The sequence below is a fragment of the Pleuronectes platessa genome, chromosome 9, assembly GCF_947347685.1.
Source record: "Pleuronectes platessa chromosome 9, fPlePla1.1, whole genome shotgun sequence".
Lineage (NCBI taxonomy): Eukaryota > Metazoa > Chordata > Actinopteri > Pleuronectiformes > Pleuronectidae > Pleuronectes > Pleuronectes platessa.
This window is the reverse complement of record NC_070634.1, coordinates 16,018,624-16,265,647: the sequence shown is the minus strand read 5'-3', so window position 1 is coordinate 16,265,647 and position 247,024 is coordinate 16,018,624. Positions and strand designations below refer to the sequence as shown.

The window sequence follows — 247,024 nt, the reverse complement described above, 5'->3', positions numbered from 1 at the left end:
GAAAATTGTATTCAGTGTTGTGTGGCACTGTGTCGGCTTCACTCCCCTGTGAGAGATCCTTCAACAATGTGAAACGTTTTTTTTATCACATTCTGGAGATCTTATAGAACGACAGACGCCTCTAACTTACTCTCTATTCCCTCCCCTCTACTCAACAGCTCAGCATAATAAATATTTGGGTGTTATTCACTCCAGTGTCTCGCTGTTATCCCCCGAAGTGACATTACGCTGCAGTTCCTCCCTGATGTGTGCTTCCTCCTTTTGTGTGATGCTGGGCAACGTTAGGCAGTGTGTTGCTGGAAGCCATGCGGCCTTCACTCACTGGAATCCTAGGAGTGAGACGGATCTCCGTTCTTATCCCCCGAGGCAGTCACCATCTTATTATGCTTGTTCAAATCTGCTGCATTTAATCGAATCAGTGCTCTGTAAACAGCTCGATTGCTTCACAGGAATCAAAGTTGAAAAGTCATGCTCCAATTCACAGGACGTGTGAATTGGAAATAGGATGTAAGAGTGTGTCTGTGCCGAGCATGTTTCGAGAAGAGCTGCGGTGCCGTGTAGCTGGTGGAGCAGATAAATGAAGAGGGGAAACTAGTCTGATCACATGTGCTTGAACAGCGCCTCATAAAGATTTGGAGAAGCTCAGTGCATACACATACTCCTGGAATATGCAGTGGATCCTGTGCAGCAGAATAAACCTACTGACACCAACATGGCCCCATTAACAAATATTTCATGGAAAACAATGAAGAGTTTACAACTGATCTCAAAGGACCTCGGTTTCCTGAGAAAAATACACTGTTCATTTTAAACACAGCTTTTGCAGTTTCTCGTCACTTCACGTTTTTATATCCGCAGACTTTTGGAGGAAACAGTCTCAGCCTGCTGATCTTTGATAAAGACTGAAGTCACTGCCTCTATGTGGAGGGTCACGTCTCTGTGTGTGTGAGGAGGTTTCGTCATTTGACCTCAATGACACGAAGAGCCGGTTTTCCCTTGTAAAAAATACATTTTATATTTATAAAGCCCTCATCTAAATAACCTCATCGGTTTTTAATATTTAGTTTTTGATTATTTTTGATGAAAAAATTCGAAAATGCGAATTAAAAACTGTTGGATGGAAACGCACTTTGGGAAACATCTGATTTTAATCATAACACATATTTGCCATCTTCGTTTAGCACGTTAGCAAACAAACACTAAAACATGAACTAAAAAGCACTAAACACAAAGTCCAACAGAGGCTGACATCATTACTTATTATTATTATTTGGATAATATGAAAAACAGACATTGAACAAATAAAAATTTACTACATTTACTTTATTTACTAAATCTACTGATTTTCTATTCCATCAACCAGCATTTATTTTTGTTATCCCTACAGACAATAAAAAAACTTTATGGATTAACGACTAATACATATTCTGATCAATCATTTATTGGGTGCAGGGTCAGGTAGTTTGTAAGGTTTCATTAATATTTGTATGAAAAATAAATAAACTATTAAATGTGATATAAAGAATCATCCACATTTTCTAAGGTAATCTTTTCTGAAAGTATATTTTAACATTCTGTGTGTCAGAAACGTCTTGCAGTCATTGCAAGTGTATTTTGACCCTTATAAGAAGTATCTGAGGTACTTTTTACTCCCATGTGTCTTCATCTCTGACCCCCACTCTGTATGTGACTGTCTTTAGTAGGTGTTTGTATCTGCTGATCAGCAAAAAGTCTCATCTGTCACACACACCGACTCCTCCTCTGTTTTTGACACACACACACACACACACACACACACACACACACACACACACACACACACACACACACACACACACACACACACACACACACACACACACACACACACACACACACACACACACACACACACACACACACACACACACACACACACACACACTGACCTCTTCCCCTATTGAAAGCACAGGATATCTGTTCTGTGGATCAACCGGAATCAACTTTTTTGAAAGCTAATTAGGAAGTTTTAGGCTCTATGATTTATTTTCTGGGTTTTTTATTTCCACAAACGTCTCCTTGTACTTGCTTTTGTTGATAAAGGTCCAAAACACTGGACACTATTTGTCTCCTCCTTAGGTTCAACCAAAGGGAAAGTCAATTCATCAGTAGATATTTTTCCCACTTTCTATAATACTGTGCGAAAGGCTTTTGTTTGTCTTGTTTTCAGTGATTTCCAAGGAGCAATTTATTGATCTTGATTAATAGAATAAGGCATATTTAGAGAACTGATATTTATGAAAGTATATATTTAAGAGGATTGTTGGGTCTTGGTGGAGGTATATGCTCTACTGAGTTTCAGTTTCATTTGAGTTATTTTATTCTCCTTTTTCTTGCCCTCAATTGCACCAGTTACACTTAGTCTACATGTTGATCACTTTGTTACATCTTTACCATTCTCATCAAATCGTCCCGTGATGTGAGTCAGTTATGAAATGTACTGGGCAGGGTTCAGCTGTCATTATGTCCGTGGGAGGATTCTCTGGATGAGCGATGATTCACCTACACTTTGTACCGTCAGTGAAGAGGAAGTCTGTTTATATTTAGACCCGTGGTGTGATTATTTCTTATTGTGCATTTGTCACTTTTTGAGTGGGGATTTATTTTTTGTCAATTACCATGTGGTGTTGCCTGCGGGCTGCAAACATACGACAACAATCCCTTCAAAATAAAGTTTGTCCTGGACGGACCTTTTTACAGTGGGTGTGAGGGAACTAAATAAATGAAGGGAGTTTGTGTCAGGGAGGGACACAAAACAACTTGCTTTGGGCGAGCAGCAGAATGTTTTGGTTGAGGCTCAGCTCAGGAATGGGTGTGACACTGATCCGATCTGAGGACCAACTTGGGGTGTTTACAAACTCACATCCCCCTTCACCAAATATGGTCAAATCGTTTGCTAATTGTCTGAGTAAAGACAAGACTATTTGTTCACATAAACAAGAGCTTGCTGCAGTAAATTGCGGAGGAAAGGGAACGACAATTGAGCGTGTTGACCATCACTTAGTTGGAATGAAAGGCCGCATCTTTCACTTCTGTTTTTGCTCCTTCACATGTTGTTGTTGTTGTTGGTTCGCCTGTGATCTCCCAGGAGCCATATAAACAAGTCTACGTGCTTTAAGTGCAACTGCACACGCATATAACAAACAAATGAATCTGAATATCTGATGTATATGATGAAAATAAACTTGATCATGCTTATTATTCCTGTCAACTTGTCTGTGTGGATACCACGTCACTGACTGACTGCTCAACATAGGACCAAGGTACTTTCCTTTGTGGCTCATGGTTCACAAGTGGGGTTAAGGTGGGCTAAAACATGGTATCATGCAGAAAGAGTTTAGGCCATCACTCACCATGTGGAGAAAAAAAAACTGTAAATAAAGATGTACAATCTGTCTCCACTTCCTCTCACCATCCAGAAATGAAGCTCAAATATCCAGGATTCGAACGCCATCGTCTTGCACATCTGGAGCCACAGTCTGAGCAGCAGGATTAGGGGCGATGGAGCTGAGGTAGCTGAGGTCCAGTCGATACATGAACTCGACCAATTGTGAGCCAATTGAAGCTTCTAAATCATTAAATGACTGTAGGTGAGGATGGTTGTTTGTCTCTGTGTGACCAGTCTCTCTGGGACCACAATCCTGAAAGGTTCAATGATACAGATAGTGGATGGTTGGATGGATGGATGAATGGATGGATGGATGGATGGATGGACGTTCAGCAGTGTGATAAGAGCTACCTACCTTTCAGTTTGGGTCCATGTCCCATCCACTAACTAGGAAGAGGCTGGATGCCAAAAGTCATAGTATAACAATCAAAGGTGTAACTCTTTGAACAACACATTGCATGAATTCTATCAGATGATTTGAAACCAGTATGGTGAATAGACATGATCTGGGTGATGTGGAGGGGATGTGAGACAGGTAGTAGGACGTTTAAATGCTTTGTTTGCTTTAATTGTCTTTATCGGCCGTCGCTGAATGTTTATTTGCTATTTGATTGTCTGATTGTGACTGAGCTGTTTAGGATGAAGCATTTCACACAAAATGTTTTCATGAAATATACAAGCAAGTATTTATTTATTTTGAGCATGTGTTGTTAAAGTTAATTTGTTCACAGTGCACTTACATATATTGATATTTTATTTTTTATTTTTAATATGTTTGAAATGAAAACCTGACCTAAAGTAAGGGCTGCTGAGAAGTTAGCATGACTCAGTGGGGGAGGCTGCACTTTTAAACGTAGTCTGTATTTACCAACATGGTCTGATAAGACTTTACATGAACTTCCCATCATCCTCTGCAGGTGGAGGACAGACCCCCTGTGCGTCACAGCCCTGGACCTTAAATAGACTCTGCAGCGGAGCGCGTGTATAACGGTCTGAGGAGGTGAGAGGAGCCACTTTGAAGAGACTTTTAACTTCACTCTCCTCTCCACTCTTTCTACTTTATTTAGATTTTTTTTTAAAAAGCAACTTCCAACCAAAGTTCTCGGACTCGTTTCCCTTGCTGTAGCCGGGGTACACGATGGCCAGCTCGGGCATTCAGCTCCTGGGATTCCTCCTCTCTCTGGTCGGTGTCGCCACCACGGTCGCCGCCACCCTCATGGTGCAGTGGAAGAAGCAGGCGCAGGGGAAGACGCACAGGGTGTACGAGGGTTTGTGGATGAGCTGCAGCGGCAACGAGAGAACGACCTGTGAATCCCACGAGTCTCTCCTGAAGCTGCCCAGTGAGTTTTTATTTTTTTAACAACATCTCCTCCAGAAACCAGGCGCTGCTCCTTGAGATGCTTTCCACCGACAACACGTATCTATAATTAGCTTCAAGTCTTTGAGCCGATCTTTTCTGACTTGATGACATCACATGAGGAATTTATAGGATCTTTTGTTTTTTATTCTACTGCTGCCAATATCCTCTTTGTCTATTTTGTACAATTACATTTTTATTTCACCTTTATCTCGTTAACTCTTGACAAAGGTTCATTTATTCCATGGCTTAACTATGAGAAACATGCAGCTTGTTGTAGAAAGAGACCCAAACAGAGATCATGTCCAACAATCTGAGACTGGGTCAGTTTGAAGCTCACACATCTGTTCCCATCTGTCCTTCCTCTGCAGCCGAGGTGCAGGCGACCAGGGCCGTGATGCTGCTCAGCATCTTCCTCTCTACTGTGGCCCTGCTGGTCTCCACTGTGGGAATGAAGTGCACGCGCTTCATGGATGGAAAGAACGAGAGCAAATCCACCACAGCCATGATCGGAGGAATCATGCTCGTGATCTCAGGTGTGTGTTCAGTGCTTTATAGTTCAGGATGGGTTAGTTGACCTGTGGAACTAGGGCTGGGAACTTCACTGTCCATTTCCTTTGCCATGATTTTAAATGAGGTTGTATTAATTTAATTGCTGTCCTTGATTTGAGATTTTCTACTTTATAATTCGCTGTCTTTTAAACATATTAAGCTTGTTGTTTTTTAACCCTTTCTATTTTAGTTTTTGTTTGGCCTCTTTGAAGTTTTCCCAGTTAAAGTTAACTACTATGATAATAAAGCAGAGCTTGACTTTTAGACCTGGAACAATTAAACCAATTCAATGATTGCAGAAAAATAATTGGAAATTATTTTACAAATAAATGTGGGGATCAACATAATCTGACATCATTATCCCACATGGACTTTAAGAAACTGGGATGGAATAATTACCATTTTCCTACAAGAAGATCAATAGATTCTTCTGTTATTGTCTTCAGTCTGAACTGATGAGGATTTGGGCTTTGATGAATAATGTGTTCTCTTTCAGGTTTATTGACTCTGATCATCACTTCCTGGTACGTTAAAATGATCGTCCAGAAGTTCCATTCATCCAATCAACTGCAAAGGTACAGCAGTGAAAAAAGTCTTCAGTACACATGAACACACACACATACACACTTATCTTGTGAACATGCACATGTATTTAAATGAGCGTGTATCTGGGTATTTTTTTTCCAGCTTTGAGTTTGGTAAGGCGGTGTTTGTCAGCTGGGTCGGGGGCCTCCTCACTATGGCCGGTGGCACCTTCCTGAGCTGTCGTCGATGCTCACGGTCTGAATCACCTGAGTCCAGAAACTCCACCCTCCACCGGCCCACCACTAACGCCAAGTCCAACTACGTGTAGTCGGGGGGACAACTTGATTGTTGTAAATATCGTGCTACATCCAGCCAGTCATTTCCATGTTGTTGTTTATTCTCGCGTCCATTTTAAACACATTGGACTTTGTCGGCCTGTTTGAATTCATATGAAATCATAAAGTTTCTCTTCTCAGCTGCAGTGAAGAACACTTGTTTGAATAGTTTACAGTGGAGCTGTAAAGTTTTTCACTGTGTAGCAGGACGTCTGTACTTTTTTTACAGTGTACTTTTCTGAACAGGTCATTTCCCTTTACCTCTTCAGTTTTATACAGATTGAATGTTTGTTTATGTTGTACATTTCATGACTAAGGTTTCACATCTTTAGTCCCGTAACTCATCAAGTTGTTTTTCTACATTCTACGGAAATTACAAAGATCACAGTTTGTACATTTTGAGATGAAAAAATAAAAAAAATTTGTTTTCAGTAATGTTGTTGAACTTGTTTTAAGATTGCTTAGACATCTTTGTATAACTCAGCAAATTACTGACAAACACATTTTGATTATAGATAAAGATTTACCATTATAAATGATTTTAAATACGATTAAGTAAACTTTTATATGTATATTTGTACACAACACAAGGTATTTAATGGTATCTGCTACAACGGTTACCACTGTGCACTCAAATAGAGAATTTATTGGAAAAGGGGAGAGGATTTCTGAATAATTCCAGCTTAGAAAAATATGTGTATCACAACTCCTGCTTAAATAGTGAACGATAAAGCTTTGTAGTACTTCTCACATCGCGTTGAAAATGAAACAACAAAAACAGATGTATAATCAAGAGGAAAGTATGAAGATAAGCATCATGTTAGAATCTCTCATGGGAGTGACTCAGTGACTCACTTCCTGAATCCTGACAAGAAGTGAAAATAAAACTGGAGAAAATGGTAAACTGTGCAATTGAGGTATTTGTGGCAGTGGCGCTATGTAAAGTAACCAGTCAACTTCCTGGTCAATTCAACTTTCAACTGTTTTTCATACTCAGAGCATTTGGATTGATTCCACCCTGTTTTCAACTTTATTGAACATATGAATTAAACCGTTCCTCCTCCTCCTTGAGGAAAGTAGTTCAGCCTGAATAGTTGGACTTGCATGGAGTTACTTTAGTTTTATTATTAATCTCATTAAGACTCCCTTAAACTATAGTATGTTCATTAGAAAACATAAAGGGCAGAGGAACACATCAAAGATCATTCACAAGTTCAACCAATTTCAACAACCACAAATGTGATAAGTCATTGATCACGTAGGTCTATTGAATTCAACACATCTGGGACCTGATGAAATCTCCTGGAGGGACTATAGTCTCTTCTGCTTGTTGAGTTGTATTGATATTGTTATTACATTTCTAAAATACAAATTTTAAAATGTATTTTACAAACTTTGTACAAACAAGCAGATTTGTTCAAATTAACATCTTTGTCTCTTATGATTTTAGTGTCTTTGTGCAATTAATGATAATTATGGTCAAACACATTTAACTAATAAAATAAGTATTTCTGTAAAAGTTCTACAATCTTGGTGTCATTCTCGTAAACAGCTCACATGTCCATACTGTAAATTTTGTTTACAGTGCACAGATACAAATAAAGTCTTTACAAACTGAACTCATCTGTATCAGAGAAACACCTCAGTAGATGTGAATCTTTTCCAGGAGGCCTATTTGTGTAACATTATTCCACAAATTCACAAAAATGTCTAATATAAAATGGTACAATATCAAACGATGCACTGCACATTAAGAGCAGTGCATAGGCGAGGGTTAAGAGTCTTTCAGATGAGCAATGACAGTAAAGAGAAAAGTTAGTGGGTTTTCTCTGAGACCGCAACTTCAGGAAATTTCCTCCACATAAAACCTGTCTCCTGTGTTTTCTGCTCTCTTAATTGTGGAATCCTCATGTACTAACTCTCACAGTTTGTTGTTAGGTCACATGTGTTAAAACTTTTGCTTGATATGATCTTTTAAACAATCACACAGACATGTTTCAGTCAGTTTTCGGTGGCTGATTAAAGTTTGGACTCAGACTAAACTCTCTTACACACACACACGTACACTCACATGAAGAATGAAACAACACAAACACTCCTTATTGGTTCACAGAGGTGCGTTACACCTGCTGGACCACATACCTGTAGCTTCTATTCTTTCTATTCTGTCAAAGAGGCTGTTTAACAGGTTGATGGGGTTTATTTATTCAACTTCAAAGATTCAATGTTGTCCTGGATGTTTTCATGCTGTTACCAAACATTTCCTCAAGAGGGAGACGGTGTATTACAGTGGACAGAATCTGACTGAACCTCCTGAAAAAAATAAACTTCCAGAAGACAAGCATGCCAGTATTAATACATAACTGCATATCTCATCATAAATTAAAATACTATCATCTTTCTGAAATTTCTTCAAATCAACTTGCGTATTTGAATCCTATTTATTTTTACTTAGTCTCAGTAATAGATGCTCATTATTAAATATACTTAATCAAATGCTCCAAGTCAACAATAATGTTTTTCATCTTAATTCCCAGGACAGATGCTAGTTAGTTAGTTCGTTAGTTCGTTAGTTAATATAAACATAAAGTTATGCCTAAGATTCCTCAGCAGAGTATGAAACAAAGTTATAAATAATATAAAATAACCTTCCACAGACACATTAACTATAAATTTGGATTTAATATGGAAGTACTTTAATTTATTTAACTCGATCTTGGGATTGTTTGTGGATTCTTAGGCTCCTTTATTTTTTAGGCACATCTTAGGTCACTTTATTTGAGGGAGGGAACCAGACTTTTTCTTTCCAATTTCCTCACATCTGGAGCTTTTAACATCTTACAAAACAAAAGTATCTACCAAGCAACTCAAATATTTTAAACTTTTTTATTAAAACTCCTATTTAGCCTTCCAGTGTATTTAACATGGATGGTGTCCAATAATACATGCTCTTTAGTTAACAATTTGTCATCTTTAGTCCCTGGACAGATGTTAGCTCGTTAGCTAGTTAATTAGTTAATTGAGTCAGTGAATCAAAACATTCACAGTTATTCATAAAGTTCCTCGGTTTGAAAACAAAGTTACAAAGAATATAAAACAACTCATCACAGACACATTCACAATAAATGTGGATTATAAATGTCTATTTTGTGATTGTTTTTAGTTTCTTAGGCTCATTTGTCTTTTTCAGGCACATCTCGGGTAACTTTATCTGGAGAAGGGACCCAAACTTTTTTCTTTCCACTTTCCTCCCATCTGCATCTTTTACCATCACCTGAACAAAGTTTGTGACCTTCATTATGAATACTTGTGGTGGGGCTGGAGCCTGATCAGCAGACCGTGTGGAGGCGGCTTCCTGCGGAGTTCCCTGAAGGACCCCCCCCTCTCTCTGTGATGTCAGCCCCGCAGGAGAAGCTGGAGCTCCGGACACTTGAGGGGAGGAGTTAGGGAAAAGCGGAGAAGGGTCATAAGAAAATGTGTGTCCCCGACTGAAGCAGCGTTATTTCCGCCCTGCCCCGAGTCTGCCTGAGACAGAGCGAGAGAGAGAGCGAGAGAGGGACTTTTAAATGGACTGACCGTGGAGCCCCGGTGACTGACATCCCGCTGTCCGCCTGAAGCTCGCTCCTCACGGCCTGAACCTCCGCAGAGGATGGATGTGAACTTCTCCCCGGCTGCTCTGTGCTCCGTGCTCCTGCTCTCCCTGGCATCCTCCGCCACGTTCCTGGAGCCCTGCGACCTCCTGTATGAGACCGCGGTGCAGGCGTTCTACTCCGGGGACTACAGCGGCGTGGTGCGGTCCATGGAGGCGGCGCTCACCAGCTACACGGACGTCCGGAGCACCAGGGTCCGCTGCCGGCTGCAGTGCCAGGACAAGCAGCCGCTGGACGGGAGCTTCTCGGACCTGCGCTTCTTTGACGTGGTGCTCCGGAGGGCGGCGTGCATGGACGCGTGCATCGAGGAGAAGCTGGGCGCGCAGTCCGTGCACAAAGTCAGCGAAGATGTGGTGCAGGACTTCCGCAGGAGGATCCCCTACAACTACCTCCAGCTGGCCTATCAGAAGGTAGGTGGTGGTGCTGATGGAGGAAGATGCGCGTGTGAATGAGCTCCATTGTTGTCCTCTCAGCGGGGGGTCCGAGGGGGGGGGGGGGGGGGGCGGCGGTTCCTCTCTGCTCCAGTCTTCATCATCTGCTTCATCACCAGATGCTGAGATGGATGAGAGGTAACCTGCTGCTGCTTCTTCACCTGGGCTACTGCGCACAGAGAGAGGACCTCACTCGTGTGCGGAATAACAGACACCTGTAGAGTGTGTGTGTGTCAGAAAACACGTTGATACACACGTGTAGAAAAAACACGTTGATACACACATGTGCAAGTTGAGAAACTGCTGCGTCAGCCTGCAGTTGGCACACAGCTACTGCTTCACTTCGCAAGACTGAAGCTTAGCAATTGTTGGCTTCTGTTGATTATGATATTTATTGAAATACATTTACAGCACTCAACAATAAATATAAAGTCAGATTGATGACGACGAGCACATTGCTGATACTTTACAGGTTGTTTTAGGGTGAAACAACAAATGTAGACTCTTCAAAGCTCACTCATATATTCCAAATGTGACTGGTACGTTTTCTGTAAAGAATTAACGGAAACTTATATCCTTACTCTTTCCCAATATCTAGTGTAAAACCAGATTGATGAGGATTAGTCGCTGTAATCTGACAGTAAAGTTAACGGGATGTTTCACATTCGTACAACAAATGTTTTCTAAGTTGAGGGAGTTTGTTTAACATGGCAAACCTCATTGGAATGACATGGTAAAGAATAAATAGAACATATGTATTTAAGAAAGTGTATGATAAGCATTAAAGTACACAAATACAACGTACAACAGTCTATAATATAATAATCTACAGGCCAGTAATAGAAGTCTTTTGATAACTTTGAATCAGTGTAGAAATATAAATAATACCCGGTCAAGCTAAAGCTGTTTATCTTAGTTCTTTAAAAGGTGTTCATTATGCAACAGTGTGATGTAGAGGACACTGTCTTTGTCCAAGCAGCAAACACATGTCACAGGTTGTATTGTGTTGATTCGACTTATTTACAGGCTCAGTCATCCGGTCGGAGCGGCCTCTGTCTACAGATGTCTGTACACTTGTTTCAGTCCTTTGTGATTTACGGCTCCTCTGTGTGCGATGCTCTATTTGAACATACCTTGGTTGGGCTTTTGTCTGCTTTGGCAGCTCCAGCTTTTTCTTTTTCCTTTCCAGCCTCGTCTCTAATCCACAGATCATCTGCAAACCGCAGTTAGGTGTTAGTCCCAGTTTGTCCTAATCTGCCACAAATTTCTCAATCTCTACTCACCCAAAGTATTTGTTGTTGGCTTAACATTTACACAAAAACAGTGTTTTCCCATCAAGCCCTTTTTTTTGGCAAGGACGCTGCTGAGGACTGTGCGTGGGAACACACTGAGAGACAGATTCAAATGTAATCACTTATTCAGACCCTCTGTGTCTTTATACTGCACCAGTCCCTCAGGAGCAAGAAATTCTGATGTTTCCATTCTAAGAATATTTCCTTTCAGGTTTGTGCATAAAGTACGAACATCATCCATTTGATGGATGGGTTTTTTTCCAAGTCGGAAAAACTCTGTTGTTTTGGTTTGATCCTGCATCTATTTACAGGGATTTGTTTCCATGCTTTGTGAGTGGAACAGATTTCCCAATGTCTTTGCCTATAGAATGTTGTATCAGACTGCCAACTGATGGAAAGTTTAACTTGATCTCTTCAAACAACTTTACATTCGTCATGCAGGTGTAGAGTGAGATGTGGGCCTGAAAGATACACTGATTCCTGCCGGGGAATTGTCCTTCTGTATCCGTCCCTGAACAGCAGAGTCAGGGTCAACCTCAGGTCACTTTGTTGGGGGTGAGGGTTGGAGGTGGTACGTTCAGTGTCTTGAAGTGAGGCTTAGATACAACAGTGACCTGTTAGTATAAAACTAATTCACTCAAGCTGTGGATGTAGTTTATTCATTTCTTTTCTCACCTTGGCAAAAGTAAGCAGGTGATGATTTGACCCAGTTGGAGCTGGTGCGCTGGCAGCATCTCCTCACATGAACCTGAGACCCAGTCCTGCTGGTGACTGCAGACCAGCTTCCAATGTGCGGGCGATGACACACAGCTTCCACTGCTCAGAGAGTGGCTGGGGAGTTAATCGGCCCTGTCTGCGGGCAAATGGTTCCTCAATTCTTTTTTTCCTGAATCAGCAGAGAAGGACTAAGAGCTGATGTTATCCTCACATCAAAGTGAACGCTCCTGTCTAGACACGAGTGCAGACACGGGCCTCACATAGAGAAACTCACGCAGCTGTCAAAGATGTTGCTCATTTATTTTGCAGACAATTTATGATTCCTCCACAACATCTGTGTGGAGGAAAAGTGGCACATTTGTGTTTTTCCTGAATAAATGTTGAGTGCTGATCCGTGTATTTCGGCCTCTCCCTGTGTTGCTCTGTGCTTCCTGGCGTGTTGACGTCTTTACGAAGTGAGGACATGGCAGCAGATCAAGGACCATCATGTTGATCTTAACATGGGCAAGGAGAGGCAGAGATGGAGCGTTCCTATTGGCCAAGCCCCTTAGAGTGCATCACACCAATCAGTGTGTACACATGTGTTTTAGTGTGTGGCTCTCTTGTGTATGTGTGTGTGTGTGTGTGTGTGCAAGGACCCTCACATGTGTGTTGATATGGGAGTGTTTGGTGGTGTTTGTGAAAATAAATAACATTCCTGCAGTATTTAACATTCCTGCGTCACACGCCCTCTCGCTGACAGCCTCTGGCACAATGCTGCCATTGGGTCTGTCAGAGTTCGGCTCCACAGTCGCCAACTGTTCTCCTTCGCCCAGGCGGCTGCGTATGTCCCCAGCTCGCCCATCGTTTAGCCTGGCAAATATTTTATTTTCCTGTTGTGGTCTGTTTGCTTTACTAAAAAAAGGGGAGACACGCCACCTTTTGCAGGTATTAAAGGGAGGCTTTTGTAGCTGCCTGCACATGGGCGGGACCTCGATGACCTCCGCTGATCTCTGCCGCTGTCCGCACGGCTCTCACTGCAGTCGCCCAAGTGCTGAGCGATCAGAGGCCATGAACTGGCCTCAGGGGGAGGCCAGTTCATGGCGAGAGTGTGTCCAGCTGCTGGATCAGTGATCTGACAGAGCTGCTATTTCAAGATTGTGTAAGGGCTTAACAACCTATGAATATATCAGTTTTTTCTTATTGGAAATAAATGAAAATCAGATCAAAACCATTAAGCCAATATACAAAAAAAATAAAATATATTTTTATTGCTGCAGACATTCTCTATTTCCTATTTTCTTTTGGCTGCCCGGAGACATATCATGTTGCTGAAAATCGGTTGAAACAGTCAAATCCTGTTAAGAAATTACACATTTTATTCCTGAAAGTCTGCTTTAAACTGATCAACTTTAGTTATAAGAGGCAGAGCAGCGACATGAATCTACCAACACGCTACTTGTCAGTCATTACAAACTCAAGCTGTGCAGCCAAGCGTTCGTCAAAACCACATAACTTTATTATAATTTGTCGCAGGGTCCCAAAGTTTCCTACGATGCCAAATATGTCACAGTGAATTTTGAATGTGTATATAATAAGAGAGTTTTGGGCTTGAAAGTTTCACTCAGTGTAAACTTGTAGCTTCAGTGAAGAGCTGGAACCACACGGTGCAGAATTAATCTAATGTATGATACTGTGGGAGAGAGAAAAAGATCTTAAACAAACTTTAAGTTTCTCAGCGGAAAAGTAAAATGTGTATATCTCAAAGTATTGACAAAACACCCATTTGCCTTTCTGTTTTTGTCCCCCTGCTGAGTCAGAGTCACAAACACCCCGGAATCTGAGAAGCCCTCTCACCTCGCTGTCTAGCCAGTGTTACATCTTGCAGGAGAGGAAGAAAAAAGCGTTGTTTCATGTTGTTCCCAACTTTAAAATAAACTGTACTGTTTTTGGTTGAGTACCAATAAAAAATGGCTACTTCTACATCAACGGCAGGAGGTGCAGTACGTGTCCTACGTGCAGCGTCAGTTTCTAGTCTGCAAAGATTAAGAAGCAGAAGAAGAAACTAGCTGTCACTCGGGTGTATTTTCCTCAGTGTCGATTGCAGCTGAAACTGATTTAAAGACCTGTGACATTTGACCTGGGAGTGAATGCAGGTTGTATCCAATCTCATTGCAGACAAAAGCAAGTTGTGTTGTGCACAATCTATACAATCTTACCTCACAAGGCGAGGATAGAAAGCAGCATGTCATCCATCTTATTGCTAAACTTTGTCAAAATTCTGTCCTTTGAAATATTCTACACAGCGTTAAACTTGTCCTCTGCAATCAAATTGTTTAAGAGTGAGATACACACTTTTGTCGTCTTGTGTGTGTGAATGTGCTGATGTCACAGTGAAGTGCGTCTCATTATAACCAGACTGTTATAACCACACACTTTGCTTTACAAGGCTGCCAGCAAAAATATCATTTCTGATCATGATCGGGACGGAAATTCCCAGTGACTAAGTGGGAGTGATGACGCTCCTGTTGACATGCTCATCCTGCGTGTTGACAGTTTGTGGAGAGTTGGCAACAACTGCGGAATGTGAGCCAACTGTTGTTATTTAACACTCGCGTCATTTTTTTCTTCTAATTGAGTCATACAATGAAGAGCAGCTTTCTCATGACTTGATTTGTCTCGGGAATCAGGACACATGATTCAAAAACCATGCCATCATCGCTTTGTTATGAGAACTTCAGTCCCGGGCCTCCCAGCACAATGTGGAAGGTGAGGGTGAGTCAGGACAGTCTTTGAGGGCGACTGGCGGTGTGATCCATCGCTGGCATTTTCCCGTTTACTCCCTCTGCTTCCAGTTTAGGTCAACTTGAGCCCCAGGAAGGAATTTTAAACATTGTGAACATTTGAGTGTAAACACTGAGCAGATTTTGTATTGACATTGTTGAGCGTGAGTGAGTGAGTGTTTGTGCTGTAGATGAGAATCACATGTTGTTGTCATCTGCATCTGATGGAAAGGTCCAGACGCAGGGAGAGTGATTGGTTAAAGCAAAGCAGATAACGCTCCCAGTCGCTCAGAGGCCTCCAGGTCAGATTTGTTGATGTTTTTTTTGTTTTTATGAATCCACAGGGTCGTTATGAGGTCATCCTCTTGCTAAAGTGTCTGAAGGAGACGAGACGTATTAGACGAGATGACAGTAGAAACTTTTAACTTAGATTGGTTACGCAAGAATGACTCAATGAAAAGTTCTACAAAGCATTGGTGATGTGTAAAGCAGCTCAGCATCATGAACATAGATTATCTGCATGATAAAGCTAACATAGCTTTCACGACAGTAATATATGTGACCTTTAACCTGGTGCTCATGTGTTGATTGACAGTAATCACTGGTGACAGGTTCAATCCTATTAGTGAGATGACTATAAAAGACACATCTGTTTATTTTACTGCCTGTGGCTAAAATACAGAAAAAGGGCTACAATATTAAAATGCCTCCAAGTCCTCAGTCATTAAAAACTTCGTAGTATAAATCATATTAATGATGGAAAATGGAGATTCAGATCTTTGCATTACTGGAGGTTACAAATATGCCTATTTCTCTGCATCACTTTCTCCTCTCCACACACCTGTTGTGCCCTGCGGCTGCTCCTCTGGCCCTGACCACTGAGCTTTGCCCAGACGGCCAGACATTGTGGCACTTGGTTGTGCCAAAGGTTTTCTGCATGACTGGATTTGATGGGATAACGCACCACAGGAATGTGGGGGCATGCTGTGGAGTAACACACCGATATTGTCCTTGCCCTGATTAACAATTAAATGGCGACGGGGAGGTGGAGGCTGATTCAGGATCAATCCTGAAAACGCTGCAGTGGGTCGTTCGCTGGGATGAGACGGCTGCTGGTTGTGGGACTTGGCTTGAAGGTAACTTTGTGAAGCGCTGGCTTCTTTGCAAAGTGTGAGCAGATCAGCCAGAAGCGGGAGCTGATGACAGTCGAGACATTTCTGATTCAAGCTCCAAACTATAAAGATATTTATCACAGTGACCGTATTCTGACCACAGTTTCCTTTTAATTTATGGAAGATCACAACATGCCAGGTCACACAAAGGGAGGATTTGGACCAAGATTCAGTTTTGCGATCCAACCAGTTGGAGAGCAGCAGGCATTTTTGAGTGTTTCAGTATACTTAGTTGGCTACTACAGATTCCTTATGTTTCTGTGTGTTTGTGTGTGTGTGTGTGTGTGTTCTTCTCAGTGTGTTTTGTGATTATCAGTCTGGCCAAAGACTCCTGGGTGTCTGTGTGTAGAAATCGTGGCTGGGATGGAAATTCCAGGGTTTGCCAGGCATCTGCTCAGTCTCACTAGTGACTTGAACTATGTGTTGGCTGCTACAGGGTACAAACAGACAAACTACCTCTTCATCTCATGTTCTTCTTTTGTATTTTATTTGCACATGGAAAAGTTTTGTATTTCGTCTTCTTGAATGAGAAAAGAAAGGCATCTGCACAGCAAATTCTGGTAAATGTCTGGTCAGAGAACGTTTTCTTTAAGCTCCAGCACCTAAGCTGAGCCAGACACAAAGATGCGTTTGCATTTACTTTTCCTGTGTCTCATGAATGTGATGACTGAAGTCAACTGTTCCAGTTTTTTGGTGGATTTGACATGGAGCAAACTGAAAAATCACTAATAGTACTAGTACACATCAAATCTGTTTTTCTCAAAGATGGTTTGTCATTTTAGGTACTACTTATCACACTGACTTATGTTGCGGTGTTTATGTTTCCATTAAATTAGGTTTTTATAAGTTATTTGATGCCAAAAAATGGGGTGAAGCATCATGATTGACAGCTGAGACTGTCTCACGATTGGTTGGGACCTTGTTACTCCTTCTCCATCTCCCGATCGCTACTGCACAGACTTTGGCTTCAATCGCGTGAGAGTGAAGTGTTGAATGTTTACGGAATACGTTGGAGTTGCGTCGTCCATGTTTATATACAGTCTATGAGTTATTTATTCACCCATGGGCGTGTTTAATGCTGTAAACATAGCTGTTAAAACAAAGTGGAAAAGTGCCTGAATACACTGACTAATTTGGTCTTTCATAGTATAGGACCTGGAGTCCACAGACTAAGCACATACACTACTTGGCTATGGCAGGACTGTTGGCCCAGATTTAATCCAACCTCTTATTCCACACAAAGAGTCAAATGTTCCTCAGTTTTTCTGAAGTGTCCTATATCCACCTCACAGCTTGTTCTGCACAACGTTGAGCTACTGAATAAATTGTGCTCAAGTTGCGTCTGTGCTGGGCTGATCGTTTCTACGAATCGGAGAGGGGGTTGGAAACTCGGGGGTGGAAACCACACAGAGGGTGGAGGGCTACAGGAAGTGAAATCTGTTCTGGAAAACACTGGAAAATGAGGCAATTTTCTTCAGCTTTCTTCTTTTCACTTCAGGTACACATGATTCTTCCTGTGCTGCCTTTCATCACCTCTGACACAGATCCTAACAACAGTGTTTATGAATTTAAATGAACAGTTTAATCTGTAAAGCCCATGCTTAAATCATATATTGAGCTGAGAGCTTCTCTATGAGCTGGGTGAAATTTCATTTAAATCCTCCCCGGCAGGAGGTTTGTGTAATTTTGGTATGTGGTCCCAGAAACGGAGACCTTGCATGGCCACTGATGATCGGAGCCGAGATCCGACAAAGTCACGTTCTCCCTTATGCCTTTTTTTCCACTGGCTTGTTGAAGCATGCTTTAGCCAGGGCCCGCCGCAATGTGATCGCATGCGTTTCCACTGCCCCCTGACAGCAGATGGTAAATGATATTGTTCTGATATTTGTGCTCGGTAGAGGGGCCAAACAGTGAGAGTCTCCCCCCCCCCCCCCCCCCCCCCTCGACCACGCTCTGTTGACACTGACCGGATTGGTGAGTCTGGGTCTCGCCACAATTCAGTAAAGGGATGCATGATGCGATGCAGCTGTACCGCTGTTTACGCCTTTCTCCGGTGTTAATGTCAACATACTGGAATGGAATTAACTAGGATATAGTTTACATGTTGAGTATTACTTCTCTTATATGCTTGTACATGTTTGATTTGTTGCAGCAAGAATGTAATTACCTCGACCAGGAAGGTTTTGTGGTATGCCCCCCTGTCATTTGGTTGTTTGTCAGGAGGATTACGCAAAAACAGAACAAATTTCCATTATAATGGGAAGAATGATGGGACGGGGCCCAAGAAAGGACACATTACATTTTGGCACGGATCCGGGAAATGTTTTAGACTTTATTCAACATAGCGTGATCGTGCGTTTTTAGTTATTTTCAAAGATTTCATGGGTCTTTCAGGAAGCTGTTAGGCCTTGGCGGAGGTTTGTGCTCTACTAGGTCTCGTTGTAGTTCAGTGTATTTTAACTTATACATTATTTCTTAGGTACAGGCACTTAGAATACACTACAACTGAAATTATTAGTTAACCAAAGCAAAACATTCTCTGAATCCAGCTACTCAAATTTGAATTACACCGAATTTTCAGTCGACTATGTTTGGGCTTTGGACTGGTATTTGAACAAAATGTATTTAGAGTTGCAGCCTCATTCTATGGGAAACATGTTTTCTACTACTTTCTGATATTTGATCGGCCATACAACCAACTCAGAACTAAGACTAAAGAAGAGAAGCATTTACAGACTGATAACTAGTTATCTTGTTAAACTGGGTAAACGTTACACATTGTTTTGTTTTTTCTCTCTCTGAATTATCAACCAATGTTGACACTGTGGAGGGAAATGAGCTTTTTGGATAAATCATCACATTTACTTCATGTTGTCTCTGACAGATGCATGAACAGAGCTAAATGTGTGCTTATGTGACACTGAGATAGAGGCAGAGAGACGGGGAGACAATATTTCTTACATGTCAAAAAGTCAGCCTGAGATTGACTTCAGCCGTGTTCTGTCTTCTTTAAAAAATGCTCCATCACACATGTATTTATTTCACACCACGAAAATCAACAAAAAAATTTTGCAGGAATCCGGCCTTCTCTAAACATTAGCTTGCTAAGTTTGACAGCTGGCACAGAGTAGGGGACAATTTCCATTAAGCAACCCCCCCTCCAATTTATGGCTGCCAAAGAATAATTCATCTTCTCAGGATTTCCAACTATCACCCCTGCTTGTGAGCTGCTTTGTCGTCAGATCTCAGCGTCTTGCCTCCCTGACACGAGGTGCCGGAAGATCCCCTGCAGGGGGGGCAGGTAGTGTTACGCCAACAGAGAACAGGGGGAGATCGTTTTTTCATGATCTCATGTTGACCTGACACGTAGCCGACACTGACCCTGCTGCATCTCCACATCTGGTTTAGTTTTCTGTGAATCGCAGCTAATAACAGTGCTAAACAGCACGGGGGCACGTGGAGCCGCAGGCCTGTCGACTTTATCAAAGTGGTGTGACAGCAGAGGGAGAAAGTGAGGGGGAGGCTGGAATGTGCGCTGAAGTACGTGCTTATTTGGTAGCACTTATGTCATCTTCAGCCAATTAGAGCTCTCTCCTGCAGGTCAGGTGATGAGGCTGTGACATTGGCCGTCAACATACAACTGGTCTCAATTTTGGAAGTGAAAGCCGTCTACCAGTTGTATGAATGACACATTAACAGTGTTTTTTGTTTCACAGAGATGCTTTATAGCCCCAAACTGCATTGTGATTGTTGTTTCTACAATTATCCATGCTGACTAAACTGAACTGAGGCAATTATTTAGAAAAAAACTAAATCATCTGTTTCTAAACTGTGCCCTCTAGAAAGTAGTTTTAAACTCCCGACATGTGTCTTACAGCTTCCAGGAGGTGGTAAACAGGATATAACTGAAAGGTGTGTGTGTGTAAATCTTCACTCAGAAGCAACCTGAGCCAAATGTCCTTACAGAGCCTTTGAAAAAGGTAAATACAGGTTTTTGCCCTGAGCATTAGCAGGAGTACATATCGCCTGTGAAGAGTTCCATGTCAGCTCCTGTTATCTCCTGTCCTGTTATAAAGATGAGCTTCACTGATGAATGGGCTGAAACGTTAAACAGAAGGAGTTACTCAGGATGGACAATTAGTGTTATTATGTAGTTTAAATTAAAGTAGAGTTTCTGGCCTCTTTTAGGGCAGGAAAAAACTGTTTTGAAGACAGTATTGATCATACAGTTTATAACTTTACAAGTTAATATGTGATCTTGTTAGCATAGAGAGGCTTAGTTACACATTTAGCAGCTACAAATAGAGTTGCCATGGTAGTCAGAGTTACCAGTGTTCGGGCACATAACCCCACCGTTTTGTAGCATCTACATAAAACCTATATGGTTCATTTTCTGTGTAAGCATCATATAAAAAATTATCTAAATTCTAACATTAGAGTTGATCGGATTTGGTGCTGAAAGAAAGTAACAACTTTATGGATGTTTGTGACGTCCACGATCTCACTGACTGTCAGATTAAAGTGTTAGAGAGAGAGAGACAGACAGAGAGAGAGAGACAGCCATGCAGAGCGCTGATAACTTTTCAATGAGGCAACACCACAAAACTTCATTCGTGTGAAACATAGTCTGTAATTAAGTGCTGTAGAACAGTGAAGCCGGGAAATTGAACGCACTCTTCTCTTGTAATATGTGTAATCGGTAACACCGGTGTTGTCATGAGTTTTATTACTGGTGCCTAGTTGTAGAAAAACAAGCATGTGGCACCTCAATAAGTGCTGAAAAAAATTCCCGGCTTTTAAATCATCAAAATGATTGTTGAATATGTTAGTTTGTATAGATCTCCCCTCCAGGCCTGGAAAGTCAGAGCATTGCAGGTTGTAAACTTGAACTGTCTCACATCAGATAACAGGTGTTGTATGTTTGGCACTAGTCAAATGTTTTTATAATCAGACAGTGTTTAGCATTTAGAAGAAGATGAGAGAACCACAGACATGTTATACTAAGGTTTTAAAAGTAGAATAATTTATCACTGAGTCTCATCAGATCACAGTGTGTGGGTCCCCACACAGTCAATTTCAACTTTATGGGCTCCAGTTGTGATTTTGAGATAAAACAAACAAGTTGTTACTTCAACACAGTGTATCACCCTCTGATCACATGCACATGGGAAGGCATCAGCCTTTTTAAAGGTCTCCAGGGCAGCATTGACCATATAACTTGAAGATAAAGGCTTCCTCCGGCTGTGATCACAACCACTATGACACAGACCAGGCCATAGACACGTTCAGCTCTGGAGAAAGGAGATTTGTGGGGTTTCACAGACTGTTTGTTGTCCATGCTCAGGGTATCCAGTTTCCGCCTGAACATATGTGCTTTGTTAAATGTGGTGGTATGTTTACAATCATTTATTGTTTTATCCTTGAAGCGGTTCTGTTGTTCCATCTCTGGTTTCTGTTTATTAAAGACTTCTGATGTTATAAAGTGATTATAAGCGTTCACTGAAGGGTTCCTCAGAAAGAAGGCAATGGAAAATATATCACATGGTGTTAAGTGTACAAAACATAAAACATGATTCCTTGTTGTAATTGATCCTTGTGTTAAGTCAACAGTTGTACGTTGTTTGTGGCCTTAATACTTACTTATTTACTAAAACTATAGATATTAATTCTCAAAACCTTTATGGCTAATATGTTGTCGTTGATTTTGAATAATGTAGATGAGTGATTTATCTGGTGAAGGTTTAAAAAGTGAAGGATCACTTGATTAGTGATGACAGAATGTCTTCAGTGATTCTTCTAATGACAGAGGAGGGAGAAACCTTATCTGGGGGAATATTTTCCTGCGGTTCAGTAAAAAAACCTCTTTCAATTTTAATATCTGTGCCACCGAAACAAAGTGGAATCTGTCTTTTATGGAGGAAAATGAACGTCTTTGTTTCTGCCATGATTGCTTAGGTTTTTTTTGTAGGAATTTAATAGAAACAGGATTATCCTGTGGTATGCAAATGTGGCCAGTAAAAGCTTGTATAGGCTTCTTCATTTAGTGCACTTAAACACTTGGGCTGCTTTAGGCCCAGCTCGGAGGTATTTACAGAATGTGAGATGGTCCTACACACCGTCAGCCCATCACAAAACCTCCACTGGAGTATAGCTGCTCTCGCTGCGTCCTCGTACACATTTTATTTGCATGTTACGCCCAACAGGACTTTAGAAAACAATCTTTACACATTAACAAACTAATTCTCATGCTTATTATTACCTCTGCCAAAGTGGTTGTGTTGCATTTGTTTGCTTGTTTGTTTTATGCAAGATTACACCAAAACAACTTTATTAACTTTGACTCTTTTAAAAATTCTGAGATAGGATGAAAAAAATCTGCTGTTGGTGCGACTTGTTTGTATTTAAAGGGTTTGTTGGACAATGGCAAATCTGCATCCTTCCAATGTGGAGACTCTAAGGCAAGAAAACAGCTAAATGAAGGGTTAGGTTTAAAATTGAAAATAAAATTACTACAAATGCAGATGCTGCAGATCTAAAATATGAATCTAGTGAATTTAAATGTAGTGTCATGGGGACTGTTGGGCCTTGGCAGAGGTATGCGCTCTGAGTGTCACTCTAGTTGTATTTATTTTGGATTTGAGGTAATGCTTATACATTTGCGTATTAAAGCTGTGATTAAGTTTGTCACTTTGTAATCACAGCTGTGTATAGACGGCTGATACCAAATTAATCGTATTAACAAATGCCAAGTTTATACTCAAATTCAATTATAAGCCTCACTCTATCTATTTCATCTTGTAATAACAATTACACCAGCGCATTCCAAAGAGACATTGCACTTTTGATGGTATTTACAGTTACAGGCTCCACACATTGTGCTGCTGGCAAAGTTTACCATTGTTTTCTTCCACTTAAAAGAAGAAAGTTAAGAGGTGCAGCAGGTAAGAGTGTGGATGAAGAGGCCGTGCAGATGGGACAGTTGGTAATCTTTGACAACAGGGCATCTCTGACACACAAATGTTGTGGCTGTGAGAACAGCTGTGAAACAACCATCTCAGTTCCCTCTGTGTTCTGCTATATGTTGACATGCGGATGAGTCCCCGGAGTTTGCAAAAACATAAATATCTGAGTAGCTTCTTCTTCTCAGTGAAACTAATTGCTTACAGCTTTAAACGGCCCCCCAAGAGGACTGTACTTATTTCTTTGGAGCCCTGAAGTATTGACGTATACGAAATCCACAGGACTCAACACATTTCCTTTTCATGTTGCTTTACTGGCAAACCCATCGTCCTTGTAAAGGCACAGCATGTTTGCATTTAATGCTCTAAATAAAGTCGTGCATGGTAGTTGAAGTGGTTTCAGATGATTATAGACGTTAAAGCCCTAAAAATATCTCACGTGTTTACAGCATATGTTTGCGGGAGTGCGGTGTTTTGTGCCCTTTGGCGGAGCTGAAATGAATCATAAGCTGTTCAGTGTAATTAAATGAATTCCTTCCTTCTTAACTGTGCACGCAAACGGAACCAGGTCTTATTAACGGTTTTAAGACATGAACGCCGGAGACTGTCCGCAGAATTGGATCCGGACTTTCTCCGAAGTTTGGCTTTCCCACGTGAACAATGCAGCAGGAGATTCTTATCTCAGACACGTTCACAGCAACACAGGAATCTCTGAAGTGTTCAGGTGAGGGGCGGGGCAGCAGGCAGAGACAGGATGTGACGTATTAATGCTGCTGCGGAGATCTCACGTGAATGACACTACCGTCTAATACTGAGCTATTTTAATTGTTTTTAGTTTTTCCCAGTTTGAGTCCATCTCGTGTTTGAAACCTCATCAACACGCTCACACGCTCGCTGAGGATCTCCTGCTGTGTTCTCACATGGGCTCATTCGGACATTATTTTAACCAGGGGGCCCAGCTGGAGAAACTCTGGATAAAGTGCTGAGCCTTAATAAATGACATCCAGGGCAGTAACTCACCTTGAGGGTTGGTTTCCAAGCAGCGAGGCAGATACAAACAGACTGAATGAGAGGGCTGCTGCTCTGTGATGTGGGGGCTTACTGCATCCCTTCATCAATGAGGAATTTAACCATGGTTTTGGGGCTGAAAGCTGGACGTTGGAGTGTGTCAGTCTGAGGGAAATGAGCGGTTAATTCCCCAAGAGAGTCTGTAATTGAGTGAGTTTGGGTCGTGAGAGAGAATGGAATATGACTCTCTGTACAGTCGAGTCATTGTAGCGCTGTGAAGACATTACTTTATGACATCATGTCGAGGTTGGACAGTAGACAACCCTCCTTTGTTATACACAGAGTTTTGAGTGGGAAAAATCGAGGTTATTAGAATTTCATAGTGTAGTTTCTCTGGTGGGAGGTTTTATTGGTTTCACGGGGGCAGTGTGTCACCCTGTCCTCACAGCTTTTAATATGCGGAGCACCAGGACACTGCTGGTACGAGTTTGTCATGAAAACACATTTTTATTAAAGGGATCTTTTCGAATGGCTCAGCAGTGCAGTTTAATTAAGTTTCTCATGAGGATGCTCTCAGTCTGATGTGGACTCCTCATCACCTCCTCGTCCTTCCTCTTAAACTGCACCGTGGGTCTGCTCTCAAACAGCTGCTCTGTCTCAGCCAACAATAACAGAGATTGTCTTGTCCTCTCGCTCACTGGCCGCAGTGTGTTTGTGAGTGAAGTGTAAGTGGGTCATACATATACAGTCAAGCCTCCGTGTTTCATGTTTTCCATGCCTCTACTGTACAGTCTGGCTGTGGTTTATAGCGGAGGCGGTGGGGGTTTTAATGCACCGTCAACCCATAGGAGGCTGCTGGGCTGTATGTGTGGTGTGAAGGGAATAGCTGAGAGGCTCATTAATGGGATGCACAGGAACTAACTTGGCCTCAGACATCGTATCGCTGCCAGACCGAGATGAGCTCATGTGACTTAATTTAAATGTGGAATGGATGATGCATCGTGTGTGAAATTTTCCAACATGGTTTCAATCTGCGATCAGTGCTCTTCACATTTATACCAAACGCGTCAGAAATGTAAAATATAACTCTGGTTCCGCTATTACCTTCGCCAGGGAGGTGATATTCTTGTCTGGGTTAGATGGTCTGTTTGTCTGTTTGCAGGATTACACCAAAATTACTGAAGATTTCCATGAAACTTGATCAAAGGATGCAATATGAGTCAGGGAAGAACACGTTCAATATGGTGCAGATGGGGGGGGGGGGGGTGTTACAACAGGTCTGATGATTTCTTAGAGAACATAATCTTGATGAGAAAACAGATATATTCAGCACATGATTTTCCAATTCTTATAGGAGAAAGGTCTGAATTCTTATAACCTAATTGATATTTTAACAGAAGAAAGTGGGAAGAAAAAAATCCAAGATTGGGTTCTGGAAAGAATGGGTTTAGTGGAAATCCAGCTCACAATAGACCAGCGGAGAAACACACAAACAGCCACATTGAAAACACAACCTCCTTGGTGGAGCTGATGAGGCATCAACCTATATCAACATGTATGTTTTTACATCAACACACACGTACAAACATTGTTTTAAGGGTATTTTCAGAACGTATACCTTCTGATCACAGTCTTGGAGTAGACCTATACACTGAATTATATTAACTTTAGTAATCTAAAGGCTAATATATATACATCCGGTCCGTTAACTGTGTCATAGCGTCCCGTGTGTCAGCTCTGGATTGTTTTAGGTGGATTTGAGCTACTGTGGATTTTGCTCCAGATCCATCATCATGTCTCCTGGTTAAAATGGTCTGTTTGGTGGATCAGAAGTTCAAAGTGAAGCGTTTGGAAAGAAACCTCGGCCTTACCCCCCCCTTCTCACCTTTGTTTCAACTGATTGTTTATGGGCCTAAGGCAGACACACACACACACACAACATTCTTTATACCCCTCATTCTGTATTGTAGAAAGAGAAACACTTATATTTGGTATTCAAGAAACATGTAGGGTACATAGAAAAATATGCATGCACACACACGCACACAAACACACACACACGATTACAGCTGTCATGGCTTAATGTATATATTTCCACTCAAAAGAATCCTTTAGATCCTTCAGGCCTCAGAAATACAACAGTACATGTTATTAACTTCTCACAAGTGGCTTCTTCCAGCCCATCCAGATGTTTGTTTACCTTTGTAGAATGCTCAGAGAAAGTTGCCGCATACCCGTCACTCCCTACTTTGTAATTTAGGGATCGTGTTCTGGAAATTACCCCTGTTTTGTAAGCATGTCATTATGATGATTTCAGATTCTAACAGTAGCCTCCGCACGTCCTGAGGCGACCGCAGCCGTCAGGTGAGAGCGTTTTTTCCACAGTGACGTGAAGGCGAGATGTGCAACGTGCAGGTTTTATGAGGTTTCATGTGATTTATTTAATTTTATGCCAGTTTCCAGCTATTAGTCTTCCTCCCGGTGCCACACGTAATGGATCCCAGCAGATTCCTGGTCTTTGCAGGCCATTGAAACCAAAAACAAAAGAGCTGTCACTTGAGTATGTTGTCTGCGGAGTGTGGCTGGCGGCTGATGAAGTTAATGGGAACAGCAGTTGCGGCTGGAGGCTGCGTGGTCGGACGCCATGTCATCTTCAGGCCGGCCGGACGGAGGCAGGGAGACGAGACAAGCACAGCTAAGATATGGCTGGTTTCATTCTCAGTGACTCAGTATGAGGAAGCTGTGAACAGAGAAGAAATGAGGTCACAAACACACACACACACACACACACACACACACACACCACCAATAATAATAACGATGCATTTCTTTCCTTTGTCATCATCTCCCCACTTCCCAATATTGAAGTATGTTTTAATGGGGCATTTGTCCTGATGAGACGCCAACTGGTTGCCTCTTAATGCGGTCGGTGGTCGCGCTCTCCATAGCGTTTTGTTTTGGGAGGTCTGCTGGTGTGTTTTTTTCCTCCACATTGCCGGGGATTTCCTCTGCTCCCCTGGGGACATCCTGTTATCAGAGCTGTGACTCAGCGGAAAGATCTCATTCCAGTGACTGGAACTTTTTCTTCCTTGTAGATTTTTTGTCATTTGATGGATGCAACCAGTGTTTTTTTTCTAATCAAGAACTCTAGATTTAAAAACCCTGGATCCATTATCCAGCACTGATGTAGCGTTTCATTAGGTTACACAGAGGACTATTACGATTGGCTCACTGCCACATTGCAAAAGGAAAAGAAAGAGAAACATCCTGAAAATCAGTCATTCCCTCCTATAACTATCAGCTGTGTGGGATGACTTGGGTCTGGGGAAGAGGGTAAATTAATATAACGGCTGTAACTCTCTTTTTCCCCTTTCTCTTTTAAATTATTCTCGATATATGAGAACATGGTTGAATTTCAATTTCAGTAGTTACATTTTCAAAATCTGCTTCTTCTCATTTTTATCAATGAGATCATTTTTTCCTGGAGCTGGCTGGTGTGAGGCCTTTATCTGTTTGCTGATCTTTTACTCTCTGTGCTCACATGTGCAATACTGTCAAACAGGCAAATTCTCAGCAGTCACTTCCAAGCCATCTTTAAGTAACAGTGCAAATGTTGTCTGAGATGACAGCGTTGTTGGGATTTCAGCAACATTTAATCAGTCAGAGTTAGAAGAGACAGAATATCTTTATAATTTCGTCTGTCACATACTGCACAGCCACCGCCTGGTTACAAACTGTCACTCACTGAACAGAGTAGAAAAAGCCTCATCTCAGTCCATATGAGTTTTATCTCTGCATCAGTAATAATCACTGCACAGACTAACACACCTGGAAACCTATATCATGCGGACGACAGGTGTAAATGTAGCAGCAGTGATCTGTTTTCAAACTAAAGGTAATGGTGTGTTGGTTGGTGTTTGAAGAAATGTTTCTATGGAGTCTCAAAAGAGGCTAAATCCAGCAAATAAATACTATAACCTGGCCCGATGCCCACAAAGACTGTTCGCACCATGATCAAGTGGCTCTCAACCGACCAATGATGTGTTGGGTCAGTCAGCAACAGACAGTCACAGTTACAGGGCTGACCCACTGTCAAACAGACCTGCCAAACATCTGGACAACTGTTGGATGGATTTGGGAAACAAAAATACACAGTCCAATCAACAAGCTAAAAATTACAATGTTGATTTCTTAAGTTTCTCTTGCAGGCCTCCAAAATGAACTATTGTCAAATGAATTCTTGCTTTACTTTGACAGTAATGTTGATGTCAGATTCCATTCAGCGCGTACTTGTAACTGTTTGGATGAGCTCTGGGTTTGAGACAAAAGGTTTTGTCCTTTACGAAATGCAGTCACTTCTCAATTCACTGCCTTGTCAGGGACGACTGGGAAAGAAACCTGAAGACAAACTCACTTTGTTCAAGATGCATTGTAATGAAATGGACCCAAGTGAAAGCACAGACACTGACAAGAGCATAGCTGAGCACCAATTACCGAGCAGCTGTGGGAAAACAAAGGAGCAATACATCTAAATTTTTGACTCGCGTGTCATTGGTAATGCACCGACTCATTTAGATTGAATATGCAAGCTCTGTTCAGACACTAACTCGGATGACTTCTACACAACCTCTCCTGAATGATCTCATGCAGTTAAAAACCTGTCTTCTGGGATTTCTCTTGTTTCCCCTTAAAGCGAAGTGAAGTGAAGCAGTTCGCCATTACCTCAATGTAAATCTCAGTTTCTACCTTTGAGCTGATTAATTAAACGTCGAGTTTGGCCGAGCCTGCTGTGTGTCACACAGGGTTCCTCCAAACAGTAATTAGCATCTCAGAGGGAGGGAGACGGATAGGGATATCGGCCAGTTGTGCCCAAGGGGCCTCCTGTTAAACAACTGGGTGGGGTGAACTCTGGCCTCAATGCCCGTACTTTAGCGAACATGTCATTTCCTTCTCCCTAGAAAGACTCCTAATAATGCTATTCCCGCAGAGTTACACCCAAATCTGCGGGTGGAGCTTTTTCTCAGATCATGATGGTGTGTGAGACCAGAACATCTCAAAGTTAGACTCACTGTTAGCTCTATACCTTGTTTCCTGTGTTCTTCTTTCCCCAAAAACTAGAGATGTTCCAATAGGGATGGCATAAACTTCACTTTAGCAGCTGTTTTCCTCGATTTATTTTAAGCTATCGGTAAAGTTATCGGAAAAATGGTATCGGGTGATCTCTGCTAAAGACCCTTGGTTTATGAGTAAACGTACGCTCAAGGGCCTCGTGACTCAGAGCTTGAGTCCGGTCCAGTTGTAGTATCAGATATTTTCCCCTCTTCATTTCCTCTTTCATTTAGCCTCTGCACGGTGATCTCACTTTATGTCTGTAGTAAAGGAAGTATTACATGGCATCAGCGTCTCAGATGTTGAGACCATAGTGTGTGGGAAGACTGAGTCGGGAATTTAGAGACTTAGCCGCATCCAGCATCGACACATTCTTCAGGTGATATTTTTTTCATCAGGTGGTCTTTTCTCTCCACAGTGGGGGTTAGCTCAGCTTCAAGGTCCCCCACTGTTAGCCTGCGTTAGCTCTTATCTTAAGGAACTGAATAACAGTAGTGATCCTGGATGCTTACATATTGTTTTTATGATTTTACTCCTTATCATCTAATGCAGATGTTTTTCCATATTATGTCACCATGAGACATGTTCATATAATGGCTGACTGAAGAGTATATCCAATTACAAAGTAGCCATTGAAAACAAAGTAGCGATTGATTGATTGATTGATTGATTGATTGATGATTGATTGACATCTCAATTATTCAGACTTGAGACCGTAGAGTGTATGCAGATAATAGACTGTATATAAAAATGAATGACAGGACAACTCTGTAAAAGTGAAGAGAAAGGCTGGGTCCAAAATCACTCACTGATCACAGAATAGTGCATTATATAGCGAGTTTGCCATCTTGTGGTGGAGTTTTAATTAGTTGGGAAAATGTTTGATATCCTATACAGAGCACCGTGAAAAGTAGTGTAGAACCGATGGTCACTAACCGAGCAATAAATACCATCATGCATTGCGCTTGCGGTAGAGAGATGAGAGGAGAGGGGGCAGCAGGAACAGCCCGACCTGTCGTATATATGTAAATATGAGCAGCACCGCAGCACGAACTGTGGGAAACAAGTTTATTTCTACATTTAAAGATAGTTTTTTTTTTTGTCAAATAAATATTTCCAATTCCCTGTAGGATTGTGCAGGACTTCTGTACTGAGGCTCCAGAGCACGATCACAGCTGCACAGACTCCAAATGATGTCACTGTCTCAACATGGCAGTGTTCACATCGGTATATTTTGGCTAACAGATATGAAGATGCGTCATTCAGTTATATCATTTAGTATACAGTAAATGCTTGAGACTGATAATGATTAATTAACGATAAAACAAACTAAATAGACTTCTCTGCTGTTGCTGGTTTGAAAGTGTTGCTTGCTGACTAGATAAAGTGGAGATGAATTGCTGAAGAAATACATTGAGGCACAATCCAGCGAACATAAACTCTGACCTGATTCTGAATGTTTTACCATGACCACACTGTTGAAAATACCAGCGCCTATACTTTCAAATGGTTTCTGTTTTACATTTACTTCGACTGGATATGTACAGTATGTGATCACTGAGCCCTGTGCTGTCAAAACTTGCCTTTATACACATTTGGAGATATTTCTCTTCCTTTTTTTTCCTGCCCAATCGGATCAGCAGGATTTCCAGATGTTATACTGACAGAATTTTCATAATTCTATCTTCGGGATCAAGGTGTTAGTGAAACAGAGTCAGTTGTTAGTGGCGGTCTGCAGAGGAGAAGCAGGCTTCGTTTAACGAACACGTATCTAATTCCAGACCTCCTGTGGGCCCTCATATGCCAAACCACTTCCTCACAGCAGTGTACCAGCACACAGCCCAGCTGAGGCTGAGCCCTTTCAGTCTCTCACCTCTATAGTCCAGACATCCATCCAGCTAACGTCTCAAAATACTCACCAGGGCTTAATAGTCACCAAGGTCCAGAAGCCTCTCTGTTAACTATTTGAAGTGGCAGCTGGCATTGTTTCCTGCCAAAGTCACAGCCCTGAAAATAAGCTTGTAAGTGGAGCGGAGTCCGAGCTGCCAGAGTCTGAATGTTCAGAATTCTTGGAAGAGGAGATTCCATTAGCTTTTGTTATGGTGTTTGGCAGAAGACAACCAGGCCTCTCTGTGTCTTTCTGGTGTCACACTGTTGGAGAGGTTGAGATGGGAAGGTTGTGCAAAAGAAATTTAGAGAGAGCATCTGTGTGCCCCTTTTTTTTTTCCAGAGGTGAACACTTGTCATTGTTTGTTCTCCGTGCTCAATTAGAGCGGAGAGTCTGTAAGCTCTCAACCCCAGCAGGGAGATTGCAGCACACATGGGTGGACGTGCGGATACACACACTTGTGCATGAGCACACAGACGCTCAAACAACTCTGGGCCTAAAGTATACATACATGAGACCGCACACACAGGCTGGGGAAGTCGATGCAGGTTGGACACACGAGCAAGCCTGAGACCCGGCCACACTGCAGCAGAAACCATTACCAGCTGCTCTGCCCGGCACACTGAGGAGTGCTGATGGAAGTCTCTGTCTGTCAAGTGTTTCAGGATGCTCATACTGTCAGTAAATAACTCACGAAAAAGTTCTCATGAGCATAGAATATAACCAGGCGGCTATATTCAAACTACGGCAGTCAAGGTCTTTCAACTCTTTTGAACATTTTCTTTCTCAAGGTGAGCTCTCTGATCAACAAATTTTGCCATGACATTTTTTCCGCAGACATTCACAAACATCAAACACTGCTGTCAGACTTGCACTGAAGATCTCCTGATATTATCCAGAGGGGCTGTATGTGATTTTTCTGGAGTCTCTCCTGCCAGTAAAAACTTCAGCCCATGAGAGAATACAGCAGGAGATAATCTGTAGGATTCACAGCAATCCAATAAAGATCAATGATATGAAAGTGAAGCCAAAGCACCTCCGTCGCCCCCTGGTGTCTGACTTTGCCTTACAGGTCAAAAACCCTGCCTCCTCCATTTTACTAGACAGGACAAGGAGCAAATCCAAAGGTTGGTGGGACCTTGCTACCATAGCGTCATCCCCTATTAGGGTTCGGGCTAGTTGTCCATCTTTATAAACGATCTATGGCTGTGCCTCATGGAGATGTTTGTTTGTAAACTTGTATTAAACATAACATGTGAGAAGAAAGTCTATGTGGGATGATTATACATATCAGACATGTGTGACCTGTGCGGACGAATTGGATCTGTTGATCATGTCTGGGCTCAATCATGTGCCTCATTTATGTGAATAATATTCCCAGGAGACGTCCAAGGCTCTCACAGGATATGAGATCTTCAGCAGAGAGATGGAGGTGATTATTTCCGTCTCACAGGGCTTCACTCTGATAGTAGCCTCAGGGGCTCGTGTTATTTTGGGATGGTGTTTTTTTTTCCGTTTTTTTCCCAGAAACAGTTCCTGGTATTTTAAGTGTTTTTCACAGCCTCTGAGATTTATAGCCACTAAGATAAACATCTACAAATGTGGCTATTTTCAACGCAAGGAGGTTATTTATTTTCTGTGTAATTTAAATTCTATTTGTTTTTCATGCTTTGATGCTATACAATATTCTCTCGAAGTCTCACTGATTTAAGTGCATGGTGTTGAGTCTACACTGTTGAGTATGTTTACAGACACACAGAGACAGGTGATACTGTTGGAGTCTGTGTGTGGCCACGCTGGGTTTGCTACAACAGGAACTAGATTGTTACCAATGTTATAAACGGACAAACAAATAGTGTGAGGTAATAAACAAGCCAGCTCTCACACTAGAGTCCCTTATGCTCATTTTTCCTACCTGTCACGCCGCGGAGGATCCAGACCAAGACTTATGAGCTCAGCTTCTCTAACAAGGTCCAATCACAGGGACACAGACCTTTACTCTTTCTTTAATTTGGCTTAGAATAAAAACCAAATGGACACTCAAACTCAGTTGGTTTCCATTAGCCGGCACCCGCAATGTTAGCATATCCCAAACTTCCAGCCGTAGAGGCATGTAGGGCTTTCCCTTTTAACAAAGAACAATTGAGAGCACAAGTGGAAACAGCTTCTCATATAGGAGGATGGAAATCCTAGCTGGGACGGTGTGTAAAGCCTCAAGGAAAAACCACATGGAGCATGTTATTGCCACGTCTCGATCTATGATTGTAAGAGATTAGCATGGCTGTAGTGTTAGTTGTTTTTATTTCTAGGTAAACTTTTGAAGATGGTGTTTCTCTGAGATTTCAGCCTAGTTACCTTCCTACAGACTGACATTATAAGCAGGTCTCAGCTCCTCGCTGTTGCATTCATGTCGTACGAAACCACGGCCTTGATTACATGGTGCAGTCAAGTTCTCCTACCCTGCCCTATTATAAACACTTTCCCTACAACACACAGTCTCTTATGAAGCCTGGGTGCATCATCCCATCTCAGGCTTTTAAATCACATCTCCTTTACATCCATTCATGAGGTGTAGTAGTAAATCCCACCAAAGGAGAAGTGAATGAGAGAAGTTGTCCACAGTCTGCTCTGCAGTGGAGTCTGAGGCTGTGAGAACTTTACATCTGTTACCATTAAAGAGTCTGAAAGTCAGACGTTTGTCTTCAGTCTAAAAACCTGTAAATATTACTGCTATGCTTCCTGGTTAGCGTTCGTAAACACACGTATGTATAGCTGTTTTCAGACATGAACAATTGGGTTCAGTTTGCCTTTTATCAGAACCAGGAGATGCAAGACCCAAGAGATACCGAAGGGCATGCGTCGGCCCTTATCGCCAAAAGCTCTTGATGTCGATATCTTTGCAGCTTTACATATTCATCATGGTCTCCTACCCATGTGACACTTCTTTACATATTTTAGATTTTGTCAAAGTTTCTTTGTTCTCAGCTTAGTTAGAAATGTTGGTTAGCAGTTAGCCTTAGTGCGTTGTTTAGCATCTAGTATCAGCCCATTGTGAATGTTTGGCCTTTTTGTGAATGTTCATTAGCTAGTTCTTCAGATCCTATAACTAATACCTGATAATTAATATTGTGTGTGTGTGTTTATGTATCTTACATGTTACAACATTTTCCCGTGCCATAATTTCTTTTCATTTTACAATCCCGAATGAACCCTTTACTTATATCTTAGTAAGTACCATTCTAAGCATAGTTAGTCTGGTCTAACCCTCTGTAGTGGGACCTCTGTCAAACTTTTGTCTATCTATGTCATTGATGAACTCTCATTAAACTGAGCAGTGTTTCATTTCGCCCACCCACACTGGTATAAAAAGGTTGAACAGTAACATAATGATAATGTTAAGTAGGTGAGTAAACTGTATGTCAGAAGTGCAACTTTCACTGTATAAAGAGATAAATAACACATTGTTGAACAGACTTTCCAGACTGACAGAAACCCTGTTTAATTAGAACCCTAGCAAAAGTTGAGTTTGTTTGGGTCTCCACTTATGTCACAGTGTTTTGGGATTGGTTGATAATTCAATAAATGATTCATATTAAAAACATGAAAGAAAACAGACAAACACAATAAAGGCACGTAAGGTAAAACATTTTTAACAAATGTTCCTTCGATCTCATTGAACATTAAAGGTAATAGAATAATGGCAATTCTATAATTTGTTTGATGTTACAGTGAGATGTCTTTAAACAACCATAAAGTGTCATCGCTTCAGTCATATCAACTTGAGCTTTGAATTCAAGGGATTAACACTTTATTTGTAGAGATTTTAACGACTTACCAAAATGGACATCAACTTCCCTGGATAAACACTCTTGGTAAGTTGAATATTTTACACCTGATACTTTATGCAGAACAAGTGTGTAGTTACTGTAAAAGTACAAATCCAAAGCAGGGAAATTTGAGTAAAAGATTCAGAAAAGATGTGTCATTAGTAGTTATCTTCATATATATTTTATTTTACTATATTTTGAATCGTAAACAATAAATATGTACATGTAGTGATAGGAGTAGTAGTATTAGAAGAAAGAAATATGCATCGGTCTGTAATGTATCTTTGATTTAAGTGGTACTTTTACTATTGGTGGATTTTCAAGATTAAAACGACTTGGCTTGATGAACTGTCTGTAAACCTTTCTGCTACATACTTGGGAAGACTTCTTGTTTGTGTAAGAGCATACGTGGCTCTGTGCCTAACTTCCTCCTTTATATTGTCCTGACAGGTGTGAGAAATCAACAGGAAAACAATACTTTCATCATGTCTCAATATGGACAATTTATAATCCTCGTGGGAGACCTGATCCCCTCCCCCACTACACTTTACCAGGTAGAGAAATACCTGGGCAGTGGCGCCTATGGAGTGGTCATCCAATGTAAGAATGTGACCACCAATGAAATGGTGGCATTAAAAATTATCAAAGGCAGGGGAAACTTTGAATGTGCGAAGGTAGAGTTGGGCATCCATCAAACCATGCAGGAGCTCCAATCAGACAGATTCAACATCGTCCGATTGAACGAGTCATTCACCTACAAGGCACATTGCTGTCTTGTGTTTGAGCACCTGGACATGGATCTGAATAAATTCATGCAGATCAACCCGGGTCAACAACTTCAACTGATGCAGATCCGCCCCATTCTGCAGCAGGTTAGTTTTTTAAACACAAGCTCTTACACTAACTGCTTTGTAAGTAAACAAGTAAACCTGTTCTCTAAAATGTCACTGTTACAGTTTTTGTCCAAATTCCAGTTGTAATTTCCATCAGTGTGCATCTTTCTTCTCAAACTGCAAGCTGCGATAAAAATCTATATTTTGTTGTTTCAGAAACGACAAATGAAATGTTAAGTTAAATAATGTCCTTGAAGACTAGTGGTGGTGACTTGAGGTGGATACATGGACACCTTCAGTTCTTCCAATCATCATATTTAGTGTTTACAATTGCTAGTGCTGTGTATGTTGGTCTAAACCATCTTGTTAACCTGTTCCTATAGTCGACGGTACGAGTTTGGATTATCTGACTGATACTCAGCTGTTTCTGTTTTTGCTGCCATCAATGAACAGTTGCTGTTGATGAAATGAACTCTGTAGCTAATGTTTATTATTGTGTTTTTCATGATTTCAGCTGGCTGCATCCCTGGTCTTTCTGAAAAGCGCGGGGATCATTCATACAGATTTGAAGCCAGAAAATATCATGATAGTGGATCATGTCAGGCAGCCACTGAAAGTTAAAGTCATCGACTTTGGCTTAGCCTTCGATTATCCTGAGCAACGGAGAGGTCTCACCCTCCAGACCTTGTGGTACAGGTAAGTTACTGAGAGCACATCTCTACACCTGGGACAGCTGTGTTTGCTTTAACGAATTAAACATCTCCTGTACGCTGGCATGTCAGGTTTATGTCTCTGAAACTGACAGTAGCACATTGACGGTAACACAGAGTTTAGTTCTTAGTTTTTATAACCTCAGTAATACGTTTGGGTTTCTCGTCTTCTCCTCAGATCCCCTGAGATCCTGGCTGGATATCCTTTCAGCGGGGCCATCGACATATGGTCTCTAGGCTGCATTGCTGCTCAATTGTTTATGGGCACACCACTGTTCCCCGCCTACAATGAGACTGATTTGGTCAGTATCTGCACCGAAAACACAACCAATCTGTTTAGTTTTAAATCCACACGCTTGATTGTTATAGTGAGTTTTCAGTACAAGTGATTCCTACAATTTTATTAATGAGACAAACTAGAGAGACTTCATCCATACGTCTGAGTAATTTAAGTTACCTGATCACCAATGACTTTGCAAATTTGAAGTTGACATATTCTCACAACATTGTGTTTTCTCCACAGTGGAATAAAATTGTATACACGGTTGGGAACCAACTGTTTGCACAACATTATTTCTGGCCAAAGTACTGGATGGAATGGAGATTCTTGACATCGTTTCATAGACTCAATGGAGTAGATGACTATGCTGAATGGGTTGACCTGGCGTGGTTTATAGACCTTTTGGAGAAGATGCTGATGTTTAATCCTGTTGAAAGAATTACCCCCAGAGGAATCCTTGAGCATCCATTCATCGCTATGAGCCACCTTGAGGGTCCATTGATAAACTGCCTCTAGTAAGTGTGTATGTCTGTGCAGAGATATATAGGTAATAATATGAGATGTATGTAGATTAAGTTCTTTGGCTCATCGGTGTCATTTGTCTTTCAGTGTGAGATCAAGTATGGATGCGATGAGCAGCTGCCAGGTTACAAGGTCTAATGATGGAGTAGATGGAGGTCTATTGAATTAAAGATTTTGTCCATAAAACAACTGAAAACTGTGGTCAATCTGCATCATAAATATCCTCAAGCTCAAAGTGACATCAAAACATAATTCTTATCAGCTGCTATCAGCAGCTTATAACTGCAAAAGATTGAACTTATGACATAAGATAAAGAAAAGCAGCTAATTCTCACATAGTTCTCACAACAGGTGTGAGTGTGTGTATGTTAAAAAAAAAACATACAGACCAGTGTCAAATTAATAGAAACAAAATATGAGGGTGAATTAATCAGTGTGTAATAAATTCAGAGGGGCCATTCAAGAAAGAAAAGCTGGAACCATTATTTTAGATGCAAGAAATTCTCGACATAGCTGGAAGCCAAACAAACAACTGAGGATTGATTGAGGTAACACCTGAATATGTTCGCACACACATACACACTCCAAACTTTTATGTTCACCCTCTAGGAGATCTTGGCTCAGGTTGCGGCACATGCGACTGGTAACAATAACTCAAATTTATTGTAAGAGCCTTATAACACTCAAAATATGTAACGAGACGAAACGGAGAGCAAATAAATATCCAGTGGAAGTGTGGAAAGCATCAAACACTAAAGGTGCATCTCTCTGCTGGCGTATACAGAGCCTTGTGCTCCCTTCATAAACACAACGTGGTCCTGTGCTGCTGTCACATTACACAACTCTAGCATTCTTGACACACAGCATGCTGACTGGAATCCAGGCCAAAATGGACAAATCACACACACTCACACACACTCACAAACACACACACACTGCCTTCTCCACCCATAACATCTAACTGTTTGACCCTAGTGGGAGGATATCCTGACTCCAGTTGCATCCTTCATGTATCATTTGTATTTCTATGGGAGGCATTGAAAATCATGAAGAAAAGATATGATGGGTAAATAACTAGACCTATGTCATATATTTTGTTAACTTGCGTACTTACATTATCCATAATGTTTCCAATCCTGTTTAAACCCAGAGAAATCCCCAATTTCATTCAAGATAACGCAAATGAGCGTTTCCTTTTCATTGCATCATATCTTCTTTACCTGTGGCTTTGTCCGTCTCTGCTATAACTTTGGAGCAAACAACGTCTGATAAGGGATGTTGGTAACTCTGCCAGTGGCACTGCTTCTGCGTTTCGTCAGTTTCATCTGTTTCTGTAAGATTTCAGAGAACGAATGACAGAGTGTGAACAGCAGGCTCCGTCTCTTTCTATATTTAATGTTGAAAAATAAATGATCCTTAGTTCTATTCCAGCCGACCTGTTCCGTGCAAAAGGAGATGAGGTTTATTTTACAGCCAATGGACGTATTACACTCTATATATAATGGTCTCCTGGTCTCTTGTGGTTGTCTTTTTCTCCTTCATGCTTGGCCGTGGATAGCTTACTTTCAGCTCCCATACCACCAGCAGCTTTAGGGAAGGGGCTGAAGGGATTGCATTCCTCTCTCCTTGAGGTAATCCTTAAATCACACGGACTCAACTGTTTTTGCCTACTTTCCTTGTCGTCCTTTTTCCATGCAACTGTCTGAAGTACGCCTGGGGAGGTTGTGGTGCTCAGGGGGCGGCGGCGGCTTGATTGATGAACTGAGTGTGTGATGAAACGGTGAACAGAACTGCCCTGTCATTGTTTGATTTAGGCCCCCACTCAAAAAAATGTGGATCCATTACCTCATCAGAGAGAGAAAGGCTAAAGCTTTAAGCAGGAAATACTCCTTCAGGGCACTTGAACCTTACAAACACTAATCTTAGGGGGGGAAGGATGATGTTTCTGTCTTGACAGCTGACTGATTTTACATTTTTCACTGACATGGGAAGTTGCTCCCTAAGTCCTGCTTCCTTGTCATTGTTTCCAATTTTTTGACATTTAATTGCATCCATCAACTCTCCTATTAAAATGTAATGAACTTAACACCCATCACTGGTCCTCAGATGCGTTTCCGTCTCTCACCAGTTGAATTTGACTGTTTCAGGCGTCATGTAGTGACACCCTTTGTCTGCTCAATGCAACACCAGATTAATTTCACACTGAACAAATATATTTTATATTTCTCTCGGGTACGGAGAGGCCTATAAAGGTTGAGAACCAAGTGGCTGGATGAATGCTTGCATTGTCGGCCCAGGCTCAATGCTACACACACACATGCACACACACGCACACACAAACACACATGGTTTATGCTTCTCCTGAAGACCTTGTTGTGTGTGAGCGAAAGATTTGTATACTTTAGATTTAACACTTAAACACCACATCACGCCTTGTCTTATTTTAGTCCCTGCCTGGTCTGTCTTTGCAGCCGCAGTGGAAAAGTGGCCATGCTCGTGTGAAAGGGCGACCCCTGACCCCTGTCTGTGAGTGGCGTACCCGTAAACGTTTCCTTTGAATGTGCTTCTCCTCGTAACGTAACTCTCAGAAAAGGGAAAATCCCCCAGTCTCCGGAGCTTTATGGGGGGAAAGGTCTACAACATTTCTGAAGTGGTTGGTTTCGTGTCATCTCCTCTGAGATTGTTGGGACATTTGAGCTTTTTTTCTTCATGGTGTTCATGGAAAAGTTCAACATTATGGGAAAATGCTTTCATGACGAGGGTTGAGCTGAAGTGATGCTTCACATGTAGCAAACCACAGTTGAAAGAAAAGCAGAGGTCACTGAGGAAAGCCTGAATGCTGGTATAGCCCCTTTTGCACTGGTCAAATAAGCAACTAACAGCAATTAACATCAGATTCTTGTCTGCAATGGGAATGGATTCACCCAACCATCACTCCCAGTGCGTTGAATATGACGCATGGGGGAAAAACTCCTCTACTGGCAATTGGAAATGAGTCTATCGTCCTTTTTAGCAGGTTTATCCACGTTTAACATCATGCCTATAGCCGCTTATTTTATTATATACTTATAATTCAATACACAAACCACTCCCACTACCAAAAGGCAACAGAGACAAAACACAACTGTGAGCCACATTTCAGGTGTGTTTGTGACCAGTGTGTTTTTTCCATCTTCGAAAAAGGTTTCTTTATGTGAATGGAAAGTGTGGGAGGGTGGGATCAGAGGATAGTAGTATAAAAATAAGATGTGGGCTAACCAGGCCTGTTTTTAGAAGTTCCTCAGCGAAAAGGATAAGTGTGTGTGTGTGTGTGTATTTGAGGCAGGAGGGAATGTGAGAGAAAGTGTTGGAAGGAGGAGGAGGAGGAAGACATTATAGGTGATTTTCCACCCCGTCTGCACTACTTAAACCGTACACACCTTGTGTTTTCGAGGTCTCCACACAAAGCAGGCCCTTGTGTGTCCTGAAGCTGCCCAGGGAGCGAGATCAGACAGGGGAAAGGGTGTGATGGTTGACTTAGGATACAGTAGCCAATGGGGGTGCCGGGTGGCCGCAAGATAGCTGAGAGGAAAAGGTTGAGTAGTCTCTCAGTGTTAACCGTCACAAAATGTACCTGGACTGTCACTGGAGAGGATAATGGAAGCAGTCATTTCCCTCGACGGCCAAATGATGTCAGCGACGGGGCAGACGCTGCTTCAGATGAACAGCCACCCGGATTAGGGCCTAATGGACATGAACTGTGTTTGGATAAGTAATAGGTTCTGGATCGTGAGTGTCTGTTCCACATTCTGGACTCGCAGAGAGTTCATGCCGCCGCGGTCAAGTATGTTCACTCCTTTCTCCCCCTAATCAAAGCCAGCAGTTTTCAAACACACGGGTCGGCGATGCAGCACAAAGCCGGAGTCATGGCTCGCTCCTTCGCACGGTGGCATTATTATTATTCCACCTCTGTTATGTTTTTGATGTAGGGATTTTTAGGAAAGCTGAGGAATGGAGGCCAGATGAAGGAGGGAGCGGAGGGTCGGCTTTTTCCCGGCTCGTCATGCCTCCCGTGACTTCACAGCGGTAATGAAAGAGGCTTTTAAGCAGCGACTGTTTTTTTTTTTCAATATTTTATTTATAAATTTTCAATATATAAAACAGGCAATAAGCATATTGTGACAGAAAAAAGACACATTGAACAAGTGTTCATGGACAAACACATATTGTACAGACAGCAAAAAAAACAAAAAAAACAACAGAGTACAAAGAGAGAGAGAGACAGAGAAAAATAAATAAATAAATAAATTAAAAAAAATAAAAATAAAGGGGACCTGCTCTGAAACAGTACATACAATTATCTACAGAACATACCTGTCATTATATAGAAGTCAAAAACATGAAGTTACGTTGATAGAAAGGAATGTGAGTGGAGCATGACTATCACTGTTGGGTCATTCTTGACAAATATAAAAAGAAAGGTTGCCAAATCTTATCAAAGGCTGCAGAGCTGAGAGAGACATTGTGTCGGATCCTTTCCATATGCAGCAGACTGGTAGTTTCTGAAAGCCAGGCCTTAAAGGAAGGCGCCTCACCACTCTTCCATAAAGTTAGTATGTTCCTTTTTGCTATGACCATGCCGTATTGTATAGTCCTACGGTGTTCGTTGGTGAGCATAGAAAGGTGCTGGGAGCCACCTAAAATTGCAGTGAATGGATCTGGAGAAATATTACACTCATATACCTCAGAAAAGCATTTGAAAATATCAGACCAAAACTGGTTCAATTTGGGACAAAACCAAAAGAGATGGCCTAAGGTTCCCTCAGCTGACTGGCATTTCGAGCAGATTGGGGATACAGAGGGGTAGAAAGAATGGAGTTTGGTACAGGAATAATGTAATCTGTGGACAACCTTAAATTGAATAAGTTGGTGCCTTGAATTTATTGAACATTTATGAATATCACCGAGGTAGGATTCCCAGTCATTGTCGCTTATCGACAAGGCTAAGTCTTTCTCCCAAGCCTCCTTTAAGTGCTGGGATGAGGTCGGGTTAAGTGAGGTGAAAAGATCAACAAATCGCGAAGTGAGTTTCTTAGAATCAGGAGGTCGAGTCAAAAGAGTGTATAATTCAATGGGAGCTGGCAACGATTGAAAGTAAGGAATATTTTTGCGGGTGAAATCTCTAATCTGCAGGTAGCGGAAGAAGTGCGTGTCTGACAGTGTATATTTCCCCTTCAGCTGAGCAAAGGTGGCAAAAGTCTTGTTAAGATAAAGGTCCCCAATGGTGGCAATACCTTTATCCCTCCAGAAAAGGAAAGTTATATCAGACAATGAAGGTGGGAAAGCGTGGTTTCGGTAGAGAGGGGTGTAAGAGGAGATCTCAGGCAGGTTAAATGATTTCCTTATTTGATACCAAATTTTTAAAGAGCTTGTAACTATGAAATTATTTCCAGCAATGGATTTTAAGGGTTGAGCTGAGGAGAAGAGGAGGGCTGGCATAGAACTGACGGGGAGACTTTGTTCAATTGCGAGCCAAGATGGGGTGTGGGCAGTAACATTACCCTGATGTGCGTTTTGCCAATACATTAACGCTCTGCAATTCGCTGCCCAGTAGTAGTGGCAGAAGTCTGGTAAACTGAGGCCACCAGCTGATCTGGGTTTGGTTAAATGTTTTTTAGCAATACGATGCGTTTTGAAACCCCACACGAAAGGTAGAATGAGTGAGTCTAAGCAGCGACTGTTTTGAGGCTTTTTCAGACATTCCTTTGACATGACCTTATAGGAGGTGTACACTCTGGCCCGGGGTGGGGCGAGGACAGGCAGAAAGAAGCCCCTGTGCTCAGCTGTCAGCGGGGCTGCACAGATGAGAGGAAGACGGGGGTGGGATGGAGAGAGGAAGGGACGGACATCAAGGTAGACAGCGTTTACCCATGACATCACCAAGAGGAAACGCTGTCTCCCCCCCCCCCCCCCACATGTGCTTGACACATTAGCAGTACTGCATGTAATGTACACTTTGACCGGCCGGCTGGTTTCCTGACAAGCATGGCACAGGTTTCTGTCCAGATCTAGTGTGAAAGTGTTATTTGATTTTGCAGCGGAGCAAAAACAAACCCCTGTCGGGTTCATTTAGCCGAGAATATCAAGCAACTTATTCATACCCTCGGTGCACAGTAAAGACATTATGTGGCCCGGTGTGTACAGTAAGCATGTGCTGAAGCAGTTTTTTGTCCATCAAAGTTGTCGACTTATGGAGATGAAAGATTTAAGGCTGCACGAAGGAGAGGTAAATTTGTCGAGGTCGTGATTTTTTTTCCTGTCCAATTAAGCGCCACACATACATCATAAGCGCCTTCACCTCTGCATGTTTTCCTGTTTGAATGTATGCGTGTTGACACGTGTGCAAGTATGTCTGTCCAATCGAATGTTTTATCTCCATCCTGTCAAATCCTACTTCGCTCCGATTGGATAAGGGTTTACATCTTGGGGGGGGGCCTTTAAGTGTAAGCATTGAAAGTGGTTTTCCAGGCTTCTTGGAATTTCGGCAGCTTCTTGAATCATCAGTCCAAGTGCTCCCCGTGAGACTTAGAAACAATACTGGGTGGAGGGAAGTGGGTCGCTCGCTTCACAATGGAGCTAATCAGCCATTTAGTCAAAATATCCTACAGTGAGTTCCTCATGCCAGGCATCGGAGCCAGGACCTACACTCTGCAGCTGCTGCAGCACTGGCAACAAGGAGCTCTGATAAACAGTCAGGGTGTATGCAGCGCTCTTCACAAAGTGTGTTGGATTCCAATGAATCCCACTTCATTTATGATTCCCAAGTGATGTGAAATTTTCTCGATCGTCTTTCCAACCCGATGCTTGACTCCAAGGGCCAGCCTCTTAAAGTGCCACATGTTTTCTCAACCTTAAAACTTGTTAATTTAATGGACCCTACTGAAGTCTGCTGTGCATTTCCTGTCTGTATTCAACAACTTCTTCTGAATAGATTTGATACATCAATGCCAGGAATAAAAAATCGTTTCACATGATTAACGTGTCAATGACCTGATTCATTGTTTGATCTTTAGAACCTCCAGAACACAATGAAAAGTTTAAATCATTCTGTGATGCAACCAACATTCCAAAACCCCTTGACTTTACTATGATGTTATAACATGAAGAGCAGACAATATTCACATTTGAGAACCAAATGTTTGAGGAGTCTTTCTTAAAAAATGACTGAAACTAAAGTTGGCTGAATACATTTCTTTTGTACCCGTTCATTTCCTCTCTTTCCATTCCTTTCACCTCACGTTGGGTTGAAACTGTTAAAATGTTTGTCTTTGCCTGGTTTTCCTCAAACACATCTTCACTCAAGATTTGCTGCCGAACCGAAGACGGATATCATGTCGTTTGCCTTCTGGATAAATATGTCGAGAACAATATGCTTCAAACCCTCCACCTAGTGGCACAAATATTGGTTTAGTGACAGTAAACTTTGTATGGGTTTGGTCAGAAAAATGACTCCTTTGTTTACAGAGGAGTAAATATTCCTCCCATTAAAACACAGCCTGGGTCGGTAAGTACAGACTAGTGCTCCTCAGACAGTTGCCTGGAGGGGTTTGGTCCCAGCCGTGTAGGAAAGTGTGTTTGTGTTTATAGGTCCACAGTTTTAGGAGTAACCTGTTCACAGCTCTTGGCAGTTGAACATTGTCCGTCTACTTTTTTTAAAACAGAGCAGATTTCCATGCACTTTATGGATGAGGTTTACTTTCTTACATCCTCTTTTTTTTTCCAAGGGCTCAAGTGTAATGGGAAACATTTTTGTTGAATAGACGGCATCTGAATCATCTGGTTGTTGATGTCTGGTGACATGTAAACACAACGCCTCAGCATCTCCTGCTGTAATGGGCAGTTTCCCATTGATGTGACGTGACATTCCTAAACAACCGTATCACGTTGACCTTTACACGCAGACACTTCTCTCCTTCACAGGCCTCAAACCATTATTGGCTGTGTGTGGACACTGATATCACGCTTGCAGATGTTCCTGCTGGACTAAATTCAATGTAAACTGGCAGTGCGCCCAACAGCACTGTAGGAGGCCTGTAATGATTTACATTGTCCAGTTCTGGGCCTTTTTGTCTATTCTCTAATTCCAGACATCTCTGTCTGTGTGTCTGTGTGTGGAATGCCTTTCACGAGAATCATTCATTTTATTGTCTTTGCACTTGGCATGTGTTTTATCAAGGGCCTAAGAAAATGCAGTGTTGAACTTGGTATGATTAGTACATGTTATATGTTAAATAATAAAACAATTTTAATAAACAAGCGACTAGTACTCCATTTCAGCGGTGGCCAATTTAAGTGACACTTTCATGGCAATGTCAACTGATTTTCCAGTCCAGATCCACTGAACTTTGAATAATCAGGCGAGCAGCTCTTTGTGCCGCAGCGGTGATGCAGCTTCAGGTTTCTGTGGACTGGAATTTACTCACCACGGCTCAATTACTGCAGGTCTCTTTCACAGTTTCATAAAGAAAGCTGCTGCCAGCATCACCACAGGCAGAACAAACAGCCCATTCCAAAGAGACACAGGCACTGCAGTAGTTTGACTGAAAATATTCATGATTTGTCTCGTACCATATTTTGCTGCAGCTCCTTTTTCACCCTCTGTCCAGTCCCCCACAAAGCTCAGTCTCCACTCATTGGTCAGCTGGCCCACTCTTTTGTGAATGGCCAGCCACTAAGAGCTTGCCTGGAATGTCACGCCCCTTGCTTGGAGGCTTTCTGATCAGCTGTGCTGTAGGCTTGGAAACCATGCCGTTGGGTCTGCTGTGCTGGTTTGAGCCAAAGTTATGTTACCTGGTGAAGAATTGAAGAAGATCCAGTAATGCAAACATTTCAGCCTCTTCAGGGGCAAAGTTTTGTGTGGGAAAGAAGAACTCCCTTTACTGCAGAATGACCTTTTTTACTTAACAGACCTTTTACGTGCCCAAACAAAGCAGTATGAGCTATATATGAATAAAAGGAAAACCAGAAAATCATGAGCACTTTCATGCACCTTTTCAGGAGAGGTTGCTCAGGTATTAGCCGGTTAAATGGTATTTTTAACCACTGCTAAAAAATATACCTTCCAGGATATCACTGGAGCTCAGTCTGAAAATAGCAGGAATGGTGCGGGTCCAAGGATTATTAGAGTTCGAATCACAGCACAGCATTTTATGACATTAGGACAGGATTTTAAGAAAGTGGCGTTTGAGGACACAGAGGAGAGAGCTCTATGTGCCTCTCTCTGGTCTGTCTTGTCTGTCTCTTGTACTCCTCCACATGTGGACGTGTTGAACTGCAGCACCTCTTGGACCAACACGTGAACACTACCCTCTGTCTACTTCGCTCGACTTTCCTAACCTCTTGAGAATTGTAGAAACGCCTTCAAACAGCTCGTCTCTTCAGCATTCAGCCCTGCGGTTGCCAGGTTTGACCGCTTGTTGCCAGCTCTGCAGTCATATTTTGGGTGGTCAGTTGTCTGTATACGACTCAGCGGGCCTGTTACTTGCACTGAGGTACTTTCAATGCTTTTTGTCACAAACATCATCGCTGCATCTGTGGCGCCAGACCAGCCCCATTAACATACCTGTGAATCAGGCAGGAGGCCCGGAGGAGAAAGGCATGCAAATGTACATTTGGCTTGGCACCACTCTGTTCCCACATCAAGAGCGTGGCACGGCGGTCCAGCGGCTCGGACACAGGTTGCTCTTTAGCGAGGAGGGCAAACCGAGGGCTCAGACTGAGTGCTAGTGTTTTTTCATCTCCGCAGGTGCGGCTGTGAAATTCATGTGGGAGGAAAAATGTCCTCATCTGGTGCAAGGCGTGCCCCTCTGGATGAAGATTTGCTTTTCATGGCAGCGTTTTAGCGTCGCTGTGATTTTTAATCCCGTCGTGTTTCGTCTCAAAATTGAACGTCAGAGTCTAGATGAAGTATTTCTGTTGTGTAGAAGTTCTTCTCTGTTTGTGCGCAGAGTGACTTACAAACACAAAATATTAACAGAAGCTTTCCAACAGTTGCTTTAACGCTTTAAACTGAACCAGTGCCACCTTGGCATCTTCAAGTGTTTCAAATCTCTAAAATCTTTAACATCAACCACAGTCAATAAAACAAACACTCTATACATGTTTTATTTTAGATTTGTCTCTGTCCCTCTCTCTCCTATCTCTAGCACCACCGTGCGTTATCAGCACATTTTGCAGCTCACATATTCGATTATGTATCCATAGATTTTTCTGAAATTCTCCTACATCACAATATATCGATGCTGCAACATTCAGTTTGATAAACTATCTGTTCACGCCACCTACTCCTACAGAGGGACACCGTGGCTGATGGTTGAACGGTTGCAGCCTTTCAGGCGTTTCTTTGAAAATGACTTACTTTCTTATCATCCTGTTTTTCTCCTCACACACAGGAGGGAAGTCATTTTGATTTACCCATGCATGGTTGTTTCTGGGCTGAGTTGTTTTCCATTACAACATTCACTGTAATGGCAAACTCCCTTCAAGGCCATGATGGATTTCTGCTGAGGTGGTGTTTTAACCTTGCACCTTGATTTATGAGCATGTGTTTTTAATTCAGTGTCTCCAAGTTGTTGTTTTTGACAAGTTGATGGAGTAGTCAGACACTCAGAACTCCTCCAGGTTGAACTATCTGTCTCCATAAAGTAACAGTTATGTTCTTGTGTGTGTGAGCTCGGCTGCTGTAAATCCATTATTTCTAGTTTCCAACACTTACTTTTTGTTTTCTCCTGATGTCCTCAAAGGTTTCAAGCCCGAAAACGTAGGATTTTGGAACTGCTGGTTCAAAGCCCTGTTTGGAAACAATTACCCTAACCGTACCCCTCTCCCCCCCTTTTGCCTTCTTGATTGGGTCTTTTAAGGATGACTTCTAGCAGCACAGTAAATCCAACATTGATAACCCATTACAACCATAGCTAACACTTTGGGACCTGTAGATTCACGATACTTGTGGTTTGATATGTCCACAGACGATATTTTGGACACTAGGACAATACTGTCTCTGGGTAATTGAGAGCAATGCTTTAAGATATTAATGTGTAACGTTGCCGGAGAATAAGCAAAGGTTTGTAAGTAACCTTTTAGCCTTTTATTGGGGAAAAAAATAATTGTAGCCACCGCTGCTGATGGACCGATTCCATAAGTACTGTTCATTTACACCCAGGTTAGAAAATACCTGAATTCTCCTTTAACACTTCCACCTCCTCGTAGCAGCCAAGCAACAGAATCCCTGGTTTTACTTTTCAGCAATCGCTTTTCCTCATTTGTGGTATTTTTCAGCAACTTAACAACCAACTGCAGACAATCTGCTTCCTGTTCACAATGTCCAGACGATGTACAATGGTTATTAATGATGCAGAGTTAAAGTGCTCATCTGGTGTGGTCATTGCCCTGAACCAGACACTAGATTTGTCTTTTGATGTTCCTGAACATATGATAATTATTCTCACACATCATTGCATGAGTCTCCTGTGTTCAAGGCTTCCCCGCGTTGTGGGTTTCTCGTCTCAGGACCATAGATCTGGCAGGGGCTGACCACAGCTGCTTGTGCTGGTGTGGTGAACTGTAGTTATTTCCCTCCCCCTTCCTCCAGCTGATCCTCTGAACTGAGCCGGGCCGTCCCCGGGGGACTGAGGGCAGCCGGGGCTGGAGGAGGAGGTGGAGGAGGGGGCAGGTGAGAGCAGACTGCAGAATAACTTCCCCTTCACCTCCTTCCTCCTCAGCCTGTGCGATCTTTGCTGTTTAGTCAGGATGAAACATACAGTATCAACAGATGACGATCAGATCCAGTAAAGCCATGTGGACAATAGCTGTGTTAAGAGGATTTTTCTCCCTGAATGATGAGGGGGAGACTTTGTGAGGAATGCAGCAGCAGCAGAGGAGACATGACAGAGCGGAGTTGTGTGCTGGATGTTGCAACATCAGTTAAAGGGGGAAAAAGATCCACCCTCAGATACACACTCACTGATTTCATCAGTCTAATGCATTCCAGGTTTTACTGTGTCTGCATTAGTGAGTGATTTATGTGCACATCTTTCCTAAGACCTGTTGCTAATGGCTTTTTACTTGGTGCATTTACATTTGGTGTGTGAAGTTTGTTTTCCTGGTGATTCTGCTGATTGATTAATCAGGAGATGAATGTTATGTTGCACGATTGTCTGATTCGAGACATTTGAACATGGCTGACTAATTCAGGTTGAGCTTTTTGTTAGCATGTGGTCAAAGTTCTTTCACTTATTTTCTATGTTTTGTATTTTCCTTGTTTTTATACATTTTCATCTGACATGTTTAGTCAAACAAAACGGATTTAGCCTTTTAAGACCAAGAGTATATTACACATATTTACCCTGATGTTTAGACGTGGTGCATCATTCTCCACTCATCTATTTCAATCCGTTCTCTAGCTCCCAGCAGCATTTGTGACGTCTTACATACAGTATTTCATAAAACGTGCCATGAAGCTCACGTGAAATCATCAGAAACTAGACCGTAGCTCTCTTCATCCCCTGGTGGTTATTGGTGAGTGGTTGATGCTGGGTGTGTCCCAGTGGCTTCAGCCAGGTGATGGGACCAGGAATGTGCCCGTCGCCTCCTCTCACTTTGGGGCCTTTTCTAGTGAAACCAAGCGTGTCCATGTGCTGCATGGGCTCTTCTCTCCTGCCTCCCCTGTCACCACATGAAAAAGACTCACAGGGAGTCATCCTCCAGAAAAGAGTGGGGAGGAAGAATCTTTTATCACAGCAGTCCAGTTTCCGATTTATGATGCATTGTGCAGACTTTGTGGAAATAATGAGCCTCCCCCATAGAGAACACAAGGTCTCTGTATCTGGATGGGAAACTTAGATGAACGTTGGCATTCCCACATTTTGTTTGAGCTAATTCATCCTCCTGAAAATAACACAAAGAGAACAAAGGTTTTTGTCGTAACAAGTGTTATTCCCATCACATGTGACTCATTGCTGAGTGGTTTAGCAGAGGGGCCGGGCCAGACAGACTCAGGAGAGAGGCTGTGACACGCTGATGAAAGTTTGCACTTGCAGATCTAAACTGAGTTTAGGTTGAAGTATTCAACCCTTTATAAGAGGGAGGGGACTGTTTTGCTGCTTTTACCTCTTTTTATCTGTCTTTTATTCTCTATCTCAATCCTTCATTACCCTCCATTGTGCCCTGCTTGCTTCATCTCTCTCTTTCCTACTTTGAACGAATGTAATTGAAGCTTGATATTTTACAGTTTAGCCATAAACTAAACTATAATGAACTATTAGTACAAACAGCAATACATAAAATATATTAGGATATAAATGAAATATAAACAAAATGCACATTTGTTTCTGTATTCTTTATTCTGTAAAATATGTTTTTATATCCGTAGACATAAACACTGACACTGGTATGTCTGTAAAAAAGCTATTATCAGCCGTTTTTATCGGGCGGCTGATAAAACAGTCAGGATTTGGGATTGAGAACAGATTAGAACAGAGCAATCTGTTGTGTGGTGTGCGTTGAGGTGGTGTCAGCTCAGGTGATTGTGTTACCTCTCCGTGTCCGGGTTAGACAACCATCTAGGATCTTATCTGAATGGAGCCAGGCTTGTTTTGACTTTCACTCTCTAACAGAACAATATTTACATTTTTTGAGGACTAAAGAGCATTGTAAAACAAAAAGCTACGAGACACAAGCTCCCAGCAGACATCTGGAATCTTCATCTCTGACGAAGAACCTACGTGTGCTGTGTGTTGTGTGATACCAGAGAGTTGGGGTTCACCTGCGTTTTGATGTCAAGGGACAATATTTGAACTGATGTCTGAGGATGTTTAATGTAAAGTGGGATGTGTTGTGTCAGTATCGCAGCTATGAAGGAAAAGTATAAGCTGAGGGACACTTGGATTGAATATGATTTTATAGTGTCAATATGTTTTCGTAAATCATGAAGATGGTTAAAAATATGAGTTGAGTTTTATGTGCTCTTCGGTACAATGGGCCCAGTGCATTCCAAGGAAGGAAATCGTTCAGAGCACATTGTCTCTTATTTTCTACAAATTCTTGAGGCACTATCCTTTTTTTTATATAAAAAATCCTTGCAAACATATTCTATATTATACTATTGTATATTATACATGTATATTTTATGAGAATGTACTTATTATCTGTTTTGGTTAGTTTTACCGTTGCTGAAAAACAACAGCTGCTGGTTTTTATCTTTCTAACCTTGAAGCCATTCACCCAGGACGTGGTCTGCAGTGAATCACTGTCAAACTTGTTCTGTTCTAGTCGACATGTCTCTTGTCTCTCGTGTCTGTGATGGATGTGTTTCTCAGGAAGTGGAAAGCATTCTTCTGATTTCTTCATTCTAATACTCCCACCACTCATTAGCCTCAGAGACCTCATCTATCATATTAGCTGTAATGATGAGAGCTCTCCCTAATGACATGATATGCATGTAAACTATCTTTTCCCTGTAAAGCTGCTCATTCTTTCCTCCGGTCTGATGAACCAAATCCAGCAATATCAGTCATTTCAAGTGGAGTCAAAATTATTTGACCTTTAACTGCTTTAGAGAAATAATTCAGATTGTGTTTTTCTTTTATTTCCAAAAGATGATAAACTTATAAAGATTCAGAGTAAAACTTTGTTTTTGTACAAAAACTTTTGATATTTTTTAATAATGAAGATTTGCCACTTTCACATGTTCTTCCACCAAGTTTCTATTGTCATCCGTTTTTACTTAATCCAGCAAACAAACAAACAAACACAGATAAAAAACATAACCTCCTTGGTTGAAGTAATGAAAGATTTGCGTAAAAGAGAAATACAGTTTTTTTATGTTGCATTGGAGAGTAGAGCAAACCAAGCAAAAGTATTCACATCTCTCTTTCCTTCTCTCTCTCTCTCTCTGTAGCTGAAGCAGCCTGAAAAAGCAGCAGCGGCCGCTCACACCTACTTCCAGGCCAATCCAGAACACGTGGAGATGGGTCAGAACCTGGAGCAGTACAAGGACCTGCAGGGCGTCCAGGAGGATCACTTTGTAGACCGGGAGGCCCGACCTCACCAGGTAAGCCAGAAAATATGAGTTAGTGAGTTTCGATATAGATACAGCAAGTTCCCTATGTCCTTACTTCTCTCTTTCTCCTCTTTTCTTTTCTTTCTCTCTGTCAGGCCTCTTGTTAAAGAACCTGTTGCCATTTTAGCCATCTCTTGTCAGCCTTTGCCAAAATGTCTCTGCCAGTGCTTCTGTGTTTTTCTACTTTAATTCTTTCCTAGAGGGTAAAAGTGCAGACGTCCCCACCCTCTATATTAATGGACCTTGCAGTTTAGTAACTGGAAACTCATTTAGGCCTTTTAGTGCTGGTTGTGGTTGAGCCCTAAATGCTAAAGAGTTTTGAATCCCTTGTCTGCTCCTGTTTCTCTTTCTCTCATTCTTTCCATTCTGTGTATGGGCTTCTACCTTCAGGAGGACAGTTGATACTCTCTCTGTGCAAATCTACCTTGAGGAGATTTTAAGCTATATTTAAACCTACTGTACTTAAATGAATAATCTTAACATTACTGATAATATAAATTCGCAACTCTTTACCTTTCAGCTTTTACTCAGCTTCTTTATATTTTGTTACTGCAGTAAGCTGGTGTGCAAATATCCTCTGGAAACAATACTTTCAATACATTTCCTCTCTGGCAACTGTTTCCTCCTGTGATTCTAAACAAAAGACTTGGAGGATATATAAAAGCTTTTATGAGGTGGTTATAGGTTTGTGCATAGTATTTTAAATGTGTTAGAGAACAATAAACTGTTATTTACTCAAAAGTCAAAGATAACTAGGTCATAAATAAGATCATAAATTATGATTCCCAGTTTCCTCATCTTCTTCTCCTCTCCTCCCCCTGCAGCAGTCATTCACAGCTGCAGTGAGGTTGTATGGCACTGGTGACTATGAGGGCGCCATCGCTTTGTTCGAGGAGGCCCTGGTGGAGTATTATAAAGCTGACGTGGAGTGTCGGGCCCTGTGCCAAGGGCCACAGAGGTTTGAGGGCCACGATCACCTCCGCTACCGTTACAGCCTCCATGAACTCGTATCAGGTAAGAACTCCAGAGTTTGAATTAAATAGAAGTCAGCCAGCACAGGACATGTCTTTTCTATTTTTCTATATCTGAAGTATGGAATTGGTTAGCGATAGGTCTCATTCATCCCTGGGTCACTAAAGACTTTGCAATTGGTTTTACATCCAAGTGGAAAGCTATTAGGGACTGAGCTATTCCAGTTGGACCCCAGCCCACAACCCTATAGTCCCACAGCATAGACTCCCACTGCCTCAGGTGCCTGAGAACACAAACCTGCCAGGCAAGCTCACAAATGCTAAACTAAGGCCTTTCACAGAGCTACACACATACTGATAGAACTGGAGTCACATCCAGTAACTACCATATTTATTTTTATTTGGATATGATATATGTTGGGGTTATCATCTGTTTCATCAATAGGTTATTTACGCCATATATGTATGTAACTTCATGAGCATGTCAACGTTGAATTGACGATCTGATAATAGTCGGCACTAATTTACCAGCTCATGGAGATGTGGTGACAAAATGAGCAGGAAGGACTTTGCTCACCTCCTGCTTGCTGCAGCCCAGAGAGTCCACCAAAAAAAAAGAAATATAAACAGTTCATCACAGTCAAGCTTCAAATGATTTGCTCAATATTTGTTTGTGTCAGTCGCCAAGCTTCTCCTGGCTCTCCATATGTTGAAATACAGAGATTTATGTGTCAACACTGACTTCGGAATTCCTGGTGATAAAAAGGTGCAAATAAACGACTCGCACTAAAAGCTTCGGTGCAGATTCGTTGGTACAGACCTCGGCTAGGAACTTGGATGTGGGTTGGTTATGTGTTGTGATTGGCCAGTGAGTTCAGTCCCAGCACGCTCTCATGGGCACCCCCGATACCCGGCACAAAGACATGGTTGGTAAAGAGACAAACACGGACAATGCAAACACTATGGATAGTTTCTGTGACTTCTGGTACGTACCACTGCCAGCTGATCTATCTCGCTGCCCAAACCCATTTACTCTGGGAGTACTGAACTTTCACTGCATGTTCTAACAAACTCTCCAGAATACATTAAGTGCGGATGCAGCACGGAAACTTAATTTGTTTTACACAGTCTCTTAGAAATAAATCATATCATAAAAAAAATAGGGAATTACACCAAGAAAGTTTGTCCGAGCCCCAGTTGGCGCCGATGTGTTGAGTTGTATCCTCTGTTGTGTAAAACTCTTAGCTCAGTTAGCTGTGGGATTCGGTAGACATGCTCCATTACCATACTCGACAGTCCAGGAAAACATCCTGAGTCAGAGCCAGGGAAGCAGCCTGAGAGCAGCCGAAATCCTGTGAGTCACCAGAGGAGTCACTGCCACTTGGGTCTCTTCTCCTCCTTGGCTCTTTTTAACCTCACTTAGCCTCATTCCGTCACTGCCATAGAGCACCTGAAGGGCTTTTTCACTTCATTTACTACAAATGACACGAATTAAGTTGTTCCAGTTACAAATAAGAAAGCTTTGAAAACTCCAGTCTGGAATTAGTTCTACAGTATTTTGGATGTCACTGTGTGTGTGTTCACTCATTTTCTAGGTTTTTCAAAGTTGTCTTTCTTACATCTACATTCAAGTCATGTAAATTTAAACTCAGAGTACAGTTTAATAGGTACAGCCCTGCAGGCAATAGGAAACAAATCACAACCTTAACTTTTACGATGCCTTTAATGTTCAGTTGCTTTTCTTTTAGCTCTAACATAGACGTGTTAATTCTATTTATACAGATGTTTTAGAATTGAGGTTATAACGAGTGCCTAGTTCCATCGGATTGCATCATATCCAGAGGTGTGTTTGATTTCTGTCCTCTCACGTACGCTATAGATGAACTATATGAATATGAATTAAGCAGTCGTGAAGTTACCTTTTATATATGAGTAGAATAATACAAAAAAATGTGTAGAGTATGTTGCAATATAACAAACAAACAAAAACACAGACTCATGCAAAAACACACTCTCCTTCGCTGTCTTCATAGAAAGCTAGCACTAATCTCACATATTAACGGGTGTGTTATTTTATTGTGTTAGGAACATGGTATGGAGCCGATGCTGTAGGTGTCTGTGGTTTTAAACTGTCTTCCTGCACGTTTGATGTGGAGAGATACTCGTATCCACAGGGAAACACTTTAGCACCAGATGATAATTACGAGGTCACACTTACCCAGCAACTTTGGTCCGGGGTGCTCGTGTTGACATAAGTCAGGCCTCGCTCTGGAAACCAGTTGTGTGCAGTAGCCGCAGCTTAATTGCTGACAAGTGTGCTTTGTCTCAGTACGGCACCGTTGCAAAAACACTGAAGAGACGGGGAATTACTTTTGGCCCAGCTTTGTTTTACTTACAATCAGAGGATTGTTTTCCACAGCGACACTAAAGTGGCGACTGTGATTATGACGTTTATTTGTGTATAAGGATTTCACAGAGTGACATTTTCATGTTCAGGCTCCACTGATCCAGAAACAGCTTTACTTCTCCTTGATGCTATCCTGACACAACTCAGATCACTGCTCTGCTGAGGCTGGTGAAGACATTGAAATTGACCAGAGCTCTATTGTCTTGAGAGTGAGGAGAAGAAGAGCTGCAGCTGCTCAGAAGTGACCTCACTGTACTAAACCGCTCACAACACACAAACACATCCTCCACTCTGCTGCCGGTCCTCACAGGGCCTGACATAAGGAAGGGATATGTGGCACCCAGTTAAATCTGTCCTCCCTAAGGGTTTACACAACCATTTATCACCACATGAGCAACAACAGAGACATGAAAGCAGCGTTCCTGTTTTGAGGAGAGAACAGTGTTTATCACAGAAACAAGGACTGGGCTTTTTTTTGAAAACTACAAACCCCCTGAGCCAGAACTGCTCGACAGGACACAAGACACATGTACCAATGATCACTTTTCAACTCTTTTTATTTCCTGCACACATTATTATATGCTCTCATAGTCAGCGAGGATCACTACAGTATAATCATTTTCAGACATGATCTCCAAAGGATGTATATTGTTTATACACTATACATTGAGTTCTTACTTTCCACAGATGAATATACTCAATATTTTTGGAATAAATATTTGACATCATCCAATCATCTTGCAAAAAAAAAATGAAATAGACAGTAATCAATATGTGGGGGACTTTTTAAGCTGAGAAAGCTATATATCAGCTTAAAGTAGAAGCCAAACACTTAAAGTAGATTATTTAAATAAGCTTAAATATTTTTTATCTTTTTTTGTTTCAGATCATTTCACTCAGGTGCTGCACTGTGAACACGAGTGCGTCCGAGATCTCGCCACTCGGCCGGGCCGCCTCTCGCCCATGGAGAACTACCTGCCCCTGCACTACGACTACCTCCAGTTCGCCTACTTCCAGTGTAAGTGTCACCTCTTCAAAGGTCTTTTTGTCTTTCATTATCATCATCATCATCATCATCATCACTCTTTCTGTAGCAGCAGAGGAAACAAAAGGTAGATGATTACGAGTGTAGTTATTATTGTTCCAAACAAGAAGACTATCTGGCTGCACATTGTGTAATTATGAACAAAGCAGATGGATACACCCGCGGGTCATACACCTGAACACACACACACATACACACATGCTCGTACATGAACTCATGGTGACCACAAAGAAGTAAAGGCAGGTCGAGTCGTTCACACCCTGCTGTTAGAAGTTTAGAAGTAGACCTTGGTTTCACTTCAAGTATTACTGATATTATCTGGTCTGTATTTGTCTGGATGCCTTTTAAAGGAGTGTATCAAGTCTGTGTGTGAGTGTGTCTGTGTGTGTGTGTGTGTGTGTATACGTGATAGAAAAGATTGCCTCAAGTTCCCTATTGTTGATGGATTCATGAAAAGACAAGAGTTTTGGCTCGATAACAAAGTGTTGTTGGGAAGGACGATGCGCTGAGTGGCTTTGAGATCACCAGATTACACTTAATGATCCATTAGCATGTGGCTCTCATAAAATAAAGTTAATCTGTGCAAACACACTGAGATCAGGCTTAGATTCTTAACAGCTGATGGGTGTGTGTTTGTCTGTCTTTGTGTCTGTCTTTGTGTCTGTCTGTCTTTTGTGTGTGTGTGTGTTTGTCTGTCTGTCTGCTCTTTACCTGAGTTGACGAAAGGGTGTCTCTGGGATTCCGCTGTAATGTTGTCAAAGTGGAAATGACTCTTTAATGACTCTCTAACCCTTAAATTCATTACCTTTTCAATATCAGTCATTGGCCTATGATTCAACACTGGCATGTTTCAGCATCAGCTGTTCTCTATATTCGCGTGCTGCCTCTCTTTGTGGTAATGAAGTTAATATTGTCACTGGCAGTCGTCCCTTTTTCGCATGAGATTCAAAATACAATCCTTCACACAAGGCATTCACAGGAGCATGTTACATTTGATCATTATTTGATCCTTTATTTCCCGAAAAGCGTAGATCACATCAAATCAGTGAGGAATGAAATGGTTGGGATCACAGTATGAAGGTCGACGCGCTTTAAATGAAAACAGTCAAAAACTTTCAAAAAGCTGCTCTCGACTGTTTTCTTTTGCTGCATAGAAACGACTTCTTACAAGGATGTTCCATCAAATTCAATATTTATTAAAAAAAATAACTTAGCACCTGTTTATGTAACACTTTAAAATCCTCATGTTGGAATATATGAATGTCTATGTGATATGTGTATGTTGACAGTCATGTTTTGAATTGCTCATACTAGACTGCTTCTCATTTTGATACTGAGCATTTTTGTTTATATCCAGTCAATCTAAACTGAATATTTAGTTTATCTCTGTGCTGGACACAGCTGCAGCAGAGGCAGCATGTTTTTGGGTGGTCCGTCCGTCTGAACACTGTATCTCAGTAACTTCTTGAGAGAATTTCCTCAAACTTCCATTTGCTTGGAAGAGTGAGATACAGTGTTTGGATTTGGTGGTCAAAGGTCAAAGGTGAAGGTCATGTTTCTGGTCTTGTGACTGTGCTATCTCAGGAATGTGTTGAGGGAGTTCTTTCAAATGTGGCACAAACATCCACTTTCACCATTACGGATTAATGGTTAGATTTTGTTGGTCAAAGGTCAAGGTCCCCGTGATCTCACAAACACACAAATGTTCAAGAAGATCAAATGACAAGGTCATTTACAATCATATCCAAAAGGTTAAAGGTAAACGTTGCTGTGAACTTTCAAGACATTCTAGGACAGGAATAGTTAGTAATTCAAGTTACACACCCGGCTACACAGTGACCCTGCTCTTCATCTCTTCCCCAGTGCTCCAGTGAACACTTGCTTTCACTCAGCAGCCTCCTATTGTTCTTTAGCTGCTTCAGTTTCATAAATATATGCTCGATGATGTTTCTCTGTTCGACTGATCTCAAATCTGTGCAGACTCTCACTGACCTGGTAAAACATCAGTTTCAACACCAGTTAACCCTGCACCTTTACAAGCCAGTAAATAAGAAGTCTGGTGGTTACATAAAAATAACACGGGTGCTCTGCTACACCTGGCGAGATATTTCTGTGTGTGTGTGTGATAACAGCTATTTCATTTTGTTTTGCAAACCCCTTGAAATGCTTTCTGTCTCTCTCTCTATCCACAGTGGACAGAACGGAGGAGGCGTTACAGTGCGCTCTGACCTACCTGCTATTCCACGAGGGAGAGGAGTTCATGACAGAAAACGTGGAGTACTACGGGGAGGGGCTGGGACACAACGGCAAACCACGAGAGGTCAGGATCTGCTGTGTGTGTGTGTGTGTGTGTGGGGGGGGGCTTCTTGTCCACTTACTTTTCTCCGAAGCACCTGTGATAAATAGATTATTCTGTTTTGAATATTAGTTTTACAAAATGGTCGAAAAGCTAAAACTGCAATACAGCAGTAGAATATTCAAAAGGCCTCTATGAGGATAGAAAATAGATAATTTGAAACATATTTAGAGCATGGACCTCGAGAAATTATTATTAAATGTTGCCTTTTATAGAGAGCTGCTTCATATATCCGGGGCCACAACATCAACAACAGCCTCACTTGTTCAGATGACCTTAACCAGTTTGGACTAGTTTTTGCAGGTTAGACTCGTGTTCCTTTTGGAAATAACAACAATTGAAATACTATTTCCACCCCATGTTAATAAAACTGGAACAGTGTGACCACATTTCTGGCGTCTGGCAGCAGAATCTCGACCAAGCTGTGGATGATTAATTGAAAAATTAAAAACAGGAGGAAAAATAATTATAGCCGTATAACAAGGAATGTGTGGAGAGGCTCCAGAAGAAAAAAAAAGCTGGGATGAGAGGAGGAGGAGGAGAGGAGAAGTGTGGAAACGGGAGGCAGCCGAGCTGTTCGCTGTGTTTCTTGGATGAACTTGTTACTCGCTGTTTGGCAGGAGTGGCCTCATAAAGTTTGCTTTTCACTTGTGGATGGATGCTCTCCATCCAGCTGGTGTCGGGGAGGCAAGCTCTGCTACTTGATGTGTTTACAACAACATGTTTGTGTTCTCCTCAGGGCACGCTCATTACTCCTTCTTTGTCTCCTTGTGTTCCTAACTCTGAGTAATTTAGTGTTTGAGAAAATATAATTAGCGAAGTTGTCAGACACTTCAGAACTGAGCATTGATCCTTTTCCTAAACTCTGATCAGCTGCTTTGAAAAGTCAAACAGTGTCTTGTTGAAGTCCCAATTACACAACCTCCTTTGCCTAGAAAGCCTGGTAGTCATTAGAGCGAGCGACCAGGGCTCCCACCAGGACTGTGACTGTGGGAGTGGGGTTGACACTGAATGTGAGTCTGTGTGAGATTAGAAGCCAAGTGCTGAAAGGCTGCAGCTCATGCTTATGTTTTGTTGTTTTTCTTTGTACTCATTGCTCGGATTTTTGTCGCCCTCAAGTCTTTCCAGTCCCGTCAGTTTACAGTACAGTTGTTGGCCCACAGTCTGCCTCTCCTCTCAGCGTCCTCACTCCCTGCAGCCTGGGGGAGCTCATTTAAAGAGCCATAGACCTCGGGGCCAGGCCCGAGCTGCCTCGCTGCCAAAGAATCCTACCTTTCAGGAGGAAAAAGTCCCAGTGCCCACAGAAGTCCCCGGAACAATATGGGAGCTGCCGGTATTAAGAGTAATGCAAGAGAAGACTTTTCCTTTCCAAAATGTTATTGGCTCCAAGTTTCATCTTGGCCTCCCTCCTCAAATCCAGCCTCCTTCTCACAAACAGACTGAAATACACATGATAGGACGTGTGTAGTCTCACGACACATTTACAGTAATATATGTGACTTTGAGCTCAGAAACAATGCGGCGATTGTGTCAATTAACATTAACAAGGCCCTTTAGTTCTATTTGAGAGGGATTGCAGAAAATGTAACTTTTCATAGGTGTTCAAAGAAAAAAAGACAAATGAGAACGTTTGTGACTCTTCTTCAAACAGTGGAACTGGTGATGTTGTGAGATGAAGATGACGCTGTCTTAGCTAAACATTTGCTCAACATTCTCCTTATGGTACTGCAGAATATGTGAGATGATTATTTCTGTCTTCAGAGGTTTTCCTGCTGCCAACATCTGTCAAAGACTAAAGCTGCTTTTACAATATTAACTCATGTCCGTGGTGTGTGTGTGTGTGTGTGTTGACAGAAAGCTGCCTGGTACCTGCGGAGGCACAAACAGGAACTGGAGCTGCTGCTGATCGGCAGCAATACCATGGGTGTGGAATTCACTGAGGGGGTGAGTCAGCAGAATACAACTTAATCCCCATGTAACTGTTTATTATCGACTATTAACTAAAACCCTAAGTTAGCCTGTGAGCACTTATAGTCAGACCAGCGTCCTTTCATTCTCCTTTTTGATTCTCAGTGATTTAGTAATTTAACAGTCAGTTACTGGTGATCCAGCCCACATGTGTCTAATGCAGAGCAGATCTGTGTGTAAACAGTCTCAATGTGTGGCCGCTGCCAGCTGAGTCAAGGCAGGGTAACAGGTGTCTGGCACCGCAGCCCTCCACCACTGGCTTCTCATTAAACAGCGACACCTACTGGCCATATTCTCTCATGCCACATACCACATTTCTTTGTAGAAAATTGATTCTGTCCCAAACAATCTGACAAATTAGGCGAATCGTTACCCTGGAGCTATTCTTGTTGTAATGATTTACTTTGAAAACTGAAAATTTAACTTTTCCCTTTGTCTTTTTTGTAGAATTACTGGAGCAGCCCGGGTGGAAGAGACGACTCAAACAGGTAAAGAGAAAAACTCACTGCAACTGTAAAACTGTAAATAGAAGTTTCCTCTGTAGCAACAGCTGCATTTGAAACAGTTTGAACTGTATAGAAGCTATCATCAATAAATTTATAGAGAACTATATCCAAACTCTGATGTCTTCCGTCCACGAGATTTACGGCGTCCTTAAGCTCTTTGTTTTGGTTTTCTGGTTTTCATTGGTCTGGGTTCACCCTCACTGCTCCCACAGAGTTGCTTTCAGCCACAGCTGGCAGCTGTTGTCAGTTAAAAAAAAAAGCACAAGCACCCAAACTGTAGACAAAGTTGTAGAGGCGGAGGGACATATAGTGGAGCATGGGGGTTGCTGAAGAGCCAGATGTTTCCTTTAGAGTTAGTCACATGTATTTTCTGTTGTGTGCCCTCTCAGGATTCCCTCTGGTACAGACGGCTGGATGGAGTACGTTCCCCTCTCGGACAAGAGGAACCTCTCTTTTGTTGTTCAGCAGCCACTCAAAGAAGGTAGATCTCCCCTGCATCCAGAGACCAATGGGAATTTAAGTGCTCATGAGCTTTTATGTGAATCCTCTGTGGCCAGTGTGATTGAGGTAACACGTTGCTGCTCTGTGATCTGTGTAGGTGGCCCCTTGGTGTACGACAGCGTGCAGCTGGTGCAGAACTCTGCGGCCTTGAATGGGACCCAGCGGGTGCTGCTGGATCATGTCATATCTGAGGAGGAGTGTGCTGAGCTCACACACCTGGCACATGTGAGGCCATTACACAATATTAATGAAATGAGAGCTTTAAATCACTGCAACTGTCAGGAACAACAATCAATCTTACTCTGCAGTTTTGTTATTACCCATTCATTTAGGAAAATTACACTTGGCTTCCAATGAATAACTGCTTGAGCCTGTCCGTACAGAGACGCTCAGTGTTTGAATCTGTCCGTGTCTCTGTTTTGTCGTCTCTCAGGCTGTCACCATGGCAGGAGACGGCTACAGAGGGAAGATGTCTCCACACACTCCCAACGAGAAATTCGAAGGAGCTACTGTTCTCAAAACCCTGCAGGTACATAACTACTGAAAGCAAACTTTGTTTATCTCATGTCACCCAGTAGAGAACATACCTACATTCAATAATCCTCTTAAATTCAATCAAATTGCAGCAAATTAACCTAGAAAAAGTGTGAAAATATCAATTGGCAGTAATGGCAATATATGTGAAGACGCATATTTTGTATCTAAGAATTCTAGTTGATACCATATTCAACACGATCCATGTTAATACATTTTAAAATATAAATTATATATTATCTAAGCACATTTTGGGCCTCTGGTTGATCATAAGTTGAGGAAAAGGTTTGGATCTAAACCTTAGAAGTCGAAATTCCACTGAGCGGATTTTCTTTACCACCTGTGGAGCTTAATCTTAGACAGTATTCAGTAAAATGTCTCCACTGTGCACGTGTTATCTCCCTGGTTCATAGTTTGAGTGCATCTTACAGTCTGGTGTTGTTTCCTCGTCCCTGCAGTACGGCTACGAGGGCAGAGTGCCCATGAAGAGCGCTCGACTCTTCTACAACATCAGCGAGCGAGCGAGACGCATCACCGAGTCCTACTTCCTGCTCAACTCCACGCTGCACTTCTCCTACACACACCTCGTGTGCCGCACAGCCATCACAGGTCTCACACACACACACACACACACACATACACACACACACACACACGTACTGTCACTTGATATCATGACTTATACTGATAATCCTGTCATGGGTTATAGAGCTAAACTGTAGACTGAGCTCAAATATATTAAATTGAATAATTAGAGAGATACTCTAGACACCATCAGAGTAGATTGAATAAACTTTCTCTCTATCATGTACAAGAGGGTAGTGGTAGATTTAATATCCAGGAAGGAAAACATTTAATGTAAAATAATATTTCCTGTGTTCATTCATTATGTCATTTCCTGTGAAGATGCTTTTTGTGTTCATGCTTTTTTTGTGCCCTTTGTGTGTTTCTGCTCTCAGGCCAACAAGACCACAGAAACGACCTGAGCCATCCCATCCATGCTGACAACTGTCTGCTGGACCCTGAGGCCAATGAATGCTGGAAGGAACCACCGGCCTACACCTACAGAGACTACAGGTACAGTGTCCGGCTGCTGAGGTCAATGCACAGGACAGAAATGAGTCTGCTTCCGTGCTGCTGTGTCACTCAGTTATATACGGCTATTTAATCCCCCCACTCACTGTTGGGTCTGATCTGACCTTTACTTTTCTTTTGTTTACAGTGCACTGTTATATCTAAATGGAAATTTTGAAGGAGGGGAGTTCATATTCACAGAGATGGATGCCAAAACTGTCACAGTGAGTAATGATCTTTACGGCAAAATGAAATGTTCCCTGTTAGTCAGGGGTTTGATACCCAGCGAGAGCAGCCTTGATGAATGTATGTCCATATATCACTTGTTCTGTTATACAGAGATTTTGATATCATTTACAACAGACACAATGTTTTACTTTAATCACTAACAATTTGACTCGCCACAGATGCAGGACAAACCAGTTGAAACAATATCAGTGAAACCAAATGAACATGGAAAAACCATGAAAAAGTTAAATTAAACTGTCGCAATGTCAAAGAAATCCTGGATCCGCCCCCTGATTCGAATGTGCACCGAAGTTTTCTGGTATCTTCACTGACCCATGTTACATCCTTCCACCAAGTTTCATTGTAATCCATGTAACGTTATTTTTGTGTTATCTCCCAGCAAACATGGTGGAAACATGACCTCCTGGGCAGAGCTAATAATTGAGTTCCTGTGTGCTAACGACAGATTACAACAGTTTGAACCCTGCTCCCTCTCTTCCATCCTCCCCAGGCCTCAGTGAAGCCCATGTGTGGCAGGATGGTGGGTTTCTCATCAGGGGGGGAGAACCCCCACGGTGTGAAGGCCATCACCAGTGGGCAGAGGTGTGCTGTGGCCCTGTGGTTCACTCTGGATCCACTCTTCAGAGAACTGGTAAGGACTTGTTGTTCTTTGGCAGCCATGTTGTCTCTGAGTAACAATCAACCACATTTCAATTCCCATCACGGGTCAAATAAAACATATAGAATTTATTTTGCATTAAACATTTGTTATTATCTCAATTACTTTCTTGATTTCTTTGGGGAATTTCTCTAAACCAATCAGCTTTTTCTTACTTAATTACCTCAAACATCCAGGGCAACAGTTATTCACTATCTAAATCATCTAGACCAGGCAGTGTTAACCTTTCTCGCCATGTGTAACAATATTTAAAGAATCTTTTAAATCAGTTATCATGGACTAATGTAGTTTTTGTTACCTTGTGTTTTTTATTGTCCATAATTCATCTTTGCCATTGATTCCCAAACATTTCTGTGTCTGCTCTGTTTTAAACGTTGTTCTGTGTTTGTGTTTTTTTTGTCCCTGCCCGATTTAATTTGCTGCCCTACAGAAGAGATGCTGTATCTCAATGGGAGCTTCCTGGTTACAATAAAGAATAAATAAGAAAAAGAAATAATAGATACAAGTATTTAAATAATCTCAGCCTTTTCTTTTTAAATGATAAACTCATTACATTTCCTTCCAATTTAAATAAGAGGCCATAGATTCTCTCTGTGCCCAAATGAAATTCTGATGTCAAGTGTGAACACTTAATCCAAATGGAATTGTCTAATTTGAATTTCACACATGCTAAAATTTAAGCTTAATTTTCTTTGATAAGTAAGGTCTTAATTTCAGTATTTTTATCTTGATCATATTCCTCTGTTGTTCTGATGATCCTCCATCTCATTTCTTCTTCTTCTCCTCCAGGAAAGACTCCAGGCAGATGAGGTGATCCAGGCACTGGACACACAGTCTGTGGAGGGTCAGGGCCTCAACATCAACCCTAAAGATGAACTGTAGAAACGGAGGAGCTGCCCCCACCTCCCACAATCAAATCATTCTATATATTTTAACTATTTATTGAATGGCTTTTGGATCAGATCATTTCTATTTTTGTACTGTTTGAAGTGCAAGATCAATAATGTTGTTGTGTTGTCTTATTTGTGTTGTCAGACGTGGTTTTTTGTTCATGTTCTCTACGCACACTAGTACTTGAGATTACATTTGGGATTTTGTTTTTTTCTTCACAGCCTCGAGTTAAGAGAAAGTCCGATTCATTTGGTTCATTGTTTTCGTACGTGTAGAGTTTGTGATGTTGACTGTTTCTTTTGAAGACTGCTCGCACCTGGAAGTCTCACTGTGAAGAAGCCACAGGGAAAAGTGGCACTCGACTGTTTGTTTTGTTCTGGGTTGTTCTTATTCTTATTCTGGACAATGAATTCAGTGGGTTTTTATTAAAAAACACTATGTACAGTTATTCAAGTAATTAATTTGATTCATCAGTTGTCCAAAAATAATATTCGATTTTTGTACTAATGGTACTATTACACTCTATTATTTTATTTTATTTTTTGTGCCAGTAATAATTATTATTTTCGAAAGTAGGCAGCGCACTGTTTTTTTATAAGTCTCAAATAGCACTCATTCAAAAGAAACAAACAAAGAGATATTTTTTAATATGCTGAATATTTAATGGTCATGCACTCTGTCTTCTGTGTGTCGAGTCAGAAACTGAAGATGTTGTCTGTTCTACTTTGTCCTTTTTCCTTCCTGGGCACACAGAGAGGATACAGGTTTACATGTTCACTCACTGAGGACGTGATCTGTGTGTCCGTGTTTATGTTGAACTTTAATTTATGTGTTTTGAATAAGAGACAGCTTCTGTCTACTTTAAATATGAGGAACTTTTTTCATAAAAGACGTCAATCGTTCCTGTTTCAAGGAATACATACCTGTACGGTCATTTATGTCCTTATATCTGTTCTGATGATACAGATGAGAGGCCGAGTCGTGCACTGTAAATCCAGTGGAGAGAAACTTATGAATAGTAGCTTTTTTTTTTTAATACATTTAAACTGTTTACCAGAAACTTAATCCTGTTGTTTAATGTTGTCGCTGACTTTTGTTTCACTGATATTTTTATTTTGAAATGCTGAGGTACACAAAAAATGTACGTGTCCATGTCTATAAATTAAAAAATAATATCCCCATCTTTATTTAAGTGTATATTTTTTTTATTCATTCATATGTCATGTTTTCCACGTAAAATGTATCGTCATTTCATCTTGTATTAACTAAAGATTTCTGTTTTATGACCTTGAACTTCAGGCAAATTTACTACTTTCTTCACACAGATAAAGATTTCATTCCGTTACCGTGCGTCAAAATAACCTCTTACATTAAAGTATCCTGTAATAGTCACTGTGTGTAAACCAAATACTAATAAGAAGCCTACAGGAGCCTAACAACTGGTTCTGTCCTTGTATTTAATGCACAGAACTGCAGTGTAGATAAAGTAAAGTGCATCTGTCTGTAAATAGAGGAAGTAAACCCTCATCTGATCTCACCTGGAGGATTTATACACACACTGAGTCGAGGTCACTGCCGTAAACTTATTTGAAGAAATGTGCTTTAACGCAAAACAGAAAAACACTCAAACAAAACCCAAGCATCAACTGAACCCACAATAATGTCTCGTGATCCACACCAGGTCTGGTGGTGTTCAGTCTGTGGTGAATTACTGTAAGAACAGAGTTGAGTCCACTTGTATGTGAGGATGTGTGAATCCAACTTGTTCAGGGGCGTTTGGGTCAGAAGTGGTTAACCAGCTGCTCTGTGAATCTGAAGGACTTGGATTCGCTGACGGTGCACTGCAGGTCCCGCATGCGCCGTGCCCGCCGCCCCTCCAGCACCAACCTGCGAGAGTGCTCCCGGGCTGCCTGCTGCTCCACCCGCTTCTCCGCCCGCTTCCGTCTCACCCACCTGATGGCAAAGAGGACAGATCATACACTTTAATGTTTGAAATGAAGTGAACTATTGAGTTTTGTCAATAAATCATTAAAAGAATATATATATATATCATTCCCGGAGCTCTCTCTCTGCTTACTGGTTACCTCTGCCAGGGAGGTTATTGTCCACCCCTGTCAGTTTGTTGGTTGGTTTGTTTGGACGGGTTGCCACATAACTTGGTGGAAGGGTGCGGTATGAGTCAGGGATGAACCCATATTAATTTGGTGTGGATCCATTACCTTATGAAATAGGGTGTTTTTCAACATTATAATTTACAGATCTTTATAAATCTTTAGGGGACTGATATTTATGAGTGTGTGCAAATTGCTGGGCCCTGCTGTGCCCCAGCATCTCCGCTCAGTAATAAATGTCTGTGAGTAAATGTTGTTGACCCCTACCGATAATTCAGAAAATCCCTCTTTGTGGTACTGAGTCTGATGATAGTTGTGATTTTTCCATCAGTGCTCTGTGGACTGTTATTTCCCCCCATTGGCCACTTGCTTGCTCAAGGATAAAAGGCAGTTTTACCAGCAAGTCAGCAACAAGTGAGTCTGGACCAGGTGGAAAGTATCCAGACTGCAACTTTGACAGTAAGACTTCAATATTGGCTTACTTTGAAAAACTGTTTATTATCGTTTAAAATGGAGAAAAGGATGAAGGTGAACTCACAGTTTAAAGGCACGCTCACACTCCTCTCTGCTGTGAAGGAGGTAACCATCGTCCTCCTCCAGCTTCTTCAGCTCCACCAGCTGCTTCTCCTTCTGCTGCTGCTCCTGCTTCCTCTGCAGCCACAGCCTGAACGCCTCCTCCGAGTCGCCCTGTGAGGAGTCCTTCTGAGTGAAGAAGTCCAAAACAAAGGCAGTGACGACGTGGGATATCTTTGTGCGATGTTTTTGAATGGATCTCGTTATTTTCTGTGAATGAGGTTTGGGTTTTTGTAGGTTTCTCTTTATGATTACTCAGCACAGAAATCCACCTCTCTTCCTCTGGTTATAATTAAAAAAATATTGTCAGTGTTATTGTACTTCACATAAAACAAGTTTTCATGCAATCTTCATTGAATCGAATGTATTCTGTCTTACATTATTAAGCTTCAAACTGGTGACAAATGTGATAGGGAACTTGAAAGTAATGTGTCTAATATTTTTCTGTCTGCTCTGGGACAAGAGGTTGACAATTATTCACATCCTCTAAAATTAAATATAATGGGGTATCTAGCCTCCTTAATAAATTAAGTATCAATATCTCATATTTATATATATATTCATGTTGATATGCTTAAGAAAAGCTTTGCTCCTATGCGTTAAAGAAATAAAGACCTAGCATATTTTAAATAGTTAACAGATAGAAATACACTAGGGTCGGTAAACTGAAAGGATGGTGGCTAATAAATTAATTTATATGATTACTAATACCTTATCAAAACAAAACTGTTAAAATGACCAGACAAACAGAGCTTTTATCTTCAGCCCACATAAAGCTCTTCCCAGTATCTACTTGGTATTTTGGTGCAGTGGGTTACTGTGCCCCCTTGTGGTCATACCTTAGAATTTGTCTTCTCCATCTCCTGAGCTCGGAGGATCCGTCTCTCCTCCTGGAGCTGCTCTCTTTTCCTCAGTAACCAGGCTTTGAACGCCAGCTCGTTCTCCTGCCTCTTCAGCTCCTCTTCCTCATGTTTCCTCTGCTCTGCCTGACGTGGGAAACAGGATTCAAACACTGATTTAAAGGTTCAATTTTTAGAATTTAGTGACATCTAGTGGTGAAGTTGCATAGTGCAGCTGAATACCCCTGACCTCAGCTTTCAGTGGCCCTAAAAACTAGTTTGTCCAGTTTGCACTACTGTAACATGCAGGCCTCAGTAGAGGTATTTAAATATAAAGGGCCCTTTCTAGGGTAAAGAAAACAACAGTTCGTACATTTAGATGAAACACACTAGTGAAAACATTACTAGGGTTATTTGATATTACATTTCTGCCAATAGATCCCTCTCACCTAAATCTTACACACTGAACCTTTAAGTAAATAATTAAAACTTTGTGTGAACCTCTACTTGCTCAGCTGTGGGACTTCTCTCTTACCTCTCTGGCCAGCATCTCCTTCCTCTCCTGGATCCTGTGCAGCAGCTCTTTCTGCTGGGGGGACAGGGTGTATGTGGCCTGGCAGGGGATCGCAGTGGCCGACTGCACCCTCCGCTTGATGCCTCTCCTCTGACTGCCTCTGTGGTTGGCTGAGCTGGGCCTGCTCCTGGGCTGCACTGGAGGCCTCGGGGCCCGGAGGGGATCGAAGCCATTCTTGAAGGGGGAAGAGCCAGAACGAGACCGAGGAGAGGAGGAGGCAGAGCTGTGGGTCTTCCTGGAGCTCACAGTCTGCTCCTGGAGGCGAGGGGAAGTACGTGAATAGTCCCTGTATTTGCTTGTGATGGGAGGGAGTAGTCCTTGACTCTCCATCTCTTTCAAGCTGACCAGGTCAAACTTCCCATCTTTCTCTACAAGGACTCTGCCCTCCCTCATCCCCTGCCCTCCATCACTGCTCTCCACAGCCCTGCCAGGTCCTCCAGACCTTACATTCTCCTCCCGGGGGGAAAGTTTGAGCTCAGACAACTTCCCTGACACAGTCACTGCCTCTGAATCCTTCTTATCCTTGTTCTCCTTCCCTCCTTCCACCTCACCACTTTTGCCATTTTTCTCAAACTGCAGCGGAGGCACCACCATGTCCACCAGCGTCTCTTTGAAATGTAATCGCCTGCGCCTCGTAATATCTGGAGCTTCTTGGTCTTGCAGCTCTCGGTTTGCCTGCTGGATCTTCTCCAGGATGTACTTCTTCTCCTCGTCCGTCTGCTCATCCGTCCCTGGAGGGGGTGGGACTACAGATGATGACTTATTGGGGCTGTCTCTGTCGGAGTCGTACTCCAATGGCTCCATAGGTGAGGGCCACCTATCTTCATCCATTTTCCCCTCCTCGGTTTTGTTGCCTTTCTTCTCCTTCCGTTTCCTTCGTTGCCGTTTCTCATCCTCCTCGAGCTCTTTGCCAATTTTGTCCTCAATGTCAGGAGCATCAATGTCAGGACCCTGTGTGGTGGAAGGGACAAAGGCATGCATTCATTAGGTTTGACTGTAAATGAATGAGCGGCATCAATACTCAGCAGGTAAATAGGTGCGCTGGTGTGATAACAGACACTTGTAAGTGTGTTCATCAATATTGCATCCAGCAGCGGCACAGAGAAAGTATGTCACTGTATGTCTACAGAGCAGGTTTCACATGCAAAGAGTGGGATGTGCCAGCTCGGGTAACTCAATGCTGCCTCCTGTCATACTTTCACAGAGCAGGGTCAGGGACCTGCTCAGATCTCAGACTGCAGAAAGTAGAAGCGATGCAACAAAGACACAGGGTAATAAATAAAAAGGTCTTTCTTACCTGCCCCTCACTGATCAGCCAGTCCAGATCCTTCTCAAAGTCGTCCTCATACTCCTCCTGGGACTTACAAACCACCTCACTCATAATGGGACTAGATCACAGACACATCTGAAGGACTGGTTGTTGCCACACCATCTGCTGGAGCTGCAAGTAAAAACTACCAGTCAAGAGCTAGCTCGACCAGCCAGAAAATAAAGGATCACGTTCTGAATATTCGTGAGGCGGATCCAGGATTTAGTTTTATATTTTGCTTCGATTTCACATATAAATATGAATTGATCTTGATGGAAAGAAATCTGACATATTAGGGGGACTGTTATTTATAAGGGTGTGCAGTATTGTATTTTTTTAATATTCAAACAAGAATCCCGAATTTAAATGCGTTTTCATTAGAGGACTGTTAGAGTATAGTTTCATCAGTAGCACACAAATTCAATCCAGCTATAGTTGTGCTTAATCTATACCAATCCCACCACATCACAATATATATGTATATATATTATCTTATTTTATCTTATAGGTTATTTATATAGTTATATACATGTGGGATTCGTCTCCACCTACAGGACAGAAAGCAGTACTGCAGAATTAGTACTACACTACTGTTATTGCCTTGGCTACACAGACATGATCTCCCATCTGTTATCATGTGGCTTGTATTTACTCTAGCTCTAGTAATTGTGTTGGTGTCGTAACTCAGACCCACACTCACAGGCTACCAGACAACATGTGACACACAGACTCTGTAATCCGGTTTATTTTTACAGCTCTCAGGTTCATAAAAATAACCCGGACAGAGACAGACAAACAGGCTGAGCTGCAGACACAGTTTCTTCAAGTATAACTCATAATAATCACAGTTTTGACTGCTGGAAATAAGTATCAGTAATAAACTGGGGTCGCCCTCAGGGGCTTGAACTCACCAGCAGCTGGTCCCTGCGTAGCGGCGCTCCTGTCTACCTGAAGCCGGAGAGAGAGGACCTCCAGCCGGGTTGGTGTGGGGACTAGTTCTCCATCTGTGTGGTCCACACGGAGCGTGACAGAGCGGGACAACACCTGAGCTCATAATCCGCTGCTGCTCCTCCGCGGCCCTCACAGCTTTTAATGGAGCCGTCGTCATGGAGACCGACAACACGCTTTACGAGCTGCGCATGCGCGGTCACGAATACCTCGTTTCAAAGACCAGATAATAACATCTCCATATAAACACTTTAAAACCAAGATGTTACCTAAAGGAACTCAGACAAACAACAATATGTGGGACTGACATAGCTCCAACTCTATAGCTATTACTTTAAATAGGAATGGCCTGTTACAGCATCATGGGAAATTAAAGATGTATTATTTATCACAAGGGTCACACTAACTTAATCAATAGGTTTGGATTAAAAATTGATTGAATGAGTGTCAGTTGGGTTTTTAATTATGAATTTATTCAAATATGTCTTTCTTATTTACGTAGAAGTTTATTCTGTATTGTACAGATGAGGAGAAATTATTGAATAATTCAAAATGGATAAAGAATCAATTTCTCTCCACTTAAAAGTCAACATTGAGTGATGATGTGATTTACCATGATGCAAAGATTATCTATATCAATTTGGTGAAACTATGCTCTGCCTCTGAGTATAGTTATCGTTTTAGTTAGTTATAGTTACAGTCATAGTTATAGTTAACAGTATCGCTATGACTATAGTTACAGTTACTGATATGTTATAGTTACCAGTTATAGTTACGGTTGTATCAGAATACTGTAATGAAATTAATTGAGTATATTTAACTGAGATAAAAACTACGTCACGCTCGGACAGGATTCATTCACAGTGGTGAGCGCGATTGACGGAGCATAGAGGAAGCACTTGAAGGCAACATTTGATTTCAGCCGCGTTGCATTCTGGGTCTTAAAGTTCGCAGAGCGAATGAATGGCGGAACACTACAACTCCCGTGTTGCCTCTGTCACTTCCAAGGTACGACACGCCCCCGGACTTGAAGCCTGACAGGGAGCACGCACGAGCCGGAGTTCATGTCCGAGTCTCTGGAGAAGTGAGCCGCGCCTACCCGAAGCCGATTCACTGGGAAGCCGCGTGAGTTTCTCCTACAAATGGCCTCCATCGTCTTGTACACGGGACAGAAAGCGGCGCAGACAACAGCCAGACGATGTTTGAGTTCACATTCAAAGGCACTACCCGCTGCTAGAGAGGCTCTGCGGCCGTGTCCCCTGCTTCCGGGATCGAGATGGCTGTCCAGAGGTACCGGGGTAAGGTTCATGTCCCATGGGAGCGCAGGCAGAGCCGCAGCCGGGCGAACCGGGAGGGGAGCCCTGGCGCTCGGTGCAGCCGCGGCGGTGACAGCAGCAGCGGCTGTAGCGGGACTCGTAGCCAACGCCAGCCACTTCCAGCGCGCCCAGATGGCGACCAGAGTGGCTCCGGCCGCCGAGGAGGAGCAGGAGGGGGACATCCTGGAGAGATGCCGGGGCTTCATGTCTGCGCCGGTGAGCGACATCAACGTGCTGCAGGGGAGGAAGGAGGAGATGCGGACGAGGATGGAGATGTTGATCATGGAGACTCAGGCCGAGTTCTGCAAAGCCCTGCAGGAGGTGGACGGTGGGACGTTCAAGGTGGACCGGTGGGAGCGGAAGGAAGGTGAGGAGGGGGAGTTGATCACAGCTTATCATTTATTTTCCTGATCATAACAAGGACTGGTAGAAACTGACAGTCCACAACAATCTCATGTCTTCTTTTGTATCCATCTTGAACCTGTGTGTGTGTGTGTGTGTGTGTGTGTGTGTGTGTGTGTGTGTGTGTGTGTGTGTGTGTGTGTGTGTGTGTGTGTGTGTGTGTGTGTGTGTGTGTCAGGTGGTGGAGGAATCAGCTGTGTGATGCAGGATGGCAAGCTATTTGAGAAAGCGGGGGTCAACGTGTCAGTGGTGTTTGGGAACCTGACTGAGGAGGCCGCCAAGCAGATGAGGAGCAGAGGCAAAGTCCTGAAGGGGAAAGATGGTGAGTCCCTTCATCCTGGTTAATCATCTACCTCGTTGTTTTGGTGCAGCACACTCAGATATCCATTGATCGTTGCACACACTAACAGAGTTCTGACTCAAACATGTCTGAACCTTGTGTTCTCTCAGGGAAGCTGCCGTTCTGTGCCATGGGTGTGAGCTCCGTCATCCACCCCAAGAACCCCCACATCCCCACCGTGCACTTCAACTACAGATACTTCGAGATCGAGGAGGGAGACGGTGAGTGTGTGGCCGTCGCTCCTCGACGCCAGCAGCTGTGTCCTGGTGTCAGTGACACTATTGATGACAAGAATGATTAACCTCGTTTTCATCTTCTTCCTCTGTGTGTGTGTGTGTCTGTGTGTGTGCTTCAGGCAACAAGCAGTGGTGGTTCGGTGGAGGCACAGACCTGACTCCAGTCTATGTGAATAAAGACGATGCCTTTCACTTCCACAACACCCTGAAGGAGGCCTGCAACAAGCACCACTCGCAGTACTACCCCGACTTTAAGAAATGGTACGGTTCGGCACAAGATCAGTTCCACCTGTGTGTGTGTGTGTGTGTGTGTTTCGGCACGTACTCATCTGCACTCCTGTTTCGGTGAATTTGTCTGTGTGGATACAGTGGGTGTAGTCTCACTGTCAGATGATGATAAGAGTAGCCTGAAGCTTGCAGTTGCAGAAAAACCGTTGAGCCGTGACGTTAGCCACTTAATGAGCTTTAAGGATATGAAGGGAATGGGTGTGGTTTATCTCATGTGGCTTGCAATACGTAAATGTTGTCCGCTTCATTTGAAATATATTTTAACGGGAAAGTGTGACATTGTGAGCAATACACAGCTTTGCTTTCTTGCTGAAGATGGAAAGATCAACACCACTTTCACATTGGTCTGTAAAAAATGTAAAGCTGCACCAGTAGCCAGTTAGTTCAGGCTCAGCTTCAGAGCTTTAGAGGAGCTGGCAGGTGATTCCTCTGGTTTCCACTGGGATTGTGTGTTCATGTTGTTTCGGAATAATTTGAAATATTAGTTCAAAACGTGGGAAATTCTCGTGAATGCCATCTCAAGTTTGAACAACTCGCGAAAGTCTGTGAAAGTTTTGACAAACGAGGTCCTGACGTCATCACTTATAAACCGACACAATTTTACAATCAGCTCCAGATATGAGCTTCTAATTTTTTCATTTGCAAAGTGCACCTACCACCATGCATTTTTGCCAATACAGATGTTTTTATTATCAACGTACATGTTTTAAATGATTTATGCATCCGCACACACACACACACATTATTTGTCTTTTTTCTCTTTCATTATGCAAATATTGTAAAGAGGTGGGTGGCTTAAAAGCTCAAACCCTGTGAACAGCTTCCATGTTTTTTCCACTATTCGAACTTCAAAGCACATGAACACTGGACTGAACTTTGAACAACAGCTTGATAAACTGGAGATTCGAACTTTCTGAGGATCATGCGAATACGCAGTTAATGCTAAGCTAACTATAGCTCTCTAATGAATGTACAGATGTGAGATTGGTTGAATCAGCATATTTAAGAAAACCTTTCCTTCTGAGCTGTGAAAGTAGTTAACGTTCCAACCCCTCTGTCCTCTAGGTGTGACAGATACTTCTATATCCGCCACAGAGGAGAGACTCGGGGGATAGGAGGGATCTTCTTCGATGACCTGGACTCGCCGAGTCAGGAGGAAGCGTTCAACTTTGTGAAGAGCTGCGCTCGCACTGTGGTGCCCTGCTACCTGCCTATCGTACACAAGCACCTCAGTGATGCCTTCACTGACGAGGAGAAGGACTGGCAGCAGGTACGACGAGGAAGGTGAGTAAGAAAATATCTTGCAGCTAGAGAAAGTGTTAAAAAGGAGATTTTGTAAGTTCCTAATTTTTTTATAAATATATCCACACAGAGGTTGATGCTATACTAATATATCAGAGCTATGTAGCAAAACATAAATGCACCTATCAGCTACTAAACCTAACCCAACAGGAAAGTAAAGCTGAGTTAATACCTTCAAGGATGGTGGAAGAGAGGGTGCTAAGAGCCTGCTGCACCTCCTACTGGTGGGAGGCATAAACTGCAAGACAAACAAGTTTTCTAATATCAGAAAAAATCCAATACAAAACTCACAGTGACAGTTTCGAGAGTAGCACAGCAACAGGCCTTACATAAATGCTTTTTTATTTTCACTATTTGTTTTCACCTTAGACCATTCAGTATATTTTCTGTGGAACATAATTTCTGATTGTTTGCTCTTCTAAAATTGGTTACAAAAAGATACCAACCACATGAACATTTTTAATGTGTGTAAAGGCAAATTAAAAATAATTAAAAAACGTCCAAGATAACCAGGCCTCCTAAGATTTGATGTTCCATGAATCACATGAAGCAACGTGTCTACAGCTGGTTTTGTGTGTGTGTGTTGCTGTTGTAGATATGTGGAGTTTAACCTGGTGTACGACAGGGGGGTGAAGTTTGGCTTGGCCACGCCCGGCTCCAGAATCGAGAGCATCCTCATGTCGCTCCCCCTCACCGCCAGGTAAGACTACTCCAGGGCAGCGGTTACCTGGCGCCTGTGTGATGTGCAGATCCGTCTGCGTCGCCTGGTAACAAACTCCCCTCTCCTCCTCAGGTGGGAGTACATGCACGAGCCTGCCAAAGGGACCCGGGAGGCTGAGATGCTGGAGGTGCTACGAAACCCTAAGGACTGGGTCTGATCGCGGCGCTCACACGTTTCAATATTGACAAAACATGCAGAAAAACGTCTTTTTGCTGTATTTGACAAAGGCGTCACCTGTTTGACTTTATCAGCAGCAGTTAACGCTGTTTACCAAAAAAATAGGAGCTTTATTTGTAATAGCTTGAAGGTACATTTCTCTTTGCTTTTTGTCAAGTCAGCCTCATTAATACTCTGGTTCACAGGGGATTTTAATATTGTGTTAATGAGACCCTGTGTTGGGAAATTCAGCGACTGAGCTGCTTTTAAGACGTGTTTGTGTCAAACACAAGCCGCTTGTGTGTTTTCTGTGCCTTGTTCTACCTGAAGCAGCATTATCTCCACACTCTGTTTTCCTTTACCGAGGCACTGAAAGGGAAAACGAGGACAAACTGAGCCACAGTGTTTTGTATGTGTGCCACAAACTCATATCAAATGTTAATGAGTCTGTTTTTGATGTGCAAGGGCCTCTGCTAACCACGGTGGGTTATTTGTGACCATCAAGCTGAATATGAGGAATTAAACTGCCCACCCACACTGCGGCTGGCTGGTCCTCCGTGGTTAAGTCACTTCCTGCTTTGTTTAAACAGCAGAAACAGTTCTTAGATTTCTGGATCGAGTTCCAAAGAGAGGATGTATGAGGGAAAACAGGTTTGGTGGTTCCCTGAAGACAGAATACATATCCTTTCAAATAATTTATAGCTAAAATTTCTAAGTTTTATACTGCAATAGTACATCAAATTTCAGATCCTTTTCCCACTGAGTTACATTTATCTTTTTATAAGCTACTGGTGGAAAGTATATTCAACTTTTACTGAGTTAACTTCCTTAAAGCAAAAACTTATTATGGACACAGTCTTAATTTCTTGTCACTCATGTTACACAATTATTTTCACTTATGTCTGTAGCTGTGTTCAGTGTCACAACATCGAGTCACTAGAGCCTGACCAATATGGATTTTTAAAGGCTGATACAGAGGAGGAATACTTTTCTAATACAATAAAAAATTGTTTTAATATAAACTTAAATGTACATCATTTCAACATTTATTATTGTAAAACAAAATACAATATTTGTAAAATAAAAGTTTTCATATCTGCATACATCCGCAAACAGACTTTGATTCTGTGAAATTTGGCCAATTTTCCTTGATCTACCGTAAAATGGTTCAGGCTGTGCTCAGCAAGATCAAAGAATAGTTCGACAAATCATGATCATTATGAGAGTCCACTCCAGAGGACTGGAGCTGTTTAAAACTCACAAATACATTTTCACACATGTGATCACTCTCCTGAGACAAGCATTTCAAACAAGTCATATTTTTAAATGTTTTATTACAAATTAATTCAAGCTTTTGCAGATAAAGGATTTATAACAAGTTCCCTCGCACTTCATGTTATATAACATTTTGTTTGTTTGATAAGGCATTGTAAAAAAAACAGTGCTCTGTAAGTAATAGTACAACTGACCAAAATGGCTACCCTCTACCAGCACAACCTTAAAATAGCAACGTCATAGCAAGTGCTGAGGTTCAAAGGTCAACTCACAAAATAAGTAAAATAACAACCACCAGTGCTTAAAGTGTGTGAGGTGCAGACAGGAAATGTGACAGTCGTCAGTATCAGGTGGAAGTCCAGATATATTTGGTTTTTATGCAGCAGCATTGCATATAGATCAGGAGCTCTTGTTTTCCAGAGGATTACAGGGACATGGTTATTGCTGAGAGTCACGCTGAGCTCGCCTGGCTGTCCCAGTTTCAGTCAGTAGCTCATTTGGAGCTTGAACACAAAGTGCCTCCTTTACTCACAGCCGAGTGTTTAATCCTTCCATTGGTTTCGATCTCACTGCTTTCCTGTCAAGTACAACAATCTCACTGTAACTTCCTTGCACACACAGAATATACATATACAGATACAGTACACATGCTAAACATGGACTCTGTCCATAGTGACATTAAATATCCTCACTCCACTGATAACTGAAAACCCTAGAGCCTGTCTCTATTGCGGCCTGTCCCAAATTCCTGTGCAAGTCACTTCAAAACTTCCATTAACCATTTACCCGCAAATCTACTTGTAGAATCCTCACTTTACGTTTAGCAAAAGACAACATAGCCATATCCAACACAGTAACAACTGCTTGAGGGGAACGGGTGGGGGACATATTTCACAGTTAAAGCAGCCTCTGAGCAACTGTCAGCAGCACAAACATGAACAACAGAGCACAACAAGCTGTGCAGAGCCTGATCCAAGCTCAGGAGTACAGCTGCATGCATGACAAAAAGAAACGCACACATGACACACATTCACAAAATGTATTCCAGGACCCCGATGACGACCGATGGCCTTGTCTTGAACTCAAAAACATTCCCAAGTGTAAAAGGAGGTTGGGCCAATTCATTAGTTTGGCAACTTAATTGTTTAAACCTGCGTTATGTGATATTTATGATTTCAATGGATCAAATTAAAGACAGTAATGGGTAGCGATCACGAGTCGTGCAACTTAAGTTTAGTTGTTCCGGTTCTTGGGCAAATTTGCTGAATAGTTGGGACTGAGTTAGGGTTGGAATGACCCTGAAACCGAAGCCAAGACCCCAAAACAACAACCTGACATCACGATACAGGACAATGGAATCACGATATCCAAACTGTCTGCCAGAGCGGCAGGTGTAGCCTAATGGGACAACACTAATTTCTCATTTCACGATTATTAACAGAACCTGTAATTCACAAAATTATTATTAAATTTAGAATGTAGTCTAAATCCCCAAAATAATATTATGGATAACCACGAAATGAAACAAAAGTGATTATTTTGTGAAAACCTGCTTTTTACCGTCTAGGATGTTCTGTATTAGACGGTAAGTTAACAGTCCTTTTCTTTAGATGGCTGCATGTGGGAGAAATAAGGAGGTGTAAAGACATTTTGTTCATGAGGGTGACTAGATAATTATTGAATCTCGAACAGGTTAGACATAATATATGATCTAAATTAGTGTGGGTTTCACTGACATTGAGGTGCAGATTAAAAACTGGTTCTGGATCTTGCAAAGTACAATTTTGCAATATAAACAACTGCAAGAGGAAGCAGTAAGTATTTGTTTTCACAACAAATTGGTCAAAATTAAACAATCAGTTAATTGGCACTAATCTTCAATAAAGCATCGGCCCAATCCCTTAGTACACTGAGAGCAGCTCCTTCATTATGGCAATTATCACTGTTTTCCCCTTCACGCTACATGCAACATTTGTTATGTTTGTAGAGTTAAATTAATTTACAACAGTGGGACAGCATAGATACCTCAGGATCTTCAGTCCAGGTTTTGGTATTGCAGTATCACTCGATCCGTCCTGCCATCACTTCACCTCACTGAATAAAGGTTAGTGCAAACTGCAGCAGCACTGGCAGAGATTGCATTAATCCATTGACCATTAGTGTTTCTGTTTGTGTAGAATGGGGAAGGCTGGTGATGCCACAACAGTGGCATTGCTAGAGGATAAGAGAAGTCTTAGTGTAGGTTAGGGCTTTTGTTGGGGTGGTAGTGAAAGGCAGGTCTACTTCCCACGGCCGTTGACACTAGAAGCGCTGTTGGTGACGATGTCCTCGTACTGTGGAGGCGGCTCCGTCTCTATCTGGACGTCTGTGTGGCCAACAGCCTCCTCATACGATGGCGGCGGATCTCCGGCGCTTCCTCTGCCTGATGTGATCTCTGAGCCCGGATAAGCTGGGCTGCTGTGGATACTGAGTTCTGACTGGTCACCCTGGTGGTAATCCCTCCCCCAATGGTCCATCGAGACCACCGACAGGACGTGGTCGTGATGCGAGTGTCCCAGGCTGGGGCTGCGCTGCGAGCGCTTGCGGGAGTGGCAGCGCCACACGGTGATGGCGACGGCAGCGATAACGAACACGACAAGCATCAGCGGCACAATCAGGTAGAGAGAGTGGACTCCACCCACCACCGTCTCCAGCCCTCCGGACGGACTGCTCTCACGCACGTACTCCTCCCAAAACCGTCTCTGCAGCCAATCAGAACAAAGACACACAGTCAAGTTCAGATGTATTTCTCTCAAGGCAAAACTCAACTACTTTCATGCAGGATGCACACAACTGTTTCCAAAACCCAAGGTCACGGTACACAATACATTTTGTAGGGATAACTGCAGCTGAAAGGCCGCAGACAACAACAGCCATACAAACAGAGACCAGATGATTGTGCACGTCCATCTGCGTGACTTTGCTCGCTGGCCTCTCACAATGGTTTCACAAACCCCCCCCCCCCCCCCCTCCAGCATGTACTCGGCTGTTCTTCCTGCTGATAATCATCACATCCTGAAAAACACCCACATTCCACAAGCTACCACTCTTGGCCGAGAATTTAATACCTGACACATTAAAGGGATAGTTTGGATTTTCTTTCATAGGGCGGTTGGTGTCAGTTACACGGCAGCAGTAGTAATAATGATTTGTGGAATTTAGCCCTGGCTGGGAGTCTCGTTTTTCAAGATTTCCAGCAACTGTTCAGATTAAGTATTAAAATAAGAAATAATCATTAGAATCGGGCATTTGTACTTTCCGGTGGATAGTTGTGTGTTGGCGCTTGTTATTGTCTAATGACAACACACGCTGGCAAATATTTGTGTGCCCAGTCACAGGCTGGCCTGGAAATCTCATGACTATCTGCTGGAGTTAATATCCCTGTATAGACATGACAACTGATGAGTCACTCAAACAACCAAATGCTTAACTAACAATGGTCACTTTGGTGGGTTTTGTGTAGCAGGTGTGTAATAATGTGTTTTTTCCGGTGTGTATGTAATTTTCTGGTGAGGTAAAGTTGAAGGCTTTGATGTGATGCTTTCTCTCGCCCGGCTCACCGTCTTCTCATCGTTCTCGAAAGCTTCCCGGGCCTCCTCATAGGTGCAGATCTCCTCGCGGCACTCCCTCTGGATGTCCCCCTGCTTCATCTCCTCCAGCATGAAGTTGGCCCTGCGCAGCCGCCGCAGCACGGAGTGGGCTGCGGTCGCCGGCAGGAACACTGAGAGGAGGGCGAGAGCGGAGGAGAGGCAGGGGAGACAGAAGACGAGGGCAAAGAAGGAGGGAAAGGATGCAAGTTTTTAAAATGTCCGACAAAAATGCATGAATTCAGATAACGTTGCAACAGTGGAGGCAAGTGTGTATAAGTAAGGAGGAGGAAACAAAAGAGGGATTAAGCAAAGATAGAGAACTGAAAAGGAGAACAGTGAGACAATGGGAGGAGAAGAGGATAGACATGCAGAAAAAAGGCCAACACTGGGAGAACAAAGGCAGTGGAGCAGAGTTGAGCGCTGCCCAGTGCCCACATTTCAGCATAAAAACAAACGTTTCTTTGATGTCAGCATATAAATCCTCCATGAAGTTAGTGAGACAGAGCGCTCCTCTGTTCCACACTCCCAGAATAAGAACATAAGACTCTCCAGCACAAACTGCCCTGGGAACGTCTGGCGAGCGAGGGAATTAACAAGCAAAGGAGTCTGTGTGATCAGGGATGTGATCAGCACAAGACATGCAAGGTAAAAATAAACAAGTAAACAAATAGATATACTCCTGGAAAAAGGGCTATGTGCTTAAGGCGATTTTCACATATCAGCGACTAACTTATGTTTGAAGATGTTGAGAACACACACATATTCGAAAAGAGAAAAGTGGAAGAAAGGAAGTGGGAGGGTCCATTTCTGAGGAATCTGAGCGATGAAGTTCATGCAAGTGTCTTTGCTTGTGGGCACAGGTAGAATAATGATAATGTTCACAGACTTACCGCTCCCCATGATTCCTGCGAGTCTGTTTGGGACGATTTTTTTCTGCAGAAAACCAAACACACCTTAATGTACAACCTGCGGATATGAATCAAACAATAGTAGCCTGAGTGCTTGTTTGGCTCTTAAGATTAAAAAAATTGACTAATGAACACAAGTGATCGAAAAGTAACAATAATAAACTGTATTCAAACAGCCCAGTAACAAGGAGCTCTACAAGTTTAAAAACTGAAAGCAAACAATAGAAAGCAGTTAAAAAAGCAAACAAACAACAAGCAGCTTGAAGACCACAGGACAGAAGGTTACTGTCACATTTTTAAGAACTGTTTGAGCTTCTGCAACAGTGAAAATGTCTTTGATAAAAATAATAACAACAACAAACATTTATATGACAATTCACATAGCCTTGAATGCAGCTCAATGTGCTTTACATGGAGAAGACCATATTAAGACAATACATTTTAAAAACAGTTATTTAAAAACAAATCCCTCATATTAAATATAAATTTAGGAGACTCCCTTTAGAGCTGGATTGTAAAAGGAAAACAAAGTGGAGACCAGTGCACATCAGCAGCTGTATGGTTTGAAACCATCACCTGTCAGCTGAGGGTCTGAATAAGAGGAGCTGACGAGTACAGATTAATCGATTAACCGATATGGTCTGTGTTTTTCTTCTGTGAACGTGAAACCTGCTTGACCACAGAGTCGCTGGTGACCAATGGCGTCCGCAGGCCACTGCTCCACACGCTGGACGGGTTCGCTCCGGGAAGCCACACTCCCCCCACCCGAAATAGATCCACAGCAGTCGGATACACGGCTAACAAAGCGCCGCCGCCGCCCGGTTACACACCATCACCACAGACACGGACCAACAAGTGGAGCCACCGTTAGCCGCGGCGTCCATGTTGCTGCTAGCCGGCCTCATACGTGAATGTGTGAGCGGGCTGGAGCTGCTGCTGGTTAGCGCCCCGCGGATTGACAAGCGGAGGGGAGTGATTAGCGGGATCAGCGCGTCCCGGAGCCATTAAAACGAGGGACACACGGTTTAAAGGACAAAGAGGCGGATGGAGACTCTGCCGTTAGACCCGACATGTTCTTTACTCCATTCGAAGCCATGTGTTGTTAAGGAGGTGAAGTTTATCTCACCTCTCTCTGTGTCCTAGATGCGCATCGACGGCCGCTCCACTCCTCCGCCGCTCCACTGTGCAGCGCAGGCGCACTGATCTGTTTGGGTGCCGCGGTCAGTGATGCGGCCCTGCCCCTCAGTTAAAGGGACAGTTCACAACATCCTGGCCTGGATCAACACATGATGACCGCACGAGAGAGACTGACTCTAGACAGAACAAAACAAGGAAACTAGAGGAAGTTCGTCAAAGTAAGATGTGGGAAATGGCCAAATGACCACTAAATCCAAAAAGGTCGACTTCCTGTTGCCTTATCCATATATAGCACTGAGATACTTGTTTGTGCATCTGGTTATGATACACAACTGAAAAAATCTGGAAAATGTTCAATGTTATAAAACCGGTATATACAGTGTAAAGAAATATTTGATGTGTCAGCATATACGTGAGTGGATTGCACATGAACCATTTACTGCACAGACAAATGAATATAGAACAGAATGTTGCACAGTTTAGAAGTGTTTAAGTTCAGACCATAATGGTGTGCATGTAGTTTTACTGGGAGCCGAGCTGGTTGTACAGTCTCATTACTATAGGAAGGAACGGCCTGTCATACCTCTCCCTCAAATACTATTTCAACATCACATTGCTCAAAGCCAAAAGGATAAAGATGCTTCTTATGAATCATCATTTATAAAAGGTTTTCATACTAAATGATTTATAGATGCTTAGTATATCATTTACAGAGGCTTCATGGATCGTTTGTAAACAGCCATTGTTAAGAACGACTGTTGGGCTCATTAGTGACACCTCTGTTTGAACATATGATTCATCAACATTTGTATCTGCAGGTGACTGAGTAATATTTTCTAATAGCTCACTGGAAATATAAATGTCATAATAACGTTTACAGCTGCAAATCTGGAGAGAAAAAAAAAGACTGTGAAGCAAGTCTCCCTCTGGACTAATGAAGAAAACAATCCTGTTTCCTCACCCACAGTCATCAACTGATCATAAGTGGTTCATTGGCAGCTGGTTCTTAATCGGAGAGGAAGAGACAAGACTTTCAATTTGTCTGCTTAATGTTCTGTGTAAGAGCATTTAAATGTTCATTCTCAGCAGTAACACACCTTCCACATGTGAACAAACGTAGTGCAACTCTGCAACACTGAGGACGTGGGTGTGTGTGTGTGTGTGTGTGTGTGTGTGTGTGTGTGTGTGTGTGTGTGTGTGTGTGTGTTTCTTCTGTTTGCAGCCATGTGAGTCTCCACTGATTTAAATCTGCAATCATCAGTAGTGATGTTGAAAGACTTTGCCGCCAGGAACAGGTGACCTACACACTCTTACAGTCTGTCTCCCTCCCTCCCTCCCTCCCTCCCTCCCTCCTTTCCTCCCTCACACACACATACACACACATACACACACGCACACACTGTCAAATCAAAATTACTGTGAAAGAGCGACATATACATATATATGTACATATTTATATGCATATATAAACCTGCATATAAAATAAATAATATGAAAGTATAAAATTGAAATCTTGCTGAAACATTTTATGAAGTAGAGTACCACTTTCTTTTAATTGAGTGTTTCCACCAACCAGCTAATAACATTATACAGGAACTCATGGTGAATTCACAAGGCGTCCACCACAGAGATTGTAAATGTAACTCCTAAGTTAATTGCTTCAAAAAGACTGTGTGTGTGTGTGTGTGTGTGTGTGTGTGTGTGTGTGTGTGTGTGTGTGTCTGTTAAACAATATGTATTAATTCCAAGATTCTTCCCTATAGGGATAAAGAATTAGCTAAGTTCAATTAGGAAAAAAAATACTAGTGTGAGCTTTGTTCAGCTCAGCATGTGTGTGTGTGTGTGTGTGTGTGTGTGTGTGTGTGTGTGTGTGTGTGTGTGTGTGTGTGACAGTAATTGGGGTGTTCAAGTGCAAACTGAAGAGATGGAGCAGAGAAAGAGAAAGGTGAAGTGTGTCGCAAGTAAAAAAACACTTTAAAGTTTAAAAGATTTAAAAGTGAAAACCACTGAAACTAACATTTCACCACATCGCATGTATTTAATTCTCACTGATGTGTGTGTGTGTGTGTGTGTGTGTGTGTGTGTGTGTGTGTGTGTGTGTGTGCGTGTGTGTGTCTGTTAAACAATATGTATTAATTCCAAGATTCTTCCCTATAGGGATAAAGAATTAGCTAAGTTCAATTAGGAAAAAAAATACTAGTGTGAGCTTTGTTCAGCTCAGCATGTGTGTGTGTATGTGTGTGTGTGTGTGTGTGTGTGTGTGTGTGTGTGTGTGTGTGTGACAGTAATTGGGGTGTTCAAGTGCAAACTGAAGAGATGGAGCAGAGAAAGAGAAAGGTGAAGTGTGTCGCAAGTAAAAAAACACTTTAAAGTTTAAAAGATTTAAAAGTGAAAACCACTGAAACTAACATTTCACCACATCGCATGTATTTAATTCTCACTGATAATTTTTTTTTACCAGTTTTCAGTTTTGCCTCCACATTGTATACAAATACTCGTTAATTTAATCACTTATAAATCTAAAATTGCATTATAATTTGAAAAGTAGCATCAGAGACGTAGAGAGAGAGAGATGCTGTGTGTGTGTGTGTGTGTGTTAGTGCGTGTGTGTGTGTGCGTGTGTGTGTGTGTGTGTGTGTGCGTGTGTGTGTGTGTGCGCACTAGGACCCAGCAGCAGCAGCAGCAGCACCGTGTTATTTCAGTGATGTTCAGCTCGGGTCTCTCAGCAGATCTCAGCTCCGGCTCCTCAGGACGCACAGTGCGCGGAGCTCCCCATCCTGCTTCCCTCATCCCGGGCACAGGCAGGGGGGGCTGCCGCAACTCCTACACGGAGCACCGATTCGACATCACACATGCGTCTTCTCCAAGTTTTCTTTTTTGGATGAGTGAGCTACTTTAGATCGGACATGGCTTCATCCCTGAGCGGCACAGAGGAGGTGCGGGTGTCGGTGATGACGCCCCTGAAGTTGGTGGGACTGGTGTGCGTGTTCCTCGCCCTATGCCTGGACGTCGGGGCCATGCTAAGCCCGGCGTGGGTGACGGCGGACGACCAGTACCATCTGTCCCTGTGGGAGTCCTGCTGGAAGCCAGTCAGCTCCGTGGAGTGGTCCTGCAACAGCACGCTGGCCACGGGTGAGAGACACGCTCCATGGTGACGGGAGGCTGCTGATCCGCCTCCGTGTTAGTGTGAAGTTTTGAAACAGGCTGCAGCATCCTCAAAAACGCCCTTTTGTTTTGAAAATGCTGCAGCCGGGATGTGGTACAGTTTGGGGGGGTGCACGCAGCAGACACCCACATCTTGAAATGAAAGAGACGCGCAGAGCAGAGGGATAACAAAGGGAGTCCCTGCAGGCAGAAGCAATCTGTTCTGTGCATGAGAATTATAAAAACATCTCCCTAGAGAATGGTAAATGTTAATTACTTTATAATCATCTAGTGCCTGGTTAATTTCAACTGCGGAACTTTTTTCAACGCCAAGTAAGATGGTGAACAATGGCGTGCGTAAAACTGTGCGAAATAACCGAGGAAACAACTTTTGAGTCTAAAAAAATGTGAGAATAATAACACAGGTCCAACACAGATTGTCTTTGCAGGGAGAGTTAAGTTTTTTCGCCCAGGACGACACTTAATGATGTGGGAATCTCGCCCGGCCAGGAGCGGTCCAGCTGGGGTTTCATTTGGCCTTTTGTTGCGCACAAAATGAGCCTTTGTGCGGGTTTCTCCACCGGCCAAGGAGCGAGGGCCACTCCGAGCAGAGAGCTCCCCAGAGGTCCAGATGCCTGGAGATTAGTTACCAGGGAAACAAGTGAAGCACTCCAGCAATGCTGATTCTCTCTGCCAGAGGGGGAAACTTCTGTATATGGAATCCCCACGTTTTAATTTGGGAGCATTCCATATTTCCACCCACAGCTGCACAAACAGCGGTGAACAAGGGGTCGTTGGACTTTAACTGTTGTCTGTGAGCATTAACAAAAAAATCAATTGTGAAGTCAGGAAATGCCATCTCTTCAGCCATGGCGACCAGCCTATAAAAGCTAATGAGATTCAAAACAACAGTCATGTACTTTGTTTGGTGTATCATGTTAATTTTTCTTGCAACAAATTCAGCTCTGGTACATTTTCAGGCCACAGTTTGTGATGTGTCAGGTGGAAATGGATTGTGAGGTACAAAACAAAAGCTGCCTTGAACATGCCAAATTGACCTGTTTTTAAAGAGGGGCTGAAGAATCCCGCTGGTCTTCTAAGGCCGCAAGAATCCATACAAACTTGCTAAAGCGTCATTGCGGCCTAAAAGTTGACCAAACTCTAAATATCATATCCACATTCTCTGCCTCTGGGCTGCTCCTGGCATGTGTGCGGCGCGAGCGGTGAATTGTGTTTTTGTTAGTCTGACAAAATGTTTTCCTTCTGTCTGAGGGATGAGTAACTGTGGGTCACGCTGGCCCCGGTCCTCCCCTGTCAGCACAGACAAAGTGCACTTTGGTGCCATATAAAGACATGCAGTCTCCGTGTCAGCTCCCAGCGGTGGCGGCAGCAGCAGCAGCAGCATACCACAGTTAATGCAAACAGCAAACTGCCCATTTCCTCAGGCGTGTTCTAGGCTCCGCTTATTGATTTGAATCCCCCCCCCCCACCACCCACCACCACCACCACCTCTGTCTGTCTGCCCCCCAATATTTCCTCAGTGTCATGCTCTTGGCATTGAATAAATCCTGTTAGTTTGAAACATCAGCTGGCCGCTTAGATGTTCTGAGCTTGTACTGGAAGGCCTGCATGTGTGTGTGTGTGTGTGTCCAGGAGAACACAGTGCGTTGCAGTGTGAGTTAGAAAGGAGACATTAATCGTTGTCTCGTTAAAGGCTCACAAAGTGTTAATAATACACAGAAACATATGGCAGCTCTCCCTCTCTGTCTCAGTCACACACACTCAGGCATGGGGTCAGAGGTAAATCATAAAAAAGACACATGGCTAGGAATGTGTTACAGTCATGCAAAATCTTTGTGTGTGTGTGTGGATGCCATGTCCGTGTGAGACGAGGGGATAAATGTGGAGCCAGCGTGTGAGTGAGTCCAGCTCAATCAGACGCGGTGATGCCAAAGCATATTAACCATGTACTATGGTACAGAGTCTGTAAATTGTGAATGTCTTCTCTTGGAACAGTGTGTTCTTCACCGAGCTGGTAGGGAGTCAATGTCTCGAGACTCTCGACCCATGGAGTCATGAAGCAGGGACCTCTGTTTAAAGATCTTTCTGCTACCTTCACTTCAGCGAGAAAGACAGAGCGAGAGAGACAGGGAGACAGAGAGAGAGAGACAGGGAGACAGGGAGACAGGGAGAGAGAGACAGGGAGACAGGGAGAGAGAGACAGGGAGACAGAGAGAGACACTCAAGGCTCCTCTTTGACACAAATCTTCCACCATTGTCTCAGACAGAGAAACCGAATTGGGGCCCTGAAGCATCTTCTTTTTTTTCCGGAGCAACACTTCTGCAGCCCCGGACATGCACACAAGGGCCCATCATTAATTCTCAGATTAGATCTTGTGTACTGTATATCTACTTTTCCATCTGTCATCATGCAGGGCCCCGATTAATAGTTTGGCACTTCCCGCTCGTCAAAGCCTTTAAGCACTATAACTCTGGCTGTGTTTCTTGCACGGACGCACACAGGGCGTGTTCCAAATCTGGGATGAGAGGACTCTCTGCATCCTGCTGTTTCGCGGCTGCACTGATAAGAGTTTTTGGGTTGCAGACAGGCTTGGCTGAAGGCACCAAACTGACCTAGAGATGATACAGTATCTCTCCAGCAATTTGCATTGACAGCTGCGGGTCAAGTCACTGTTGCCTTCTTCTGTCTTTTTTTTTTGACTGCAAGGCAGCCAGCGAGGCGGTGGCAGGGAGATTCGAGGGGTCGGTCTTTGAGGGGGCCTGGTGTTACGCAAGCCGGAGGCCGGAGGGGAACGGGTGCTCTGCTTTTTGTGGGCTCTCTCCAACATCCTGTGGTGACAGGGCCCATTTTTAAACTCTAAATCCTGAGCCATATTTGGTCAAAAGCAGTTGATGTTTGTTTATATTTGAGCCGCTTGGCCCCCTAGAATAAAGTCTCCCTCCAACACGAGTGGGAACTGGACTTTAAGCTGCTTACGTTTTGTCACTTTCTCCTCACTGGTGGATCTTTTAATGATTTTCTGCCTCAACAGAGAGGAAATATTCTTGGCAGAGCTTAAACTTCCTTTATTTCCTGGGCTTCATGATAAACAATAGCATTTATAGTTATAAAGGAAACACGATGAAAATGTTGTCAGACTCTCTACTGTGACACAGAATCTCTTATTTAGAGCCAACTTATACTTTGATGTTATTCATTTTCTTCCATCCAGTGTACTTGAAATTACTTCCTCCTGTGTAATCAAATGCTTCATCATAATATCCCCTGCCTGTTTACATGTGCACCTCCTGTTCCCCTGAGCACACAGCAAAGTTACGAAACAGTCTCGCAACAATCCCCAATTTCTGTCCGGTGATAATTAAGTCTCCATGATTTAAATTTGTTTTAGTCTGTTAAAGGGATTTCTTTGCTCTTCTAAAATATTTTAACTTTCTTTTTTTTGCAGACATGTTCTTCCCCTTCTGGTTTTCTCTCTGTTTCCACTCCAACAAGGAAAGGAAACAAGATTAAGACGTGTTTTCGTTTTTCCAGTTTCAGTGTTTTTCTAGTAAATCTGAATGGGACGCTGAGATCGCAGCTGAGCTTTGCACTTTCGCCAACAGAGAGGGATACTCATTATCCGAGTCACCCCACAGTAATCACTTTGTCTTTCTGCTGCATTGGGGATCCGTTACTGAGCCCCCCTGAAATCTGAGCGTAACCGAGCGTACGTGCATGCGTTTGTCTGCTTCTTGTCAGCCAGAAAACTGCTGTGCTCGGTTCGAGGGTCATTGACCGCGTGGTTCACATTCCTGTGCTGCCACCGGCCGCGGCTCCCCGGCGGCTCACATCACAACGTTATGAGCAATCGTCGGGTTTCTGGGAATATGCACGGGGGAGTTGTCTCATCCCTCGAACCGCAAATAGTTTGTGTTTACACTGGGGTTATTAATTTTTTCTCTTGTGAGTTTCAGCATGGCAGCGGCCTGTGACCTACTCTGCAGCCTCCCTCCCCCCCTCCTCATTTATCTGTGCACCTTCCTCTCTGCTGTCAACAGCATGGACACAGCTCTCCAGTGTAACCTCGTTTTAGCTACCTATGTCACGCTCTATCTCAGTGTGATTTCATGCTTCCTCTCCCCCCCCCCCCTCCCTTCTCTCTGTCCCTGTGTTTGTTTGCCTCAGACTGGCAGATTGCCACGCTGGCCCTGCTGTTGGGGGGGGCGGCCCTCACCCTGCTCTCCCTCCTCGTGGCGTTGGTGTCCCTGTGCTTCGGCTGCAGGAGTCGCTGCTACAAGCCTGTGGCTGTCATGCTGTTCTCTGCAGGTACGTATAAAGAGAGTCGGTCACCTTCGGAAGCAAAATAGCAAAGCAAAAGGGAAGAGCTGAGGGATAATCCAACGTTACAAAACAATGACTGTCCAGCTTCCAAAAGTAATGTAGGTTGCATGGTAGGTGGACTGTCAGGGTAAGACTCCAAGGCAAATAAATCCTGCTTTGTTTCAAAAGTGATTGTCAGACTTCAGGGGCTTTAGTGCACCTCAGATCTCTCTCCCTCCAGCTGTTGTAAGTTGTTCAGTGGTTGCTTTAAACACGTATCTTGTTATATGTGTTTTAAACATAAATACCTTCTCTCTTCCCACTTTTGTTCCCTTGCAGTGGTGCTTCAGGTGTGCAGCTTGGTCCTGTTCCCCATCAAGTTCATAGAGACGGTCAGTCTGAGGGTGTATCACGAGTTCAACTGGGGCTACGGCCTGGCCTGGGGCTCCACCATCTTCTCCTTTGGAGGCGCCATCCTCTACTGCCTCAACCCGAAAAACTACGAAGACTACTACTAAGAATATGCCAGACAAGAGGAGAAACCAGGACTCATTCATCTCAGTGATAGGAACTTTCTGTCTGTTACAACGTTTCACAACCACAGACTACAAGTAGAATTACCACTGTGTGTCTATCCAGTCTTATAAATGGAATTACGTGTTTGTTGTCATTATTAGCATATGAATTCTTGAGGTATGGGCAAAAATGTTTGATTCAATGACATTGACCTTTGACCACCAACTTCTCATCTCAAAATCAGTTCATCCCTGAATTCATGTGAATGTTTGATCCACATTTGAGGAAACTCCCTCAGGCTCTCAAAAGGATGGACAACCTGAAAAAACATAATGCCTTTGGCCACAGACTGCTGATGTTAAGGCTTAAAAATGTTAAACACAAATGCTTATTGTTGGTTTTAATGCTGGAATTGAGACTCTTGACTTGTTGTCTCAAAGAGTTCCAACACTTATTGGACTGAAGCCCTGGGCTCTCTCTGGGGGGTTTGGTAGCAAAGCGGGCTGTGAGAAAGAAATCCAAAACCAGCCAGTTTCATTTTTTAGGACAATGTCACCATTCAGTGAAGAGTGCGTCCCCTTTAAGTGGAACTCCAGTAGGTCTCAGATTTGGGCAGAGAATCTGGAGGGAACAGATGGATTCACTGACCCCATACCAGGACGAATCAGTGGACTAAATCAACCAATCAGAGAAGAAGATGCAAAGCAGAAACTCCAGCAGATCAGGGAATAAAAAGGAAACGTCTTATTGAAGTCACATCCCGAGGATGACAAAGTGAGGAAGACTGGGTCCACCTAAGGAAATGCAAAATGTCACATTTCCCCACAGACACACTGCATCTGGAACTTGGCTTTGTCGTCTTTCTCTAGAAAAACACTTTGATGAAAACATGTCATGACGCTCCAGTGGACTGGTTTTATTTTCTGCTGCCCTCTTTGAGTTTGATAAAACTGGTGAACAGGAACTACCTAAAAACCACAGGAACATTCAAACAATAGGATGAGAACATGTACTGGTTAATAAGCAGGTGTGTCTTTTACATGTAAACTGGGGTAAAACCTATGGCTACTAAATTAGGCCTGCAGCATAACCTGAGTTTTACCTTTGATCAACTGTATTATATGTAAGTATGTGCCGTAAGCATAATTAAGCAATATTCATTACAAGCATACCAGTGGGAAGGATGATGGCAAATGACCATGTCTGCTGAGTGTGCGCACATGTCTGCATGATCCTACCACATGTCATGGAGCACACACCAGCCCATGTGATGCCTCCTTATCATCCCACTCGTAGGAAACGCTGTGGGAATGCTCTCAGTAGAGGAGGCCCCATTCAAAAGCAACAGTTGTCGAATGGGAGGGAGAAGCTATAGAAAAAAATAACCATAATTACTGAAAAGGTCAGTATATATTTGTTTTGCTTCTAAGTTAAGGTCCCTGATACTTTACTTTAGCAAGGGTGCAATGTGCTGAGGGGGATCACACGATTATCCCCGTTTAAAAATCAAGTTTTTAAACATGTTAAAAATGTCCCCCTTGTAGTTTTTATACATAAACCTATTTTGATGAAATAAGCAGTACAGTAAACATATGGAAGTCCCGAAAAAGAAGGATTCAGGAACCACTCTAAGCAAATACCACCGGTCACAAAAGTTGAACTCCACGAGAAAGCCCAGCTGCGATCTGCTTGCAGATTGGAAGCTGAAGGTTCACCACTGATGCATTCCTGTATGGGTGAAGGGTCCTCAGACAACCAGAGTTTGTGATGTCACAAACCTAGGAATCCTGTCCACCGATGAGAGGAGCACAGCAGCTGGAAAAAGCTCCTCAAAGTGAGCAGTGAGGGAGGAGACACACATTCAGATCCCAGACACAGCGTGAGGAAGGAAGGTATAGAATTATATTTATGTCATTTAAAATCCATTGGGGGATTTTTTTTTCACTATATTTTGAATATGTATTTTTTTTTGCTTAGGGTAATAAGCTACTGGAATGGGACTTTAAATGGAAACTTGAAAGTACTTAAGTACCGTCATACCTAAAAGGAGGACAGGGTGAACATGAGTGGTGAGTGGACCTACAATGATCTGCTCTGGTAATGAGTGTCCTCTCTAACCTTATTTATAATGGTCAGAAGCTTCAGCTCCCCCTTCCTACATTGGTGAAAGAGTGTGTGTATGTGCATGCCACAGCCATGTGCTGCTGTATTGGATTCCCACTGGTTTGATTACTAACATAATAAATATGTACTGTGAAAAAAAACGTGTATTTGGTTCCTTTGGGGGGGAAAGAGCATCTGTGAATAATGACATCAGCTATACAGACATGCAAGCTGCACGGTCAAGTCACATAGAATCAGCTCCTTTATTAGGTACAGCAAGTTGAGGCCTTTGCACAGGAAATCAACATCTTTTGAACACATAATACAGGGTGGCATTATATGCATTAAAGTACCAGGAATATACTTGAATGCACGTGTCTTTAGTGTTCTTTCAGTGAAATGAGCTCTAATACAGAGCTAGATACAGTGTACAGTCTACATTTCGCATTAGTCAGAACTTATATACCATTGCTTTCATTAATCCACCGTCACAGAGGGAGTTACAGGTTCTGGATTTAAGAGAGATTCCTCCATGTTGAGTTCAGGAATGGGCACAGTTGTGTAAACAGGGCAGTCACTCATTCTGCGTGGAATGTTCGCTAGGTAAGCCGCAGCTCCTCCTCTTTCAAACCCAATTGTTTTGACCTTTCCGGAGCGCCCCCCGTCCCAACCACTGCCAGAGTCGCAGCATGTCACTCCCTCTTTATACATTTGCCATGATTAGAGTCTCACCGTCCGGAAATAAGATTCATCATCCGCCAACAGAAACAAGGGCCAAAGTGCACAGGAGTTGTGGATGGGAGCAGGACAAGAAGTCTAGAAGGCTCCTCCTCAGCAGGTAAGAGGGACGTATATATTGATTGACCAGGGAAGACCTCCAGACAGATTCTGCAGATTCTGGAGGGGCTTATAGTATCCAAGGATTAGCAGGGGATGGGAAATACAGCACAGACCTAAGCTCAGGTGTAGCGGGGCATCTCACACTGTTCACAGCGGTTGAGTGCAGGGTGGTTGAGGAAGGTGCAGCTTTCACAGTTCCACTGGGCGCCTTCAAAGTCTTCATCCCTCTGAGGCCTTGGCGCTGGCTTGGAGCCCTGCTCCCCGTCTGACACGAACAGAAGGAGCCGGAACATAAAAAAAAGACTATTTAGTTCTGTGATAAAAGCGTAAAATGCAGCAACAATTGAGATGTCATTAGCTCAAGGCTGAAATTAACCATGGTTGTCACTCAGCAAATGTGCAAGGCATTCAAGCATCAGCTATTTAAATATAAATGTTGATAGACAAGGGCATTCACTTAACGGCAAGGTTTCTCACCGTGTTTCCATGCCAACAGATTTGTGGAGGCCAACACAGACCAAGGTCCGTTTAGCTTTTATTCTCCATTTTCTAAAAGAATTTCCCAAATACTCAATGTGCTGGAAGCCAAATACAACAAATATAAGAGTAACAAGGACCTGAATGGTATTTCAATGAAACTCAAATCTAGCTACAGTATAACCAAGGGATTCTACCATGTAGAAATCCCCCCCCCCCCCCCCCCCCTCCATTTACACACCGTTATGAAAATATCTCATGACCCTTATTCAGGGCCCAAAAGCTGCTTGAACAATTCTCACCCTTCTTTCCAGGTTTAGGCGGCACAACTGGACCAGGCTGGATGTTGTCATAAAAGTTGTTCATTGCTTTCGGGTCAAACTTCCCTGTGGAGGAAAAGCACAAATTTGATACTGACAATTATTTAGAAGTGTCCATCCCAGCGAGAAGTCCAACTGGCCTCCAGCTGCTCTCTTTGGGCCTCTTGACTGGCTGTGGTGTTCAGAGAGAGGATGGCAGCCTCAGATTCATCGCAAAGCACACAGGATGAAGAAACGCAGGGATGACGGTAACAAAAGTTGTTGAACATAATAAGACCTCATCTAGCTACTAAATATAATGACCAATCAAATTCATGCAAGTGCATAAACATTCCTGTTGGATCCATTTATAATATGTCGAATTTATCATAAGTGTAAAATACTGTCTTAGCAGCCTCTAGGGAATCCCAGATATTAAATAAACACTTAAATTCAGACTTCTACAGGATTTACCCAGAGACCTAGTTCACTCCGACACAAGATATTATTTTAAGTCAACATGAAATAAGGAGTTCACTTGCTTATAGATGACTACGCTTAAAGCATTCCAGCTATGCAATTATATTGGGTGTTTCAACAAAGATTACAACACCTTTTCTGAGTTTGAACACTAAAACTGGTCACAGCCTTTAGTATCAAATATTTTGCAAACCAACAAAAATAAAATAACCAGCAAAGAGTGTTTCTGTATAATAAATACTTATATTAAATCAGAAGAACAGTGGTAAATAGTTGCAAAGTAAACACTCATAGAAAAATTTGAGTATCACTTGTATTGTCTGCCTACAAACTTGCAGGGGTTAGCATTTTGACACTGAAAGAGACACTATGTTTAAAATGATTGACTGACTTGAAAATCATGTTATTTTCTGCAAGTTCAGATTTATTTATTGATAAAAAGCTCAAAGACTGGAGCCAAGGTGATTCACCAGTCAAAGCTTTAAGCGTCAAAGAGAAACCGCAACTGGTTATTTGAGAAATAAATCCACAACTTCCTCGTCAGTTCAGTTACTGCTGGTTCACCAGACTACACGTGAAAGTGAAAGCTCATTCCTTCCTAACCACTGCTTCCATTTTATAACTAAATGTAAGGGGTGCTTAAAAGAAATTCTGTAAGCCCAAGTTACTGCTTCTGTGTCTTGGAGACTCGCTAGCTTTATTTGTTTTTGAACAGTATCGATCAAATCAACACAGTAATTTGTGTAATTAAAGATTGAAACAGGACAACTAACTATCTGGAATCGTAGACATGTTATACCACAAAATCGGCCACTGTTTCATCCCTAATCAGATTCCGTACCAGACGTCACACATCTGCAGAAACGCACCATCACAACCATGAAGCCTGACATGAGAGCATCATGCTGTGGGGCTGTTTCTCTAAAGCACAACCCTGCCAGCCCTGTCCAGTTAGAGGGTCAAATAAACGCAACAAAATACAAATAAGTCTTGGAGGAAACGCAGCTGGAGTCTGCAAAAGAACAGCGACTCCGGGGAGATTTACAGTCCAAATGTTCAGTGGCAAAGGACTTACTGAAAGTGGTCTCAGTCTTGAGCCTAATGCCAGTTACACTGTTTCAGCTTACAATATTATCACTCCAGGTAAATAGATAGAGCATTACAACTTATTTCCACACAATTTAGTTGGGGGACTTTCAAGGCAGGACTGTTATAAATTATGTAATCTACAAGGATCATTTATCATTCAGTCACTGTGAAGTGACCCAGTGAGGGCCAACCTGAGATCGGCCGCCTTCCTGTCAAGGACCAACCGGTCATTTTTGAGAACTGAATCTGTATGCAGAGTGATGGAGTACCATCTATCACTTAGGACCCAACTCTGTCTGTCTCTGGGCTCCACTCTTTCAAGATCAATGCTTTCAAATAAAACAGAGACACACTTCAAAGGTTTGTGCAGGAAAGTGCATTTATATGCGAGCATGTGGGGTGTGTGTGTGTGTGTGTGTGTGTGTGTGTGTGTGTGTTTACCTCTGGACTGCAGTAGATCTTTCTCCTTCAGGCTACAGTCGATATCAATCTGAAGCTGTCTGTTCAAACTCCGCAATCGGGTCATTTCTTCAGGCTGCAGTCAGAGCAAACACGCAACCCAGTTAGATTGAATAAAAACAGATATTCTCCAGTGCCACTTTCTAACCGGTCTCATTATTACAATGATTTATTACTGCATTGTCCCCGCACTTGGACAACTACACTATGAAATTTTACTTTTAATTCTTTCCTGCTTTTTGAAATAGCAGAAGTCCAATGGCTGAATTGCACCCAGAATGCCAGTTGCAATGTAGCTAATAGATCCACCTAAGCATCCATAGAAAAGTATTTTCGTGAGGCAACAACCAGTCTGTGGTGGTGCATCATGTTTTGTGAGCATATGGAAATGTATAAAAAAAGATATGTAGTGACATAAAATTGACAAATGCGTAACGAGTGTTAATAACGAGTCCTTACTCTGGGTATAAGACTGTTGGAATTTACTCGTCGAAAGCGTCTTTGAAGCGCGTCATACTCCATGTTGTTGACATCAGCCTTGAGCTGCTCTAGTTTCTGCCTCTCCATCATCAGCTCCTTCATAAGACGCTCCATCCTGGCCCGCTGGTGCAGCAGGAGAGCTGGAGGAGAACAAACAAATCACAAGATTCTTGTTAAATGCCAGCTTCTCTCACTTCAGTACCCTGTTTATACACTGCATCAATTAATAGTATTTATACTGACATTGAGGTACAGAACATCTGATTATAAACACTGAAAACTCTCACAATCACGACTTTAACAATATGTTGCACCAGACAACAATCATAATCAAACAGGAAAAATGACAAAGCTGTCTTACATCCTTCATAAATCATATGGTTGAGGGAACAGTATAAAATATAGTAAATCTAACAAATGATCCCTAACATATGAGTTTAACACTACAGAATTCTGGGCACTTATTGCCAGTTTCAGACAAAGATTTAGAATGTGAAGAATACCAGACAAATACAGAGTAATAGAAAATTCATTCAATCACCTTGTGTGTAGGCATAGTCATCAGAGCCTGAGCTGGTACGTCGGGGCATTGGCTGAAACTGATTGGTAATGTTACCTGGTAGAGCGGAGATGGGCAGGATGGGTGCAGGAGCAGCATTGTGTGCCCCTTGGTCAACTATGTTGAGTAGCGACTCTGCTTCAGCCACAGGAGGTGAGCTGGGTGGCCTCTGGGCCTGGCCGCCGGGGGACACTTTGATTTTGAAAGTGTAGGCTGATTGGCCTGGTTGAGGAGAGGAGGCAGGCCGAGGCCTGGCGGGGCCCTGGTGCTGCAGGTACATCCCAGGGTGAAAGGCTGCCGGGCCTGGAGGTCCAGTCATAGTGATGCCCCTTGAAGGGGAGCTCGGGGAGGGGCTGGTGGCCATGTAAAGCGCTCCTTGGGGATGAGGGGTGTGCACAGGTGAGTTGCTGCGAGGTCGTGGACCCTCCAGGGTAATCTCTATCTGGTTCTTTAGGGGGCCTTTTGTGTGTAGGGGCCTGTAAACAGCTGGCTGTTGCTGGGGTTGTTGCTGGTGATGGTAGGGCATGCTGGGAACGGTCGGGGAGCTAATAGGAAGGAAGACATACTGCTGGTGCTGGGGTTGCGGCTGGGGCTGCGGTTGAGGCTGTGGCTGGACCTGATGCTGAGGGGAGCTGTAAGGGGAGCCATATGTGGGAGTACTGTAGGGGGATTGCTGATGCTGATAGACAGGTGCCCCTGAAGAGGACCAGGGCGCTGGTTGAGGACTCTGGGAGGGTGAAGGTCGCATATACATGGTTGTGTTGTTATTGTTGGCGTAGTGGCCAGGAGGGATCTGCAGAGCCTGTGGGACGTTGGGGATATTTTGTGAAAGTGTGACTGTTATGGGGTTCATGGTGTAGCGTGGGACAGGGGAGTATGTGGGAGACATGCCCTGCATTGAGGGTGGAGGGGTAGGAGTGCTCGCTGAGCGGCTCTGATCGTTTATGAGGAAAGGATTGTAACCAGGGGAGGGGGCCATGGTTGCAGGCGCTGACAGTGGCTCAGGGTAGCTCGGCCGCTGGGGTTCGATGTGACTGTCACTTGTGCTGTGCACTAAAGAGCGCCCTACCCCTGACACTCCTCCATTGGCATTAGCCGCCTCCGAGCCTGGGTAGCCCAGACTAATGTGAAGCATGTGGTTTCGGCTGAGTCGTCCCTCCTCTGGACTGTGATGAAACTCTCCGTACAGGTATCTGTTACTTATCTTAGCCAGCAGGTGGCAGCAACGTTCCAGGTTGTTGTTGTTCTGAAATAGAAGCAGAACAGTCTCAACTTAAACAGTCAGTTTGGAGCAGAAGCTGCCTTCAGACATGCACTGAACTTTTGAGATTCTCCAAACATTCTCCAGGAGGCCGTAATTGTGAACCAAAATGTTTAACTGTCTAACCTACGGACTCCCGTCTGACTTTTTATAGCTGGTCCTCTGGAAAAAAGTTCATAGAAAATCCGGCTGAGCCAATGTGAGAACACAGCAGGATTTTGATAACGTTTCTGACATCTAACACAAAAATGAATGGATGAAAAAGAATTGCGATACATGTGGAAGACACTGAACGAGGATGACATGGGAGCTTTTGGCGATAAGGGCCGACAACGGTGTTTAGTACTGTAAACAAAAACATGTGATCTCCGCAGCAGAATTAATACGTTACGCCCTTCATCTGCCTGGTGCACCCCTCACCTGAACCGCCCAGAGAAAGCATGTGTGCGTGTGTGAAAGGTAAACTCTGGAGAAAGACTGAAACCAATCTCCTAACATCCCCCGGGGGGCATATCTGAAAATGGCTAGCGTGCGTTTGACATCTCATCTTTGGAATTCTTGTCCCTAATGTCCGCTGACATCAACTGGCGGTAGGCATTAATTAGTGCAGTAGAACGTTCAAGGGATATTCTCCATTTGGCCCTATGTTTTAAGATGGGACAGCATATAATATAAAACAACATAGAGGTAATGATCGCTGATCTACTGAGTGGGCCTCATTGCAGTTGCAGCGCTGAGGTGCACAACTGAGGTTAGGTCCCTAACATCCGCTGGTGGCTGCTAGCACCTGCTAACGTCTAACGGTAGTTGATACTTTACATTGTGCAGAAGACCTTCAACACGTACAAATGATATTCACCATCTAGTCCTATATTCTTAAAATAAAAGGACTGTTATGAAAAGAGATAACACTAAAGGCTGACTTGTACAAATATAGCAAGACATCCTTCAATTAAACAACCCTCTATGTGTGTAAATATCCCACAATGTCACAAATTGTTATAATCTGCCCATAGCTATTTTGTGCATGTGCATGAGTGTGTGTTTGTGTACCTGCAGAAGGAACTGAGACACTACCCCTTCTGGGATCTCCGGGAAACGCTGCTTGAGGTCCTGCAGGATGTGGTAGTCGATCTGAGAGTCTCTATACGCCATCCTGAGCCAACACAGAGAGTTAACGGGCCCAGAGCAGCAGTGGGGGAAACAGCCAATCTCTCATCCCCTGGAGGTGCAGAAGATGACAGACGAAATTCAAATGTCAGGGGAATGCTGCAATAATCCCATTAGCAGTGCTGGCCTGCAAAATGTCCCTCACGTGCCCCGATGTGTCAGCAGTAACTGCAGCAACATGTCAATTTAACAGCCTTTGTGAGACATGACACCGTGAGTTTGTTTAGGAGCATAATTCATTCAGTGCAAGAGTCGAACACCAACGCACCCACAGAGAAATGAGTCAGTGGTTTTCATTCCCATAAGCAGACGGGTGCTAACAAGGTGCCTGTCAGGCTGTTGTTGTTTGTTTAGTCTTACTGTTGCACCAAGCAACGACGACATACCAGCGCTAGCTAGCAGGCTAGCTACCAGCAGCATCGGTTAGCCACCGTGCAACAACCACAAACAACCAACCACGCCGGTGTGCAGAGAGGCTACTCCAGGAAATAACACCCCCACCACCGGGGGAGTTTGTTTCGCGACACTCGTGGCTACCGCAGCACACATTCATCTGAACGAGTTTTAACGAGATCTACTCAATTCGCCTACTGCTCTGGCAGCTAGCCGCGCTAGTGCTAGCTGTAGCCCAATGGTCAGCTGTCACAAGCCTGGGTGTTGATGGATTAGCTAGCAAGCCATGCTAAAGCGGTAGCTGGATGAAACTCACCGCATGTGAAGCGTCTCCCTCATGGCTCGGACCGCAGCTGACTCCGGGGGGCAGCTAAGGTGCTAGCGAGACGGAGCGCTGGAGGTTCGTCGGTTGTTTGTTTGTTTTGGCTCAAAAACTTGTAGTTTCGCATTCCAGCGCCAGGCCCCCGCCGCGGAACTGCTCACGGAGAGAGAGACTGTCTATCGCGATAGTGTCACATCGTTCCCGGACCAGGAAGTCGTTCAAACCTGCCTGACTGACGCCGGAGTGCGTGTCCCCGGCCGTGCCCCCGATGTTCCCCCACTCAGAACTCCATTCACCCGCCTACTGATTTGAACTTACATCATCCTCCATGAGTTCCCTTTGAGTCTCAAATCACTTCAGCCCACAGCAGTTCATATACCTGTACAAGTTATTTAATATTGTCATTGTCATTAGGGCCCGAGCACTGACAGACGGCGAGGCCCTATTGAAATTGTAAGGATTACTATTATTATCATTCAGGCAAATTATTGGATTTTTGAGGACTTTAATATGCTCAAGTTTTTACTAATATTTGCAGAAAATTCGTTTTTATTTTATTTTTAGTATAGGAGGTGCGCAAAAGTGAACTCAGCACATGCTCTACGGGATTCATTTTATTTTATTTTATTTTTATTTTATTACATTTTTGTTATATAAAATTTGTTTTATATACGTTTTATATATTTTTTTTTACAATTTCTTCTCTTTGACCACAACAAAATGTAATCATATAATATAATGATACAGTTTAAAGATGTCTGTAAACATGTGGGAGTAGAAGAACAAAAGGAAACATGGGAGCAGTGAGATGAAATAATTAACTTGTTTTTATACAATGCAGCAGCTTATTAGCTCAAGTGGTAACAAATACCTGGACCCAAACATAGAGATGCCATCTTTTCTCAGGTCAGGGCACACAGTTAATCTGAACAGTTCATGCAACAGGCTGCATTTTGAGTTACTGCACAGGAGTACCCCAGGGCAGTCAACTTAGCCCCCATCTTTTCTCATAACCATCAATTAAAATAACAGTGTTTATATTTTTACATTAAAATCTGAACGTTAACATGCAAAAGAGGAATAAAATAATCAGATATTTTTGTTATGTTAAAAAAATCTACAAAGTACATCAGTGTACCGTCTACCTAGCATTTTTTTAAATCGTCCTAGGCACATTTTGAATGTATACAATATACTTTCTATCAACACAATCAGCATCAGTAATATGTAATATATATGAAACAAATTATTACATCATTGTGCTACGTTCGCTGAGTTTCCATTTGCTCTAATTAGGTCGCCAAAGACATGACGTGCACTGCTTTCTAGGACTTTGATCAGAGAGCAAGTGAGTTAACAACACTCAGCAGCAACAACCGCTCAGGTCGAAGGTTCCTAAAGCCCCCTATTAAAGCCATTACAGAAAGACTCAGTATCACCTGGAACTCCGTGTTTCCTGATTGTTGTTTCTGTTTGAAATTGTCCGAGCACCCTGTTTGATAATAAAAATGGTGGGTAAACCCTGATGTTAGCAATGACATTAATGAAGCTTTGTCTTTGTTAAGGTACGGAGACTCGATGGATGGGATCAGTGGCACCTGTGTTTACCTCCTATTACATGTCAAATCACTGCAGGAAAGTCTATTAGTGTTGTTTTGAGAAGGGTGATTGCAGCGGTGAATTAGGGGCAACCGTCAGTTAAAGGCAACACTATCACACAACAACCTTTAACTATAAAACTTAACACAATGTGCAGCAGTTGTAATGTTGACCTGCAACATTGTTTATGTGTGGATCTCTGTCTACGCCTCTTGTCCAGTGAGCAGTACTGAGGGAATAAGAGGAGGAATAGAAAGCATCTCCTCTGCCCTGCCATCATCTCTGGCTGTGTAGGTGCTAGGCTCCCTCTGAGAGCCTTTCAGACAAATCTAGGTAGGGGGACTGTGTAAACAGGGCGGCTTAGGCTTTGAGACACAAACTGAAATTCACAAATTTTCATTCATCCCAGGAGAGGTGAGCGAGAGCTTTGATGTGTCTGGTTCGGTCAGGATCCATCTGCACATTATCTGTTTGCCTAGCCACTTATGTGATTGTCATTGTATATTTCCATATTTTATAATTAATATTTATTGTTCCTTAGTTTATCTTCATATCTTTTTCGTATAAATAAAAATGGAAAAAAAAAAAAATTTGATTTTGGGTATTTAGGTGTATGAGTTTGTATATATGTATGAATATATATAGCCTCATTTCTATTACTTATATTGTATTTATCATTACACAGATTTTTTGTTCTTTATATACAATATGGAGCACAGGTTAACAACATATTTATAAATATATAGGAATCTGATTAAGTATAAGATAATTATTAATGAATGACTTGTGGAGAAGGGGTGATAGTAAATAGATTTGTGCTTGTTCTCACTCCTTTTCGAATTTGTAGATTCAATTATTAAATGATTTTTTTCCTCACCATTGTTTGCAAACAGTACTTTTTTCTTCTTTATTTACATGTTTGAAATAAATAAAAATGAATGAATGAATGAAACTTTTCTACTAAGCCAAAGCATAAAAAGTGCAAACAAAGGATGAGCTCTCTGTTTCCTAGCCCTGCGGAAAGATCTAACTAGCATAAATAATATCATATGTCCTATTCCACATGCTTGTGTGAGTCTACAGCCTGCACATGTAGACAGCAGCAGAGATCAGTCATCTGATCTAAATACATTTTGCATGACTTGATGATAGGTTCTTGCTCACTGACCATTTGATACACTGACAGTCCTAATGTAAATTTGTGTAAATAATATAGAATGAAGTACAGGCCCTGTGACCCTATGACAGAATTAAGAACGTGTTTGCCCCCTTTTATCTTCCATTGAGTTTGTTTTTATACTTCAGATCAAAGTTTGTTAGGGGCATGTTCTACTTTGTTTCACTAGGGGGCAGTAAACGATTCTTATGTTCTGCACAAGCTCCCATAACGCAGCAACAATCACAGGAGGGAAATTTGATTGGTTTTGTGAGGTGAGGAGACAAGACACATCTTTCACAGAGTGAAAACAGTACAAATATAAACCCTTTGCCAGATCAGATATTGGTAGGAACTGCACGATAATATACATGATGATGCAATTGATGGTGTTATGTCTGGAGTTATATCCTAATTTAGTTTATCTTAATGCGTTGCACCTCCTGGTTAAGCAAGGTCAAATTATGTATAAACTATGAGCCATTCAGACCCCATCTCACCAATGGAGAGAATTGTTGTTTTCAATGACCGTCTTGCAATGCATTGTAGCCAAATTTTAAGTCATACTCTTCTTTTCCCATCATTTCATATAATGCTGAACTTAATCCCTTTTTTACTAAATGTCATGTCTGCAAAAGATCTTGATTCACTCGGCCTCTAAAGCAGCTCAGTGTGGCCAGCTCCACCGCAGTCCACACCTGTTCTATGGTGAAGCTGCTTTTTCTCCTCATGACAGCTGAGCACTCAGGACTCACAGCTGGGAAATAATGACATTACTTGCTTCTCACGTAGTTCAACACAGAAACTGTTCAATTGCAAACCTCCCTTTAATAAATTCTGTTGTATTTGTTATGTAATGTGTAAAAAATTACTGAATTCTGATACACTAAGAATGCTTCTCTTCTGCAAAAAGCCTGAACATACATGTTTTTTGTTGCATGGCTTTCAGCCAGCAGCACCAGAGCTCATCACCCATGTGTTCTTCTCACAGTCTAGTCTGATTAGCACATTCAAACCCAAAGTAAGAACAAAGCAGAGCATCTTGACCTCTCTTTAGATCATCTTACAGGTCAGTTTTGTTGTCCTGGAATAGCACCAGCTGCGCAGCTCAGTGGCATTCTTCCATTTTCTTTTCTTTCCCAAAACAGGTATCTTTTAAGGCCCTATATGGACAATGTTAATACATCATCGATAAGAATAAGTGCCACAGGAATAGACGGTTAAACATGGATGAAAATGGCTTTTAATGTTTTTATGTGCAGGAACGTGTGTACTGTTGGAAATCAGGGACTAAAGAAAAATGGACCAAACTATCCGGACAAACAATGCTGTGTGCCTGTGGTTTGAACAAGATGGTTTATAGAAACCATTAACAGCAGCGTTCTCTGTGTAACCTTAGAGGGTTCTAGGTGGCTGTTAGGAAAATTGGTGAGCTAACTGAGACGAGACGTGACTTTAAATCTTGGCTGATTTGTTGACTGTTGGGACTGGTGCATAACAGTGGATGGGGAATGACTGATCATAGAAGATGAAGAATCTGCTGATATGAACTGAAAAGGTGTGGATGGGGGATGTGACATGCTGACCCAGTCTTGTGGCTACAGCAGGGGGTGTTGGGCTATACCACCACAAAAATATTTATGGGGGAGTTTGGGCTGAGCTGCAGCAGTTGAAGCTAAAGGCCCAGTCTGACTCGGGCTAGCTGTCCCTGCACTGTTGATAAGTTGCCACAGCTGTGGTGCTATTTAAAGCAGTCCCCTTGTAGTCCCTATGTCCTGAAGGACTCCGAACAGAGGAGGACGAAGCCCCTTTACCCCAAAAGTTCACAGAACAGACCCCAATCCACCTCATGCCTTCTAAGAATGGAGTCAACAAATGAGGAAAAGAAAAGAGCGACCCCAAATCGAATTTTGTTTTCGCATGTTTAGATACAATATGCTAAATCTATGTAAATGCATATGTCAGATACAGTGACGAAATCAGGTCTAGAGAGAACAACATAAAGACAAGGGGAAGCTCCATGCCGAGCTTAGGAGCATGAAGTGTGTTTCCTCGCTGTGAAATGTATAATAATATTCTCTGTGTGCACAGTTTTTTCTGAAAACAAAGATCCTCCAGTGTCTTTCATTCACAGGATCCTCACCTTTTCCATTTTTCTCTCCTCCAATAGTTCGCTGGCTCTCAGATTTCACTTCTAAGTACAGTATTAGTGAGAGCTCTGGCCTCTTGTTGGGGGTTTCCCGAAGCCTCAGCAGCTCTGATTGGACACACTGAGGGATTGCTGAAATTTTGTAACATTCACTGTTTACCATGACACCTTTAACCTGTGAAGTATTCATTTCATGTTAGAAATCTAGTGGGATTGTTGTTTGTCAAATACTGTGTGCCAAAATGGCCTGGCAGCAATAGCAGAATAACGTGTAATGCTAGTATGGGGCTGTTTTTTTTCTGCATCAGGCCTGTTGGGTCAGTGAGTCAGCAGTTGTGCATGGAGCCATTGGAGCAGACAAATGTGTCTGCAGCATCAGCAGGGTTTCTAATCAACCCACAGTGGACAGACCGACAGACTTAGGTTAAATTAAGAGTCACTCAGTGTATCAGGATGATAAATACGTCATAATGGGAATTTATATATGACTTCAAAATGTCAGACATGTAGGTATGCGTTGTCTCTGACGACATGTTTCCATAATGAAAAATCAGCCACGATTGGCTCTGTGGATGATGACACGTTATCTCAACAATGAGAAAGGTGATAAGTCAGGAATCCAGGCTCTAACAGGCCAACATGCCCATAATGGTAATGTCTGTAGTGCTCCAAAACAGACTTGACCAGGAGTGTCTCTGTTCTACCAGACAATTCCAGAGGCGAGGACCATAGACACTAAATGCTGCCAAGTCCTGTGTACTATCTCAGCTAAACAACGAAGAGGCCAGGTACTTGTTTAGTCAAATTCCCTGGTGAAGTGTTAACTGGCAAAAACATTTTTTTAATTCCCCCTATAAACAAAATATAGACGTCCATAACATGCTATAATGATATATGTGATAACCAAGTGAAAGCCCTCAGGATGACGCAAGACAGTATAATGATGAACCATAATATCACCTGTAGTTTGTAATAAAGGTCTTCCTGGATGTAAGCTCATAACTAATCACCAAATGTCCATATGACTGCATTTTGTTGCTGTAAAAGCTGTTTATTTGTTTGTACATTTCTTTGCTAAACACCTAAACAGGAAGTGGGGTGACAAAACAAAAGTAGACAAATTGGACTTAAATCATAATTATTCCATAACCTGACATTAAATGACAGTGGCTATGATTGTGTTTACATCACTGCAACATGGTCGTTGACATCACACTTATTGTTGATGTTTAGTGATTATGAACATTATCAATGTAGCTGTGACTGGAAGTGGTCAGGATGGGAGTGTGCGAGTGCGCGCCTCTGTGCGAGGCAACAGCTGAACCTGCGGCAGGCGCGCGGGGTATGCAGTATCCGGTAGAAAGTAACGGTACTTTTATGGAAACGGACACACACACGCGTGCACACACACACACGCAGCAGCAGCAGCGGCCAGTCGAGCTGTTGCACCGGTGGTCGCGTCTCGGTTCGTCTGAGTTTCACTTCTTCTGTTTCATATCCACTGAAAGGATTTCTTTTCTTCTTTTTTTTTTTAAATCATAGACGAGGACCACAGCTTGCTACAAAGGTAATCTCTGATTTCATTTTATAGATGGTGTAGACAGAGGAGCAGCTCTGTAAAACATAAAAACAGTCTTGTTCTTCATTGCCAGTGAGTTTAATCGGTGTTCATTCTTAATTTAGAAAGACATCAGGTGAATTATTTAACTATAACAATGTGTTAATCCAGTCATTTTTAAATGTGGTCAGTTACAGTTACACTAATTAGTTACAATTACACATATTAGTTACTTTTCATGTCCATAACTTGTGATCAGGCCTACAGTAATATATAATTCACCCTGGTTTCATTAATTTGAGCTACAGTATAGAAGCATTATCTTGTAATTGCAGTTTTATGAGAGCCAAACTTTTTTTTCTGTCACACAGTCATGATATCTTGTGCCAGCTGGGAACAGAAATAACATCACCAGTCAAACCTGGACCGTTTCCTGTAACTGTATATTTTCTTTTAGGAACTTAAAATCCTCAACTAGTCCCTGAGAAGTTAGTATGACTTTAATACTTATAATCTTAATATAGGCTATATAAAAACTAGGTAAACCTACTAGGATATGCTGGGTCACATTGTACATTAATACAGAAAAAGGATCAATGTGCTATAGATGAAACAACATAACATTGACACCGGCTGGAGTTTTAAAATAGAAGATGAGGATCTGATGTCATTTTGACTCCTGTCGCTAACCTCCATGAAAGCTGAATATGTGCTTTTTTTGTCAAATGCAGTAATCTACTTTTATAATGTCCTCGTTATTCAGATTTTCAAAACTTTGACACATTTGTGTGTCAAAGACTCCTTTACTAATATATTGAGAAGTGTATTTTATTTTCGGATAAATTCATTGTGACGACCTCTGATGACTAATAAATAGAAGATAGACTGTGCATCATAGTTTCCACTATTTGTATACACGGTTGCAGAATCGTGCCATTGTGCTTATCTATGATTGTCATGTCTGAAAAGCAAAGGTATTTGAGGACACTGATAAACGGCAGCCGCTTAAGGGTTGGATGACTAAACTGCCCCAACAGTCCCTCATTCATCCAGTTGTCTCGCTCTCAGCCTGGCCATTTTGTTAAGGTCTGTGGGGCGACATGTGGGTGCCAACTTGAGCTCTGTGTAAATGCCTATCACTCGTCAGAAATAGCCATGCTCACATGTCCTGCACCCACAAGTGGGCTATTAATAGAGGTCAGCCAGCTTCTCCCTCAACGAGTGGAAGTGGAGCAGCTCTCCTCGCCCCTTAACTCTGTTGTCCCAGTACCTGTTTATACCAGTGATAATACAGCATCAGGAAATGGATGGGAAGATAGAGGATGTAACCATTCCAATGGCTGTGACCTTGTTGACGTTTAACTGAGCAATAAAAACACAGATTATGAAAATAATTCTACATTTTAATCTTTATTTCGTCAAAATGTATTCGGAGGAATCTTAATTATTTAAAATGAGCACAAAAGGACTGACATCTACACATGTTCATATTCAGATTCCTTTATTGGTAAATAACTGTTACAGCCATGAGAGCACAAAGTAACAAACCCTGTATCGGTTACCTTATTGATAAATGTATCAATATTAAGAGTATCGCAAATTATAATGTTCTGAAAGAATATTGATTATTAATATTGTGTGTTTGGCATAGTCAGTCAAATTGCTTAAAGGTTCAATGTGTAGAACCTAGTGACATCTAGTGGTGAAGTTGAATGTTGCAGCGGAATACCCCTCACCTCATCCTCCCTTTTCCTTCTTGTGGTTGCCTTCAGTTGTCATATAAACTCAAGAGGTGTTTGGTTTGTCCAGTCTGGACACTGTAAAAAAAATGGCCGCCCCCATAGAGAGAACCCACTCCAGATGTAAATATAAAGTGTTTAATTATAAAGGGCCCATTTTAGGTTTAAGAAAACAATAATGTATGCAGTAGATGAGACACACTAGTGAAAACATCAGTAGGATTATTTTATATTCAATTTCTACCAATAGGTGCCTTTCACCTAAATCTTACACACTGGATCTTTTATAGCCTTTTACAAGCATCTGATATTTCAGTGAAAATAAGTGATGAATCATTTCATATGATCAGAACTTTTTAATGTTCAAACCAGTTGGACCTTATCAATCAATACAATTGTACATCATGCAACAATACAGTGATACTCTCTCTATTCCTCAGGTAACATTTTATCAGAGCCTGTCGGTCAACTTGTCATTGTGCTACAAACATGACGGAGGTGGCGCAGGTTGCGGTGGCGGTCGCCCACGACATGGATGATGTCACAAATGAAAATGAACTCAGCATGGGCGAAGCAGAAAACAAGGAAGATGATGTGACGCACGAGGAGGACGGGGACGAGGAGGAGGAGGATGTGGCACTTGATGAAGGCGACGACACTGAGAAGAAAAGCGAGGAGACGTCTCAGGAGGAAGACAAAAAAGCCTGCCACACAAATGATGAAGACGGTACTGAGACTGACAAGCCACATGTGAACGGTGTGGAGCACAAAGAAAAAGACACGGATGATAAGACAAATGGTGAAGCAACGGATGACGAGGAGAAAGAGGATGCACATTCTGATACAAATGAAGACCGGAATATGTCTGAACTGGCACTTAAAAAAGAGGTGAGATTTAAGCTTCTTTACAACAACTTAGATGAGGCCTTGGAGAGAAACTGTTCCTCGCTGCCACATAAAATAACTCTCTCTTAATTCCTTTCTGAAAAACCACAGAAACTTCTCCGATCTAGAAAGCCGGTGGCCAGGACCTACATGCCCAAGCTGAACAAAGAAAAAGGGGAAGTGACGAGCAAGTACGAGGCCATGCAGAAGGCCCGGGAGGACCGCAGCAGGCTGAGGAGCAGGGATGAGCAGCAGAAGAGGAAAGACCAATTCGTCAAGGAGAGGGAGTGGAGCCGCAGGAAGCAGCAGGTCAAAGACAGATAACCCGACTAACCTGTGACCATGACCTGTGTGCATGATGAGGCATGACAGGCTGACGAGGCCGCCAGTCTGAGTGAGATATCACTTTACACCACACTGCACTGCAACATCAATCCCACTGTGTTTCATACAATTAACCTGATAATGGTTTTGACTTCATGTGATATTGAACTTCGGTTTGTGCTTGACTTGAAAAGATGATGTGATTCTTTTAACCCTATTAATGTGCACAATGGACACTGTACAACTGAATTCCACCAACCTGTGAGTGGATCTATAATCTAAACTGCATGTGGAGCTGCCCGAACATTTGTTTAGGTCACAGAAGTTTCTTTTATTTAAAAATTTAAAATTTTGAATCTCAATTCAAAATTTAGATTTGAACAAATATATCAAACAAAACAACAGAGAAATGCATCTAACATTGTTTAGTTACTAATAAAAAATAATCATCAACAATTTAGTGGAAAAGCCGATCAAAGCATATACCCATCCTAATATAATTAAAATTAACAATTGAATAACAAATAGTATATCATAACTAGTAATGCATTTCTACATGTATATATATTTATGATGCAAATAATTGTTAGTTTCAACCCTAGAGCATCGAATGATGCACAATTTACTTTCATTTTATCACTTCACTTGATATTTGATATATGATAGCTTAATTAATGCACTAGAAGAAATAGAGAGTATACATATGTATGATATGATGTGAGAGACATATATTAACCTACAAAATATGTGAGTATCAAAGATTAAGAATTCCCTGGGTATAGCGGCTTTTCCTCGGGACTGACTGTGGTACAATAAATGCAGTGATAAGGTGCTATGCAATGGATTATCCATGATACTTAGACAGAACAACCTTCCTGTGTACATGCCTGCCATAGCTGGCCAAGCTCGGAAACCTACGCTCATCTTCAGTCTGTTCAATAACAGCGGGCCCAATCACAGCCCAACCTGCCGGTCAGATGACCAAGCTATTAGCAGGGATTAGGCCCTTGTTCTTGCTGGGAGCAGCATGGCTCCTGGATGGCAAAGGAGATGATCCGAGCTAAACCGTAACCTCACCACATTCTCTCTCTGATCCACCACAGATAAAAGAACTACTCGCATCCAGCGATGAGGAGGAAGAGGTGAAGCCAGCAAAGGTGGAAAAATCATACGTCCCCAAAATCACAGGTAAGACAGACAGAGGGTTGAACAGATGGCTATTCAGTGAGGGGTCTGGCAGGAAAGGGAGGCTGAAGGCTTGTGTCCTGCTCTGTGAAATCCTCAGGCAGTGTGAAGGGGAAATTTGCTGTGATGGAGAAACAAAGACAAGAGGAGGAAAGGAAGAGGGCGGAAGGAGAGAGGAAGAAAAGGGAGACCCAGGACAACATGGAAAAAGCCAAAATCAAGAAGGATTTGGCTAAGAAAGCAGCTGAGGTGAGTGAACGTGGGCTGAAGTCCCTGCACAGGGAAGTGGAACGTCTGAGTGGCTCAGTCCTGCCTTTCTGATGACAACAGGGGCACTCGTGTCCATAATGATTCAGGTAATCCTCAGCTGCCACTCGGCTGAGATATTTTAAGTGGCATTTGAGATCCAAACAGTTGGCAGAGGCTGGATATAGGTCTGCAACCACCAGTAGGACTGTTGACCTGACCAGTGTGTGAACTCAAGGTGAATTGGTCGCCTTTATAACATCTCACTGGGTAAGACCTGTGGCAGTACATTACAATGTGTGGAACTGTGGATTTTTTAAGGAAGAAATATACTTTCAGACAGACAGTGTAGGTCTGGGGAATGGTTACATAAGCATTCCTATGCCAGATAGGCAATTAAAGACTATTACCTGTGACTCCCTTGCCCTAATTCTGCTAAAGTACAATTAGTCCTATAACTAGATACTAACAGATACTTGTTGATATCCCTCCTCTAAATTAGCCTGATGTTTTTCAGCAAGACCGATATATTAAATGCACGGAATTTGCAGACAATTTCAAAAAACACCCCATCTCACAATGACATAGAAAGTGGATCCCCTGCTCTGTCAGAATTCATGGCAAAAATTGAATGGGTTCTTTCTTGGCTCATGTCCCATCTTTCCATTAAGTTTTGTGGAAATCCGTTATTGTATTTTTTGAGTAATCCTGCAGACAAACAAACAAACAAACCAATGGACAGTAGTGAAAACATAACCTCCTTGGTGAACATATATCGAGAGATAAAACTGAAAAGTGTAAACATTACAGACAAGAGCTGAACTAACCAGAGTTTGATGGCCTTGTCTTTACTACCCTGCCTTCATAATGAATATGATCAAAGCAATAGTTTATGATCCATCGACTGTGGGATCCTGTCCTTTGGCTTTTTATTGGAATGCAGTAGTTTTAAAAGATTTTGGAGCCTAACATTCTACAATTAAAGACTTTGACATTATCTGGGCTAATTTAAGTGCTTTTAGATGCTTTGTTATTCCACCAGGTTTCAGTATTTTTTTCTAAATCACTTAACTACAAACTTTGTATTAACTGTAACAAAGCAGTTTCCCTGATGGGATCAATTATGTGTTTTATGATCCTGATTCCGATTATTTCGCCTCCTTGAATATGGCTTAGAAACAGTAAGTTAGACGTCCATGTAGGGAAATAAAACTTTATTACCTGGTCTGTAACTCCAATGACATTACTTTGAAGTTTCATGTGGAGATAAAGTTCTGAGGCAGTTACTTTAGTTTAGTTGTTTGTCTTGAGTTTAGAAGCAGTTGAGGGATTTGTGAGTTTCTTTGTTTGAAAGACCAGTTTGGTGATTGTAAAGATTGACGACAGTATATAATTGGATTAGCTAACCATGGAGAAATCTAAATAATAAGAAAAATACTAAGACATTTGAAAATCCTGGCAATTGCTCCAGTAATGATGCAGACAGGAATCGTGTACGTCAATTGAACAACGTCACTAACAACCTCAGTTTCTTCTAAATGCAAAAAACCTGACTCATAAATGGCATAAAAAAACACAAGAAATCACACGTCCATCCATCTATATATACATACATACTTTATACTTGTTATTTACAGTGAGTCAGATCCATTTTTTACTTTGACATAACAACTTATTCTTCTCTTGTCTCAAGTGAGTGTCTTACAACTAAAACAGTCATGTTCAAATGTAACACAGCCAAGACTTGGTGAAACGGGTCAACAGAGCTGGAACAGAGCTGCCAGGTGTAGACAGCATATGACTGGCAACTGTTTCCCACACCTTCCCAGTGACTAAATTAGCTCCAGTCCTCCTCACTGTGACTGAATTAGACTCCGCTATCTGACTGACACCCATCCTCTGACCTACTGCAGATGGTGCTGGGTGCCATTAAGCCAATAAAGTTGCCCCCAACTCAAATACATGCTCTTATTCACAGTTTATAAAACTGTGAGTGATCTAAACTGGTTTTCCTTCTTGCTACTGAGTAGTAACTGCATTTCACCCTTTATAAGAGCTGAAAACTTTGAACGTGACTTGACAATGTGGTCTAAATGTCATCATTCCTTCACTATAACAAATTCTTCTCTCTGTGCCTTGGATAATCTTGCTCTTCAGGAGGGAGATGACACAATCCTGGTGCGGGTGGTCCCAGCGAAGTCTTCACGACATCCGGGCAGGATCAAGGTGAACTTTGAGGACATGGAGAAGGGCAGAGAGGAGGACCTGAAGAAGAAGGCAGAGGAGGAGAAAAAGAGACGCTATGACGAAAACAGACACTCCTTCAGGGAAGCCAAGCGGCGCTCTGTTGTTGAACAGGTAAGGAACAAAGATAAAAGTTATATTTTTAACATCCAGATGCTGTGGTTTAAATCGGCCTTCCTCTTTGCTTACGTCAGGATGAAGAGGAGAAGCCCTCTGAGAAGCTGCAGGTGACTCCTGGGAGGCTGAAGATGGGATTTGAGGAGCTGGAGAAGGAGAGACAGGACCATAGGAGGAAGCAGGCAGAGGAGGAGGCCAAACGCCGCCTGGTAGACGAGAAGAAGGCGTTTGAGGAGGCCAGACTGGGAATGGTAAAAAACAACCTTTAGTTGGACAGTGGAAAATTGGAAAGTTGAAATAATGCTGTCTTGAATGATTATCCCCTTTGCCTATATACTGATATAAAAATCATTTTCATCGTGAGTGATCAGCAGCAGTATCTTTGGATTTGTTTTACACCCCATAATTCTCCACTTATACTTTTATTGTGCAGTCAATTTTTTAATGTTTGAACTGTCGTTGAGTTGTCTGAGTGCTGTTTGCATGTTGGTGTGTTATCAGGGAGAAGGTGAGGGCGATGATCAGCCCTCTCAGGAAGACAAGGAGGAGGTCCGACCTGGAAGACTGAGGCTGAGCTTTGAGGAGGTGGAGAGGCAAAGAGTCGAAGAAGTGCGCAAGAAAGCAGAGGAGGAGGCCAAGAGACGAATGGAGGAGGAGAGGAGAGCTTTTGCTGAAGCCAGAAAGAGCATGGTCAGTATGCCTCACAGAGATCCCTGCAAAATACACTGTGAAAACTGAAGTGAAGGAAGACAAGCTCCTACAGATTAGACAGATTAGAGAGTTACATGATGCTTTCTGGCAGGCTGGTTATCCTAGCTTAGAACAATCACCGGAAAGCGGGAGGCACAGCTAGCCTGTCAAACAATCTCCACCTAGCAGCAACTTTAAATCTCATTATTTGTTAAACCCACAAATAAAAAAAGGTGTGAAAATGATTTGTTTTACATCTTACGAGCTATTATTGCCCAGGCTATTTCTGGTCTGGGAGCAGTATCTTCCTGTCGTATACGTTCGTGGTCTGAAAGCTGCTCAGGGCCAAGAAACATTCAACAACCAATTGTGATTTATAAGCTTTGTTTTTTGTACGAATTTATAAAATAATAATTAAGATGCTTTCAGTCATGCGCTGAACTCTTTCTTGAATTCCCTGGAGGGGCTGTATGTGAGAACGCAAATGTCCGAGTCAGTTGAGAAAAATCACAGCAAGTGAGTTGGGTGTTGATGGCGTTTCTAACACGCAACAGAACACAAAAAACTGAAGGTTTGAGCCAGGTTACGCAAGTCTACTGTAGTTTCATATTTACCAAACACATGTGACGTTTAAATTGTTTTGAATCAACCTCTCCTCCACTATTACGAATGAATGTATTGTTTAAATGTTGAACAATTTCTCAGCTTTTACTTGAACTAGAAGTACTCTGTGCAGGAGCCACATATTGAGAAATTACACAAAACCTCTCATCCACAGTCGTCAAAGCTCACCTTCTTTTGTTTTGACTCAGCTGGTAGATGAAGACGATGATGGGCTGATGGCCTTGTTGAACTTGGAGGGCAGTGAACCTGGGAAGATATGCGCCAGCTTTGAGGATCTGGAGCGACAGAGAAGAGAAGAGGAGCAGAAGAAAGCAGAGGAGGAGGCCAAGAGGAGGCTGGAGGAGGAGAAGAAGCTCTTCGCTGAGGCCCGCAAGAGTATGGTACGTGCACGTGACTCAGTGAAGAGCTGTAGTGTGCAGGTATATCTGGCCGATCACTAACACGTCAGAGCTGCATTACTGTTGCTCAAACGTTGTCTTTATCTACTGCATAGCTTTCTCTGTGGAACAACAGGGAGACAGATGCATTAGAGGAATTTAAATAGCACATAGAATGTGCATAAACACAATATATACTTCATCATCATAGTGATATTGAGAGCATATAACAGTATTTATAAAAACACTATCAATAAATATCAGTTACGGACCACAGCAGTTGTGATCTACATCTATTTTATTTGATATTTTCACACTGACTTTATGTGTTTACCTTTAATTGGATTCTAATTGAATGCATCACTTTTGAACATGTATTTATTTTATTTGTTATTATAAGAGCCCTTGCCTGGGTCAGGAGATGTCTGCATATGTGGATGAAACAATAAGATTTCAAACGCACATTATTCCCCGAAGAAGAACAAAGAAACAACAGTCGTTCGTATATCGTATAAGACTGGTTCTAATAATGCATTTAATCTTAATACATGGACATGAAGGTCTCCAGATGATGATGAGGTTTTTTGGGATGTGTATTGAATGTGTGCAACGTTCAAAAATAACAATGGCAGCTTCTCTGTGTTTTCCTTGTTTCATGACATTATTCAATTATAGTACTTTTTTTGCTCTGTTTTAAACTGAAACCTGATTTAGACGGTGATACAACATGGCCACAATCCTGGATTCAGTAAGTTAACTCAGTGTGTACTTTGTGTGTATAGGTGCTAGATGAGGAAGAAGGGATAGTGAAGAGCGATTCTCAGGAGGCGCTGTACCCAAGAAAACTGGAGATGAACTTTGAGGAGCTGCTCAAAGAAAAGGAGGAAGCTGAGAGAAGACGTAAGGCGGAGGAGCGCAAGAGGAAGATGGAGCAGGAGAAGCAGGAGTTTGAGCAGCTCCGACAAGAGATGGGCGAGGTCAGTGTGGAACTGAAAAAATATATGTGGAGCTTATCGATCAATATTGATCAATCAATCAAAACTATCAACACTTTGTCAACTAATTATGCCAGAAAAAGATTGTATTTGTTTCTCGTGAGTTCTTTTAATCACAAACATGCAAAACTCAACAATTTTAACAAAGTAATTTTTTTCCTAGCACATTTTTCAAGTGATTTATGTAAATACTTAACCCCGTACAAATTTAACTGGTTTGTATTTCACAGGACGTAGTAAATGAAAGCTCAAACGTTGTGAGCCAAGAGTATGAAGAGCTCACGAAGCTCAAGAGGACTGGCTCCATCCAGGCCAAAGACCTCAAGTCCAAGTTTGAGAAGATCAAGCAGCTGAGTGAAGCGGACATTCAGAAGAAGATCGACATGGAGAGAGCTCGGAGGAAGGCGGTCGATGATGAAATTAAAGAGAGAGAAACCGGGAGGTTCCAAGATGTAAGAAGAAATTCATGAAATGTTTCTTGACAGATATTCGGTTTTCTTCAGAGAGTCCGGTCTCACCCTTTTTATTGAGACGTGGCACGATTGAAGGATTATCTCTCTGTCACATACTGAAGTTGCTGTATTTTCTCAGGAGGATGAGGGAGGAGAGACGACTCCAGCGAGGGCCGACGAGTCACCATTCAAACAGAAGGTGGACATGCGAGCCCGATTTGAACAAATGGCCAAAGCCAGAGAGGACGAGGAGAAGAAGAGGATAGAGGAGCAGAAGCTGCAGAGGATGCAGTTTGAGCAGCAGGAGATCGACGCTGCACTCCAGAAAGTAAATCTTCCCATATTCACGACCATATACGTATTCTGACCTAATGACATCCAAGCAGGAGTTCGTTCTCAGGTCGCTTTGACTCTAACGCTCTTGATTCTTGTGTGTGTCTGCAGAAAAAGGAGGATGATGGGGAGGACGAGAGCAGCATCATCAACGGCTCTGCAGCCTATGAAGACGAAGAGGATCACGCCAGGTCTGGGGCGCCGTGGTTCAAAAAGCCCCTCAAGAATCAATCGGTGGTGGACTCGGAGCCGGTGCGGTTCACTGTGAAGATCACTGGGGAGCCAAAGCCTGAGGTCACCTGGTGGTTCGAGGGAGAGACGCTCCAGGACTGTGAGGACTATCAGTATATAGAGCGAGGAGAGACGTACTGCCTCTACCTGCCCGAGACCTACCCGGAGGACGAGGGCGAGTACATGTGCAAGGCGGTGAACAGCAGAGGCACGGCAGCGAGCACCTGCATCCTCACAATAGAAAGTAAGACCACCTTGGTGTGATTGCATGCCTGCATGATACCTCCGATGTGGATTCCAGCCTCTCTGCATGAAGTGGATCGCATGCTCCTCTTCCTTGCAACCCTGTGCCGGGTGGCAGATGTGGATAACCGCTCTTCTGTTTCTGTCTTGCAGCGTACGACTACTGACGCCCCTCCAGGTTCTGGAAACTTTCCCTGTTGTCCCTCGCTCCCTTTGTAAAACTTTGCCCCGCGTGGTACGGTATGGTCAAACAGCAGAGGGAAGAAAATAGCAGTACGCTTGGCATTCCTTAGGGAGGGACACACACACACACACACACAAAAGCAAGATGTTGTTTACATATTGCTCAATGTTAAAGCTGCACTCCCTGCTAGAGTAGGATGATACATGTGCCAAAAAACCGACAGGATTCTTTGCCTCCATGTCAAGGGGTCGCACAAAGCTCTCAAACCACCTTCACTCAGAGGCCGTAGTGATATTTGGGATACCAGCAATTTTTCAGTATCATAGTACTGTAATGTAAATATCAGACTTCCCATACATGGCAAAATGTTACGTTGAGGCATAGAAATGTCAAATGTACAATGTCCTTGTCTGCTGATTTTTAACAAACAATATACGGGAAAACACCTTACAAGTTTATATTCTACTAATACTCACCCATATCATCAGTATTGTCGTATGTAGTTTAATGCTCCCCTCCTCTTATTAGTAAATGGTATTGTGATACTTGGCTGGTATTATATCAAAGGCTAACATGTTAGCCATCTCGGTGGGGTAGTATTTGGATGATGGGAGATTGTAATTATAGCCACGTATTGGAGGATCAAAGCAATTTGAGCTTGTGTACATCCTGATTTTCATTGAAACTCTTGAAGTCCAGATAAAGTGTTTTTTAATCGCAGCATATAAACAATTTGAATATGTGGATTTTTAATGCACCAATCCCCCTTTTTCTTTTGAATGTCATACTCTTGATGAAGTTGTCATAATTCAGTCGTGCTGGACAGTAGGTCACCGTCGTATGGTTTGAAAAACTTAGGCTAGCCTGAATATTTGTCATATGAAAATGTTTTAATAAAATGAAGAAAGAATTAAATCTTTGTGTCTTTGTAGTTTATAATTGTTGTACATGATACTCTGACTGTGTAGTTTTAGGGTTTTAAGCGACAGTTCCGGCTGCGGAGCAGGATTATATTATAGTGGCCAATGTTTTATGTCATAATGCTCTGGGCAATTGCTATTACAAATTGAATTTATTACAGAAACGTTACCCCAGTTTTTGTAACACTTGCAACCGTGTTTCAATAAATGTTTCAAGACTAGTTTACTGTCCAGGTAAAGCAAGAAATCACCCTGGGACCTGTAGGGCAGTAGATTTTCTTTATTTAAACAACCTCTAAAGTACAATATCTTGCTTGTCAAGGTGCTGTTTGATTTCATACAAACAGAAGTATGAAATATTTTTTTAGCTTTTCCTGGTTGAATTCAATATTATTCCTAGCAGAATTACTCAAATACTACTAAACTGATTTATAACAGACTTATAAGGATGCTGTAGGGGTCTGGTAAGAACCCATTAGATTTTGGTCAGGTAAGGAGGTGATTACAGGGATTTATTTTTCACCTTGCGAAATAGGGTATTTGCTAAACCTTTCATTGATTTCTCAAAGAATTATGTGTGAATCTGAAAATATTAAGATAAATGTAGGGGGTTGGGTGCGTCCTTTGTGCTGCGGATCCAATTCAAAACCTGGTTTTATGTTTTATTTTGTTTTTCTAGACTTGGGTCTGGTTGTTTTACTTCCTGTCAGTGTGACTCACCCTAGTGTACAGTTATCCAGTTCATCTGGCCTAACCTCATGCCTCCTGTGTGGCTCCTCCTTTTTTTTATATACTTTGTTCTTTGTTTGACTTTCTATGAACCTGATCTACAGAATACATGTTGAGTCCTGCAATCCTTGCACAAACACACAGGAAGTTGCAGGTTAATTCCAAAACTAAAACAATCATAAAAGTTTAAAAGTTGACTTGAAGTTGGGGTCAATTTATGTTCCACTACCATCGATCATTATTATTGCTGTTGTTCATGTTTTTAGAACCTTTTCACTTTCTTTCTGCATTTATTACAAAACTTGGCATACCCTGCCCTCTACTGGCCTGAACCATCTACAGCCCTTCAGAACTATATCATCATACAGTATATATTGTATATATGGGGGGACATTGCTGTATATTGAGGATATACATGGGGACATTGATGTGTATTTTTGATGTATATGGGGACAGAATGGGGCCACTTGTACTTAAACCCTCCTTAAAGTACGGAAATATTATCAATTGTATTTGAAGTAATAGTACTAATAGTAGAAAAAGCGAATATGTGGCACTACTTTATAAATAATCCAAACACTTGATCAATGGCCAGCATATTTTCAAATAAATTGTATATTAATCGATAGCTCGATGAATTGCTGTGGCACATTACTATATTGACCTGATGATGGTGCTAGACAGTGTTGTGCAAGTTCACAAGTGAACATGAATAGTTCACGTTTATAGTTCACCATTTAAATTCTGAACTAGTTCATAGTTCAGTTCATTTCATAGTTTTAAGGTGGAAAGTGAGAATGAAAGACTTAACTTGTTAAAGAAAACCTTATCCATCACTACCCCTTGCCTTTACTGTCGGAATCTTTATTTAAAAAAAAAACAATACATCCAATGTAAATAAAACACAATGTAAAAACCCTATAGACTAGGTAGCAGGGGAAAATTAGCTTTTGATAAATGAATTGATAAGTCTATCAACAGAAAATTACCCCTCAACTATTTAGATATTTTGGGGAAGACAGCCTTCTGTTTTGAAGCACCATACATTTGGAATGAGGTCCAAAAATCTTTAAAGTTGTCCTCATTTGTCTCATTGACGGAGTTCTCAAGTCTGGTCTCATGTACAGCTGACTTCTCCTGCATTGATTGTAACTACTAGTTGACTTGGCCATATTATTTTATACTGACGAATTGTTTTATACCTTGTATTACTGTATATATATATGCATATTTATTTCATTCTTATTTATTCAATGTATTAACTCTTCTATGTATCAACTCTTTATTGTACCCTCGGCACCATTGAAAATGAGGGTCTTATCCCTCAATGTGTTTTCCGAGGTCTAAATAAAATATTCAATCAATCAATCATATTCTCAAAACATTTCATTCTACTTTTGCTTTCCTGTTGTGTTTCTAATAATTATTGATGTTGGTGACATTTCCTAGATAAATGGGTGGAGGTTTTATTACCTCTGCTAAGGAGTTTATGTTTATGTAAAAAAGTTTATGCAGGTTTATGTAAAAAAGTTTCATTTCACTTCACAACAGTTCCTCATAGCATTGTTTTCTTATAACTTACAAATTTGTCTGCCTGTGTGTGCATCTGTTTACAGTCCAAAAGCTTTCCCTCTGGGTGCGATTCCCAAGCGTGTGTGGTGCATGACGCAAAATGTAAACAGAAAACATGGCGTCCAGCATATTTTCAAATAAATTGTATATTAATCGATAGCTCGATGAATTGCTGTGGCACATTACTATTTTGACCTGATGATGGTGCTAGACAGTGTTGTGCAAGTTCACCATTTAAATTCTGAACTAGTTCATAGTTCAGTTCATTTCATAGTTTTAAGGTGGAAAGTGAGAATGAAAGACTTAACTTGTTAAAGAAAACCTTATCCATCACTACCCCTTGCCTTTACTGTCGGAATCTTTATTTAAAAAAAAAACAATACATCCAATGTAAATAAAACACAATGTAAAAACCCTATAGACTAGGTAGCAGGGGAAAATTAGCTTTTGATAAATGAATTGATAAGTCTATCAACAGAAAATTACCCCTCAACTATTTAGATATTCTCGAAACATTTCATTCTACTTTTGCTTTCCTGTTGTGTTTCTAATAATTATTGATGTTGGTGACATTTCCTAGATAAATGGGTGGAGGTTTTATTACCTCTGCTAAGGAGTTTATGTTTATGTAAAAAAGTTTATGCAGGTTTATGTAAAAAAGTTTCATTTCACTTCACAACAGTTCCTCATAGCATTGTTTTCTTATAACTTACAAATTTGTCTGCCTGTGTGTGCATCTGTTTACAGTCCAAAAGCTCTTGGGGATGCATGACAGTTTGCGTGTGTATGTCTGCTAGATCAACACTCAGGGCCTCACCAACGTTTAACCAATTCTTCCTGCGGCTGATCATAAATGTCTGAACCAATTTTCACCACAATCCGTCCAACAGCCGTAGAGAATATGTGAGAATCTTTAAAAACAGGTAAATAAAAAAAAGTTCCCGTTTTTTTAAGGCAAAGGAAAGTCGCCATGTTTGTTTAACTCCTCCACTGATCCGCGACCAGCGTCTCCATGGCAACGCACATTGCCGAGGATCGGAAACAGCCGAACAGTTCCGCTGATCTCTAGACATGTGTGCGCTTACTGCCTCGTCTACTGACCGTAGATCTGTGCATCTGCTGACCGCAGATCTGTGCATCTCCTGACCGTAGATCTGTACATCTCCTGACCGTAGATCTGTGCATCCGCTGACCGTAGATCTGTGCATCTTCTGACCGTAGATCGGTGCACCACCTCTCGGCTCCACAGGGCTCCGTGTTGTTGGATGTGCGGTGTCGGAATCGAACACTTTATGTTCCCACCATGGCTGTTTCTGTGGAGGAGGTTTCTTCTTCTCTTGTGAGGGAATACCTGAGTCGGAAGGTAAGTAAGCTATTGCTGGGTGCAGAGCTAGCTAGCACTGCTAGCGTTAGCCCCCGGTCAGGTCTGCTAAAGAGTCCGTGTGGGTGTTGAGTCGAAGTCTGTCTCTGGTCTGATGCTGGGATAGATTCATCTGGGAAACCAGCGTGAAACATGTGACCGTATTTGCAGTATTTAGCTCTAGCTAGGAGGATGCTAACATAGCTTTATGTCCAATCAGCGTCAGATTCTATGATCATGGTTCATACTCAAATCAAACTTCTGCAGGGGGGTGTCTGGAGGCTCACAGATCAGGATGATAACATAGCCTGTACGAAAGGGATGTAACGCTGCTCCTTGTGTACAGGGACTGAAGAGAACCATCAGCTGTATGGACGAGGAGCATCCACGCACAGAGGCCAGCATCAACAACAGATCCCACCTGAGGCAGGTCCTCAACATAGAGAGTCTCTACAGGGAGAACAAGGTGAGAGATCCACCTGGTGACTTTCCCTCTGGGTGCGATTCCCAAGCGTGTGTGGTGCATGACGCAAAATGTAAACAGAAAACATGGCGTCCAGTGTCTTTTTTTTCTAACAGGAGGCATGGAGATCTCGACTTGCCTCGCAGCTGAAGGACACGAACCAGTCTGAGGCTGACCTCTCTGTCATTGCAGGTTCTCAGCTGCCCCCTGAAAACGTTACTAGAGATTATTGTGAAGCATCACATCGCAGGTCTGCATGATGACGAGGTCCCCAGCAGTGTCAGTGAGCGTCTGCTGTCTGCTGCAGCTGTGGGCTCAGCTTCTCCTCCTGCAGTCACACCAGGAGAGATGAAGGAGGACAACACAGCAGCCTTGGTTATTAGCAAACGCATCAGACCGAGGTATTTCACAAGCAGCGTTTCTGATCATTCTGTGCTGTTTTGACATTAGTATGGGTTTGAACTTATATGGGATTGTGTTTCTCACAGGTCTGATGCAGAAGAGATCGCGTCTTTTCAACAGTCTAATACCTCATCGATGCCTGACAGTCTGTCCAGCAATAATCAAACATGCTTCCAAACCTATGACTCAGAGGATCGCAAAGCTCACCCCCTGTCGGCCCCTGCCCAGGACAACGAGAGCTTCACGAGAAGGGAACCAGAGAAAAAGACGACCATCACTGAGAGCACCCAAAGGAGCAAAACTAATCGAATTAGACGGGGCATGATGGCTGGACCAATAGCAAGTTCCCCTCAGGTGCTGAGACTGTGTTGCAGTTTTTAAGATATGATGTTGATCCCAATCTTCATCATATCCTCATCCCTAACTGTTGTTTATCTTTTTAGGAATCAAGTAAAAAAAGGCTAAGTCGAAGGGTAGAGGCTCCCCAGCTGCCGCCCAGAAAACAAGAAGAACACAGGAAGTCGAGCAATGGACTCTTGATGACTGGCTCACATCTCAAAAGCGTGGAAAGTGGTGAAACAGAAATATGCTCAGCTGACTGCGTAGGAGGGAGATGGGAGTTGCTGAGTGCACCAGAGAGAAAGCAGAGTGAAAACAGCTTTGAGAAAGTGGGGCAAGCCTCGCTCAAGACAAGCAAGTAAATCACTTAAAGATGTTAGACTCTACATGACGAGTGACTTAATGGTTTTATACAGTTGAGCATGTTTTCCTAGTGAAAAGCTCAAGGCTTTTGTGTAGAAGTTTATGTATAATGTCTCTTTTCTCAGAGTGAAGACCAGACCCAATGTGGCTGATCTGGATGTGTCCGAGATGGCTTTAGGTAGGTCATCTATGTGTAGCGATGCAGAGAATAGAAACAACAGGCATTATTCCCTGGTTTCACCCTCCTCCGAGCTGATGTGAGGTGTTTCTGTATTTCTAGATGACATTGATGACGAGCTGCAAGATCTCTCTGGAGCGTCCTTCCAGAGGACCATCAGGGAGCGCAGCTGTGCGGGCCGTCCGATGGACCCACACACTGCCGTGGTTGGTTGGTGATTCACAGCCGGGTGTCTTTAGTAAAACGCTGGGGACGGTGTCTGCAGTGGCATTTGATTTTCATTCTGGTTGCTTTTCTGTTTGCTGTTTCGCTCCAGGAATTGAAAGCGATTCTTCTCGGTTCCAACGTAAGTTGCTTCAGCGCTGAGTGGAGGAATCAGGGCTTCACATTCTCCGAAACGCACGACCTGAGATATGGAATTGTGCAGAAAAAGGTTGTCTTGGTTTGCTAAAATTCACTAATACAGCACACAGATCTCATACGACTTATCGAATTGTGATAATATGCTGCTTGTTGACCTCTGCAAATGTATCTTTCTAGGGTGGTCCTTGTGGAGTTCTGGCATCCATCCAAGCCTTTATTCTAAAGAAGCTGCTGTTTGAGAACAGTGAAAGCAAGAACGCAGGCCTCCAGTACGTTATCCCTCTTCCTGTGTAATGCTGTTGACCTCTGTGTGCACCAGTGTAATCACTGGATTGCTTTTTACAGCCGGTAATTCACATCAAGGAGCGCTCAGCCACTGTCAAATACTGACCCTTGAATTTTGATATGAACTGTATTATTATGCAAGAAAACCTGCTTTTCATTCAAATGCCTTTTTTCTCAGGAGATTAACACCGTCCAGCAGTACCAGAAGAAGGTGTCTAATTTTAGCCGTGGCTGAAATCCTGTGGAGGGCTGGCGAGGAGAAACAAGCCACAGTTGCAATGTGAGATCTTACTCTTTTTATTAATCCTCTACATCCAAACAGCCACCATCACGCAGAACCTCCTCACCGATGGATGCCATGTAAATACATGGCTCAGATGTTAAGGGTCAGGGAAGCTCAGTGTGTCACTGTGAAATGAGCAACGTCCACGTTGTTGAACCGGACTTAATTTGACTTTAGAAACCAAGAGTTAATAAAAAGTTTAACTCCAGTGTACTATCACCCTCCTTATTGCCTCAGCCAGGGAGTTTTTGTTTTTGTTTTGCCTGTTTGTTAGCAGCATTACATAAAAACTACAGGTGGAGTGCAGGCAGAAACTTAGTGGAGGGATGAATCAGGGAGGAACCCATTCAATTTTTGGGTGCAAATCTGAAACGGGGCATATCCAAGAATTTGTCATACTTTCCTTGATGTTGCGAGATTCCCCAAGGAATAATTAATGGCCCTTGATGAAAAAACCCAGGGCTATTAAGGGATTGATATCTATTAGTGTGGGTCATTTGATCCGGCTTGATTGGATTGGAGCGGACTGTCGGGCCTTGGCAGAGGCTTGTGCCCTACGGAGTGCTATTCTTGTGTTTATCCGAGCTTGGGCCGTTCATCTCAGAGTACCTAATAAATCTGCTGTTTCAGTTGAAGCATTGATTCAATCCTTGTTTTTTACATTTATTTTTGTAAACAGAAGTACAGGAAGAAATCATTTCACCCCAACAGGACACTACAAATCCGAAGGTCTGCTTGAAAAGGTACAGACACCTGTGGAATGTTTATACTGTTGGAGGCAGCCACAACGTCAGCATCAACACAGTTGTGTTTCTGTTGTAGGTAACAGTTTTCTCGGCAGAGAGCATCAAGGATCTGCAGCTGCTGTTAGAGCAGCATATTGAGCAGGTGAGATATCCTTCTGTCTCATTGAACTTGTGATATGATTTTATTCCGCCCCCACACCTCAAAGATGTGTTAAATTAACACATTATATCATATTATATTATATTATACTGCATTACATTGCATATTGCAATCGGACACTGTTTACTGTTTACTGTTTTGCATTTTGCATATTACTTTTTACTTCACTTCATTCAATAAATGTTACTTTGTATAAATATTGGAAAAAAGTGAGTAAATAAGAAGTAAACAGTGAGTTAATATATACTGGTTTCTATTTTTTATTGCTTTTCCTATGTATGTTTTTATGTTATTGCGTTTTTATGTTTCTATGTTCATTGTATGCACCAATTACCAGAGCAAAATACTTCTGATTCTGATTCTGATGATGGAAACCTCTGGCAACTTTTCTGCTGGAAATCGATTTGTCTTTTTCTCCCCAGTTCGAGACGGGAGTGTTGGGCTGCATTCTGCTGACCCTATCTGCTGTGCTGTCTCGATCTATTGAGAAGTATGTAGATTTTTCTTTACACTACAACAATATTTCCTCTCCAAGGTCGTCACTACACTGAACTCAAACTTTCTATATCATGTGGTTTATTTGATTAGGTCTTCTTTTAAATGTATGTTTGTTTTAGAATGCACCAAAGCAGCGCTCCTAACTTTGTTGTATGCATCTGGTTTTGTGATGTACAGTTTAAACTGCCATGTTTTGAAACAACATCCTTAATTGAACATTCTTTATTTCTGTTGAAGAATAAGAGAAGATATGGACGTGCCCACCACCACCCTCATCGGAGCTCATGGTTACTGCACTCAGGTTTGACACGAAAACAAACAGTTTCGGATCGCTGGGTGTTGTGTGACACTGGGACTTCATTACTTTGAAATAATTTGCGGGTTTTAAGTGTGAAAGGTATTCATTTACTTGTAATTCTTCAAGTCTGCTGCTTTCAGCGTTCATGTCAGAGTGTTGGAACAGTTGCGTCAAAGACCTGTCATCTTTACAGCCGAACAAACAGCTCTGTTCAATCAGCAACTGCAAATGATTGTCGCGGATGAATTAAATCTAACAGTTAGAAATGTGCTTTGATGGTGTAACAGATGTGCACAGAGAGGACGCTGAGTTTATTGATGGCACAACAACAGATGAATCTCACACATACAAAAAGTATTTTAATCGATACAATACTGTTACTAACCTAAATATAAAATACAGTGTAGTGCGGCACTAACATGTCCTTGTGTGTTTGTTTACCAGGAGCTGGTCAACTTGTTGCTCTGCGGCCGAGCAGTTTCTAACGTGTTCGACGATGACATGGAGTTAGACTCGGGAAATGGAAACATGACTCTACTCAAGGGAATGAAAGGCCGCTGTGATGTGGGCCTGCTGTCCCTATTTGAACATTATAACATCTGTAAGGTGAGTGACATCGCTGGCTGACTCTCTGGTCTCTGACAGATCTGATTCCAGTTAAGACACAAGACGTCAATGAGCATTCTTTGGTGTAATTGTGGGCACGTCTCTGCACCACAGATGTGTCCATCATCCCGGCAAAGAATGTTCTGAAGACTGTGATGGGCCTCATGTAATAGTTAACATGCTAATATAGGAATCTGCTCGGCTGGGCTCGTTTTTGTTTTGTTTATTTAAGGTAGGAGCTTACATGAAAACTCCCCGTTACCCCATCTGGGTGGTGTGCAGTGAGAGCCACTTCAGCGTGCTCTTTGGCCTGCAGAGGGAGCTGTTGACCGATCCGGACAGAGATCTGGAGTTTGACCTGTACTATTATGACGGACTGGCCAATCAACAGGAGGAGATCCGGCTCACTGTCTGTATGTGATTTCATTTGTAGTAATGTTTAAAACTTCAACATAAAAATATACAGATGTTCAGATTCAGGTATAACTTTTGTACGAAGTGATTCTGTCATTCCGAGTGAATTTAATACATAAATTCATATTTTCATTAGAATCTTAATTCTTTGAGTCCTTATCATTAGTAAGATAGGCGATGAAGTTGCTGTGTCACTACCTGTTAGTTTGTCTAAACTGAAAATGTTTTGCATTTGTAGCTGTTGGTCAATCAACCATGAGCAGCCAGGACCCTGATCTCATTCCTCCACTGGAGCACTGCATCCGAACAAGGTGACACATAGACACACACACATGCACAGTGATTTCAGCGACCCTGAAAATATTAAATTGACCATATTTACCGCTTTAACTGTTTGGTGGAGTCAAACGACCACAAGGCAATAATTACATTATGTTCCTATTTGTTTTTTTCCCAGGTGGACAGATGCATATGTCAGTTGGAATGACACAGAGCCGATTCTCTAACTGATCACCAGGTTTTCTCTTATTTACCAGGACCAACAATTATCATTTTTTGTCAAAGGTATCAATATATTTACCCATTTTTATGTACATATTGTTGTTTATATTGTTTTAGTTCTCGTCATATTGATCTATATCACTATTATTTTCTCTTCCAATTGAGGAACTGTCAACTGCCATTTGTTCACGTGCCACAATGATCTAGATGTTACATATCACATAATGTATGTGCAGCTTCGGGTCCAAATTACTCTACGACTCATCACGTCAGCCGCAAAGTCTCATGCTGTTTCCTGAAATGATAATTGACAGGATGCAATAACCTGTGTTTTGAAAGGTTCAGCAATAATGTGTCAAGATAAACAGGCTTGGATTGAAAGTCTTAGAAGGTAAATGATGCAACATACAGTATTGACCAAAGTGGCCTTTTGCTCTATAGCTGTATTGATTGTTTTTCATATTTCACATTATTATAAATATATCTATAGATATGTCAAGTCACATTTATATCTATCTGTATAGCAAATTTAAAAACAGCTGACCCAAAGTGCTTTACAATCATAGCAAATAAAATAGCAATACCAGTGTTGGTAGAAAGTGTAATGATGTGATCAAAGTCAATGCAACAGAGATTAAAGGTTTAGGAGAAATTAAAAAAGAACAGATTAAGATGCAGTAATATATTATATTTAATCCAAAACTTTAAGATAAATGTACATCATGAAATATTTTTACACCATGTCTTAACAAATTTCACCTGCTGATTATAACCTAGTCTGGTTTTGACTTTTGGAACATCATCAAGTATTACATTCTTGAGATTAGGTGATCTGTTGTGTTTCCCTTCAGATGTGGTGTAATAAGATTACCTGCTGACTGACTGGTGTACGTGCCCTGCTTCAGAAAGCAGTTACACAAACTCTGAGACATATTTGGACCAACAAACTCTGAGTGTGTTCACTCCGTGTCAAGAGCGAGCCTGGTGAATAAAAAAGTCCGACATACATGGAGCTCACCATGACACCTGTTAGATAAAGACCAGAGTTTCCGTTGTTATCCAGTGGAGGTGGAAATATTAATGCAGATTTATATATAAAAAGCAGTGAAAAGTAAAGTAAATGATCATTAATACATATTCAGTTTCGTTCCCCTCAATTTACTTCATAATTAATGTTATAGACCTATTACTGTTTTTTAATTTGCAATTAATAATCTGAATGTTATGCCTTGATGAATGTTCGCTTTTGTCTCACATCTCATCTGGAACAGATAATAAAATAACTCAGTACCTCTTCGTTGGTTGTTATGTCTCTTGCATCTCTCCATCACAGTGGCTTTAAAAACACTGCTGCAACAGGTGTATTTGTATTTAATCCTTTAAGTATTTGTACTTGTAAACACAATTACACAATTTACAAGGATAAATATTGATTGGAATGATTTTACATATGCTTAGTTGTGCTAATTAAGTACACATATAATCATATTATACTTTGTTATGGCAACTATATTTTGATGGTGAAGAAAATAGAGAAAAATCTGATCAATTTGTTTTAACTTGATTATTTGCCAGTTCATTAGATACTAAAACTAAAGCAGTTTAATACAACAGTCCCACAAGAGGGTTTAATGTCCACACTGAATAATGAACACATAGACCCGTGATACAGATTTACAAAATATGATCATAAAATAACTACTGCAACACACAGTATAGTTGACAAATTAATTGTTAAGTTAACATTTATACAATACTCTTTTTCAATATGAAGAAAAACCAAGTGGTAGCTAATTGTGAAATAACTCATTGTGACATTTGAGGGTTAATAAAAGAACAAACAACTAAAGAGAATTAGCTGAAAGATGCCTTGCAGTGAATCAGTGGCTCCAGTAGCAGCCATAGCAAACGTCAGAGCGCACACAGTGAGGGGCACACAGAGTGGGTGGCAGGCAGACCTGTGCCAATACCTCCAGCAAATGGGATCAAAGACACCGCAGCTGGCGCTCAGACAAAGCTGCAGTGACTCAATTCCCGTCAACCTGCCGCGTGCAACGTGGCCCCGAGTTCATCTTCCAGCAGGGAAGTGACGAGCGGCCGACGCGTATCCAAACCAGCCGCACACAATGAGATGACAGGAGCTTCTGTCTTCAGTAAATCTGTCCAAGTCGCTCACATCTGATCTCACAGTACTGATGGGATGTCATTAATCCTTCTCGTATTTCTCTGAAACGTATGTTATTGGTGACTCATGGAGGGATTTATGCACTCTACAAAATGCATAGGAAGAACCATGAATTAATCATGAGGCCCGCAATGAATCAATGAGCCCTCTACAGCAATTTTACAGCCATCAAGTCTACTGCGATCACTATAAATAAGGTGGTTTGCTGGAGAGAGAGAGAGGCCTTCGGGTCTAAGAAATTGGATTAAAGTGTTTACTTTTGCCACAAAAATCCGGATGGCGGGAGTTTGATATACGTCATGAGGAGCAGTGCTACGGTTTGAGGTTATATGCTCGTTATAATCTGCCTCCGACAGTTGGTGCAGGAGATAATTCAGTAAATCCTGAGGGGAAAACCAAATATAAAATGTGTGAATGATTTCAATGCTAGTTAAAGACACGAAACAGTCCGTTGACTTGGTGAGCTGGTGCAATTTGCTCTCGAGGTCCAAAGTCTGCAGACACACTTACTTTCTTGAATTAGCGTTTATTTATACTGCATTTATTAGTTTTATTGTTCTATTCATTGTAACTGCTTTGTCCCTAATGTGGTCCCTGTCCTTTAAGGCAACAGCTTTGTTTGGTTAACATTTTGGGGGTTTTAAATCTTCTTTGTAGCATTGTTAAGAAAAGTGTTACATAGTTCCATCCATCCCACTGATCTTTTGAGGGTCGCAAGGGGAGCTGGAGTCAATCTGGAGAGGAGGGGGACACCCTGGACAGCTAGCTAGAGCTTTGCAGGGCCGACGTGGAGAGACAAACAACCATTCACAATTACATTGAGAGCTAGAAAGTCCACACAGACACAGAAAGACCCCGAGCTAAGGGGGATTGGAACTGAGATCCTTCTACCTGTGAGGCTACAGTCACCATGCTGCCCCTAAATTAAGTTAAATATTAGTACTATTACTAAAGCCTGCAACTTTCAGTCCAAATCATAACTCCCTCTTGCAGAATGAAAGATCTGTAGTTCTGTCTCTCACTCCGTCTGTTGCACAGAACAGTGTCTGTCTTGTAGTTAAAGCATTAAGGTGTTTCTTCTCTCTGCTGCGGAGCTTTAGTGAGGCGCAGCCCGGCTTTGGTCTGTATTTACTATTTATTGCAGCAGCATCTCTCAGAGGTACCAGAGGTGGGATTTAGTGCTTGTGTATAATTGTGTTAGAGCCCTCCCACATGCTGTCCCCGGTGCATCTTCTGTCTCCTCTCCTAATCTGTGCTGTTTGTCTCCAGATAAGTGATATCCACCTCAGATTAGGATCTGGTGTCCCTGCCCTGCCCAGCCGGAGGGAAAGGGATCCCCGGTGCATCCCCATGAGAAGCCGACCATATTTTTAGCATCCTAATCTTTTTACAGGGCGGTCAGAAAATATCAAGCCCCTCCGTTAATTGTCAGAGTCATCACGATATTTTCCTCCTCAACTCTGTCGTCGAAACTTACATTTAGAAAATCTTCGTTTGGTTTCTGCAGGTTTGACCGTGTCAGAAATTTGATGGAGCTTAAATTTCGAAGATGGGCTGGAGGTTGTGATTCATGGCAGAGAAGAAATTACACAGTTTATGACCCCCGACAGTGACACTGTCTCATATCAAGTCCAGAACACTACATGGACACCACAGTGATAAGATACGTACGTCAAGAAAACACATTCTCTCAATCTAACTTCACTGACGTCTTCTCTTGATTGTTTTTTTTTCTAATGATCTGACAACAAACACAACTGGACTGATTAATGAAGGATTGTTCTGGCGTGAGAACTGCGCTGTTGTAATCTTTGGCTTAGCGTATGTTTTCTTCAGAACTTAGAACCCCTCTACGTGAGTGTGTATTTATTTCACTATGCAAATAAAGACAGCAGACAATCACTGTAACTATTCCCCTGCCACATATTTCAGGACAAGATAATACAACATGACAAGGTCCGGTTGGATCCTGTTTGTTTTGTCAGGACTTTGCAGCACTGTCACTGTGAGGGTATATGTAAATTAAACTCTTTGCAGAAATAGACATTGATGAGATCGTTTCATTAACTGGCAGATCTGACGCCCTGCTGAAAGTCACAGTGAGGACACGGTACCGCCCTCCGTTTCAATACTCTTAATATCTTACGTTTACAAACCCTAATTGAAGGGATTTTAGAATCAAACTTGTGTATTTTCTTAGTAAACTAGCTTATCTCCACTAAGGCCCAACAGTCCCCTCATGAAACCACACTTAAATTATTGTTTGGATCATAAACATCCGTCCCCCAAACATGTCCGATTTTCTTTTTCATCGAGATCCATGACTTATTCTCTGCATGTGAAATAAAGGCAAATGTTGAAATATGCTCTATCTTGCAATGTGAAAAAAAATGTAACTGAATAGAAAAGTTTACAAAAAAAATCCTATCTTTCGCCCCACAATAAAAATTACCGCACCAAAATTTCAATGGGTTCTTCCCTGAATCATATGACATTCTTCAGCCATATATATAACTGTAATCCAATCAGTTGTGTTTGCAAACAGAACAAGCTCCTTGATGGAGGCTATAACAGACAGCAACTGATAACTGGTCTCTTATATATATATAATATAATATAAATTAGCAGCTTTTAAAAACTAATTTATCAATAAAAGGTTATTCAATTAAAAAAGCTGCATTGTAAAAGCCTCCTAATGAAGTTAAAATGTATTGTTTCCCCTGAAAGTAGAATTTATTCATCTAGAATTTATTTAACTTTCAGATTATTACAATGTGAGTCTGTGAAAACTTTCGGGCAAACCCATCTATATCACTGAGGGTAGGCTGAATAACATCCCAAGAAAGTGCAAAAACTAAAACAACACTGGATCCACTCATTGATCTTGACCTGTCCTATAATGTGATGGTGTCTTCCCTGACCCATACCGCATCCATCCACCAACCTCCGTGGTGATCTGCCCAGTAGTTTTTGTAATCCTGCTAACTAACAGAAAAAACAAATAAAAGCATAACCAAAACCTAACCGACTTAGCAGAGGTAAACAAGCAAGAAACAATCCTCTGGGCGAGCACAAACTCGAGTCAGGTTGCGTATTATAACATGTGGTCGCAGGCTCGGGATCTGTGATACCAGGCACACTCTGTTTATTTTATTTGGATGACCTGGAAGAAATTTGTTTAAAAGTTCTGCTTCCTCATCTGTACAAGACACTCCTGCCAACACAAAAATATTGCTTTCAAGCAGTTAATAAAATGAGGATTATCCGTATACACTACAACTAGACTATTTAGATAATCTCCACAGAAGACTACAAACACTAGAAATGCTTTGCACATGTGCTTACTTAAGGAGCCCACTAAGTGTTTACTGCTCTTATCCAAAGACTATAGTTGATTCTGCTGAGCTGCAATTGCTCAAGATCCGTTCAAGTTCAAGAGTCCAAGATATTTGACGGATACTTCTGAGTGGGGGATTGCCAGAGACAAATAATAAACCTGCCAGAAATGCTGCAATGAACTCCAGTTTGAGAGGAGAGGAACTCAGTTCATGGTAACACTTGGGGAGCGCGTCAGTAGGGTGCTGGAAATTTAAAAACCGACGACTAAAAACAGATGGGAAAAATGGATCCCTCTGTGGTAAGTTTGTGATGAAACCCAGTTTTGTTTGTTTGTTTTCACACAAATGCCAGTGACACTGAGTGGAGGACTTTGTGCGTCCCCCCCCCCCAGTTATCCCAGTCTCCACAGCGATGGGGGGGGGGACGCACAAAGGGGGGGAACCGTTTCTGGGAGCTCTCTGGGATTTGCAGCCACAGCCATCACACCGTCTGTCTGCACAGGGCCAATCCAACTCTAAATCCTCTTGACATTTTATCCTCTTCTCCCGCTGTCTCCAATAATACCAAAATACGCTGTGCTTCAATATTCTTTATTGTTCAATACTGCAGTGCATTATCACCACTGATGTCATTCCATATGTTCTCATTGTCAGCGATTACTCAAGTGCCAAATAAAATGTAATGAAGACAATGATGGAGCATGATCAGTTTGAGAACATAATAACGGCCTCAGAGGAAAAGAAGATAACTTTTATAAACAAAATAATCTGATTTTGAATGGTTTGTGAAATTATTATATACATAACCTTTCAATAAATATATGTATTTAATATTAAATTAATGTTTCCTTACAAATACTAATGTATATGGTACATACAGATACATCAAAATAAAAAAAAGCAAACCCATTCACAAACAACCAGCGAGGTCGATCAGCATTTTTTGTATTGACAACGAGGAAAAAAACAAAAATAAAAACACTATACACACAACAATGTTCATGTGACTGCTTTGGATTTGAAGGCACTTCCTTGGCAACACGTTGATCCTTCTTCCATTATTTTCCAACCTGAAATGAAATAATAAAAAACTCAATTTGAGTTAAACAAGTGCACTTTTTGTGTGATTTAAAGTTTTATTTTGTGAGACAATTCCTTCCCCTGCAGTATTGGTCACATCATTTAACATCTTAACCTTTCATCACTCCTAAAGTCATGTTACCAGCTTCTAAAGGCGGCCATTACGTGCCTGCCATTACCAGCATTCCACGACATGTCATGTCTGAGGATAATGAATCACTTAACATCTCGTCAGAAGCCCGTCAATTGTGATATAGGTTTGTTAGATTTCTCAGAACGGTGCGGAGAGGATCTTATTATCTGATTCACTTGAGAAAGTGAATACCTGGGGATGTGTCAGCCTCCTCAATTTTCTAATCACCAGAGGACCTATGCCACAAAAAGACCTCAAACGAACTAAAACGGCCACTTGTGTCAACGAGCACTTTTGCAGCAGTCACTTACCGACCAGACCTAATTGCACTCGCCGGGAGTACGTGCTCTTACCCATTTTGGATTAAGGGCTAGACGGCAGTGAACGCATCAGACCTGCTGTCACTGATGATCACCTTAACAAAGGGATGACTATGACTACGTCCAAAATGACTCCACTGACGACAGTCTGAGTTTCTCCTTTGTCTTCAGGATGTCTTTGTTTGGGTTTGGGGTGTTTGAGGGTAGCGTATGGATAAGACTTTACTTACTACGGCCACGAATGGTGCATTACTTATTATGAAATGCTTCCTTTTAATGTAATGCTTGTAAAAAGCTATCAGTCATGAGGCAGGAATGATAAAAATACTTGTACAAAATGATGTAATGGCATTGTAAGTGACTTTTTATAAGATATTATTCCTTGTGCACTTCAGGGGAAAATGGAAAACTCATTTCCAGTTTAGAAACATCACGTTATGTATTTACAGTACACAGTGGGAAATCAGGTATTTCCAGAATACACTGTTGTTTATAAAGAAACTATTCTAACCATTATTAATCTTTTCATCCTGGACATCGTGTTGATTTTGTTTTAGATTTTGAAGAAAACCTTTTGAAAACTTCATCATGGGCCTTGATAGAAAATATTTATCTTTTATGTGTAAAATGTAATAATTGTAACATGAATCAATAGATTCACTCTTCACCGATGTAATTGTTAGTTGCACCATTAATAGTTACCATGGTTGCGTAAGCTAATATGGAAGGAGAAGAGTTCAACATCGCTGGACACTATGACAATTATTCTGTGGAGTGAGTGTACAGATAAAATAGTATTGAGCTGAACATGTTGTATAAACAATAAACAAATACATAAACAGTGGAGAGAGACATACTAGTAACGTAAATGTTCTTTTCTTCCGAGGAATTATTGACCACACCACATGTTCATTCCCCATACTTGCTCAACATTATTACTCCAGAGAAATTAATGTTTTGGTTCTCTCTCTCTCTCTCTCTCTCTCTCTCTCTCTCTCTCTCTCTCTCTCTCTCTCTCTCTCTCTCTCTCTCTCTCTCCTAAATGTTATGAAACTGAATTTCTTACAACTTCAGCCAAACAGCACTAACCACAAACAAAGATTAAATTAAGATTAAACACTTAGGAGGCTCTTTATGACGGTTTAGTTTTTCAGTATGTCCACCACTTAGAAATACTATATTGTGACAGCGTACACATGCCAGGCAGATGCACTACACAACGTTTCTTATTAAATGAGTATAAGTTTCCTTCCATTGCACATCAGACGAACATTAAAGTAAACAACAAAAGAAATTCCTCCATGTCCCGCTGAGAATAAAATGTATCAAATGCATACATCCAAAATGAAGATCTCAATTACCCTTTTCACTTTGACATGTGAGAGGAGGCTGTCAGGGAAAATTAAAGTGAATGTGCTGCAGGCCAAAACTCTGCCCAAGAAAATCAAAATACTGTTACTTACATGCAACATTTACGATTGCATGCAGAGCGGACTCATTGCTAATCGAGTTAGCAATCTTGCGCATCTTTTGTAATCTGGAAAACAAAAAGACAGTGGGGGAGAAAGGGTCATTAACATGTTAATATCATATCACCTTGGAAATCAAAGCACGGATATTGTCTCGTTTTCAAAGCGTGATTCTTATCAAGCTGGTACAAAAACAAACTTTCAGAGTTTCAAATTCTTGATTATATGAGACCATCTCTGGGATTTTACTTCCACCGTCATTATTTCTTTATAAAAAAAATTCTCTAGATATTTCTCTATATACATGTAGATCATTGATGCTATACTCTGACTCTCTCTATTTTAACATACATCAAGAAAGATAGTTAATGGAGAATGTTTATAACGGCTGTGTAGCCTAAACCTGTTATGGAACACCAACTATTGATGTAACATGAACGTCAAACCAGAGTTTATATTATGTATTTTGGACTATTTTTTTCTATTTATATCTATGACGACATCTGCTATGGTATGCATATTCTGTAGTGCTGATATGTTACATGATTTATTGAAAATACATTGTGGGTATTTAGGATGGGATTCTTATATCCTGCAACAGTAGCTTTAGGTGTGCAGTTTTTCTCCTTTTCAAGCATTCTGTTGTGATTTGTCGATTCAACATCCCTCAAAAGATGTTTACTGGAAATGCGTGTTCTTCCCATCTTAGTGTTTTAAATTCTGCCAGGCCTGGTCCTTTGGATGTGTAAAAACAATGCAAATGCACTATAGTGGTTTCAGAGTACTCGTGTAAAGTATATGCTGGACCCATGCAAACTACAGTGTGTACTAAGTAATTTATAGTGTCAGTCAAAGTGACGGTGGAAAAAAGGGTCCACGCTAGTCTAAGTGGCAGTGTTGACATCAGCGTTGTTGCGATATGCTAATTCCTGATAGGGCATTTCAAGTTGAAATGTCCCTTTAACACACTCAGCATGTGAAGTTAACCATCCGTCGTGTTTTTTTCTAATATCATCAGCAGTGACATTAGCTTGAGAGATGAGCCATAAACGTTGCATTTAACAACCATCTACGTCATCCCAGTTAAACAGTCAAATGAATCCTGTCTGTGAACCAGTTGTGGTTCTCCATCGTGTCTCCCTGTCTGGCTCAAACTAAACTACCTACTGAATATTACAACCAGACGAAAAAAAATAAAAGAAGCTGTAAGTCTGTGCTTACGTGACAGAGGCATCAGAGGGAGCCCGACAGAGAGCCCCCTGTCTCCGATTCCCCCTCCACAGTACAGGCAAGTCGAACTAAACACACCCGTCTGTGACAAACCCACATGGTCTGCAATCCTTCTCCGAATTCTGCTGGATGTCATTCTCCTAATTCCCACATGTAAACATCCCAAGGAGAGGGACTGATCCTTAAGCTTGTAAACAGAGGTTACAGCTGTTTCTTTGTTAATGGTTCCCAACATGGGGTACGTGACCCTCAAATGGGTTACAGGAAAAATCGAATGGATTGAATACTGAGAAGAGCAAATAAACATATCAAATGTGAAATATATGTTTTTCCTTGCGACAAGGCCAAAGGGTCAGCAAGGGACAAAATGCAAATAGCTTTTCTTAAAACGTTGATATGACAAATCATTTGGGAATAACTGTTCTTTATATCAACTTGTCCCGAATCCAAATCCATTTAGAGCGAGCCAATTATGATTATATATTTTCCCTGGTGATACTGTCTATTTAAATATATAATAGATATGCACCAATACAAGTTTAAGTTTGGAAAAATCATCCTTAGTTCTTATTTATCAAGAGTTTAGCATTCAAAAAGTTTAGCACTGAGTCTGTGCTGATCATATGTACAACTAACAACAACTTAATCTGATACAATTATCACTACATTGTGATTTTTAGGGCCTTTAAAACATCATATTTACGCAGGAAAGTGTCTTGTAGTTCAGATATTAAGCACATTATAAGAAGAGTGTTAAAAGGCATACATACATGCTGGCCGCGAGCAGTCCCTTGTGTTGTGATAAAGTCTATGAAAGTGTGTTCTGCACTCCGACGAGAACTTGACTGGTCCTGCTTAATAGAAAAGGTCTCATCAGCCAAAGTGAAAAAAAAACTTGTGATGAACAAGTGAGTGATCATTTCCTCTTTATCCAGTCTGCTGGTATAAACACATTATACCATTATAACACCACAAGCCCACAGTGAGTTTATAAGAAATGCCCCTGACAAAAAAAAAATGAATCAAATCAAATCACAGAGTTGGGGGTGAACAGTGCAGGGTGAAAGAGTCAGGGTTCAACTGAAGAATTGAGTATTAAGTCATAATCACCACTAAGAGTTTCTGAACAAATGTTTAAGCTTCCAGATTTTCACACCAATAATGAAGTCTACTCATAGGTCCCGAGACAAATAATCTGCTTAACCTTTCACTGCCTGCAGCTTAATTCTGTCGGCTTCCAGTGGAGGACAGTTGCTATTTTATACTTCCACCCAACTACATCTCAGAGCAGAATAATTATACATTATGCTCCACGACATTTATTTGGCAGCGTTGGTTGCTAGTTTTAAGGTGAATGTTTAAACCAATAGAATGAATGAAAAATACTTCTTTCTTTTGAATATAAGAAACTGTATAAAACTGGAGATTTCCAACATTTTTGTCTGACCTCTGACAAACAGCAGTGTGAATGAGGCATGCTGACGGATGGCTCACAGGAATGAAAATGATTCTCTCAAATGGGCAACACTTAAAAAAACAACAGCCAAAAGATGCATGAGAAAAGTGTTGACTATGCTCCTATAGACGTTTGCCAGTTAAAACAGTTTTGCAATGTTTGCAGCAGGACAGCAGCAGAACATGTTGAAAGCTGAAGCGGAGCACAGATGATGGCGGATGGTAAATGTTCTTACCTGTGAAATGCTGAATGAATTTGCCCTTCATGTTTACATCTCGAGGAACTATTTCTGGAAGAGAGAAACACTGTTAGCTGGAAGGTCGACAACAAGTCATTTCACAACAGATGAGCACGTGCCCATGATTGGGAAAAGTAATACGACTGTTAATATCTAAGTCAACCTGTGCTGCATCTTTCATTACAACCATTTTAATGTCAAATATATGGCTCAGCTCATCAAAAGGCTGCATGATTATTTTCCATGGCTCATTTTCTTGATCAAAATAAATTCACTGCACTGACTGTAAATAAAATGTCTGAATACAGCTCTTTAAATTAACATTATTACCTCAGTTAAAGAGGTTATGTTTTCATTAGGGTTTGTTGGTTTGTTTTCAGGATTACGCAAAAACTACTAAATCGATTTCCATTGAATGTTTCGGAGGGCTGCTGCATGACACAAGGCTGAATTAACGTTTTTCTCTCACTTTTCTTAACACACGGGTAACAGTTTAATTGATTTCTCCGAGAATAATTCATGGATTTGGATGAAAAGGAAGCTGATGTCTATGAGTGGGTAACATTTGGTGCAGATCCAATTAAATCTGAATCTAATGAATGTAAATGTGGTTTTGTTAGGGGACTGTTGGGCCTTGGCATAGGTATGCACTCTAATGAGTGCCATTCTAGTTACATGTGAATTTGTTTCATTGGTGATGCTGCATATTTGGTAGTTCTATAATGCACCTACATCCTGACATTATTCTTCAGGCGAACCCCCTCTTCTGTGCCCACACAGGAAGCACATGCGTCTGTCTGATAAGATAACCCACTGGCCATGCTAACAGGCTGAAGAGATTATTGTATGGACATTTAATGCTCATCAGAGTAAGTCCATGCAAGTAGTTACTGGGCTAACACTTTATTAGCCACCAGCCCCAGGGCCATGTAATGCTGTAACTGCAATGAGAGATGAGAATGTAGTCAATTTGAGAGCCAACAAAGGCAGTCATTTTTAATCCCTTTAAATTCAAAACAAACCTGTACATGCTTTTTATGAATACACAGATAAAATACACTTATACGGTAGATTTGACAACTCTTAACATTATGAATGATGTCTAAGAGCCAAGTTTGCCATCTAGCCAAAATCGGAATTAGATAGAAAGAAAGTGGCAGCCAGGATTACACAATATCACCTACATGAGGACATTGTACTGTATTTCCTGGGTAATAATAAATGCAGATCAACAATATTACAATATAAAAGTCTGAAGCTTACTTATTGTGCTATACATATGACAAGAGAAAGCATAACAGGTGAAGCTAGTTATAAAGTTCAGATTCCCTCTTGTTACGTGTGCCTTGTCGTAGGCATATTGAGTCGACGCACATCAAAGAGGGAAATAGGGAAGACTATAGGGTGAACGTACTGTGGGCTCACAGATGTTTCTCCTTCCTCCTCATTGTGTTCAAAGCATCTATCCTTGCGTGACCATGGATCTTTTTGGTTGTGTCACATGCACCAGTTGCTAATATGCTGCTTTTAATATCCTCAAAAGATAAATTCCATCCAGCCAGTGGTCTGAGAAAAGTACTTTTCCAATTGCGTAAGCTGGAGCCGAGACTTTGAGCTCCACGATGCCTGTGCAGCAACCCTACAACATGATCTGATTGATGGTGATGGTGGAGAAAATTCTAAAAACAGCAGTAAACAACACATTATCCTTCACTTGGCACTTGATAACCTCCTACTGCACATAAACATCCTGGACGACACGCTGGGTTTGCTTTGTCTTTATTACAGTTTGACTCGGGCAAACCGTCTGTCTTGGATCTCAGATAATTAAAGGGAGATGTACTTTAATGGCTTAATTCCTGTCTGGAAGTAATGTTTTATTCAATCCAGTAAGGCAGAGCAACAACTGGCACGTTCTCACTTCGTTTAGGAGCAATGATTAGCGGAAGATTGGAAATAAATTGGAGATTCACTTTTCTGGAAAATAATATTGAATGTCAGTTTGTTTTAGGCAAGAGGCTCAAATCCTCAGTATATTAGACTCTCCTTGACATATAAATGAAACACAGTTTAATGGTCTCCTCATATAGTCTCAGCATTCCATGTGTGTTCAAAAGCAGTAACAGTGAATGATATAGGTGACATGGATGTGACACAGCACAAGCTCGGTCTCATATGCCCTGCAGAGATGCCTGCGATTAGAAATGTTCTTTGGGATGTCAAAGTGTGTGTGTTTGTGTGTGTGTGTGTGTGGGGGGGGGCAATTCATATTTGAGATTCCACAATGAATCACACTGAATGAATCATTCACTGGGGTTCGGTGTGACCGTGCTCCTCCCACATGAATTCACAGGACCTATCCCTGTCTCCGGTCATCAGTCAATCACAGTCTGAGCGAGGGAGCGATTTGTTCAAACGCCGTGGTGAAATAACAGATGCACCAAGTATGATAAATGTGATACAACGTCATAACACACACAGATGATGCACACCTGCGTCACATGTGTTTAAGAGAAGCCGAAAAGACTTGACTGCTGCACCATGTCTTTTGAGTTTACTCTTGCCTAAATCCAATTTATGAACAAGAAAACCTGACTTTCTTTAGCCCCCATTTCTCAAATTAACCCCATGTTCCATTCAGCCAAACTAAATAAGGCTCCCATATGAGATGTACTGCACAGACCAGACCAATGACAGCTGTCTCCCACAGTAAAATGGGGATTATGCTTTCATCATCAGGACCTAAAATTAAATCTTATCAGCTTACCTATGAGTCTAGTGTTATCCAGCCTTGGAACATAGAAAGGCTTTTCACGGGAGGAGAACTTCATGTCATGGGATGAGGTGAGGAGTCCACTGCTGCAGCGCCGGGAGATGGGTTTGTCCCGCTGCTTGCTGTCTCTGATAACCTGCAAGATTAGATCCAACAGGGTCCTTCTCTCTTTCTGCTTGACCTCCTTGCTGTCCATGCACTGGCCCGAGGTGATGAGCAGAAAGAAGATAGTCAACAGTATGTGCCATTTCCTCTCCACCTGCATGACTTCACCGTCTGAAAGCATATGCAGAATAAGTTTTGTGACACAGGAGTTGCATGGTTTCAAAACAGTCATCGTTTTATTCTATCAAAAAAAGATGTACACTTTACGCCAGGCACTTTGATTTCCTTCACATTCCCCAAATTACCAAAAAATAAAATTCCTTTAAAGGGGATATAAATTGTCCGGGGGAATTCACTTTACGCACGAGTTGCATTTCTTCCACCTGAGAATACAAGGGGAAAACAAATGTAGTTAATCCAACTGCACACTTACTAGTTCAGGCGTTAAAGATGCGTATGTCCTGAAGAGTGGACACGGTTGTCTTTTGCAAATTCTTCCAGGCGTTGTCTGTATAGTTCCCGAGAGGAAGAGAGAGAGAGAGAGAGAGAGAGAGAGAAAGAGAGAGCACCCAACCGATTGCGCCTCACCACCGTCTTTCTCGAAATAATGCGTCCCTATTTATACGAGGAGCCACCTTCTTGAAGGTAATACAATCGATTTCGAGTGGGTGGCAAAGCAATGTTGACATCTTAGGAGCAATTTCCTCCACTGGCGTTTGCTCAGTTCGGCGTGCGCCCCTCCTTTACGCACCGAAACACCACTTAGTTGAAGTTTGAGAGCGGCTTTTAAACTCCAGGTAAAAAAGATCCTTTTCCAGACAAAGTGGTGGGTTATCGTTTAAGAAAGAGCCGAGCTGAAATCCACACTGGAAAAATTTAAAAATAAAAACGACAAAGACCGGGGGGCGGCAGCGCGCAAGGCAGTGGGTTTTCCAAATGGAGCAACTTGTTGGATGTTGGATGCGGAGAAGGGAAGAATCTGTGGGCCTGTAAGCTTCTAGCTGACCTGACAGCGTGTCGGTGTTTTTGTGCAGCGATGGTCCAGGTCTTGTGACCGCCTAAGCGTGGCAGGGAATGCGCCTCAGAAGCAGACACCCGGCTGATTTCCAGCCCTCAACATAAACCTTTAGGATCACAGTGGCAGAGCTTTTCAGAATTATCACACCCTGCGTTAAATTCGAAAATGCACTTGAAAAGGAGTCCAGGAAGTTAGTGGATTATTGGCCCAGCTTTCTGCATGAGGCCATTCAATAGAGGGACCATTGTGATGTATGTGAGTGGTATTATAAGGACTCTCCAGGTTGGTTGATATGTTTTGTGTGTAATTTACAATGGGAACACAGGCTTGCATGCAGCTTCCATTACATATAATTGAGTTGTAGTGTGGTTCTTCCAGCAGAACGCCACATTTGCACAAACACGAATTCTATTACATTACACAGTGTGATAGAGAACAGTGTCTTCACTGACAGGATCATCACCTAGTGTCTCAGTAGATGTGAGAGTGATGGGGTTCCCCTGGAGATAAACCATATTTGCTCATGTCTGATTGTTATTTAGTGAAGATTCCTATTCAGTCTTATAATATAGTTTATAATATTTTCAACATATTTAGAATATAATTTTTTTAATAAGTTAATAAGATGTAGATCAAATAATATTAAATATTTGATTGTCACTTTTTCTTTTTTTAAACAGTAGGTTGGGAAAACCTGATAGTTAAGTATTTTCATTATGATTACATATCTTTGTTGTTTAGTGTAGTTATAAAACTGTCCCTGTTGCACTGTGAGTTTTAATTCAACTGATTAAACGGTAAATTATACAAATACTTGAGCAACATCCGGAAACCCGGTATCCCCCGAGCGCCGTGTCAACTTGGAGAAGCTGACGTCGTGTTGAGCGAACTTGAGCTAACTTTAGCTACGTTTAGCCAAGTTCAGTTAATCCTTTGATACAGAACATGGGTCAAAAGTGACCCTGCTTAGTTTTTATTTTCTATATCTATGCAGTGAATGAATTTCAAGTAAATATTGAATTTCTACATCACTTTAACACAAAAATGACCCATGCAGTATGTGTGCCATACATATACACAGCTGCTTTTGAACATCTGATGCATGTTAGTTTTGTTTACATACCATTACTAGTGAGAAAGACAAATATGCACAGTGCTAACTAGCTGTTAGCTAGCTAGCTTCTTTTCTGGCTAGCTAACCATAGCTACATCAACAAAATAAAACTCGAAATATAACAGTATATGCTTATCGAAATGCATTTGAAAATATGCTTTCGATTTTTCTTTATCCAGAGTGTAAGGATGGCTGGTTGCAGTCATTCCAGACTTTCAGACAGGGTCAACAAGTTCGTAAAGCTGTACGAATAACAGGATGAGGAAAATGAGGAGGCAATTCTTTGTCTTTATTCTGAGTCTGTAATCTGTGATGCTGAGGGCCTAGACTTTCATCTGCAGGATCAAGCTTGAGTTTGTGGGTGTGTCTTGGAATCCAGCTCCACTAAAAGAAGAAGGCTCCTTTATAACATTTTTATGTCTTTGATCACAAAGAAGAATCCTCTTCGGGTCATTTTTGACCCATGTTGCTCAATAGAAGGGTTCTGTTTGTAGCTCTGTAAATTTAATTGATAAGAGACTATAATATTTCTCACACTGGAGGAGAGACATGTCGCAAAGGTAAAAACTTCCGAAACAGCCGTAGTTACCCTAGTAACCGTTGTTACCGGACGTTTAACGCGAGTAAACATGTAACTTTAGCTGATTAGCTCGCTAGCTGGGTTCATGCATCAACAATAGTGAAGCTGATGAGCCACAACGATGAGTGTGAAGTGGGAAGCGGACATGTATGGGCTAATTTGTTAAATATAATACTCAGTCTTTTCTAAACTCTACTGTCGTGACACTTGAATGCACTGTTATGGTTTAACGGAAGTCATCATCCACCAACACGACAGAGAGCAACAACAGTGAATAACATATTTGAATGTGTGTTTTTCCATACCTCACCCAGGGAAGCAGAACATAATGATATTGAAATTGAAATATTGACTTTACTGTTTCTCATGTTGTGTTTTTGTGAGGCTTAAGCAGCCAAAGGTAAACAAATTGATATCTTGCAAATTAAAAGTCTTTTACATTTCTCAATTATTTTCCTTCTTTTAATACAGTCTCTCCCGTGCAACTGTGCGAGGAAACATCATTACATTACATGTCATTTGGCTGACGCTTTTGTCCAAAGCGATTTACAATTATTACACTCAACATTTATGAGGGGCCATTTAGGGGTTTAGTATCTTGCCAAGGACACTTTGGCATGCAGATGGAGAAGAGTGGGATTTGAACTGGCAACCTTCTTGTTGGAGAACCATCACTCTACCCCCTAGGCCACAACGCCCACAACTTAAAGGGGACATATTATGCCCATTTTACCACAGTTGATATGGTTCCTTGGGGTCTTAATGAAATGTCTGTAACATATTTTGGTCAAAATACCACAAGGATCATTTAAAACAACCCTCCTCAGATTGATCTGTTTTGAATGCCCCGCCCCCCTGACCCCCGGTGAGCCTGGCTGCGAGAGCCCCAGCTCCCCAACGCAGCCCCGCAGTGGGAGCAGTGGGAGCCTGAGCTGGTGCAGCAGCAGCATTCTTCCACACTGTTGAGTCAACATTTAGAGGTGTCCCGGGGGTCCCTTGTTTATGCAGCCACTTAAATGTCTGACGGGTAGAAGCAGCGAGCTAACGCTAGCCGGGGGGGATCCCCTAGGGAGCTAGAGCCCGGCTTCCCGGCTAGCGTTAGCTCGCGAGCTACGTTTATTTCGGTCGTAATCCCATTCGACGCACTCTAGCGTATCGTTTCTGACATAGAGGAACCACAACAAATCGCGGGAGTTGTTTTTTTCTAGAGATTTTGGGACGGTAGACATGCCAGATACCCAAGTTAACATGTAGAAGCACTACAAAAGTGGAATTTTCATAATATGTCCCCTTTAATTTCAACAAAGCAGACTGCAGAAGCTTTATGTAAACATTTTGAGCAAATTTTTGCACGTAAAAATTTGATTTTGTCCCCAAACAGCAGGAGGAATAAGAACAACTAGCAACACTTTTTACAGTGTTTATTTAGGCACCCAACTGTCATTTTAAGACTGACCGGAAACAGTGTCAACCTATTCTTTATGAGCCATTTTTAAAACAATTTTAAAAAAAAACTTTTTCCATTTCTTTAGGGCATACAATGAATTGTGGGCCGATGTCCAGCTGGAGTTGAGTCGCTTGCTGGCGGAGGAGCTGCCTGCTGAGCCCCTTCATCCAGAGAAGGACAGGGTGGTGTTCTTCCAGCGTGTCGCCCTGTTTTATGTTCGCTACCTCCAAATCTTTAGAAAGCTGGAGGAGATCTATGACCAGGTTGTCCACCCTCAGAAGAGACGATTAATTCGGACAATTCTTGATGGTGTGATAGGGAGGCTGTTGGAGCTGAAGAACGAAATGGTGGAGAAAGAGTATTCAGAGTACCACTACATGGACGATATCCTTCAAGACTTAAACCTCATTCCGGTGAGTCTCATTTTTAACAAAACATTAAACTGAATTGGATTTCTGAGATCTCAACATTTACACTGACATATACACACCAAACATCAGCTTTTTCATCAATGTCTCCTCATAACTCAACTGCCACTTTCTTTGTTGTCGCTTTAGGCAGACCTTGAAATCCCAATTCCTCGCTATTTCATCACTGAATGCAGCAAAGATTTCCAAGAACGAAAGACAATGGTGACAGATATCCTTAAAATGGTGGAAGTTACCGAAAGCCTAGAAGTGAGTTGAAAAACAGCCACATTTGAGATAAGACCTCATTCACCTACACTAGGTAGTATGTGAATGAGGTATTATCTCTGATAAAAATTTGATATAAAGATATTTCTCATTTGCTGTTTGTGATATTTAAGTATATTTGTCTCGTTGTTTTATTGTCCCTGTAGCCTCTAATAGTCAAGGACATGAGTCCAGAGAAGGCCATTAAGATCATTCAAGTTGCGGAGAGGGCACGCCAAGGACGCCTGAGGGCAAAGTTGAATGAAGAGAGCAGAAATATGAACAGGATGTACAAGACCAAGGAGCCGGGAGCAGCTGACATTGAGTTGGCTGCAGTCTGCATTCAAAAGGTCCTCACTAACTAATGTAGTACCACATGACTCTCTATTTACCACGTCTCTGCCCTGTGTCATTGTACGTAGTAAAAGAGTTTGTTGAATCTGATTTGTAGGTGTGGAGAGGTTACGTACAGAGGAAGAGGACAAAGATTGATCGGGAGGAAGAGATGATTTTTCTTGGAATGGTGAGTAATGTGCCATCCATTTCCATAAACTGTCCTTCAAAAACTCCTTAAGCTAGGGTAGATAATCCTGGAAAAGCTAGCAAGAGAAAACTACACCTCGAAAAAACTCCAGTGATATATATATATATATATATATATATATATATAAATATATGCAAATATATGCATTTTATATGCATTATATATGCATTTGGAATCGCCTTATATAAGGCCGGGTAGTGCCGGGAAGAGACGCGGCCGGCTCACGATCTACGGTGATGGTTATGGGGCCTGTTTTCGATTCTGAAACTCGCCTAGGGCTCCAACATTGCCAGGGCCGGCCCTGAGTTGGAGCATGGGAAGGGTGTGACAGTATAATCGTAAATGATTTCTTAAGGTCCAAATTGAATGATTCTCTGATGATTATATTTATTGATGTCTATCATAACCTTTAGAGGAATAAGATTTTTCACAAACAACTTACCAACCCTACTTAAACTAAAATGCTGGTCCCTTTTCCACTCACTTCTTTCCCTATCCTCTTCCATAAGTATAACTACAGACCTATCTATCAATCAAAGGTTTTCAACACATACAGTATTTTTTGTCACTCCTATCTTAGGCCATGGATCCAAAATATAAGGTGCCAAGCTCTGCAGAAATCGGAGCCAGAGCTACAGAGGTTTTCAATTGCAATAGACAGCGGGAGCATGAAGAAGACTACCAAAAGGCAATAGTAGCCATTACAAAACAACTCCTAGATGTGGAGGGTCATGACATGAGCAACACCCTGAAAGACCAAATCCGACAGTGGCTCATTGAATGCCGGTAAGGTGACACAGAGAGTGTTGGTGGGTGACTTGTTACTCTCATGGTGTAATATTTAAATACATAATGACATAGCGTAGATGTGTTCTCAATTTGTCCCCCTTTGTGTGTGTGTTCTTCAACCAGCGACGCTACCGGCTCATTTCCAGACTACCCCGATGAAGAGGAGGGAGGCTCAGCTCTCATTTTTGCAGAGAAGAATCCTCAGCAGGTAAAAACTACCATTGGTCTTTTATTGCAGTTTCTCTGTAGTTTGCAGAAGGAGAAATGCAGTTCCATGTATATTTATTTTTTCTCAGTTAAAGGAAGAAATTGCTGCACTGGAAGAGGACGATTCCAAGAACAAACCCAAAAAGAAAGAAGAAAAGAAGAAAAATGGGAAGGACAAGGGAAAAAACAACACAGAAGTACAGTTACATTAAATAAATGTCTTTTACAAAACATTACATTGAGTACATTCACGTGTTATCAAACTTTTTAAAGGGTTGAAGATATAGAATGAATAGGATTTGTTTGATTTAACTCAACATTTGTTGGATTTTCCACTCCTTAACCACAGGAAGAGGAGGAAGGGTTGAAGATGCTACCTTCAGCTTTTCTGTCAGACTTGCAAGTGGGAAACAAAACCTTTGAAGGTATGTTTAAGTTAAAGTAGGTATGGTTGAGAAGGTTGAGAGTATGTTGTTCAGATGGCAACATGCAAGAGAGGAATTAGAATGCAACAAACTTACTTAGTTATTTTTAAATTTTTTAGCCATTTGACGTCTTTCAGTGTGTAATTACTTTCTATTCTTATTCGTGGTAAAGTCTGAAGTAAATGTTTCATCCTCAGATTTTTGGAAAAAACGCAACGAGTCCAAAAACTTTGTTCAGCGTCACGATCCGGAGCTGATCAAGGAAGAGATGAGGAAAGTCGTTGAGGCAGAGATTCGACCACAGGTGATTCTGAAAACAGAACTGAAAGTACAGAGCCCAAACTGTTATGTTACAGGCTGATAAACTGTTTGTTAAATTCAGTGCCACAGTCACTAATGTTTAAATGTCATAATAGCGCCACCTTTTGTTGCACTCAGTGGCTTGCTCTGCTTGTATTAGGTGGATGTGCAGATGAGAGAGGAGCTGGCTGAATGGAAACTGGCTGTGGATAAAGACAAGGGTGGTAAGGCCAAAGGAAAGGCCAAGGTACTGAAGTGAAACCGTGTGATTACAGTTTCCATTGATTTCCTCAATCTGTTTCCTTATAATATATTTTTAATTGACAGAAGAAAGGAGCTAAGGGTGGAAAGAAGAAGAAGGAGAAAGATCTGACCCCTGATAGGTGAGTTGACACAGAGCCTAACAGAATGGCGTTTATGATTTCAGTGGAGAATAGAGTTTTACTAAGTCGATAAATTAGTCAATGCAAATACTGGAGAAAACAACTGCGTTACTTATCCACTTCCTTTAGGACTCTTGAGTCTCTGTGTCAGGAGCTTGTGGAACAGGGCTTGTTGAAAAAGCCAAATAATGTGGCGCTGCAGGATTATATCGGTAAGATTTTATACATTATTTGTGTAGAGTGATGTGTTATCTTAGATTTATTTTTTATCTTATCATGATCACAATTGAGTGTGAGCTTTTAACAAATGATGTGTTAACTCTCACAGCTCTGGAATGTTTATCTGTCAATATCTGGAAATTGTGTAGTGGCGTGCTGCCCTCTTCTGGTTTGTGGTTGCTAAAACACCATGATCACAGTGAGCTATTTCAAATTAGAAGGGCACTCAGAGAGAGAATTCCTCCACCAAGGCCCAACGGTGCCCTTACGAAACCACGTTTAAATTCACTAGATCTGAATTTTATTTGTAACTGAAACAAAGTGCACACACTTGTAAATGTTAGTCTCCAAACATCAACATTTTTTTCATAAAGATTCAAGATGCAAAACACCCTATCTTGCAATTCTAAAGAAAACAAAAAAAAATCCTTGTTCCGATCCCTTATCCAGATCTGACTAAAATTGAATGGGCTCTTTCTTGACTAATATCACATTCTTTCTCCAAGGTTTGTGGATATCTGTATTGTAGATTTTGCGTAACAGACAAACAAACAAACGAACAAAAACAGTCGAAAACATTACCACGTTGGTGGAGGTAATGACCACAATAATGTGTGGTGTCAGAAATGTGATTTTGACACTTCTCTTGCAATTTTCCAAGTGATGCAGATTCACAACTTCTCGTGCAATAGTTGCTCCCTTCTTTTCTCAGGTGACTACAGCTACATCGGGTCAGAATTGAGGAAACTTGACATTGAGCCCACACCGTCACTGTCGGATGTACGACAAGTCTTAACATTATATGGAATTTTACCATTAGGTATGAAAGTCTTTCACTTAACATTTAAAATGAATATAATCGAAAAATTATTTGTGGGTTGGACATAAGATGTGTGTTGTTTGCAGGCTCTCAGGTGGTTCATGAAAAGGCTCCTCTGATAAAGGCCATACTACTAACAGGGCCAACAGGTGTTGGTAAGAAGATGCTGGTCCACGCCATCTGCCAGGAGACAGGGGCCAACCTCTTCGATCTGTCACCTCTGAACACGGCAGGAAAGTACCCAGGCAAGAGTGGCCTCGCCATGATGCTTCACATGGTCTTCAAGGTAAGATGGCGCCTTGAAGTCCAAAGAACCCAGGTTCATTTCCATTTTAGAAAGTCAATAATCGTACTCTGAAGTTCTTTAAATAAAGCAAATTAAAATGTACTAAGTAAAGTAACTAAACTTTAGCGAACCTATATGCGTAATGAATATATAAGGACTAAATAAGCCAAGTGCCCCTAAATTGAAACCATTAAATATGATATGTAATATACAGGGCAGTAATTTTCATTTAAAAAGTTTAATATATCACAGTGATCACAGTATGAATTAAAAAAATCTATGTAAGTGTCTTACAGGTATTTATATTCTCAAGTTATATTCACATTCAGACAGAAAGGTACAATGTTGTTCTTTAAATTCATATTTCCTCAGGTTGCAAGACTGCTGCCACCTTCTGTAATATGGATCGGAGATGCAGAGAAAATGTTCTACAAGAAAATCCCCAAGCAAGACAAAGAGGTACTACTACTCAGGATGAACACTGGGTGGCGTCATTATGTTGTGTCGTCATATTTCAATTATATTTGTTTTATGTGTGTGAACAGTTAGAGCCCAAGCGGTTGAAGAAGGATTTACCCAAGTCCCTTAAGTTGATCAAAGCGGAAGATCGTGTTCTGTTAGTCGGAACAACTCGAGACCCTCTCAGTGCTGACATTAAGTCACTGTGTAAAATGTACAGCAAAATCCTCCTGATCCCAAAACCTGACTACGGATCCAGATGCAGTAAGAAAAGACCCCCCCAAAAAAACTCTTCATTATGGTACTCTTTACTCCGTTGCTGTGAAAATGACCTTTCTGACTCTGTTTTCCTTCAGTCCTGTGGAAACAACTGATCACAAAGCAGGGAGGTGAGGTGACCAAGGCTCTGGACCTCAGCTCTCTTTCGAAGATTTCTGATGGCTACACTCCAGGTCACATGGTACGGGTGGTCCAGAGTGTTGTCACCAAGCGTCGCGTCCTGCAGCAGGCAATGAGACCCCTGACCGCTTCAGAGTTTGTTCCCCCTTTGGCCAAGATCAACCCTGTGTTAAAGGGAGAGGAAGAGGCCCTTAAAGTAAAGTGGATATGCCATATAAAATGTTCTTACATTACTTATTTTATTGCTGTGTTGAATTGTCAGTTTATTTGAATGTCAACTTGCTTGTTTATCCTCCCAGAACTGGTATACAAAGACCCCTCTGGGAAAGAAGAAGATTAAAGCTGCCGCTGGAAAGGAAGAAGAAGCTGCAGACAAAAAGAAAGATGCAAAGAAGAAAGGAAAGAAATAAGTTTGTTATCACGGTCATGTGCTTTTCGTCTTTTTGTCTCTCTCTCTCTCTCTCGCTCACAGCTTAAAATGTGTTCAAATATGTTGGATTTTTTCATGAAGATCTAAGATTCCCTGGAAAACTGTGAAAATGTTTAATAACACGCTATCTAGCAATGTTAAAGAAAAATAAAAAAAATACTGGAGCTGCCCCCTGATCCAAATCTACACCTACATTTAATAAGTTCTTCCATGATCCTTCCATCAAGTTTTGTGGAAATCTGTTCAAGAGTGAACAAAACCAAGTCCACCTGGAGGTGGATCAAATGGCCTGCACTATGGAAACAGTTTGATGAAATGAAATGAAATGAAATGAAATGAAATTCTGGAGCCAACGGTGAAGGGAGAGCCCGATGACCACCCTCATTACTACCATACTACCTCTGCTAAGCATTTCGGAGAGGAGGAAAAGAAAGGCTCCGCAACACCTTAAACAAGGAACCGTAGTGCTGCGAGGATCCACAACATCAGGCGCTGATACACATCAACTAAACTACATATGTACAAAGGCTGCCTATCAGCAGCGAATCGTGGTGGTGCACGTAGAGCACGGGAGATCAACACACCATCACAACACAGATGAGGCACTAAATAAGGCTCCATTAAGAAATGTACAGCACAGACCAGACCTGTCTCCCACAGTAAAATGGGGATTATGCTTTCATCATCAGCACCTAAAATTAAATCGTATCAGCTTACCTATGAGTCTAGTGTTATCCAGCCTTCGAAAATAGAAAGGCTTTTCACGGGAGGAGAACCTCATGTCATGGGATGAGGTGAGGAGTCCACTGCTGCAGCGCCGGGAGATGGGTTTGTCCCGCTGCTGGCTGTCTCTGATAACCTGCAAGATTAGATCCAACAGGGTCCTTTTCTCTTTCTGCTTGACCTCCTTGCTGTCCATGCACTGGCCCGAGGTGATGAGCAGAAAGAAGATGCATGACTTCATTCTCTGAAAACATATGAGGAATAAGTTTTATGACACAGGAGTCGCATGGTTTGAAAACAGTCAAACAATCACCCATGTTTGTTTTATTCTATCAAAAAAAGATGCACACTTTACGTCAATAGTGGGACCATTGTGATGTATGTGAGTGGTATTAGAAGGACTCTCCAGGCTGGTTGATATGTTCATCGGGTCATTTACAATGGGAAAACAGGCTTGCATGCAGGTTCGATTACATAATTGAGTTGTGTGGTTCTTGCAGCAGAACGCCACATTTGCACAAACACGAATCCCATTACATTACACAGTGTGATAGAGAACAGTGTCTTCACTGACAGGATCATCACCTGGTGTCTAATGTGAGAGTGATGGGGTTCCCCCGGAGATAAATCATGGTTCTTTGCTCATGTCTGATGTGTTATTCAGTGAAGATTCCTATTCAGTCTTTTAACAAAGTTTATTATATTTTCCACATATTTAGAATATAACATTTTTCAGTATTACTCAATTATCATACATATATATTTTCTTGAATTTATTATTTCTTTTTTATCAGCTCTCTTGTGGTGTGCTGTGCACTGGTTTGCACCTGACCTAATATGTTTACTGTCCACTTAAACAAGATAAAGAGAACAATTTTTGTGTGAATTACGGAAGATGTAGGTCAAATAATAATAAATAAATGATTCTCGTGTATCACTGATTTTTCTTTTTAAAACAGTAGGTTGGGAAAAACCTGAACGTTAGTCATGATTATCATATCTTTGTTGTTTAGTGTAGTAATACAGCTGTAAATGTTGCACTGTGAGGTTCAATTCAACAGATTAAACTGTAAATTATAAAACTATCAACTTCCGGAAACACGGTTACCATGGAGACGGTCCCAGCGCCGTGTCAACTCAGAGAAGCTGACATCGTGTTGAGCTAACTCTAGCTACGTTTAGCTAAGTTTAGCTAAGTTTAGCTAACTTCAGTTAATGTTGAACTGTGTGTAACTGTGTTCATTTATCTGATAGGAGAAACGTGGATCGTGTCTCGCTCTGGAGACGGAGACATGTCGCAAAGGTAGAACCTCACACCGGCCGTGGTTACCATAGTTACCGCTGTTACTGTACGTTTAAGGCTAACTTGTCTAATGTAACTTTAGCTGGTTAGCTAGCTAGCTGGGTTCATGTAAACAACAACAGTGAAACTGTCGAGCCATAATGTTGACCGGGAAGTGTGACGCGGACATGTATGGGCTAATTTGTTAAATATAATACTCAGTCTTTTCTAAACACTACTGTCGTGACACTTGAATGCACTGTTAGGGTTTGACAGAAGTCATCATCCAGCAATAACAGTGAATGAAATATTTGAAAGTGTGTTGTTCCATACCTCACCCAGGGAAGCAGCACATAACAATATTCTATTGGAATATAGCATTGACTGCTGTTCATGGTACTGTTGTCACGTGGTCCGTAGTTTGTGGAAACACGGACACGCCAGCTGCACTTTGAGAATTGATGCGTGTCTATTTGTGGTCTTACGGTACAGGTATGTTGATGTTGACGTACAGATAGTCGGGGTCTCCATGAATGTCAAGTGAAATATCTGTGTCACCTCTCAAGGATTTATTTATACTAATATTTTATATAAGCAGGTTATGATTGCCATAATGAAAAGTAACCCTGTCTTTCATTTTCTCTAAAGATCTACAGTAAAGTCTCAACCCCACTGTGTAAAGTGCCTTTAGATAATAAATATTGTGATGTTGCGTGATAATGTAAAACTTTATTGAACAAAGTTATTGGGGACAAGTTTTTCTTAAGCTTCTGGAGGTAGATTGATGGATTTCTTGCAAATTCTTTATTTCAAAGTCTTTTACATTTCTCAATTCTTTTTTATCGTATTAATACAGTCTCTCCCATGCAGCTCAGAAAGAAAATAATGTGGAAACACAAAGAGATCATTTTACACTTAAGAAAAGCTGTAGAAGATATCCACGTGATTTGACCAAAGCAGACTGCTGACACTTTATATACAAATACTTTTAAAACACTATTTTGCATATGAAAATTGGATTTTGTCCTGCAACAGGAGGAATAAGTATAACAAGCAAAACTTTTTACAATGTTTATTTAGGCACCAAACTTTAATTTTAAGACTGACCGGAAACAGTGTCAGCCTATTCTTTATGACCCCTTTTTAATTTTTTTTTACAAAATTACTGTTTCCATTTCTTTAGGTCATATAATAAATTGTGGGCCGATGTCCAGCTGGAGTTGAGTCGTCTGCTGGCGGAGGAGCTGCCTGCTGAGCCCCTTCGTCCAGAGAAGGACAGGGTAGTGTTCTTCCAGCGTGTCGCCCTGTTTTATGTTCGCTACCTCCAAATCTTCAGAAAGCTGGAGATCTATGACCAGGTCGTCCACCCTCAGAAGAGACGATTAATTCGGACAATTCTTGATGGTGTGATAGGGAGGCTGTTGGAGCTGAAGAATGAAATGGTGGAGAAAGAGTATTCAGAGTACCACTACATGGACGACATCCTTCATGACTTAAAGCTCAGTCCTGTGAGTTTCATTTTTCTGAATTGGATTTCTGAGATCTCAACAGTTACACTGACATAAACACACCAAACATCAGCCATTTCATCAAGTTCATAGCTCAACTGCCACTTTCTTTGTTGTCACTTTAGGCAGACCTTGAAATCCCAATTCCTCGCTATTTCATCACTGAATGCAGCAAAGAATTCCAAGAACGAAAGACAATGGTGACAGATATCCTTAAAATGGTGGAAGTTACCGAAAGCCTAGAAGTGAGTTGAAAAACAGCCACATTTGAGATAAGACCTCATTCACCTACTACCTACTGTAGGTGAATGATAGAAATTTGATAAAAAAAATATTTCTCATTCCCTGTTTGTAATATTTAAGTAAATATTTGTTAAAGTACGTCTTGTTGTCTTATTGTCCCTGTAGCCTCTTAAGGTCAAGGAAATGAGTCCAGAGAAGGCCATTAAGATCATTCAAGTTGCGGAGAGGGCACGCCAAGGACGCCTGAGGGCAAAGTTGAATGAAGAGAGCAGAAATATGAACAGGATGTACAAGACCAAGGAGCCGGGAGCAGCTGACATTGAGTTGGCTGCAGTCTGCATTCAGAAGGTCCTGACTAACTAATGTAGTACCACATGACTCTCTATTTACCCTGTTTCTGCCCCTTGTCATTTTACATAATAAAAGAGTTTGTTGAATTTGATTTGTAGGTGTGGAGAGGTTACGTAGAGAGGAAGAGGACAAAAATTGCTCGGGAGGAAGAAATGATTTTTCTGGGAATGGTGAGTAATGTGCCATCCATTTCCATAAACTGTCCTTCAAAAACTCCTTAAGCTAGGGTAGATAATCCTGGAAAAGCTAGCAAGAGCAGGCTACACTTTGAAAAAACTGCAATCAAAGGTTTTCAAAATATACAATATTTTTGATCACTCCAATCTTAGGCCATGGATCCAAAATATAAGGTGCCACGCCCTGCAGAAATTGCTGTGAAAGCTACCGAAGCCTGCAATCGGATTAAACAGCAAGAGCATGAAGAAGACTACCAAAAGTCAATAGTAGCCATCACAAAACAACTACTAGATGTGGAGGGTCATGACATGAGCAACACCATGAAAGACCAAATCCGACAGTGGTTCATTGAATGCCGGTGGGTGATTTTTTACACTCATGGTGTGATATTTAAATATATAATGACATAAGGTAGATGTGTTCTCACTTTTTCCCCCTTTGTGTGTGTGTTTTTCAACCAGCGATGCTAACGGCTCATTTCCAGACTACCCCGATGCAGAGGATGGAGGCTCAGCTCTCCTTTTTGCAGAGAAGAATCCTCAGCAGGTAAATAAAACTAAATTAGTGTAAAGTATGTTTCATTGCACAGATTTTCTGTAGTTTACAGAAGGAGAAATGAAGTTCCATGTATATTTATTTTTCTCAGTTAATGGAAGAAATTGCTGCAAAGGAAGAGGACGATTCAAACAACAGATCAAAAGGAAAGGAAGAAAAGAAGAAAAATGGGAAGAAAGACAAGGGGAAAACCGACATAGAAGTACAGTTTTATTAAATACATGTCAATTACATAGAATAAAATACATGTTATTTATTTAATTCAACATTTGTTGGCTGCTCCACTCCTTTGCTAATATAACGTTCAACCACAGGAGGAGGAGGAAGGGTTGAAGATGCTACCTTCGGCTTTTCTGTCAGACCTGCAAGTGGGAAACCAAACCTTTGAAGGTATGTTTAAGTTAAAGTACGTATGAAGTTATTGAAGATATCTTGTGGATAATAGCAGTTTTAGGTTATGTTGTTCAGATGGCAACATGCAAGAGAGGAATTAGAATGCAACACACTTATAAAGTATTTTACAGTGTGTAATTACTTTCTATTCCTATTCGTGGTAAAGTCTGAAGTAAATGTTTCATCCTCAGATTTTTGGCAAAACCGCAACGAGTCCCAAAACTTTGTTCAGCGGCACGAGGTGGAGCTGATCAAGGAAGAAAGACGGAAAGTCATTGAGGCAGATATTCTATTACAGGTGATGCTGAAATCCCAAAGCCCAAACTGAAATGCTGCAGGCTGATTTAACTGTTTGTTAAATTCAGTACCACAGTCACTAATGTCTAAACATCATAATAGCGCCAGTTTGCTCTGCTTGTATTAGGTGGATGTGCAGATGAGACAGGAGCTGGCTGAATGGAAACTGGCTGTGGATAAAGACAAGGGTGGTAAGACTAAGGGAAATGCCAAGGTACTGAAATGAAACCCTGTGTTCACAGATTACATTGATTTCCTCAAGCTGTTTCATTACAATATATTTTTACTTGACAGAAAAAGAAAGGATCTAAGAGTGGGAAGAAGAAGAAAAAGGAGAAAGACCTGACTGCTGATAGGTGACTTTACACAGAGCCTAACAGAATGGCGTTTATGATTTTCAGTGGAGAATTGGAGAAAAGAGTTTCACTAAGTCGATAAATTAGTCAATGCAAATACTGGATAAAACAACTGCGTTACTTATCCACTTCTTCTAGGACTCTTGAGTCTCTGTGTCAGGAGCTTGTGGAACAGGGCTTGTTGAAAAAGCCAAATAATGTGGCACTGCAGGATTATATCGGTAAGACTTTATACATTATTTGTGTAGAGTGATATCTTAGATTCATTTTTATCTTCTCATGATCACAATTGTTTGTGAGCTTTTGACAACTGATTCGTTAACTCTCACAGAAATTTCTTGGTCAGTATTTGGAAATTGTGTAGTGGCGTGCTGCCCTCTTCTGGTTTGTGATTGCTAAAACTCCACAGTGAGCTATTTCAAATTAGAAGGGCACTCAGAGAGAGAATTCCTCCGCCAAGGCCCAACGGTCCCCTAATGAAACCACATTTAAATTTACTAGATCTGGATTTTTATTATTTGAAAAAAATTACCTTACACCCGTAAATGTCAATCCCCTAGACATGTCTGCTTTTTTATGTTCCCTGTTTTTCTCAGGTGACTACAGCTACCTTGGGACAACACTCAGGCAATATGACATTGAGCCCATGCCGTCATTGTCGGATGTACGACAAGTCTTAACTTTATATGGAATTTTACCATTAGGTATGAAAGTCGTTAACTTTACATTTAAAATTAATTTAATCGAACAATTGTTTGTGAGTGGACATAAGATATGTGTTGTTTGCAGGCTCTCAGGTGGTTCATGAAAGAGCTCCTCTGATAAAGGCCATACTACTAACAGGGCCAGCAGGTGTAGGTAAGAAGATGCTGGTCCACGCCATCTGCCAGGAGACAGGGGCCAACCTCTTCGATCTGTCACCTCTGAACACGGCAGGAAAGTACCCAGGCAAGAGTGGCCTCGCCATGATGCTTCACATGGTCTTCAAGGTAAGACGGCGCCCTGAAGTCCAAAGAATCCAGTTTCATTTCCATTTTAGAAAGTTGATAATGGTACTCTGCTATATCTCAGTTCTTTGAATAAAGCAAATTAAAATGTACTCAGTAAAGTAACTAAACTTTAGCCAAACTTTATGTGTAATGCCAAATCCCATACATTATGACTGAATAAGTCAAGTGCCCCAAATCACAGTATACATTAAAAAAAATCTATGTACGTTTCTCAAAGTGTCTTTATATTTATAGAAAGGTAAAATGTTTTGTATTTCTTCAGGTTGCAAGACTGTTGCAACCTTCTGTAATATGGATCGGAGATGCAGAGAAAATGTTCTACAAGAAAGTCCCCAAGGAAGAAAAAGAGGTACTACTACTCAGGATGAACACTGGGTGGCGTCATTATGTTATGGCATCATACTTACGCTATATATGTTTTTCGTGTGTGAACAGTTAGAGCCCAAGCGGTTGAAGAAAGATTTGTCCAAGTCCCTTAAGTTGATCAAAGCGGAAGATCGTGTTCTGATAGTCGGAACAACTCGAGACCCTCTCAGTGCTGACATTAAGTCACTGTGTAAAATGTACAGCAAAATCCTCCTCATCCCAAGACCTGACTACGGCTCGAGATATAGTAAGATGTTTTGAAACTCTTTATAATGGTACTCTTTACTCCGTTGCTGTGAAAATGACCTTTCTGACTCTGTTTGCCTTCAGTCCTGTGGAAACAACTGATCACAAATCAGGGAGGTGAGGTGACCAAGGCTCTGGACCTCAGCTCTCTTTCGAAGATTTCTGATGGCTACACTCCAGGTCACATGGTACGGGTGGTCCAGAGAGTTGTCACTAAACGCCGCGTCCTACATCAGGCAAAAAGACCCCTGACCGCTTCAGAGTTTGTTCCCCCTTTGGCCAAGATCGACCCTGTGTTTCAGGAAGAGGAAGAGGCCCTTAAAGTAAAGAGGATATGCCATATTCAATTTCTTCCATTACTCTTTTATTGCTGTGTTTAATTCAGTTTACTTTAATGTCAACTTGCTTGTTTATCCTCCCAGAACTGGTATGCAAAGACCCCTCTGGGAAAGAAGAGGATTAAAGCTGCCACTGGAAAGGATGAAGAAGAAGCTCCGGTCAAAAACAAAGATGCAAAGAAGAAGAAAGGAAAGAAATAAGTTGTAAATTTGTTATCATGTTTCTCTCTCTCTCTCTCTCTCTCTCTCTCTCTCTCTCTCTCTCTCTCTCTCTCTCTCTCGACAGTTACACAACTGTAACCTTTGTTCAGTTTCTAAGAAAATATACTCACTTTTTTTTCTATTTGAGGCTTTATCACTAATTAAAATGCTTTCAAATAATTTGGATTTTTCTCTTGAAAACTGTGAAAATTTGTAATAAGAAACAGAACAAATTCAGGGGTGAAAACATAACCTTTTTGGCAAAGGTAAAAATCTGCCTCAATGTTATAGACACAGGCGCTCATATACAGCCAACTAAAATACATCCACTTAATTAATATGATCCAAAAGAGAATCAGTGGCCCAGTGGACAGACTCGTATTGCTATAGTTATCAGAGCTTGGGCCATGCTGTAATTAGACGTGCCATGATTGGCCGTTTGATTTCACTCAAGGGCATCTGTTTTAGTGTATGGCTACAGCTGCCGGGCTCGGACACTTCGTTAAGAGTACTACATTTGGGATGTTGTTGACAGAAATAACACACTATCACAATGGTCTCACACACAATACCTGTATGGAGTGCTTTTTTGGCAACACAGTCTGGGCTTATTAGTAGATGACAACAGTAGGTGCATGTTTGACCGTATGTGTTGAAAACATTCCTACATTATTTCATTATGCCTGCTGTCAGATGTTGAGAGTCTGGACCAGAGGAAATGTGACACACAGGACAGGGGGGGGGGCGGGTTTTTCCAAACACAGATCCAGAGGCTTAGGTGGACTGTTCAGCTGTTTTGTCGAGTTCTAAATTCTCTCAACACATCCTCACATTGCCTTGGTTCCTTTAACATGTCGCTATTTTTAGGTCATGTGCACCATCAATAGGATGCTGCACACGTGAAGGGCCCACATTTCAAGATGGCAGGTTGATCTGAGAGTCATCTTCAATCTCCCAGGACATGATTTAAAAAATTTGTCTTCAAGCAACACAACACCCTTTTTAAAAATACTGAATGAACATAGAACCAAAAAGTGTGTTCAAACTTGCTGTTTCTTCCATTCCACTCAAATGTCAAAGAAAATCTATATTGTAATAAACATGCTGCTGGAGAAAAAGCTAAACTGTTTTTCTTCTGTGGGTCACCAAAGCCCTCTCGGTGACGACAGGTTGTTTTGTGTGCCCCAGCAGGACTGCACAGAGATAATCCTGTCGGTAGAGTTTCACTGGTCTTAAGGAGGGCTCTGTGGCACATGCAGCTGTCTGTCAAAATGAGGGGAGCACAATGCTGTGCAGTGCTGGCTTTGTTCTGTTTGGATGGCTGGGTGAGGGAACCCCACAAACTCAAACACCCTATAAATTACCAATGATGTAATTGTAACTGAAGAAGGACGAGCTAGAGCTGGGTTTATTGGCATAAACCAGCTCTCTAGGTAAAACAGACTTTTGGATTTGCAGTGGAGAGCTGCTGATGTTTTTTTCAATCTGATATCATTTGAACACTTGTTATAAAGATCTTCATCCACTTTGTTACTTGTTCCATTTTTTAGGTATTTGTCTCTTTAATTTGTATGACCTCTCAACATAAGCAGTGCTTAGTAGATTCACAGACTTTGATCACTTTAACCTGAGGATTAGGACACTAATGAATAGGCTTCTCAGAAGGCTGTGTGATTAAACTGAATCAGCTGTATACTGTGTAGACTTCTCTACTCCTGTCTATGGACAAACACATTTAGATCTTGAGCAACCGAGTATAATCGCCTTGCAGTTGTATTATTGGTACAATTTGAAGACTGAAAGACAGATTTGAGATATTATGCTCAAGAGGCCAAAAACATGTTTAGTGAGGCCACAATGACCTGGACCTTTGTCCTTTGACCACACAATCCAATCAGCTCATCTTTCAGCCCAGATGAACATTTGTACCAAATCTGAGGAAATTCCCTCAAGGCGTTCTTGAGATGTTGCATTCAAAAAACTAACAACACACAAGAAAACCATCAAACACACCAAGCCCATTGTCTACATTTGATGGTTTTTGGTGCTTTCATTGATGCTGATCATGAGTCGCCTCACGCCATTACAGCCAAAGCTATCTTTGCCCTCATACTGACAGAAGGCTATTTTGGAGGTTAGTATGTGGGAAGAGATATGTCAGCTGTTCAGCACTACGCTCCATCACAGCAAAAAAAAAAAAAAAAAAAAGGGGAGAGAGAGAGAGAGAGAGAGAGAGAGAGAGAGAGAGAGAGAGAGCTACAGGCAGTCTGTTCTTGGGACTGAGATGCAGTTCACAGACATAGGTATGTTCTCCCTTGGATAAACGATTGTTGTTAATCTTATTATCTTAAAGGCTTTGTGAGGAAAAAGTCAAGACCGGGACAGATCTGCTGCCATGGATGTTTTATCCAGCTGTTTTTTCAGGTGAAGGTGTCATCACTGGTGCAACAAGAGGACATGCAAGGATACTTTCTCTCTAGAAAACTTTTGTTTGGATGAAGGTGGGTATATTACCTCAAGGCATCTGGTTTGTTCTTATGTTTTAGTTTTTTATATTATTGTTTTGCTTTGTTTGCATATTTAATAGAAGCAAACTTTTCACTATTGATTGAATATGGTATGATTGGAAGTTTTTATTTAGTTGAGTCCGGGTTTGGAATTTGGATTTCATTAGACGTCATAACGCAATCGCCCAAAAGAAGCAATTAAGATAATTGTTTGCAAATCGAGGGTCACTCTGTGACGCACTAGTAAATGTGATTTTCAGCTGATGATTATTTTCCGAGAAGTACCCTACACGTCCGCTGAAACGTGTTTCATGATCTCAAATATCATATCTATCAGAGCTTGCAGCCTGATGAAGGTGGCATCACAGCTGAGTCTATATTGGTGGTGCTGAGCTCAGTCAAGTGAAGTGACAGAAATTACTCTGCTCGTTATGACAGTGAAGGACTGGTATGCCATCACAGGGATCAACCACACGACAGTGTTGCCATGCGTATCCATTTTGATAGGCTAGCGTTGGCACTTTAGATGTGAAAGTTATGTCATTAGTTATGTGATTGTGTATCTGCAGAGTTTACCCAATGAAGTTGAGTGCCCAAAAGTGTGAATGAGGTGTGAGGAAGATGGTAGCTTCATGGCAGAGAGACATTACCTAATGTGTATTTTTAAAATCTAATAATTTGTGGTTTGCCTTGTGTGATTGCTGCATCAAAAAGTTAAGATTTAATTATCACGCAGAGAAGCACAGGAGACATGGGAGACAACATACCTGGAGGAATAGTCGCAGCTGCAAGTAAGTTCACTTCTCATGCTCATGTTTATGTTCTTGCAATGGGAGCCTTTACATCTCTAATGTTGTGTGTGTGTGTGTGTGTCTGGTTGTGTGTGTGTGTTTGTGTGTGTGTCAGAGAACCGGCTGCAGGTGGTGAAGGGTTTGGAGGATGTGGAGGTGTCTGAGTGTGAGAGCTGCTCCTTTGAGGTGACCCTCAACCTGGCCTACATCGAGGGCGTGTGGAGCAGGGATGGGATGCAACTCAAGTCCAAGCCCAACTGTCGCATCAGCAGGCACGGGAAGAAACATTCCCTCATACTGAACAGGGCGGCTCTGGGAGATGCAGGCCTGTTCTCTTTCCAGGCTAATGGCATTCAGACCTCAGGCCAACTCAGTGTCAGAGGTGAGATAACTCAACTCTGTCCCTCGTCTGAGAGGGTCAAGTCCAGGTCAATGCAAAGACGTGCACATGTCTATGACCCAATTGAAATGATGTGAAAGCCTTATTGTATGTCTGATCATTCAAAGCAGGCAATGGTCTAATTCACCTAAAGGGAAAACACAGATGACGTAATCTGATTACTTTGGAGATCCCCAGACCGTCTAGCTTCCTCAAGCCCCACCAGCAGGTTGACTTTTTGTAACACTTTGAATAGTACTGGACAGTAGAGTCTCATCACCTTTATAAATTAACAAACAAAAGACATTATTGTCATGTCTAGAAAGTAGGCAAGGACCCAAATGGAGATGCCACATGGGAGTTCTAGAAAACAGTCTTTAAAGTAATAACAAGACACAAGTGAAACTAATAAAGGCAGGGTAAGTAATCAGAAAAGGTGGAAAAGCAGACAGGAAGTACGAGACACACAAAAAAAAGTTTCAAAGTAAAACAGGATATAAAGAACCCTAACTGTAAACAAAGATATACCTTATATCCAAATTCAATCCGTGAATATTTCTGGGGTATCAAAGGGAGATGTGACAAGCCGATGCACAAAGTCCTGTCTGAGTTGCTTTTAACAGAGTTTATTGTCATGATTTGGATTTCTTTTGGCAGCTAGGGACATCAACATAGTGAAGGAGCTGGAAGATGTTGACACAATTGAGCGTCAACCCGTGAACTTCATGTGTGAGGTCAATCAGGTGGATGTGGATGGTCGTTGGCACCGAAATGACAGCAGGATCCGATCTGGGCACAACATCAAGATCAGACACCAGGGCAAGTGACCAAGCATTTCGGCTCAATAGTGACTCAATACGCCTCAGTACCCCACTCTGACAAAAGGTTGCATTTGATTTGTAACTTCTAGGGCCGATCCTAGGTGTCAATATTTACATAAAAAAGAAATAAAAACTTGTGTAGAAAAATAACATTTTCCTTGGATCTGTGTGCAGATAAAACTCACACCCTGGTCTTTGAGTCAGTCAGGCCAGAGCACGCTGGAGAGATCAGATTCACTGCTGAGCGTGTGTCATCCTATGCAACTCTCACAGTTAGAGGTGGGCCACCGGACGTGACTACATAACATGAAATTATAGAGGAAATAGTGTCCAACACGTTTTAGTCACTTTGGGTTTACAGCCTTTTCTTTGCCTCCTCAGAGCTCCCGGTCCAAATAGTGCGCCCTCTAAGGGTGAAGATTGCAATGTACCACCACCGGGGTCTGCTGGAGTGTCAGGTGTCACGACCCAATGCTCAGGTCAGGTGGTACAAGAACAGGAAGGAGCTCGTGTCCAGTAAGAAGTACCAACTGATCAGCCAAGATGTCTACAGGCAACTGACCATCGACGACATCTGCTCCTCGGATGAAGACACTTACACCTGTGATGCCGGAGATGATACGACCTCGTGTCAGCTTCTGGTGGAGGGTGAGATGCTTGTTGTCACGTTACCATAGCAGTCACAGCTTTAACTTTATGGCCGGGTTTATGTTTTGCATTCTTGTAGCATCACTTTTCCAAGTTATACCTATCAGAAAAAAGAAAAACACTTAAAAATAACATGTTTTCATGTGAATGTGTTTCTTATGTGATCTAATATTTTTCTGAGGCAGTATTATTAATGTAATGTAAGACATTGCATCAGTAGTGTGTAATGTGTATCATGGCTATGCATGCAGAGCAGGCTATCCGCATAGTGCGGGGGCTGAGCTCAGTGGAGGTGATGGAGCCGATGCCAGCACTGTTCCAGGCGGTGACCAGTCTGAAGTCTGGGAGGCCTCCACGATGGACCCTGAACGGTGAGGTGCTGGAGTCGTGTGCAGCGGTGAACATCGACAGGGACGGCAACCTCCACAGTCTCTGCCTCACCTCCACGGACAGCTCCATGTCTGGCCCCGTGGTCTTTGTAGCAGGCAAGAGTCGCTCCAATGCTCAGCTCACTGTGACGGGTGAGTATCTCAGACTCTCTGAGCATAAAGCTCTAGGGAAACAGTTTATAGGTTGTCATAGAATATTGAGTCATTTAATAAATAAGTTATGAAGTATCTACTCAGTGTTTTAGACCTCCAAGGGACCTTATCACTACCATCTCTTCAGTGTGATCCTGATGAGAAACATGGATCGAGTGAATGGACCTTAAAATATCTCTTTTCATTTCCCCCTTGCAGAGCGACCTCTTCAGGTTGTTCACCACCTGGACGATGCAAAGGTGAAGGAGAACAGCTCTGTGACTCTGAGCTGTCAGTTTGCTCCTTCTCCCCGGGTGGTGCGGTGGTTTAAAGGTCGCACTGCTCTGAAGACCACAAACAAGTACAGCATGAAGAGAGACGGGAAACGAGCAGAGCTGACCATCCATGGCCTGACTGGGATGGACGGAGGGCAGTATCGCTGCTTGGCTGGAGGTTCACAGAGCACAGCACATGTTACAGTAGAAGGTATGATGGATGGATGGATGGATGGATGGATGGAGAGAATGGATTTTCAGATTGTTGTCCTACTGCAACTATATGTTGTTCTTCATATAATTCGTCGTCTTTGTGATGTAGTGCGCACGCTCAAGCTGGTCAAACACCTCGAGCCAGTGGAAATTGAGGAGGAGGGTTTTGCCACCTTCTCATGTGAGCTCAACTACGTGGTCGCCAACGTGGAGTGGCTCGTCAACAATGTCCGGATCTACTCCAGTGCCATCAACAGGATCCAGCACATGGGCACAATGCATAGCCTCACAGTGAAGAAGCTGCAGCCTCAGCAGAGCAGGGTCACCTTCAAAGCAGGCCTTCTTTCTGAGACTACAATCTTAAAGGTCAAAGGTCGGCTGAGTAAATGATCAGATGTCTTGTATTGTTGATTTCTTAGAAATATAGGAGCCCCATTAATAATATAAAATAATGTTACCCTTTGGCTCCAGCACGTCCGGCAGTGTTCCTGAGGTCTCTGGAGGATGCAGTAGGAGAAGAGCTGGGAGAGGTCTGTCTGCAGTGTGAGATTTCCAAAGAGACAGTGACCCCTGTTTGGAGAAAGGATGGTATGGTCCTGACGGCGGATGATAAACATGAACTGCTCCAGTTCGGGAGGTCCATGGTACTGATCATCCATTCACTCAGCAAAGATGATGCTGGACACTACACCTGTGACCTGGGGACCAGCCAGACCAAGGCTAAAGTCACAGTACATGGTGAGAACCAGGGAAAGGGATGTTTGTAATTTTCGGAAGCGCTCTTTACCTTGAAAATCAAGTACTCACATTGAGTCGTCTGTTAATCGGTAACCTCAGGTGAAATTGTATAATACTAAGATGTTGATAGTGTTTTAATTTTTTAATGGTGTCAAGTGTTTCTCTTTGCCACTGTGTGATTTCATGTATTTACAGACTTGCACATCACCATTGTTCATCGTATGAAGACAACCTCTGTCCTGGAGGGTGAAAGCTGCAACTTTGAGTGTCTCCTTTCTCACAATCTCGACGATGAGGCTTCCTGGACAATCAATGGCCAGGTGGTGGTCACCAACAGCCGTATCCAGGTTATCAACAACGGCCACAAGTATGAGATGACCATAAGAGATGCCATGCTCTCTGATGCCGGAGACGTGGTCTTTACGATTAAAGACCTCAGCTGTAGAACCATGCTTTTTGTTAAAGGTGAATACCTGGCTGTTTTAGATCAAATCATCAACAGTTTTATATGATTGTGTATGTGAGTATACCTGTCTCTTTTAAGAGAATCATGTTTGTAAGTGTTTGCATTACCCTCCTTCAGAGAAACCAGTGCACATCTTCAGGGACCTGCTGAACGTGAAGGCGGTGCCAGGCGAGGACGCTGAGCTGAGCTGTGAAATCACCAAACCAGAGGTCCCCATCCGTTGGCTAAAAAATGGTCATCTGATCAGACAGAGCCCGAAGTACGAGATGAGTGTGGAGAAGAACTTGGCGCGGCTGGTGATCAGGAACACCACCATCAGAGACTCTGGAGAGTACTGCTGTGAGGCTGAGGGCGTTGCCACCCGTGCTAAGCTGGAGGTTCGAGGTAAGTGAGAGTGTTTAAACTTACAGTAGTGTTTGTTATTTTAGTGTTTTGCAAATCAGTGCTACTATCCAATGTCCCATTTAGCATTGTAAATGGTGATCCACAGCAAAGGTTTCTCTTAATTGTATGAACTTCACTGTGCCTCACAGAACTCCAGCACACGTTTGCGAGGGAGTTGAGGGACGCGCGAGCAGAGGAAAAAGCCAAAGTGACCCTTGAGTGTGAGACCAGGCAGCCAGCCAAACGTGTGATCTGGTTGAAGGGAATGGTGGAGCTGAGGTCTGGAAGGAAGTACGTCCTCAGGCAGAAGGGAGTGCTGCTGTCTCTGACCATCTCCTGTCTGGACAAATCGGACACGGATATTTACACGTGTGACGTCGGCACCATGCAGAGCCGGGCACAGCTGACCGTGCAGGGTGAGAACATGGGAACACACGGCAGTGCATCACTGTGGTTTAGAGATGATCTTGTACAGTAAGCTTTGACGGTATGGCAGTTTGTTTATCAATTCACAAAGTAAATACTAAACAATAAAATGAAGGAATACACATCCACAGGCGTTACAGAGCTGAGAGTTTAATAATCAGAAATACGATAGAATTTGCAGAAATCAAATTAATAACATAATAATAAACAAATTAATTAGCTACTTACTTACTGTATATTTAATTCTTGAATTCCAGGGCCTCTGTTATTCTATTAATATGTAAAATGCATAAAACCCAAATATATTCAATATTGTATGTCACCAGTTTTATCATTATTTAGTATGGATGTTGATTGAAGCCTCTAGTATCTACTGTCCATGATGTCGAGTAGGATTTTGACTCTTCTTTGTCCTCTGTGTAACTCAGGCCAAAAGGTTTTGATTCTGGATGAACTAGAGGACGTTGAGTGTCTGGAAGGTGACACAGTCACATTCAGATGTCGAATCTGTCCCAGCGACTACATTGGGGTTAAATGGTACCTGGATGAGACTCTGCTGTACACCAATGAGCTCAATGAGATCCAGATGGTGCCCGGAGGCTACAACATGCTCACATTTAAACAGCTCGCCCGTAAAGACACCGGCACTATTTCCTTCTCGGCAGGGGACAAAAGATCGTACGCCTCACTGCTTGTAAGAGGTGAGGCTCGGTGTGAATGGAGTTTTAATATGTGCTTTCATGTCACACTCCATTTGGTCTTGACTAGGTTTCATCTCTTTGTGCTCCCAGAGAGGCGTCCCACCATCATTAAAGCACTGGAGGACTGTGAGGCTATAGAAGGAGGTGGTTTGGTTTTGTCCTGCGTGACCTCGAAGCCGTGTCACATCCTGTGGTACAAAGATGGCTGCCTGATGTGGAGCTCCTCCAGATACTCTGCCAGTCGCTCGGGCTGCGAGGCTCGACTGACGTTTCGGGAGGTGTGCAACAATGATGCTGGGGTGTACGAGTGCAGTGCAGGTTCTGTTACCACTAGAGCTGTTGTAACTGTCAAAGGTATGAACCGAATTGTAAAAGGACTGTAGATACAAGGCTTTCACTATTGAGAGCCTATTCCAATATATTAAGAAATGTCTGTCGTCTGTTGTAGCCATTCCTGCAGAGTTCACCAAGACCCTGAAAGCTGTGGAGGCCAACGAAGGAGAGACTGTGACCCTGACCTGTGAGTACTCTCTGCCGGGGGTTCAGGTCATCTGGAGGAAAGGCTTTGAGAGCATCAGGCATGGAGACAAGTATGTGATGAAACAGAGAAGGACAATCAACTCTATAACCATCAAAGCCCTGAAGCCCGAGGACTCGGGAGAATATACATGTCAGTGCCGTGATCACCGCACAACGGCCAGTGTCAAAGTGCTCGGTAAGAACCATGAAACCCAAATCACAATCTTAAATTTAAGTTATTCATTAGAATAGTCTGTCACAATCACTTTTTTCTTTGATTGCTTTGTCTATTTTCAGTAAGAAGGTTAGTAAAGTAAATCAGATATTCAACAAATAACTCTTCTACATCTGAGCTCAAGTTGTATTCATGAGTGATGACTCAATACCAATTGTGTTTAAAGGGGCCGTGCTGATTGTTGACATAAGGCAGAGCTCACCTAGAATAATTTTGATTGATCACAAACAGAAAATAGACACTCAGTAGAGCACATACCTCCACCAAGGCCCAACAGTCCCCTTGAAATATAGTTGCATCATACTTCAGACGCTCATGTCCCTGATTGGTTTCATCAAGATAGATTCATTATTTATGGGAAAATGGTGACTCTGTTGGGAAATGGCCACACCAAAACTCTTCCAAATGTTATCCAGACTCACACCAAAATATAAATCCCTGATTCATTCCAAATCCTTCCACCGAACCATGTGTGTCACGTCACTTTTTGCTTTCCAGCTATTCCCATTTCATTCATACAACAACTGAGGAACACGCAGGCAGAGGAGGGCAACAATGTGACATTGCGCTGTGAGCTCTCCAAACCTGTGATTACATTTGAGTGGAGGAAAGGAGATGAGCTGTTGAAGAACGGGATCAAGTTCCAGATCAAGAGGAGGGAGACCACACTGGAGCTTCTGATCTGGAAGACTGTGCACGAGGACAGTGGGGTCTACAGCTGTGTGTGTGCTGATCAGATGACATCGGCCACCGTCAAAATCACTGGTATGACGTCATTTTACAATAGGCCGACAAATAAAAGTGTATGTTTATAAATAATTATTGATCTAAATCTATTGTTATTTATGATTCCTCAGCTCTCCCAGTCACATTCAAGCAGAAGCTGAGGAACGTGCTGATCGAGGAGGGCAACACCGCGACGTTCCGCTGTGAGCTGTCTAAGCCTGGTCACACTGTGGAGTGGAGGAAGAGGGGGGAAGATCTCCTCAGGAACGGAGAGAAATATCACATACGGCAGAGAGACATGCTGATTGAACTGAGGATCCTCGATGTGACGCCTGACGACAGCGACATCTACACATGCATCTGTGGAAACATAGAGACGACTGCAACTCTGACTGTAAATGGTAGGTGTCTATTAAAACTATTCTAATAAGAAAATAGCATAATCAAATATACACAGATACGTCGTAGTTCAATTATTTACTTCCTTTCCATTTAGCTCTACCCATCACCTTCAAGCAAAAGCTGAAGAACCTCCAAGTTGAGGAAGGCAACAACATCACGTTGTGTTGTGAGATCTCTAAACCTGGAGTCCCGGCGGAGTGGAGGCTCGGAGGAGAAGAGCTAGAGAACGGAGAGAAGTACCAGATGAAGCAGAGGGACAGAGCTCTGGAGTTGACCATCAGAGAAGCTGTGCCAGAGGACAGTGGTGTATACACCTGTGTGTGCAGAGATCAGAGGACGAAGGCCACTGTTAAAGTTATCGGTACGCTCACTGTGTGATCTCCTTCACAGACTCGTCTTCATCTGCTTTGTATGTTTAAACCGCGTCTGTGCTTGGTTCCACAGGTGTTCCTGCCACATTTAAAGTCAGCCTGAAGAGCCAGGAGGCTGAAGAGGGGAGCGGTGTGACGTTACGCTGTGAGCTGTCCAAGAAGGGCGTCCTGCTGCAGTGGCAGAGAGACGGTCAGGTGCTTTCTGAGGAGATGTCTCGAGGGAGGTATCAGATGAAAGTGGAAGGAAAGACGGCTATGTTGACCATACTCAGTGTCCAGCCAGGGGACGCAGGGAAATACAGCTGCATCATGGGGGACGAGAAAACCACAGCTGAAGTCAAAGTGAAACGTAAGTTTGAAGCACATCTCATCCGTATTTGCACGTTAACGTACTGAGAGATATCAGTTCCATAAAATTGCCAGATTTCTTTCATCAAGATCCCATGAATTACTCCCTGGAAAACATTTTGAAAAACACTCTTAGTGAGTAAGTGTGGAAGAGGCCTCTGCATAGGCTCATTCTATTTAAGTTACAATTCACTACTTTCTTACTCATTGAGTAAAGAAAACGTAAGAGTGACTAAGAGAATGACTCCTACGACAGCACAACCTGTGACCTTCAAGCGAGAGATCCAGCGTCTGGTGGCGAAGGAAGGGGACAGCGGCGTTTTCTGCTGTGAGCTCAACAAACCTGGAGCTCCAGTGGAGTGGAGGAAAGGCAGAGCTGTCCTGAAGCCCGGACAGAAGTATGAAATGAAGCAAGAGGGACGTCTCACTAAACTGGTTATCAACAGTATAGAGGAGAGTGATGCTGGGAAATACACCTGCCAGACTAAAGACTCCCAGTCAACTGCTGAGCTAACCGTGCAAGGTGAGACATGTTCTTGTCAACAAATGCTCCCTGAAACTTTAAAATCCAGACTTTTAAGTTTATCCTTTTCTCTTGTTGTACTTTTTTCCAATGTGTCCAACAGAATCCCATGAGCGCAGGCGTCAAAGAGGTCAGCTTAATAAAAACAACATAGTTTCATTTAGACTAGTTTTATAGTCATCCAGTCTGAAGTCTGACAATGGAAAGTAATCTTCCAAGATCACATGACTCAGTGACTCATATCATATCTATATCATTTAGACAATAGTTTGTAATTCATCCATTCTCAGCAGTTCTGTAACTAAATAAAACTATTATATCATGTAGATTTTCATTATGTAACTCATCACTGATAATCATTATATTATAGTATCATATATTGTATTATAATACAATACTTTATGGTTTATATTACAATCCATAATTTATTGTTTTATAAACTTTTAACAGTGTACACTGTTCATTTTAAATGTAATAGTTTATTCATGAGCATTACTTGTTTTGTAGGCATACCTGACTAATGCAATATGATGATATATGTATTCTGTTAATTCTAGTTCTACATAACTAGACTATTGTTAACAGGTTTTTATTTTGGGAGTCATTTATTTTGACTGGTTTTTCATCCATACATTTTTTGTCTCTAGATTGTGCCCCTTTGTAAACTGTACCATTAAACAACTACCAAAATGTAGTTTGGGTAGTTTATTGACTTAACACTAATTCGATCATCAAATCTACTTGTACATGTATTTAAAGCTATTTTTCTGGTTCTCGGTTGTTGGCAGATTTACCACCAAGTTTCAAGATGCCACTCGTCAACCAGGAGGTGACGGAGGGCAACAGTGTGGTTCTGCACTGTGAGCTCAACAAACCTGCCCCGTCAGTGGAGTGGACGAGAGGAGGTGAGCCGCTGAAGAACGGAGACAAGTATCAGATGAGGAAGAAGGAGCTCCAGGTGGAGATGAAGATTGTGGACCTTAGTCTGGACGACATGGGAGATTATACCTGTTTGTGTGGTGACCAGAGCACAACAGCCAGGATTCTGGTGAATGGTGAGTACAGTGGAGAATACATTTAGTTTATTTTGTGCTTTTGCCTGTACTTGACCATATGGTAATTAAGAAATTACTGGGATTAAACCTATTTTATGTATTCATACTATACACTGAATAAACTGTTTGATCAAATATATCAGTACGGCACGGTTATATAGCAAGTTGTTATTTGTTTAGAACAAATGTGCCACAGTGGAGCTAATCATTTAATAATTCTGAGTTAAATTGAATAACAATTTGATAAAAATATTCAATATATATAAATATCATATTTTATCCCCTGCACTTGGCAGAGTTTTGAACCAGATGGCTTCTGGCGTCTATCTTTGCAGCTTTTACATTTCTGTTATTGCTGTTTGATTTTTGGTGTTTTGTTTGCATTTACTCAAAAGAAAATAGAGGGTACGATGCAGAAAATATATATAATATATATATAAATATAAAATGCATCACGTTTTTCCTACAATAACTATGTAATTTACCGTAACTTAGACCTATCCATCAGAAACAGTGAGTAAGACATATATCAATCAACATGTTTTAATCATTCAGATGTTTTATTTCCCTCTCTAGAGCAGCCCATCAAATTCCTTCAAGAACTGAAAAATATCCAGGTGCAGGAGGGTAACGGGGTGACACTGTGCTGTGAGCTCTCCAAACCGGACACTCCTGTGCAGTGGAAGAAAGGAGACAGTTTGTTGACCGGCGGAGAGAAATACCAGATGAAGCAGAACGGCCCCACGCTGGAGCTGCTCATCAGGAAAAGCCTGCCTGAGGACAGTGGCACATACAGCTGTGTTTGTGAAGACATGAAAACCACCGCCACCATCATCATCACTGGTTAGAGGCATGACACATTATAGCACAGGATGATGCTTTGATAATTTGCACGTCCTCTAATGTGCTTCTCAATTTCCTCAGCGATTCCGGTGACTTTCAAACAGAAGCTGAAGAACCAGGAAGCCGTGGAGGAGGGCAGCGTGATGCTGCGCTGTGAGCTGTCTAAACCAGGAGTCCCAGTGGAGTGGTGGAGGGATGCTCAGCTTCTGAAGGAGGGAGACAAATATCAGATGAAGCAAGAGGGCAGGATGGCGGAGATGCTGATTAGAAATGTAACCCTCGCAGACTCAGGGGAGTACTGCTGCTCTGTTGGCACTGTGGTGACTTCAGCTGACATCAAAGTAAGAGGTAGGCTTCACCCCAACCAAGACTCTTCTGTATCTGAGCCACAGTAAGATAGACTTGGTATATCATTGGACATAAGAAATCTGATTATTTCTACTTTTGGATTCTGTTTAAATTGCTGTTCTTCTTTCTCAGTGCTCCCTGTAACATTTACACAAGAGGTTGAGAATTTGGAAGTGAAGGAAGGGGACAGTGGAGTTTTCTGCTGTGAGCTCTCCAAACTTGGAGCTCCAGTGGACTGGAGGAAAGGCCGAGTTGTCCTCAAACCTGGGTACAAATATGAGATGAAGCAGCAGGGACGTCGCACAGAACTGATCATCAACAACGTGGAGGAGAGCGATGCTGGGAAATACACCTGCAAGACTAAAGACAGCCAATCAGCTGCTGAGCTCGCTGTCAAAGGTAAGACCAAGAATCTGAAAATATGATTCAGTAAAGAACTGCTCTGAAGTAACTTTCAGAGAAAATGACCACTGATGATGGGTCTACTCTCTCCCAGCTCCTCCCATCACGTTCAAGATGAAGTTAAAGAGCTTGCAGGTGGAGGAGGAGAGCAGTGTGACATTGAGCTGTGAGTTATCTAAACCTGGCCTCGCTGCAGAGTGGAGGAAAGGAGAGGAGCGTCTGAAGAATAATTTCAAATATCAGATCAAAAGTCGAAACAGCATCATGGAGCTGACCATCAAAAACTCACAGCTGGAGGACAGTGGACTCTACAGCTGTGTCTATGGCGATGCCAAGACTACAGCCAATGTTACCATTACACGTAAGGGAGCGCTGCATGCAAATATGTTTATAAAAGATGTTGAATCCTTTTTAGAAATTAAGAAATTCATAATATTTAGGTTTTAAAACTATGCATTTAGATTAAAACAGTGCAAAAGCCGGAAACATTATCTTTGAATGAAAACAGTGATAAAAATACCACTAACCAAGCAGCTATATTTTGTGTTTTTTATGTAAGAATTTGTGTCTTCTAGGTAGACAAAATGGTGAAATAATTGAAAATAGATGAAATTGTATAAAAACACTTTTACCATGTACCCACAGCGATTCCCCTCACTTTTAAAATGGGTCTGAAGAACCAGGAGGCCTCTGAAGGGGGCAACGTGTCCCTGCACTGTGAGCTGTCCAGGGTCGGGGTGCCTGTGCAGTGGTGGAAGGCCGAGGATCAGCTCTCTCAAGGCGGGCGGTATCGGATGATGCTGAAAGGAAATGTAGCCGAGATGCACATCAAAAACGTCCAGCCGGAGGACGTGGGACAGTACAGCTGTGTCTTTGGAGAGCAGAAGACAACGGCTGAAGTGAATGTGCGAGGTATTTGAAATGCTCCTATTTTGTGTTTCTTGCACACTGCTACTGTTAACACCTGACATATCATTCTGTGGGCTAAATATAAACCCTGGATTCACTTAACATCAAACCTATTCCACATACTTTTGCTGACTAAATTGCATTAAAGTCCACTTGTTTAGTTCAGTAGGTGAGGTCAGTGTTTCTATGATAATTCAGTCAGTGTGTACTGTTTGGAGTTCAAATCCCACGTCTTCAACATAACACATCCTGTTTGTCTATTATCAGCGGCCGCATCAGTGTTCTTTGAGAAGGAGCTGGAGAACAAAGTGGTAATGGAGGGGAAACCTGTGCTGATGTCTTGTGAAGTTTCCAACGCTAATGTCCCCGTCACCTGGAAGAGGGACAACATTGTGCTGGAGGAAGGAGGGCGATGCATTCTGAAGAAGAACGGCCCCACGCACTCTCTGGAGATCAGGAAATTGCTTCTGGAAGATGCTGGAGAGTACTGCTGCATCACCAGAGGCAAGAGGACCACTGCCAAGCTGGTCGTGAGGGGTAGGTGATCGATGGAAATTCATCCCTCATTCTCATACATTTGGCTTATTCATTCACATTGCAAGAAGTGTCGCATGAAAAGAACTAACAGGCTGTTCTCATCTAACTCATGGAAAGCATATCAGATTCCGTCTCTAAAAATCCAGCTGTATATAGCTGCCTCTTCCTCCCTAGAGCGCGTGCGGATTGTAACCGGGCTGCAGGACGTGACGGTGACAGCAGGGGAGGATGCAGTGTTTGTGTGTGAGCTGAGCCATGCTGATGTGAGTGAAGGTGTCTGGTGGCTCGGATCCAGCCCCCTGCAGAGCAATGAGATGAACCAGATGACGTGCCGGGGTCGAGAGCACCGACTGGTCCTCACCATGACAACACCGGAGGAAACGGGCACGGTGGCGTTTGTGATTGGGGAAGAGCGGACCTCTGCCTGTCTGCTAGTGGTCGCTAAGCCCAAAGGTGAGAAGACACATGGGCACAAATAAAGTTTGCATTGATTACTTTCATCTGCAATTTCGCACATATGAAATACAATATTAGAAACTCAGTGTATCTCCTTTATTTCATGTGATTTCACATTGTAGTTTTATTCGAGGAGAAGCCACAAGACGTTGTGATCATGGAAGGAGAGACAGCCACCTTGTCCTGCACGATCTCTGACTTTACCTCCACTGTTATCTGGAGACGGAACCACATTCCCCTGAGCAACAGTGATAAATATGACTTACGTAAACAGGGAAAAGTCAACCTACTGGTTATCTGTGACGTGGAGCCTCTTGATACTGGCATATACTCCTGTGATACAGGAGACATGCAGAGCAGTGCCAAACTCAGCGTTACAGGTAAAATCTAACTAATTATGCCATTGGAATGCTTATTGTTATAACTGCTTAATTACATTACATAAAATTACACTATGAACTACTACATCTTATTACTTCAAATGTCTGCAACCCTGTTCTTTTTCTCAAATTTTCCCAGAGCTCCCTCCATTCTTCCAGGAGGAACTGCAGAGTGTGGAAGCAACAGAGGGAGGTTCGGCCTCGCTGTTCTGTGAGCTGTCTAAACTGGGAGTGCCGATTCAGTGGAAGAAGAACAGGCTGCCGCTGAGATCCAGCAGGAAGTACGAGATGAAGCAGGACGGCTGCCTACTACAGCTGCACATCAAGGAGCTCAGACTCGAGGACAGTGGCAGCTACTCATGTGAGGCAGGAAGTGTAGAGACCACTGCGGCGGTGACAGTGAAAGGTGAGAGAAGCTGGATCTGTGCATTGCATGTATTTTTCAGATTTCTGTGTCATTGTGTTTTGGAACATTACATTTTTGCATCAAGGCAGTTTCCACCCTTATAATCCAAAATGCTACTTTATGAATATATGTTAGTCAAGCTGACATATAGCATCAAGTATGTCAACACCTACATTCCTTCAATAGTCTGAAACTGCTTTGAAAAGAAAATATTACACGTATCTCACAGATTGTAAAGATGTCAAATCTTTGTCATCATCCTTTTTTCCCAGAGCTGCCGCCATTCTTCAAGAAAGAGCTGAGAAGAGTGGAGGCTGAGGAGGGACGAGCAGCCTCCTTGTGCTGTGAGCTGTCTAAACCTGGAGTGTCAGTGCAGTGGAAGAAGAGCACCCTACCACTTAGGGCCAGCAGGAAGTACGAGATGGAACAAGATGGCTGCCTCCTTTATCTTCAGATCAAGGAGCTCACACCTGAGGACAGTGGCAGATACACATGTCAAGCAGGAAGTGCAGAGACCACTGCGACTGTGACAGTGAAAGGTGCATTTGAAGACTCATATGGCAAATATCACAGTGTCGGCGATATCTAAATCAATTAAGTTATTCAGTTATTTATTGTCCTTATCTGAATTAAGATATGAAGTGATATTGGGCAAAACACTTCAGACAAATAAGCCACAAAAAACACAACATAATCCATTACTTCTTATCCGTCTCAGAGCTCCCACCATTTTTCATAGAGGAACTGCAAAATGTGAGGGCAGAGGAGGGATGTTCTGCCTCCCTGTGCTGTGAGGTGTCTAAACCTGGGCTGTCAGTGCAATGGAAGAAGAACAAGCTGCCATTGAGAGCTGGCAGGAAGTATGAGATGAAACAAGATGGCTGCCTCCTCCAGCTGCAGATCAAGGAGCTCAACCCTGAGGACAGTGGCAGCTACACATGTCAAACAGGAAGTGTAGAGACCACTGCGACTGTGACAGTGAAAGGTGAGGGTGCATTTGGAAATCCAAAAGTTTTTCGGTGTCAGAAAGCTCTAAATTGTGAAAGACTAAACCCTAGAATATTTCAAATAACTGAATGTGCTATCCATTGCACCAATATTTCCCAGTGGAGAAAAAATCCCTAATTTATTACAAATATTCTCTAAATCTTATTTAGCCTTAAATTGAGAATATCTCAAATGCTTGTTCTCATGCTAAAATTCTCTAAATACTAAACTATATTTCCCAGAGATCCAACCATTCTTCAATGAAGAATTACATAATGTGGAGGCAGAGGAGGGAGGTACAGCCTCACTGTGCTGTGAGGTGTCCAAACCGGGGCTGTCAGTGCAATGGAAGAAGAACAAACTTCCACTGAGAGCAAACAGGAAGTATGAGATGAATCAAGACGGCTGCCTCCTCCAGCTGCACATAAAGGATCTCAAACCCGAGGACAGTGGCAGCTACACATGTCAAGCAGGAAGTGTAGAGACCACTGCGACTGTGACAGTGAAAGGTGTGTCAGCATTTGGAAATTGAAAAGTTTGAAGGTGTCAGAAAGCTCTAAATCGTGAAAGATTAAACACACTAGTAAAATTCAAATCATTGATAATCTGAATTTGCTGAAGCTCAGAATTTCCCAGTGGAGCAAAAATCACTCATTTACCGCAAATATTTTCTACATATAATTTGGACATAACTTGAAAATGTCTCAAATGGTAGTTCTCATATAATGTTCTGAAACTATCTAATACTTTATTGTATTTCGCAGAGATCCAACCATTTTTCAATACAGAATTGCAGAATGTGGAGGCAGAGGAAGGAGGTACAGCCTCACTGTGCTGTGAGGTGTCCAAACCTGAGCTGTCAGTGCAATGGAAGAAGAACAGATTGCCACTAAGAGCAAACAGAAAGTATGACATGAAACAAGATGGCAGCCTCCTCCAGCTATACATAAAGGATCTCAAACCTGAGGACAGTGGCAGCTACACATGTCAAACAGGAAGTGTGGAGACCAGTGCAACTGTGTCAGTGAAAGGTGAGTGTGCATTAGTGGACTGACTGTATCAGGACATTCATTTTAACAATGGTTTCCTACATAAACTATATTATGAACCCACCAACCTAATAGGAAGCCTGGAGAAAAAAAACTAAGGTTTTCAAAAATGTCGGTTCCACTGAGGTTTAAAGCTTCATCCAATTTTACAGATGTTCGATGCAGTTTATTCTTGCTTCTTGTTTCCAGAACTCCCTCCATCTTTCAAGACAGACTTACAGAGTATGGAGGCTGAGGAGGGAGATGCAGTCACCCTGTCCTGTGAAGTATCTAAACCTGGTCTGCTAGTGCAATGGAAGAAGAACAGACTATCACTGAGAGCCAGCAGGAAGTACAAGATGAAGCAGGATGGCTGCCTCATTGAGCTCCACATAGAGGAGGTCAAACCTGAGGACAGTGGCAGCTACACATGTCAAGTAGGAGCTACAGAGACATCTGCAACCGTGACAGTGAAGGGTGAGGGAATTTGACCAATGAGAAAATATTTTAGTATTTGCTCTGGGAACTTTTAACATCATAATAAAAATGTAGTTTTTTAGTTTGCCTCAAGTTTCTAGAAGGTGTGGTGATGAGATAACATCAATTCACCATTTGTATTGCAGCCTGGTTGAAAAACTCCTGATAATGTCTGCATATGCATTTGTTATATCTCAGGCAATCTATTATCAAATTAAACCTAAGATGCATAATGTTAATTTTTTCTTCCTTACCCATTTTGCAGAGCTTCCTCTATTCTTCAACAAAGAATTACAAAGTGTTGAAGCTGAGGAGGGAGGTGCAGCTTCCCTGTCCTGTGAGGTGTCTAAACCTGAAGTGTCAGTGCAGTGGAAGAAGAACAATCTGCCACTGAGAGCCAACAGGAAGTATGAGATAGAACAAGATGGCTGCCTCCTCTACCTGCACATCAAGGAGCTCAAACCTGAGGACAGTGGCAGCTACACGTGTCAAACAGGAAGTGTAGAGACCACTGCGACAGTGACAGTAAAAGGTGTGTGCTTTTGAGTGGTGTAGTGTAATTAATCTACAACTCTCTGTGATATCAGGGTGTACTTCATCAAAGTTTCAAAAACTTAACTATTATCGTGTGAATTATCTTAAACTCAATACATTTTCCACTGTAGCAAATTCTCCTTAAATGTAAGCGAAATCGCACCATAAAAACTAAATGTATGTCAAGATTTCATTTGGCATTCCATGAATAATGTCTTGTTCTTCTCTGTGGTGCATACCTAGAGCTGCTGCCATTCTTCCACAGGAAATTAAAAAATGTGGAGGCAGAGGAGGGAAGTACAGCCTCCTTGTCCTGTGAGGTGTCGAAACCTGAGGTGTCAGTGCAATGGAAGAAGAACAATCTGCCACTGAGAGCAAACAGGAAGTATGAGATTAAACAAGATGGCTGCCTCCTTCACCTGCACATCAAGGAGCTCAAACCTGAGGACAGCGGCAGCTACACATGTCAAACAGGAAGTGTAGAGACCACCGCAACTGTTACTGTCAAAGGTGTGTGCAATTTGGCAATGTGCAACAAAATATTACCATATCAACAATACTCTCAGGCCACAGAGAAGTAATCTTATTGTAATTTAAATTCTGTTTTGTGAGGGATTCAAGTTTCTGGGAATAATCTTAGTTCAAACAAAGGAATTGGTACCCGTCCGCCATGTAAAGACATGTAGGGAGACACATCTGGAAATGTCTTAGGCACAATTTCAATGATGTTAATACACTGTCCCCCTCTTTCTGACAATGTTTCACAGAGCTTACCCCATTCTTCAAGAAGGACTTGCAGAGTACGGAGGCTGAGGAGGGAGGTAAAGTCTCCCTTTCCTGTGAAGTGTCTAAACCTGGTCTGTCAGTGCAGTGGAAGAAGAACAATCTGCCACTCAGAGCAAACAGGAAGTATGAGATGAAACAAGATGGCTGCCTCCTCCATCTGCATATCAAGGATCTCAGACCTGACGACAGTGGCAGCTATGCATGTCAAGCAGGAAGTGTAGAGACCACCGCAAGTGTAACTGTCAAAGGTGTGACTGCATTTCCATAACGCTAACTGTTTCAGGAATTTTTTTGGTTACAGCTGCATATGATATCTTTTACTGTTGTCTTTATCTTACCTGGACTGTTTTATAAGCCCCCAAATGTTTGTCCCCAGAACTCCCTCCATTCTTCAATCAAGAATTACTTAATGTGGAGGCAGAGGAGGGAGGTACAGCCTCACTGTCCTGTGAGGTGTCCAAACCTGGGCTGTCAATGCAATGGAAGAAGAACAAACTTCCACTGAGAGCAAACAGGAAGTATGAGATGAAACAAGACGGTTGCTTCCTCCAGCTGCACATAAAGGAGCTCAAACCCGAGGACAGTGGCAGCTACACATGTGAAGCAGAAAGTGTAGCATCCATTGCGTCTGTGAGAGTGAAAGGTGAGGGTGCATTTGGAAATCAAAAAGTGTTATGGTGTCAGAAAGCTCTAAATTGGGAAAGATTAATCCCACTAGTAAATTGGAAATCATTGTTCATCTGAATTTAGTGAAGCTCAGTATTTCCCAGTGGAGCAGAAACCACTCATTTATCGCAAATATTTTATGCATCTTATTTAGCCTTAACTTGAGAATGTCACAAATGCCATTTCTCATGTCATTTTCTGAAACTATCTAATACTTCATTGTATTTCCCAGAGATCCAACCATTTTTCAATACAGAATTACAGAATGTGGAGGCTGAAGAGGGAGGTACAGCCTCACTGGGCTGTGAGGTGTCCAAACCTGGGCTGTCAGTGCAATGGAAGAAGAACAATCGGCCACTTAGAGCAAACAGAAAGTATGATATGAAACAAGATGGCTGCCTCCTCCAGCTGAACATAAATGATCTCAAACCTGAGGACAGTGGCTGGTACACCTGTGAAGCAGGAAGTGTAGAGACCAGTGCAACTGTAACAGTTAAAGGTGAGTGTGCATTAGGATTGTGACCGTATCAGAACATTCATTTTATTAAGGGTTTCTTACTTAAACTGCATTATAACCCCTCCAATTTAGAATATAGGAAGCCTGGAGAAAAAAACTTCAGTTTAAAATTGTTTTGGTTTCCACTGAGGTTCATCCACTTCACAAATGTTTGATGCAGTTTTTTCTTGCTTTTCCCCCCCAGAACTCCCTCCATTCTTCAAAAAGGACTTACAAAGTATGGAGGCTGAGGAGGGAGGTGCAGTATCCCTCTCCTGTGAGGTATCTAAACATGTGCTGTCAGTGCAATGGAAGAAGGACAGACTGCAGCTAACAGCCAGCAGGAAGTACAAGATGAAGCAGGATGGCTGCCTCCTCGAGCTCCACGTTGAAGCGCTCAAACCTGAGGACAGTGGCAGCTACACATGTCAAGCAGGCAGTGCAGAGACGACGGCAGCTGTGACAGTGAAAGGTGTGTGCTTGTCAGGGTGTATGTACATGATACATTTTATTCCATCTTCTCTCAAACTCTAGCAGATAGGAGTTGTATACTTAAATGTGGTTGTGTGAAATGCCTGGAGCCCACACAATCGGCCACATACAGTGTAGGCTAAATCCAACCATGAAATCCACCTTATCTGGCATTGTCTCAAGTCATATTTTGCTTTCTTCTACCCCATCTAGAGCTGCCTCCATTCTTCAAGAAAGACTTAGTAAATGTGGAGGCTGAGGAGGGAGGTGCAGCTTCCTTATCCTGTGAGGTGTCGAAGCCTGGAGTGTCGGTGCAATGGAGGAAGAACAATCTGCCACTGAGAGCAAACAGGAAGTATGAGATGAAACAAGATGGCTGCCTCCTCTGTCTGCAGATCAAGGAGCTCAAACCTGAGGACAGTGGCAGCTACACATGTCAAACAGGAAGTGTGGAGACCACTGCAAATGTGACAGTGAAAGGTGAGTGGATCGGGAACAAATTAAGTTGGCATAATTTTTTACCAGCTTCCACCACACATACTGTTGTTAAAAAAAATGTCTCATTCTTTTGCAAAGTGCTACAATCTACTCCACCAAAGACAGAGCCTCCCACGCTACAACCTCGGGTAAAAGGCTTTGTTTCAAAAACAACTCCTTCTTCAGAGAATGAGAATTCTGGTCTCCCAGAGGCCAAACCTGTTCCTCCTGAGCCCAAAAAGAGAGCTAACAGGAAAGCATCTATTACAAATTCAGAAAAAGATGTTGAGCCATTGATGGATCTGAAAAAGTCTCTGGGGGAGAATAAAGAAGACCAAAAGGGAAACCACGTTGTGAAATCTATGGAGAACGATTTTGATAGTGTGCACAATACAACACAACATGAGAAGAATGAGGAGAAAGCGGATAAGTCTGTGAGTTTACTGGAGACGGATATCCGGCCGGTCGAAGAGCCAGGAAGATCTATGGAATCAGAAACGGAAGTGTTGCTTGAACAGAAACAACCCAGAAGGAATTCAGAGGACGCAGTTCAAGCCGATCTTCAATTACGTCAGTCAGAGAGGATTCTGGGTGACGCTGTGGTTGAACAGACAAAGCCGGTATTAATGTATCAGGAAAGGGAAGGTGGTGTTGGGCCGAGCTTAAAACAACCAGGAAAGCCTTCAGAGGTAATAACTGTGGTTGAGAAGAAGTCGAAACCTCCAGGAATAATCCAGTGGAAAGACGGTGAGGAAGAGCCTGTGAAGCAGCCAGAAGGGTTAATGGGGAAAGAAACAAAGCAACATGTGAAGTCTACAATGAAGGAAGGTGACGAGACAGAAGAGGAACCTTTAAAACCACCAGTCAGATCTAAAGCAAAGACAGCAGAGAGAAAACAATCATCTGCGTTTGTTGTGAATAAAACTGAGGAGGTAATTCCCCATGCATTAGACACAATTGTAAACGATTCACAGAAAGACCACGAACAGAGAGAGAGTTTAAAACAACAAGAGGCAGGAAGAGAAAAAAAGCCACTGGTGCAGGTTCCTGTAATTCGCTTGGACAAAGCTTCATTAGAACAACAGGAAAAACCTTCAGAAAGAGAGGCTGAGGCTCCAAGACCACCTGTGAGGATAAAAAGTAAAGCAAAGGGAGGAACAGAGAGACAACTATCAAGGGACACAGAGACAGATCACGAAGGACAAGAGCTAACAGGAGGTGTAGCGAAAATAAAGGATGATCAGCCAATAAGGCAGTCAGAAAGACCTGTGGTTAAAGAGGTCAAAGAGAAGCCCAGATTTGAGAGGAAACTGTCAGTAACAACAGACACTAAGACGGACGAGAAAATCAGGCAGCCCGTGAAAGCTTCAGAGAAAGACGAAAACACCAAACAGACGATAAAACAACCGGTGAAACCCATTAGAAAGGAAACTGGAGCTGACAAGGAAATTAAATTGGCAGTCGAGCCCACGAGAAGGGAGGAAGGGCCACAGACGATGAAGAAGCTGGAGGATGTTCCCCTTCTCTACATTTCTGAGGATGAAACTTTCTTAGAGGCTTTGACCGAGATACCGGTGAACCACAGCAAGATCCATCCCATTGCTTCTGTTACTGAGGGATCAAACCAATCCTCTAGTCCTCCTCCGATTAATGTCCCCCAGAAGACGCCACCATCCGAGGAGGCTTCACCAGAGTTCGACATCAGCGTGGAGGATGAGCCACAATTGCAAGAGGCTGCAGTTAAGATCCAGGCTGCATTTAAAGGATTCAAAGCCCGCAAAGATATGCGACCTGTCTTTAAAGAGGTGTTCAAGAACCAGAGTGCAGATGTTCATAGCACACTCACTCTAGTGTGTGTTGTGGAAGGGAAACCCAGCACAGTGCGCTGGCTGAGAAAAGCTACAGAAATCACTAATGACCACCGCTGCCGTTCTAGAACCACAGCAAATGGCGACTGCACGCTGGTGATCAAGAACCTGACCACGAGTGACAGTGGAATCTATACGTGTGAGGTGGTGAATAAGTTTGGTGTAACCTCCTACAATGGAAACGTCACAGTAGTGCAGCCTCAGCAACCTGCTCCTGAAGCCCAGAAGACTGTACACCCACCGCTTGCAGCGATAACTCCTCTGCAACTTGCAGCACCGACGCCCCAGAGTCCAGGACCGATTCCAACTGCAGCTACAGATGCTGCGAACTATGTAGAAAGTGTGAGCGTCTCTCTGTGGGAGGCCTACAACCTGACGGAGCAGGATTTACCAATGGGTCTGCAAGAAAGGAGAGGATCATCTCTTATTGCTGCCAGCTCCAGTGAGTAATTCGACTATACCCTATCTATCGCTTATAGACGTGTATGGTCAATTTGCTTGGCCACCTATTTACACTACATAACATATGACTTTTCTTTGCGTTCACCAGTGTCGAGTCCGTCTGATTATGACACAGCTCCTGATATAATGGAACCTGTTGAGACTAGTCCTGCTGTTCCAAGGTGAGAGTGTAGAAGAAATGGTTTTCATCACATATTTTATTGCTAATCATGTATTTTGTGCTCATACAAATATAATATTATCACAGGGAAGAACCAATTGCAGAAGACCAAGTATCTCCAAAGGTTGATAAAGAAGAGATAGCTGCTCCACAACCTCCTAAGCAACTGCTGAAGGTCATAGGTAAGAAATGTTGAGTGTTCATCTTTCCACTTCCACACCAATGGTTTCCAGTCAGGTACACTAGAGCTGTCTTTACTGTCGTATTTGTAGGGGCTCCTGATGGCAAAATGAGGATACAATCTCCAAAGCACCATCGTGCCCACACACCCTTAGCTAGTACCGTCTCTGGATCAGAATCAGAAGGTGAAGAGGACAGCAGAGAGGTACTTTTGCATGTTTTGCTATATGTTGCATCTATACACTATATTTATTGACCAATATGATATAAAACATGCTTTTTTCCCCCTCAGACGTTTGAAATGTATGTGGCTCGAGCGGACTGCAGTCCTAACAATGGGAATAAGGACAGTTTTATTCTGAAGGAGGGTCAGTTTGTGGAGGTGCTGGACTCTGTTCACCCTGACAGGTGGCTGGTGAGGACCAAGCCCACCAAAACTAGCCCCGCTCGACAAGGATGGGTGTGTCCAGCCTATCTGGAGAAGAAGAGAAGGGTAGGATGTGCAAATCGAGAACTTTAGCCTGCTGAATTCTGAAACTTTAACCATTTAAGTTCTGACTTTTTTAGACACAGGCATCAACTTTGATATGTAATTAATAATGGAAAGGCTTTCAATAATATTAACCATGACGGTTATTTTGAACAGGAGACTTTCCCACAAGTTAGAGCACCTCAAGAGGATCTTGATGGAATAGGGTCTTCAGGAGAAGAGTACAGGAGAGCTCTGAGGTCCGTGTTTCTGCAATTGCATGCTGACATTTTAAATGAACTGGTGTCACTTGTAGTTTAAGAGAAATCTTTTATTTGCAATCGAAGGAAAATATTATTATATTGATAATAATGATAAAAATGTATTGGTAACATGTATTTAGACAAATTGAAACCTTTTTATGATTATAGAGAATGTGTTTATTCAAATTACAAATTTCATTGGCAAACTGCAAAATCCAATACTGCTGATGAATCTCCAATTTGAATGAAATGTTGCCTTTTTTCAGTCAATTGGTCCAAGGCCTGGTTGATGGAGAGGAGGAGTTTGTGAAGGAGATGAAGACATTCACCTCTCACCAGCTGAATTATCTGGACACTAGTCGCCACATCCCCACTAACATCCTCGCACAGAAAGAGATAATTTTCAGAAATATCAAGGACATTGTGTTGCTGCATGACAGGTAACGCACAAGAAGTAAATCGGACTATATTTTATTTAATGCATTCCTATTTTTCACAGTTCCATTCTCCTTATTCATTGCTCCTCTCATTGCTTTCATTCCAGATCCATCCTGCCTGGCCTAAGAGGCTGTGCCACAGATGATGATGTGGCCATGCATCTGATCCAGCACACTGAAGACTTTGAGAAGTATCTTCACTACATAGTGGGACAAGCACAAGCAGAAGCCTGCGTCGCTGACAAGGCTACCCAGCAGTATTTCAAGGTATTCAAAAAACCTAAACATAGATAATACTGTGGAAACTACAACTGCCAAGTACCAGCATCTTCAGCATCAACAATTATCAATTTTTTTTTTTTTTTAATATATTTTCTAAATCTTACTCTTTCCACTGCAGGAGTTAACAGAGTCTAGTCAGCGTGATGCTCCCTACATGGATGTTCTCACCTTCCTCCAGAGACCAGTGGAGAGGATTCAAACCTACCAGGCTTTACTGAAGGTCAGTTTCACTCTTTTGTGTCTTTACTTTGCATCTCACTGGCAAAACCAGAATATTTGTAGACTGGATATGTATTTCAACTAAATGTATGTAAATATTTATGCTTGCTATGCTGTTGCTCACATTTCAGTGTCTTCTTGCAATGTGTAAGCTGAATGCATGAGATGTAAATGAAAACTGATTATTGGCAGGAGTTGATAAAGAACAAAGCCAAAAGTGGTCAGAGCTGCTGTCTGCTGGAGGATGCCTTCTCCATGGTGTCCTGTCTGCCCTGGAGGTCTGACAACCTGCACCAGGTGTCCCTCATCGAGAACTACCCTGCTCCTCTAACTGCCCTGGGTGAACCTGTGCGACAGGTAACTACAGATGTTTTTATAATACACTAATGGTTTGGCTCATGGTCTGATATAAACACCTGCACTCACATATAACTCTTTTGTATCCATTTGCCTTGTCTTTCATCCAGGGAGTCTTCACAGTGTGGGAGGATACTCCAGAAATGAAGACGGCCTCTAGAGGGCATCAGAGACAAGTCTTTCTCTTCAAGGACTGCATTGTGCTGTGTAAACTGAAAAGAGACACGCGCATTAACAGTGTCACCTACACCTTCAAGAACAAAATGAAGGTAACATATGCTGCTGTGAACTTGTGTGTCAATCCAAAAAAAAGATATTACAAATTCTGTACTACAGTGTCCTCTCTTCTCTTTTTCCATCTTACTCACTCATCTTTCTCATACTCACTTCTGTGATCTACTCAGCTGAATGACGTGGAAATAAAGGAGATTGTGGTCGGGGATGAAAAGTCCTGGGGTTTATGGCACGAGCACAGGGGCTCAGTGCGCCGGTATAAGCTGCAGGGCCGCTCCGCACTGGCTAAACTCCCCTGGCTCAAGGACCTGAAGGAGCTCCAGCAGCGCTCCAGTCTGCCCACCAACAGTGAGTACACACCAGATAAAACACGCAAGGCTCTGTGGCTGAATGAGTAGAAAAAACAAAGCCAGTCAATCTGTACCGGAGTAGTCCCAATGACTGAACTGAAACACAACTGAACAGTGGATATTACCCAGGATCCTCTGCTTCTTGAACCAGAAGAGCTGCTGCTTTAACACATTCAACAATCTCTGTTAGAATTATTGCTATTTTAGAAGTTTCCTTGCTGAATATCTGAGATAAAAGTTAGTTTAACAGATCTATAGTTTTGCACTACTCTTGAATTTACTGGACCTGGTTCTGGCAATTTTATCTGTGATTATCAGTCAGTTACATTACATAGATCAGAAACAGACCTTCAAAGTCAGGAGAAGGAATTAAAGAGACTCCATTCTCCATATTCCGAATCAGTGAACCATCAAACTAATTTTGCCACAGCTATTAAAAGGTTAAAAAAAAGTTGCATAGTGTTGCAAATCTTTGCCTTTTCACAGAGTTGTTGAGGGGCACAGCATCATTTTTCGTAATGCCCAAAACATTTTCATCAAATGCTACATGTGTAATTCCTCTGTTTCTGGTTCATCAACAGGTCCACCAGTGTTCGAGTCCCTGTTGTCTGACTGCTTAACAAAGATAGGACAGACTATTAAACTGACATGCAAGGTCACAGGATCGCCCAAACCAGTGATCAGCTGGTTCAAAGGTCAGTTTTGAACTTGTACATGAACACACTGTTACCCATGTTGTTTTTCATCTTCATCTAAATACCTTCCTACTCCTCAGATGGCCATCCTCTGGAGGACGACCCCCGTCATATTATCACAGCCGACCGCTCTGGCACCTGCAGTCTCATCCTGGACAGCCTCACTGCAGACGACTCCGGACAGTATACGTGCTACGCTACCAGCTCCATGGGCGCTGCTGGTACTCTGGCTAAGGTTGTGGTGCAGGGTGAGTTTGGGAGACCCTTCAGATGTTTTCTTTCCAAAGCATCAGTTTGTGTGTTTGTGGTTAAATTCTTCACATGCAATATGTGTGCTGTCTCTGCGCACAGGACAGATATGAGCACTTAAGTCACAATTACTTCTACTACTACAAACTTAAACACTACCACTATTTATTCTACTGCTATTACTTGTATAACTGCGAATGCTTCTAATATTCTTTAACTATCATTGTTGGTCCGTTTGTAATCATAAGGACACAGTCGACATTTAAACTTACTTTTTATCCTTCTTGATTTTAGTTTTTTAATGTTGTCCTCTGCAGCTCCACCCAGATTTGTGAGTCGGCTGGAGAGTGCGTGTCTGATAGAAGGAGAGGATATCCAGTTCATTTGTTCCACGCTCAGCACTCCGTTACCCAGAATCAGGTATTTGGTAGATAAACAGAAGGCATACTGTGGTTGGGATCGGGTTTTTATTTTGGTCACTGTGTCTTTCAAACGCATCCATCTGTCGTAGGTGGTTGAAGGACGGCAGAGAGTTGGCTGACCGGCAAAAATATTTTATCCTGAATGATGTTCGGAGTGGAATATTGTGTCTGACAATCATCAGGGCAACAGAGGCGGATATTGGACAGTACGAGTGTGAGGTACAAACCAGATATCCTTAACACCTACAACCAATTAAGATCCTCCTCAGCTTTTTATGCATCTTTTATTATAATGCACATATTTTTACAAACCTTTTATTGAACATGCTCCTACCAACATTTTGTTTAATTTCTATTTGTTGTCTTTTTCTTGAGCTGCACATATTTCTATACTTGGCTGGAGTGATCAAGTGACGCAATCTCACCCCAGGGATCAATGAAGTTGTTGTGATTTTTTCGTTGTTCAGCTCTGGAACGAGTTTGGCTGCGTCAAGTGTAAAGCTGGCCTGTGCCCGGCTTATGTGCCACCGACTGACGATGAGAACGACCAACCTCAGGACTTACCTCCTAAAGGTAGGACTAGCAGAGCTGCTGAAGGTAAATACCCTCCACATGTGATGGAAACCATCATGTGGTCGCTCCACACTGCCACACGGGACGAAGCACATGCCATTGTCCAGTTTTACTTCGCCCTTTCTGCATTACATCATGTGACTTCACTTTCCAACAAACTACACCCATTAGCATCAGATCTTCTTTCAACCCCAACCCCTCATCCATTCGAACAAATTGACTTCATTTTGAGATTTAACTTTACGTTTTTTTTACTCTTTCACCATTTCACAAACACTCACATCATAAGTACTTTCAACTACCATATCAGCTGTCACAAGATCCTCTCGGGTTATGGCACAGAGTCTGTAGTAGTTTGTCTCTGATCTGAAATGTGAATTTACAACTATTAACTGCATTATATCACAGAATTTCTAAAATACTAAAAGCACAAATTCATTTCAAATTTTTCCAGTTTTGATTCATGCTAATGCTTAGTGCTGAATGTAGTGTCAGTGTTTAACTTCTCTTCCAGACTGCTGAAATTACACCACATTACACCAAACCCATTCCTAAACATATCCATCTCTAATACAGACACATAGCCAATTCTAACCGGAATTCTAACATTAGTTCTTTGGTCGTTAGACTGTGTCATTATTCACCAAATCTTTTCGACTCATTTTCTTTCATATCTAATGATTTCTAACAAAACAAGCTTGTATTTGCCATAAACCATTGGGATCTTGTGGCAACAATTCAACTTAAACACCATACAGTATTACAGTGCATTTCTCTCACCCAAAAAATTGGATGCATTTTTGATATGGAATGATTCTGTTTGTTTTTTCATCATGTTTCCACCTTCCACACAAGGCATGGACTGAAAAAGACATTGATAATTTTCCTCCATTAGATTCATGTTATCATCCAAAAGTCAGCCCGGCCCCTGAGGTGCCATAACGAACTGTGGCCATTTAAATATAGAGGTAGCAAGTACACCACTGTTACTGTTCTATATTATACAGTGATTTTCAAACTATGTTATTCATATTTACTGTTACTATCACATATATACATACATTAGAATAATTAAATTAATAATGGAGTTTCCCCAGATATTGGAATTATACGAAGATTTTGATGATAAATTTGCCTTAAGTTTGACAAATGATATACTTTATGTGAAATGTAAAGAATTCTCACTCACATATTTTTTATTCTGGCTTTTGGACATTGGTTCACCATGTTTTCCCTCTCATTGTTCATAACCTACATGTGTTTCCATTCTTCCCTCTACTAGTCCAAAAGGAGGAGGTTTCCCACATGGACCGTTCCATGCAAGTCATCATTGTCATGATAACAAATAACCACTCAACATTCCCCTTTTTCCCCCGACGCATGTCCAGCTAACTCTTCACTCCAGATGGTCATGTGCTGGGCAGGTGTTCCCTTAACGCCCATGCAGGGGTGGGCATGTTCCCACGTCCTGTTGGTGTGGTGGTTAAATGGGGTTAATCCCTCAAGTCTCGAGGTAAGAAATGCAATAAAACTGCTCATGGTACGTCAGGTAATGTACTCTTCCACCTTTCCTTTTTCCAATGTTTCAATATATTTACATTACAGTCAAAGCCAAGTGACAATTCTTTAAAGCGTAGTTGAAGAATATTTAAATCTGTGATCCACATATTCTTGCTGAGTGTCATTTTGGTCCTGATAGATGCAGACTCAGAGGGCTGGTCCACGGCCTTTGTGAAGAAGTGGTTACAGACTGATTTTAGCCCCACTTCTATCGCCAAGATGCTTTTCACTCCTGGAAACCCTGAACAGTAAGTTAAGGATAACCTATAAAATCTATATGTATTGACCTTCCTTTTCCTTCCATGGATGTTAATCAGCATGATGTCTGTGATTAGTAAATGTGCGAGTTTAATAATTTGTTTCAGTGAAATGAGTACTGAATAGTTCAAATGTATATGGGGTCGATTTAAATGGTGTTTTGATACATTCAAATGTTATTATGAAAAAACTTTTAAATTGACCCTAAATTGCCGGTAGTGTGACTTTGAGTGTGGATAGTTGTTTGTCTCTGAATATCGGCCCTGTGATTGACATCCTCTCTTTTTCTCCAGAGCAGAGTGCAGCACTGAAGAGACTGTTCCCGCCACCACACCCATGGATGAGTCGGTTCAGCAGCATCTCTACCTGGAGGAAGTGGAGGAGGAGATTTACATCTCTGAACCCATGCAAGAAATTACAGATGGTATTGTTTACATATTAGTACAACTTTATACAATAAGAGTATAACGCCTGCTTAATTCAGTATGTTCACCAAGTTCTGTTTGCCTGTTCAGCTCCTCCCTCCATCCAGGTGCCCACTGAAGACCTGTGTGTAGATCCTGGTCAATCAGCTACGTTTACTACCATCATCACAGGGAGGCCTGCCCCTCAGATCCAGTGGTACAAGGTAGGAGCGCTTTAGATCAGTGGCTTCCATATGCCATTGATTTCATCGTATGGTAAAAATCACATTCCTACAATACAACCCATTATTTTTTGGACAATTTATCGAGCAATATTTAACCACAAAATGTTTAGTGTAATTCTATCTTTCACAATGACGCCCTGAATGAAACGCACCTTGTTGATCTGTGATAAAACTTTGCTTTTGTGATTGGAGGATGAAGACGAGCTTGCAGCCAATGAGAATGTGGAGATGGCACAGCATGGGGCCCGCTGCTCACTGACCGTAGTGTGCCCCGAGGGCGAAGACAGCGGCACATACACCTGCTTCGCCTTCAACAGCTCTGGTCATGACTCGTGCCAGGCTCAGCTCACAGTGGAGGAAGGTGAGACAACAGCACGCACTGTTACACATCTCAACTGGTCAATGTATCTTTATCATTAAGCATGTCGGATAAGTAGACTGGTGTTATTTCCTCTACAGTAGGCCCGTCTACTGAGCAATGTTACGATCTGCGATCCCACTTTAAAGAGAATGTTGTCAGTCTGTGTGGTTGATCAACTTCATTCACAGGCTGTGGTTTGTCTCTAGGTCCACTGGAGTGTCAGGAGAGAGAGGTGGAGCTGGGGAAGAGAAGGAAGTTGTTCTCTGTCTACGATGTTCATGAGGAAATTGGAAGGTGAACCTTTATATCAATTCTTAACTCCATTGATGTTTAAATATTGACATGGACACCCCATTAACCCATTTAAAACAATATTATCTATAAGATGCTGCTAAACTGTATTTTTCTGATCACCTTAACTTATTCTCAAATGATTTCAAGTGGATGTATTCCAGCCGTAGTCTCATTATGTAGACATGTACGTCATAATCACATTCTAACTTCCTATTTGAGTATTCACAGCATTTTCCAACATTAACAAATTATAGTTACAACCGTTTGGAATACGCGTTCCCTGCGTCTTAGTTTTAATAATTAGTGGGACGTAGCAGGAATATGAAAGGAATATTATATTAGCAACTCATGTAGAGATCATACAAAAATAATGTCTTATTCAGAATAGAAAATCAATTGTGTTAATGTTGGTGTCCATATAAACAGTCATTGACATAGAAGCAGCTAAAAAAACTATTCAAGTTTAATCAAAGTTGGCTTGATACCATCAGCACCATTTATTTATTTTCCCAAATACTTCACATTCATTCAACTTAATTTCACGGCATTTTTCCGACCTGGTCATCATCTCAATTTAAGAACCACTGACTTTCTCCAAACTGTCACGTGTATCCTGCTAAGTTTTGACATGACCTCCATCATCTCTCTTTGATTCAGGGGAGCGTTTGGAGTGGTGAAGCGTGTGGTCCACAGAAGAACAGGTGAGGTCTTTGCTGCCAAGTTCCTGCCTCTGCGGAGCAGCACACGGACGAGGGCCTTCCAGGAGCGAGACCTGCTCTCCCGTCTGGCTCATCCCCGAGTGGCCTGTCTGCTGGACTTCTTCTGCACCAGACGCACTCTGGTGCTGATCACAGAAATGTATCCTCCCTGTTAAACGTTACAATATGATCACTGTTTTTTAGTCAAGCTTTCTACTTGTTATGTTTAATATGTGTAGTTAAGAGTTCTTTAACACCGCTTCAAGCTGCTGTTCTCATGGACTTCTGGACCATTTATTACTGAGAGGATCAGTCTCAGAGAAAGAGGTAGAAGTTTATATATATTCCCAATCTATATTTCAATATAATCCCAAAAAATGTATGCCTCTAATATTCTGCATCTTATTCCAGGTTCAGTCGTACATCCAGCAAATCTTTGAAGGTGTTGGCCACATTCACAGCATGAACATCTTGCATCTGGACATTAAAGTGAGCTTCCCTGTCCACACTACATTATTAACTGTTGTATTATTATGCAGTTCCTACCTCATTTTTTATTTCCTCTCCCTTCAGCCTGATAATATCCTCATGGTATATCCACCCAGAGACGAGATTAAGATCTGTGACTTCGGCTTTTGCCAAGAAATGGACACATCCAGACACCAGTACAGCCTGTTTGGAACACCTGAGTTCATTGCACCTGAGATCGTTCACCAAGAGCCAGTCACTGGGGCCACTGATATTTGGTGTGTCATCTGTTTAATTGAGACTGATTGAAATCAGTTTTCATACTGTGTTATTGTATTATATACACATCTCTGATGAATTTCCAGATGCTGTAAACTGCTTCCACTCTAGTAATTTAATGACAATTTCAATTATCTCTTTCAGGGCTGTGGGGGTCATGGCTTATCTCTGGTATGTATCACTGCATTTTGGATAGTATTCTAAAAATCATAAATATGCAGTCTGTCCAAAAGGCGGGGACACGACCCATGAGTTTCTGTTGAGTGTTGACATCAGACTTGATCTTTATTTTTGACAGTCTGGTGTGTCGCTGCCCGTTTGTGGGTGACACAGACCGTGCGACACTGCTGAGAGTGGGGGAGGGGACCCTGAACTGGGAAGCGCCTGATGTCACCAGCAGGAGCCCAGAGGCCCAAAGCTTTCTCCACCTGCTCCTTCAACCAGATCCAGAGTAGGGGACCTTTAATTACCGAGACCATGCCAAACTAAATGTTCTGCCTTTTTAAGGAGGCATGTAGGCAACTTGGAAACCTCTCTGTTTAAAGTGAGATGTTGTAAGGCTCAAACAGGTAACGGGTAAAACAAACTGACTCAAAGTGTCTGAAAGCTGCATAACCCTCTTTCACATTACAGACATTAGATTCAATGCTGATACCATTGATTGCATACAGCTGCAGTGATGTAGTGGTATCCTCAGTTTACCACTGTTAGTTATGGTTTAAGGGACAACTGCACAGATGTCTGAGTACTTCTAATTTCCCTTTACTTAGGAGGCGACCGTCTGCCTTTGAATGCTTGAGCCATGAATGGTTTCAGGTGAGAAGAATCAACACAAAAAGCTTTATTATATTCAAAAACATAATTATATAACTAATCAAACCATTTTGGGATCTCTGTTCAGGATGAAAATGCTGGAGAAGACACTGAGGAAATTAACACAAAGAGTTTGAGAGTATATATCTCAAAAACAAAATGGCAGGTAAGCTGACTCACTGGTTTCTTTAATGAAGTTAAATGTGATTACCTGAGTTGTATATTCAAACCACGTCATGAAATGTATCTAAGAGACACCTCTCCTCTTCCTCTTCCTCTCAGCGGTCTTTGACTTGCATCGGGTCAGTCCTCACGTTGAGGCCCGTGCCCGAGCTGCTGGACGCTCCTCTCAGAGAGACGGCGGTGACTGTGCCTCGCGAGCTGCAGGAACACAGCAGCACCTCGGTCAGCAGTGGCTCCTCCTCCGAATACGATGAAGCTGACTCCTGGGACTTTTTCCAGCACTACAGCCCGACCGAGGAGGAGGAAGAGGAGGAGACAGAGGAGGATTATGATCCTTTAATGGAGAGAGCACAGATCCCAGAGCCTTTCCCCAAACTCCACCTAGGTGCGGAGGAAGAGGAAGAGATGACATTAGGGGAGGAAGAAGATGGGGAGATACTAGGAAGGAGGAGTGTGTTAGAGAGGAGTATGAGCAGGCAGTCGGTGGCCTCATCGGATGCATCTTGCCAACAGACACCTCAGAGGGAGCGTAGGTTCAGCAAGGACAGCAGTCCATCTCTCCACCTATCTGACTGGGATGAGGGCTCGGGAAGTGATGGAGGTCGTATCCCTCGGGGCAGCGTGATCCGAAGTACTTTCTACAGCAGCTCTCAGCAGCTTTCACCCATGTCTGCTAGACACATGTCATTACGGGACAAATTCCAGGCCAGAAAACAGGAGAGAGGCCGCAAACCACTCAGGAGGAGCTTTTCAGGACGCCTCAATGAGCCTCTGATTGAATACGTGGAGGATGAGACAGAAACTAACCGTGGTCAGAGACGGGGATCCATCCAAGCCTCGATACAGAAATCCTGCTCTTTCGACAGCGGAGTTGGTCTCGCCCACGGCAACGTGCCCCCTCACAGGAGGAGCAGGTCCCTGGATGAGTATTCACGTCGCTCCCCCAGCTCCCCCCCGCGCACAAAGCCGGGTGACGAAGAAGGCTCTCAAAGTCTGAAGGAAGATTTTACAGATGATGAAGTGGCAGGGAGGAGGGTGTTGCCCATTCCGAGTCCACGGCGCCCCACAAGAAGAAGAGGCTCCGTCGCTCCTGTACATGGAGCTCACACACTGGGTGCAACACCTGCTCCTTCAAACTTCCTTGCTGGAAACAGGACGGGCAACAGACAGGATAGGGAGCAGACAGAGAGAGGAAACACCCCTAGTGGCTCCATGGGTTCATTGGCTGAATCATATATTTTGGAGCCCGGTGGTTCAGAGTCTTCGAGCAGACTCGGCTCCTATGAGGAGCTGAGTCATGGCCATCTCAGAGGAAGATACAGATCAGGAGACAGTGAAGAGTATGATGATCACCAGGAGCCCCTGCTTTCATCATCCTCCTGCTCATTCCAAGAAGTCAAACCCAGAGGCCCGTTTCCACAGGCACCGCCGCGTAACCGCACCCGCTCCAACCCCAGCTTATCGCCGAGCCCCAGTCCCAGCCTCTCCTCCCTCCAGGCTCCAGAGAGGCCTCCCAGAGTCAGGGACAAGAAGGAAGCTCAAGGCCTCCAGAGGCATGCATCAGCTCCAGCCCTGGAACTCCAGCAGCCCACAGGAAAGTCACCCAGGCTGGGACTGCTGAAGATCTTCCGCAGGCAGTCGTGGACTGGTCACTCTTACTCTCAACTGGACGACCCGGAGTTAGGACCCACGTTAGGAGAGATCATGAAGCCTGATACACCCACCATGTCTCTGAGGAAGAAAATGAGAGCTTCAGCCTCCAGCCTGACCAAGCTGTTCTCCAGATCCTCCAGTAAAGAGGATGTGAGTAAAGGTGAGTCATGTAAAATCATAATAATTTTATTTCATAATAATACAGGAAATGGTTTTTAGCTGCATCCACGTTGAGAAAAAAAACACATGTTTAGAATGGGATAAGAAGATTATTTATTTATTTCTGTTAACTCCATTCTTAGCTTTGTGGTATTTTCTTATCATCCTAATGTCTCTTTTCTTTTCTGTTTGTCTCCTTTATAACAGGGCCAATAGTAAAAGGATCATCTGCCATCCCAGCCGAAAGGGAACAGGGTCTAGAGAGTCCAAAGAAGAGGACATCCAAAATCCTGCCTTCTTTCAAAATACCCAGATTCAAAAAGCCAAAAGGTAGTGAACAGGCTTCAGCATGGGGATCATGTATTTCCTGTCTGATTAACCTGAAATCTCACTATGTCATCTTTGCTTTAAGCCTGTTTGTGTGTGTTTGCTCTGCTCAGATCTGCTGGTCCGTCCCAACAAAGCTGACGTGCTCCAGTTAGATGGAGGCGGAGTCCTGCTGGTTTGGAAACCTGTCAAGTCAAATGACCCCATCACGTACTGTGTGCAGTACTGTACAGATGGTGTGTTTACAGAGATGATGCCGCAGCACTGAAATGATATTGCTAGATATGTTTCAGTGGCCATTGTTCAGTCGTATTATATGTTTTCAATCGTACAATTTAACAATATTAACAGTACAATTTGCAGTAAGCATGGAATTCACATTAAATGTGCTGTGGCGTGTGTGCAGGTGGGGACTGGACGCTCCTGTCAGAGGAGGTGACAGACAGCAGCTATGTGGCGAAGGATTTACCGAGAGGAGCCTCGTACGTGTTCAGGGTCGGCTGCATCACCAGGACGGGGGCTGGACCTTTCAGTGAAGCATCAGCTCCTGTCGTAATGGCGACTCACCCTGAAGGCAAGAGAAATACAGTCAAGCATGACCGTGCATTTGTAAAATATAATGTAATTCATTTTTCACAAGTTTTTTCTGATCAGTCTGTAACCAGCGATGAGATGTTGTATATTCATCTTTATAACATTTTCACCTCTGTTTACTTTGTTGTATAGAGACTCAAATCTCTCTCATTCAAACTGAGACCCTGGGGTCAAAGGTCACTGGATCAGCACAAAAGAACTTCAGCTTCCTTGCTGAGATCAACAGGTGGGATTTTTGAATTTCCATTAAGGGAGGAGCTCTAATGCCTCGTTTTCTTCATTATGACCAATATGTAGGGTGACTAAATACTTAAGATTTAGTCTAGTATTTGTGTCAGTTTGATGGAAGATGATAACATTTTACATTTTCAGATTTCATTTTGAAACTTAAGTTCAGTTTTCTTAAGTTTGACACATACTGATATAATTATCTTTTCCATCAGACTTGCTATCTTGTCTTGTCATTATCTCCCAATCACCAGTTTATAATTTTACAAATTTTCAGGATGTCAAACTTAAATTCCCTTCACATGTTTAGTGTTTTTATTCCTTTATGACTTGTTTTTTCTATGTGTTTTTTTTGTGTGTTTCTTATTTCTGAAGATCTATGTAACTTTAATTTGAAAAGTGCTAAAAAATAGATGGATATTATTATTGTATTATATTTATTGCACCTCTCCATCTTCTGCTGTTTTCTCTCTCAGGGGTCGGTTCAGCGTACTGAACCTTTGCAGGGATGTTGAGACCAGCCAAGTGTTTGCTGCAAAGATCACCCCCTACCAGGCAGAGAAGAGGCAGCTGGTGCTGAGAGAGTACCAGCTGCTGAAGAGGCTTCACCACCCACATCTGGTGCAGCTGCACACCGCCTACATCACCTCCCGCTACCTGGTGTTGGTGGAGGAGCTTTGTCCTGGCAAGGAGCTGCTCTACAGTCTGGCTGGCAGGTAACAGACTGAGATGATTCTATATACAGATAGCATGATATCCTTATGACTGTGTTGAGCCTCAGTCCTCTGGTCTTGTGAAATAATTAGGTCAAATTTTCACTATTTCATCACTCTACTTCATCATAGTGTAAATCCTTGTTTTGTCCTGTTGGAGAAAAAATTCTGGCACATGTGATCCCTACATGATTTCAAAATGAAATGACATTGAAATATGCAAAACTTTAAGATGTCTCTAAAACTCATGTCCCGTGCTGACTGGGCTATTAAAATGTGATTAAAACACCTTCTATGAGGGATTTTGAGATTATCTGCACAATTTCAGTATGATGTCTGGACCAGAAATCGATAGATTCATTCGGAGAGAGTTCCTTCAGGGAAGGATGATGCACCTCCTGTATCATTTCAGAGGAAACAGGCTTAGTTCGATTATCCAAACCCAAACTTAACTGAATAGAGACAACCTAGGACAGCACATCTCATAATCTTAACCACCGTGTCCTGTCCTTTCAGAGACCTGTATGCAGAGTCTCACGTTGCGGAGCTGCTGGTTCAGATTCTCGGTGCCGTCGACTACCTTCACAGCCGTCGAATCATCCACCTGGACCTGAAGTCGGACAACATGCTGGTGGATGACAACCGCTTGAAGATTGTTGACTTTGGCTCGGCTCAGTCCTTCACGCCCGGACAGCCCCTCAACATAGAGCACATCGAAGGCCTGTCGGAGAGCAAAGGTACTGTTGTTCTTCTGGCTTTATTCCAAGAGGCAAAGATATTCAAGCTTGCACTGCTGTTGATTCTTCTAATGTACTAAACCTCTGACTGTCGTGGACTTCAACAGACCGCCGCGGCAAAGGTACACATTCTTAAAGGAAGGATGGATTGATGGATGGATTTAACAAATCAGCTGATCCTAGCTCCTATAACCTAACAAACCCAAGTCCCCTTCATTTTCTTTTCTTTATCCAATTTGATCTCATTTGAATAATTAAAACAGAAAATTCAGCATGTGAGTGAATGTGCCATTCCCAGTAACAGCACAAGTCTTTAAGAACGATATCCGTTGTGTCTGTTTTTTCAGTTTATATTGTCCTTCCTAAAGCTCCGGAAATCCTGGAGGGTCAGGGCGTCGGGCCTGAAACCGATATCTGGGCCGTTGGGGTTCTGTCATTCATCATGTAAGTAGAAACATGCATGTGAAACTGATGAAACTGAGTCTTCCTTCTGTTGACAGTATTTCACATTCTATGATATTGCTAGAATGGTTACAATCTTATTCATTCAAGACTTATGAAATTTTACATTTATTTAGTAAAACATGCTTCATGTGTTTTTCTGTCTCTTCACTAGGTTGAGTGCCGACAGTCCGTTCCAGGAGGAGCAAGACAAAAATATCAAGAAGGGGAAGATCCAGTTTGGATGCTGTTACCCTGGTCTGTCAGAGGGAGCCTTAAACTTCATGAAGAGCAGCCTGAATAACAAATCATGGTACGTTCGGTTGCTTTTGGCTAATATCTAACAGCTATCCACAGATTAATTAAAAAAAATCATTTCAGTCAATGTTTTCTTAAGTTGTCCAAACTTACCTGTTGAAAACCAAAGTATGCTCAAATGTAATTTAACTAGAAACAGAAACCTGAAGACTTCCAAAGCCAAAATGTTGTTCATCGTCCACAAATTCTACACATGTAGAATCGGTATATATAGAATTGTTCAATGTGTATATTAAAAACGGATGAAATGTGATTCTGTAGGGGGAGACCCACTGCAGCCGAGTGCCTCCAGAACCCGTGGCTCCGGGCTCATCGTGTTCCTCACAAAGTGCGACACTCCAAGGTGTGTTTCTCCACCGACAAACTCAAAGCGTACCTCACACAGAAGGAGGAGAAACGAGAGCTGGTCCGCACCAAGCTGCAGGGTCCCTTCTTCCAGTAAGACAACTAGTGGGATTTTCTTTCACCAGCAGATTTTCCTAAACAATATGCAGCCTATTTAATTTCAGTTGTGTGGTAAGATTTTTAAAAATCGTTTTGAATATCATCTGATTTTGAAAATGTGATGCGTCTTAATGAGTTTGTGTCGTCTTATGCGTTAGGTTTGACGTGAGAGTGCGGTGCATTTAGTTTGGCTTTTGTTCATGTGGCAACAGATCAGGGATAAAGTTAAGTCAATGCAACAAATGTGAATCTTGATTTGTGACATGAGAATCAGTTGTTTTGCTCTTCAGTGTCAAACAGCTGCACATGTTCGGTCTGACAGTAAAACATGTTTTCTTTGTTATTCTGCTTCATATGATCCAATATATTTTGGACTATTTAATTTAAATCTTTGCAGTTTAAGCTAACAATGTGTAAAAGATAACTCGATAAGCTGTATGGGTTATATTGGAAGCTTCTAAGTTTCATGTTGATAATATGTTTAGTCAGCAATCTACCTGAACGACGTAGTGAATGACAGTTTCATTAAACAACACAAAAGTGATCAATCGTTGTCCTCACACTTTATTCAGCCTCACACACAAACATACACACTCATATTTTGAATGTAATATGCACAAGGATTTTATTTCATATTTCCCTCAATATAAATCAGCATCATTTAGATTTTACATTTAAATGTGAGTTTCTACTAGAATTCAACAGAACACAACTATTTCCTATTCTCTTAACTGAAAAAACAATAATCAATTCAGAGTCCCTCTTTTCCATCTGAGTATCTCTGACAATATGACCCAGAAGGTAAATGAAAGACAAACTTTTCTTCAGGTGTTTCAGTGAAGATGGGGCCACTCAGGCCAGATTGACAAGTGATGGATCAGGTTTCCTTCTTATTTGGCCTCCTGAACTTTTTGGATTTCCTGGAGAAAGATAGATGAGGAGTAGTTTTAATATTTTGAACAATAAACTTGGTCCTGTCCATGAATATAGAAGAGTCTGTTCTGCCGCTGCCAGACTAGACCAGTGTAAGACTATAACAGACCAGTTCTTGCTCTTACCTCATTGAGGATATCTTTCAGCTCCTTGTAGGCCCTCTCTAAGTCGTCATTGATAATAACAACATCAAACACTCCTGGCTCCTTACCTAGAAGAAAGAAATTAAGTGAATTAGCCTCAATAGATATAGTCCACTAAGGAGGTTATGTTTTCATGTTTGTTCGCAGCATTACAAAAAAACTACTTTACACTTTATCAAGAAACTTAATGGAGAGATGCAAAAAAAACCTGTTCAAATTTTGTGCGGATTCATCTTTAACATTGTGAGATTTTGAAAGACTACTCAACAAATAATACAGAATTCTTTATTTAAACAAACAGTTGTATAGTGCAAATATTTGAAATAAGGTATGTGCCCTTCGAGTTGTCGTAAGTTCAGAATCGAGTTTTGTCAAACGTACTGAGCTCCATGTCGATGCGCGCCGCATCCAGACGTTTCTGTAAACTCTCCTCTGTTTCGGTCTGCCGGTCCCTCAGACGTTCTTCCTGACAGAAACAAGGGAACACGGCTTTATTTTCAGCACGAGAGCTGAATAACAAAACAGCAGTTAACATAATAATAACATGACTGCCACTTTAAAAAAAATAAAATATTCATAATATATAAAAAGTTTGATATTTACTAGGATCTCCATGGAAGGAGGCTGGATGGAGATGTAGATGGGGTTCAGGTCAGTCTGTTTAATCCTGTTCACTCCCTGGATGTCCACATCGAGGATGCAGATCAGGTTCCTGGCCAGCACGTCTTCTACAGCTGCTGTGCTACAGGAACAGGGTTACAGCATGAAATGACACCAAAAGCAAACCCATTGAAACAACCAGGACTAGAGAAATGAGCAGCTGTGGGTTTTACGAACATGTAGCGGAAGTGTAATCATGTAATATTGTGCTCTTCACATGTAGTGACTGACGTAAGAGGATAGCTGCAGTGATCCAGGCTCCTAAGGCTGCAGCCAGCGTGTGTGTGTGTGTGTGTGTTATCTTCAGAATAAGAGGAAGAGATTAAATGTGACACACAAGGTGCTGAGCCCCAGCGTAGCTCTTTTTGACCTGATGGCGGTTAAAGCTCCATCTGTCACCAGACTATTATATATCCTCTTGAACCCTGTGGCCCAGTCAGAGGGCGTTCTCTTATAGACGTTAGCATCTGTTCAATCTTATTTGCCATATATCTGTGACACTGATATTATGTCAACTCTGTAATATACTATCTATTTACATTCTGTCAGAGTTTTGTTTTCTCAAAAAAATTCAAATATTTACCTTGTTCCGTACATGTTGCCGGAAAACTGTGCGTTCTCAATGAAGTCGCCATTGCTGATTCCCTCCTCCATGGCCTCTCTCGTTGTGAAGTGGTAATCTGTAAGATTCAGCATGAATACATCAAAGAATATTTAATCTAGATCTGCAAGTTCGATTTGCACAATTGACAGAAATTGCAGTTTAGTGATTGATGTGTATCACAACTGTGGACATAAGCTGAAATGAAAGAGGATGTGATGATGTGTATGATAAGAATGTGTTTAGGTTAGGGCTTGATGACATGAACGCGATATAAAGTTTCACATCAGTTGATATCGATAATTAACACGATAAATATTAAATGTCTTTAGTTTGAAGACGGTAAAACATCTGAAATGTGAGGAGGATCATTTAGGTTTTATACCACCTCACTATGTTTGAGCAATGCATTAGCAATTTATTGATATACATACATATGTATTTTGAGATATTGCTATTGATGAAAGTAAGACTGAAGTAATATTGATTAAAGTGCATGATTTTCTCCTCAAGGCTAAATTTCAAATTGTGTTACATCTGTAAAAACACTCTCAAAAGGAAAAGCATGCAAAGATGAGAAATGTGATTTTCCACAGATAACGTTAGTTTAGCACTTGAGCAGATCACATGCAGATACATATTGTGTCCATACCAGATCCATTTTCCTAAATCTTGACAACATCAAAACCACTGGAGATCTAAAATAGAAGAACACGTTACTACAGCTATCAACAGCCACTGTGATCGCTCACACTCATTAGCAAAGCAAATCTGAAGGAGTCTGCTCGGACTGAAGTAAAACAGAGAATGATTGTGCAAATGCAGTACAGATTTCAAACAGTACTCAGGAAAACTGCAGTATAAAGAGAGGAAAATCCACTCTGATGATGAAATTGCGGGAAATAATATTTTGAAAGAATCAAACAATTTGACGTGTGTATATATTTATGTGTGTATATATATGAGATAGAAGTTGTGGAGTCATTTTCCTGTGATGCTAATGCTTGGTTAGAAATCACCAGTGCTCTTTCAGCCACAGTGGGAAATGGGACGGTTCACTTCACTGGACGGGGGAATGGGAATCACTACTGAGGCATCACAGGGGGCTATTTTCAAGAGCTTTTTACTCCAAAGTGTAAACTGTCACATCCCGATCTCAGAGATCGTTTTGTCGTTTTAGCTCATTGTTTATCACACGACTTTCTCGTTATGAATCCAATGAGAAGCGTGCCAGGATGATGAAAGTAACCCCCTTCCCTTTGCCCTATTTAAAAATAAAAAAACAGGAGTCACACTGACGTCACCTGTCTCTGTGCTTTCTGATTCGTTTGGACTCAAAACTGACGTTGACACTTCTAAGTCTTCCGAGGAAAAGATGTCTGCTACGGGCAGTAACATAGCCCCCAGAAGCATGGGGAGCTTGTTCAGCCCTATGGAGAGAGCAAAACAGGCACACACAGAGGTTTATCCCCTCAAGTCAGGGGAGCTGGGCAGGGGGGGGGACAGAGCCACGTGTGCAGTTCACTTGGGAGTAAGAAGTGTTGTGGGCGATATTGTGGACGATGGAAGTGAAGGGAGGCTGGCAAATGGGGTATAGAAAGATAATGTATAGATATGTTTTTTCACAGCTTGACTGATTTGAAATCCAAGCCTACAGGACGGCAGATGGTGGATCACAGAGCATAGTGGTCGCTTAAAACCTCAACCACCTACTTGTGCTGAAACTAAAGTGTCTCCGATTAATCTGCTGTACCTTTGCCATCTTCCTCTCCTGGTCGTGGGTTTCTTGTCGTGTCTGTGAAGGAGAGGATCAACATTGAACCGATATTAAAGAGGAGTAATAGGATCCTGCAGAGACGTCAGACGCCATGTCCTACTTCCTCCTCAGACAGGAGGTTGGCACAGGAACGTACGTGACACGCTGAATCCAAACACGCCTTCGTGATCCTTCATCAGCCTCTTCATCAGAGTGCTCTTCCCTGCGCCGGAGGGGCCGCTCAGCACCACGGGCCTTGGACCTGACATTGTTCTGAGACAGATGGACAGACAGGGACATGTAACAACAGGGACATGTAACGACAGACAGACAGACAGGAGCAGTGTTATCTCAGGTCTGTGCCAGAAGCAGATTAAAAGCAGATCTTTTGTACTGGAGGAAATCCAGCCTTAAAGGTGTGGCAGCCATTTCTATAAAGAGTCAGATAGATGGTGGTATTCACACCATAGGAAGTTAAGATCATCAAGTATTTTCCACTCATGAACTGCCTAACTTCCAAAGCTGCTGAAGCTCAACATGTTTCCTGTTAACTGGTCTAAGTTGCTTTCAGACTTAACCTTAGCACCAGACCTTTTTGCTCTTTGCTTTACGTTATGGTTCTGGATTTAATCTCCACTTGAATGAATCTCCACTTTGAAATATCCCAACGTCCTATTTCCTTAATTAAAATATTACAACGCGTCCACTCTCTAATTGCTGCCTGGTCATACAGCCACAGGCCCCGGGGTTAATGTTGAGGAGTCTTGTTAATGAAGTGCAGGCAGGTCAGTCGGCTGGATTAATTGGATCATGGGCCAGGCAGCACAAAGAGTCCAGGACAGGACAGGTGGCCCAGTTCCTGCTGCGCTCAGAGAGGAGTGTTGTGGAGCCACTTTATTTAGAATCTATAGACACGGTTACCTAATAACAGGAGTTTGTACCAACACATATTTATATTGCTAGTATAATTGATGATTTTACTGTTAATAATCTAAATGCATTCTGCTGATAATAATTCCTATGTATGTTTAACTTTTTGAAGGAGGTGAAAATTATCCACCCCTGACCTGTCATCCAACAAAATAATCTCTGCATGAAAAGAATATATTTGAATGTCCCTCTTACTAATAACTGAAATGCGTCAAACAATTATTTATTGTGGATAAAACTGTCAAATGTGCAGTTTACATTTTACTTTTGTGCAACACAATGTATTACAACTTCAACTAAGCTTTCTCATTTCTGCTTAAACTAACTTGAATGTGTCTTAATCACTGAGTTAAAAATTGTTGTTTTGTTAGATATGAATGAAAACATACTTTTGCAGGATCAGGTTTAATAAGTAAAAAGTCCACCTTACCTTTTCCTCACAGAGCCTGTTACCGTCTGTGTCGTAGAGCTGCTCAATCACAGATGAGTCTTCTGCAAGGCTTAATGGACTGTGGGTGTGTGTGTGTGTGTGTGTGGGTGTGTGGGTGTGGGTGTGTCACACTGAAGCGGCTCACTGTCACTCTGAATTACCTCCACCTCCCTTCAGGGACCAATCACGTGCATGCTGGCTTGTTGTCATCATCGTCCACACACAGGACGATGAGATGTTTATAAACAAGTGTTTGTGTCGTTTTATAAATACAGTTTCATGAACTGCAGCAGATTCATTGTAAAAATTGGGGATGTGTTTCTAAAAAGACTCCAAAGATCCTTCGCTGCAGATCCCAAAGGGGAATGTTGGCTTTGAAAAGAAGTCAGGTCAAGGACGTAAATAAAAAAGTAAATAAAATGTTTTTAAAAAAATGTTACAAAAAACCTATTTGTACCTAAATTTAGTTTGAAAGAAGCAATGTTTTATTTATCCAGGATAGTCAGTTTACATATTGTCATACCTGAGAGCTGGCCAACAGTTGGAGGTTAAAACCTTGCTCAAGGGCACAAACGTGGTGGAATGGGGGGGGGGGGGGGGGGGGGGAATAAGCTAAACTCTTTTACCGACTGACAGAGTTTCATTTTTAAATTTTTTTAAAACACACACAGTTTGAAATTGCTGTTAACTTTCTCCTGATGGACCCTTAATTCTAGTATCATGGTCCTGGGGCGTTTTCCGCGTCGGCGTGGCGTGACTGACCCGTGCGGTGCTCCAGTGGTCGAGGGAAAGCTCAGAATAGCAGGGTTTAGTGTCCCTCCTCTCCAGTTGAGTTGTGAAGGGCTCTGCCGGGTTAATCCCGCACTGACCCACTTTTTTAAAGGGCAAATACGCCACATACACAAACCAACACAAGATGTCCGTCTTCGAAAAGCTCCCGTTCAACAGGTGAATAGCCCCCCTCCACACACACACACTCACACACAGCTGAAAGACTTAATGCGACGGCAGCGTTTTAGACACACGTTTTTATTGAAGCAACATTGATCAAATTAGATGTAATGATCCTGTACAAAGAAACACATCAATGACAGAGGACAAAATGAGTGTTATGAGATTACTGTTAGTGAACCTACAGGAGCTAAACAAATAATAAATGATCTAATCGAAGACTATGTACAGTAAATACAGTCAGGTTGTTCTGCTCGTCAACATCATATACACACACACACCAATCCAAAACTTACACAAAAATATGTACATGTGCTTTGCATGTGGTTCTTGTTTTCCCTCATAAAACAGACTTAGAAAAAGATAAATATCGTCCCAAAGCATTTTATCTATGTTTTTGTTTTTCCAGTGCCTGAGCTCTCAGTTGGTTTTTAAATGTTTCTTCAGATCTGGTTGATGTCGCAGCACGAACATGGATTTTATACAGGGGGTGTAAAGGAAGGTCAAAGGTCATGGCTGCGCGGAATTTAGGAGATTATTGACGTAAAGAAAGGGTCAGGAAGAGGAGGAGGAAGAGGAGGGTGGCAGTCTGACAGGCCCGCTGCCCACAAGTCCACCCCTGATTGGCTAAAAACAGAGGAAGCCCCTCCCCGGTCACAGGAAGACCCGTCTCAGGTCTCCAGGTGAGGTGATGGTGTTGCACTGAGGACACAACTTCTTTGCTCCCTGGAAAGAAAAAAGAATAATCCAGACTTTCATCAAACATGTTGAGGAAAACGTCTTCATGTTGACATTAATATGATTCACGATGAAAATGTTTACCAGCGTACGAAGCCAACACTCCTCACAGTGAACGTGCCAGCACTGGATGGAGGTGAGCGGCGTCGTGTACGTGTCCTGTAGAGACAGAGATGATGAAGGTGAGGGTGTAGTACAAAAAGCTGCCACTAGATGTCCACGTGAAACTGCACTAAGAGCTAAAGGAGGAGAGGCTCCTTATTAATAAACGTTTATTTAAGCATCTGTGATATATGAAAAGTTCCAGCCGAGGTGTTTACTCATTCATTTCACTGTGTTGTGTTGGTTTCTATAGAAGATCAAATGCAAACTCTTTTTCTTCGTATAATTTTGAATCTTCCGTGTGGAGTAAGCAACATTAGTGTGTTCAGATTTCATAAGTGTGCATGTGTTTGCTTTGTTGTTATGTTACGTGTTACTTTGTTTTCATCTCATCTTATCGTTTGTCAATTTATTTAAAAGAATCTCCTCAAAGCTCCAACTGGACACAGGCTTTCACAAAGAATTAAGAATTCAATTTAGTCGGGTGAAGTTTCTAAAGCATTTGCAGAATTTCTGTAATTACAGGGCTGTTAACAAACATTTTAATAATTTAACAAGATCATGTACAAAGTAAGGCTGCAACTAATGGTTACTTTAATTATTTATCTTTTGTATTTAAGCATCAAAATTGATTGTGTTCATCATACTTTTATTTTTTATTTTGGGGAAATGTCTTTGATAAGTGTGCTTAGTGTGAACAGCAGAACAAGGAGAAAGAAACAAAGGAGAAAATAAAATGTAAGATTTAATTTGGTTGGTTTAATCAAAAACTTGCTTCTTTGTTGGTGTTAAAGAAATTCTGGAAACAAGATGAAGCCATCAAATGTCCACGAAATGTCTGAGCCAGGTTTCAGTTACAAAATGATCTAGGCTATATATAAATCTATTGCATATTAACATAATACAGATTTGACAATTTACTGTGAATACTACACAATATGTTACACATCGTGATTTAATGTCAACCTCTCACACTGAGAGGGTGAAATTGTTGCTATTTTTTGAATATCATTTGAATATTATCAAGACTACTAATATTGACTTATTGCCAGTTAAAAAAAACAACTGTGTCCCCACAGGATTTTCATCAGTTTCTGCTTTGCTGAGCTGCTGTCTCCATTTCGCGTGTCTGCTCTGTCGCTTTAATTTGCCTCCGTACTCACCATGCAGATGAGGCATTTAAATCTGTCTCCTTTAGACAACTGTTTCTCCAAATCCCGTATCCGAGCTTTAAGTGCATCCAGGGTTGTCAGTGTGGAGTCTTCCGAGAGCCTACACACACACACACACACACACACACACACACACACACACACACACACACACACACGGTTGGATGGACAGTAACAGGAGTGGAGAGGGGAGGGCAGGCAGACACAGGAGAGTCATTTATAAATCGAAGACAGATTAAATTATTCGCTGGCCAACATGGACACTGAGCATGAAATTTAGCAGCAATCACATTGCCTGCATTCGCTGTCTCATTTATCATAAGCGTGTGAGAGTGTAGGGGGCTGGTGGTGAGGTGGGGGTGGATGTCAGGGTCCACACGGAGATAAGACACGCACACACAAACACACACTCGCACAATTACGGGAGAGGCTCCACGTGAAAACCCACTGTACGTGGGGGCAGACGGGCTGTAGTGCATTAAGTGTGATGAAATGTGTGTACATGCGTGAGTCGCCTGCTGTGACCTTGATTGATGATATCATCATATTGATATAGTATTGTGTATCACGTTGGTCAGAGCAGGGGCAGGTGGTGATGATACAACAGAGAGAGAGAGAGGGAGAGACGAAGAGAAAGAGAGAGATGCTGTCGCCAAAATACACACAGCACAAAGAGGGATGGTTACACGTCCTCAACTGGGAGTCATGCGTGTCCCAGCATGGACGATACGCCACGACCAACACACCCGACTCCCCCTGTGACCCTGAGGGGGGAGAGGCCGGTATGAAAAGTGGCTGATTTGTTTGGATATAAATGTTCAACTCTGTGGCCTAAAAAAAACTCCCTTTTGTAAAACTCAGATCTTGTGCAGATGTGAGGACAGATGTTGGTTCAGCAGATGTTCAAACTAAGAATAATTTTTCTTCATGTATGTAGGAGAAGAAATTCTGAGAGTTTTTCTTAGAAAAACTTTGCATTTTATGTTCTGAGTGATGCTGAAACTTATCTTACCTGTTTATGACCTCACTACTTGTTGGTTTGTTTGATTTTAAGCAAGATAACTCCCAAAATACAGGACGGATCATCATGCAATTTGGTGGGAGGACGTGGTTTCGGTCAGGGAAGAGCCCATTAAATTTTGGTGCAGAGGCAGATCAGGTTTCAGATCCGGTAATGTTTTCTAAATTTGTTGAACATTGAGAGATCGGGTGTTCTCCAACCTTTTTGTTTTATTTCTCAGAGAATAATTCATTATATTTACGAGTCTGTACACATTGGTGTAGATCCAAATAAAAATCTGAATCTAGTGAATTTAAATCATTTTATTTTTACCATACAAACTTACATCTCTACGTCAGTGTTTTTGCAGGTTTTGGGCAGAACTGCGAGGCTGCTGTCCCCTTTCTCTCCACTGCTGGTAGATGGACTCCCTGAGGGAACAAAGAATCACATTACAACAAATAATGGAATCAATTTCATTTACAAAACATTTATCTGCAAAACCTTTTCGAAATGCAATTCTCAAAATTCATTCCTTCAGTTTGTCTTTATTGAATCAATGTATTCATTCAGACTTTGCTTAACTTACCATCATTTAACCATTTGGGATAGCCGAGGTTTACTCTGGAATCAGGCAGTATGCTGCTGCTGCAGAAACAAAACAAAACAGACATTTAAGAGCCAACAAACTGAGAGAATCACTAGACAACCTATATGTAACATTATTTCATGTCTAATTGAATATCTGGAGTGAATGAGAGGCTGTCAGGTGGGAAACTTACTTCACTGTCGTCTCTTTGGAGCTTTCTCCCGAGCAGGGGATGACGTCTGCCTCTGTGTATCTTTTAACAAACTCAGGAAAAAACACCAAGTGGGAGATAACAACAAGTGAGATGCATCTAACTTTTAATATGCTGAGAAATATTGTCTCACTTTTTATCATTTGAATCACTATCCTGTGAGACGGGGAAAGTTTTTGACATGTTTGCTTATTTTCTCAGGAAATAATCCAGTGATCTGGATGTAAAGATCGGACTTATAATTGGAGTTGAAAACTATTTTAAAGTTTGTTCTCCTTGTAAGTGATTTTTCTCAACTCATTATACACAGTTACATTCTGTGTGTTCACTGTAAAGGATACTGTGCTCTGCCGTACTCCAGAGTATCGTCTCCATCCACGTCCAGGTCTGCGTCACTGTCTCGACACTCCTTGGAAGTAGTGCTCACCAGCATCGCACCTGACGAGACACAATACAATTATCAGGATTGTATGAACGGTATTTCAAACGCGGAGAAAAAGATTGTTCTTTATTTCTACGTTTTATTTTAGAAGCACACGATGTGACTCCAGCTGTCAGTCAGGGTGCAACAAGTTTGCAGGTCAGAGAATCTTCTCAGGTAAAGCAAAGTGCTACTTTTAAGTGAACCCTCGAGGCGCTCCGCTCCGCTGTAATGTGGCCTGAAAAGTTCAGTGATTTTTCAACTGCCACTCAGTCACATTATTCACCCTCCACTGAGCGACATCACACACATGGGTACCTTGATGGCGCGCGCACACACACACACACACACACACAAACACACACACACACACAGATGTATCCTTACCTTTAAACCCTCCAACCATAGACGACAACGGTATCCTTCTCCTCTCGTTCCACTCATTCTCCAATGGCGCCAGGTCCAGTGAACCCTCCTGGAACACACACACACGTGCACATGAAGAACACATGTCTCTGTCTGCATGAATATGTCCGTATGCCTCCTGTAGCCCCAAGCTGCATATCTGCTTCTGTGTTTTCATAGCTGTGAACCAACGCCTGCAGTGTTTTCACATGGATACACACTGAGCTGACAGTGAGCCTGATGCTACGTGAACAAAAGGCAGTCACCAGCGTCAGAGGGTCCAGATCACATGACATCCCCCCCCCCCCCCCCAACCTCTACATTTTATATACATATTCATCTCTTACTGTAGTATAGTGTCTTTGGTTCATAGAAAAAATAAATCACATACATGTCCGTCCTCTGGTTTCCTCCTCTTCAGCTTTCCAATCCTGACTGGGGACAGACAGAAGAAAAACAAGACGGTGGAACTGTTACTTTAGAGGAAGGACTTAAGTTGGTCTCCAATGTTTTATTCAATCATATCACTTTTTTTGTATTAGTCCTCCATTTTTTTATTCTCACATTTGAGACTTTCCCCTTTCTTAACACTCAGTAGTAATTACTGAGAAGTCCAATTTAAGTTTTTGAGGTCAGAAAGTGGAAGCAGGTTTCAAGGGAAGTCACACAGAGGAAAATAAGGGTATGTATGCAAATAATTAGGGGGAAGACGGGGGGAGAAAATGGGGGGGGGGGGTAACTTTTCATTTGGCTAAAAGGTGATTTGATTACTTGGGGAGAAAGATTTTGTAAATATTTTTTGGAATCTAAATTTTATTCCAGCCTGTTTTCATAATGGGGAATTAAATATTGAAGTTAAAGTAAATCATTTATACAGTTGCATTCTTTTTCATTGTTCACACACTTAACCAAATGCAGAGGACCACTGGTTTGTGTACGTAAAAGGGTCTTATTGATGTCTACATCAGTGGCATGCAGATCATTTAATACCACATTTTATTACATCATTTAACACGTTGCCCCAGACCTTTATAAGAAAATTCTTTCTATCCTACCGAAAAATGCGTTTTATGTGGTGATCATGAAAATGATGGAATGACATAGTCCTCATTATTTTGTCCCCATTTGAGTTCACATAAAGTACATGTTTCTATTACTTTTCACATTTACACATGAGACAGCATGAATCAGGTTACAAACCAGAAACCAAACCATAATAAACTTTTAGAGAGTCTGTAACACAGTCCATTCAGATTTAAATACTTGATTTTCAAGTCAAAAGCACACACATGGTGCAGGGTGTGTGTCGGTGGAGATTGTCGGGCAGAAAAACCACTGATGTGCAACATTCACATGTAAAAACTTTTTTTCTGTTGCTTCAGCTCATTTCACAAAGTGAGAACAAACCGTCACACAGTCACAGTAACACACACAGAGCCAGAAGTACAACACTTACAGTGAAGAGTGAGGAGACTCGATGTGCAGGGCTCCACACACATTTTAAGTACAACAGACAACAGACGACAACACTGGAGGCAAAACACAGTTCCCATCCCCTGTCATCTCACCCTCCTCCTCCTCCTCCTCCTCCTCCCTCCATCCTCCTCTGATATAAAAGTTAACATGGCAGAACATCAACCGCACCTCCTCTCCCACTCTGACCTGACTGACTGCGGATTGCACGGGGGGACATTAAGTTTTAGGGCCCTCTAATTCCCGCTGGATGACAGTACCCCCCTCCGAGGAGGGTGGGGGGGGCACCCAGATAGCTGGTGGCCGTGACCCCGAGTGCCGCCATCGCAGCAAACATAATGAGGGTTAAAGAGACGGTCATAGATGAGGAAGAGCTCATCAAACAGAGAGAGAGAGAGAGGGAGAGAGAGAGGTTGATTAATCAACAGGGGACCCCCCCCCCCCCCCCACACTCCTTCTCCTCCCCCTCCTCCTCCATCTCCTCTTCCCCCTTTCTTCTTCTTCCTCCCTGACGTGTATTTAGAAGCTCATTATGCTGTCCTGTTATAAGGCCCCAATAAAGGCTAACAGACCTCGACAGCGCTGGCAGTTTGAGGAGTCCGCTAAGAGCCGGAGAATCGCAGCACTAATAATAACAGTAGTAAGATGTCGGCTGTGTCAGCTGCGGCTTTAGGGAAGTAGATCTATACGTGTATATTAGTGCAGAGACAGATGCACTGTCTTTATATAGTGTAACCGCAGTGAATATACAGGGCACAGTCGAGATATGGTATCAAATCCAAATATGGTGGTGTAAAGTTGTCAGTCATGCAAACAACACTTATATTAGTGTAAGCATGAAGTTCAATTCAATATTGATGTATAACAATATCTGACACCAAAACAAAATCTCACCCTGAATGATTAAAGTTCATTTCATATTGACTTTAAAAAAAGAATCACTTTCCCCTCTTAAAACGAATTAATCTTAATCTTATCTAAGGCAAGAATTAGCTAAATCAAAGTTTTGCTTAATGAACGACTCAAACAAGATAATGCCTATAATGTATTTTAGTAAAAGTAAAGTTGTCTTTAGTTTGATTCCAGGCCTCGGCTGCTGAAACAAGTGAGTGTGGCGATGCAGAAGGAGCTTCTCGGTGAGTCTTACCAGCTTGTGTGCAGTCTAGGTGGGCTCCTGCGATGTGAGGGCGTAATGGGGCAGATTTGACGTAGCACCTGCACCAGCAGAGGTCATCGACTGTTAACATATCAAGAGGTCAAAGTTGAGAGGTTAATAGCTCCTCTGCTCGTGTGGGCGCTAGGCCAGTGGAGATGGTGTGGGAAAAAAAGGGGGTGATATCTGAGCGACTGGGGAGGGAGGGGAGGGGTTGGACCAAACACAACTGGGCGCATCAGCGTGAACAAAGGAAACTACAATGTTGTTTCATTTCTCAAACTAAAGACCTGTCTGACTCCGCTGTGCTGAACTCTCGGTGAGCAGCAATGCAACACACCAAGCTCACTCTGCATGCGTCAACGTACCATTCAGTCTCGTGTGTCTGTTGGCCCGCACACGGAGAAACGTCTGCAACAAACCAGAAGACCGACATCAGAATATTTCACATTTCTATCACGATTTCTTTAATTGACATTTGTACTTAAAATAGTATCTACAGGTTTGAAACAATTATAATCTTAGCTAGGGAATAAAGAAAAAGAGTTCTGCTGTTAAGAAAAACATATTGAGCATATACAGTGTCTTATATTTTGCATAATATTGCATTTCCATATTTAAATATCATAATCAGCTCCACTTGTATTACTTTGTTTACTCTATCCATCATTTCTATGTCTGTCGTGGAGGAGGGGTCCCTGCTCTGTTGCTCCATTAAAGTTCTTTGGCAGCTCTTTTGCTTTTCTAAATTGTGGTTGTATGAAAGTATAATTAAAATGATGTATTTGTGTTTTTTTTAATTTGTTATATCCAAATCTAGACTCCACTGTACATATTTGAAATCTGAAATCTAAATCTGACACCGATATCCTCACCTGGTATCGGTCAGAGTGAGGGTCGTCGGCCGGTCGAGGGGGAGACGTGGGAGAACCTCCTTCACGCTTTATGTGCAGAGAGAGAGAGAGAGACTGGAGAGAAGAGAACAAGAAGGAAGAGAAAGGAAACGAGTTAAAGGCGAACGATGGTGGATGTGACTTTTCACTGAAAGATTTCACAGGTGGGTTTTACCTTTGGGGCTCGGACGAGGAGGCTGTGCTGCACTGGAGCGACACTGTGGAGAAGAGAGGCAAATTATACAGATGTTAAACAAGCTTGGTGATAGAAAGGTGCACACACAGTCACAACACACAATCTTCTTAATCTTCTTAAACAATACACAAACACAATTTTATCTTATCTCGAAAAATAACCTCTGCTTTTGTCTGGTCTAAATTTGTATCAGAGATTGTGTGTCACCTCATTTCAGTCTTTCTCACTATACAATTCCACAGTTAGAGCTATAGTTACATACACTCCCTTTTCACAACCACACACAGCCACACACAAACACACACACACACAGTGTCCCCGTGGGCCAAGTTCAATTTGAAACCATTACTGTCCACGGAGCGGTCGTTAAGCAGATTTGGAGTGTAATGTCTTTATTGGAGGAATCATTCTTCTGGTCTAAGCAGCAGGTAATGTGTGTGTGCATGTGTGTGTGTGTGTGTGTGTGTGTGTGTGTGTGTGTGTGTGTGTGCGTGTGTGTGTGTGTGCGTGTGTCTGTGTATGTGTGTGTGTCGAGGCTCAAAGCAGCCATTAGTGGGACATTATCCGCCCGCTGTATGATTTGCTGCCTTGAGGCCGGAGGCTGTAATATGAAATATGTAGGGAACAACGAGGCAGCTTGTAAACATGGCACACAGGTGACAGGGAAGACGGGAGATACCACCAGGGGGAAATTGAAAGGGGGGAGGGGTCCCTCTAGCTAAATAAAACAAAAAACTGTCAAGATTAATTATGTGAAAGCTGAAGAGAATAAAAAATCTGCGCCGTAAATAGAAGGGGGAAAAAATATGGAAGTGAATTTTATTTGAGGATAAAAAGGGAATGGACATAAAGATTTAGAGGATTATAGAGTGATCTGGAGGAGTGTGATACCTGATTTGTTGCTGGGCCAGTTTGGTTAACTCCTGCTCCATGTGTTCCTGCAGCTCGCAAGGTCTGAGAACAGCCTGGCACACGGGACACATGGGGGCCTGAGCGTCGTACAGACCCTTCACCTTATCTGGAGAGAGGAGGAGTGACAACGAGTCCGTTAGAAAACCTGTGCCATGATTTTCATATTGTCTGTGCTTGTCAGACTATTTGAGAACATGCATCTAAGAAAATTGTGCCAAAGAAAACACGAGGAGAGAAGATAGAATGTGAGTTCTTACACATACACACACAGATTTTACTTCATACGTGAATCCAAAATATAGAATGTCTGTCTTTTACAATTAGTACACATACTCCAAGTAAACAAGTAAAATCTGTTAAACAATAATGATAATAATATAATAACTAGTATAGCAAGTAAAACTGTTGCTTCCATTATCTGAAATTAACAGTAAAGAAGTATCAAAAGCAAAATCTATCAAACATGTAAACAGCAAAGGAGTTAATTATGCAGTAAAGTTGTGAAAGCCGCGTTGTGTTCCAAATCATATTTTTGGATTGTTTGGATGCATGACGGTGTACACTGCATTTCACTGTAATGGGTCCGTTTTAAATAATTACACAGACTCCAGACTTCAGACTTTATTGTCCCCTTGGGGTAATTTGTTCTCACAGCCATTCCAGTACAATCAACACAGACAGACACATTTCAACAGAGGCAACCCACAGACAGGACGTCACATGAAACATAAACCAAAAAACCCTCCTGTACAAACAAGCAACATTCACCGAGGCATTTTGTTTGGTGCTTCAGTGGCAGACGGGAGGAAGCTCCGGCCGAACCAGGCCTCCCTCCATTTGAGGGTTTAGTAGTGCTGATTTGGAGGGGGGAGGGGGGTGGTCACTGTCATTTGCAATGGTGATTTCTATATGCGTAGTTCAACTTTGAGATTTTGGGTGTGCGGAGGCTGATGATACAGAATAAAATGATTTAGTTATTATATAGTTGATGGACTTTGGCGGAGGTGTGAGATCTACTGAGTGCCTCTCTTGTTATATTCACTGTATCACTGCTGGGTTGCTTCATATTTAAACATCTGGCATTTATATTTTTTTTAAACATTAATCAGTAAAGTAACATGTAACAGTTTGTCTGTCAGATTGAATCAAGAGAATTTTAGTTGCCTTTAAAATGTTTAGCAAGTATAAAATAGCACTACATAGAAATATTAAAGTAAAGTAGATACAAGTGAAAGTTGTACTTAATCAAAATTACTTTCTTCCACTGTTATCACATGATGCTCTGCAGTTGTGTACCTACTGTATGTGTGTGTTCTGTAGACTGACGGTGGGAGTGGGAGTAAAATAAGGTTTTACACACACACACACTGCGATGGGCCCCTGTTGTCAGTGTGTTGACATCATAGGCTGTCAATAGGAACATTACCCAGGAGGGCCACTCGGCCCATTGGGTCCCACTGATGGATTACTGCCATAAGCAGCCAGCTGGGAGCTCTACTATATCAAGATTTTACCTAGTAGATGAGGTGATTTACTCCTGAAAGCCATCAATCACATGGGCAGAGCTAGTAGGCAAGATGCACCTAATTTCCCATCAGAGGGGGAAACAGATGACAGGGCTGGAAATCACAATTCAACACTTCTCAATATAGAAGATAAACAGGTTGGTGTGTGTGACAGTGCTGACCCCTCACTGTGGAGCACGGTGGACTGAACTTCCATGAGGACATTGGACAAAGACTTTGGACCAGCTCTGCCCCAGATGACCAGGGACATGCAGGCCTGTCTTTACGGCCGGTGCCGTGCCCTGACATCAGTTGAGCTCTGAGACCCCGTAATGAGGAGGCAAATAGGACAAAATGGCCTCTAAATAAAACATGCGGTTGAAAATAGAAAGTGGAGTCAGGTGTCCTTGGGAGAGTGACAGCTCTACTGGTTTCACCCCCCCCCCCCCTGCCCCTCCTTCTCTTTCTCTCGCCTTTTTTGCATCCCCTCGCCGAAGCCTAAATGACTTTTCCCGACACGCATCGAGCGTTCCCGGGCTTTCTGCGCTCTGCCGCCCGGAACATGCAGGCATCAGTAAACAATGAAATCTCTGGGCTGAAATTGAATTTATAACCACATTACCTGCACAGATAGCGTCTCTGAATGGCGCCGCGATAAGAGCAATGGGATTTGATTTTCAGGTGTCTTATTGGTCCACTTTTTGGGATAAGCACCCCCCCCCCCCCCCCCCTCTCCCACCTCCCCCCTGCTCCTCTCACTACAGCCACGCCGCCACCGTTCACCTCCGCCTCGCGCGCACATCAGATTTAATGGCGTGGTCGTTTGGTTGTGAATGTTCGGATCCACGGATGAGCGTGTGAGGGTTTTTGCCGGGGCCTGATCTCACTGGGCTTATGTGCTGCGCTGTCGTAAGTGACAGTTGTTGGTACATGACCACCTTTTTTTTTTTACACGTCTCCATCCCCCCTACTGCCCCCCACCCCCACCCACATAAACCCTGTCAGTATCAGTCAGCCTCAGCCCCTTCTCACCCTGGGGGGTCTCAAACACACAACAGGGGGCTGTAAAACCTGCCTGTAGGCTTGTTAACTGTTCTCTCACTACGGCAACTGGCCTGGATGGATTGGCCCTCTCTCACCAGGCTGTGCTAAGTCTGACTCGCCCATCGCTTAATGGATTCACTGTGTCTCTGTCTCCGATTGTTTCCTTTTTCTGTCTTTGTGTCTCGCCAGTTCAGGACCTCCTTTCCTGCCTGTCTAGCCTTTGGCCAGCTGCCATTTGCTCCTCACTTGGGACGATGTTTGTATGACTATATTTAAATCTTGCTCCCGTAAAGACACACTGCATGGAATAGAATCTCACAGGTTCTTGACCGAACTATTTTCATAGTTAGTTTACAATTGGATTTCTATGTGCAAGTGGAAAACCGTTACACCTTTTAAACGGCAAGGACACTAAATCCACTTTTACACAGCTGTTGTCAGAGCAGAATAGCACGGACGATCACAAACATGTATGAATATAGTGTTTAGTTTATCTCCCCATGGATTTGAGGACAACACACCCCTGGGGCGAGTAACCCATCAAAACACTTTGATCTGTCTGTCCCATCCCCACTATCAAGCACATCATGTGATTGTAAGGTTTTATCTCTTGAAACAATAAAAGATCACCATCCTCCTTCTCCCCTTGTACGACTGATTGTCAAATCCAGTTTCTGTTGCTCTGCATCAAGACGCGGACAGTAACTGTCCTGATTTCAGTACTCGCCACAGAAACAGAGAGATCAGAATCCCGCTGACAAATCCTCAAAGCATCGAGTCCCCCGAGGGCCTGGCTAATGGCCGATGCCAGCGCCCATATGACGGCTGCCAGTTCTGCTGATGCAGATGCAGCGGAGACGCCTAACGTGACCTTTGGTGAATGCCACATCACATCAGGCCTGGATGTCACCCGCTGACATTATGCTGGGGCATGAAAAGGCTGTTCTGCAGGGGAGACATTGTGACGAACGTCCCCCCGGTGACAAACCTGTGGACGTGGTTATAATTCTGATTGACGGGAGGAGCATTGGACTGGTTTGAATGGCAAGGGACGAACAAGCAAGCATCCAGGGGAGGACGTGGAGCTTGTGTTGCATCGGTTGCTCCTTTTTTTTCCGCTTTCGTTGGCGTTAAAGTGCTGAGACAACTCACTCCAACTGGCATCATTATCCCAATCATCAAACAATTCTCTAAGCACATCAGAAATCCCTCTATAAAGCCATAACAAGCACAGACTCTATATAACCAGTAGGCATGTAGAGATTGGCGGGAGGAGTGTAGTTAACGCTTGGCAGCTAATGCTGAAGTGGTGGGTTATGGAGGCAGGTCCTTGGCACAATTTCAGAGGAGATTGAGGGCTATAAAATCCATTGGCTCCTGCCACACCTGTACCCCTCCCTATCCCGCGGCCTGCTTCCTATTTAAAAGCATCACATGCAGGATATTAGTCAGGCCTTTTTGCATCTGTGAGGTAAAGCTAACCTCTGAAGCAGAGGGGGGAGAGGGGAAAGTATGCAGGCCGCCGTTTGTTTTTTATTGGGGAAATAATGGCCTATTGAGAGGTTGGGTATTTAATGAGCAACATAATAGGCCCTGTAGTAACACATCTGCTATGAGCAGAGTCATTTCCTCAGCTTTCAAAGGCTGCTGCTCCAGCCTTTGAAACAGCAAGTCCAGTTGCCTTTAACTCATTTCTTCGAGATATCTGCTTTGTATTAATTGCAGAATTGCTACACCGGTAATATGTACAAGACCAATGTGCCGCGAGGTTCCGCGTTCAATTCTAACCACATTCACCAGCCGAGGGAGGAACACCTCCTCTCCTGGCTTGACCTCAAATCTCTCCCTGTCCAATCTAATTCCAGCATCCTTCAAAAATATCCTTCCCTACTCTGCAATCAATTGTGTTTAATGTATTAAAGACACTCACCACAACCACCGCAACCTTTGGCCCTTGCACAAATCAATGCCTCGTTAGACCCCTAATGATCATTCATTGACTAATAAGATCTGTATCAACCTCTTGGAGAACATTGATTGGCCTTTGGCCTCTGCAGTGCTCTGTGCATTACGTGGACAGCGGGAGACGGCAGCTGTGAGTCCTGGGGAGTCTGATGATGAAAAAGCTCCTGGTGGGAATGGACAGGAATCCTAAACCCCAAATAGACTCATTCTGAAGCACCTCAGGCCAAATGCCCTTTCTTCTGCCCTGCAGATCAATGGACATAACCTCTCTGACCACAAGTCAATCAGTCCACAAACCCCCAATTCCTCTCCCTCTCCCACTTGCTCTTTCTGTCTCTCATCTTCTCCATTAGTCCCTGCAATTGTTCCATCAGGTGCAGGCGTGGCTCGGAATGTATGTGTGCAATCATCTGGCTGATGGAGAGTGGACGGAATAGCTGTGCGACAGTGTCCCTGTGACCATATTTCCCTTCTCAGGACCTGGGGGCAAAGATCGAACCCTGCCTCCCCTCCGCTGCTACCAATCAATCTGACCCTCATTGAGATGCATGGCTCAATGATCTTTGATAGTGACTTAGAGATTAGAGAGGGGGAGTGGAAGTCATGGGGAGAGTTAGGACTGTCCTTGGCTATTTTTCTGCTGATATGAGGCTACTTACAACCAACCTCACAGGAAAACATCTTTGATTCATCCTACTGTGACTGGGTTGGGATGGTTTTCACATACAGCAGGTTTTGGGTCTGTGTCAATATACTGTTAATATACTTCATGAGCGAATACAAGCAAACTCACCATCAGTTTTTATCTTATGGTGCAATCACAGGAAATTGTGTCTATTTGGGTTGAAAAGAAAATGTTCTTTGCCAACATGAGAAAGATGAGGAGAAATGTCAAACGAAAAACCACACCTTGTTTATGCAAAGAGTTTACAAAATGTCAAAAGATGCTGTGATTGGCTATATGTTATTCAAAGAGCCAAATCCAAATAATGGGAATTTGCTTCAAAGCATTGTTTGAGATAGCAGAGATTTAAGATGAGTAGAAGAGCAAAAAGCATCAAAGATCACTGGGACCCAGTGGCTCAATCACTGTTGAAGCACAGGCCTTCTGTCCAAGTTGGTCACGCTTACTGTAAATCCTCAAACTCACCTGAGGCTCACTAATCCAAGAGGATTTAGGCTATTTTCCAAAAATACAGGCAGATTGTATGTGGGTGTTAAGAAATGACACTGACAGCCGAGGACTCTGTTATCACAGGTGAAGGGTGTCCTCAAAGACGACAACAAGATCAATCTGGATGCTTCAGCTTTAACTTGTATCCTCTATAAATAAAGTTAATATTATTATTATTATTAATTCTGCTTTGCTGTGTGGTTTAGTTTGAGCAGAGAACAGTCCATCCTTCAACATCTGGGAATCAAACCCTAGCCCTGCCTAAAAGGCGGAGACAATGCCTACTAAAGTCTGCCCTGTCAAAAGGTGGGGCTGTTGTGACTATGGCTGCATTGTATTCTTTCTGTTGGGGGATGATGACAAATAAAATGGTAAAAAAAGCCAAACCTTGTTTATGCAAATGCTCTTAGCAGACTGGTCCTGACTGACCCTTCTTTCCATTTGGTAAATTTCCACATGCTTGCTTTGAATTAGGCCCATTGTGGCTTGATGAAGACAATTACCTTGTTCATGAAAAATGTTGCTATTATTTTCAATATTTTACGAATAATACACTTATCACCTATTTGTCCTCTTCCAGCTGCTTGTGTCATGTGACTTTTCTGGTCATAAAAAGGATTGAATGCTCACTTTGTAGTTTGATAAACCTAAGATGGTGTGAATCCTCACACCCCTTCCCCAGACCTTTGTTACATGTCCTTCCACTAATTTCTTGTCCTCCATCTTCTGCCAGGCAGCAGTGAAACGCAACGTTCATGATCCTCAATCCAAAACTTGAGATATCATCAGGCTCATGCTCGGAGCAGCAAAATGCCGAACAGGTGTCTGTCAAACTCCGAGCAGTCGCATTGGAACAGGAAGCTGCTGACAGGGGACAGTGATACAGAGCTGTTCACCGGTGCCCTGTCACTCATCCTGCACTCACGAGACAGACGGATGAAATGTTCACAGATCAACTCTGTCACGGTGTATCACACAGTCAGGACTTCAACCTGCCTCAGCTAACGTCAGGTAATCATGTCCCCACGTGGGGTAAGGTCAACTTAAGTACATTTCACCGAGAGGGACATGAAGAATGTGAGATTTTAAGGATGCAGTCTTGGATGGATTTAATCTACCACGCTTGGGCTTTTTTTTAACTAAAAAGTATAAAGCAACAGCAATGAAGCAATAAAACGTCATGTTAGTGAATAAGTCAGGAAAACACATAGACCTGCTCCTAGTTATTCATATTTGTAAGGACAAGTTTGAGCCTACAACCTACGGAGTGAGGACATTTTGGGAAAGTGAGGACCTTATAGCCGGTCCTCACTTTGTGACCCCCCCCCCCTTTGATGGACTGTTTGGGGGTTTTAGACTAGATTTTAGGGTTAGTTTTAGGTTTAGGTTAGGTTAAGGGTTAGGGTTATGCATTTAGTTTGGATGGTTAGGGATAGGATGAGGAGGGGCTAGGGAATGCATTGTGCCAAGGAGTGTCCTCACTAAGATAGAAGTACAAACGTGTGTGTGTGTGGGTCAAAAAAGGGAGAGAGAGTGAGAGAGACATCAAGAGACTAATAGATCACAATCTCTCATTAGAGAGTAATTAGATTGGCTCCAAAAATACAGATCACTATTACCTGGACCACTGGTTAATAGACATTAATACTCTCTCTAACTCTCTGTGTGTCTCTCTCTCTCTCTCTCTCTCTCTCTCTTTGTGTGTCTCTCTCTCTCTTATTATTCCATCATCTCCTCATCACTTCTCGTTTTCTTCCCCCCCCTCGCTCTCGCTCTCAATTAGTGCTTAATAAGGAGAAAATGAGAGGATCGCTCCGTTGCTTGCGTCAACTTTTTCTAAACAGTTTAATTACGCCGCGACTCAACAACAACCACAGAGCCGACGGAAGCAAGTTCCTTCTACATCCTTGAGCAGTCGACTTCAAGTGTCAGGAACACTCTGTGCTGGTCTGTCGGTAAAGAATCTTTTCATCTTACTTCCCAACATACTTTGTAAATGAAAAGCACCAGAGAACAGCCTGAAACTCGTAGCATCCAGCAGGTGCCAATTCTGACACTTTGCAGTGACACATGCGCCAAAGCTGCGTCTAACGTTCCCAGATAACACATCACACCACAGTTTTGGCAATTTTGAAAAAAACTGAACTCAATTGGAGCAGAGTGAGTGAACACATCTACCAGCAGACAATACCACATGCGTGTTCTGGCTGCAGCTATCAGGTGCATGAGCCGCATTGTGAAAATCTAGATGAGGTTCCCAGATGGTGGCGAGAGGTTTAGGGCACAGTTATTAGCACAGTTACAGCATCTAACAAAAAGTATATGACTACATGTGATCGAGATTGAATATGTATGAGGAGGGGGCTTTTTATCCATAAATCAGGAACACAGGACTGGATCCAATTTCACAAAGTCCAGTCTGTTGGATTACAGTGGACTGTAAGGGCACCTTGAGTACAACTCACAAGGTACAGTTAGCATGAAGTGGACTGGTTAGAGTGGGAGGCCGTAACTAATACGACTGTTCCATTCCTGCCTGTAACTGGAGTGACGTGCCATTAGATCAGGCAAGTCAAACAATGCTTGACCTGTTAAAGCAAAAAATATGAAATCAAGTTTATGTAGATCAAAGTGGAAGAGACGAAAAGTTTATGATTAATTTTGAGTGAATTTACTTTACTGCTGTTGGATTTAACATAATGGAACGTAAACACCACGGTGGCTGCATGGGTGTAGAAGTTACTGCACACCATGTTGCGATAGTATGTCTCAGGTCTAATAAAATAAATGCTACTTGAAATTTTGGCAGACGTAAACAAGAAACCACAATTGGAAACACAAAGACGCTGAGATGTATGGAATCTATTTACATGCACGTGGTTAAAAAACTACAGAGCAAAGCCGCTTTTTCAGCCAACGAGGTGCATTACTGCCACCTACGATGTACTAACAGAAATCTTACCGAATATGGAAACACCCAGAGAGAGAGAAAGAAAGAAAGAAGAGCAGGGGAAAATCCACAAGAAGTGTTTAAAAAGACAGATTTTCAGATATTCAATTCCGCAGATCAAAAGGGCTTCACACGGTTGATGCATATTTCCTGACATCTGTCTGAGGGAAAGTCATAAAATAATGATTTATGATGCACAAAACTTATAGACACATCACTTTAAAATGGCTGAAATCTATCTGATGGAGTAACCCAGCGACTTATTCCATATAAACAAGAGGAATGAAGAAAGAAACTTTTGCTGTGTGGATTCCTATAGATTAAAAATATAATCTGAATTTTATTATGATTTTTATATCATCGCTTGGCAATGTCTGGCTAGGAATAAAAAAGAATAAGAAAAACACAGCACCACAATGAAAATGCCAGAAATGTTCAACTGCTGTTTTAGAGTAATTACATACAAATTTAACATTTAACATAATTAAAATAGGTTTTCCATATCAGGTGGCAATTTCACGCAGCTCTCTCTCACACACACACACACACACACACACACACACACACACACACGCACACACACACAATGCCGTGCTCTACCAAGGAACCCCCCCCCCCCCTTGCTTTCGCCTCACACACCTGTCCCACATACAATTAGTGCAGTGCAGGTGAGCAGTGGGGACCTCAGCCATTAGGGAGCAGCCCTGGGATTCAATGTGGGTGTATGAAGCCTCTTGAGGCCTCCAGCCAGAACTTGTTGAGACTTTCAGACAGCATCCCTCCTTTCAGCCTCATCAGCGGGCATTATCACAGATAAGCCAGATCTCTTCACACCTCTCCTGCAGATAACATCTGATACTGTCACAAACCCAGCGACCGACCGCTGCTGGTACGAGCACCAGCACCTGGCGCTGTGTGATGCACCTGTGTTTGGGTTAGTCACACTTCCGAAAGGATGTTATTGTGTCTGCCTGGATGAGGAAACAATTACGGCAGATGATCTTCAAATAGTGGAAAGATAGAGACGGTCGAGCAGCTTATCTCCACCAACCAACAAAGGGAAGAGATCATCTGGATCTCGGAGGATAACTTTATTCTTTCAAAGGTGAAGACTTAAAATCTAGAAATATCGTTTATTTGAATATAAATAACTACTTAGGCCAAAGGAGATCATGTTTCACCCCCGCCCATTTGTAAACAAGATTATATGAAAAAACTACTGGATGGATTACTGTGAAACTTGGTTGAAAGATGTAACATTGCGAAATGGGGCGTTTTTAAATATTAGGGTGGATTTCTCCGAATAATTCATTGATCCTGATGGAATAATCTGGCATTTTAGGGGACTGGTATTTATGAGTGAGCGTAATTTGCTGCTACTCGACTTTTTTTCCATTTTCCAAGAGAACCAATACAATACAGGATTACTGAACCCCAAATGCTCCTGACGACTGCCGTGCCAACATTGTATGAATGGTGTGTGATACAAATAGTGCTGCGTAGAGAAGCCCTGTATGAAAGTGCTGTGACTGGAAAATATAAATACAGTTCGGCTGCATTGGACTCTTGTGCATGTGATGAAATTCAACCTAATAAATCTGATTTGTGATTGTGTTGTCCGACTGTTGGAATCTGCTGTGGTTTAAGCATTAAAGCGCAAAGAAATGTCAGCAGTAAATAATGATTGTTATAGTTGTTGTTTTCTTCTGAGGATATAAATCCCTGCATGTTGTGTCTGGTATCCCAGCACCACACTCTCTCTCCTCTCTCCTCAGCCCGGCGCCTTGTTGAGAAAAAGACATATTGAGCTTTAATGTAACACTCTGAGTGGAGCGGTGACCTTCCACATCACACTGTAAATGTACTTTCGGTGATAGATTCATTGTGTGTGTGTGTGTGTGTGTGTGTGTGTGAGACTAAGAATGTGATTATGCACACATTGTAATGGTTTGTTCGTTAGAAAGAGGGTGGGAGAGTGTACAAATGTGTGTGTGCTCATGTATCTATCATTTACACACACACACACACACCTCCATGTAGCCCTGGTGAGCGCAGCACAGTGTGATCCCCATCGATACGCCCCTCCGATCCCCCCCCCCCCCTGTCAGCAAACACAGGAGAACAAAGAGGCCTGTGGCAGCGCCAGCGGGTATAGATCTTCTCCCCAGTGTTCTGGCTCAGTGGGGTCACACAGGAGCCGCTCACAGTTCAATCTCCTCCACTTGACTGATTGGGAGCTTTGAGCTGCTGCTAATGAGACTGGACCCGCTCCAGTCTGCAGGACCCCCGAAACCAGCCCACCCAGAGCAGAGGATCCAGAATTCTGCTGTTTCAAACTGGGATTCAAGTGTAAACTAATAAAGGCAATAACTTTTTATTATATATGATTGGTGAAATACAGAATACAGACACTGCTGGCACATGATAATATAAAAATTAAGCTGAACACATTTGAAACAGTCTGACACAACCTGGAGGGGTTTTACGTTAAATGTATCCTCATGGATATTCAGTTATTACATTTTTATTTCCAAAGAATGTTTTTTTAATCAGAGCAGAAATTCGATGGTTTCAAAGTTTCCTTTAATACCAAGATTATAATTGAAATGAAAAGAAGTAGAATAATCAGTATTAAAATGACACCATACAAACACATGGTTTAAGCAGGTTTGATTCAAACTGGAGGGAGTTTAAGTTTATGATATTTTTGTGGATACTCATTAGATAGATTTGAAACTTTATATTTCAAAAGTATGTTTTTTGTCAGAATGTAAATTCTAAAGAATTAAAATTTCATATAAAACCCAGATATACCTAGTCCAGAATTTTATAGGAAAGGTATGTGACACTGTCTGACACAATGTGAAAACTATGTTCGTATTAAGTTATTTTGTCTCTTACAGGCTAAAGAACTGAGCCACGGTGATTCTGTGATTACACCTGTTCCCAATACAAAGCAGATGTTCATTTCGATGTTGTATCAGGTCTGATTAGTACTGAAAACTCATTGATCGATCTCACTGGACAAACTTTTACCTTGAGCTGGATAATCATCCTGAGCCCTCTTCAGTGTAACATGACATAAAGCTGCTGTATAACTTTTCCGATGTGAAACTCAGATACAGTAGCATCGCAGCTCTATGTGCCATAATAGAGTAATTTGCATTGAAACAATCCACAGCATGAATCCCATAATCATTCAGTGATTGATTTGTAATTGCACTAATAGGGTCACGACCGAGACAATAGGATGTGTGAAGCAGAGTTACTGCTCTTACTCAGCCTCACAGACTCACAGTGGGCCTGCCGAGCTCTGCCTGTGTGGTCTATGGGGACAATTAGCACAATCTCCATACTAATGGAAGCCTGTAATGGACACTGCTGAGCCTGCCAGCCATCGTGTGCGTGCATGTGTTTGTGTGTGTGTGTGTGTGTGTTTGCATGCGTGTTTGCATATGCATGTGTGTGAGGGAATGTTTGCATACGCGCATATCTTTTGGGTGTGAGTGACTTCCTGTGTGAGAGTCTGCCTGCCCTCTGTGTGTGTGTGTGTGCACACTGACTTCCTGTCTTTATGTATGTATGTATGTATGTGTGTGTCCACCACTGTGAGTGTGCAAGGAGGCAGTAGCCTAGATTTTTTACTAAGGTTAACCCCCTCACCCTCTCTCCACTTTGCGTGCGGCTCGAACCCTGATCCACGGCCACTCATTAGCACCATAATAAAGAGTTGAGACGACACGTAAAAAGGTTATATACTGCTGGACTGCTGTTTTCCTACCAATTAACAGGCCTGTGATTTATGGCGCAAACCCGATGCTATTCTCTGAGGAGAATTGGGGGAGTGTTTACACCCCTACACAGCGGGGTGAGAGGTCAGTCCGGACAAACTTTGACCTTTGAGGCAAAAGGTGCACTGGCGCTGATGGGAGTTTGGCGAACAGCTCAGCAGCACTGAATGTGGCAAAATCAATCAGGGGGTCTTTAGGATGCATGTGTAAGTACTCTGTGTTTGAACTGTCACATGCACATGATGGTGTAAGCCCACAAATATTAACTTTCTTTCTAAAGATGTGTCCCGGCCTGTAGTGCACTATGCTTGAAATTAATGCACTATATAATGCACTCGAATATTCCCACGGTAGAATGATAAAAATAATAATTTGTGCCTTATTTTCTACTGTCTGTTCTCCATCAGTCGGTGCTAATGCAAAATGAAATTCTTCGGAATCAGAAATAATATTTTATCGCCCGCTATTAATTGTTGATGTGAGTGTTGAGCTAAAAAAAAAACTTTCAACAGGGAATAAAACTGTACAAACCTCAGCGAGATTAGACAAGTAAAATATATATGTACACAAACATATTTGCACATCTTCTATAATGGCTAACAATCGTGTGTATGAAGCTGCTGAGTGATGTCGGGCCGTCATGTATTTGGGAGCGGAGGCGATCACGCTTGGCATTCCTTTGACGTGTTGGCTTTTGTAACGCTCCTCCACAGCTGGGAGACTTGCAACAGGCACAAGTGACATGCTGTAATGAGGTCTGTGTGTGACACCCGGCAAACACGCATATACAACACACACACGCATACGCTGTATATTATATAATATATATACACATGTATGTGTGTGTGTGTGTGTGTGTGTGTGTGTGTGTGTGTGTTCGGCTGCCATCCACACTTGCAGGATTGGTGTGGTCTTGCTGTCTGTCTCCTCTGCTCCTCAGCAGCATGTGTTTAACCTCAGCGTTTGGCCCCTGCGCCCTCTCTATCTGCCTGACTGATTTGTTAGGCTCCGGGGACACGACGGAGGATGTGAGTTTGTGCATGCTGGCTTGCGTGTGTGTGTGTGTGAGTGTGAGTGTGTGGCAGTGCATGTGTGTGTGTGTGCCAATTCTTACGCATATGCGATTCAATCTTCAGAAATAGCCCCTCTACCTTTACCTCAAGCCTTTCTAACACACATGCACACAAATACGTGCACACACACACACCAGGTCTTTGATGTGAGATCAGAGGCAGCTGTGATGCAGGTCGATCAGGTGCACAGAGCAGTGGAGAGATGTGAGAGAAGGAGGGAGAATGGAGAGAGGGGAAGAAGGAGAGATGGCCTCTGTTAAAACAAGGCTGTTGTGTTAACGACCCTGGGCCCTGTCGTTATTCTCCCCTGTTCTCTCTCTCTCTCTCTCTCTGTCGCTCTCTCTCTCTCTTTCACTTTCTTTCATCGTGTCTTTCTGTGTACTTGAGCCTCACGACACCGAGGCAGCGCTGTTCGTGTGGGCCGAACACAGTAGGAGACGGAGGCAGATACGATATGTGCCATGACTCATGTTTCGGCTGAACATGCTGTTGACCGTCTAACAGGTGCTGATGGGCACTGCAAAATACACACACACACACACACACACACTAACACACACCTGCTACTGTAAAAGCCTAGTGCCAGACTTATAGAAATCCTGTCTGTCTCCGACATGCCGTGTGGTCCGCAGCCTGAGAGTTTTGACTATGCCTGCACAGAAGCTGTAACACATAAACAGATACACACGCTGCACTCCTGATGCATTCACATATGCATGAGCACCATACCAGACCACACAGACAATCAACATCGAAATGCATGAGGAAAATCCCCCCCCCCCCCTCTCTCTCTCCCCAGTCCTTGTAGGATGCAGGGAGGGAGGCAAGGAGCAGAGAAGTTTCCCCTCCTGCCAGGATGAAAGCTTCTTTTACTTGGGAGAACATTAGGAGAACAAACTACCATCACAACAGGAGGGGGAACTGTCAACCGCGGCGTGCTCTGACATCAAACACAGCCGCCATTAATATTGTAATGCTTCCTCCCTGCATGTTTGAAATCAAGACAACCAGTGTGGTCAGCCAGAGCGCGGGGCTGCAGATGTCACTTTTATTTTGGGATGATTCGCGGCTTTGAAACAACACTGTGCTCCACTGGAAACAGATTTTTGTGTACTTTTCTTTCTAGTCTGTGTTTAGATGACCCAAAACCTTTGTATAATTGTTTAGATCTTTTTTACTCTTCGCAGTTTTACTTCAGGTTTGCCATAAGCCTATGTGAGTGTGATGCTTGATGTATAGAGGGCACATGCGAGTCCACCTAATAGGGAGCATTCACCCTGGGAATAATAGTGGACAGCGGATACTATATGTGTATGCATGAGCATCGAGTGGCTGCTTATTGATCTCCCGTGGTCTGCCGCTGGGATGTAAACACTGTGTCTTTCAGCGGGAGGCTCCACTCGATACGAGCAGCCGTCAACGACTGCTTCACAGAAAACACGGACGCCCTCGCTTATATCTAATCAGCACGCACGGTGGGAGTGTGCGTGTGGTGGAGGTTCTGCACGTGTGTGTGAGTGTGTGTGTGTGTGTGAGATAATGTTATGCATGAAAATAAATTATGGAAAATATGCACAGACATGTTTTGGTTTAAAAAAAAATCGGAGGAAGTATTTTGATCATTTCCATGATGTGATGACTGATTGATCACAAACTTCTCTTTGAGTTCATCCTGCAAAATTTGGCCTAAACAACGAGAAAATATAATTTATTTTCCATCTTTCTGTGACCAACTGTGATCCGGTTTAACGCCGCACACGATGTGAGTTTGCACACAGCAGAAAGGAGCTGAGCCGACCTGCAACTCTTCACCTAACAGCTTCTTCCTTTACGTTATTTATATTTGAAAGTGCACTTTTGATAAATAGCAGTAAGTGTTAAGCACACGGACAGATACATCGCATTTCCTTTGACAACTTCATTATAAAAGTATAATTGTGTTTTGCTAGTTCAATGCTTTTAATTTGAAACTGCAACAGTGGGATATATTTGGATTGCATTAGTCAAAATTGGAATGTCACCACAGACACTGATTTCGAAATACTGCAAATGTATAAATATTGCAATACTTTTATCAGCAGGCTATAGTATAAATTATCTAACCTCACTTTGTGATAGATAGTGACTTAACAGACTTATGAAATAAAAAATTGCCACTTTATATTCCTGAAAACGTGACACTTTGGAGGTATGACTTTTTCACCTGACAGCAGTAATAAAGAAAAAATTAAAGCCATATCCATCTTAACATGTAGATGCAGAATCACACCCACCTTCAGACACACACACACACACACACACACACACACATACAACACGCACAAAGCATGTAAGCCGCATCTGGAACAAGCTCAAACCCATCAAACGTCACAGCACAGATAATCCATGTGCCAAATCTAAGATGAATCTATGTAATATTGATTCTGTCCGGGCGCTGCACTAGTCCGCTAACAACCCATGAATAACCGACCGTGGAGAACACTTGCACACTGAGCGTGTCTGCTGGAGAACCATAAGTGTGTGTTATGCTTAAATGTTTGCCCTCTATTAACTCGCAGGATTTATTCTCACTCAGGTGAGGATGTGGTGAGTCTCTCAGTGTCTCGTCGTCCCAGTCGAGAGGAGTCTGTATCTGACTCACAGGCCTGACGCTCGGGCTTTAATGTGCTTAGGAGTTTGCTCCATGTTCAACACCTGATTCACATTCATTGTTCATTTACAGCGTATTGTGCAGTTGATGATGTCTGGAAAAGCAAAGTTTTGAAATCTGACTAATATGATTTAAAAAAGTCCTTAAGAAAACGAGCCTGTTTCATTTGCATCAAATAGAAGTTGAATCAAATTTCGCAACATGAGATAATTTCTTTTCCCACCAATTCAGTGTTTCACAGATCAAAGCCATTATTGAACGAGCCACGCAAGAGGTGTGTGAGTGAATAGTGAGCGACAAACAATCATGGAACGCAAGAATCTGATATTGTGATTGTCGAAGAGGCTCCAGGACAGACGTGTCATTGGAATGAGGAAAAAAGAAAGGAAGAGGAGATAAATCGGTGAACACATTATCCTGTCGGGTGGACAACAGATGAGTGTCTTTTATTGGCCTCCGTGTTTCTCTTTGTCCACTGTGCAGAATAGGATTCTCAGATTTCTGACAGCCACATCCAGGAGCTCGACATGTTACAAGTATCACAACACAGGGGCTCTCCAACATCTGGCTCCAGTTATCACAGCTCTGCCACCTCAGTAAGATACACACACACACACACACACACACACACACATTGTCAGCGTCTGGCCGAGGTGTGTTTTTTCGCCACTCCACGCCTCCGCTTTCCCAACTTGTGTTTCTGGTAAAGGGCCATTTTAGTTCGAGCTCAGGCCTGCGGCGGAAAGCATCTCCCCGAGGAAAATAAGCATGACTCGCTCCAGTGAAGACATCTGCCCTTTGAAAGCGAGCATGGCTGTTTGAACAGCTGTCAGAGCACGCCGTGCGTCTCAGACCTTCCCTGATAAAACAAGACGCGAGTCTTGGAGGGAAATATTGGCAGAGGAGAGACGCTCAATGGACAGACGGAGACGTCCACTGGTAATGATGGGAAGAGGCGCCCTACCTGCGCGTTGTGTCGATCTACAAGAAGCTAAAAGAGGATCTAGAGCCCTTTGTCATTGGTGCTCAGAAGTGACGAATATGATATAGATTACTGTTCGTTTTAGGTAACCTGTGAAAATAATGACGATAACACACTCTTGATATAACAATGCATATCACTATCGATAAATCCCTATAGATTCTGAAGTAATTTGTCAATTCTAGAGAGGTATGCAAACTCCTATACAGAAAAGTCCTTAGTTCACCCTAAGAACTGAAGACAATTAACGTTACCTCAATGTATTTTTTCCTTAAAATCTAGGAAAGACCCATCATATCACTCTTGATGCAAAAATACCTCCACAAAGTGTAAGATTCGGCAGCATTAGACCGTAACAGTCTAGTGTCCCTGGTGATGTCAAGAAGTATCACTAATTCCTAACGTGGGTTTGAGGGGAGACCTAGGCCCTCACTGGACACCCGCACAGACAGGCCCTAATGAAGATAACTTAGAAAGTATGAAAGTGGGATTTTATGGCCTAGTTTGTGATTCAGTGAGAATTTGCATTGCCGCCGCTGCAGCAGTGTGCGAGTAGCAGACGCTCTCATACCCCAAGAAGATTTCAAGCTTAACACTTGAGACTTTTGCTCCTGAAGTGACTGTCTGTTACCCAGTCAAGAGGAACAAGTGTATGTCAGACTTAGAAAAGTGCTGGGAGCTCAATTGCATTAAAGCTCTTAGTTTGCCTGAGCTCCAATCTAATTGGATAAAGCTGGAAAAGCAGCTTCCAATGTGCTCAAATCCATTTTTTCCCCCCACTTTTTTCTGGACGGGGGGGGGGAGGTGTGGGGGGGGTGATCCCCGTGTTCTGTTCCACTCCGTCTTTTGTCCTTGTCAACATTCCCCAAATGAGATTCCCAAAATCAGGAGGTGAGGGGTGCACACACGCACGAGTGCACAGAGCAAACATTGTCAGACAGACACACCTCTCACGCCAGCGCCGCCTGGCATCCCTTCCTTTCCCGTCCTTATTAAAATTCCATATTGAGATTCCTTCCTGCCACTCCGCCTCCCTGGCCCTGTCACTCAGCCCCCAGCCCGCGACAAAATCAGCAAGTTTCAACAAAGACGCACATATATGCATAGAGACACACACACGGCGCACAATCCAAACTTTTCTTAAGACAACTCGTCCCTGCTTCCGCCCTTTATGTGTGGGATGAAAGTTTCCTTTAGGTGATATGTACGAGAGCGTGCCTCAGCGTCTCCCCCCTTCTGCCTTCTCCCCTCTGTGCCCCCCCCCTCTCCTGCGAGCATTGTCATTATTTTCGATGGTGTCCCCCTCTGATCTGCCGAGCCTTTGGGTGCTCTCTCTCTCTCTCTGTCTTTGTCTGGTCCCTTTCATCTGTCAGGCGCTCCCCTTGGCGACCGCCACTGAGGGGGTTTGATTTCCCATCATGCCTAGCATTGCCTTCCTGACTCCGGCTCCCTCTCTCTCGCTCGCTCGCTCCCTCCCCTCCCTTCTCCCTCTACGGCGAGTGTTGTGCCCTCGCGTCTTTGGGCAATTATCCCCGGGAGTAATGAGGAGCGTCTCTTCCTCCACCGCGCGCTGACTGACACCTCTCCCACTCATTTGTCAACAAATCAGACGACTGGTGTGGGCGGCCATGTTGAGCAGAGGGTTGTCGTTGGGATGCTCGGTCTGCGGCGCATCGTCACGTCTCTCTCTCCCTCTCTCTTTTTCTCTATCCTCCTCCATCCCTTCCTCTCTATCTCTGCCACCTCGTTATCTCTGACAGGGTGTCATTCGTTCCAACTCTTACTCCTCCTATGTCAAGCCTCCATACGCTCCGATGTATTTGTGTTGCTCAGCTGCCAAGAAAAGTCTGACTTCCAAAAGGCCTAATGGTCATATGGGGCTAATGATCACTAAGCTGAATAAGTGACACTATTCAATTTACTTGTGTCAGAGTCAGTCACAGCCGGCCTCTGTAAACCCTTCGCCCTGCTAGACGATGAAGACCAGAGTGCGAAAGGGGGAAATATTGTCGGATACATCTTTGCTCATAAAGGCTCCTTTCAATTTGTCCCCTTTAGTCGACGCGGCTGCAGAGGATATGTAAATCTCTGCTGCTGGGTAGGTTGGGGGACCCAGGTCTTGATGTGCTCAATTAAACTCTGCAGATTTCACCGCTTTAAAAGATGTGAGACTTGACTTTGTGTGAGTTTCACATGTGAGCAGGGGAAGCGGTGCATGTTTACAGACAGGAACATGGATCACATGTGTGGTTTCTGTGAGGCGAGTACTCACTGTGCTCTTTGCGCTCCTCCGGGCTCGATGAGGCCTCTCCATCAGACAGCAGGCCCGACATGGAGAACAGCTTCCTCCCTGAGTCCTCCCCGGCTTTGAGGCAGCCGCCCAGGGAGCCAAAGTCAAACTCCTTCCCCTCCACGTCTGGGAAGCAGCTCTTCAGCCTCTTAGCCGGGGTGAAAGCGGACTGGTAAACCCCGCACTCCCTCTCCTCTTGCGGGGAGGAGAAAGGTCGGAAGGCGCCCACTCCGCTGTGGTTGAGCATGCCGAGCGTGGAGCAGTCCAGGTTTGGTGGGGTGAACTGAGGGTGCAGGTGGATTAAGGAGGCCGGGAAGTCTCGGGTGGAGAAGGTGCCTGACATGGGGACCTGGCGCTGGTACATGGAGGCGAATGTGTAGGAGGCTGAAGGGAAGGGGAGGTGGAGGTCCTTCTCCATGGAAGCGGGGATGCCGAATGGCCTGGGGGCCTGGCAGGGGACCGAGGCATCCCGGCTGGCCTCGGCGGTGGAGGCGAGGACCATGAGGGCAGGGGAGGCCAGTGGAGCTGGCAGGTAGGAGGGGCTGTCCATCTTGAAGGGGCGGTGAAGGTCCATTCACCTCCCTGTTAGTGGTCCTGAGGAGAGAGAGAGGAGAGTCTGAACTAAACGTGAGAGGAAAATACTAATCATCTCAAAACGATGCTTTATTCAGTTTAAACAAAAAAATAATATTCTCCTTCCAACATCACTGATTTGTAATAACTCAGTTGAGCTTTCTTAAAAGGAAATATGTTAAATAATAGCAAAAAAAAATATTTTCATATTATTTAAGAAATTTTAAATCTTTATCTCTGCTTTTTATGAAACACATTTGCAACTCTGGATACATTTTTATTATTATAGTTTTGGGCAAATTTAATTTTAGTAAAAAGGGTTGGAGGAGGCCTAGTATAATGTGATTGTAAACAAATAATTACGATTGAATAAATTGCTAATAAAAAACACAGATCGAGGAAACCTGGAACAGATCAATTTGATGGTGTGGTGTAAACAATTAGATTTGGGGAAATCCGATAAATTTGGAAAAGGAAAGACTTTTTTCTCTGTGAAGAATTAACTAATCATCAGATTGTATATAATTATCTCAGTAAATCAATGAATTGTAAATCATGTTGATTGTGTCTAATTAAATAAAATCGTTCCCAGGTCATTTAACATATTGAATATATAATGAACATGTTTGTTCTAATATGGGAAAAAAATGATTTACAAAAAGCTCAGAATAAAAACGAAAATAATGAAATGTGGCTTCTTTACAAAAACAAGCTACAACTTGGACTACGACACATTTCATTCAAAAAACGGCTTCATCTAATTTTCACTATTTCAAATATAAATTTAACAAATAGAAAAACATGGACATTTGAGAAAAAACGGCTTAACGGTGAAAGTGTTGGCCTATGATTAACTTACAACCAAACAAAACTGTATCAATCTATTTGTTTACTTTTATGAACCAAAACATCTGTTTTCGAAATTATCCAGAATGAGAACGAAGTCTGCGCACGTGTTTAATCGACTTTCTGTTCTTAACAAATAAAAACAATATCACATTCTTAAAGATTCAGTGACGACACAGAGTCACTGTGACTTTTCACACACAAGTTCAGGAATTTCAACATTTAACATCTTCAAACGTTCATAAAAACTCCCTTTTCTCAAAAGTCTTCACGCGCGCGTCAGGAGGTGTCCCAGCAGTTTTGCAGCGACGGCGCGCACAAGTTCCAAGTCTCAAACCCCGCTCGCAGCACATGGTCACCAAATAACCAAGTGCACCAACAACAACAAATGAAACCGTGGTTCTCTCGTGTGGTCGTGCAGCCTCTCACCGTGATGAAGAACAGGAAGAGAGAGGTTTACTCCTCAACTCTCTCTCGCTCTCCCTCTCCTCCAACTTCTGGTCTCTGCGGGGACGCGGCACTTTCTCCGGGACGCGCAGGAGCAGGAGAGGAAACAACGCGCGGTGCAGCTGTGGCCAGAGGTTCCTCCGTCAGTCCTCCTCCTGCAGATGTTGTCACGGAGTTGTGTTTAGTGGCGAGGTGCGTTTAGTTCAAGGAGGTGTAGTCGCTGTGGACGTGAGTGGACTGTAGCTGCGGGTCGGTCTGCCTCTCCTTCATGCGCTCCGTGCGACACCCCCCTCTCCTCCTCCTCCTCACCCTCTCTCCCTCCCCTCTTTCTCAGTAGCCTCTTCCCCCCCCCCCCCCCCCCCCCCCCCCCTCTCTTGCCGGCAAACCCCCCCGAGACGCTCTGCCTGCGATGGACACATTCAATTTCTTGCCCCTCGGTAAAGAGTGAAATTGAGTCAAAAGAAAAAGAACCGCGTTCGGTTTGGCCACAGGAAAAACACAAGAAAACCTTCTGGCATATGTCAGACCATAGACATCAGATAACAGGGAATATAGAATACAATGTAAAACTCTGTTCTCTGTCACAGCCATGAGTGTTTTATAATTACACCTGTAAGCACCTGCGAATTGGGAGGAGACCACTTCAGACAAGTGAAGGAACATTCAAGAGATTTCAGTATAAAAAGTCTGAATTCAGTGCGTTAGTTGTGCAGGTTAACACACTCAGATCCTCACTTTCTGAGAGTTGGTGTCACTGCTCTGTTAGCGTGTGAATGGCAGCTGATGGAGTTCTCCTCTCCCGCATGCCTCACTGAGCGCCAAGTGTGACTGGCACTTGGAAACATTCCCCTTTGATGAGACACAATGCAAACCCATGGTATTATTTGTCACAGATAATCTGCTTTCAACTTCCACACATTACACGCAGCGACCTAATATCTACATTATTCATATCTGATCTCCGGCACATTGTCAGAAAGCACAGCTCAGAGCGCCACAAATCAGCCCAAATCACTCTTAATTTGTTTTTATCGGTATTGGTATTGCTTAAAGACTTTTTGAAATAATGTAATTGAAATAATTCCTTATTCCCCGGAGCCAATCCAGAGGCTTTACATTGCTAATCTAATGTGACACGCAATTTCCGTCTCTCAGACGATTGCTTCCCCTCAGGTCCCTGTCTTTAATGAACAGCCATTTGGCTGTGAGCCTGCGTGCGTGCATGTGTGTGAACGAATGTGTGTATGTGTGTGTATGTGTGTGTAATCAGAGAGCGAGAGAGAGTCCTGAGATAGAAAATGAGTGGATTGGGAATATCACAGCCAAGAAGAAGACACTAGGAGGAGACAGAGCTGAGATCAGTGGGTGCTAAGTCAGGCTGAAAACACCAGATAATTGGAATATACAAATAAATATTCTCAGGTCGCATGAGTACATTATCTAAAGTCTGAAGAGAACCATTCAAGATGCTGTCCTTCATATCCTTAGAGCGTTCCCTGAAACAGAAGCTTCCTCGTGGGCCTCTCCCTCTCACTCCTAAAAACACCTGGTTGTTGAAGAGGCAGAGGGACAGACAGCAAATGAAGACCTTTAATGGACACGTAAACCAGAGTCCAGACTGAATCTCTAACAGTCTCACCATCGACCAATATGGACGCGTGGAACACATGTCTTCCTTTTGACAAGGCAAGGTCATTACTCCACTTATAGAGCACCAGCTCCCTCACACATTGTTTTGGGGTTAGACAACTGCATGCCACCTCACAAACAGGTTAGGGTTAGAGACAAGACTGCACTGAGAATCCAGAACCAGATGTGCTCAGGGGAAGAATAACCTTTGTTTCATTACACATCAATAATTAAAGGTAATCTATAGGTTGACAGCAGGAAACGGCTTTTGTCCATTATTTCACCGGGACCTGCCAAAAATATCCTCATTTGCCAGCTGATCAGTGAACACAGCACCACAAGTGGCTCCATTGACATTATGATTATTATTTCTACCCAGTTCCTCCAATTTGCCCCGTGTGCTAGTGGCTGTGGGTGGTGTGTATAGTGGATGATGGGTGTGTGTGTCCTGCAGCCCAGTGAAGTGTTAATGATGTCCCCGCTGCCTCGGCCAGGTTATGGCACAGGGGCCGTTAGCCGCCCAGGGTAAACTGCGTGGCTCCCAGAATAAATTGGCACCCGGAGCCACGTAGGCTGGTCAGCCAGCCAATTACAGGCGTACGCGCTCAGCTGAGGATGATGGGATGTGATGTTAATTGTATGTGTTCATTTTCTGGCAGGAGGTGAGTCACTATAGACTGTCTACTTGACGGCCATACTCAAGCATTGACACACAAGAGCCGTGCATCTTTAATGCATATGGTTAATGCTTTGATTTGGTCTACGTGTCATTAACATGTCTCGTCTTTAAGATATTAACTCCTTTTTTTTTTGTTGATTAAATAGAGTTTTGAATAATTTTGAAGCTATTTTAATAACATCTGAAATCTACAGCTTAGTTTCTGCAACATGTAATGTAAGAGATAAGTTGCTGCAAATGAAATCAACATGATGAGAGTCCTGCACTTCCTTTATTACGATGCCAGAGGTCATCAGCAGAGTCTTTTAACCTTCTCAATGTGTAATTAGAGTTCTAAACAGTAAATACTCTGTGCCTTTTTTTTCTCTACTCCGCTCGTCCTTATTCTCTGGTCTTATTTTGGGGACTCGGAGTAAACTAAGTTACTGCTATGATAATTTCCACAAACCAATTAGTGATAATTGCCTTTTTGCTTTGAGACTCACACTCTCCAATTGCTGCAGATTCATACGGCTCTCCCTAATCAAAACAAAAAGATAATGAAAAAGGGGCTAAGAGGAAATTTGTGTTTCGAAAAGAGAGATGAGCCAGAACGAAAAGTTTCGGTGCGTGCAGGACCGCGGGGCACCCCCGCCTGGGTCCGCACAGCGACAGTAACAGTGGCGGAGATGAAGAGTGCTCAGTTCTCTGGAGTCAGTTGGGTAGTAGTCGTGCGGTGGAGTGCTGCACTCGGCCCACTATATCAACGTAGAGACTGTGTGGTAGCTGCAATGGAGAGAGAGGTTAGCTACTATATTAACATAGCGAGAGACAGCGCCAGAGCAGAGCTGTCTGCCAAAGACTGAGCAGTGGAAGTGAGACAGAGAGAGAGGCCATCGACCAGACAGCTACAAGATGGAGTGGAAGGGAACGTGTGAGAGATGAGCTGTCGAACATGTGACAATGTATGTGTGTGTGTGTGTGTGTGTGTGTGTGTGTGTGTGTGTGTGTTTGTGTGTGTGTGTGTGTGTGTGTGTGTGTGTGTGTGTGTGACAGCTCCCCAAAGCATCCAGTGAGCGTGAATGTGAGGAGGAATACAGAGAGGTGCATTATGGTCTCAATCATTGATCGCTTCCTCCCGAAGGGCCTGGTGACTGCCCCCCACCACAGACACACAGACACAGACAGACAGACACACACACACACACAGGCACACACACACAAACACACACATGCCACCGTCCTGTATGTTTTCAAATTCATCACACAGAGTTTGCATTCACTCAACTTTGTTTCGACACTGAAATGAAGTCCCCTGAACTGAACGTAGTTCTATGAGAACACTGTGGATCTATGAGGTTTTACAAGAAGGAGATATTTTATAGGGAAAGAAAATAAGGAATGCGTGACTTCAGGTAACTTACTGTCAAACTATAAGTTCAAGAATGGATTTTAGTAGCAAACCAAACCAACAAAATTTTAGTTTGTGTCTAAATACTTTTTGACTCCTGTCTGTGGCACCAAACTCAATGGGACCTTCCTGGTTAGATAAAATACAAATTCAATTAAAAAAATAAAAACGTCATCCCGCAGAAGAAATTAATCATCACAAGTGATTCACAATTGTGTAGTTTAAAATTTTAAGAGATTTTAAGACATTGCCTTATCAGCAGGGCGCTGATGATGCTGATGTGATGAAGATTTATTAATGAAGCCCCGTGATTTACTTTCTGTGGGATGCAAGCAAATCACTGCAGGAAACCAGTTCCTTCCTAAATGCCTCAGATGTCTCATACAAAAAAAAAATTGGTAAAGTGCAAACTACTTGCTAATTTGCAAGTGTAAGTGAAGTGACAAAGTTACACAGCTACACAGCTTCACACCCATCCATTCATCCATCCATCATACTGCGTATCCACAGAGGGTTGAAGGGGGAGCTGGAGCTGGAGAGGCATGGTACACCCTGCAGGTCGCCAGTGTATCACAACGCCAAAATACAGAGACAACTACAATTGCTGCACAAATGGGTGTAAGAAATAGTTTTTCTGCAGCATATTAATATGCACTTGATGCACCAAGGGGAATATTTACAGTGGCACAACATGTAGGCCCATGGTCATTAAAACGTATGGTATGTTCCTCTGCTCACTGTTGTGGCTCTCTGATTTGAACACTGGACGTCTGTCGTCTATGACATGTACTTATTATCATAACATAAGAGTTATACTATTGTTGGTGTTGGTCTTTTCATCCTGAATATCTCCAGCCTTGTCCTTAAAGACAGACACAGATGTGAAACCAGGCAAGAAAACTGTGCACCAATTCTTTTCCTTCTGCTCACTTCCATCCTCAATCTTAAGTCTCATGTTGCCACGAGGCAAACGGTAAAGAGTAGTGACAGTCTGTGTCCTCAGCCCGCCACAACCTCTTCAATCTACACACATGTACACACATAAGCACAACACTGCCCAACACCAAACATCACACCCTTTCCCCTCCCCTCCCCTCCCCTCGCTGCCTGCCTGCCTGCCTCACCCATCCAGCCAGCCAGCCAGCCGGGCCCCGTCCTCTCTCCTCTCTCACCGCCATGAGGCTGACACTAATGTGACACTCTGGAAAATAATTACCAACAAACGCACTGCTGACTGCAAACAGCTCGCTCCCCTCAGTGGACTGTCACTAGTCATTAGTCTGAACCCTGGGAGAGGACAGGACCACAGAGTGTGGTGTGTGTGTGGGGGGCGGTGAGCAGGGTTATACCATGTGTAGCAGCAGGAAATTAAAGGTGGAGGGAGGGAGACCTGACAGGTGAGACACAAATAATCCGCTTAGCAGTTGTAAAACATGTAAAACAGTGTTGTGAGCTTGCATCTGGATGGGTTGGATTCTTTTTCTGGCCCAAACCTCATCATTGGCCCCCTCTGGTGGTTTACATTATATTGGTACGGCAGCAACACCTGGCCCACTTTGTCCAGGAACCAATATACTGAGAGCACTAACACAGTCACTATATTGATTCCCAGTGTGTCCCGCTGATTTCTCCCAGATGCTCAGGTGCTGGAGTGAGGCTGAAGAGAACCTGAAGTCCAAGAATTAGAAGTGAGAGCACTGAGATCTATAGTCCAGCTAAGCAAGGGAGTTAAAAAAAAAGAAAGAGAAGGGGCGCTAGGCCTGAAAACTGTTCAAGGTGGCTGCAATTCCAACACAATTATCCAAATGCCACAGGGCGCATCAATTCTTTGAACACCAACCCCCCTCCTGAAGACCGTTATTTGAGTCGCCTTGGGGGGCAGCCGTGGCGATGAGAGATTAAAAAATGTTAGAGCTTCCACAATGGCCAATATTAAAATGTCTGAATACATCTGCATGGCTATTTTGATTGGTAACTTAACCCCTGACTCCTGAGTAGAAAAAGGCCCGTTCTCTGAGCTATTGTCGGCAGGCTGCAGTCTAATTCTTATGATTCAGGCTAATGAGCTGGTAATAGGTCTGTGTGTGTGTGTGTGTGTGTGTGTGTGTGTGTGTGTGTGTGTGTGTGTGTGTGTGTGTGTGTGTGTGTGTGTGTGTGTGTGTGTGAGTGTGGATGAGGAGGAAATTACTGTGTAATGGCAAGAAGAGAAGCAGGGTACGGGTGGAGAGGGGGTGGTGGAGGTTTTTCATTGTTTAATAATCGGAGGGTGCAAGGTGTAATCTGTGAGCAAGAAACTCTTCCCCTGGTTTAAACACACAGCATGCGTTTCATTGAGAGTCAGTTTCCACATAAAAAGGCAAACTTGATTGAAATAAGTGTCCCCGATTCTCATGCTCAAGTCAAGACAGTAACACAGGGCGCGAGACAGGGAGTTAGAGGGAAAGGGAAAGGGAAAGTGTGTCTGTCTGTGTGTCATCCAGCCAATGGCTTTATCCAGCCTTATCCTGAACCATGAAACCATAGTGCATGACACCCTTCTATGCTCTGCACAGATATGGCTATTCACTGTTAGCACAGAGATTTGACAAGCCAGGCTGCTCTCACTCAACAGCCTGGGTCAAATGGATGACTGTCACAATCTTTTTTTTATCTTTCCCTCTCTGCCTCTCTCCCCCTCGCTATTCTGCTCCGCGCTCCCTCCTTTTACTCCACTTGCTGCCAATCTCCCAACTTTGCCTGTTCAAATTGACAAATTCAGCCAGCGACAAAAGAATAAATGAAAGCGAGGGAAGAGACCTCTGAAGGGGATAATCTTTGCAGAGGCAAGGATGTGGTTGACTGGGAGGGGAA

At 42.4% G+C, this 247,024-nt stretch overlaps 15 protein-coding genes and 2 long non-coding RNA genes across 23 annotated transcripts; 9 read left to right on the top strand and 8 right to left on the bottom strand.

The window, feature by feature from the left end:
- The first annotated feature begins 4,395 nt into the window (after positions 1 to 4,395).
- Positions 4,396 to 6,631, top strand: LOC128448713 (claudin-1). The gene is made up of 4 exons (XM_053431489.1): positions 4,396 to 4,767; positions 5,156 to 5,320; positions 5,833 to 5,911; positions 6,024 to 6,631. The coding sequence occupies exons 1-4, from the start codon at positions 4,566 to 4,568 to the stop codon at positions 6,187 to 6,189; spliced, it is 612 nt and encodes a 203-aa protein (XP_053287464.1). The 5' UTR covers positions 4,396 to 4,565; the 3' UTR covers positions 6,190 to 6,631.
- Positions 6,039 to 10,043, bottom strand: LOC128448715 (uncharacterized). Its single transcript, XR_008339794.1, has 2 exons — positions 9,773 to 10,043; positions 6,039 to 9,625 (listed from the first exon to the last, which is right to left on the bottom strand). It is a non-coding gene; the product is annotated as an uncharacterized LOC128448715 (long non-coding RNA).
- On the top strand, positions 9,656 to 66,800 carry p3h2 (prolyl 3-hydroxylase 2). Of its 2 annotated transcripts, none has more exons than XM_053431484.1 (15): positions 9,656 to 10,256; positions 52,292 to 52,444; positions 53,281 to 53,467; positions 56,718 to 56,849; positions 59,069 to 59,196; positions 61,087 to 61,176; positions 61,648 to 61,688; positions 62,096 to 62,187; positions 62,305 to 62,432; positions 62,641 to 62,736; positions 63,200 to 63,350; positions 63,701 to 63,818; positions 63,964 to 64,039; positions 64,555 to 64,695; positions 65,512 to 66,800. In XM_053431484.1, exons 1-15 carry the CDS (start codon positions 9,846 to 9,848, stop codon positions 65,602 to 65,604), a joined length of 2,037 nt encoding a protein of 678 aa, XP_053287459.1. In that variant the 5' UTR covers positions 9,656 to 9,845; the 3' UTR covers positions 65,605 to 66,800. The 2 variants fall into 2 exon arrangements, with proteins under 2 accessions (XP_053287459.1, XP_053287458.1); XM_053431483.1 differs by having other exon boundaries at positions 9,701 to 10,256; positions 53,278 to 53,467.
- Positions 66,801 to 66,831: 31 nt separating this feature from the next.
- ccdc181 (coiled-coil domain containing 181) lies at positions 66,832 to 71,242 on the bottom strand. Its single transcript, XM_053431487.1, has 5 exons — positions 71,008 to 71,242; positions 69,672 to 70,661; positions 69,137 to 69,283; positions 68,263 to 68,426; positions 66,832 to 67,566 (listed from the first exon to the last, which is right to left on the bottom strand). Exons 1-5 carry the CDS (start codon positions 71,089 to 71,091, stop codon positions 67,395 to 67,397), a joined length of 1,557 nt encoding a protein of 518 aa, XP_053287462.1. The 5' UTR covers positions 71,092 to 71,242; the 3' UTR covers positions 66,832 to 67,394.
- Positions 71,243 to 72,964: 1,722 nt separating this feature from the next.
- cpox (coproporphyrinogen oxidase) lies at positions 72,965 to 77,841 on the top strand. Its single transcript, XM_053430369.1, has 7 exons — positions 72,965 to 73,650; positions 73,864 to 74,007; positions 74,136 to 74,246; positions 74,381 to 74,522; positions 75,615 to 75,833; positions 76,447 to 76,551; positions 76,645 to 77,841. The coding sequence occupies exons 1-7, from the start codon at positions 73,110 to 73,112 to the stop codon at positions 76,727 to 76,729; spliced, it is 1,347 nt and encodes a 448-aa protein (XP_053286344.1). The 5' UTR covers positions 72,965 to 73,109; the 3' UTR covers positions 76,730 to 77,841.
- Positions 77,842 to 79,715: 1,874 nt separating this feature from the next.
- prrg1 (proline rich Gla (G-carboxyglutamic acid) 1) lies at positions 79,716 to 83,727 on the bottom strand. 5 transcript variants are annotated; one of them, XM_053430371.1, is made up of 4 exons: positions 83,667 to 83,727; positions 82,523 to 82,598; positions 81,603 to 81,763; positions 79,716 to 80,744 (listed from the first exon to the last, which is right to left on the bottom strand). In XM_053430371.1, exons 2-4 carry the CDS (start codon positions 82,530 to 82,532, stop codon positions 80,283 to 80,285), a joined length of 633 nt encoding a protein of 210 aa, XP_053286346.1. In that variant the 5' UTR covers positions 82,533 to 82,598; positions 83,667 to 83,727; the 3' UTR covers positions 79,716 to 80,282. The 5 variants fall into 5 exon arrangements, with proteins under 5 accessions (XP_053286346.1, XP_053286345.1, XP_053286348.1 ...); XM_053430370.1 differs by having other exon boundaries at positions 82,523 to 82,565; positions 83,667 to 83,710; XM_053430373.1 differs by lacking the exon at positions 83,667 to 83,727 and adding an exon at positions 83,117 to 83,656.
- Positions 83,728 to 86,380: 2,653 nt separating this feature from the next.
- On the top strand, positions 86,381 to 92,748 carry tmem47 (transmembrane protein 47). Its single transcript, XM_053430237.1, has 3 exons — positions 86,381 to 86,809; positions 91,008 to 91,148; positions 91,482 to 92,748. The coding sequence occupies exons 1-3, from the start codon at positions 86,584 to 86,586 to the stop codon at positions 91,658 to 91,660; spliced, it is 546 nt and encodes a 181-aa protein (XP_053286212.1). The 5' UTR covers positions 86,381 to 86,583; the 3' UTR covers positions 91,661 to 92,748.
- Positions 92,749 to 94,005: 1,257 nt separating this feature from the next.
- tab3 (TGF-beta activated kinase 1 (MAP3K7) binding protein 3) lies at positions 94,006 to 101,838 on the bottom strand. 2 transcript variants are annotated; one of them, XM_053430236.1, is made up of 7 exons: positions 101,585 to 101,838; positions 100,759 to 100,927; positions 98,502 to 99,690; positions 97,865 to 98,025; positions 97,388 to 97,481; positions 95,381 to 95,464; positions 94,006 to 94,866 (listed from the first exon to the last, which is right to left on the bottom strand). In XM_053430236.1, the coding sequence occupies exons 2-7, from the start codon at positions 100,858 to 100,860 to the stop codon at positions 94,721 to 94,723; spliced, it is 1,776 nt and encodes a 591-aa protein (XP_053286211.1). In that variant the 5' UTR covers positions 100,861 to 100,927; positions 101,585 to 101,838; the 3' UTR covers positions 94,006 to 94,720. The 2 variants fall into 2 exon arrangements, with proteins under 2 accessions (XP_053286211.1, XP_053286210.1); XM_053430235.1 differs by having other exon boundaries at positions 98,427 to 99,690; positions 101,585 to 101,836.
- Positions 101,839 to 110,280: 8,442 nt separating this feature from the next.
- On the top strand, positions 110,281 to 118,788 carry nexn (nexilin (F actin binding protein)). Its single transcript, XM_053431285.1, has 13 exons — positions 110,281 to 110,679; positions 110,788 to 110,985; positions 112,104 to 112,188; positions 112,286 to 112,434; positions 114,589 to 114,789; positions 114,870 to 115,043; positions 115,294 to 115,482; positions 116,295 to 116,486; positions 116,884 to 116,927; positions 117,265 to 117,460; positions 117,709 to 117,930; positions 118,070 to 118,258; positions 118,375 to 118,788. The coding sequence occupies exons 1-13, from the start codon at positions 110,281 to 110,283 to the stop codon at positions 118,756 to 118,758; spliced, it is 2,622 nt and encodes an 873-aa protein (XP_053287260.1). The 3' UTR covers positions 118,759 to 118,788.
- LOC128448574 (uncharacterized) lies at positions 113,665 to 119,089 on the bottom strand. The gene is made up of 4 exons (XR_008339764.1): positions 118,778 to 119,089; positions 116,275 to 116,352; positions 114,865 to 115,034; positions 113,665 to 114,696 (listed from the first exon to the last, which is right to left on the bottom strand). It is a non-coding gene; the product is annotated as an uncharacterized LOC128448574 (long non-coding RNA).
- Positions 119,090 to 123,114: 4,025 nt separating this feature from the next.
- On the top strand, positions 123,115 to 130,697 carry mindy4 (MINDY lysine 48 deubiquitinase 4). The gene is made up of 18 exons (XM_053431284.1): positions 123,115 to 123,505; positions 123,849 to 123,968; positions 124,158 to 124,366; positions 124,454 to 124,721; positions 124,811 to 125,064; positions 125,195 to 125,247; positions 125,350 to 125,453; positions 125,564 to 125,680; positions 125,788 to 125,879; positions 126,074 to 126,175; positions 126,858 to 126,921; positions 127,001 to 127,066; positions 127,507 to 127,574; positions 127,820 to 127,883; positions 128,325 to 128,486; positions 128,719 to 128,899; positions 129,139 to 129,211; positions 129,358 to 130,697. The coding sequence occupies exons 1-18, from the start codon at positions 123,446 to 123,448 to the stop codon at positions 129,404 to 129,406; spliced, it is 2,106 nt and encodes a 701-aa protein (XP_053287259.1). The 5' UTR covers positions 123,115 to 123,445; the 3' UTR covers positions 129,407 to 130,697.
- Positions 130,698 to 135,615: 4,918 nt separating this feature from the next.
- On the bottom strand, positions 135,616 to 144,458 carry alkal1 (ALK and LTK ligand 1). Its single transcript, XM_053430813.1, has 6 exons — positions 144,162 to 144,458; positions 143,618 to 143,899; positions 140,848 to 140,901; positions 139,927 to 140,007; positions 137,921 to 137,994; positions 135,616 to 135,994 (listed from the first exon to the last, which is right to left on the bottom strand). Exons 2-5 carry the CDS (start codon positions 143,886 to 143,888, stop codon positions 137,930 to 137,932), a joined length of 471 nt encoding a protein of 156 aa, XP_053286788.1. The 5' UTR covers positions 143,889 to 143,899; positions 144,162 to 144,458; the 3' UTR covers positions 135,616 to 135,994; positions 137,921 to 137,929.
- Positions 144,459 to 146,409: 1,951 nt separating this feature from the next.
- Positions 146,410 to 153,802, top strand: LOC128448241 (dynein regulatory complex protein 11). Its single transcript, XM_053430811.1, has 19 exons — positions 146,410 to 146,420; positions 147,973 to 148,300; positions 148,445 to 148,564; positions 148,729 to 148,911; positions 149,013 to 149,084; positions 149,686 to 149,891; positions 150,018 to 150,102; positions 150,191 to 150,298; positions 150,451 to 150,526; positions 150,724 to 150,830; positions 150,987 to 151,073; positions 151,154 to 151,209; positions 151,339 to 151,421; positions 152,141 to 152,248; positions 152,335 to 152,534; positions 152,907 to 152,993; positions 153,080 to 153,257; positions 153,350 to 153,588; positions 153,692 to 153,802. Exons 1-19 carry the CDS (start codon positions 146,410 to 146,412, stop codon positions 153,800 to 153,802), a joined length of 2,445 nt encoding a protein of 814 aa, XP_053286786.1.
- Positions 153,803 to 155,837: 2,035 nt separating this feature from the next.
- On the top strand, positions 155,838 to 161,868 carry LOC128448240 (dynein regulatory complex protein 11). The gene is made up of 19 exons (XM_053430810.1): positions 155,838 to 155,848; positions 157,011 to 157,335; positions 157,461 to 157,580; positions 157,744 to 157,926; positions 158,028 to 158,099; positions 158,259 to 158,464; positions 158,568 to 158,652; positions 158,753 to 158,863; positions 158,976 to 159,051; positions 159,246 to 159,352; positions 159,479 to 159,565; positions 159,646 to 159,707; positions 159,846 to 159,928; positions 160,304 to 160,411; positions 160,497 to 160,696; positions 160,980 to 161,066; positions 161,153 to 161,330; positions 161,414 to 161,652; positions 161,752 to 161,868. The coding sequence occupies exons 1-19, from the start codon at positions 155,838 to 155,840 to the stop codon at positions 161,866 to 161,868; spliced, it is 2,457 nt and encodes an 818-aa protein (XP_053286785.1).
- A 3,258-nt stretch (positions 161,869 to 165,126) lies between these two features.
- Positions 165,127 to 203,515, top strand: obscna (obscurin, cytoskeletal calmodulin and titin-interacting RhoGEF a). The gene is given in 82 exon segments (XM_053430734.1): positions 165,127 to 165,166; positions 165,282 to 165,548; positions 166,203 to 166,364; positions 166,541 to 166,645; positions 166,748 to 167,014; positions 167,266 to 167,535; positions 167,755 to 168,021; positions 168,133 to 168,396; positions 168,495 to 168,761; positions 168,957 to 169,226; positions 169,345 to 169,611; positions 169,761 to 170,027; positions 170,466 to 170,738; positions 170,829 to 171,092; positions 171,187 to 171,453; positions 171,991 to 172,257; positions 172,350 to 172,619; positions 172,715 to 172,981; positions 173,065 to 173,340; positions 173,596 to 173,862; positions 173,966 to 173,992; positions 174,651 to 174,917; positions 175,494 to 175,760; positions 175,842 to 176,108; positions 176,241 to 176,507; positions 176,605 to 176,871; positions 177,156 to 177,422; positions 177,687 to 177,956; positions 178,131 to 178,409; positions 178,535 to 178,792; positions 178,932 to 179,198; positions 179,471 to 179,737; positions 179,917 to 180,183; positions 180,428 to 180,694; positions 180,950 to 181,690; positions 181,956 to 182,222; positions 182,468 to 182,863; positions 182,911 to 183,258; positions 183,387 to 183,653; positions 183,909 to 184,175; positions 184,378 to 184,644; positions 184,857 to 185,123; positions 185,307 to 187,430; positions 187,539 to 187,611; positions 187,698 to 187,792; positions 187,883 to 187,995; positions 188,083 to 188,283; positions 188,437 to 188,519; positions 188,789 to 188,962; positions 189,067 to 189,226; positions 189,360 to 189,461; positions 189,653 to 189,817; positions 189,928 to 190,086; positions 190,222 to 190,399; positions 190,983 to 191,096; positions 191,177 to 191,344; positions 191,663 to 191,765; positions 191,857 to 191,986; positions 192,235 to 192,340; positions 194,040 to 194,148; positions 194,452 to 194,582; positions 194,674 to 194,786; positions 195,000 to 195,168; positions 195,375 to 195,462; positions 196,120 to 196,320; positions 196,427 to 196,487; positions 196,572 to 196,649; positions 196,734 to 196,906; positions 197,052 to 197,078; positions 197,206 to 197,358; positions 197,678 to 197,723; positions 197,809 to 197,886; positions 198,003 to 199,716; positions 199,923 to 200,045; positions 200,156 to 200,278; positions 200,449 to 200,616; positions 200,769 to 200,862; positions 201,341 to 201,580; positions 202,094 to 202,314; positions 202,662 to 202,758; positions 202,931 to 203,068; positions 203,335 to 203,515. Coding segments are annotated over 82 exon segments (19,962 nt in total).
- Positions 203,516 to 204,407: 892 nt separating this feature from the next.
- guk1b (guanylate kinase 1b) lies at positions 204,408 to 207,879 on the bottom strand. The gene is made up of 7 exons (XM_053430896.1): positions 207,768 to 207,879; positions 207,608 to 207,649; positions 205,837 to 205,933; positions 205,197 to 205,335; positions 204,975 to 205,059; positions 204,576 to 204,661; positions 204,408 to 204,437 (listed from the first exon to the last, which is right to left on the bottom strand). Exons 1-7 carry the CDS (start codon positions 207,877 to 207,879, stop codon positions 204,408 to 204,410), a joined length of 591 nt encoding a protein of 196 aa, XP_053286871.1.
- Positions 207,880 to 210,575: 2,696 nt separating this feature from the next.
- Positions 210,576 to 239,184, bottom strand: rnf220b (ring finger protein 220b). Its single transcript, XM_053431157.1, has 15 exons — positions 238,593 to 239,184; positions 219,166 to 219,292; positions 218,254 to 218,296; positions 218,061 to 218,153; positions 217,554 to 217,596; positions 217,180 to 217,269; positions 214,951 to 214,994; positions 214,542 to 214,629; positions 214,075 to 214,171; positions 213,716 to 213,775; positions 213,523 to 213,581; positions 213,280 to 213,364; positions 211,925 to 212,033; positions 210,744 to 210,818; positions 210,576 to 210,647 (listed from the first exon to the last, which is right to left on the bottom strand). The coding sequence occupies exons 1-15, from the start codon at positions 239,182 to 239,184 to the stop codon at positions 210,576 to 210,578; spliced, it is 1,677 nt and encodes a 558-aa protein (XP_053287132.1).
- Between the last annotated feature and the right edge of the window lie 7,840 nt (positions 239,185 to 247,024).

What these genes read in the sequence shown, in the direction of transcription:
- prrg1 (XM_053430371.1), bottom strand. An exon ending in TCGAGAACGATGAGAAGACG is followed by an intron (nt 80,745 to 81,602) that starts GTGAGCCGGGCG and finishes GATTGGCTGCAG; the next exon opens with AGACGGTTTTGGGAGGAGTA.
- cpox (XM_053430369.1), top strand. Translation starts at nt 73,110, where the DNA reads ATGGCCTCCATCGTCTTGTACACGGGACAGAAAGCGGCGCAGACAACA. An exon ending in CGAGATCGAGGAGGGAGACG is followed by an intron (nt 74,247 to 74,380) that starts GTGAGTGTGTGG and finishes TGTGTGCTTCAG; the next exon opens with GCAACAAGCAGTGGTGGTTC. An exon ending in CAGCAGGTACGACGAGGAAG is followed by an intron (nt 75,834 to 76,446) that starts GTGAGTAAGAAA and finishes TTGCTGTTGTAG; the next exon opens with ATATGTGGAGTTTAACCTGG.
- rnf220b (XM_053431157.1), bottom strand. Translation starts at nt 239,184, where the DNA reads ATGGACCTTCACCGCCCCTTCAAGATGGACAGCCCCTCCTACCTGCCA. An exon ending in TCCTCGTCCGAGCCCCAAAG is followed by an intron (nt 218,154 to 218,253) that starts GTAAAACCCACC and finishes TCTTCTCTCCAG; the next exon opens with TCTCTCTCTCTCTCTCTGCA. An exon ending in TCCCAAATGGTTAAATGATG is followed by an intron (nt 213,365 to 213,522) that starts GTAAGTTAAGCA and finishes TTGTTCCCTCAG; the next exon opens with GGAGTCCATCTACCAGCAGT.
- tab3 (XM_053430235.1), bottom strand. Translation starts at nt 100,860, where the DNA reads ATGGCGTATAGAGACTCTCAGATCGACTACCACATCCTGCAGGACCTC. An exon ending in AGATCTACTGCAGTCCAGAG is followed by an intron (nt 95,465 to 97,387) that starts GTAAACACACAC and finishes TTTCCTCCACAG; the next exon opens with GGAAGTTTGACCCGAAAGCA. An exon ending in GCCTAAACCTGGAAAGAAGG is followed by an intron (nt 94,867 to 95,380) that starts GTGAGAATTGTT and finishes TGTTCGTGTCAG; the next exon opens with ACGGGGAGCAGGGCTCCAAG.
- LOC128448713 (XM_053431489.1), top strand. Translation starts at nt 4,566, where the DNA reads ATGGCCAGCTCGGGCATTCAGCTCCTGGGATTCCTCCTCTCTCTGGTC. An exon ending in GTCTCTCCTGAAGCTGCCCA is followed by an intron (nt 4,768 to 5,155) that starts GTGAGTTTTTAT and finishes CTTCCTCTGCAG; the next exon opens with CCGAGGTGCAGGCGACCAGG. An exon ending in AATCATGCTCGTGATCTCAG is followed by an intron (nt 5,321 to 5,832) that starts GTGTGTGTTCAG and finishes GTTCTCTTTCAG; the next exon opens with GTTTATTGACTCTGATCATC.
- guk1b (XM_053430896.1), bottom strand. Translation starts at nt 207,879, where the DNA reads ATGTCAGGTCCAAGGCCCGTGGTGCTGAGCGGCCCCTCCGGCGCAGGG. An exon ending in CTCCTTCCATGGAGATCCTA is followed by an intron (nt 205,060 to 205,196) that starts GTAAATATCAAA and finishes TGTTTCTGTCAG; the next exon opens with GAAGAACGTCTGAGGGACCG. An exon ending in GCGCATCGACATGGAGCTCA is followed by an intron (nt 204,662 to 204,974) that starts GTACGTTTGACA and finishes TCTTTCTTCTAG; the next exon opens with GTAAGGAGCCAGGAGTGTTT.
- tmem47 (XM_053430237.1), top strand. Translation starts at nt 86,584, where the DNA reads ATGGCTTCATCCCTGAGCGGCACAGAGGAGGTGCGGGTGTCGGTGATG. An exon ending in CAACAGCACGCTGGCCACGG is followed by an intron (nt 86,810 to 91,007) that starts GTGAGAGACACG and finishes TGTTTGCCTCAG; the next exon opens with ACTGGCAGATTGCCACGCTG. An exon ending in TGTCATGCTGTTCTCTGCAG is followed by an intron (nt 91,149 to 91,481) that starts GTACGTATAAAG and finishes GTTCCCTTGCAG; the next exon opens with TGGTGCTTCAGGTGTGCAGC.
- mindy4 (XM_053431284.1), top strand. Translation starts at nt 123,446, where the DNA reads ATGGCTGTTTCTGTGGAGGAGGTTTCTTCTTCTCTTGTGAGGGAATAC. An exon ending in GGGAATACCTGAGTCGGAAG is followed by an intron (nt 123,506 to 123,848) that starts GTAAGTAAGCTA and finishes CCTTGTGTACAG; the next exon opens with GGACTGAAGAGAACCATCAG. An exon ending in CCGAAGGTCTGCTTGAAAAG is followed by an intron (nt 126,922 to 127,000) that starts GTACAGACACCT and finishes TTTCTGTTGTAG; the next exon opens with GTAACAGTTTTCTCGGCAGA.
- p3h2 (XM_053431483.1), top strand. Translation starts at nt 9,846, where the DNA reads ATGGATGTGAACTTCTCCCCGGCTGCTCTGTGCTCCGTGCTCCTGCTC. An exon ending in CCTCCATGAACTCGTATCAG is followed by an intron (nt 53,468 to 56,717) that starts GTAAGAACTCCA and finishes TTTTTGTTTCAG; the next exon opens with ATCATTTCACTCAGGTGCTG. An exon ending in GTGTGGAATTCACTGAGGGG is followed by an intron (nt 61,177 to 61,647) that starts GTGAGTCAGCAG and finishes TCTTTTTTGTAG; the next exon opens with AATTACTGGAGCAGCCCGGG.
- ccdc181 (XM_053431487.1), bottom strand. Translation starts at nt 71,091, where the DNA reads ATGAGTGAGGTGGTTTGTAAGTCCCAGGAGGAGTATGAGGACGACTTT. An exon ending in AGGAGATGCTGGCCAGAGAG is followed by an intron (nt 69,284 to 69,671) that starts GTAAGAGAGAAG and finishes TTCCCACGTCAG; the next exon opens with GCAGAGCAGAGGAAACATGA. An exon ending in TGGAGAAGACAAATTCTAAG is followed by an intron (nt 68,427 to 69,136) that starts GTATGACCACAA and finishes TTCTTCACTCAG; the next exon opens with AAGGACTCCTCACAGGGCGA.
- nexn (XM_053431285.1), top strand. Translation starts at nt 110,281, where the DNA reads ATGACGGAGGTGGCGCAGGTTGCGGTGGCGGTCGCCCACGACATGGAT. An exon ending in CTGAGGCCCGCAAGAGTATG is followed by an intron (nt 116,487 to 116,883) that starts GTACGTGCACGT and finishes TGTTATTATAAG; the next exon opens with AGCCCTTGCCTGGGTCAGGA. An exon ending in TCTGCATATGTGGATGAAAC is followed by an intron (nt 116,928 to 117,264) that starts AATAAGATTTCA and finishes TTTGTGTGTATA; the next exon opens with GGTGCTAGATGAGGAAGAAG.
- alkal1 (XM_053430813.1), bottom strand. Translation starts at nt 143,888, where the DNA reads ATGCAGGTGGAGAGGAAATGGCACATACTGTTGACTATCTTCTTTCTG. An exon ending in ATTCATTCAGCATTTCACAG is followed by an intron (nt 140,008 to 140,847) that starts GTAAGAACATTT and finishes TCTATTAAGCAG; the next exon opens with GACCAGTCAAGTTCTCGTCG. An exon ending in GGACTGCTCGCGGCCAGCAT is followed by an intron (nt 137,995 to 139,926) that starts GTATGTATGCCT and finishes TTTGTTTTCCAG; the next exon opens with ATTACAAAAGATGCGCAAGA.
- LOC128448240 (XM_053430810.1), top strand. An exon ending in AGGGGAAAACCGACATAGAA is followed by an intron (nt 158,864 to 158,975) that starts GTACAGTTTTAT and finishes GTTCAACCACAG; the next exon opens with GAGGAGGAGGAAGGGTTGAA. An exon ending in AGGCAGATATTCTATTACAG is followed by an intron (nt 159,353 to 159,478) that starts GTGATGCTGAAA and finishes TGCTTGTATTAG; the next exon opens with GTGGATGTGCAGATGAGACA.
- LOC128448241 (XM_053430811.1), top strand. An exon ending in AGGGAAAAAACAACACAGAA is followed by an intron (nt 150,299 to 150,450) that starts GTACAGTTACAT and finishes CCTTAACCACAG; the next exon opens with GAAGAGGAGGAAGGGTTGAA. An exon ending in AAAGATCTGACCCCTGATAG is followed by an intron (nt 151,210 to 151,338) that starts GTGAGTTGACAC and finishes CACTTCCTTTAG; the next exon opens with GACTCTTGAGTCTCTGTGTC.